Genomic DNA, 214,948 nt, shown 5'->3' on the forward strand with positions numbered 1-214,948 from the left:
AGCAGGAACTCCCGGGCTGTAGTCCCAGATCCGCCGCCAGTGCCCCCACGCGCGCTCTCCCTTGCATTGGTCCTTTCGGCCGTTGTCCCGTGGCCCTGGCAGATCTGTCACTACCAAGAGCAAAGCACATGGGGAGAGGATATTCGATGTGAAGTACGTGTGGCGCGGGGAGCCACCTTTTGGGCTCAGTAACTGAGTGAATCTTTATCCAACATGTATTATGTGGCCACCAGATGCTGTGAGAACAAAAATGAAAATACGACTTAAGCACCTGCCCTCGAAGAGCTTATAATTTAGCTGAGAAGACTCCATATATAGAAGAGCATTACCACAAAGTGGGAGTCTGGGTTTGAAACAAACATGCCAAATAGTTTAGTCTCTTGTTGGGGAGAGGGGTACTGGAAACGAGTTGGGCTCCTGTTTGGCATTGGTTTAAGGCAGTGTGTTATCACATACCTCTGTCACTCACCTTGTTGGAAGGTTGAAACCAAAGGACTTTTGGCTTTTTCCAAAAATCAGAACATTATCACTTAAGCTTGTATTGCAGTGTTTGCCCAGATCTTATCTCCCTTACCAAACAGAAACTTCTTTGAAGACAGAGTGAATATCTGATTTATCTTATCTTTCACCCAGCACCAGTTTGGTGCCTGGGATAGATAAGCACATAATAAATGTTTAATAAGTGGAAACAAACAAAAAGCTACCACGGGGGAGATTGAAAAGAAAGTGCTACAAATGCCGAAGTTGTTTCCAAGAGAGGTGTTCCAGAGGTGTTTTGAACAATGAAAGCATGGCAGGACTAAGTATCCAGCCTCACAGGATGAAGACTTTGAAGGAAGCAGCTAAGCAGCTCTCATTTGGTTCCATAAATTCTGGTATGCTTATTAAGTAATGAGTCACATCAACATCACGGCTTGGTCACACCTCATATGTTTAAAAGGACTGCCATACAAGACAATATTAGGCACCAAGGGAAGTACAAACTGTAAACACTGGCTCTCTAATGGAATAATTATTTGTTGAATGTCTATTGACTTTGAGCACCATGCTAAGTGCAGATTCAGGTCCCTGCCCTCAAGAAGTTCACAGTCCAGGTAAGAAGGCAATTATACAGAGCTCAATGGAAGCCCAAGGGAAGGAACAGTGAATTCCAAGTTATAGGTGTTACATTTGCTCCAGCTCTTAAAGGGTAAATGAGAACGTACCAACTTGAGGGTGGAAAACCCACAAAGGTATAGGAGCATGTACACACGGGGTGTTTAGGAAAACTGGTGTGCTGGAAGAAGAGGTTACAAATAAGTGGGTGTCAGGTTGTGAAGATCATTATATACCATGCTGAAGAGTTTGGGCATCAGAAAGGCCCTTTAGACAAAGGTGTGACACGATCAGTACCATTAGAAAGACCTCTCTGGCAACAATGTCCAGCCGGATTGGAGAGTCAGGATACCCTAAACTCAGGCAATGCTCCAGAGTTTAAGGATGAGGGAAAGGCTCTTAGAAACAGCCCAGAGGCAAAATCAACAAGAATTGGTAACTAGGCTGGCTGTGAGGGTGAGAGAGGAAACCAGAATCACTAAGCTTTGTCAAATGAACAATTGGTGGTGCCATTCACCGAGATAACAATTCAAACACAAGAAGAAATAGGTTAGTTGGGAGCTGAGTCCAGCCAAGGTTCAGAGGGTTTAGAGGAAGACAGGACAGAGTCCAGAATGGAGACAATAAAGCAACCTTGGAATATCACATCCAACCCAGATTGCTGAGAGGAAATTCAGAGCTCAGACTGGCTTATTCCCCCCAAATCTTAACTATCCAAGACCCTAAGTGATCCAGGCTGGAATACTGTGCCTTCAGGACCTCAGCCTCCTGGTCCACACCCTTACAGGCTAGGGAGCTCTGTGTCTTCAGGAATCCCACTTCCCAAGCTTTTGTGGTCCCTTTAGGTAGAAGAAAGTTCTCAGACATGGAAATTCCGAAGATTCAAGACTAGCAGTGATTTTACATACATGCCCTGCCCTTACCAAGGGTATGTACATTTCTTAAGGGACAGGACCCTCTTTCACTACCCTCAGGAATGAATCTGTTGGTGGAAGTATTGCATCTGTCTGGATCAAGCTAGAAGAGATGCATGTGACTCCCCTCAAACGACACCATATAATCCACAGCTCACCTCACTTCTTAGCAATCCAGGCCACTCTACCTGGTCCTACAAATGGCTGTCACCCAGGGCTTGATGTTCAGTAGCGCAGAAAGAGGAGGGCAGGGGTGTGGTCAGAGCTGGTTTTCACGTGGGAAGGCTATTTGTGTTGTCTGTACTCCAAAATTATAGTAAAAATTTTTATTAATTACTATTATCACATGTTGTTTGGTATTATTTCCACTCCTTTAATAATTTTTGTTTTTCCAACCCACATGGTCATGGTTAAACAAATTATCTATATGTGTTAAACAAATTCAACCACATCTATGTGATGGAATTCTTTTCAGTTATTAATAACAAGATTTTTAAAAATAATCCAGACAAACATTGGTCATGATATAATGAATGGAAACATGGATTCTAAGAGCAGTATATGTGGGATGATCCTGTCTTTGAAAACTAAATTGAAAAGTGTTGGAGAATGACAGGTTAAAGATAAACAGGATCTTTTTTTAATTTTCTCATTTTTATTCTTTATTTTTTTTACTGAAGAAGACTTGACAATGTTACATTAGTTTCAAGCATTTTTTATTTTCTTCTTTATTCTTCTATATTTTATTTTCTTTATTCTTCTTTCTTCTATATACAACAAATTTTATAATCAGGGAGAAAAATGTGACTAGAACCCTTCCCTAACTTCTCCACATCTTTTTTTTTAAAAAACACCCACTACTGGATTTAATGGCCTCATAAGAAGTTGACCACGAAAAGATTGTTCCCGCGCCTTTAGGTAAGAGGCATCTCTACTGTTTTTCGGATATCTTCAAAGCATACCCTCACCCCCCTTCAACACTATCATGTGGCTGACCCCTACCGTGGTTGTGGTATCCATGACTCAGTTTCCTTTTCTTTTTTCACTTCTCCATACTACACCTCGATTTGCTTTCTCTGAGGAAGACTTTTCATTCCATATCAGCTGAACTGCATCTTGTGTTTTGGAGAACAAAGCAGACCTTTAGCAAAGGTGTTTGGAGTCTTTCTCTTTCAATAGAATAAAAGTAGCCTATAATTTGATAAACATAATATTCGTTGCTATCTCTTGTCAAAGAGAAATGTGGTAGAGAATGGACTCTGGGTCTATCTAGGAAACAATGTACACTTATGGGCTGAATTGTGCCTCCCCCAGATTCACATGTTGAAGCCCTAATCCCCAGGATTCAAAATGTGAGTGGTTTGGAGATAATGTCTTTAAAGAGGTGATTAAGTTAAAAAAGAAGTCTTTAGGGTGGGCCCTAATCCCATCTGACTGGTGTCCTTATGAGAAGAGAGATTAGGAAGGACACAGACAAAGCACAGAGGGGGACCACGTGCAGACACAAGATGAAGATAGCCAACTGTAGGCCAAGGGCAGAGGCCTCAGGAAAAACCAAACATGCCAACCCCTTGATCTTTGTCTCCTAGCCTCCCTCCCAAACCTCGAGGAATAAATTTCTGTTTAAGCCACCCAGTCTGTGGTATTTTGCTATGGCAGTCTTGGCAAACCAATACAGTGTATTTACCGACCAAAACAAACCATTGGTTCCCAGAGACCAGAGGTTGGGGCCTTCCCCACCCAATTCTCAAGTGAGAGAGTTTCTCTGAGGTTCCCAAGGGATCTTTAGGATCAGATATCCAAAACTTCCAGGAAAAAAAAAAATCAAAAGGAAATAAAAGCTTTCTCCAGTGTTATTCAGCTAAAATTTTCATTTTCGGTAGCTATTGATTCAGTATCTTGAAATGAAAGTTAACATAAGTCATGTCTTATAACCTTACCCAGGGAGCTAAATAATCTGGGTTCAACAGCTGAGGCACATCCTGATTGTGACCTTGGGCATACTTAGACCAGGAGCCTCGGTGTCCTCGTCACTCATGTTTTCACTCCACATTTATTGAACATGGATGATGTCCTTGGCACTGTGCTAGGTAAGCACTAAGGAGAAACAGAGGAAAGTTCGTCATCCCTCCAGATGCTGACAGTCTAACGAGGGAGGTACAAGAGGAGCAACTTCCACATGGCAGAAGGGTAGAGAGTGACCTTTAGACCTGAGGTTGAGATTTCTGTGCACCCGTGCTCTCCAACAGAACTTTCTGCAACAGTGAAGTGTTCTGTATGTGCCCTGTCTGATGGGGTGGTCACTAGCCACTTGCGGCCACTGAGAACTTGAAATGTAGCTAGTCTGACCAAAGAACTGACTTTTATTTTGATTATGTTAAATTTGAATAACTGAACAGGACAAGTGGCTAGGGTGTTGGCCAGCATAGCCATGGACCACCCTCAAGGAGATGCTCAGCAAGCAGTCAGGGGACACTTGCAGAGCAAAGGGGAGAATTCAGGGCTGTGGGAGGCACCAAGTGTAAAGGGCTAACGTTGTGGTAGTTACTGAGTATGGAGAGTGAAAAAGAAGAAGATTACAATAGGTAACATGGTCCCTGGAACACTGCTTATATTCAAAACACGTTGATAAAATTTCTTTTTTCACCTCCTCCCCTGATAAAATTTCTTAATGCGGGGCGCCTGGGTGGCGCAGTCGGTTGAGCGTCCGACTTCAGCCAGGTCACGATCTCGCGGTCCGGGAGTTCGAGCCCCGCGTCAGGCTCTGGGCTGATGGTTCAGAGCCTGGAGCCTGTTTCCGATTCTGTGTTTCCCTCTCTCTCTGCCCCTCCCCCGTTCATGCTCTGTCTCTCTCTGTCCCAAAAATAAATAAATGTTGAAAAAAAAAATTTTAAATTTCTTAATGTGCAAATTGTCCATGTATAGGGGATTAGTTGGATTAGTTGAAAACACTGTGGTACTTCCCACAGTGAAATACTGTGGTGCACAAACAAGTATAAGGCCTGCATTTACTGATCTGGAATTATCTCCAGGGTTAAGTAAAAAAAAAGCAAGCTATCGAACTGAGTATATAATATGCTACCTTTTGTGCACAAAGATTGGGGAATTACAAATGTGGAGTTTTAAAAAAAATTTTTTTAATGTTCATTTATTTTTGGGAGAGAGAGTCAGAGCATGAGCAGTGAACGGGCAGAGAGAGAAAGGGAGACACAGAATCTGAAGCAGGCTCCAGGCTCTGAGCTGTCAGCACAGAGCCTGACACAGGGCTTGAACTCATGAGCTGTGAGATCAGGACTTGAGCCCAAGTCGGATGCTCAACAAACTGAGCCACCCAGGCACCCACAAATGCATTTATTTTTGCATAAAGATACACTAGAGGGAAATTAAAAATAGTTAACTACAGGAGGAAGGCAGGGCAAGGGAAAAAGGGGACAAAAATGGGAAGAGGCTTTAATTGTAATTTTTATTTTTTTTAACTATAGTGTTTAAAGTTTCTTTTGGACCATATGAAATTATTAATATTTAAATTTTGTGTCTATATATATCTGATAGAGAACATAAAATTGACTAAAGACAAAATCAGGACATATTTTTTAAGGTCCTATTTCTATCATATGTATGTATTTTGTCCTTAAGTGTATTTGTGCCCTAGAAATTGCATATTCACCTCATTTTTCTTAATTTTTTTTTTATTTTTTTTAATTTACATCCAAATTAGTTAGTATATAGTGCAACAATGATTTCAGGAGTAGATTCCTTAGTACCCCTTACCCATTTAGCCCGTCCCCCCTCCTATAACCCCTCCCATAACCCTCAGTTTGTTCTCCATATTTATGAGTCTCTTCTATTTTGTCCCCCTCCCTGTTTTTATATTATTTTTGTTTCCCTTCCCTTACGTTCATATGTTTTCTCTCTTAAAGTCCTCATATGAGTGAAGTCATATGATTTTTGTCTTTCTCTGACTAATTTCACTTAGCATAATACCCTCCAGTTCCATCCATGTAGTTGAGAATGGCAAGATTACATTCTTTTTGATTGCCGAGTAATACTCCATTGTATGTATATACCACATCTTCTTTATCCGTTCATCCCTCGATGGACATTTGGGCTCTTTCCATACTTTGGCTATTGTGGATAGTGCTGCTATAAACATGGGGGTGCATGTGTCCCTTTGAAACAGCACACCTGTATCCCGTGGATAAATGCCTAGTAGTGCAATTGCTGGGTCGTAGGCTAGTTCTATTTTTGGTTTCTTGAGGAACCTACATACTGTTTTCCAGAGTGGCTGCACCAGCTTGCATTCCCATCACCTCATTTTAAAAATCTTAATCTAAATCCTAGCCCTCCTCTACCTGCCACTCTCTCTGGGACCATTCTTCCTCCCTAGTCTTACTGTCCCCAGACTACAGAATAAAGAGAACTACTGGATTATTCTTTGAATCTTTGAAAATCATGATAAGGGACAGAATCTAGGTAGATAGTAAGTACTTAACTAGATGTTAACACTCTGAGGCTTGAAAACCACTATATTAAATGAAAATGTTTGATATAGGTGGTAATAGGCCAGAAAAATCCCCGCTCCCACATGAGCCCCCGCCACCTTTGCGCTTTCTGGGGCTTATTCTTTTCTTGCCCTCCAGATGCCTGGGCCATAGCCCTAGAAGGTAACATGCAAAGGAGCTTGGGCCCAATGGACCAAAAGACTAGGCAGAGCTGTAAAAAACGTTGGAGGCCCATTTCATATTTGAAGTGTTTCCAAAATTTCCATTAACATCAGGGTTTTTTGTTTGTTTGTTTGTTTGTTTGCCTAGGCTGTTCCTTCAAGTAGAAATGGAGAGATGGGTACAAAGAAAGGAATGTAAGGTAGGATCAGGGCTGAGACTTGAACCTGGATGTTTAGTTTCCCAGCTAAACCGTGTTTTTCTTTCCTCTCCTCATAGTCCCTAGAAAACCATCTATAGTCTATGATGCATAGACTATATGCAATCTATGAGTGCATATAAACCGTTTTGTATAACTGCATGGCTAGCAGAATTATCTGGAATGTATTGCTCCACTTTGAAAGGATATTAATAGAAGTGATATTGATACTTATGTGCCAAATCCTGGGCATTTAAAAAAAATTTTTTTTACACTTAATTCATTTTTGAGAGACAAAGACAGAGCACAAGCAGGGGAGGGGCAGAGAGAGAGGGAGACACAGAATCTGAAGCAGGCTCCAGGTTCTGAGCTGTCAGCACAGAGCCTGACATGGGGCTCAAACTCACAAACCGCAAGATCATGACCTGAGCTTAAGTCAGACGCTTAACTGACTGAGCCACCCAGGCACCGGCCCACCTGTCCCACCCCGCTCCTGGGCATTTTACCTGGAATACCTCTACGGCTTCTAAACTCCGGAAATATTACTGTTCTCAAACCTTTAAAAGACTCACACCGTATCACAAGGGTGCTTAGTAAATATGTGGTAATAGGGACTAGTCGTTACAATCACTGAGCCCTTTGTAACTTCCTCTTCTGGATTACAGAATCCGTTTTAGTCAGTCATTTTAATGTACTTGTAATGTACATCCTTGGTCAGTAGGTGGTGCCATGAACCCATCTGTGGTTTAAGGCTTGCCTAAGTTCTGAGCATCAATGGCAAATCCTCCATTTATTGTGGTTTCCCTGGCTTTTGGTGGATGAGAAGAGTGTGTGAGACTTTTAAGGAATGTACATTGACCAGGATAGCTAGGTGAAAAGCGGGAAGAAGAGGCAAAACAATCCATTATGCAATTGGTCAAGAAATGTGTCTGAGGGGGTGGGACAGGATCTGGCCAGTCCTTGGCAAGCCCCTAGCTGGGAAGATGAAAGGAGGGCTATAGATGGGAGTAAGGCAGCTATTAGACATATGACATGAGTACACAGGCAGGAGCCATTCTATCTAGAGGGGGATCTGGAGGCTGAGGGAAAGGGCAACTTGCAACACCCCAGGTTTTCTCAGTGGAGCAAGATGTCTCCAGTGGTTAGGGAAAAGCAGTTCTGAGGTTTTGCACTTCCTTAGCACCCGACCCTGTCTCTCCCACATCATGTACCCCTGCCATTTCAGAATCTCTCACCAAAGACGCATTGAGATCTCCCCTCTCCAGTTCCTTCGTTTGAGCATCCATGGTCCTTTCCTGGGGTATCTGGCACTCCTCTCAGAAGTATCATCAGCTACGAAAGGCATAAAGCTGTCCAGGAGGTAACCAGAGTTCAATTCAAAACACAAGTAGACGGACCTCCACACTGTTGCCAGATGAGTGGGGGGAACCATACGCAAGAATTGAAGATCATATCAAAATCTCTCAATCTATAGATGAGGAAAGGGGCACATGGCAAATCATTGGCAGAAAGGGGGCCAGAACCCTGGGATTTGGCCTCAATCAAACCATCCCTTCATTTCTGTACCTGTAATGCTATCTAAAGGAAGTGAATTGATGCTAGTTGTGTGATCTACTAAACTTCTGATTAAAAAGAACCTTTTGGGGGCACCTGGGTGGCTCAGTCAGTTAAGTGTCCAACTTCAGCTCAGTCAGGTCATGATCTCATGGTTTGTGAGTTTGAGCCCTGCTTTGGGCCCTGTGCTGACAGTGCGGACCCTGCTTGGGATTCTCTCTCTCTTCTTCTCTCTCTCTCTAAATAAATACAACTTAAGAAAAAAGAACCTTTTAAAGGCCTGTTTTAGAGTTTTAAAAAACACTTGCTAATATCTTTCATGTCAGTGACCATTGATATTATTCCTGGTCACTGAAAAGTACACAAAATTGTGTCACAAATGATGTTTAGCTAGCCACGCACTTTAACCAAAAAGAACCACGTGAAAAAGAAAAACCAAGCTCTAAGAATTAAATTCTGACTCCAGCTCTCCTCCTAATTTTTAGGCACTTCCTGCTTCCTTCCACATGACTCATTTTCACTATGACACTGATAAGAGCAGGAAGGCCTGGTAAAGATTTGTGAGCACATTTTTTTTCAAATTGTCTCTATAAGGTGGCTCTAAAATGTGAACATGCAGAGGCAAGAGATAGGGTCTATTTCGGTTTTAGATATTTAATTTGTTTTGCTGCTGAATCAGTAAACAGTACCAATGAAGAAGATCCAGGAGGCCGACTGGTGCAGGTTATCTACAATATAAAATCCCACCCTTCTGTGGCCCCCTCTTTGTTCAGTTCTTGGCTCCATCATCTATCTAGAAAATTCTTGGTGTCACGAATATGATGAGTCTAGACAGTCTCTAGAATACAAACTTCTGAGTCTGCAGACTCCTGCTGTCCTGGGATGAGCTGATTTACATGATGAAAACGATTATTACAGGGGCGCCTGGGTGGCTCAGTTGGTTAAGCATCCAAATCTTGATCTCGGCTCAGGTCACGACCTCATGGTTTGTGGGATCGAGCTCCACATCAGGTTCTGGGCTGAGTGTGGAACCTGCTTGGGAATCTCTGTCTCCCTCGCTCTCTGCCCCTCCCCCACCCATGCCTTCTCTCTCAAAATAAATAAACAAAAAAAAAAGAAAATGATCATTATAGAACATGACTGCAAGAACTCTGTAAGGGATAGGACTTTGCAAAGAAGACGATGACACATTTTTATATAAATTATCTTTATTTCTGTAGCATACAAAAGATATAAATATGATTTATGTAAAACCAATCAGCTGCACGCTTAAGCAGAAAGTACAAGGAGCTGGGGGATAGATGTCTCTGAGCTGAACAGAGAGGAGGAAGCAGGATTAGATCCAGTAGTCCCATCAGGCTCCCTTTCCCCAGACACTGTCATATACGCAACTGGAGAGAAGTGAACAGCTTTCTGTTTTCAACAAGGGTTGATCGGACAGTCCATCAGGACGGTGGTGCCAGAGGCCTGAAGGGCTTTAGGGCACTTCTATGAATGAGGCACTTGACAGGAAGCATGCCTGAGATGGAAACCAGCCATGTCAAAACCAAGCAGATAGGATTTGCCAGCGGGGGATGAGTAAAGAGTCTTTTCATCTCCCACATCTCTTTCCTTCCCATTGCTATTTGACGTGGAGCAAGGAACAACAGGAAGCGGGGACGAAAAGGAAGTCCACAGAAAGGAAATATGATGGACCAACAGCCACTGATCCCTTGCCCCACGCTGGCCAACAGCTCAGTGCACACTGGGAGTTGAACAATGCTGAATGTAGAACTCACAAGTTCTCAAGATTCAGATGCATTCTGAGACTGGTGAACTGGTAGCAAGCAGAGTCATATGGTTTGTTGGGAGGTGCTAACAATCTGAAAGACTTGGCAAAACTCTTATGATCTGTGAGGAAAAGTGATAGGAGTGTGATCTCTACCAATGAGCCAGGCTTTAGGGAGCTGATAATATTTAGGTTAAGAAGAGAGGCCCAAAGCTCCACCTAACAAGGTCCACAGAGCTCAGAGTCAGCTAGCTGGTCCTCACCAAAGCCTCCCTGCCACCTCTCTGCACAATGACAACAACAAGTTTCGAGATATAATGTTCTCTTACCTCTTACATGGTCTATAGGTGTGTGTGTGTCCCTTTATACTAATGGCTCCATGTAATAGAGCTGTAGGAAGCACTCCTGGATTGGAAATGAAGGCAACTGTCAAATCACCCTGTCTTAACTAGACTAAGTCACCCCTAGACTTTATGCTTTCAGCCTAAACTGAAATTAAGACAACTGCATACGTTTCTCACATCCCTGATCACAACAAGTTTGGCCACAGCCACTTTGAGATTGCTGCTGGCCGACCTACTCTGAGGGAAGAAAGGGAAGAGGGGGACTGTGACATCAGTGCCTTCCAAGCCCCACGGGGAAAGTAAGCTAGCCCCACCAAAGAAATACCACACTCCCTCTGATAAAGGCAGTGCAATGCCCGATTTATTTCCTAGTGAGCAGAACTTCTTCCCATAGGGAGGGTAAAGTGGCTGGCACTGGCTTCCCCCATGGGTACTTCAGGTAGGACAGCAGAATTAAGCCACCTGTGTGGACTCAAAATGATCACTGATGGGGGGTTTTCCCAGTTCTGAGGGTAAATGATACTCTGGAAACCACTGTCACCAAAACAAGGTAAAAGCAAGGCTTACTTAATAACAACAACAAAAGGTAAAATAAAAAAATTTTTAAGTCCCACGTTGGGCATAATACTTATTTGAAAAAAAAATTTTTTTTAATAAATTTTTAAGGGGTACCTGGCTGGCTTAGTCGGTAGAGCATGTGACTTTTGATCTCAGGGTCATGAGTTTAAGCCTCACGTTGGGCGTAAAACTTACTTAAAAAATAAAAAATAGGGGCGCCTGGGTGGCGCAGTCGGTTAAGCGTCCGACTTCAGCCAGGTCACGATCTCGCGGTCCGTGAGTTCGAGCCCTGCGTCGGGCTCTGGGCTGATGGCTCAGAGCCTGGAGCCTGTTTCCGATTCTGTGTCTCCCTCTCTCTCTGCCCCTCCCCCATTCATGCTCTGTCTCTCTCTGTCCCAAAAATAAACGTTGAAAAAAAAAATTAAAAAAAAATAAAATAAAATAAAAAATAGAAAAATCAAAAACAGGTGAAAGCTATATGGATGTAGCCTTTTCAGATCCAATTTATGGGACCGTTGCTTCCCAGAGATATGCATTTCCCACTCATATGGTGCCATGACCACAGGCCCATTCTGGAAGATGCCCAGGTAACTTACAGAAATATACCTGGAGCAGGGGTCAGCAAACTATGGCCCACAGGCCAAATCTGGCCTGCTGCCTGTTTTTGTTAATGATGTTTCAGTGGAACACAGCTGCACTCATTCGTTTATGAGCTGGCCATGGCTGTGTTTGCAATACAACAACAGAACTGAGCAGCTGTGAGCGCCTCTCTGACCATTTACAAAAACAGTTTGCAGACTGAAGACCGAAGGCAATTTAGGGAACTATCCCACTCAGGAAAGGTCTTCAAGAAAAAAGACCCAAGTATTTACTCATTAGAACCTGATTCTAGCTGTATATTTCCAAGCACAGGAAATCGGACTCTTGAGGGCACAGAATCTGTTGGGCAATAACTTCCGGAGTCGCCAATGTGCCCTGAACAAGAAGCTCTCTGTGCTTTGAACAGTCTGTCCCCCACGTTAAGCTGTGATCCCTGACCAGGTCCGTGAAACCCAGAGAAGTTGGGTGCATGTGTACATATACGCATGTGTATGCACATGTACCTATGTACACAAGCACACGTGTATGTACACATACATACATACAGGGATTACTCCCAAAGGGGCAGGCAGTCACTCTTCAGTCCTGGGGCAAAAGCAAAGGAAGTGACTCAAAGCTGTGAGTGAGAAAACTCAGCCCTTTTTCTTTCTCTTATTCACATGCTAGCTTGCTGTCAAAGCTGGAAAGTCCAATGGCAAAGGCCTGAAGTGCACACAGTGGGTAGTTGTAGTCCAGGGTGAACACATCATCTGCCACACGTCCAAACTGCATGACTATGTAGTCAGCTAGGAAAAGAAAGAAATTAGGACATTAGAAAATAGTGGGGCTGTACTGGGGAAAAGCCTATGAAAGATACAGGGAAAAAAATCCTTCAAATCGATAAGTTAATCACCAAGTCTCTTTAAAATGGGAAACTTTGAGAAGGATGGAAAGAGGCATTGACAAGAGTATCTGCTAACCATGAGCCAAGCTTCTATTACCATTCCTCTCAAATACAGACAGCAGGAGACCACTCATGACTAGCATGACAGGACAAGAGGAGGGAACAGTACAAGCTCCACGGACCAGAGTTTGAATGAGGGTCATTTGCATCTGCTTCCCAAACAGTGGTTCAGAAGTTTTACTCTAAAGGGCTGCCTGGGTGGCTCCATCGGTTAAGCATCTTCTGACTGTTGATTTCAGCTTGGGTCATGACCTCAAGGTTCATGAGATTGAGCCCCACATAGGACTCCAAGCTGTCAGCACACAGAGCCTGCTTGAGATTCTCTCTTGTGTGCTCTCTCTCAAAAATAAAGTTTTTTTTTTTTTAAAAAGAAGTTTTATTTTAAACTACACTTCAATCTTTCCAAAGAAATAATTTCTTTCTTAAATAATTTTCCCCTGGGGGTGGGTGGGGGGGCACCTGGGTGACTCAGGCGGTTGAGCAACCAACTTTAGCTGAAGTTATGATCTCACGGGTTGTGAGTTTGAGCCCTGCATCAGGCTTGCTGCTGTCAGCACGGAGCCCACTTCAGATCCTCTGTCTCCCCTCTCTTTCTGCCCCTCCCCAGCTCATGCTATCTCTCTCAAAAATAAATAAACCTTTAACTAATAATAACAATAATTCTCCCCTGGGCAGAACTTCCTGTCAATGATAGGAAGTGCTCATTTCCCCACCGTGTAAGAGCATCTTTCCTCCTATTCCCGCCCAACCCTTCCTGCAGGCTCACGGTCATTCTCGTGGACTATCTGAAAGTTCTTCACAGATGCCTGAGTGACCCGGCCGTGGAAGTTCAGGACATAAGACTGTGTGTCGTCATTCCAGACTGGGGACTTGTTGTGCAGTTCAATCAAGTTTTCCATGGTTTTGTTCTGCCATTTGGAAAGCAAGCTCTCGTGGTCCTGTTGGAAGAGAAAAATCACTGCTTTGTACTGAGAACCACAGGAAATCATTCACTTTCAGCTCTGTGAAGTAGAAGGTAGAGTAGGAGAGTATTTCCTCCATTGCAGAAAGAGTACAACAGAAACAAAGAAAGCCCACAGTGAAGGCAGCTTTTACAAATTGTGGTAGATTATCTAGCATTGCTCTTGGCAGACCAAGCGGTTTCAAATCAACCACTTTCGTAATTCTGCTGCAACGGCCCTCATCCTGAGGTTCGGGACTGATCACTCTCGTGAAGAACGGTATGAGCCACACTCCACTTTGGGATTCTGTAAGAATCAATACTTTTTTGTATTGATCTCATCTGTACTGTATTCTTGTCTTTGAGGTTCTTTTGTTGATTAAATATGTTCTTACTTACATTTCGTGGCCGAAATGGGATCCGTTCGTGATTCATATTCATTCCTGGAATGATCACAGACATTTTCCTAGGACCTTTAAATCCAAGTACATTTGTTTCCTGGAAGACAGAATAAGGCAGGAATTTGAAAACGGAAAGGAAAAACACATGACTTTCTTGGGCATGTAAAATGTCCAGTGATGATGTCAAAAACACTAAAAACTATTTTATTACTTTACTGTAGGTGAACAAAGAGACAGAGTCAAAACAAGGAAGGTAATACTGTACTTCCTTTTAAACCTAATTTGAACACTTGAATTTAAAACAGATTCTATTGGCTTGAAACTTTATTCTCTTTACTCTTAAGTGAAACTTGAGACAACTGTGAGCACTTTCCAATTTTGTCCTCAACACAGGGGCGCCTGGGTGGCTCAGTCAGTTAAATGTCTGACTCTTGATTTCAGCTCCACTTATTATCTCACAGTAGTGAGATCCAGTGCAGAGTCAGCTAGAGATTCTCTCTCTCCCTCTCTCTCTGCCCCTCCCTCATTCATGAGCACATGCTCTCTCTCAAAATAAATAAATAAACTTAAAAAAACTAATTTTGGGGGCGCCTGAGTGGCTCAGTCAGTTAAGCATCCGGCCCTTGGTTTCAGCTAAGGTCATGATGTCACAGTTGTGAGTTCAGGCCCCACATCAAGCTCTGTGCTGACAGTACAGAGCCTGTCTGGAATTCTCTCTCTCTGCCCCTAACCCACTTGCTCTCTCTCTCAAAATAAATAAATAAACTAAAAAATATTTTATTTTTTAATTTTGTCATCATCAATAAATATTTATTTCCCATGACGACATATGATATACAATGAGAATTACAGCTTAAATTATATAGGGAATGTACCAGGAAGTAAAAACTTCAAATGCCTGTATCCACATTAGGAATATAATCAGTGGTATTGTAATAGCCATATATTCAGGACAGATGGTAGCCACATTTGTTGTGAACATAGCATAATGTATAAACTTGTCAATCACTAAGTTGTATACCTGAAATTAATGTAACATTATGTGTCACCTATATAAATAAAAAATAATGATCATAATACTATACTGTATATTTGCAAGTTGCTAAGAGAGTAGATCTTAAAAGTTCTTATAAGAAAAACAGCTGTAACCATGCGTGGTGATGGATATTAACTAAACTTAATAACTAAACTTATTAACTGAATGTGATGATCATTTTGCAATATATACATATATATAAAATCATTACATTATACATATGAAACTAATATGCCAATTACACCTCAATTAAAAAAAAACAATAAACTTAGGAGCACCTGGGTGGCTGAGGGTACAGCCTGCTTGGGATTCTTTCTCTCTCCCTCTCTCTCTCCTACTTTCTCTCTAAACTCATACTTTCTCTCTAAAATAAATAAAATGAAAACTAAAAATGAAAAAAAAAAACCTAAAAAACCTTAAATGCCTGTCAGGCCAGGCAGATTATATATGAATAAAATAAGCACATTAAAAAGGTAAATATACACGTTTGTATGTATACCTATACATATATACATGTACACATGTACATACATATATTTGGAAGTTATGCATAGTTAAAACATGTAATGGAGAAATGAAGCTAGGAGAAAAAAACACTATACATTATAAAAATATTAAGTTAGCCATTTAATTTCACAACATTTCATGGGAAATGATGAGATTAATTCCAATTTATGAAAAAGTTGTGACTTTGGGATCAAAGCAACAGGTTAAGTCAGGTTAATTGCTTCTTATTTTCTTTTACTCAATGACTTTTGAGTGCTTACCATGCACCGGGCCCTGTGCTAGTGGGGATGTAGCAGAGAATAAGAGTTTACAAGAGAAGGTTCGTGTGGCACAAGCAGTAACAAGTATAACGTGTAAGTTACTAGAGGAAGCACAGGGGCCATGGGGATGTATACATACAAAGGTCAACTCTATCAAATGGTCAGAAAAGACTTCTCCGATGGCATCAGTTGGTTAGACAAAGGACAAGGAGGGGGAAAGGAGAGGCTCTCGGGTAAGGAAAGATCACATGGTGCAGCAAGGCAATGACGGGGCTGTTATGTCTCCCATTATGGGAACAGGACAGGGCCAGGGCCGTTAGAAGAGTCTGGAGGAAAGGCCAAAGCATTAGGGCTTTATTCTGTATGCAGTAGGTAGTCACTAAATGCTGTGAAGCAAGAGAACCACAGGATTTACTGGCACTGTGTTTTAGAAAGATCCATCTGGCAGCAGTATAGAGTGAATCAGGGAAACACTAAAAGTAAGGAGAGATCAGTTTCTACTTTGTTGTAACCTCTGGCTAGTGGGTAAGAGATAATAAAGGACTGAGTTAATACAATGGCATTAGGAAATAAAAGAGCAGACAAGAAATGTTTTTAAAAAATTAAAAACAACCAAACTTGGTAATTCATAAATAATTAAAATGAATACACAGAAAAAACGATACCAGCAACAGAAAAGGGGGATCATAGAGATAGAAACAAGCTTGGGAGGGAAGATAGTGAGTTCAGTATTGGTTAGGTTTAAAGGGCCAGCAGGACACCCAGAAGATTAAGGAAAAGACTCAGGAAAAGAGTGCGTTCTGAGACTGGCACGTACGTAACAGATGGCTGCCAGCTCCTGCCGGGTATAGGCCTTCTCTACCAGACCCTGGGCCTTGGCTGGGCTGACACCGTGATCGTAAACTGTAAACTTGGTCCCCATGAGGTTGGATCTAGAATCAAGAGGAAAAAGTCGCCATTAATGATCTATATTTTTGCTCCTACACAAATACAAATCTAGGACAGGTATGTAACAGAGTGGAAGTCCATTTGCCTGTTCTCCAAATGTTCATCACTACTTTTTCAAAGATCACTCATTAAATAAGGAAGGAACTTAGATTTTCTGTTAACTTCTATGTTTTTTTAAGATTACAACATCAGTACATGCTCATTGCAAAGAAGATATGGATTATTTTGGGTCACCTGGGTGGCTCAGTCTCTTGAGTGTCCGACTTCGGCTCATGTCACAATCTCACAGTTCGTTGAGTTCGAGCCCTGCATCAGGCTCTCTGCTGTCAGCTCAGAGCCTGCTTGGGATCCTCTGTCCCCTCTCTCTCTGCCCCTCCCCTGCTCATACTCTCTCTCTCTCTCAAAAATGAATAAACATTAAAAAAAAAAAAAAAAGAAATTGTTCTAAAACAACAGGAATAAAAGTATCAGAAAGAATAGATCAGTAAAACAAGGCTGCACTCACCTGAGTTTGCCAATGTAACTTTCCCCTTCACGAGATAAATCTGTTGGATCAGTGGAGATAAGATAGTTGGATGTTTTGCTCTTTTTCCGCTTTCTACCTGCAAGAAGAAATATCTGGAAAAAGAAAAAAATGTCAGTCAAAAATGTCAAGAGAACCACCGTGGCTTATTCCTTTTTTTTTTTTAAGTTTATTTATTTTTGAGAGAGAGACAGCATGAGTGGGGAAGGGGCAGGGAGAGAGGGAGACAGAGGATTCCAAGCAGGCTCCGCGTTGTCAGCACCAAACCTGATGCAGGGCTTGAGCTCGTGAACCATGAGATCCTGACCTGGGCTGAAGTCAGGCACTTAACCGACTGAGCCACCCGAGTGCCCCATCCCATCCTTCCAATTCTTTACTGCAGCTGCTTTCCTCATATTCCTTTTTGTATCTTCAGTGATATGAATACTGTCGTATTTATGCATCCTTCCTAAATCCCACTAGACTTGGACAATGACAGGGAAGCAGGAGAATGGCAGTAGCTAAGGAAGGGACTTTAAAATCAAACACAGGTTTGAGTCTGGCTCTGCCACGTATTAGTGTGACTTGAGGCGGGTATGTCACTCTCTATGCCCCAGTTACTCATCTATGAAGCAGGGATAAGAAATCCTATCTCACAAGATTGTGATAAGGATTATAGGAGATATTATATACATGAAGCATTTAGCACATGCCTGATACAGAATAAACAATAAATAGTGGTTATAACAACAATGATATAAATCATCATCTCATTTCTGTGCTGTTAAAATCATCCACTTAGATCTGGCAGCAGCAATACAAAATACACTGTTCATTAGCAAGTATTAAATTGCCTCAAATTTGTATTTAAAGTAAATTAGAATTCCTAAAGTGAGAAATAAGACATTTCACTTGCATGCTGTTCCGTATTTCCACTTCCTCCTATCCCCTAAAGCTTGCTCTTTCTTCCACAATGTCATGTTCTACCATAATTAAAATAAAAACCAAAGAGCACACAGTAACACCTTCCCCCTGCCAAAAAGTTGGATAGAGGCGCAAATAATTACATTCAAATATTCTCCTCTACTTTCCTATATTCTGGATAAAACTTTTTTCTTTGGGGTGGAACAGATTTTGCCTATGAGACTATGAGCTCTTTCTTTGAAGACAGAACACAGCACCTGAGAGTTAGGAAGTACAATCTGCTTCCAGATGACTTAGTCTGTTACCAGTGCTGTTCCTCTATCCTACGGCCCTTCAACAATCTATTCCCACAACATTCTTCCCCTCTATTTCAAGGTTTGTCTTAAGAATCAATTCTTAGGGTGGCTAAAATGAACAAATCAGGAAACTATAGATGCTGGAGAGGATGTGGAGAAATGGGAACCCTCTTGCACTGTTGGTGGGAATGCAAACTGGAAAACAGTGTGGAGGTTCCTCAAAAAATTAAAAATAGATCTACCCTATGACCCAGCAATAGCACTGCTAGGAATTTACCCAAGGGAAACAGGAGTCCTGATGCATAGGGGCACATGTACCCCAATGTTTATAGCAGCACTCTCAACAATAGCCAAATTATGGAAAGAGCCTAAATGTCCATCAACTGATGAATGGATAAAAAAAATTATGGTTTATATACACAATGGAATACTACCTGGCAATGAGAAAGAATGAAATATGGCCTTTTGTAGCAACATGGGTGGAACTGGAGAGTGTTATGCTAAGTGAAATAAGTCATACAGAGAAAGACAGATACCATATGTTTTCACTCTTACGTGGATCCTGAGAAACTTAACAGAAGACCATGGGGGAGAGGAAGGAAAAAAAAAATTAGAGAGGGAGGGAGGCAAACCATAAGAGACTCTTAAAAACTGAGAATAGGGGCGCCTGGGTGGCGCAGTCGGTTAAGCGTCCGACTTCAGCCAGGTCACGATCTCGCGGTCCGTGAGCTCGAGCCCTGCGTAGGGCTCTGGGCTGATGGCTCAGAGCCTGGAGCCTGTTTCCGATTCTGTGTCTCCCTCTCTCTCTGCCCCTCCCCCGTTCATGCTCTGTCTCTGTCCCAAAAATAAATAAACGTTGAAAAAAAAAATTAAAAAAAAAAAACTGAGAATAAACAGGGTTGATGGAGGGTGGGAGGGAGGGGAAAGTGAGTGATGGGCATTGAGGAGGGCACCTGTTGGGATGAGCACTGGGTGTTGTATGGAAACCAATTTGACAATAAATTTCATATTTAAAAAACAAAGAATCAATTCTCAGGGTGCCCAGGTGGCTAAGTAGGTTGAGCGTCCAGCTCTTGGTTTTGGCTCAGGTCATGATCCTGGAGTCGTGGGATTGAGCCCATGTCAGGCTCTGTGCTGAGTGTGGAGTCTGCTTGGGATTCTCTCTCTCTCTGTCTCTCTCTCTCTCTCACTCTCCCCCCGTCCCTCTCTCCCACACTCACTCTCCCAAATAAATAAAAGAAAAATATTTAAAAAACTGTTTTTAGTGTTTTATTTATTTTTTGAGACAGCGTGAGCGGGGGAGGGGCAGAAAGAGAGAGGGACAGAGGATCCAAAGTGGGCTCCATGCTGATAGGCTGACAGCACCAAATCTAATGCGGGACTCTGAGATCAGGACCTGAGCCAAAGTCATTCACTTAACCAACCAAGCCACCGAGGCACCCCTAAACAAAACAAAAAAAAAATTTTTAAAGAATCATTTCTCATACCTTCCGATTTTCATCTTTTTCCAAGTGCATATAGTAAGTGGGGAAGAGACCCCGATCCATTCCTTTTTTATCCCTGGTTATCCGACACTTTACTGTAATACCCCGAGGGGCAGGACTATATGCAAAGTCCTCCAAATTCTCCACTTCTCCCAGCTGGTTATCACTTTGTTGGGCTGCAGTACCATAAGCTCCTGTATCCTGAAAGAACAGTCACACGTGAGCGATAGAGGTTGGATCAGAAAACTTGTTATTCTTGTCAAGAAACAACATACAAAATAATTTAGTGACTTATCCCTATGTCTCTAGTCTTCTGACAAAATAAAGGGAAACTCTGAGAAGTGAAATAGGCATATGAATATTGGGAATAATGAAGGAGCCAAGTACAAAAGTGGGATATAACTTCACAATAGCTGGCTTGAGACACAAGAAATTTAGGGGGGGGGGGGGGTCATGAACTTTAAGACTAAATTTGAGCTTAAATCTTTTGAAAGAGGGGCACCTGGGTGGCTCAGTTGGTTAAACATCTGACAGGCTCAGGTCATGATCTCATGGTTCATAAGTTCAAGCCCCGCATCAGGCTCTCCACTCTTAGCACAGAGCCCACTTTGAGTCCTTTGTCCCTCCCCTTCTCTGCCCATTTCCTACACGCGCATGTGCATGCACTCTCTCCTTCTCTCTCTCAAAAATAAAACATTTTTAAAAATCTTTTGAAGGAACCCTCATTCAGTAATCCTGTTTAAATATTAGAGATGCATTTGGGAAATAGTTAAATAAGTTCCAAAGGAAGAAGTTTCAGAACTACATACTGTGGTTGATTTCTGGCTGGATGCAGAATTGGGTCTCTCTGCATCTGAATATGGCGAATGACATAATTTCTTTCCTTCTTCTTCCCCATCAGTCTCCTCTTCATCAAAGTTCAAACTACCTGAGATACCTGGAAGAAAGGAAGAACTGTCAAAACTGCCAACACTGGTTTAAAAACTAAATCTTCAAATCAAAATAATTTTAATTTTCTTGCTTAAAACATCCCAGCTATTCTGACTTAAAATGTAGCTATTTTATCCAAATTTTGACAGCTCTTTCTTCATATTCTCACTCAGATCTATCCCTTGTTTTCCGTTTCCACTGTTGTCATGTATCTGATACAGAATTAATATCCAGAATACATAAAGCACTCCTACAACAATAGCAAAACAAACAACCCAATTCAGAAATAGGTAAAGAACATGAATAGACATTTCTTCAAAGAAGATATGTAAGTGGCCAATAAGCCCATGAAAAGATGCTCACTGCTAAGTGAAATATGCCAGTCACAAAAGGACAAATATTAAAAAAAAAAAAAGGACAAATATTTTATGATTCCACTTATATGAGAAATCTAGAGTAGTCAAACTCATAGAGACAGAAAGTAGAATAGTGGTTACCTGGGATGCAGGGCATAGAAGAATGGGGAGTTATTATTTAATGATATAGAGTTTTATGGGAAGATGAAAAAGTTCTGGAGATGGATGGTGGTGATAGTTGCACAACAATGTGACTGTACTTAATGTCACTGACCTGTACACTTAAAAATGGGTAAAATAATAAATTTTACGTTATGTGTATTTTACCACAGTTTTAAAAATTAAATGATCTAGGGGCACCTGTGTGGCTCAGTTGGTTAAGCATCCGACTTCAGCTCAGGTCATGATCTTGCAGTTTGTGAGTTCAAGCCCTGTGTTGGGCTCTGTGCTGACAGCTCAGAGCCTGGAGCCTGCTTCAGATTCTGTGTATCCCTCTCTCTCTGCCCCTCCCCTGCTCATGCTCTGTCTCTCTTTGTCTCTCAATAATAAATAAACGTTAAAAAGTAAATAAAAGAGGGGCGTCTGGGCGGCTCAGTCAGTTAAGCGTCTGACTTCGGCTCAGGTCATGATCTCGCGGTCCGTGGGTTCAAGCCCCATGTTGGGCTCTGTGCTGACAGCTGAGAGCCTGGAGCCTGCTTCAGGTTCTGTGTCTCCCTCTCTCCCTGCCCCTCTCCCACTTGCCCTCTGTCTCTCTCTCAAAAATAAATAAACTTAAAAAAATTAAAATAAAGGGGCGCCTGGGTGGCGCAGTCGGTTAAGCATCCGACTTCAGCCAGGTCACGATCTCGCGGTCCGTGAGTTCGAGCCCCGCGTCAGGCTCTGGGCTGATGGCTCAGAGCCTGGAGCCTGTTTCCGATTCTGAGTCTGCCCCTCTCCCGTTCATGCTCTGTCTCTCTCTGTCCCAAAAATAAATAAACGTTGAAAAAAAAAAAAACTTAAAAAAAAAATTTAAATATGAATAAAAAAATATATAAATAAATAATCTATTGTTCTCTACTACACCAGTTACTTTTTCGTTTTCCAGAATTTTGTTCATCTCTAAGTCTAGTTAACTAATTTGAGTTGGGAATGTTTGAAATGCCTTAGATTTATGAAGCATCTTTTTTTAATTTTAATTTTTTAATTTAATTTAATTTTTTGTTAAGATGAAATTTATTGTCAAATTGGTTTCCATACAACACTCAGTGCTCATCCCAACAGGTGCCCTCCTCAATACCCCTCACCCACCCTCCTCTCCTTCCCACTCCCCATCAACCCTCAGTTTTTCTCTGTTTTTAAGAGTGTCTTATGTTTTGGCTCCCTCCCTCTCTTTTTTTTTTTTTTCTTCCTCTCCCCCATGGTCTTCAGTTAAGTTTCTCAGGATCCACATAAGAGTGAAAACATGGTATCTGTCTTTCTCTGTATGACATATTTCACTTAGCATAACACTCTTCAGTTCCATCCACGTTGCTACAAAAGGCCATATTTCATTCTTTCTCTTTGCCACGTAGTATTCCATTTTTTATTTTTTTATGAAGCATCTTTTATGAAAAATTAAAAACTATTTGATTAAAAACTATTTTCTCATTTTATCCTCACATTTATATGAGTTCAAAGAGGAGATACTGGTAGTCTTTCTTGTTTTGTTTCTTGTTTATGGATCATATCTAGGGAGGAACACAGACATAAAATAAAGTGTGATGTGTGTTGTAAGAGAAGTATAGTACTCAAATTTATATGTGATAATATCAGGCTGAGGAAGAATCATTTGCCCAAGAGAAAGACGCAGAGCCAAGACTGAAACTAAATTCCCTTTTCTCTTTAGGATAAAGTTATCCCTCATATCCAAATTATGAATTTATAAGTAGACTTAAAAATAAGCAGTGTGGCTTTTTTCTCAAACCATTTCTGCTTACATTCAACCATCTCAGAGGACGGACAACTATGATCTATTCAGTTCGCATTATGACTTTCAGTGGCATGTTGAATAAAAGTGGTGAGAGTGGATATCCTTGTCTTGTTCCTGACCTTAGGGGAAAAGCTCTCAGTTTTTCCCCATTAAAGATGATGTTAGCTATAGGTTTTTCATATATGGCCTTTATTATGTTTAGGTATGTTCCCTCTAAACCTACTTTGTTGAGAGTTTTTATCATGTTGAGAGTTTTCTGCATCTATTGAAATGATCATATGGTTCTTATTGTTTCTCTTATTGATGTGATGTGGATTGATTTGCAAATATTGAGCCACCCTTGCAACCTAGGAATAAATTCCACTTGATTGTGGTGGATAATTTTTTAAGGTGTTGTTGGATTTGGTTTGCGAGTATTTTGTTGAGGATCTTTGCACCCATGTTCATTGGAGATACTGGCTTGTAGTTTTCTTTTTTTGTGATATCTTTATCTGGTTTTGGAACCAGGGTAATGCTGGTCTCATAGAATGAATTTGTAAGTTTTCCTTCCTCTTCTATTTTTTGGAATAGTTCGAGAAGAATAGGCATTAACTCTTCTTTAAATGTTTGGTAGAATTCTCTTCTGAAACCATCTGGTCCTGGACTTTTGTTTGTTGGGGAGTTTTTTTAAATTACTGATTCTATTTATTTTCTGGTAACCAATCTGTTCAAATTTTCTATTTCTTCCTGTTTCAGTTTTGGTAGGTTATATGTTTCTAGGAATGTACCCACTTTTCTGTCCAATTAGTTGGCATATAGTTTTTCATAATATTCTAATTGTATTTCTGTGGGGTTGGTTGCTATTTCTCCTCTCATTTATTTGAATTCTTTGTCTTTTTTTTTCTTGATAAGTCTGGCTAGAGGTTTATCAATTTTATTGACTTTTTTCAAAGAACCAGCTCCTGGTTTCATTGATCTGTTCTATTATTTTTTTTAGTTTCTGTATCATTTATTTCTGCTCTAATCTTTATTATTTCTTTCCTTGTGATGGTTATTAGGCTTTGTTTGTTGTTCTTTTTCTAGCTCCTTTAGGTATAAGGTTAGGTTATTTGATACTTTTCTTGCTTCTTGAGGTAGTCCTGTATTGCTATCCACTTCTCTCTTGGAATGGTTTTTGCTGCATCCCAAAGGTTTTGAACCTCTCCCTCTCTAAAAAAAAGAAATGCACAGTATGACTTCAATCTTTTTGAATTTGTTGGGGTTTGTTTTGTGGCCTAATATGTGATCTATTCTGGAGAATATTCTATGTACACTCGAAAAGAATGTGTATTCTGCTGTTTTAGGATGGAATGTTTTGAATACATCTGTGAAACCCATCTGGTACATTGTGTCATTCAAAGTCATTGTTTCCTTATTGATTTTGTTTGGATGATCTATTGATATAAGTGGGGTGTTAAAGTCCCCTACTAGTATTGTATTACTATTGATTAGTTCCTCTATGTTTGTTATTAACTGTTTTATATATTTGGGTACTCCAATGTGGGTGCATATTTACAATTGTTATATCCTTTTTTTTTTTTTTTTTTTTTTTTTTTTTTTTAAATTTTACAGAGAGGGAGCACAAGCAGGGGACAGGGGGAGAGGGAGACAGAATCTTAAGCAGGCTCTACGCTCAGCATGGAGCCCAACATAGGGCTCAATCACACGACCCTAGGATCATGACCCAAGCTGAAATCAAGAGTTGGACACTCAACTGACTGAGCCACCCAGGCACCCCTACAATTGTTATTATTTTCTTGTTGTACTGTCCCCTTTATGATTATATAGTGTCCTTCTTTTGTCTTGTTACAGTCTTTTTTTTAAAGGATTTTTTAAAAATGTATTTATTTGAGAGAGCACATATGAGTGGGGGAGGGACAGAGACAGAGAGAGGGAGAGTGAGAGAGGGAGAATGAATCCCAAGCAGGCTCTGCACTGTTAGCACAAAGCTTGATGCAGCACTCGATCTCATGAAAAGTGAGGTCATGACCTGGGCTGAAATCAAGATTCAGATGCTTAACCAACTGAGCCACCCAGGCCCTGTAGCCTTTATTTTGTCTAAATAAGTATTGCTACTCTAGCTTTCTTTTGACATCCATTTGCATGATAAATGTTTCTCCATTCCCTCACTTTGAATCTGCAGGTACCTTTAGGTATAAAACGAGTCTCTTTAAACAGCATATGGATAGGCCTTTTTTTTTTTTTAATCTATTCTGTCACCCTGTCTTTTGATTGGAGTGTTTACTATTTATATTTGAAGTAATTATTTTTTTTTCGTTATAAATCTTATTTATTTAATCAAGGTAGCGATAAGAGATTTTAAAGGCAAATATGTAGGTTTATATAGTTGTTAGCAAAACCTAGTTCCTTTAACATTGAGAAGTTTTGACTAAGTAATTAAAGACCTGATAAAAACAAAACATAAAGCTTTTTTTTTCTTTTGTCAGACAAAGAGAAAAGACCTTTGTTTACATTTCTTTCAAGAGCAGATCCACAATCCAAGAAAACTGCTTTTTGAATAGAGAGAAAAGTAGAATTTTTTTTTATGATTACATTTTTTTTATTTATATATGAAATTTATTGTCAAATTGGTTTCCATACAACACCCAGTTCTCATCCCAAAAGGTGCCCTCCTCAATACCCATCACCCACCCTCTCCTCCCTCCCACCCCCCATCAACCCTCAGTTTGCTCTCAGTTCTCAACAGTCTCTTATGCTTTGGCTCTCTCCCACTCTAACCTCTTTTTTTTTTTTTTCCTTCCCCTCCCCCATGGGTTCCTGTTAAGTTTCTCAGGATCCACATAAGAGTGAAACCATATGGTATCTGTCTTTCTCTGTATGGCTTATTTCACTTAGCATCACACTCTCCAGTTCCATCCACGTTGCTACAAAAGGCCATATTTCATTTTTTCTCATTGCCACGTAGTATTCCATAGTGTATATAAACCACAATTTCTTTATCCATTCATCAGTTGATGGACATTTAGGCTCTTTCCATAATTTGGCTATTGTTGAGAGTGCTGCTATGAACATTGGGGTACAAGTGCCCCTATGCATCAGTACTCCTGTGTCCCTTGGATAAATTCCTAGCAGTGCTATTGCTGGGTCATAGGGTAGGTCTATTTTTAATTTTTAATTTTCTGAGGAACCTCCACACTGCTTTCCAGAGCGGCTGCACCAATTTGCATTCCCACCAACAGTGCAAGAGGGTTCCCGTTTCTCTCCAGCATCTATAGTCTCCTGATTTGTTCATTTTGGCCACTCTGACTGGCGTGAGGTGATATCTGAGTGTGGTTTTGATTTGTATTTCCCTGATAAGGAGCGACGCTGAACATCTTTTCATGTGCCTGTTGGCCATCCGGATGTAATTATTGATAGATTTGTCTTCATTGCCATGTTATTACTTGCTGTGTGGTTGTTTCTGAAGATTTTCTCTGATCCTTTCTTGTCTTTCTTTCATGGTGCTGGGGTTTTTAATAATATATTTGGATTTCTTTCTCTTTATTCTTTGCATATTTATTAGTGGTTTTTGATTTGTGGTTAGTATTAGGTTTGCATATAACCTCTTCTGCATGTAGCAGCCTATATAGTCTATATTAAGTTGATGATCATTTAAGTTTGAACCCATTCCTTACTCCTCTCTTCCCCACTCTAGGTATATGATGTTATATTTTACATCATTTTATTTTGTGAGTTCCTTGACTGATTTTTTACAGAAAAATTCATTTTTACTGCTTTTAAATGTTTCCTACCTTAATATTGTCATTTTTGGTATTTCCTTTCCATTCAAGGAGTCCTCTTTAATATTTCTTGCATGGCTGGTTTAGTGGTCATGAGCTACTTTAGTTTTTATTTTTCTGGGAAACTCTATCTCTCCTCCTATTCTGAATGATAGCCTTGCTGGATAGAGTATTCTTGGCTGTAGGTTTTTCCCATTCATGCCACTCTTTTCTGGCTTGGAAAGTTTCTGCTGAAAACTTCACTGAATATCCTTATGGGGTTTCCTTTGTATGCAACTGTTTTTGTCTTGTGGCTTTTAACATATTTTTGTTATCACTATATTTGCCATTTTTTTAATTAAAAAAAATTTTTTTTAATGTTTATTTATTTTTGAGACAGAGAGAGACAGAGCATGAACAGGGGAGGAGCAGAGAGAGAGGGAGACACAGAATCTGACACAGGCTCCAGGCTCTGAGCTGTCAGCACAGAGCCCGACGCGGGGCTCGAACTCACGGACCATGAGATCATGACCTGAGCTGAAGTCGGACGCTTAACCAACCAAGCCACCCAGGCGCCCCAATATATTTGCCATTTTAATTACAACATATCTTGGTGTGGATCTGCTTTTTGTTGGGGGATCTGTGTGCTTCCTGGGTCTAGATATTTGTTTCCTTCCCCAGATTAGGGAAGTTTTCAGCCATTATTTCTTCAGATAAATTCTCTGCCACTTTCCCTCTTTCTTCTTCTTCTGGGACTCCTATAATACAAATGTTATTATGTTTGATGGAGTCACTGAGTTCCCAAGTCTATTCTCATTCTGCATAATTCTTTTTTCTCTCTTTTGTTTATTCTGTGCTCTAGGTCATTAATTTGTTCCTCTGCTTCTTCTAGCCTGCTTTTCATTCCAACAAGCATGTTTCGCATTTCATTTATTGAGCCCTTTATATCTGCTATGCTATTCCTTATCTCTGTGTTAATGGTCTCACTGATGTCCTCCACTCTTTTCTCAAGTCCAGTGAATATTCTTTTTTTTTTTTTTTTTAATTTTTTTTTTTCAACGTTTATTTTATTTTTGGGACAGAGAGAGACAGAGCATGAACAGGGGAGGGGCAGAGAGAGAGAGGGAGACACAGAATCGGAAACAGGCTCCAGGCTCTGAGCCATCAGCCCAGAGCCTGACGCGGGGCTCGAACTCACGGACCGCGAGATCGTGACCTGGCTGAAGTCGGACGCTTAACCGACTGCGCCACCCAGGCGCCCCAGTCCAGTGAATATTCTTATGATCATTGCTTTCAATTCTCCATCAGGCATGTTACTTACACCTATTTCACTTAGATCTCTTGCTTGGCCTTGTTCTGTTCTTTCATTTGGGACAAATTCCTGTCTTCTCATTTTGTCTAAATCTCTGTGCCTGTTTCTCTGTGTTAGGAAAGTCATCAATGTCTCCTGTTCTTGAAGGTAATGGCTTTATGAAGAAGAGATCCTCTAGTGCCCTGCAGTGTACCGCCCCCTCTTCCCCAGGGCCTGGTGCCTCTAGGAGTGTCTCAAATGTGTCCTACATGTGCCCCACTGTTGTGTCTTAGCCATTTTATCCTCTGGCCAGTCCTCTGAAGAGGCTCCTGTTGTGGGCAGTGTTTGGTCCCTGGCCTGAACGAGATGCATCTTAACTAGATATGCTCTGGTCTGCTTGTGAAATGAGTCCTGTTGCCACCACTACTGGAATCGAAGCCTCACCAAACTTCTGGTCAGGGAGATATGGTGTGGGCAGGGTTTGGGCTGGTCTTCTGGGGGAGGAGACTTGTCATGCCAGGACTGAGGCATGCATGACTGAGAAAGGCAATTCCACCCAAGCATGGGGGCAAGTGGGGTTTAGTGTAAGCAAGTTAGGTACTGAGTGTCAGCGCTGCACTGGTTCCTGCAGGTGGCTGTGTGCTTCTGCTGAGGGATGGGGGAGAGAATTGGTGCCTGCCAGTTCCTTTGTTCCTGGAGGGGGTCTCTCTGTGAATGCTGTCTCTCTGGGGCATGCTCCAAGATGAGCAACTAACCTCCCCACTGTGTGTCCTAGGCTCTCTTCAGATCACTGCTTCCATACTCTATGTCCACAGGTTGTTTGCCTGCCTTCTCTCCAAGAGCAGTGCAGTGCCCTCTGGGCTCTCCCTGAGCCAAGCCCGCTGACATTTAGAACTCTAGGCTTTAAGCCCCACTGGTTGCAAAAACACGCAATTCAGCCCCTCTCACTTTCTAAATCAATCACTATGGGGATTTATTTTCTCCATGCGCTTCCCTCTGTGTTAGTCTGTCTCTCACCCTTCTCTGCAACTGCAGCTCCCTCCCCACTGTAGCAGCCATGATTCATTTCCTTCCCAAACTTTATCTCCATACTTCCTAACTTCTTCAATATGGCCTCTTCTCTACCTTTAGTTGTGAAGTATGTTCTGCCAGTCTTCAGGTCCATTTCTGAAGTATTCAGGATGATTTCATAGTTATCTAGTTGTGTTCAAAGGGCGAAGTGAGCCTAAGGTACTCCAAATCCACTGCCATCTTCCCCCTCCATACCCACTGTTCACTTTAAATGGGTCAATAGTATGGCATGTTAAGTATATCTCAATAAGGCTATTATTTAAAAAATTCTTCAGTTTGTGAAGGGGATTTTTTCTTTTGTTTTCTAAAATGTTAACCCTTTTTCTCTTTTGTAGCAAAAAGGCGTAAAACTCTTCAGATCTCACCATCATATGGATGTCTTCCGTTAGTACTATGTTTGCAAATTCCATTTTTATAGAAAGAACTCAGCTTATATGAACATAAGTCTGGTCTATATGATCAGAGCCCACTTACCCGTCCTCCAGGCTCACCTCTCTAATCCCTCTGCCCACATCTTATCCCCTCATACTCTGCTCTAGCCATTCTGAACTGGCCAGTACCTCTTCCTGCATCATGCTCTAGCTTGGACATCATTTTCTCTGGGAAGCTTTCCAAACCTTCAGCTCTGGGTTAGGTACCCCTCTCAATGCTCCGTTGGCTATTTATGTACATGATGCCTCAATTAGAATACACACTTCAGGAGGACAGGAACCTTGTTTACTATTGTAGCCCAAGTGTCTAGAACAATGCCTAATATATAGTATATACTCAATACATGTTTCTTAGATGAGTATGTGAATTTGTTTGCGTGTACATCTGTTCTACTACTGTGTGATAGAATCTCCTGCTTCACACATCCCAGGACCTACGATGTCCATCTATTACAAAGTAGGGACCTGATAAACATGTATTCATACCGATTTCAGTCTTCTTAGCAGAAAAAAAGGACACTTAATTCCTTCCACTATAAAATTATTTTTCTAAGAAGGAAAATAAACTACAAGAGATCTCCAAAATGTATGGGAATATCCATGGAAATGATAACTCCAACTAGCAGAAAGTAGCCTCTAGTAAAAGTATTAGCTCTAGTAAAGTATTAGCTTAAGGATATTTTGATACAATTTGTATTTCTGCTCAGCTGTTACTTGTTTTTTTCCCTTATCACTAGATCAATATAAACTGAAATGGAGGCCAAGTAGGGGTGCTGAGTGGCAACTTTGTCAAAAGAAGGGAGTGGGAACTACAAATAAAACGTCATGTTGCCTGGCTGGCTCAGTCAGTAGAGCATGCAATTCTTGATCTCGGGGTTGTGAGTTCGAGCCCAACACTGGGTGTAGAGATTACTTAAAAATAATATCTTAAAGGGAGCCTGGGTGGCTCAGCTGGCTAAGTGTCCAGCTTCAGCTCAGGTCATGATCTTGCAGTTCGTGGGCTCAAGTCCTGCATCCGGCTCTGTGTTGACAGCTCAGAGCCTTGATCCTGCTTTGGATTCTGTGTGTGTGTGTGTGTGTGTGTGTGTGTGTGTGTGTGTGTCTGCCCCTCTCCCACTCATATTCTGTCTCTCTCTTTCAAAAATAAATATTAAAAAAAAATTTAAAAGGGGCACCTGGGTGGCTCAGTTGGTTAAGCGTCCGACTTCAGCTCAGGTCATGATCCTACGGTTTGTGAGTTCAAGCCCTGTGTAGGGCTCTGTGCTGACAGCTCAGAGCCTGAAGCCTGCTTCAGATTCTGTGTCTCCCTCTCTCTCTGCCCCTCCCCCGCTCACACTCTGTCTCTCAAAAATAAATAAACGAAAAAAAATTCCACACTTCCAAAACTCAATCAGGAGGAAATAGAAAGCTTGAACAGACCCATAACTAGTGATCAAATGGGATTCATTCCTGGGCTGCAGGGCTGGTTCAACATTCGCAAATCAATGTGATACATCACATGAATAAAACAAAAGAACCATATGATCCTGTCAATTGATACAGAAAAAGCATTTAACAAAATACAGCATCCTTTCTTAATAAAGACCCTCAAGAAAGTCAGGATAGAAGGAACATACTTAAACATCATAAAAGCCATTTATGAAAAGCCCACAGCTAATATCATCCTCAATGGGGAAAAACTGAGAGCTTTCCCCCTGAAATCAGGAACACGACAGGGATTGTCCACTCTCACCGCTGTTGTTTAACATAGTGTTGGAAGTTCTAGCATCAGCAATCAGACAACAAAATGAAATCAAAGGCATCAAAATTGGCAAAGATGAAGTCAAGCTTTCACTTTTTGCAGATGACATGATACTATGCATGGAAAACCCAAGAGACTCCACCAAAAGTCTGCTAGAACTGATACATGAATTCAGCAAAGTCGCAGGATACAAAATTAATGTACAGAAATCAGTTGCATTTTTATACACTGATAATGAAGCAACAGTAAGACAAATAAAGAAACTGATCCCATTCACAATTGCACCAGAAATCATAAAATATCTAGGAATAAACCTAGCCAAAGATGTAAAAGATCTGTATGCTGAAAACTATAGAAAGCTTATGAAGGAAATTGAAAAAGATACAAAGAAATGGAAAAATATTCCATACTCATGGATTGGAAGAATAAATATTGTTAAAACGTCAATACTACCCAAAGCAATCTACACATTCAATGCAATCCCAATCAAAATTGCACTGGCATTCTTCTCGAAGCTAGAACAAGCAATCCTAAAATTTGTATGGAACCACAAAAGACCCCAAATAGCCAAAGTAATATTGAAAAAGAAAATGAAAGCAGGAGGCATCACAATCCCAGCCTTTAGCCTCTACTACAAAGCTGTAATCATCAAGACAGTATGGTTTTGACACAAAGACAGACACATAGACCAATGGAATAGAATAGAGACTCCAGAATTGGACCCACAAATGTATGGCCAACTAATGTTTGACAAAGCAGGAAAGAATATCCAGTGGAAAAAAGACAGCCTCTTTAACAAATGGTGCTGGGAGAACTTGACAGCAACATGCAGAAGAGTGAAACTAGACCATTTTCTTACACCATACACAAAAATAAACTCAAAATGGATGAAGGACCTGAATGTGAGACAGGAAACCATCAAAACCCTAGAGGAGAAAGCAGGAAAAAACCTCTGTGACCTCAGCCACATCAATTTCTTACTCGACACATCTCCAAAGGCAAGGGAATTAAAAGCAAAAATGAACTATTGGGATCTCATCAAGACAAAAAGCTTCTGCAATGCAAAGGAAACAATCAACAAAAATAAAAGGCAACTGATGGAATGGGAAAAGATATTTGCAAATGACATAACAGATAAAGGGTTATTATCCAAAATCTATAAAGAACTCACCAAACTCCACACCCAAAAAACAATCCAGTGAAGAAATGGGCAGAAGACATGAATAGACACTTTTCTAAAGAAGACATCCAGATGGCCAACGGGCTCATGAAAAGATGCTCAACGTCACTACTCATCAGGGAAATACAAATCAAAACCATAATGAGATACCACCTCACACCCATCAGAGTGGTTAAAATGAACAAATCAGGAGACTATAGATGCTGAAGAGGATGTGGAGAAATGGGAACCCTCTTGTACTGTTGGTGGGAATAGAAACTGGTGCAGCCATTCTGGAAAACAATGTGGAGGTTCCTCAAAAAATTAAAAATAGATCTACCCTATGACCCGGCAATAGCACTGCTAGGAATTTACCCAAGGGATACAAGAGTGCTGATGCATAGGGGCACTTGTACCCCAATGTTTATAGCAGCACTTTCAACAATAGCCAAATTATGGAAAGAGCCTAAATGTCCATCAACTGATGAATGGATAAAGAAGATGTGGTTTATATATATAATGGAATACTACTTGGCAATGAGAAAGAATGAAATCTGGCCATTTGTAGCAATGTGGATGGAACTGGAGAGTATTATGCTAAGTGAAATAAGTCAGGCAGAGAAAGATTTAACATATGTTTTCACTCTTATGTGGATCCTGAGAAATTTAACAGAAGACCATGGGGGAGGGGGGAGGGGAGGGGAGGGGAGAAAAAATAGTTACAGAGAGGGAAGGAGGCAATCCATAAGAGACTCTTAAATACTGAGAACAAACTGAGGGTTAATGAGGGGTGGGGGAGAGGGGAAAGTGGGTGATGGGCATTGAGGAGGGCACCTGTTGGGTGTTGTATGGAAACCAACACTGGGTGCTGCATGGAAACCAATTTGACAATAAATTATATATGAAAAAAAAATTTTTTAATAAATTTTTGTTGCTACTTTAAAAATAAATCTTAAAAATAAAATATCAAAAAGAAATAGTCACATATAGTAGCTAATGCTTCTAATATATATTTAATTATTTTATTTTTCTCAAGCAACAGGAAAAATACTATGGTTGACAATGGTCAGTTCTCAGATATTACCTCTGTAAAGCCAGAAGCCACATTCCAAGCAATTTTGTTTTTTGTTTTTTAAAAAAATGTTTATTTATTTATTTTGAGAGAGAGAGTGAGCGAGCATAAGCAGGGGAGGGGCAGAAAGGATCCCAAGCAGGCTGATGACCATCAGCACAGAGCCCAACGTGGGGCTTGATCCCATGGCCCTGGGATCATGACCTGAGCTGAAATCAAGAGTCAGACACTTAACCAACTGAGCCACCCATTCGCCCCCCAAGCAGTTTTGAATCATGTAGATTGTTAACCAACAATGAAAAAAAGGAAAGGACAAGTTATACGTGGCTAAGGTGATTGACTGCCTTATAATCATTACCAATCCTCACCATGTTTTTGGAGAATCTCCTGGAGATCTGGCTTAGGCACAGTATCCATAGTGCTTTCCCCATCAACACTTCCTTCGGTATCCTCTTCTGTAGCAGAAGAGCCTACTGAAAGAACATGAAGTTTGGTTTCCAAATCTTGAGCATCTGGCTTCAAAAAGGCAGCTGGACCATCAATGCCTATGGTCCAAAAGAAAGGAAAAAAGAGGAAAATATTAGCCATTATTCAGCTGGTGGTTTTGGTGTATGTGATCGAATTAAGAACCATCAAACCATTTCGCTTCTCCTTCCTTAACATTCACACAGATATTTGTTAATAAAGTAACTCAGGACTGGTGTTTAAGTTATTAACATTGTGACTGTCACTAAATAAAATGTACTTGGTTGTATGCTTTAGAAACTAAAGAACGAGACCATGAAAACAAAGTAGGTCCTCCAAAGTTCAGATCCTGTCCAAGTCAATAGCTCACCATCTCACATGGTCCGTTGAGTCCTATCTATTGGAAGAATGGATGGTCTCTACTACTCCTGGCTTCATGGTTAACTCTGTCATGATGCAACAATCAAGACAATCCCTTCCTCAAATAGGCCATTCTGGACTAATTCATTTGGCAATGAAAGCAACAGTTCTAGGGTGGACACGAACTTCAACGTATCTTCCACTGATTAATCTATGGCTTTTATTTTAACTCAAAGATCCAGAATGTAATTAAAAGATTTATGAAGGTACCTAGTAACGATGCTAATAATTGTCCCTCTGGTCCATCTGAAAATCCTCCTGCCTTCTCCTAGGTTTGTGAAAACTATACCCTAGTGGGAAGAGGTGCTGCCTAAACACACACCATGTAGGATGACATCATTCTGTGGGGTATGAGGTTCCACCAAAGGAGTTTGCTCCTCGCTACCTCTTGGCTTTGATCGACGTAGCCTTGCTTCTGGATTTGGCTGTACCATGAGTGGCTCAAGGCGCTTTTTTCTCTGCTTCTTCTCCAGCAGTGCTCTCTAGGAAAAAATTGTGATATTATAGCCAGAAGAGTTATGACAGGACCTAGCTGCTTCGAACATTTACAGTTTTCACTAATCCTCACAAACCTCTTGTGAATTAATTTCTCCTGCTTGAGACATGGCAACACTGAGGCACAGAGAAGGACAATGAGTCACTCATTTTGTTTACTATATATTTACCAAACACCTTTAAAGATCTATTTAAAATGATACAAATGCATTTCTAGCCAAGCTGAGGCGGTGATCCAAGTCTATTTAAAATATTTATAGTAATTATGGGGCACCTGGGTGACAGTTGGTTGAGCATCCGACTTCGGCTCAGGTCATGATCTCACAGTTTGTGGGTTCGAGCCCCGCATCAGGCTCTGTGCTGACCACTTGCTCAGAGCCCGGAGCCTACTTCAGATTCTGTGTCTCCTTCTCTCTCTGCCCCTCCCCCGCTCATGCTTTGTCTCACTCTGTTTCTCAAAAATAAATATAAAATATTTATAGTAATGATCATATTATTATCAAAGCACGATCACAAGTTTAAAATACATAAACGTGCATAGGAGAAAAGATAAAGAAACATAGTAATGGTGATTTCTTTGGGTGGTAGATTATGGATTTTTTTTCCTTTTTCTAGTTTTTGTATTTTCTAAATTTTCTAACTTTTATAATTGAAAAAACATAAAACTTCGTATCCTCTAAACTTCAAATTATTTCCATATTTTAATCAACTACGGAGCAGTGGCTTTTCCTTTCTTGCTCATTTTTACATAATTAGAAATAAAACAAATCAGAACCAAGGATAAAGAGGGGGAAGAAAACTTTCAGTCGGGACATTCTAAATAGAAAGCAATCAATTTTATGGATAAAAGTGATAGAGAATATGGTAGCAAGGAAAGTCAGGAAAAAAGTACGAGAAACTCTGAGAAAAAAACCCAACATGATGAAAAGGAAGATACTAGCACATATATTATTTTTAAGCTTTGACAAATAAGAGATTATAATACCTGGAAATTATTATGGATCTGGGATATCTCAGAATAGGAAAGTGCTAAGCCCCAAGCTAAAAAAACTAAACCATGATTTTAAAGCAAAGATATTATAACCTACTTTATTGTTTCTTAGGCAGAAAGCTGTCTATTTACTTTTTTTCACTGATACTGCTTTTAAAAAGTGCCACGAGAAAAAGAGTTACTCCACGGGGTGAGACAATCAGTAGAAAAGGATGTATGTTTTCCCTCAACTGGGCTGATGAAAGCTTGTAGATAAATTCAGAGGACACAGAAGAAACAGAACTACTCTTTACCCAACCCCGTGAATAAGAAAAAAGACTAGGGAGCGAAGATAATGTGCCAAAATGGACTATTCCATCAAGAATGAATAAAGGTTAGAGCAGGCTGGGAAGGAATAACTGAAGTTTCTCAGATTATTTTGAGACTCATGAATTGATATGAATAGATGGACCTTAATGTAAAAGGAACACTAAATACATAAGAGGCCCTAATGAGCTGCTTCTAGCAACTAAGAAGTCTTACGTAGTGGATCAGAAGTAAGCCGGCTGAAGAAATGGGACATGAAACATAACAGACATGAGAAACTGCCGCATCTATGTGGCCACAGTTATCTAGTCTCATATAGTCTCATAACTGGCAACAATTGATGAAGCAAAGATGCAAGCCACAGCCAATCCATTCTGTTAACATATGTAAAGAAAAAATGCTCTACAGGAAAGGGGTATTCTGCTGGTGGTCCAGAAAAGAGCAGCCAAAGACCAAGAATTTGAAAGAGGTTATCCAACCTGTCCCAAGACAGAGAAATGTTGAATCTGGTAGACAAGAGTATCCAATTTCCTGGGAGACCTTAGTCTGTTTGTGGACAGGAAACCATATAAGGGCTTCTTCATGGCCTTGATGAAATGTCCCTTGGGACTACTAATTTCATTTCCTCAAATTCCCTTCTTACCAACCAGCATTCTAATTTTCAATTAATTTCTTAGGTATCATGTTCCCAGAGCAGGGAAGCATGAGCAGCAGAGATGAATATACACGGGAAGAGCTGGAGTTCCCATTGTATATTAATAAATTGGTGTCTGGTTTCATACCTGACTGTCGCGAGTTTGACCAGTGTGAGTTTGTGCCAAAGGACCTGGTTATATTAGGTTCACTGACAAAACCCAGTTTTTAGACCTGTAAAAGGCAGACCAGACTCCTGGCCACAGTGATCCTACCAGTGTATCTGGTGAAGCCTTTCTCTATCAACTTCAACACAAGTCACACTTATTTAGATCAGCAACTTGAGGGAAATACACCAACTGTAGATTGTAGTAGCCACCACTACTACATTATAGCACTGAATATAACCTACTATTGTCCAAATTTTTAGTATGTGTGCTGCCGAAGTGAGCACTTGTCCAAATTTTTAAACGAGAAAAAAATCATAAAATATTGGCAGGCAAATTGTTATTTTGGTGAAAAGTGTCTCCTGATTTAGCATTCTAATCATCCTCACACAGTTTGGAGGAGGGAGATAGGTGTTAATCGAGCTTCAATGCAACAATGTCAACTCATATTTCATTTGTTTTACCTTCCCTAAAAAGCTGTAAATGAGGCTGCATAAACAAAGGATTCTTTACAATATTAAAAGAAGGATGGGTAGTCAGGAAGAGAGCCACAGGTGACTGATTGATACCCTATATGCAATTAAAATACGTTGCTTTCAGGACCTTCAGTGTCACATAAGCCAAACCTTTAAATTTCCCAATTCCCTTGGAAACTGAAGAATAACTCAAAGAATCCATCTTTTCCAGAATGCAGTGGTATGTCCTATTATCACTCCCCGGGAGCAAAATATTGGATGGTAATTCCAAAATAAATGAGGAAATAAAGGAGATTAGATGGAGGGGGGGATTCCATCAAATGGCTTCATGCAATAAAATAATAAAGCGCAGGCAAGCCTCAAATTAGTAAGAGTCTGACTTCACTGATGCTCAATTTTCCAGAAAGACTCCCTAGAAGTGATGGGCTGGTTACAATATGACACTTCTGGAACAGACCGGCTGACCACAAGGGGCAACCAGCAATATCAGAATGGTTGCCTGCAATCTAACAGTTTGGCTAAACATAACTAATCTCCCTAGCACACAAAGTGAGATCAAAAGAAGAAGAGACTAAAATTTTTAAATCACACTTCTTTCTTTTTTTTATTTTAAAGAGAGAGAGAGAGAGAGAGAGAGAGAGTAGGGCTAAGGGGGAGAGTGAAAGAATCCTAAGAAGGCTCCATGCTCAGCACAGAGCCCAATGCAGAACTAAATCCCACGACCCTGGGATCGTGACCTGAGCCAAAATCAAGAGTCAGGTGCTCAACCAACTGAGCCACCCAGGAATCCCTAAATCACACTTCTTAAAATATCAATTCAGTGTGCGAATGACCACCTCTGTTATAATGATAGGAACAAACAGATGAGCAACCTGACCAAAAGGGACTATGTTGTACTTCAACCCCTTGTCCACCAGATGGCATAAATGTTCTCCACCTAATGTGCATCTGTGGCTGAGTAACATCCCTGGAAGAATCTAAAAATCTTTACAATCTGTAGCCAGCTAAGGAGTTCACATACCCTGAAAAAAAAAGTGAGTACCCTAGAGAAACAAGTAAAAATAAAAACAAAATATACTCAATGAGAAAGAATACCTTTTCAATAAATGGTACTGGGACAACTGGATATCCACATGCAAAAGAATAAAGTTGGACTCTCGTCTTACACCATATATAAAAATTATCTCAAAGCAAATCATAGGAAGTGTAAGACTCTTAGAAGAAAACATAGGAGCAAATCTTGGTAATCTTGGGTAAGCAATGGTTTCTTAGATATGACACCAAAAGTGCAAGAGACAGGAGAAAAAATAAATGAAAACTTTATGCTGAAACCAATACCATTAAGAAAGTAAAAATTGCAGAAAGTATTCACAAATGATACTTCTGATAAGGAACTTGGATCTAGACTATATAAAGAACTCTTATAATTTAACAACAAAAAGACAATAACCCAATTTAAAAATGGGTTTTCTCCATTTCTCCATGTCTCCAAAGAGGACATACAAAGAGCCACTAAGTACATTTTAATGCTCAACATCATTAGTCATTAGGGAAATGCAACTCAAATGGCTGTAATCAAAGACAGAAAATAATAAGTGCTGACAAGGAGACAAGGATGTGGAGATGCTGGAGGCCCCAGACATTGCTGGTGGGAATGTGTAAAATGGTTCAGTGACTTTTGAAGACAGTCTGGCAGTTCCTTAACATGTTAAACAGAGTTACCATATGACCCAGGAATTCTCTCACTCCTATTACCTGAGGTATATCAGACAAGAGAGATGAAAGTATGTCTGTACAGAAACTTAGACACAGGTTCAGAGCAGCATTATTTGTAATAGTTCAAGAGTGAAAATAATGCAAATGTCCATCATCTGATGAATACATAATGACATGTGGAGTATCCACAACTAGGAATGTTATTCAACAATAAAAAGGACTGCAGCAGTGATACATGTGATAACATGGATGAACATTTTCCTAAGTAAAGCGGCCAGACACAAATGACTACATATTATATGATTCCATTTTATATGAGGTCTAAAAATCATTTGTACACTTTTTTCTCAAAGTTTATTTATTTTGAGAGAGAGAGGGTGTGTGTGAGTGGGGGAAGGGCAGAGAGAGCAGGAGAGAAAGAGAACCCAAGCAGCTCCATACCACCAGCACAGAGCTCGACACGGGGCTTGAACCCACAAACCGTGAGCTCATGACCTGAGCCAAGATCAAGAGCCAGATGATCAACTGAGCCACCCAGGCAACCTTCATGTGTACACTTTAACTGGGTGTATATTTACCGTGTGTGAATTAGACCTCAATAAAGCTGTCCAAAAACCTATATAGGACAAAAACAGCCATGTGTAAATTATCTGTGAATCTAGGATTTTCAAACATTAAATACTAAGATTATACTATAAGGGAAAAAAGACAGATATGAAAGAAGCAAACCTGCTCAGTACTGCTGAAACATGGATGATGAAAGAATGAGTTAAGAGAAGGAAAATGGTCAGTGTGGAAATAAGGTAGGATAAAACTTAGAGCAAGAGTTACCTTGTATCTCTCGTACTATACAAGGCAGCGAGTGGCCTGGCCAGATACTCACATATCTCATTCTGTTGGCAGGTGTATCCCTTTAGTAGAGATGAATTAATTATACCTTCACACAATGATGTTTACTGTAGATATCATTTTACAGACTCCACTTGCTCTGATTTCAAACTTACCAGGCCACTTTAATAATTGCAAACCTCCCGCAGATAGGAATGTGATGACCAGCTGATTCTGGTATATAGTTCATTAGAAATTAATAAATTAATCCCCTGGCTTAGGTTCATCACTTATGAAATTGGTTAGTATGAACCAATCCTCATGAGACTTATGACCTCTGGCTGCTCTTATCAAACTATCTCTCATCCTACAAAATTCATGACCAATGACTCAACCATGGGAACATTCCCAAAGCAGGACTCCTAAGAGGTTAATCTACTGTATACTTCAGGCAGGTGTGGGGAGAATAAGGTTCCCTAGGCTCTCCCACCTCCACTGATAATCACTGCCACAGTAAGCCACTGTCATGGATGGGAGCACATGGTACACCTCAGGTAGGTTGGCAGGCCCTGGACTGTGAGCCATCAAGATCCTACCAGCCTGTGAGGCCCAGAGCGAGCAGCAACCTAGCCTTCCTCAATGTACTTCCATCTCAGCTCTAACTTAGTCTAAGATCCTATCTAACATTCTGTTATCCAGTCTGACCCCACTCTACAGATAAAATAGTGGGCCCCAGAGTTTAAGAATCTTACCTAAAATCAGGAGCACCTGGGTGGCTCAGTCGGTTAAGGGTCCGACTTCAGCTCAGGTCATGATCTCACAGTTCGTGAGTTTGAGCCCCGTGTCAAGCTCTGTACTGACGGCTCAGAGCCTGGAGCCTGCTTCAGATTCTGTGTCTCCCTCTTTCTGTCCCTCCCGTGCTCATGCTCTGTCTCTCTCTTTCTCTCTCTCAAAAATAAACACTAAAAAAGTATTAAAAAGAATCTTCTCTAAGATCACATAGCTAATTAATGGCAGACTAAAAACTAGAACCAAAGGCTTCTGATTCCCAGCCCTATGTTTTACTCATTTTGTAGTGCTGCCTTTGTTACAGGCCATTTGAACACTCAGTTTGCATTTGTGGAAATTCCCTTGCCCCCTGCTGAGCAACCTCCTTCTTATGCCCAAGGCAGCATTTCAGGCCCCTTACAGTATTCTCGCACACTATTTAACACCATTTGTACATCAGGCCTGGACATTTTTTGAATTTTAAAATACTCCTACAAAATTTTATGTCTTGATATTCATTGACCACCTCTGGAAAGATACATTAGAAGTTAGTGACAGCCTCTGGTAAAGAACTAAGCCATATAGAGAGGGAGAGACTGTTCATGAAATATCTTTTCTGTATTACCGGAATCCATATTTTTAAAATAAAAGAAAATATATCTCTATACAAAATTCGAAAACTTCAAAATTCAAAAACTTACATCTACTATGTTATTTCATAGATGACCATAGATTTTAGATGCTAGCACAGTATGTACCAGTTAGCCTTATAAAAATAAATCAAACAAAGATCTACAATTTTATGGGCACATCTCCCTAAATAGAGTTTGCTACGCAATGGAATATAGAAAATAAAGGGCCCATCTCAAGTATTTCAATCTCTTTTGTGTGTGGTGGGGAGGTAAGTATAAGTAGAAATATATATATATAATCAGAATTTTCCCCATGATCCCAGTTAGATTAGTTTCCTTCCTAGTTTTAGTTTGTGTTTTCCCAGTATTTGAAAGGATTGTTTATTTCACACCCTTTACCCGGCAACTTTACAGATGTGTGCACAACACTAGATGGGTCTCTGTTTAGAGGCAGCCTGCCTCGCAAAAGAAAATGCTGAGACAACCACCTGTAATTGCTGAGAAGTTTTTTTTCCATTTTCCTGCTTGGCTGTGCAAAACTAGACTTGCTTAAGATGTCCCTGTGTCTCTTTAAAGGAAGCAGGTTGGAGGGAGGATACAGCTGGTATATTAACCTCAGCAGTGGTTTCAAGGAAGCCTACTTATAAAAAGTGCTACAGCCAGGCTCCCCCAGGACAGGTCACTCATGTTGGGGTCCCCAGCCTTCCAAGCCCACGTGCCCTGGGGATCCCTAAGCCCCAAAGTGGATTTCACCGACACATGCCAAGATACAGGTGCCAGGCTGTTGGGGTTCACTTGGCCCTCCCCACGTGGAGGGTGGGCTCTGAATATCAGGCTGCACAAGCACTCCCACAATGGCCCAGGGACAGGCAAGCTCTGTCGTGTGTTCACCTGGGTGCAGGGAGAGCCCAGGACAGCTGGGGCCCAGAGCACTAGGCCCAGTGGTACTTGTCCCTGCCAGCCAGCCCTCTGGGGCCCTTGCCAGGTGGCTCCCAGACAGGCCTCTGTTGCTATTTAGACCTTGAAGGTGACAGAACTAGATGGGTGGAGCCACAGCCGGGCCACCCTGTCCAAGAACCGTGGCTGCTCCTCTCTGCCTACTTCACGATGCAACATGTGAAGAGGGCTAGGGCCTAAGCAGGATGATGGCACAGCTGATGATGGAGGCCACCACGGCCACCTAGAAGCCAAATGTCTCCTATGGTGGCACAGGCTTGCATACAGGGGGTCTCTGAAGACCACTGGGCAACATTTCCCTTCCAGCTGCACGTGAGGAGACTAGACCCCAACATTTGGTGACTTGAGTGTCAGTGGAATGTGATGACAGTTTCTGCCATCACCATAAAAGACTCAGAAGGTGCCATTCAGGGGTGGCCACACATGAGCACAAGCACCAGTGCTGTTCCTGGGGCCAGCATGGCGTTCCAACCCACAGGGGCCTTGCCCTATGGAGAGTAGGCCTGCACATCCCCACATGCCCCAAAGAGACCTCTTCCCCAGTTTTTAATGAGTCCACCTTTAAAGCAACTTATTACACTAGAAGTCCCATTATTAATTCCAACATTAACATAAATAGGCAAAACTTTAGAGGTATGTTTAGTCACCTAGAGTCTAGACACTACATGGGAAGACTAGAGCTATAGAATGTCCTAAATTAGAAAACATGCTCAAATGAAAGCAAAATATGTTGGGCATAGGTTCTAAGCTGACTAACAATGATGATCATAGCATATAACGACACACAAGTGTCCATTTATTCCTTCCTTCCTTCAAATATTTAACGAAGGATTATTATGTGCCCAGCCCTATGCTGGGAACTTCTGGTCATCATAAACAGACTTGACTCCTATTCTCATGGAGCTTAGCCTAGTGGAGGAAACAAACATAAATCAAATCACTGAAGAAAAGAATGAATGTGTAACTGGACATTGGGACCAGTGCTGTGAAGAAAACTGTGCTGTAAGCAATCGGGGTTTTAAGCAAGCACAGCAGCATGCTCAGATCTGTATTTGAGAATGAGAAAAACATTGTAGTTCAATGAAATTGAATAAAATTCCGTGAAATTGTAGTTCATTCTTGTAGTTCAATGAAAGTACAATGTAGAGACATATTAAAGGCAGCAGGACCAAATTACTATACAGAAATGCAATGTTAACATTCTTCTAATTCTTAGGAAAGGTGCCAAGGAATTTCCAGTGACTATAAATCCAAGGCAAGTTTTATCACTGTGCTCCTGAAGGCAGTTGGGTCTTGCCAGAGCCCAGGGCCTTGGTTCAGCACTCTTAGTTACAACATCAGAACCTTTCCCTTTCCTGTCTTCTTTCCATGACCCTGCCAAGACTTCAGAGTTCAAGACTCTGCATCAGCAGATGCATCATCATCATGGTCAGTATAGCTGTCCACTTATTTCAAAACAGGAGGGAGACTCCTGATTTGCTCACCTGATTATCTAGTTTCAGCTGTCGAAGCTTCATTGTCTCATCTTCAAAGGCACTATTTAAAAAGGAGAAAAAAAAAAGCATGTAAAGAGAAAATTCTGTTAAAAACATGTCAATTTCGTATTCTCCCTGGGCTATTTTCAGCCAAATGATTCTGCCTTAGGGAAAGTTTCTAGATGTTACCTGACACTGGCTTCAGCAGGACTTGCCACACTTATTCTATGGAAAACCTCAGGAGACTGAAGTACCCAAAGAGTAAAAAGAAAAAAAAAAAAAAAAAAAAAAGATGTAGAACATAGACTCACATGCATGCAGGAATTTTTTTTTTAAACCGTATGTTGGGTACTAACTATAGCCCAGACACAGTGCTAAGTATCTGACATGCATTATTTTATTTATTCCTCAAAACAATCCTACAAAGTAGGCACTATTATTCTTCACACTTTGAACATGGAGAAACAGAGGGCTATGCATAAGGTTAAACAGCAGAAACAGACTCTAATCCAGGTCTCTTTCCAGAGTCAAAATTCCACCTAAAAATCAATATATTTTTCTTCTTTTTTGGAGCTAGTTCTAGGAAATAGAGAATTAGACTAGATGGGGATTGTGGCAGGCTGCCCCCAAATACATCAAAGTAGCACACTGATAATTCTGAATTAAAGTTTACTTGAGAAACAGCCAATGCAAGCACATTCTGACCCTCCTTTCTGTCCCCCAGAAGCAGGAAGTCAATTTCCCATGTGAAAGGTACTCTTCCTGTACCAGGAGGTAAAAAAAACATTTATCACCAGAGATAGAGAATTCAAGGCCTAGAAGTCAATGTACACAAACTCTGCTTAAGTTCTTCACTAATTAGTAGCCAAGACTAAGGTTCTTTGTCTTGTCATTTCTTCACAAATTTATTGTTTCTTTCTCTAAAAGGTATATAAACTGCCTGCTTTGGTCATTTCTTAGGTTCCATATCTATGAGACCTCCATATGTACAAAATTAATTTTTCTTCCCATTAATCTATTTTGGGTCATTTTAATTGTTAGACCAGCCCAAAAAACCAAGATTAGTAGGGGGAATTTTCCCCCACCCCCAACAACTGTGTATAGCATCTGACTACAGCCTACTGATTTCCTTAAGATCTAGGCAAGTTGGGCACTTGGGTGGCTCAGCTGGTTGAGTGTCCGACTTTGGCACAGGTCATGATCTCATGGTTCGTAAGTTCAAGCCCCACATCGAGCCCTGCATTGGGCTCCTCCAGGCTCACTGCTATTAGAGCAGAGCCCACTTCGGATCCTCTGTCCACAACCCCCACCCCCCCGCCCCGCCACCCCTTCCCAGCTTGCACTCTTTCTTACTCAAAAATAAAAATAAACATAAAAAGATTTAGGCAAGTCATTTAACTTACTTTGCAAGTTTGCCATTAATAAAATATGATGCCAGTCATGGAAGGAGACTATAAGTACAGTTGAACAGACAAGACTTAACACCACTAGGAGACAGATTTGTTTGATGGAAGAAAACAACAACAAAAATGGAATCCAATGACTGTTTTCAACTGATAAACCAAATGCTTTTGAACTTTAAAAAAAACTCTCTCTGAAGCCATTTCTATTTTTGAAAATTTTCTAACTTAAGATTTTATTTTGTGACTCAGAATTCTTGGAAACAGTAGAGAATGAAACAAGGCAGAAATGGTTCTCAGTTATTATTATTTATAATAATAGTAATTATTATTTAATTATAATTTTTTCTGGGCTTACTATCAGAATCTATTTGAGAAGATAAATTCCATGGTTACCAAGGGAAGCATGGCTTTTCCTGCATTTGAGGTAAAAATACCAAAGCATCTACCCACACCTTAGTGGTTTACCACTACCTTCACACATTTTAGAAGGTTTCATGCATTTTGATAATGCATAACAACTTGGAATTTGTGTACTATCTCCAAGACTCCTCCTGCCTACTAACCTGTAAGCAGATTTTTTTTAATGTTTATTTTTGAGAGAGAAAGAGAGAGAGCACATGCGTGAGCAGGGAAGGGGCAGAGACAGAAGGAGACAGAGGATCTCAAGCAGGCTCTGCGCTGACGCAGGGCTCGAGCCCAACAGTGAGATCACGACCTGAGCTGAAGCCGGACACTTAATCGACTGAGCCACCCAAGCTTACAGCCTGAACCTGTAAGCATATTTCATAACCCCTTAGATATAGATGACATCCTGGTTCTCTGACAGTTTCCCTCCATTAATTTCCTTCTAAACTATATGCTTAAAAACCTGTTGGGTATTTAAAATAAATCATCTCCTTTATCCCAGTTCAAAAGAGGGAGGGACAAGCAAACAAACAAAAATGTCAGATATGATGTATTCAGGCCTTGACTTTGTAGGTCCCTAACAGTTCTCCTAGACATGTTCCTGTTTTCCTTAATATTTTTAATATTCATTCACATATTTTTAAATCCTAGCTTTATGAGTACAGTACTAGAATATTATTAGTATTTAGTGGATATTAGTATAAATTTGAAAAACTCTATAAAGCAACTAAGACAAAAAATTAAGAATATTAGGATATATAGGGAAAAAAGTATGAATACACAGGAACAGGTAACATGGTAAAAAAAATGCACTGTTACGTGCTGGTATTTTCAACAGCTACTGCTATGAATCCTGCTTCTCCTCTAACTCACTTTGCTTCAACACTAAACTAGAATTGCAAAACCCCCTGGCATAGAAAATAAATCATCCTATCCCACCCCCAACCCCACCTCTACACACACACACACACACACACACACACACACACACACAGCTAAAATCTCACTCATGCTAAATTCTCACACACATCTAAAGTCCTCAAACACTTCTGTTAAAGACACTAAGAGTGAGGAAACCAGGTGTATCTTCAATGCCAATCTCGACACCACGTAATTCCTTTCATCAAGACTGAGCAAGCTGAACAGGTTTTGTTTTGACCTTAACAAAAGAAGCACTAAAAATATGCTATATAATTATAACATTTAGATACCTCCTATACATCAAGAGCTATGCTTCCTTTGAGCTCTAGTTTTAAATCGTAATTTACCAGAAATAACATATTTTATATACTTACATTAATCTGAACTAGAATTTCTGGTCTAAACTGGAACATGATCTTACTAAATTTGCATTTTTCCTTCAATACTCTCGCCTTCCTTTAAAACAAAGTTGTTTAATGGCAGGCCTAACCAAGCCTGGTTCATAAATCAACATAAAACAAGAAGAATTCCTACAGTGTAAAAGAAATGGAATTACGTACTATATTTCCTCCCATTTTTCTCATGGAAAATTTCCTATTTACTGGATACAAACAGGGAAAACCCTAAATATACATCTTATAAAAACAACATAGATCCAACATTGAAGTGCAATATAGAATAATACCCACAGAACGCCATTCTCTTGAACTACTCTCCATTATATATATGTGCATTATACACACACACACACACACACACAATGCTCACCACAATAAGTGTAGTCACCATATCTGTCACCTTGAAACATGATTACAATATTATTGACTATATTCCCTGTGCCATACTTTTCATCCTCATGACTTATTTTATAACTGGAAGCTTAATGCCCCTTAATGCCCTTCACCTATTCACCCTATTATTTCTTTAATTGAAAGGATTTTTGAGATAATATATGTGTTACAAGAAGATTGCTGGTAACAAACTCTTTTTGTATGATTTTTTTCTTTCTAGTTTTTTTCTTCATTGGTTGTAAAAATAAAGCATATTCATCTTATAGATTTTGTAAAAATTTATAAAGAAAAAGAAATAGTCTCTTCATAATCCTACCATCATGAGATAATAATCCCTGCTAACAAGAAAATATCTTTACAAATATTTCTAGTAATTTTTATATATTTGAAATAAAATGTATGATTTTTATATCATTTTAACTCAAGATTATATCATAAGCATCTTTTATGTTATATAGGTTTTTGAAATATAATATTAAATGGCTAGTATTCTAAAATATGGACATTCCATAAATTTTTTATTGTGGTAAAAACATGTTATCATAAAATGTAATACCTTAACCATTTTTAAGTGGACAGTTCAGTAGTGTTAAGTATATTTACATGGCTGTTTGCATACAATTTTTTATAGCAGCATTATTCACAAGGGCCCAAAAGTGGAAACATCTCAAGGGTCCATCAACTAATAAATAGGTAAACAAAATCTGATTTATCTATACAATGGGACTTATTCCGCCATAAGTAGAAGAGCTTGAAAGCATTGTGCTACATGAAAGAAGCCAATCAACAAAAGACCACATATTATATGCTGTTTTTATGAAATGTCCAGAATAGGCAAATGCATAGAGGCAGAAAGTACATAAGTGATCACTTAGGGCCTTGTGGGGATCAAAGTTGAGGGATGATAGCTAAAGGGCATGGGATGAAAACATCCTAAAATTCACCGTGGTGATGATTGCACATTTCTATGAATATACCAATAAGCACTGAAGTGTGTATAATTTAAATGGCTGTATTGTATGGTATATGAATTATATTTCATTCAATAAGGCTGTTATTATTAAACAATTCATGAGTCTATACTAATTCTAAATAAATGGCACAACAAAGATCTTTACAGAATAACCAACTAATAAATATAGAATGAATAATGGAAGTAGAATGTCACCATTTTATAACCACCATATTAATAATTGACTCTTGCAAGAAACATTGATGGATCCTACAACCATTGAGTAAAATAAGATATTCAACACAATCTCAAGTATCTCCACACAGATTATATTAGTTACAAAGAGGGAAAGGTAACCTTACAATGAGAAAATCTAGCAGATATCACCTTAACCAAATGAACAGATTCAGCAATGGGATAGACTGACATAAGGTATTTCCTGATGTGATGTATCGAGAAGAAAACAATATCACGTATGCAATATTCCTGCCAACAATGTTTGTCCTAAATCTATTCAAGAGGAAACAAACCAAATGGAGGGAAATTCTGCAAGACAACTCTCAGAATTCTTGAGAAAAACATCCTTATTAAGAGAGACCAAAAAAAATTTTTTCTAGATTAAAGTGGAGAGACTTAAGAGATTTCTGGCAAGAAAATATAACACATAATCTTTGAATATTAATCATAACATACACACAGTAAAGACTATTATGGGTGCACTAAGAATATTTGACTCTGAACTGTGCTTTAAATAAGAGTATTAGCATATTAATGTGATAATAGTATTGTGGCCATGTAGGCGTGGGAATAAGGTGGAAATAATAATGGAACAGGGTAGTATGGATGGGGGGAGCCACATTTCTCTGAGTATCCATGAGTCCATAATGATATGAATCAATGAATGAATGAATAAATAAATGAAGAAGGTACACCTCTTCCTTACAGAAAAAAAATCCAATTAAAAAAGATAAAAGGGAGGCACCTGGGTGGCTCAGTGGGTTAAGCATCCGACTTCAGCTCAGGTCATGATCTCCTGGTTTGTGAGTTCGAGCCCTGCGTCAGGCTCTGTGATGACAGCTCAGAGCCTGGAGCCTGCTTCGGATTCTGTGTCTCCTTCTCTCTCTGCCCCTCCCATGCTCATGCTCTGTCTCTCTCTGTCTCTCAATAATAAATAGATGTTAAAAATTTTTCTAATAAAAAAGAGATAAAAGGAATGATGGAAATAGAAAGTCACCAAAGGCAAACACAGTAATAACCATTGCAGACAAGAACCATAAATGGACACTAAAATTAGTAGGTGTAAGTATGATGGGAACTAGATATTTGCATAGTCTCAAAGTATCTGTCCACAGGATAATTACTGATTGCAAAGGGAAAAAGAGTAACTTTATAATGGAGAAACTGGAAGACAGCACGTTAACTAAATGATTAAGATTAACATCACCAGTAAGAAGACACAGCAACATCACGCTCCTCCTGATATGATGTGCTGAGAAAGGTACAGCATCATTTTTTTGTGGCACTCTCGCCAGAAGTGCACAGCCTTAATTTAATCATGAGGAAACAACAGAGGAGCCCAAACTGAGAAACACACTACAAAATAAAAGGCCAGTACTCTTCGAAACTGTCAAGATCAGAAGGGATGAAGGAGAATGGGAGGTACGAGCTTCCAATTATGTGATGAATAAGTCACAAAGATAAAAGGTACAGCATAGGGCATGTAGTCAATGATACTAGAATAGCCTTGTATGCCAACATATGGTAGGTACACTTATGGTGAGCATGGCATATAGACTTGCTGAATCACTATGTTGAACACCTGAAACTAATGTAACACTGTATGTCAACTATACTTTGATTTTTAAAAAAGGAAAGGCAAAGGGGCACCTGGGTGGCTCAGTCAGTTGAGTGTTTGACTCTTGATTTCAGCTCAGGTCATGATCTTGCAGTTCATGGGATGAAGTCCCACGTCGGGGCTCCACTGTCAGTGCAGATCCTGCTTGAGATTCTCTCTCCCTCTTTCTCTGCCCCACCCCCACTCGCTTGCTTACCATCTCTTTCTCAAAATAAATAAACATTAAAAAAAAAAAAGGAAAGGCAAAGAAAGACTGAGATACTAAGCAAGTTGGAGAACAGTAAAGAGATATGATGACTAAGTAGACTACAGGATCCTGGATTTGGATCCCAACTTATTAAGAGACATTAGTGGGAAAACTGGTAAAACTCCAAGAAGACCTATGGATTAGCTAATGGTACTGAATCAGTATTAATGTCCTGGTTTTGATAATTTACTATGATTATGTAAGATATTAACATTAGGGGAAGCTCAGCCAGGGAATTCTCTTACGTTTTTACAACTGTTTTTTAAGTCTCATTTAAAAGATTTTTAAAAGTGAGATATTAAGAGATAATGTTAATAAGTAATGACTCTAGGTGAAAGTCATAGGTTATCGGTTTATTTTCCTTGCTTGATTTCAGTATATTAAAATATTTTCAAAATAAGAAATTTGAGGGGAAAAAACAAAAAACCAGACATTTTCCTAAATGTGTACACTTAAAAATCCACATGCCCCGGGGCACGTGGTGGCTCAGCCAGTTGAGTGTCTTGATTTCAGCTCAGGTTAGGATCTCATCATGGTTTGTGAGTTTGATCCCCACATTGAGCCCCGCATTGGCCTCCATGCTGACAGTGAGGAGCTTGCTTGGGATTCTCTCTCCCTCTGTCTCTGCCCCTCCTCCTCCCTCAAAATAATTAAAAAAAAAAAAAAAATCCACATGCCCCTTAGTCGAGGGTCTAATTTACATGCACAGTATTTCTAAGGAATGGAGATGGTATGAACAATAAAGAAATTTGCCCAAGATCAAATATCTGAGACACTCAAGAGCCCACCTTAAAATGTTATTCACTGAATTGCTACTAGTCTAGAGCTGTACCCAACAGACCATGTTGCCAAATAGTTTGAAGCATTTAATAATGTATCAATGACATGCTAGATTCTATGATTACACTTTTAGCATTCCTGTCAAGTTCTCTATGCATACAAAAAAAAAAAAAAAAAGGATAATTTTTTCTAACACAAAATCCATTGCTACAATACAGTCAGGGAGTGCTTCTTGCCGCCTCCTACACGGTGCCAGATAATAAGGATGCTGTAATCAGCACTTCGCTGCAATTTGGCCAGGGATGCAGGTGGCTAAACAGCTCCTTCTGTGGTGCCGGAGGGAGTAAACACCATTCTTGCCAGGAGCACAGCAGGCTAAGACTTGCAAAAATGAAGGGTATGAACAGTCCACGGCTCTTCTAATAGTAACTTGAGTGAGTACTTCCTTTACTGATTGCAATATTGCTTCATAACATCACAAATGATCGTTTTTAATCTCAGGAATTAGTTAAGAAACAAGGAAAGGCTTACCCTACTTTATTACATAAATTCAATAAATGCCAATGGGGATTGATAAAGGAGCAACTTCGAAGGCAATTTATTCATTTTAGTTAGAGGAATTCATAATTGTAAATTGTTAGTAATTAGCTGCCTGTGTGAAGTTACAATAAAGCAATTTATGAAAATTTGGTTCAACTCAATCAGAAATAAATGCACTATGTGTGACAACGAACTATTAGATGATATTACAGGAAAAATGAAGGAAGAAAGGTTTACCTGAAGACAAATAACTACATAAAGCAATGTAATTTTTTAATTCTTAAATCTAGTCCATTATTCATACTTAATAAAAGATCTGGCTCCTACTTCTGGGAGAAAAACTGTACATTTTTATTATGCCTTTCACTTAAATGCACATACTAAAAATCAATAAAATCAACAAATTAGACTTCATCAAAAAGAAACTTTTAGGGGAGCCTGGGTGGCTCAGTCAGTTAAGCGTTTGACTTCGGTTCAGGTCATGATCTCACGGTTTGTGAGTTCGAGCCCCGCACTGGGTGCTGTGCTGACAGCTCAGAGCCTGGAGCCTGCTTCGGATTCTGTGTCTCCCTCTCTCTCTGCTCCTCCCCAACTTGTGCTCTGTCTCTCTCTCTAAAAATAAATAAAATGTAAAAAAAATATATTTTTTAAAAGGAAACTTTTAGAGAGAGTACATCAAACTAAAAAGTTTCTGCACAGAAAGGAAACTATAAACCAAATCAACAGGTAACCTACTAAATGGGAGAAAATATTTGCAAATCATATATCTGATAAGGCGTTAAAACCCAAAATATATAAAGAACTCATACAAATCAATAGCAACCTCCCCCCAACAATCCAATTTGAAAATAGGCAGAGGATCTGAATAGACACTTTTCCAAAGACAGACAGATGACCAACAGATACATAAAAAGGTCCTCAATATCACTAACCATCAGGGAAATGCAAATCAAAACCACAATGAGATATCACCTCACATCTGTCAGAATGGCTATTATCAAAAAAAAAACTAGTGTCGTTGAGGATGTGGAGAAAAGGGAACCTGTACACTGTTAGTGAGAATGTAAACTGGTACAGCCACTATGGAAGACAGTATGGAGGTTCCTCAAAAAAATTAAAAATAGAACTTCCATATGATCCAGTAAGTCTATTTCTAGCATTTATCTGAAGAAAACGAAAACCCTAACTTGAAAAGATATCTGCACCCCCATGTTCACTGCAGCATTATTTACAACAGCCGAGACATGGAAGTAACATAAGTGTCCATCAATGGATGAATGAATAAAGATGTAATATGGAATATTATCCAACCATAAAAAGAATGAAATCTTGCCACTTGCAACAACATAGATGAACCTTGAGGGCATTATGCTAAGTGAAGTAAATCAGAGAAAAGACAAATATTGTATCTCACTTATCTGTGGAACCAAGCTTACAGATTGGTGGTCACCAGAAGCGGGTGGGGGCTAGGCAAAATGGGTGAAGGAGGTCAAAAGGTTATAAAATAAACCAGTTACAAAATAAGTGATGGAGATTTAGGGTATAGTTAATAATAAAGTATTGAATATTTGAAAGTTGCCAAGAGAGATCGTTAAAGCTTTCATCACAAGAAAAAACAAATTTTATAACTATAAATAGTTATGAACATTAACTAGACTCACTGTGGTGTTCATTTCACAATATATACAAATATTGAATCATTATGTTGTACACCTGAAACTAATATAATGTTATATGTCAATTATACTTCAATAAAAAATATGTTCTCCTCATCTGTGGCTTTTGTTGTACAAAAAGATATTGTTATGAAAATTAAAGGACAAGGCTCAGATGAGGAGAAAATTTTTGCAAAATACATATCCAACAAAGGATTTATATTTAAAATCAAAGGTAGTCTTACCAGTTTACTCAGAAGACAACCCAATTAAAAATTGGACAAATGTTTCAACATTCATTTCATAAAATAAGATCTATAAATGGTCAGTAAGTATTTGGAAAGATGATCACTATGAATAGTCATTAGGAAAATGCATATTCAAACCACAATGAGATTGGGGCGCCTGGGTGGTTAAGTTGGTTAAGTCCCCAACTCTTGGTTTCAGCTTGGGTCATGATCTCGTGATCTCACGGTTCATAAGCTGGAGGCCCACAATGGGCTTCGCACTGACAGCATGGAGCCTGCTTGGGATTCTCTCTCTCCCTCTCTTTCTGTTCCTCTGCTGCTCACTCTCACTGTCTCTCTCTCAGAAATAAACTTAAAAAAAAAACCAAAATGAGATATCAATACATAACCACTGGAAAAGCTAAAAATTAAAAGACAGACCATACCACGCGTTGGTGAAGACGTAGAGCACCTTGAACTCACATTGCTGGTCAACCAGTATTTGTGTGCAAAATGTGCAACCACTTCCAGGTAATTTTTTAAAACATCAAACGTCAAACTGGGTGGCTCAGTCGGTTAAGTATTCGACTTCGGCTCAGGTCCTGATATCCTGGCTCGTGAGTTCAAGCCCCATATCAGGCTCTATGCTATCAGCACAGAATCTGCTTCGGATCCTCTGTCCCCCTCTCTCTCTGTCCTTCCCCTGCTTGCACTCTCTCTTTCTCTCTCAAAAATAAATAAACATTAAAAACAAAAGTCAAATTATACCAACTATTTAATCCAACCACTCCACTCTGAAATCTACCTAAGAAATGAAAGCATATGTCCACAAAAAATATCTACATATGCATGTTCATAGCAGCTTTATTTGCAATAGCCAAAAAGTGTAAACAACCCAAATGTCCCTCATCAGATGAATAGATACACAAATTTAATGTGGGATGCCGTTTGGAAATAAATAGGAAAAAGCTATTGACACACAAACAAAATGGATGAACATCAACATCATTCTGCTAAGTACAAAAAAGAGAATATACTATAAGATGACATTTACATAAAATTCTAAAAGATACTAAATCAGTAGTGACAAAAAGGAGTGGGTTTCTGAGAGTGAGAAGAATTGGATTATAATAGGGCAAAAGGAAACTTTTGGGGTTCATTATCTTGACTGTAGTGATGGTTTCACAGGTATATACATATGTCAAAACTCATCAACACATACAGTTTAAATGTGGGGTTTGACGTATATCAATTATACCTCAATAAAGCTATTTTTTAAATCCACCTACAAAGGGAATTCAACAAGTAAATAATTCACGATCCAGTTCCAACTACAGTATGAGTATCAATAGAGTGTTAAATCAATGCAAACCATATATTTTAAGCTTTTGCAAACGATCATGATGAAAAATCTCCAACATATTAAATATATCTCCAATATATTAAATGTGTTCCCATGCACATACTTCAGACATTTTATAAATATTTGGACATAAAGATCTAAGGTCAGGCTTGCCACAAAAATTCACACAATAAATAAGCATGTAAATTGGAGGCGCGCCTGGCTGGCTCAGTTGGAAAAGCAAGCAATTCTTGATTTCAGGGTCAGGAATTGAAGCCCCACGTTGGGTGTAGAGATTACTTAAATAAATAAACTTAAAAAAAATTTTTTTTAAAGCATGTAAGTTGGAGAATGAAACATACCATGTGAATTAGGTTTCAGCCATTCTGTTATTCTTCTCCCAAGAGGGCCCAAGGGCCACATAGCTCCTCTTTACTTAAGTGAGGTAACAATTTGAGAAGCAAATTTTCATCATCTTCTCCAACCTTACTCATAAAAACACACTCTCTCTTCCTATCACAGAGGAAGATGTTCTTCTCTCTAAAGTGAACTCTGATACTGGTGAATTGATTCTGTCCTGTTTCCCCAGAATTAACAATGCATATTGCTCCTGTATCCTCCGTCTTTCGATCTCTAGTAGTGCCTTTCCTCAGCTCACAATCTTTCTTTAAAAAGATACCTTCCTAGACCTTATCTATCTATAAAGCTATGAATCAATCTCCACTTCCCATCATCATTAAATAACTTCAGGATTATCAACACTCACTGTCACTTTTTTAACTATAATTCACTTCTCAACTCGCTGCAGCCTGGCTCTATTCTCTCATTTTCCTGAAACTCTTTCTCTGATTGCCAAAAATAATACTTTGTTTTCACCCTTCATTCTTCCTTGATTTGCCTAAAGTATTTGACAAAAATAACCACAGGCTCCTTACTGAAACACGTTCCTCCCTTGTTTTCTTGAAAACTCCTTGGTTCCACCCTTACCTAGCTGCTGCTTAGTCTCCTTTCATTAAATTCAGTCAGCAAATATTAAGCATGTCCTACGTATCAGGCACTGAGAGGTAGGCACTAAGGATACAGGAATGAACAAGGAATTCACCTCAGCCTTCACAATACTTTCACACCCGTATTTTTCGTCCTCTTCCACTGGCCATTATTGTAGACAGGATTACATGCTGATCTACACCAATCTATTCTCCATTGTTGGATACTTATGTTGTTTTAAATTTAATAACAATAAGTGTTACAGGTATGTATCCAGGAGAAATTAGCAGATACGTCCTCAAAACGACCTATACATGAATGTTCATAAAGCCAAAAACTAGAATCATATATCTATGAACAGGAGAACAAATAAGCAAATTGTAGCATATTCATTTAATGGAACACTACTCAGCAATAAAAAGAACAAACTGGTAATATACACAACGACATCGTTAAATCTCAAAAACATTATGGCTGATTGAAAACAGCCCTGCACAAAAGAGTATACACTGCATGGTTTCACTTATATTAAGTTCAAGAACCAGCAAAAGCATATATGGTGATAGAAGTCAGAGCAGTGGTTACCATTGTGGGGTGACAGGTAGAGTATAACCAGAAAGAGGGCAAAGGAAACTTTCTGGGTGACAGAAATGTTCTATATCTACATAGGTAAAATAATCATTGAGCTGTACACTTAAAATGTGTATTTTACTGTATATAGATTATACTTCAATAATAAATAAATAAATAAATAAATAAAATGTACAGTTTATATCTGCATTTCAAAATTTCTTTCTCCTTTTTTAAGTAGGCTTCATGCCCAAAACAGAGCCCAAGGCAGGGCTTGAACTCACAACCTTGAGATCAAGACCTGAGCTGAGACCAAGAGTTGGATGCTCAACCAACTGAGCCACCCAGGCACCCCTCAAGGTTTCTTCTTCTTTTTTTTTCTTCCTCAAGGTTTTTTCTTGACACAGATTCCCAGAAATAGGCTTACTAAGTTACAGGGTAGATCTAAATCCTTTGTGGAATGAGAAGACTGGTCAAAAGCTATGACTAGTTTTATTGCCAAATAGCTTCCCAAACAAACTACATCAATTCACACTCCACCAGCAGCGCACTGCGGATCACACATAAAGTGAAAATTATCTTTCTTGGCAGTCCACATTTAGATAACCTGTTTACAGGTATAAAAAAAAAATACCTTGACCATATGTATCCTAACACCATAGATATTTTAACTTTACCTTTAAAAATAGTTTTAAATTTACTTAGCCATCTGGTTCTTATTAAGTCTACTATAACTTCACAATTCTCCTTAAAATAAAAGTTAAAAAAAAAAACTGTCTATAATTTTAACCAATGCCCAACCAATGCCAAGTATAACAAAAGCCTATCAACAACAGAAATACAATAATAATAATCACATGTCACTGGGGTAAAGGGTAAGACAGAGGTTCTACTATTTGCTAGGGAGAGTGCTAAGGGGCTTTATACATATAAACCTTATTTGCTATTCATCTGAACCATGAAGGTTGATATTATTTTATAGGTGAAAAAACGGTGGCCCAGGAGATTAAGTTACTCACTAAGCCAAGCTTAAGGTCATATAAATTAGAAAAAACAAAGCAAATTTTTTTTTTTTAATTTTTTTTTTCAACGTTTTTATTATTTATTTTTGGGACAGAGAGAGACAGAGCATGAACAGGGGAGGGGCAGAGAGAGAGGGAGACACAGAATCAGAAACAGGCTCCAGGCTCTGAGCCATCAGCCCAGAGCCTGATGCGAGCCTGACGCGGGGCTCGAACTCACGGACCGCGAGATCGTGACCTGGCTGAAGTCGGACGCTTAACCGACTGCGCCACCCAGGCGCCCCTAAAAAACAAAGCAAATTTTAATGCAAATATGTCAGACACCAAATTCCATGTTCTTTCCATCATCCTGCTTTTCAAAAACAGGCACACATCAATAAAGTAAAAAAAAAAAAAAAATTGATGTATAAAAAGCATTTGACAAAATTCAAGATCCTTTCAAGATAAAAACACTCAACAGAATAAAAATAGAAGGAAACTACCTCCATATACTAAAAGCCATACATGAAAATCTACAGCAAACAATACACAATGGTGAAGCATTTCCTCTAAGATCTGGGACAAGGCAAGGACGACCCTTTCATCACTTTTATTCAACATGGTACTGAAAGTTCTAACCAAAGCAATTAGGCAAGAAAAAGAAATAAAAGGCATCCAAACTGTAATGAAATAAGTAAAATTACTTCTGTTTGCAGATGATATGATCTTAAACACCGAGTATTCTAAAGACCTCACACAAAAGAGACCCTGTTAGACCTAATAAGTGAACTCAGCAAAGTAGCAGGATACAAAGTCAACACACACAAATCAATTACATTTCTATACACAAACAATAAGCAACCTAAAAGGAAATTATAAAAATAATTCCATTTACAACAGCATCAAAAAGAATAAAATATTTAGGAATTAACTTAACCAAAGAGGTGAAAGATTTGTACAAATAAAACTACAAAACATTGCTGAAAGAAATTAAAGGAGACATAAATAAATAGAAATGCATCCCATGTTCATTGGTTGGAAGACAGTATAGTTCAAATGTCAATATTACCCAAAGTAATCCCTGTCAAAATCACAATGATGTTTTTTGCAGTAATAGAAAAACCCATTCTAAAATTCATAAAGAATCTCAAGAGGCTCTGAATAGTCAAAATAATCCTGAAAAAGAAGAAAAAAACTGGAGGATTCACATTTCCTGATTTCAAAACTTACTACACAAAGCTAACTAGTGTGGTATTGCTAGAAGACACATATAGACCAAAGGAATAGAATAGAGACCCCAGAAATAAACCCTCAAATATATAGTCAAATGATTTTGACAAGGGTGTCAAGACCATTCTAGTGGAGAAAGGATAGTCTTTCAACAAATGGTGCTGGAAAACTTAATATCCAAATGCAAATAATAATAATAATAATAATAATAATAAATTTGGACCTTAACTAACACCACATACAAATATTAACTTAAAAAGATCAAGAGCCTAAACATAAGACCTAAAACAATAATTCTTAGAACAGGACAAAATCTTCACAACATTGGACTTGGCAATGATTCCTTGGATGTGACACCAAGGGCACAGGTAACAAAAGAATAGACAAAATGGACTTCATGACAAATTTTTTAATTTGTATATCAAAAGAGACTATACACAGAATAAAAAGGCATCCCACAGAATAGGAGATAACATTGGCAAATTATATATCTGATAAGGGATTAATACCAAAAATATATAGAGAACTCCTAAATGTCAACAATTACCAACAACAACTCAACAGTCTAATTCAAAAATGGGCAAGACATTTCTCCAAAGATATACAAATGGCCAATAAGCATATGAAAAGATCTTCAACAGCACAGATCATTAGGGAAATTCAAATCAAAACTACAATGAGATACCACTTCCTACATATGAGGAGGACTACTATCCAAAAAGCAGAAAACAAAAGTTGGCAAGGATGTAAAAAACTCAGAAACCTTGTACACCACTTGTAGAAATGTAAAATGGTACAGCCATGGTGGAAAACAGTACAGACATTCCTCAAAACATTAAAAACAGAATTACCATGTAAACCAGCAATTCCACTTCTCAGTATTTACCCTAAAGAAGCAGGGTCTTAAAGAGATATTTGTACATTCATGTTCACAGCAGTATTATTCACAATAGCTAAAGTGCAGATGCAACCCAAGTGGCCATCAACATTCGAACGGATAAGCAAAATGTGGCATATACAAACAGTGGGATATTATACAGCCTTAAAAAAGGAAGGAAATTCTGACACATGCTACACAAAGTTATAGAAAGACAAGTACTATATGACTCCATTTATAGCAGTTATCTAGAATAGTCTAAATTATAGAGACAGAAAGAATAGTGGTTGCCAGGGGCTGGGGGTGGGGTGTGGGGGGGGGGAGGGGAGAATGAGAAGGTACTGTCTTACAGGTAGAGTTTCATTCAGTTTTACAAGATGAACAGAATTCTGGTGATGGAGGGCGGCCGGGGGTGGTTGCACAAGAACGTGAATGAATATAATTCCAGTGAACAGCACACTTAAAAATGGTTAATGGCAAAAAAAGAGAAAAGCCTAATGGTAAATTTTATGCTATGTATATATTAACACAATAAAAAAAGAAAAAAACACTAAACATAAATTTGAGAAAATATAGGCTAATGTTTTTATAGTGTGAACTATAGAAAAGTCACAGCAAGACATAAAGCCCAGAAAGTATCAAGGAAACAACTGATAGATTTTATTACATAAAAATTTTAAACCTGAATGCTAAAAATTAGTAAATAAAATAAAATAAAAGCCAAGGACTACTGTAGGGGGAAAAAATGTAACAGGTACAACCAGCAGCTCTTTAAAGTGTCATTATTTTCTCATTTTTAAAATAATACTGCATTGCTTTTTAATTCAAGCAATGCTCCATGACACCACAATGGCCAAATAGCCCAGATTATCCAAAATAATCCTGATGCTTTCTACATCTTATATTTGAGGAGAATAAAAATCAATGGTTTTGAAGGATAATAGTAGTAGTAAAAGCTTAGTGTTTGAAGTCTGAAAATCTGGGTTCAAATTCTGATTCTGGTACTTCCTCACTGTTTAATCTTCAACAATCAGTTCATACACCTAAGCCCTAGTTGCCTCAATTATGAAATGTGGACAGTAATATCTACCTCACGTTGTTTGTAAGTATCAAATAGTTATGTGTGAAAGTATATGCAGACATACATAAAAGTGCTTTGGAAATTGGCTGCTAAAGCATCCACTTTGTTCACTGCTCCGAAGGTAGGCCACAGGCCAGTACAGTGAATTCACTCTTCAATTCTGACAATACTGAGCATAATATAAAAAAGACCATAGAGTACCCTGGTGATACAGAGGAAAGAAGACCAGTGAGTCTGGTGAGACCAGTCTACTGAGTACTGACTAGTCAAAGTCTGATGAGAGTACCAAATATAGTTGGATGGTTGCAATACCCTGTGAAAAATACATTAACATAGGTACAATCTACCCAGTAGAAGTTTAGTGGCATTTCCTCCCCTTAGGCGATTAGACAGGCATCCTCATCTTTGGAACATCTATACATACAAATGACAAAATCATTCTCAGAGTAGGTAATCCTAGATGAGTAATGTAAAAAATGAACAATATGCCTTTATCTACCATGATCTAAGTCAATTATAGAACAATTTTCTCCATAAAAATTCTCAAAAAAAATTTTTTTTAATGTTTATTTATTTTTGAGAGAGACAGACAGACAGAGAATCCAAAGCAGACTCCAGGTTCCAAGCTGTCAGCACAGAGCCGATGCAGGGCCCGAACCCAGGAACCATGAGATCATGACCTGAGCTGAAGTTGGACACTTAACCGACTGAGCCATTCAGGTGCCCCTCCATAAAAATTCTTATAATTAATGTTTAGGTTTCCAGTCAAGCTCAGAAAGGCCTCAAACCATGGTAAATAAATAATCAATTGGGTTTTTAAGTTTATTTATTTCGAGAGAGACAGAGCAAGTGGGGAAAGAGGAGAGAGAGAGGGAGACAGAGAATCCCAAGCAGGCTCCGTGCTGCCAGCACAGAGCCTGATGTGGGGCTTGAACCCACAGAACCATGAGATCATGACCTGAGCTGAAACCAAGAGTTAAAAGCTTAACCAACTGAGCCACCCAGGTGCCCCAATCACGTAATTGTTTCATAAACTTGAGTTGAGTTATATTTACTTTTATGTATTGCTCTGGAAATCCAATTTCATTTGAAAGATTCTTCTATAGGAAAACATCCTAAATGCCAAACAACCAATTCATACTAACATTTGGAACATAAATACGGCTATAAATTGGGGAACTATCTGTATATCCTTTTTTTTTTAATTAATTTATTTATTTTGAGAGAGACGGAGAGAGCATGAGCAGGGGAGAGACAGAGAGAGAGAGAATCCCAAGCAGGCTCTGCAGGGTCAGCACAAAGCCCAATGCAGGACTTGAACGTATGAAACTGTGAGATCATGACCTGAGCCGAAATCAAAAGTCGAATGCTTAACCAGCTGAGTCACCCAGACAACCCTACCCGTGTATCTTTATAAACTCACCTGAAGTACCAAAGTTCGTGCTTAAAAAAAGTACCAGAGGCTACAATGGCAATACAGTCCACTCCAGACAGCATCAGCATTTACAGCAAGGACAGGGTGTTAATGTAACAGTAACAGTAACTCTAATGGATGTGACAACAGAATAGTGAGTAGAGAGAAGAGAGAGAAGAGAGCCTCTTTTCTACTCTGCTATTGACAAAGTGAGTTATTTCCCACAATCTTTCAAAACCTCCATCTTACTAATAAAAGAAACACAAAAATATGGATTTCTTATTTAACTAGCTAAGAATATATGAAAATAAATTTTAAAGGTGGCAAATTGGGGCGCCTGGGTGGCGCAGTCGGTTAAGCGTCCGACTTCAGCCAGGTCACGATCTCACCGTCTGTGAGTTCGAGCCCCGCATCAGGCTCTGGGCTGATGGCTCGGAGCCTGGAGCCTGTTTCTGATTCTGTGTCTCCCTCTCTCTCTGCCCCTCCCCCGTTCATGCTCTGTCTCTCTCTGTCCCAAAAATAAATAAAAAAACGTTGAAAAAAAAATTTAAAAAAAATAAAATAAAATAAAGGTGGCAAATTGTTGTGGTGGCCTCAAAAGATCATCAAGTTTACTACTTCCCATATGGAAAAGTGAAGAGAACGCAGGAAAAAGAGGAGATATTAGAATTGGGAGTAACCTTTCCTTTTTTCTTGTTCTTCTGTTATGTCGGGGAGGGGGCGAATATTAGAAAAAGGAAGTTTACAACTTCTTATATATCCTGTGATACATATGTAAGGATTTTGCTAGGAAGCCTTATGTTAGTATCACCACTTGCTGGTGATATGGAGCCTCGCTAACCAACAGTATAAGGCATTGTGTAGACCTGCCAACTAGGAAATCACCATAGAAAAGCAGAGGCCAGGAGAGGTGAAAAATAATGCCAACTAAGAGAAAATATTTACAAAACACATATCTGATAAAGGAGTCATATCCAAAATATACAGAGAACTCTTAAAACTCATCAATAAGAAAACAACCCAATTAAAAAATGGGCAAATGATCTAAACAGACTCCTTGCCGAAGAAGATATACAGATGTCAAATAAGCATATGAAAAGATGTTCCACATCTTATGCCGTTAGGGAATGGCAAATTAACAAAAACAAAACAATGAGTTGCCACTGCACCCCTATTTTGTAATGGCTAAAATCCAAAACACTGACAACACCAAATGCTGAAAAAGATGTGGGGCAATGAGAAATCTCGTTTATTGCTGGTGGGCATACGAAATGGCACAGCAGCGTTGGAAGACAGTTTGGTAGTTTCTAACAAAACTAAACCTACTCTCATCATACGATCCAGCAATTGTGCTCTTAGTATTTACCCAAATGAGTGGTAAACTTTTGTCCACACAAAAACTTGCACATGAATATTTTCATTGTGGTTACAGTAGCTTTATTCATAATTGCCAAAAACTGGAAGCAACCAAGATGTCCTTCAATAGGTGAATGGACAAACTGTGGTATATCCACACAATAGATTATTATTCAGTGATAAAAGGAAATGAGCTATCAAGCCACAGAAAAAAAAAGACATGGAGGTCTAGTGATAAGTGAAAGACACCAATATTTTTTTTTGTTATTACATTTCTTTATTTTTGAGAGGCACAGAGAGATAGAGAGCAAGCAGGGGAGGGGTAGAGAGAGATGGAAACACAGAATCCAAAGCAGGCTCCAGGCTCTGAGCTGTCAGCACAGAGCCCAACACGGGGTTCAAACCCACAAACTGTGAGATCATGACCTGAGCTGAAGTCGGATGCTTAACCAACTGAGCCACCCAGGCACCGCTAAAAGACACCAATCTAAAAAAACTGTATATACTTTATGATTCCAACCACATGAAATTCTGGAAAAGGCAACACTACAGAGATAGTAAAAACAGACCTAGAGGGTATAACGCTAAGTGAAGTCGGCCAGAGAAAGACAAATACCATATGATCCCATTCTTACATGGAATTTAAGAATCAAAACAAATGAACAACAACAACAACAAAAGAAACAAACAAAAAAACCAGACTCTTAAATGCAGAGAACCAACTGGTGGTTGCCAGAGGGGAGGTGAGTAGGGGTATGGATGAAAAAAAATAAGGAGATTAAGTATACACATCTTGATGAGCACTGAGAAACGTATAGAATTGTTGAATCAGTATATTGTATATCTGAAACTAACACAACACTGTATGTTAACTATACTTGAATTTTAAAAAATAAAATAAATAACAACAAAAAGATCAGTGGAGAGATGAATAAGTAGAGTACAGAGGATTTTTAGGGCAGTGAAACTATTCTTATGATACTGTAATGGTAGATACATGCCATTATACGTTTGTCAAAACTCACAGGATGCACAATACAAAGAGTGAACCCTAATGTAAACTACAGACTTTAGTTAATAATAACATATCAATATTGGCTCATCAATTATAAAAAATGTATCACACTAATGCAAAATGTTAATAACAGTGGAAATGGGGTGAGTGGGTGAGGGGCTATATGGGAACTCTCTGTACTTCCATTTATTTTTCTATAAATATAAAACTGCACTAAAAAGTAAAATCTATTAATTAAGAAAAAATGATAGTATCAATACTGTGCTTTTAAGTTCCTGCCTTGCCCAAAATAATCCCCTATTTCTGACAAGACTGGACGTCTGGAACATGTTTATACGGCTTATTATTCTGTATAGGCCTGTTTCCATGGCCATAAACTGACAGACTGGAATACACACCTGATAAAGGCTGAAGTAATCAGACTCTCCTGGGATTTTTAATTGGCTCTGAGAGATCTGAGATCTGAGTTCAGTATAGGCTATTTTCTTGTAATTCAACCTTTCAAAAAGTAATTCAACCTTTATTTTACAGTTGGAGAAACTGAGGCACAGCTAAATTATGTGGTCCCACAATCAGTAAATAAGAGTGCCAGGATCCAAACCCAGGAAGCCTAGTTCCAAAGCTTATGCTCTCAACCCTTATATGAAAGAATATTTTACTTTACATTTTATTTGTAACCAAGAATACTAGGACACCTAAAACTGGATCTGACACAAATTGATAGGTCAGTTACAACTGCCATCTCTAATTCAAACTTTCTTTTAGAAAGGACACAGAATTGAGATCTAAGAAAAAAATATGGATATATATAAACATTCATAAACAGGTAATTTTCTTTAGGAGAATTGATACTGCCTTTTACCCTCTTGGCATTACCTGCAATGATACCATCAACCAATGCAAAGTAAGGTTTTGTACTCCATATTTTTAGACCCTTTCAAAATACAATTCTAAAATTTTTTTCCTTTAGAACTCCTTTGAAAAGTCTAAATTTCCCATATGCCTTTCAAATGAAAGCACCTGATATTTTAATACATTTATTCCCAATCACTGAGTCATAATATTTTGTCATATTGTGACATCCTTCGCTTCCTTATTTCCCACTGCCAAGGAATTTTGGCATGTGTACCTGTGAGATTATACACAGCATTTGTAACAAAGAAATCAGAATAATTTTAATGAACTATATATAAGTTATTTTCATTGTTTTATATGCATATGATAAACATTTTTAAATGTGAATATGGATGTGAATTGATAAACTTCTGAAAAGATGTAGATGAATCAGGGACTGGGAAAATCAATGAAAAGGGAACAAGGAAGCATTCCCTCCCCGCTGCCGTATCCACCCCCAAGTCCCCATTTTACCCACATCCCTAGAGTTGCTCCGCAAACATTTACTTTAATAAATATCAGACCTTAGGGGCGCCTGGGTGGCGCAGTCGGTTAAGCGTCCGACTTCAGCCAGGTCACGATCTCGCGGTCCGGTCCGTGAGTTCGAGCCCCGCGTCAGGCTCTGGGCTGATGGCTCAGAGCCTGGAGCCTGTTTCCGATTCTGTGTCTCCCTCTCTCTCTGCCCCTCCCCCGTTCATGCTCTGTCTCTCTGTGTCCCAAAAATAAATAAAAAACGTTGAAAAAAAATTAAAAAAAAATAAAATAAAATAAAAACCAGTGAAATTCACAGACCATAATTCTCATGACTCCTGGAAAGTTCCTTCTGGAGCTGTCATGGAAACATAAAACAATTCCTCTCTATAGAGCAGAGCGAATGATCATTTCTTGTTTCCTGCTACCTCAATTCTATTATATTTTTAAGCCACACACCCTTCCTTGTGAATTGTTTTGTTAGTGTAAATATAAAAAAGCTTCTTAGTTGACAGATAAACAGAAAGGACAAGAACAATCTGTTTAAACATATAAATTGCTGTCTTAGCCATAGTCAAACCAGTGATTGCTCAACAGCTATGCTATTCAAAGTCCAGGAGGAAAAACCTATCATCTTCCCCCTAGGATCTTTACCTATCAATACTCTTTTTTTAAATTTTTTGAACATTTATTTATTTTTGAGATACAAGGAGACAGAGCACGAGCAGAGAAGGGGCACAAAGAGACAGGGAGGCACAGAATCCCAAGCAGGCCCCAGGCTCTGAGGTGTCAGCTGAGCCTAACGTGGGGTTTGAACTCAGAACTGTGACATCATGACCTGAGTCGAAGTCAGATGCTCAACCAGATGCTCAACTGACTGAGCCATCCAGGCGCCCCACCTATCAATACTCTTAAATTGAAAGCACTAACCTTAGGCCTTCCATAAACATGGAAGCAAACAATCTTACTTTTCTACATTTTCCTTCCCTAATAAAAGGGATAATAATAACGATCTCATAAAACATTTAAGAATGAAAGTAAAGTCAATCAGCTTTACAGAAGAATAAACTAAGGACAGGCTCTGGATCCAGACTCCAGATTCCCTGGCTTTTTAATATCATGGCTCCTTACTACCTCTGATGTTATTTCACCTGTGCCTACCTCATGCACACCATAAGGATAATAATAATTTTTATCTCATATGACTATATAAAATTTAGACAAAATAATAAATAGAAAATGATTAGAATAGTGTCAGATACATAGGAAGCACGCATTAAATCTGTATTATTTTCTGAATCTCTAACTTGCCTATGTGTTTTGTTAAGAGTTAAAGATATAGTTAATGACACTAACATTATTAAATGTTAAAGAAAGTTTTTGTGTTAAAATAAAATGGCCTACTACTTATAAAAGAATAATGGGCACTCAATAAATTCAAGCAGCTACAAATAAAATGTGTGGCCTCTGTTAATATAATGCATGAAAGAGGGAGCAGTGATTTTTACTCTGAACCTTCCATAAGGAATTATCATAGTGTCAATGAAGTAATTTTTTTTTTAATGTTTACTTATTTTTGAGACAGAGAGACACAGAGCATGAATGGGGGAGGGTCAGAGAGAGAGGGAGACACAGAATCTGAAGCAGGCTCCAGGCTCTGAGCCTCAGCACAGAGCCCGACGTGGGGCTCGAACACACAGACCACGAGATCATGACCTGAGCCGAAGTCGGACGCTCAACGACTGAGCTACCCCGGCGCCCCTAGTGTCAATGAAGTAAGAAAAAAAAAGTAACAGACACAAGTTCCCACTCTTTCCTTCCCCCCACTCGAACCTTCCAATAGCTCCCACAGTTCCATTATTTCTTTAACAAATAAGCTCAACAAATAAGCTCAGCTGTGGATAATGATTACATATTTGTTCTAACATTAGTTTTTGAAATATTAAAAAATATGTTGGTATGAAATGTAAAATTTCTGATCACTAATGAATTCAACTTATACTCTTAGAGAAACTCATCTTTAGGGAAATATATGCTCCTTATTAACTTATTATTTCCCAACTTTAGCCAACTGTCCAGTATGATTATAAACTTTACATGACTTTGCAGCACTATTTGTAACAGCAAAAGATAGCACAATCTAATGTTCATCTGTAGGGACTAATTAGATAAAGTATACCATATCCATACAATCAATACCATGCAGCTGTTAAAAAAAAAAAAAAGCACTGATATAAATAAAATATGGAAATATATAGAAACATAGGGATACTAACTTGGAACAATTTCCAAGAATGTTTTATTAATTGAAAAAGGCAAGGTGCAGAAAATTGGGGAGTATTTACCATCATTTATGAAAGAAAAATATATATACAGATATTTCATCTGAAATGCAGAAAATATCTGTGGAAGGATACACAGTAAGCTGGTTTCGGTGTTGCCTTCAGGGAGGAAAACTAAATAGGTAGGGGATGGGAAGTATTCTTACTTTTCATTATGTGCTCTTTTCCTCCTTTTGAATTTTGTACCTGTGAAGGGCAGATCACCTGGTAAGAAGCTTGGAAAGATCAAGCCCTGATAAGAAGCTTGAAATTTTCAGCTCAGCTACTCATTCTCTTGAAGAGGAAGGGCTGAGAATGGAATTCATGACTGATAATGCCTATCTGATGAAGCCTCCATTAAATTCCACAAGTAGAGAGTTTGGAGAGCTTCCAGGTTGGCAAACACATCCACACTGGGAGGGTGATATACCCCAACTCCATGGGGACAGAAGTTCCTGCGCTTGGGACCCTCCCAGGCCTTGCCCTACGTATCTCTTGATCTGGCTGTTCTTCCACATCCTTTATCATATCCTTTAATAAGCCGGTAAATGTTAAGTGTTTCCCTGAGTTCTGTGAGCTGTTCTAGAAAATTAATTGAACCCAAGGAAGAGGTCTTTGGAACATACAGTCTACAGCCAGTTGGTCAGAAGCACAGGTGATAACCGGGGCTTGTGAATGACATCTGAAACTAGGGGTGGGGGGACAGTCTTGTGGGACCCAGCCCTTAAATCTGTGGGATCAGACACTACCTTGGGTAGACAGTGTCAGAATTTAGTTGAATTGTAGGGAACCCACCTGGTATCACAGGGAAATTGCTTGTTGTACGGACAAAACCCCCCACATTTGGGGATCAGAAATGTCAGAAGTGTTCTGTGTGAGTAGCTGAGGAGACACAACAGGGAAGAAACACACAGTAGGAAAGGACTGGGTTTTCCCCTACCTGGAAAGGAAAAAGCTGAATTTTTCTGTAACAGTACCATGTAAAGGCATTTTAAAAATATATATTAAGTCAACTTTTTTTTTTTAATGTTTATTTACTTTTCAGAGAGCACGTGTATGCACAAGCGAGGAAGACGCAGAGAAAGAGGCGGACACAGGATCTGAAGCGAGTTCTGTACTAACAGCAGAGAGCCTGATGCAGGGCTTGAACTCACAAACCGTGAGATCACAACCTGACTGAGCCACCGAGGTAACCCTATTAAGTCAACTTCTTAGCTCATTAGGTGTAACTAAGAATAAAACAATTTGAAACTATAAATGGTTGAAATTAATATAGGATCCAGCAATGTTCTGCTATGTATTACTCAACCCCATGTCTCAATTATAAGCACACTGGTCTGATCTCCACTAATTGCTACATGTGTTCACTCAAAATATGCTTGAAGGTTCTTAAATGGCTGCATTTTAAAATGAAAAAAAAAAAAAGACTGTAAATGTTGTTATTTATTTTTATCTTTTAAGTAATCTCTACATTCAATGTGGGTCTTAAACTCACAACCCCAAGATAAAGAGTTGCATGCTTTACTGACTGAGCCAGTCAGCCCTAATTTTTTTTTTTTAGTAAGTTTTTTTTTAAAGTAAGCTCTATGCCCAATGTGGGACTTGAACTCATGACCCTGAGAATTTCTGTTGATTATTTTTCAACTAGAAATCAAAACTGATGCCATTATCCCAGTTAGCAACATGAACCCCCAGAACAACCACAGGAGCACCGTGCTGTGTTAGCAATACAGTTGACGCTTTTAGGAGAGATCTGTTAAGGGAATGTGTGCATACTTCTGGTTCAAGTGCAAGCTTGTGAGTACTGAAGCTAAATTTATCCACATCAGTGTCAATTATAGGGTGTTTATGCTATGGCTGTGCTGCCAAGAGACGCACTCTACACTTCCCTGGGAATTCTCTTGTTTTCACCACAACAGAGCAACTGCCAAAACAGTGCCTCTGCTAAGCTAAGTGACACCCACAGTAATTTCTTTTATGACTTTTGAGAGACCACTTCGAACACTCAAAAGAAAAGCAAAATTACAAAAGAAACTTAATGAACACCAGTACTTTCTAACATTACTCAACATTGGCAATGGCACATGATGTCTAGAACATGGAAGGCGTGAAACAGATGTTTATAAATAATTTTAAAGTTAGATGAAAAAACTCCTTTTAAGTATGCCTTAAAGAAATATTCTAATTCATTATCTCTTACTTTTGGACTTTCCAAAGTAGGTAAAAATTAGATACTACTGTCCCCATTTTATAGTTGTATGGCTATGGAAAATAATTAAGAAACTGAGAAAGGATCACTAAGTTACCCTGCCTAACCATGAGAAATATTCTGAACAGAAGTTACTGTAAACTTAAAATCATTTTTAATGGAAAAAAAAACCTTTATTTTTCGTTTAAAACTGTGTATGAACTTTTCACAGACTTAATAAAATAGTACCTACCCTATTGGCTTTACACATTACCAGAGATGATAAAGACTTCTGCTCTATTCTTTGGTTTTCTCATCTAAATTTCCTCTTAGTTATGTGCTTAAATGGGACAATATGTCTAGCACATAGCAGACCAAGATTACTCAGTCTGAGATCATTATTCTATATCAGAAAAGCTGGAAGCAGTTATTTTTTTAAATTTTTTAAAAATCTTTTAGGGGCGCCTGGGTGGCGCAGTCGGTTAAGCATCCGACTTCAGCCAGGTCACGATCTCGCGGTCCGTGAGTTCGAGCCCCACGTCAGGCTCTAGGCTGATGGCTCGGAGCCTGGAGCCTGTTTCCGATTCTGTGTGTCTCTCTCTCTCTCTCTGCCCCTCCCCCGTTCATGCTCTGTCTCTCTCTGTCCCAAAAATAAATAAAAAACGTTGAAAAAAAAATTTTTTTTTTAATTAAAAAAAAAATCTTTTATTTCTGAGTGAGGGAGAGAGACAGAGAGAGAGACAGAGAGAGAGAGAGACAGAGCATGAGCGGGGGAGGGGCAGAGAAAGAGGGAGAATGAGAATCTAAAGCAGGATCCAGGCTCCGAGCTGTCAGCACACAGCCTGATGCGGGGCTTGAACTCACGAACTGTGACACCACGACCTGGGCCGAAGTCAGATGCTTAACTGACTGAGCCACCCAGGCGCCCCTAAAAAATTTTTTTAAAAAAGAAAGTGAAAAGGCAATCCACTGACCAAGAGGTAATATCTGTAAATCATTTATTTGATAGGGAATCATATCCAGTATACATATAAAGAACTCTTACAACTAAGTAATAAAAAGACAACCCAATTTAAAGTTTACAAAGTAAATGAACAGATATTTCTCTAAAAATATAGGAATGACCAATAAGCACACGAAAAAATGCTCAACATTATTCATCATTAGAGAAATGCAAATCCAAAAAAGCACAATGAGATGCTACTTCACATCCACTAGGATAGCTATAATCAAAAAGATAGCAATAACAAGTAATGCTGAGGATGTAGAGACATTGGAACCCTAACACACTGCTGGTGGGAATGTAAAATGTTGCAGCCTTTTGGGAAAACAAGTCTGATAGCCCCTCAAGTTATAGAACATAGAGTTACCATACAACCCAATAACTCGACTTAGGTATATATGCAGAAGAAATAAAAATATATGTCCACACAAAGACTTGGACACTAATGTTCATAGCAGTATCATTCAAAACGGTCAAAAAGTGGAACAACTCAGCATGCTAACCCACACCCCGACCACACACACTCAAACGGTCAGCAGAGTCTGGAATTTCACTACCATGGTATTTCAATAAGTCTGCCAAGAATCTTTTCAGTCAAAATGCCAGTTCATTTGAATTGTTAGGTAGCAGAATTTCCAACCCAGTGTATGCATGCTGAAGAAACCCATGGGAGGAATGGATTATAGTATATACAAGTGAAAAAGAGTCATCAGATTTCATGGTCTGAACTGATTACGGTGACAGGTAGTTGGGGCAAGAGCTATCAATAAAGTAATTTTCTCTAAGTCAACTGACAAATAGATTCGCCTTGTCCAAATCCCAAATGTTAATATTGGAAGGCCACATTTTCACATGTACTGAGACACCAAGAATACCACTGGCTCTAACAAAACATTGCTTCCGGGGAAAGGTATGTAAAGGTCAAATTAGAACTGCTAGAAAAGACTCCTTTGAAAGCTATCCTTCCTCCTCTGAGGACGAATGTTAGTATTCTAGTCTCAGCTGTCTTCTACTTGAATGACTGCCACAATCTGGAACTAACTTAATTGAACCTAGGGAATGAAAATCCATTTCCTAAGAGGCCCATTTAGTGGGGCCCATTTCTTTCCTTCAGAAAGAAGGGGGAATTGTTTGGGGATAGAGGCAACGAGAAGGAAAAGTTGGCAGCTGATTAAATCATCAGTTTGTCCCCAAATAATGCAGCAAGGAAAATTACTTCAGAATGAACCCTCTCCGTTTGCATGTTCCACAGAACAAAAGCAACAACATTCTTTCGAGTGAACCAATCAGAAAGGTTATTTTAAATGCATAATTTGATTCAGAAGTCAAAAAACTTCATTTCTTCTTTCTAGATTTAAAAAGGCATGTTACTCAGAATCTAAGTTCATTCTACCTTTTGCCTGATTCTCCTTTCCTCGGGGGCTACATTTCTGTCTTCAGGAATGTTACTTATTTCCCTTCTATTTCTTGGGTAGAGATGAAAGTGCATTCGTGTGTGTGTGTGTGTGTGTGTGTGTGTGTGTGTGTGTGTCTAACAATACCAAAGAAGTATTTCTATTCCCTTTACAATGGATGAAATTAATACTCATTTGTACTTCACTAAAACATCTGATTTCAACTGTTCATCCTAAAAATAATCAGAATGTAATCAGTATCTGTTGTTATCATTTATATGTAAAAATGGCATCCAGAATATTTGGAATAGATATTTTGAAAAGTGGTGGGGGGTGGAGGGTGGGGAGGGAAGAGGAGACTTCCCTCAGGGGCACCTGGGTGGCTCAGATTGAGTGGCTGACTTCAGCTCAAGTCATGACCTCACAGTTCATGGGTTCCAGCCCTGCATCAGGCTTGCTGCTGTCAGCACAGAGCCTGCTTCTGATCCTTTCTCCCCCTCTCTCTGTCCCTTCCATGCTTGCTCTCTCTCAAACATAAATTAAAATATTAAAAAAAAAAGAAGAAGAAATCAAAAGCCTGGATTTTACTTCTGAATTTTACCTTTGACTACATCATTTACTGGTCATGTGACCTTAGGTACATCACATCCTTTCTGAGCCTAAACTTCCCCATCTATAAAATGAAGATAACAACGACAGCCCTGCTTTCTTCAGGGCTATGAAGCTCAAAAGAGATCAAATGAGTGAAACACTATGAAGGCTGCAAAAGCTACCCAAATGTAAGCCCTTATTACTGATAATTTTATCTTGACAGATCTTCCCTTAATGCACAGCTTAAGAACTTTACTCAGCCAAAACACTCTTTTCTACTTTGTCTCTGGCTCATATGGCATTGCTGTAACAAAATTAAACTGTTAGAATAAGGAAACAGGTCAATCCTCTATTAAATTTGTTTCATTCTGGGGCACCTGGGTGGCGCAGTCGGTTAAGCGTCCGACTTCAGCCAGGTCACGATCTCTCAGTCCGTGAGTTCGAGCCCTGCGTCGGGCTCTGGGCTGATGGCTCAGAGTCTGGAGCCTGTTTCCGATTCTGTGTCTCCCTCTCTCTCTGCCCCTCCCCCGTTCATGCTCTGTCTCTCTCTGTCCCAAAAATAAATAAACGTTAAAAAAAATAATAAATTTGTTTCATTCTAAAACCTAAAATCAAAGGCAAACTGCAGATTTATTGAAGTTTCTTCCTGAAAAGCTGAATAGCAATGATTTATTCTTCCTGAAGACTGAAAAATAATCTTTGTTTGCTTCTTACAGTTCTATTTTCCATACTTTAATTACTACAGGAAAAAAATTAAAACTTGCAGTAACTATATAGTTCATATTCTTTTTTTTTTAATGTGGTCATTTTTTAAAATTTTATTTTAGTGCTTTCATTTATTTATTTTGAGAGAGAGAGAGAGTGTGTGTGTGTGTGTGTGTGCAAGCAGGGGAGGGGCAGAGAGAGAGGGAGAGAGAATTCCAAGCAGGCTCCACCAACTCGGGGCTCAATCCCACAAACTGTGAGATCATGACCTGAGCTGAAATCAAGAATCAGATGCTTAACCGACTGAGCCACCCAGGTGCCCTGCTATAGTTCATATTCTAAAAATACATCTTGCCCATGATGAAAGTAGAAATCTGAGTTTAGTTAATTATATTTTACCCTAAAACTCAAAATCATCCAGTATTAGCAGTGGGGAAAGAATATTTGAAGATTTTTTAATATAATATCTTTGAAAGGTCCCATAAGACGCCCATCAATGAACTAGGTGACATGAAGACAATAAGAAAAGACACATTTTTCACTGAAAATCATTTTGTACCTTTTGAAATTTGAGCCATGTGCTGTTAAATATATATATATTTGCTATTTATTAATTCGTTATAAATCACTTAGGGCATCCAAGGAAGCCCTCATTTTCCAGAGGAGAAAACTGAAGCCAAAGAAGGAGATGTGCGGCTCAACATCACACTGCTAGAGAGGGAAAAGGCTGGGATTAGAACTCAGGAACACAGAGGAAGTTTCCAGTGCCTCCCACAATACCATGCGGTCAAACAGCAAATGCCATCTTATAAAAAATAAAAGCATTACTCTAACCCTCTTCAGAACTGTGGTCTTCCAGGGGGTTCTGGTGACGCATATGACACAATGCTCATCATTCATGTTTTCACAGAAGTTCTAAGGCAGAGACAGAGATGGCGATCTTCATTATCAAGCCTCATACCAGGTATTAAAGTAAGTGAATAAAGACAGCACATCAATCGGCATGTGGATAGGGCGTCTTTTCTCAAGCATAAGTGGATTTAAGTTGTAACCAGGCCAGGAAAATTTTGCAGCTTTCATTATTACTAACAGTAAGGATGTCTGATGAGGCAGAACAGATTCAGTAGAACAAAGAGCTTATTTCTAGTGAATTGATTCAGAGAAAATAAAGCAAAAGCAGACTGCAAGAAATTCTAGTTTTAAAGAAGCCATAATAATTCCACTATTCTCAAACAGGAGATCTAGGGGAATTATCAAGTCCCCTTCTAGTCCTAAAATCCTCAAGCAAGCAACTTCAACTCCTCCTCTGAGTAATTTCAAGCATACTTTTCCCCTTAGTAAGCAGAAACGTTACCATTTTCTTTCAGCAGGCACAAATGCAGGGAAAACAGCAGAGTTTCCATAGGAAAAAATAAGAGAAATCAGAAATAAAAACTATTCCAAAAACTGTCTGAATTGTCTGCTTGGAACAGAAGGATCTTAGAAAAAAGAGAATTTACTACAGGGATTATTCTCTCCTTTCTAAGTCTGTATTTAGCTTTCACATTTGGAAAAATACATTCATGATTGATATTGGGAGCTTTTAATATTTACCAAACATACTGCAGTCCTGTATTAGATAATCTGAGTATCTTTAAGCCCTGAGTAAGTCTCTTTATTTGTCAACAAGTAGTTGATCCGATGAAACATTTAAAAAAGAAAGAACATGAGAGAGGATACCAAGCCTGGATGATACATAACCTCCAGCTACTACTGTTCATATTTCTAAAGAGAAAGCATGGCGTGTGGATAAACCACAGATGACTTTCTAAATCAACAGGGCAGCAAGGTCACATCACACCAAGAAATCTCTCGCCATACCTTCAATTATCTATCAGGAATAAAAGGCCAGAAAGAGCTCAAGTTCTAGCACCAACCAACCACAAGCATCTCCAAGGAATCTAGACTATAAAATGCCTAGCTGCACCAAAGGTCCTGAGTTTTGTTTCAAATCCCATCTCCAATTTTCACTAAATATTTCAGAAATAGGAAATATTTGGGGTTAGTAATTTTTCCATTTTGTTGAAAAGAAATCTTTAAAAAATTTTAAAAATAAAAGAGGGGGGGGGGCCTGGGTGGCTTGGTTAGTTGGGCATCCAACTTCAGCTCAGGTCATGATCTCACAGCTCGTGGGTTCCAGCCCTGCATTGGGCTCTGTGCTAACAGCTTGGAGCCTGGAGCGTGCTTCAGATTCTGTGTCTCCCTGTCTCTCTGCTCCTCCCCTGCTCACACTGTGTGTCTCTCTCTCTTTTCAAAAATAAATGAACATTAAAAAAAATTAGAAAAAAAAAAAGAAATGTTTCATGGGAAAACAGTCACATAATTCAAAGAAAAAAAAAAACACAGGAAACTTAAAAGTCAGATGTTATACTTCACACTGAAATGTATTAATACCAAAAACTCATTGAAACCATTAAACACACAACCTGAAGCCAAAATAGAAGAGATGTTCCACTCCCTCTCAGCAACAACTGAGTTAAGTAGTGATAGAAACTGCACTTAAAATTACCTAGGGCAGGAGACACATTTGGTGACTCACTCTCCTTTGATGTCTGCTTTTAAATTAAAGAGCTGTTTTCTTTGGGAAGAAAAAGGAGGGAAACTTTAAAATTATCCCTTTAAACTTCAGGTCCAATAAATTAAAAACCATTTTGCCTCATGGTCTCGGTTTCTAAGTCAATTCCTTTTTCCCCCCCAAAATCATGAGTCATATATCAACATCTGGTACCCATGAAATTTACTTCCGTAAATTCATTTAATTAATTTATTGAATGCCCACAAGTGAACAAATACCATCTGAATTCGACGAAGACGCTGATTTTTAGCTCTACCTCCTCCTAGCACTTCCATATTTATGTCGGAAAACGTGGGTTATTTTTCTCTCATCTTGAAAAAAAGAAAGCGTAGCAAAGAAATTTCTCAGAGAGCAGCTATCACGTAAATAAAAAGATAAAAGAAGAAAATGGGCGTTCTCTATCCCCAACGCCTCCTTCGTGACTTTTTAAATGATTTAGAATTGCTTAAATATCTACTAATCTAAACAGCAGACTAAATCATTACACGCTACATCTTTATTTGCTTTGGTAATGGAATAAAAAGCAGGGAATACAGTTGGCGTGTATGATTTCAATCCTCAGACAATACCAAAGTTTGAAGCCAATGATTTCATGCCGCTCCCTGTTAACTTTTCATTAACCTAGCTAACAAGAAATTGACAGACTGAGATTTCAGATTGTTGTTATTTCCCAGGCTCTCCCTCTGGCGGAGGCAGGAAAAAAGGGCACCGCAGAGAAAAAGAAGCACAAACAAGGGGTATGGTAGATAACAAATAAGACGAACAATCCTAAATAAGAATTACTGTAAAGCAGATAGATAGAAGCTAAAGAACAGTTTTGCACTTTCAGTTCTCGGACTCTGTTCTAGAATTCAGCACCGCCTGCCAAAAACAATGGCATTAGAGCAAATGATTAAATATCACCCACAGCCTTCCCCTGCGACACCCCGAGAAAAGACTTCATCCACTTCAATTATGATGACACTGCTCGGCAGTGCGTGAGAAGCAATAATACCGAACATTTTGAGTAAGCGAGGCCCACAGAGAGCAAGGCGAGCTCGTAACCAAAACTCCAAGAGTTTCCCAAGACCAGAACACAAAGTCTTTGCTCTCAGTACCGGCTGCAGAACCGCTGCCTCCTACCGCCCACCGATAAAAAGGGGATCCTCCACCGTCGAGTAGGGGATAGGGGATTCGCCTCCTGCCGCCAAATCTGTCCCTACCTCCCCAACCCAAGCCCACCGCCTTCTCTCTTCAGAGCTCCTAGAGAGGAGCGCCACAGTCTCACTCCATTCTTCCGCCCCGCTCGAGACGAAACCAGCCACCACCCCTCTCGGACCTGTCCCCGCGGGGTCCGAGTCGGCAGCGCGACGCCTCCATCCCCGCAGCTCAGGAAGTGGCGACCACGTCCACAATCCCCGACTCTGCTGCTAGGGTGGCAAGCCTGGCAGGCATCCAGGCCCCGCCCCCTGGCAACCACACTCTGCACTGTCGCCACCGCCTATTGGCCCTCGTGTCCACCGCTCTTCTCTCATTGGCTATTGCTGCCGCCCCAAGATGCGGGAGGGTTTCTAAGGGGCGGAGGCGCTAGGAGATAAAGACGCCTGCGCGGGAGCTCTGGTGACGCGCCAGTAGGGCTGGGTCCATGGACCGCGGCACCGGGAAGGGGCCGAGGGCGGAGGGATGTGTTCGCTTCAGCAGTGTTGGCTTCCAGCTGCTAAGTCACTTCGTCGGAGGAGCGGCCCATCCCCCTAACCGCCACCCACGGAGCGGCTTCCCCACATCCCAGCAGTGTCTACTCAAAGACCACCCAGAGCGCTTCCAGAGGTCTATGTAATGTTAGGACTCATAGACCTCCGCCGACTCCGTCACAGTCCGGCCCCTCCCTGACACCAGAGCCTTCCGGGAACACTTGTACCCACTACGGCAGTCATTCCCGGGTAAATGCATCTTTCATAGTTACCTGGTCTCTCACTCCAATTGAACAAAACTTCAGCCCCCCTTCCTCCAGCCCAAACTTTTAGAGCATTGCTAGACCGACTCTACAGACTCTAGGAACCTTTCCCATTTATCTTTCTCTACAGCCTATGAACGATCTTCAAACATTCACATCCCGTGAGATCCGCTATCTAAATATGTACTCTCGTTTCCAATAAACGTTGTCGCCAACCGTCACCTCCTTCTCACCACCAACTTATACATATCATTATAGCCTCTACAAAATATCCTGGCAAAAGTTATCGCATTTTATAGCATTGCGAGGTCAGCGGTTTCCACATCGGGTTCGCTTAAGAGGCACAGGACTTGGCACAAGCCGGGAGAGCAGAGCATCGCCTTGATGTGTCAGCTTCCACTCACTGTGTGACCCTAAACACAGTTCATTATCTTGGCTTCAGATCCCCATCTATAAAATAAAACGAAATAATCCCTGCTTGTTTAGCTCGGGCTGAACAGAGTAGGTTCTTAAAGCTGAATGGCTGCAGTTGAAGGAGACGCTATCTGTGTTGGCAAAAGGGCAATGGAGGCAGTTTTTGACTGGGTAGTTTCGCATTAGTTATGGTAAGCAGTCTTCTCTGAAAAGTTTCCATATTTAATTACATATTTTAAACAATCATTACAAGAAATCATTTTCCCACCCTGTGTGGTATTTTCAGATTTGTTTGAATGGAAATATAACCAAAACACAGCAAGCTTAAGTAACATCTCTGTCCCCTTTTTTTGCCCCTGATCCCACTGTATTCACTAACACAGGGCTTGGCACCTTTCCTCATCCTGACTTTTTAGCAGATGAGCAAGGTTGCAGAGGTCTAAAAAGGTTGCTCAGCTCTAAAAAGGTTGCTTTGATTTTTCCATCCACCATGCCACAAAGGAAGCTGCCGCTGAGCCTGACACAAGAGTTGGTACTCAAAAATGTGCAATGAATTAGGTTGAATGGGGTGATTAGAGGATTAATTAGTGGCTTAAAAAAACAATGAAGACCTTTTGTGGAGAAGGCAGTATTGCTGCATGATCAGTAATCAGGAGCAGGGTTCTCTAAAACCTTTCTGCAACCATTTATTTACAAACATTTTAAACAGTTACTATAAGATACTTTAAAATTTTAAACAGTTAATAGAAGAAAAATTTGAAGTGAACTGTTTATGACACTAAAAACTTTTTAGGAAAAGACATTTTAAAAAGCAAAGCTGGGAATCAAATTCCCTTATGACTCCAAGTCTCTAGTTAAACTATCTTTTTTCTGTTGATGTTACTGGCAGTATTTGCATTTTATTCTTCTGACATACACTTCTGTGAGCCAGAAAAGTAATTTAGCAACTCTATGAAAATTTCTTGAGATTGCTGCTGTCTGAGAAATCCAGTGAACTTTTCACAAGGAATTGGTTTTTATTCAGCTTCCCTCTCTCCCTGAGGTAAGTAAACAAGTGGCGTCGTCTCCTCCATGTGACCTTGATCCCATACTTCTCCTCAGGAGTGTCTTTAACTAGAACAGGCCCAGGCCCTGGGGTCTTGGGAGTACTGGTGTGAAAGGAGCCACTTGGAAGGCTATCTTCCCTCTGATCTGGGGGAATGGGCCCCTCCTTCACAAACGAAGACTCTGGGGTCTGAATATCAGGTGGAATGAACACGTAAGGTAAGTTTTGAAGTGTATGTGTGGACAGCTCCCCACAGCTTTGAGGACTGAGCACTGGAACTAAGGGCCTTCCAGAAATGCACTTTTCTGACTGATTGGCGCACTCCCTGGTTAAGGGGATCCCAAGTGTGGCTGAACTGGAAGACGGGGGGCTCTCAAATGTTAGATGTGGAAACTTGGAGGTGATGGATTTTCGACTTGAAAGTCTTGCCTGGTTTCGGCGATGGTGTTTCTGGTTCATTGGGAACCAGCTTTCTCTTGTTGTATCAAACTGAGGTGAAACCTAAGTAAGAATCAAAAACAAAAACCAAAAAGAAGTGAGGAGGGCTAGGTACCAGGTATGAACCTGAAGGAGGAAACTACATCCAAAGACCAGAATCTAAATGGGGGCCCATTATAGTAATGGACACAAAACAAAACATCTGTCTAATGGGACATTAAGAGAAAGGGATAGGAGCTGTGGGCAAGTTACTCAATCTGGTTTTCCATTTCCTCATGTGTAAGAAAGGGGACAATGCCACCTTCACGTTATCACACCACATGGCTGCAATTTGCTTAATTATCTTTAAACCTTGAGGGCAGAGACGGGCAGTGTTCTTCGCCTTTGATTCCCAGCACCCAGCAGAGTGCCTGGCACCAAGAAGGCCCCCAGGAAAGTGAATGGATGGATGCAAGAATCGGGAGTAGATCACATATGGACAGCAACCGGCCTAAGACCTGGCACGTGATGAGTTCTCAATAAATGCTCACTCCTCTTCTCATCCACAGGATTCTAGCATTTCAGTTTCTTCTACAATTCCGAAGCAAGTATTATGGTTCTTCCTAGCAATCCTGAACAAGTTTTATTAATCGAGCACCCTTACATGGAGATTTTTGCTTTTGTCTGGCCCTTGGCTATACCACCTCTCTGAAATATAGTAGTTCTGTTCTCTTCCCAGCGCTTCGAAACTGTCAAAACACAACATGCCATGGTGCACCTGGGTGGCTCAGTCGGTTGAGCATCCAACTTTGGGTCAGGACAGGATTTCACAGTTTGTGAGTCTGAGCCCCAATCAGGCTCACTGCTGTCAGCACAGTGCCGGCTTCAGATTCTCTGTCCCCCTCTCTCTCTGCCCCTCCCCTACTCATACTCTCTCTCTCTCTCTCAAAAATAAACAAATATTTAAAAACAAAAAATAGGACATGCCATTTTCTATGAAACAGTGAATATAGTGCCTAGCTAAATATTTTACCTCTCACATGAAACTCAGGGAATAATCTCATTGTTTACTCATCCTGCCATTTGTCTGGCTTTTTCACCCAGCTACTGGTTAATGAAACTTTTATACTGAACTGTTTAAGAAGAATGTGGGGGGAAAGACTCCAATTCCAACCAGCCCTAGCTTGAACTTAGAAAAGATATATACCAGAGAAGATGGCTGATGACAAAAAGAGTACATTGCCTCCTTGTCCCTGCCCCATAAATCTTATTCTTTGGAGGCCCTGGTTCAAGGGGCAGAAGAGTCAGCATCCTGAGAAGCCTAAATGAGCAAAAGTCAAAGTTAGAATCCCATGGCCTACCCAGGAAGTGATGGTGTTGTGGTCAATGGGCTTGCTGGCCACCTGTCTAGTGTGAGTGATGGGAAGCTGTGCAGATCCATAGTGGTGTTTGGGGCCCTCCAGTGGTGGTTGTTGGAATAGCAGCTGGGCTTTCTGGAATCCTTGGCGGCGTTTTTTTCTGGGAGGCATCAATAGGTGAATGAAGAGCGGTTAATAACCACATCATGCTAGCTGTAGTCAGGTCGGGGTACAGGCTCCGATTCCAACCCATGCCTGCAGAGAAGAAACAAAAGCTGGGAAAAAATAATTCCGATGATTCCGTCCCCAGCTCTTCCTCATACTCTGCCAGCCAGTTCTATCAACCACCATTCCTACCTCAATACTTTGGGGGACACAGCTTCCTATTCCTACACCAAGTAAAAACACATTCAACAACATTCAGTCAATGAACAATTGTTGAGTGCCATGCTGGGTGCTGGGAATTTAAAGATGAAGAACCATTGATTCTACAAGCATTTATCAAGTGCCAAGTACTTGCAGGGACTCATAGGTGAGACTGTCCCTTTCTTCAATGAGCTGAGAGTCCAGCAGGGGGAGAGAGACAATTACAATAATGAGGAGAATGCTTCCACTCATTCCAGAGGAGGCTTTTAGACTTTCTAGAGAGGATGATATCTGACCTAGTATGAAAGGGCTACAGAAAGCCAAAAAGCTGAGAGGGCAAGGCCCTCTGGGCTGCGGAGCAACACATACAAAGGCCCAGAGACTTGAAAGGGCACTGTGAATTCAGGGTATTGCAGACTATGTAGCCAGACACAGGGTATGAAAAGATGAATATAGGAACTGAGAGGCTAGACCTGGTGTCAGGGTCAGATAAGAAAAGCCAGGAGTGCCATAGGAGTTTGGACGTTAGCCTAAGGAATCACCAAAGATTTTCAAGCAGAAGGATGTGATCACACCTGGATTTTTTTCTTTAACTTTTTACTCCAGATAATTTTGAACACACACAAAGGCAGAATGAATAATATAATGAGCCTCCAACAACCATTAACCCATAGCCAATCTGGATGCATCCACACCCTTTATCCACCTCCTACACCTGTATTATTTTGAAGAAAATATGACATTCCCAGTCTTTGTACCATTCCCATGAATAAACCTTACATATATGTATTCTTTAACATTATTACATATCCAGACATGTTCAATTTTTTCAGCAGTTTCATAAATGTCACAGTTGGTTGTTGTCTTTTAGACAGATCATCCTGGCAACTGTGGGAAAGGAGAGAAGTACCCTGGAAATACAGGGACCAGTTTAGGAGGTTTTGCTATGTTACTTAAGTGAGAAACGATGAGGCCTGAATCTGGGCTGTGTCAGTGGAGATGGGAGGCTAGAGACAGAGGCAGGATCAAGGATCAAGAGGACCCACAGAGTAATAAAAAGTCTAAAAAAAGCGTCCACGGACTCTAGTAACCAGATCAACTTTAATAAGAACTTCATCAGTGGAAGAGTGGGAAAGATGTTTGAATTCAACAGAGCAGTGAATGGGAGGAACAGCCGGGCATCCTAGAAAGTCTGGCAATAGGGCAGACTGGCCATTCGTGATGCATTCATACAGCCAACAATCAAAAGTAACCTGCTCTGATTTATGTCACTAGGCCGTGGAAATATAGGGAAAGAAAAAAGGAAGGACAAACTCTCTACCTCAGCAGCTAAACATTTTTAGGGAGAACACAGGTAATACACACATCTACTTGTTCATTCATTCAGCCACTCAACAAATATTTACTGAGTACCAACAGTGGTCCTGGTGCTGGAAATATATGCCAGAGAACAAAATGAAATCCCGCCCTCATGGTGCTTACATCCTAGTTGGGAAGTGACTATGGAGAAAAGTCAAACAGGATAAGGGGTTGAGCCTACTTAGTGCTCCTTTAGACAGGGTTGTCAGGGAAGGTAACTGAAAAGGTGATATTTGAGAGGTGCCTGGGTGGCTCAGTCAGTTAAGCGTCCAACTCTTGGTTTCAGCTCAGGTCATGACCTCACAGCTTAGTGAGTTCAAGCCCTGCATCAGGTTCTGTGGTGACAGTGCGGAACCTGCTTAGGATTCTCTCTCTCCCCATCTCTCTCTCTCCCTCCCCTATTTGCACTGTCTGTTTCTCTCAAAATAAATAAACTTAAAAAAAAAAAAAAAAAGGTGATATTTGAGCAAATACCTGAAATGAAAAAAGGAGAATAAGCAATCAATAGAAAGGCAGAGTGAAGAATACTGCAGGCTTCGAGAACAGTAAATCCAAAAATCACAAGGTGAGAATATGTCTGATTTGTTCAAGAAACAGTAAGGTCAGCATGGCTGAACTGGAGAGCAGTAACAGATGTGAATGGGTTCACAGGCAAGGTTAAGGACTCCAGATTGAATTATTCCTAGATAGGAAGCCACCACAAGGCCCTGGACAGGTAAGGGACATAATATGACTTATACTTTTCAAAGATAACGTGAGGTGGTTTGTGAGAAAAGGTGTGTTGGGGAGTGCGGGCGTGGAGAAAGGCAGCAGGACAACCTAAAGAGTTGCTACGGGAGTTCAGGGGAGAGTTGACAGCAATAGCAATGGCTCCAGTCAAAAGTGGTGACATTAGCCAGCCTGCAATGGACACTACGGTGCTCAACAGCAACCCTATTATGTTTCCTTCATCAGCTCATTATCAGCAATGATTATCCTAAGATGTTTCCACTTTCAGGGGCACTTAGGTGGCTCAGTCGGTTGAGCATCCTACTTTGGCTCAGGTCATGATCTCGCGGTCTGTGAGTTCGAGCCCCATGTCAGGCTCTGTGCTAACAGCTTGGACCCTGGAGCCTGCTTCGGATTCTGTGTCTCCCTCTCTCTCTGCCCCTCCCCTGCTCATGCTCTTTCTCTGTTAAAAATTAAAATAAACATTAAAAAAAAAAAAAGATGTTTCTTAAAACTTCAGAACTCCCATCCTCTTTTAAAAAAAATAAATAAATGCTTATTTATTTTGAGAGAGACAGCATGAGAGGGGGTAGGGGCAGAGAGAGAGGAGAGAGAGAGTCCTCAAGGAGGCTCTGCACTCAAGGGCCCCATCAGGGGGTTTAATCCCAGGAACCATGAGATCACGACCTGAGCCAAAATCAAGAGTCGGGTGCTTAACTGAGCCACCCAAGTGGCATTTCTCTTCTCTCTTAACAAATGACCTTACTTCCTACTTCCAAGGAAGCCGGGAGACACCAAAGAAAATATTCTCACTTTCCAGAAACCAAACATACAAACCTATATAGATCCGTATCCATCCTCTTTATGTGACAATCACAGATCAGTCCCTTCACTATCTAACACCTTGCCCTCTGGCTGTGCCTCAGAGCATTCCTTACTCTACACCTTTCTTAGGCAATCTGTTCACACCTAAAAGTAAGTGACTTAAGTATTTATATATTCAGCCTAGAGTTCTCCACGCTCAGGACCCATATACCTGCTGCCTACTTGACAGCAACCAGAGGACTCAAATGCACCTCAAAACCCAATACGTTTAAAACTGAATTCGTGATCATGTCCCCTGCACCCGCTCCACAGGTGATTACCTTCCAAGGCCCTTGCTCAGGGAATGGTACCACCGTTCATGTAGTGATGCAGCCAGAAACCTTGACATTTCCCTCCTGTCTCCCCATCCAACAGCACCAAGCCCTGATGATTTTATCTCTTAAGTAGGTCTTCAATAATGCCCCTTTCTCCCCTGTCACTCTCTTTCTCTCCCCACCACCCTTCAATTCCAACAATTCTGATCCGGAGTATTGTAATAGCCTAAGTGGTCTACCCTAATCCACTCCAAAATGCCCTGAAAATGCGTCATCTGATCTTGACTCACTTCTGCTTAAAATGTTTGATTTCTGGATAAGGACCAAATTCCCCTAGTTACAGCTAAGGTCCTACTTCCTGTGGCTCCAGCTTCATCTCACACCACACTCCACTCAGGCCTCTTAGCTCAGACTCCTCAGATGGTCTTCAGCCTCTGTACCTACCAATCTTCCTCCCACAACCTCCTTGCACACCTTAATCCTTTTGCTTTGAGGGTTTCACTCCTTTCTTTGCACAAAGACATCAGATCTCCCAACAAGCTTCAGTTTGGAAAAGCCTTTCCTGACCTACCTAAGGTAAGATCTTATTGTAGATACTCAGTTATCAGTGACCTCTAATTTATCCCTTCACAGCTGTAATTCTCCTTTTGCTTATTTGATTCTTCAAAACCGTCTGTTCTGTCCTCTCTTCCCATTACAGGTACCCAGGGTAAGAAAAGAATCTCCGCGGCCACTGTATCCTAGCAGGTCCTGGCACATAGTAGGTGCTCAACAAAATTTCTTGACTACATTAGTCAAAGAGCTTTGTGGTGTGGAATTTAAGATGTTGGAAGCTGAAACGAGATGATAGGCTAGGCGACTAGTCGAGATAGCTAGCCGATCGTTAGGTGAATGGAGTACGGTGTCCCCTGACGGGGAAGCCAAAGGCCTCAGAGATTTTGGAAAAGGCCAGAGGGAGGCGGGAGGAGCGGCGTTGGGGGCGGGATCAGGTAGGGACCAGGAACACGCGAGGGAGCGCAGGCCGAGGGCCCCGGCCGTCCCCGCCCGCCCCCCCGCCGCGGGAGCCCCCCTGAGCCCTCCGGGCCGCCCACGGCCGCTCCCTCCCCACGAGCCGGTAGCCTGCCCGCCTTACCCGCCCGGCGGCTTCCCGGCCTCAGCTCCACTCCGCCGCCGAGACGTTCGAGCCCGGAACGCGGAGACAAGGGCGGCCGCCGATTGGCGACGCTCCGTCACGTGACCGCAACGCTCCGCCGGCGCCAATTTCAAACAGCGGAACAAACTGAAAGCTCCGGTGCCCGACCCCACCCCCGGCCCCCCGGCCCGGGACCCCTCCCCTCCCGGGATCCCCCGGGATTCCCCACCCCTCCCGCACCGCCGGGGACCCGGCCGGCCTGGCGCGAGTCCCTGTCCGGGCCCCTGGCTCGGCCCCCAGGTTGGAGGAGCCCGGAGCCCGCCCTTGGAGCCACAGCCCAGCAGCGGCGGCTGCTGCAGTCGGGAGGTGAGCGGGGGGCGGAGGAATGGAGTCTGAGGCCCGGCCCGGGCAGAGGCAGGGAGACCGGGCCCGGGCGCCGAGGTCAGGGGGTCTAGTAGCAGGGCACGCGACCCGAGTGGAGGTTTGGGGCCACACGGAAACCAGGGCTGAGAGAGGGTGCAAACTTTTTCTGCATCCAACCTCCTGGCCTAGTCCTCACTCCTTTCTCAAAGCACCTTTTGGCCTTCCCTGGAAGTTTGACCTCTGCACCCTGCCCACAACCTTGAGAGGGCTGCTGGGGTGGCCTACCTTTCTAGGCAGACTGGCTGGGATGAAGACTGGCTTTATTCTGCATTAAGTCAAAGACAAACCTGTCCACACCCTCCCCTGCTCCCAGGCGCTCTCACCACTAAGCAACACTGCCTCCGCTCCACCCTTTTCCAGGGCCCTTCTCCTGGATCCTGAGAACCTGCAAGATTTCTCTGGTCCGGATGGGCAGTGGTGTCGGAGGGGTCACTCTGGAAGTCCCCTAGGTTAGATAAAGTGTTGGCAATGATAAGAAAAGACTGGTCAGAGAGTAGGAGGCAAAATTAAGCCTTAGACCAGGAAGATATCTTTTGGGGATGGGGAAGGAATAATAGTATCTACTGTTTGGCAGGGGGGAGAGGGAGGCCTGAAGAGATAGGAGGTAGAAGTAAAACTGAGATTTTAAAGTAGAGGAAACCTGGTTATAAAGGAAAGGGAGGGGGGCAGAGCGGAGAGGGTCTATGAGCTCTAAGCAGACAGCAAATGTCATAGGGGTGTCACAGTCATTTTCAGGGAGATAGATGTCCTAAAACAACCCATTCCTCTGTCAAAGTGCCTCTAAATAGGATTGCACAATGGTACATGATAGCAGAGTATCCTGTGTATCTATCTATTTTCCTTAACATTGCAAAATCACCTTAGCATATTGATGATAGCGCATTCTATCTGTCAGGAGATAATGGATTATAGTCTTAGTTCTGGAAGAGAAATTAAGCAATACAGTAACATGCTTAGAAAGTTAAAATATGAATAAGCACATGCAAGTACTAAAATGTCACTATATAAATAATTTGTAAATTGGTACAACATGGTGATTATATACTTAATAATACTATATTGTATATTGAAAGTTGCTAAGAGAGTAGACCTTAAAATTTCTCATCACAAGAAAAAAAAATTGTAACTGTGTGTGGTGATGGATGTTAACTAGACTTACTGTGGTGATCATTTCAGAATACACACAAATATCGAATCATTATGTTGTGCACCTGAAACTAATATGTTATGTGTCAATTCTATCTCAATAAAAAATAAAAGTACAATAAATAAATAAATAAATAAATCGTAAATTGTGAAAGAAAGATGAACTTTTTATAAATGCAAGGATAATGGCCTGGGAAATGAATAACACCATGGGCCTTGAATAGAGCAGTTTCGTCTTGAGATTTTGTGAAGGAGGTGATGGCATGAGAGCAAGATTACAATCTGCCTTTCTCTCCCCTCCCCTCCCCTCCCTTCGCTTCCCCTCCTTTCCTGTATGGGCACTGATCCTTTTATTTATAACTAAGATGCTATAAACATATACCGGCTTTATCAACCCTAAAATAGATTATGGGAGCAGAGTTTTGTCAGGACTCCTAAAATTGCCAATGTCCTCCTATTCCAGCATTCCTGTCCCTACAGTCACTACAAGTGATCTGTATTATAGGAGGCAGTGATAGGAACTTCCACATTTTTGTAACTGTCCCACTCGTTTCTGTAGCCAAACATTCTTAAGCTTCCAGAAGACTTTTGGCCATGTTGACCTACATTCAACCCAATCCCACTTTCCCCTTTTGAAATGCTTCAGTTTTAGCCTTGTTTTGTCGTACAACTCATCTCCTAGTTGTCTGAGGTCTTTATGAGGCCCAGAGATCATTAACCTGGGCACATGGGCTCATGTTTCTCGTCATGGAAAGAGGAAAACGCCTTTCTCTAACAGAACCTCCTTCTCAGCCTAACAAATCTCTGACATCCTGCTGTTCCTTGCACTTTCCAGGGTCTATACTTGTGATTCTCAATGGAGAGTGAAAGCACAGATTCATAATGAAAACCAGCCCCCGTCGGCCACTGATTCTGAAAAGACGGAGGCTGCCCCTTCCTGTTCAGAATGCCCCAGGTGAAACATCAGGAGAGGAACCTAAGAGGCCCCCTGCCCAGCAAGAGCCTGGTCAAGCACAGGCCTCCAAGGAGGCGGCAGACTCCAACTCTTGCAAGTTTCCAGCTGGGATCAAGATTATTAACCACCCCACCATGCCCAACACCCAAGTGGTGGCCATCCCTAACAATGCCAATATCCAGAGCATCATCACAGCATTGACCGCCAAAGGAAAAGAGAGTGGCAGCAGTGGGCCCAACAAATTCATCCTCATCAGCTTTGGGGGAGCCCCCACGCACCCTTCAGGACACCAGCCTCAAGCCCAAACCAGCAATGATCCCAGGAGGACAGAAGTGGTCACTGAAACCCTGGGACCAAAGCCTGCAACTAGGGATGTGAATCTACCTAGACCACTTGGAGCCCTACCTGGGCAGAGATGGGAGAGCTGTGGTACGTGGCCTGCAAGGCAAAGGAGTGAGGAGCCCAGCCTTTCCTTTCTGGTAGCAAGGACCGCAGTCCGTCACGTTGATACCTAACAGGCACCTAGCCTGAACCAGGGGAACGTCTTGTCTTTCTTCATCTCGAATCCTTGACCCAGATCCTTTGGGCGCCATCAAAAGTGCCCCAAGTATAATTTAGCATTTCTACTACTTTCTTCATATTAGAAAAGGATGTTTATTTTTTCTAGTTATCTTTCCCATTGACCATATAAGGAAATAAGAATCTTTCTCCATTTTAATAAAGGAGAAAACTGAAGCATGAGGAGGAAAAGTGACTTTCTTTGTGCCAATACCCAGTAACTCTTTTGTAAGGTTACCTTGACTGATCGTAAGGCTCACTGAAATGCAGCTGGAACAATGCTCCTGAATTTCTCCTGAAATCCATAATGGGGCAGAGTATCTGAGGGCCACATTAGATTGAGCATGTGTTCCCTGTCCCTAAGGGTAGAGGTCTTAGAGAGCAGCTCCCTAACCACCGATTTCAGTGGGCCTGCCAGGCAGTGGACCGGGCAGCTAAGTGGCATCTCGCATTGTTTCCCCTCTAGCTGGCGGTGAGGCAGCAGGCTGCACTCTCGACAACAGCTTGACCAACATCCAGTGGCTCAGAAAGGTGAGTTCTGATGGACTGGGCTCCAGCAGCATCAAGCAAGAGACGGAGGAAAAGGAGAATCGTCACCTGGAGCAGAGTCAGGTAAAGGTGAACAGTTCTGTCACTCACTAGGGAAGTCAGGGCCAGTGTAGGAAATTTCTAAGAAGGGAAATGGATCAAGTGGCCTATGGAGGAGAATTTCCAGGTTCCGGTATTAGCACTTCACTTACTGTGATTCTGCATAACTTTTGAGCTACCTACCTTTCTGCCTGGAATCTTTTTTTTTTTTTTTTTTGCCCGGTCTCTGAAATTTCCTTGAGGGCAGATTCCCCTGGCTCACTCTGTATTCCATTAACACAAAGTTTAGTACTCTGCCCTTAGCAGGTACTTAGTAGGTATTCACGAAATGATGAAGAGATCTTAGTGTGGAAAGCCACTTGAACTTTAAAGAGACACCCCCAACAGCATGAAAGGAATGGAGCATTTTTAACAAGATAGATTTATTAGAAGATACAGTAAATAGCAAATAAAGTGACTGAGGTGTGAATTTTAAATACTTCCCCAGCCATCAAATTTGATTTGGCCCAGGCTTATTTTTCACAGTTACCACATTGTTGCATACATCCTTAAATCATTCATTCAACAACCTTTATGAAAGTGAAAATTTGCATGGATGTGTGCATAAGTAAAAACTCAGCTGTTTGCTTCAAACTTGTGCGCTTTCTAAAGTTAGAGCTCCGTTTTTTAAAATGTAAATGATCAGCTCTTTGCCTAAGACTTAGCCAGATGTGTGTTTTGCAGACGTTTGTCTGTCCCATGCTCTTGGGAATATGTCTCTCATAGAAACACTGAAAAGAGACAGTTTTATTCACATCACATTAGTAGAATGCAGACGAAGACCTTGGTCTCCTGACTCCCCAGGTCTGAAAGATGGGTACTGGGCTTCCACTTATTATTGGACAGTATATTCGACAAAATGAACGGTGACAGAGAAATGGCTCCACATTGTCTAGGGACATCGCTACCGTTCCTAATCCTAAAATTTGATTCTATGGAATAGTGGTCTCAGATGAGTTGGTTTCTAGTATAATTCTGCAGGTTAAAGTTTTCTCTAGGGAATGTTCTTAAGGGGCCCCGGGGAGGTCTTATGAACTCTTCCATGTCATTCCTTTTTCTCCTTGCCTTTGGCTTCTCATAACCCTCAGGTTGAGGAGCCCCCGGGAGCATCAACTTCCTGGCAGGACTCTGTGTCTGAGCGGCCACCGTATTCTTACATGGCCATGATACAGTTCGCCATCAATAGCACCGAGAGGAAACGCATGACCTTGAAAGACATCTATACTTGGATTGAGGACCACTTCCCCTATTTTAAGCACATTGCCAAGCCAGGCTGGAAGGTACATAACAACCCATGACAACCCATAGCAACCAAAGTCAAGGTCACTCTGACCCTGCAGTTTGTCTACACAGATGTGCAGCAGTTCTGTGTCTGGTACTCTGAGGAAGCAGTTAAATGCAAAGGAAGCTGGAATTATAAACAATTGCATCTTTTAGACTGTGACTTGATCCTGCTGAATCCAGGCAAAAAATGGTCAACAACAGCTCTGCAAAGCACTTCATTGGTCCCTACCTAAATGGAGTCTCTCCAGTGTAACACTAAGCCTACTTTTGCGCTACATTGAAAGGCAGCTGGAGTGACTAAGTAGCAATGAAAAAATGCTGTCTTTGAGCCTCGTGACCTGAGATTCACCTCCTATAATGTCACATGTCATCTCCAGAAGGCAGGGTCTTTCTCTTCATTGTACTTGTGGGAACACTGAGGTCCTTTGGAGTTGCTGTAGCTCACTCCACACTGTCAGAGCTACAGTGTTGATTTTCTGACAGGTGGGCAACTCCAAGCAAGGGTTTTTTGTTTTGTTTCCTCCACAGTAGAATTCTTTTTTTTTTTTAATTTATATATGAAATTTATTGTCAAATTGGTTTCCATACAACACCCAGTGCTCATCCCAAAAGGTGCCCTCCTCAATACCCATCACCCACCCTCTCCTCCCTCCCACCCCCCATCAACCCTCAGTTTGCTCTCAGTTCTCAACAGTCTCTTATGCTTTGGCTCTCTCCCACTCTAACCTCTTTTTTTTTTTTTTTTCCTTCCCCTCCCCCATGGGTTCCTGTTAAGTTTCTCAGGATCCACATAAGAGTGAAACCATATGGTATCTGTCTTTCTCTGTATGGCTTATTTCACTTAGCATCACACTCTCCAGTTCCATCCACGTTGCTACAAAAGGCCATATTTCATTTTTTCTCATTGCCACGTAGTATTCCATAGTGTATATAAACCACAATTTCTTTATCCATTCATCAGTTGATGGACATTTAGGCTCTTTCCATAATTTGGCTATTGTTGAGAGTGCTGCTATGAACATTGGGGTACAAGTGCCCCTATGCATCAGTACTCCTGTGTCCCTTGGATAAATTCCTAGCAGTGCTATTGCTGGGTCATAGGGTAGGTCTATTTTTAATTTTCTGAGGAACCTCCACACTGCTTTCCAGAGCGGCTGCACCAATTTGCATTCCCACCAACACAGTAGAATTCTTAACTGCACTGTCTTACCTCAAAGAAATTTCCTAGTTTCTTAGTTGCTTTACTTACCTGTCTTGCTACTGATTGCTTCATAGCCTCCGTACCCTTTCCTTGCTGCTGACAGCCATCCAGTTCTTTCCTTTATCACCAGCTGATGGCTTTATGGACTGATGGCTTGATGGCCCAGCTTGCCAGCTCTGCAGTGTGGAGCGGCAGCGGAGAGAGTCGCCAATAGGCGAGATCATGAGGATCCTGCTGGCCACAGTGGGGGAGGCCTGAGGCTGCTTTCAGCCTCAGGAAACATCAAAGGTGATAATTCAGAAGCTGAAGTAGCTGGTAACTAGTTGCCTTTCTCTCCTTCCAGAATTCCATCCGCCACAACCTTTCTCTCCATGACATGTTTGTTCGGGAGACATCTGCCAATGGCAAAGTCTCCTTTTGGACTATCCACCCCAGTGCCAATCGCTATTTGACATTGGACCAGGTATTTAAGGTGAGTGTCCTGGCTTCATCTCAATAGGGCCAGAGTTGGTCATCATAATATCCATCTCAAAAGGAAACAAGTCCTCCTTGTGATGATCTTACCCGGCCAGGGCCGAGTTAAAAGCCAGCCAGCCCAGAGATGAGCTGTATAAAACTAGCTGAATTCAGTACAGTTGACAGATACCAAATGACACACTTCTGTGCCAGACCAGGCCGTGGAGGAGACCGCTTTGATCCAAACAGAGGACTACTCTGGGCAGTGTTTCCCTAACTGCCTTGCAGATAAGAATTGCCTGCCGCCTGTTAAAAAAAATACAGCTTCCCAGGTCCCTCCCTGGGGGCTTCTGACTCAGTGGGTCTGGAACGGGGCCAGGAATACATATTTTTAACAGGCATCTTGGGTGATTCTTACAGAGAAAGTCTGGAAAACCATTTTAAAAGAGCCCTTCTTTAGCCTGGAGACCAGAAATTGAGCCATCAGAACCTCTTTTCAGAAATGATTGTTTGGGGATTTCAGGGTGCCCATAAGGCCGCTATCAGCTGTAACTGTTCTCCTGGGAGGGGAAGTTGTCCCGGGTGGCCCTCAGCATCAAACAGAAATAGCTGTTTTTCCCGACCTGGTCAGATTGGCCACGCTGGTGGTAACTTCATTTCATTTCTTTCCCACAATGCCTGACCGCCACCAGCCACTGGACCCAGGGTCTCCACAATCGCCTGAGCACTTGGAATCAGTAAGATTCTTTTCCTCCTGGCTCGGGGCTTGGCCTTGTTTTCCTTTCACTGCTCAGCATGACTTTAGTGGACAGGGGAAGGGAGCCTGGGGCTGTGTGACTTCCAGCCCTGAAGGCAGAGCACCCCTGAGCTTCTGGGAGTAAGGAAATTTATACTGCCACCTCATTCCCCCACCAGCTTCTGCCCACTTCCCTCCCCTCCCCGCACCCCACGCTCTGGGCATGACGAAGGTTCACTGAGCAGAGCGGGGTGTGGCAGCAGGACATGCCACGGGCTTCGTGCAAGATGGCAACCACAAGTGCATGGCATGGGCCTGGCAGGTGGCAGTTTTCTCTCTTCCTTTTCTACCTAGCTTTTCTTTGTTGCTCCTAGAACAACACGCGTTAGCATCCCCCGGGGGTGGTGAGGACACCCAGATGAGGTGGTAGGACTGTCCTGCCATCATAGATCTGTGTGCCGTCCACCTCTTCCCACTAACCAGGCTTTGGAGACAGTGCTCACCTGCATCTGCCCCAGACGGCCTTTTCTTTCTGGGCCATCGGTTAGCTCGGTGCACAGTCCCGGAGCAGCTGGTGGGTTCTCCTGCCTTCTCCCCCTGCCTTATTAACCCAGGTTTCTTTCTCTCCCCATCTGCCACAAGCAGCAGCAGAAACGACCCAATCCTGAGCTCCGCCGGAACGTGACCATCAAAACTGAACTCCCACTGGGCGCACGTTAGTATGGGAGAGTGGGCATCAGGCTAGTCCTTGCTCTGGGGGCGTGTTTTGAGTCTGAGCCCAGAGAAGGAGAGCAAAGCTCCTGGGATTGAGAAGGGGTTTATCCCTGGACCCCTGCTCCTGATCTCCCCTGTTTCCTCTTAGGGCGGAAGATGAAACCACTGCTGCCACGGGTCAGCTCATACCTGGTACCTATCCAGTTCCCGGTGAACCAGTCGCTGGTGTTGCAGCCCTCAGTAAAGGTGCCATTGCCCCTGGCAGCTTCACTCATGAGCTCAGAGCTTGCCCGCCATAGCAAGCGGGTCCGTATTGCCCCCAAGGTGAGTGGCTTCGGTTTTTCTCCAAGGAGAGACCGCAGTCAATGAAAAGTGTTGGACCTCTAGTTTGCAAAGCACTCTGCTAAGTGTTCCTTGAGAAGTTTATAAATCTATATGGGTAGACAAGGCATAAATACAAAGGAAAATTCAAGAGCATTAGAAGAGCTAAAAAAGAACTTGGATTACAATATGAGTGGTGTCAGAAGACCCATGAATACCTAATGAGTTTATAAGAATTCAGACCAGGGGGATGATGATAGATGGGCTGGGATGGGTAAGGAAGAGTTCACACAGGAAGTAGGTTTTAGAAAGACGTACATTTGGATAAACAGGTGTAGCAAGAGCATTCTAATTGGCAGTGCCATGGAGGCAGGAGATGCCAGTTTATACCTAGTAACAGCAGAGTGATTGGGTCAGGTTTTCATCCTTGGTACTATTGACATTTAGGGATGGATCATTCTTTGTTGGGGGTGGACAGGCGTGGTCCTGTGTGCTGAGGGATCTTTAGCAGCACCCCGTATCTCTCCCCACTAAAATGTGTCTGGACATTGCCAAATATCCCATAGGGAGCGGAAGAGTGCAGATATGGCCCCTGGCTGAGCATCAGTGGTCTAGCTTGAGGAGAAGGTGAGGAGCCATATCTTGATGGGCTATCAAGTGTGGACATAGAGAAGGATTTGTGAGCAAGAGCTCTCCTTTAATAGAGCAGAAGAAAAGGCCCTCCCTGCCTCCTCCACTGAGATGGCAACAGCATGGGCTCTGGAGTTCAGAGAGACTTGGCTTTGCTTTAGTTTTGTTTTTGTTTTTTTATTTTTTTTTAACTTTATTTTGAGAGAGAGAGAGAGAGAGAGAGAGAGAGAGAGAGAATGCATGTGCGAGCGTGGGAGGAACAGAGAGAGAGGGAGACTGAGGATCCCAAGCAGGCTCTGTGCTGTCAGCGTGGAGCCTGACTCAGGGCTTGATCTCACAAACCGTGAGATCGTGACCTGACCTGAAATCAAGAGTCAGACTCCACCAACTGAGCCACACAGGTGCCCCTATTTTTTTTTATTTAAAAAAATACTTTTCAAATATACATAAAATTATACATACTACCATAAGTCATTTTACCTAAATGTATCCATATGACTGTAGCACATATACTGTTCTTGTTTTAATGCAGTCTTTTTTTCTTCACCCACATCCCCCCTGCTGACATCCCCCCCGTTGACAATTTAGTATGCTTGCTTTTATAATTTATCCATACTCTTAGTGTACCATACATACATCTTGCCATAGCCATTTTATATAGGCACATACAACACGCAGAACATTAAAAATGGGACCTCGTTGCACTTTTCTGCCACATGGAAATTCTTCCAATTCACTTGGCATTGGCTCTAATTCATTGTTTTTTAATGGCCACCTAACATTCCACTGTGTGGCTATGCCAAAAATTTTCCAGCCATTCCACTTTTATGGGTACATTTTGCTTCTAGTTTTTTTTTTGCCCTATGAACAACACTGCAGTAAATATCTTTGCAAGTATCTTTCTTACAAGTGCTTGTATTTCCATGGGATAGAAAACCAGGCACAAAATTCCTGAGTGGAAACGTGTTACCAATTTTATTAAATATTGCTAGATATTGGTTTCCAAAATCATATACAGTATTTTACATTTCTACCAGCAATATATGACAAGACCTATATCTTTGCCAGCAGTCGGTATAGTCTTTTAAATATTTGCCCATCTGCTATATATAAATGATATCTCCTTGTTTCATTTTATCTTTTGTTGCTTATCGGTAAGTGTGAGTACCTTCTTATTATGTTGGGTCACTTGGAATTGTTCTCTATCAGATACTTATTTATGGGCTTGGCCCATCTTTCTATGGGGTTTTGATAATATGTGAAAATTCTTTGTTATTAAAATACTAACTTCAGGCTTTTATGCTGAAGATACTTCTTTTACTTCTGTTGTTTGTTTCTTTGTTTATGGAATCTCTTGCCACAGTAAGATTTTAAGTTTTTATGTAGTCAAATATGTCTCTCTTCTCTTTTACAGCTTCTGGGTTTCCAGTCTTGCTTAAGAAGGTCGCACCCACCCTCAGATTGTACATGTAGTCTCCTAGATTCTCTTTCAGGATTTGTATGGTTTTACTTCTTCTGTTTAAGTCTTTGTACATGGTATGAAACAGGCATCCAATTTTATTTTCTCTCCGATGGGTACTAATTATACCAGCACCATATTAAATGCACTTTTACTCCCCGGAATTGAACCACCGCCTTCATCCTATATTCTCCTATTTAATAGTCTGTAAAACTTTAAAAAGACAAAAAAGAGGAACAGCACCAGCATGTGGCTTGCTTTAGCCAGGATCTTGTGTCCCGCCTGGTGACCGGGTTGAATCTCAAGGCCTGGAGAGCTCTGTCTCACCGTATCCCTGCTTCGCTTGCAGGTGCTGCTAGCTGATGATGGGGTGGCCCCTCTGCCCACCGCAGGGCCTGTGCAAGAGGACAAATTCCTGCTTGGAGAAAGGCTGTCTCCTCTGCTTCCAGTTCAGTCCATCAAGGAGGAAGAAATCCAGCCCGGGGAGGAAATGCCACTCTTGGGGAGACCCATCAAAGTAGAGAGCCCGCCCTTGGAGGAGTGGCCTTCACCATGCCCATCTGTCAAAGAGGAACTGTCACACTCCTGGGAGGGTTCGTCCCACTCTCCCACCCCGAGGCCCAAGAAGTCCTACAGCGGGCTCAAGTCCCCAGCCCGATGTGTCTCGGAAATGCTCGTGATCAAACGCAGGGAGGGACGGGAGATGAGTCGGTCTCGCAGAAAACAGCACCTCCTGCCTCCCTGTCTGGATGAGCCTGAGCTACTCTTCTCCGAGGGCCCCGGGGCTTCCCAGCGAGCCACAGAGCTCACTTTGCCCGCAGTGTCCTCCGAGCCCACCTCCCGGCTTGGCTCCTGCCAGGAAGAGGGAGGACCCTTTAAGACACCCATTAAGGAGACACCGCCCATCTCCTCCACCCCGAGCAAGTCTGCCCTCCCCGTGACCCCTGAATCCTGGAGGCTTACACCCCCAGTCAAAGTAGGGGGCCTGGATTTCAGTCCGGTACAAGCCCCCCAGGCTGCCTTTGGCCCCCTGCCTGATTCCCTGGGGCTAACGGATTTTAGCACCACCCCGCTGAAAAGTATCCCACTCTTTGACTCACCCCGAGAGCTCCTCAATTCAGAGCCCTTTGACCTCACCTCTGACCCCTTCAGCAGCCCTTCCCCCTCAGATATGGAAGTCCCCAAGCCGGGCTCCCCCGGGTCACAGGTTGCCAGCCTTTCAGCCAACCGTTCTCTGACGGAAGGCCTGGTTCTGGACACAATGAATGACAGCCTCAGCAAGGTCCTCCTGGACATCAGCTTCCCTGGCCTGGAGGAGGACCCTCTGGGCCCTGACAGCATCAACTGGGCTCAGTTCATTCCCGAGCTGCGGTAGAGGCCTGACCTTACCCTTGCTGCCCAAGCCCTCCGCACTTCCAGGAGCTCGTGCACCTGGGCCATCCAAGCCCTCTGAGTGAGGACAGCAGGCAGGGACTGTCCGCTCCTCTAGCTCCACTTTGCCTGCTTATGCCAAGGCAGATGTCCTGCCGTGGCCGCCACTGGGCCCTCTGAAGCCGCGAGGGCCTGGTGACTGGTCCCTGGGCCACCTGATGCTCCCCAAGAAAATCTGACTCCTCACTCTCCCTGCTAGGAGCTGAAGGGTGAGAACAGCAAAAGAAAGGGTGAAAGAGATTAGGAACCCCCCCCCCAAACTGTGCCTGTGCCCAGCAGTCCCCCACCTTCCTTGCTCCTTGTAAATAGTGTATATTCTCCAAATTAACCTCTAATTATAAATATAAGCTTATTTCCTTAGATCATTATCTAGAGACTGCCAGAAGGTGGGTAAAGTGACAAGGGGTTTCAGTTTGCTTCTGTTCCTTGCTTTTAATTCCCAGAGAAGGGAGGACCTGCAGTGCATGGTTTCTTCCAGGCCTGGGGTACTTGCCTCAAGGGCTCTTTACTGTAGGCACCCAGACAAGCTGATCTGCTTCCTAGGGTCCCTCTTATTGCCCCTCCCTCCCACCTTCCCACATTTCCAAGTCAGCTTTCCTGCACAAAGAAATCCTGGTAAAAGGTTAAAAGGTCTCGTAATGGGTCAAGAGTTGAATTGGGGGTGGGGGAATGGATGCATCTGAAGCAAAGAATGGGTGTCCAGATGTGCTCCCAAGAGATGTTTCTCTGATAATATCCCTAATCACGCCAGAGAGACTAGCATTGCCAAGAACTTGGCCCAAGGCTTGAGAAGACTAAAAGGGCCCTGTCCTGCCCTGCCTAGCTTCCTTAGCTCACTCACACCTCAGCTTTGCAAAGAGCCACCCTAGGCCCCAGCTGACCACATGCATGTGAGCCAGCTCAAGAACACTACCATAACTCAATAAAATCCAGGGTGGAAGTGTGGTCTCTGGTGCATCAGTGTCTGGTCCCTGAGGCGTAAGGAGGGGTTGGAGAAGAACATGAGAAATATTGGACATGGTGGTGACAAAGAAGAGGTAAGGCCTGAAGCTGAGAAGAAGCAGGTGAAGGAGAGTGCTAAGGGCTTTGGCCTGGACTGCCTCCCAAACTGCACAGGCACACATTTTTAGCACAGAAACTTCCAGCTTTCTCTTTAGAACCCCTGAAACTGATGGTTAACTTAGGCCTTTTAGAGATCCCTGTAAGGGAAAGGCCTGCAGAGGGGCAGGACCATCCCCTCCTGCAGGATTAGGGAAGGATAAGCACAGTTTTAGATGCCTCATGGCCACCTCCACCCTAATCCAGGTCAGCCGGCTCTGCTTCTTTTCTCTTCCTGCCCTTCTAGGCAAGCCCTTCCCAGGAGCCCCTCTGGTTACCATCTTTTGCAATCAAAACTTAGGAGTCCTATCCCATGCCTGTCTCGCCTGAAAGGCAGCCAGGGCCCAGGGGACTGATGAGTGCTCCCAGGGAGAGGTAAGGGCCTCCTCCTGCGACACCATCCAAGAAACATCACCATAGCAACCCCAACAGCAAACAATGCTGCCAGGAAAGTCTTCCCTTACCAAGCTGCTCCTCCTGGCAGTCAGGCCCAGAAGAGGAATGGCCAGTAGCCCACAGAGACAACCCAGAGGACGGAATAATCCACTCCATGTCCAAGAACCTTTCCTGCAGGTAGGAGGTGGGGCCCCATCTCCACAGCCTATCTGTTTGCACCCTGCTGGACTAAGGCCTCCCCCTGGGATGGGCCATACTTTCCTCTGGTCAGTAGATTGGCCCAGAGCTCTCCACTTACTTCCTCTCTTAATCCTGTACTACTGTGAACACAGAGCTCAGAACAGAGGAAAGGAGGTGCCTGGTTATTACACCTCCCAGCCCCACCTACTAGGGTGATGCTGTGGAAATGACAGAGGAGTGGGCCCAAGAGACAGGTGAGCTTTTAGGATCAATAAAGTCCTAGGGTGGAAAGGAGGGAGAGTCACTTTAGAAGAGCATATATGATAAGCAGTGCAGACAGATGGCTCAAGTCCCAGCTCTGCCACTTGGGTGAGCTATTTGCCCTCATTGTGTCTTGCTTTTTGCATCTTTGAGATAGGACAGTAACAACGCTTGCTCACAGGGTTATAGGGTTAACTGAGTTGTGGATGTATTTAGAACAGTGTCAATACATATTTGCTACTGTTTATTTCACGGGCGGTGGGACACAGAAAAGGGAAGGAGGCAGCCTTCTAGCTGTTTTCCATACTTGCTTGCATTTGGATGAGAAGTGAGGGAAATGCACCAATGACAGTAACAGGTCAAGTCCGGGAGAGAAGAGCACCTGGGCTGCATTCTCCCGAGAAAGCTTTTCCTTCTATGCGCGTTGCCCGGTAATGGGCACTACCCCTCACTCCACCCCCCACCCCATTCCCACCCCCACCCCTCAGTATCCTCAGGCTTAGGAGCACCAGCTCCAGGCAGGGGCGCGGGAGAGCCAGAGCGCGGAGGATGTGGAGTAAAGAGTGGAGAGGAGGGAAATCAAAACCCAACAGACGGAGAGAGAGCGAAAGCTGAGGAATCCTACAGAGCGGACATAACTTCTGACGGCAGGGCAGGCGCGGAGAGAAGGGTTCCGGCCAGGCCACCGTGTCCTGATGAGAGTCCGGGGTCCGAGGAGGCCGGCAGCTTGTCTCTGCGGCTGCTCCTGGAAAGAGAGGCCGAGCGGTCCCCCCCGGCACCCTTTTGTCTCTCCCTAGATGGCCCACGCCCGAGAGCCCCTCCTGACCCACCAACCGCCGGCCCGGCGTGAGTTCCTCCTCCCCAGTGAGCCCGGGGAGTGGCCCGGCTTCACCCGGCAGGCCTACCACCGGCTGGCCCTGAAGCCGCCGCCTTGCACCGAAACGAAATCCGAGGTGCGCCGCCGACTGATCCGCCCTTGGAAGGACGCGGCGCCACACACGTGGGGCTTTCACACGTGGCTCGATGTGGGCCGTTTGCCAGCCACCTTTCCCACCAGGCCCGACAGGCCCTACGACAGCAACGTGTGGCGCTGGCTGACGGACTCCGGGGCCCATGGCCGCCCCCCAGCGGAGCCTCCCATCCCTCCTCCCTCCTGGATGGGTCCCAACAGCTTTCTGACCTTCATCTGCTGTACTCCCATCTTCGCGGACGACAACAGGAAGAACCAGGTGACCGTCAGGACGGTGCAGGAACTGAGGGAGCTGGAGAAACTCAAGCTGAGGAGTGAAGCAAGGGCACCTCCCCTCGACGCCAAGGGCAACATCCTGCCCTCGAAGAAGTTCAAGAAGTAAGAGGAGCTCCTTCCTCTCTCTGATTCCTGTTTTCTGATGACGCCTACCTTGGTACTCTGACCTTCACGCCTTTGGGCATCTGACAACTAAACTGCTCTGAGTGTAGCTGGAAGGAAGGTGTGGGAGCAAGAGAGGGGACAGCCAGGGGAGAGGCTTAACCGTTTAACTAGAATGCAGGGGATACAACTAGGTGCTTAACACCTGCTAGGCCCTGGCAGTACAGAGAGATGTCATCCAGTCCCTTCCTACAGGGAGCTTATGAAAGGCAGAGACCTACCTACATGCATGGAAAGGCAGCTGACCATTCAAGCCCACGCGTGCTACGTGCCCAAAATGTGACACGGATAGAGAGTGTGGTAAGAACATCAATTACTAGTGGAAAGTCCTGAGATCTGGAGTCAGAGGTTTAGGTTAAAGTCCAGACTAGGCAAATTGTTTCGTTTTTCCAGACTCAATTCTATCCTTGATAAAATGGGGACAGTAAACGCCATGTCTTCCAACCTCGGTGAAGAGAAAATGGGTAATGAATATATGAGAGCACTATACAAAAAAACATGTTACTACAGAAATTCAGAAGAAGGAGGGGGTGCTGTGGGCTGGAGCATTCCCCCAGGAAGGCTTTGTGGGGAAACCAGGTAAAGGCTGGAAGGGTAGGAAGCCCTCAGAAAGGTAGAAAGAAGGGGGTAGAGGATTGACTGGTCTGAGAAGAGACAGCAGTGTGGAAGGAGTTACTGGAGTACCCAACAGCCCTCCCTCCCTGCCACTGTGGGAGCACACACAAATCTCCAGTCTAGTCAAGGGGATAAGAGTCAGGAAATGGGGTGGGGAATAAGGACAGAATATCTCAAATTCCAATCCCAAGGGCATTAACAGAAGCACTAAAGGATTGGAGGGGAGGCTGTGGAGATTTTTGATTTTTTTTTTTAATGCCAACAGTTGGTGATTTTGAGAGAAGATTATTCAGGACCTTGGCTTCTCTCTGCAGCCCTCGCAGTACAGATTATTGGTTGCTAGTATGTGCTAACACTAGGGATACAAAGGTGATGAGACTTAGATCACTCCTCAAAAAATAAAAATAAACTTCAGTGAAATAATAGCGCCAGATGTTCTAATCACTTGAGTTATATTACTTATACCCTCCCACTACCCCAGATAGAAACTATTACTATCAACTCCATTTTACAGAGGGGGCATCTGAAACGGAAAGGTCACTTAATTTCGCCCAAGTTCATATGGCCAGTAAGTGGCAGAGCTGGGATTGGAACCTAGAGAGCTCAGTTTCAGAACTGTGTTCTTAACCTCTGTGCTCCACTTCCCCTCCTGTCTACCTGGGGAATCAAACAAGTTCACAGCTACTCCTGATGTGATATAATGTTCTATAAAGACAGCATAAGAGAAATACAATTATCCATATAAAGAGCTTAGCACAATGCTCGGCAAACAGGAAACCTGTGTGTGATGGTGGAAGCCTTGTGGGTTCAAGAGCCAAACACATCTTAGGTTGCAGTCTCCCCAGCTCAATCCCAAACTTACTATACAACAAAGAAACTTGACTTTCTTTAAGCCTGGCTTCCTCAAGTCTGGATTGGAGATGTACCTGGTACCTTGCAGGGTTGTTAGAAGACAAAAAGGCACAGTGCCTGGTGTAGAGAAGGGGGCTCAGTAAATCGTGTCATTAGTACACTGTCCCCATGAGAGAAGGATCCTTGTTTCCCTCTGTTTGCTGCTGGAGGCCCAGTCCCTGGAGCCAGGAATGAAAGAGTCCCAGGCAAGGTTTTGCTGTTCACGGAGGACGTGGTACCTGAGCTACGTGGACCTTGAAGAATGTGTACAAATTCACCAGGTGGGAACCAGACAGGATGGTGGTAAGAAAGGCCCATCCAGTCCTGTTATTCCTTTCGAGCAGTTCTCTAAGGCATTAAAATATAGTTAAAAATGTCTCTAGATCAGCGACCAAGCACATTTTGAACATGAGAGACCCAGAAAGGACTTCAGACAGGTCTAAGCTTCAAGAAGTCCATGATATTGGTGAGAAATAGAACATTTATACATAAACCCATGATGTTGAGAAATAAAACATTTATACATAAATAGAACATTTGTACATATACATAAACCCATTTATACATACATAAACTCTGGTTGATGGTACATACAATCACCTGGGTCTTTTAAAAAAATGTGTGAGACCCACCCATGAGATTCTAATTTACTTGGCCTGGGGGGTGTGCAGCTTGAGCACCGGAATTTGCAAAAGGCTCCTAGGAGTGATTCTAATGTGCAGCCGGGCCTGAGAATGTCTGATGTAAACCAAAGACAGTAAACAGGAGGACATCTACTGGACGAGGTGCAAAGCATGTTGAAACGGGAAATTTGCCACTATTCAACTATGTTTTTTAAAAGGTCCATTTCTCTCGGTTGAACCTAACACTACAGGCCTGTAGAAGAGGGAGCCATCAGATCAGGTGTCATATGGCAGCAGGTCAGAGCAGGAAGGGCTCTGAGACCTCATCAAGTTCACCAGATGAGAAGGGGCCCTTGTGTTTCATTCTCTCTTCTTCCTGCTGGCACTGTGTTAGCAGAGGAAGTGGGACTGAAAGACAAAATCTGGATAATGAGATACAATATGTAAAAAGGATAGGAGACTGACCATCTAAACAACATAATTTCACCATCTTAACACCAAACACACACACAGGGTGCATGCTATCTGGATAGGCCAATATCCAATCAGGAGGAGAGACAGAAGTGATTCCCTACAACCTGATCATTCGTTAGCTTGTGTTAGCTTAATAGAAACATATTGGCAAAACATGGCTTTATACCTCAGTCTCAGGATGCGCACGACAAATATACTTTCAGAATACAAATGCATTATTTTCTTGTGGCACTCACATCAATGACAACAGTTGGTCACCCTTTGCCACCATCAAAAATCTAACAGGATCCCAATGATGATTCTTTCTTATTTTGAATGATTTCAGTTTGGGATCATGATTGGTTAGCATTTTATCATTGTCATAAGTTGAAATGATTCAGATTTTTTAAAAAGCCTACAGAATTTTTAAAAGTATTCTCTACATCCAGTGTAAGGCTCGAACTCACAACCCTGAGCTCAAAAGTCGGATGCTCTACCGGCTGAGCCAGCCAGGCTTCCCAAGTCCATAGAATTTTTAAGCATGATTTGATATTTAATACTAAGGCTTTTCAAAAAAATTTTTTTTCAAGAGGAACATGAAGAATTATAAATTTGGGGGCTTACCTTTGTAGCATTGTGAAAATAAACTTTGAGTAAGCTATGAAAAAAAGCATCAAACTTTTCCTTCTTACTCCTTCCACCATGGCTGCATCCCTCTTTTGACCTCTTTGTTCTCTCCACACCCCTTTCCCCCAACAGGTACCGGCACATCTCAGCTGGTGAAAGGTTTGAGCCTGGAGGCCTCCAGCTCACGCCCAACCCACTTCCCAATGATTTCGCCAGGGGCTGGCCCTGCCCAAACCCTCTGCCTCATTACCAGGAGAAGGCGCTAAAACTGGCCTTCCTGCCTAGTGCACCCCTGAGCCAGGACCTCCTGAGGAATTACCAAACCCTGATAGAGAACCGGGTTGCCTTGCCCCTCTATCAACTCTCCAAGGCACAACCTGGTAAAACCTTAGTGAGGAAGACCAAGAGAAGACCTGGACAGAGCTAGAAAAGCCTCCAGCTGGGCAGGGACCACTGTGGGCTACAGCGTTCTCAACCAATGCACCTTCAACAAGAAGCTTCTGCAGAACAGAACCTCTGCACCATCCCTCCAGCTTCAGGCCACCTCTGTCCCCCAGGCTCCTAGAGACTCTACTTAAACTCTAAATGATTATCTGTCTTCCTTGGAGGATGCTCTCATAGCAGGTGGGAGGATTGAATCAGGTAGAGCAGAGAGAGCAGAGGAGGATACAGTTTTTAGGGACAGAATGAGGAGTGGGGAGGAAGAAGGTGTGTGTGTGTGTGTGTGTGTGTGTGTGTGTGTGTGTTGGGGTGTGGGGAAAGGCACTGTAAGAAATGTGAATAAGAAATTACCTTTACTCCCATAACCCATTTGGAACAAAACTGGGATTGGTCAGGGTACAGGAAGCTTCTTAGACAAAATAACCTCAATTTCACACCTCCCTAGACCATTTTAATGTTGGACAGAGACCAGAAGCAACTCTGCTGGGTTGCAGTTCCCATGCAGGGTCTGGGGGAGCAGAGATCAGGCCAAGGCTGGTGCTGGAAGATGGAAAAGTCAGGTCTGAGGAAGGCTGACCAGGTCTCTGTGGAGGAACAAGAGTACAACAAAGTGGAGATTCAAGGCAAAATAGTAGTCACCCCAGAGCATAGTGTCAGGGCCTTGGGCCTATGTTGTGGTTGACCCCAAATGCCTCAGCTTTTGTCATGGGGGGCCAGAGACAAAAGGCCTAGAGTAGAGACAGGCAAATCGGGTTGGTCAGAAATGTGCTGACCCCAGCTGGGGTGGAGATTGGGTATGGGAAACCCAGTAGAAGGGGCAGCAGGGAGGTGGCTGGAAGGGGAGAAGTTGTATGGTAGGGGCCTACCTCACCTCCTCTTGCCCCTGTGACACCCCAAGTTGGTCGTCTTCCTTGGCTGGGATTCTCCTAGCCTGCTGGCCACTGCCCTCTCACCCACTTTTCTCGAGCCCCCTAGGTACCTGGGTATCAAAACCCCACCAGGGTTCTTGCCCTGGTTTAACCACTGACCAGCTATATGACCTCAGGCTTTCAGTTTCTTCCTCGGCACAGTGGGAGTTACGAGGGTACAACTAAGGGGAATAAATAAAATAAGTGAAGTACCCGCGAAGTGTCTGAACATTGGAGGCCCTCCATAAACGAAGTTATCAACCAATCATTACTCATGGGATGAAAACAATGGATGGGCTATTATACAGTCAAAAAAAGGAATGAAGTACTCATACCTGCTACAGTGTAGATGAACCTCGACAATATCACACTGAGGGAAAGGAGCCAGACACAAAAAGCTGTATATGGTATGATTCTATTTACATGAAATATCTAGAATCGGCAAATCCATAAAGACAGAAGGTAAATTGCCAAGTGCTGGGGGTGGGGGAAATGGGGACTGACTGCTCAGTGGGTACAGGGTTTTCTTTTAGGGTGGTGAAAATATTTCAGAATTAAATAGAAGTGGTGGTTGCGCAACATCACAAATGAAAAAAATGCCACTGGATTGTATACTTTAAAAATGGTAATTGCTCAGGGAGCCTGGGTGGCTCAGTCGGTTAAGCGTCCGACTTCTGCTCAGGTCATGATCTCACAGCTCCTGTGAGTTCAAGCCCCGTGTCGGGTTCTGTGCTGACAGCTTAGAGCCTGGAGCCTGCTTCTGATTCTGTGTCTCCCTCTATCTCTGCCCCTCCCCCACTTGTACTCTCTCTCTCTCTCTTTCTCTCTCTCTCTCAAAAGTAAATAAATATTAAAAATAAAATGATTACAATAAATAGGGTGTGATATAGTGAGTTTCCAAATTTTCTTCTAGTTCCAAATCTAAAGTTCTATTAATAGTTCTTCTCCTTAACACTTCTCCCCCTGATATGTATGGGGGATGGGTGGGGGCGACCAGAGCCAAAGGGTGAAGGAGAATTCTCTCAGTACTCCAGGGGCTTGCCAGAGCTCTGGGAATGTGCCCATTCTCCCCACTCTGGGTTAGGAATAATGGTGGAAAGCAGGAGGTCCCCTCACCTAGGATCCTAACATGTCAGAGCTGGGCAGGCCATGAGGACACAAGTCGAATCCCCTCAGTGTTTAGGTGGCCAACCGAGGCCCATGGGCAAGTGACTTGCTCGGGGCCACAAAGCCAAGGAGTCCCTGCCCCTCCTGGCAGTAGAAAGGAGGCTGGTTGCTAGGACTCGGGGGCTTGTTTTCTCATCCAGCCTCTCTTCCGTTATTCTACTTCTGCCCATGATGCATGGATTTTATCACCTCCACAATGAAAGGCCCTGGGGAAACTTAGAAGGTTGGTATGAAGGTTTGGGGGGTGGGAGGAAGTAGGCCATTGGCGTTCTTCAGAGAAGGCTGCCTACCCCCTGGCCTGGAAGGTGCAGGAAAACAGAATGGTAAGGTGCACTTACACAGACTCCTGCCTTGGCCAACCAAGACCACTCAAGAGGTTGCTAGCCTCATATCAGAAGGACTTCCACCCTTCCCACCAGCTGTTTGCTCTGTTCTCTGGATAGCAGTCTTTTTCCTGCTGTCAGGGAGACCACAGCATTATCAGAGGCCTTCTTGTCCACTGGCCACCCTAAACTGCAGAAGTAACACCCTGGAAATTCCTGATGCAGTGGGCCGTGGAGATCTGAGGGACAATGATAGCATCCATACACCCTCCTGGTCCTGGGGTCTCTTCCAAGGCAAGCCCCAGCTCAACCTGCTGGCAACCATGAACATCCCTCATCCCCCAACCCCACATTCACTAATAAATATGGCATCCTCGAAAGCCTCTGTTGGGGTGGAGTGGGGGATTCCTGTAACCCAGACCTGCCTTAGAGATCTACTGTCCTACCACAACTTTTGACGGGAAGCAGGGTGAGCATCCCTCCCTCGACATATCACCAACCCCATGGGACACCTTAAGACCTGCTGAATGCCACCAGCCTCATGGAAACTGATTAATCTCACCCAGCATGGAGGCCTCAGAGCCGCTTCCGGGTCAACACCTCCCCTTCCTCAACCACCCTATCCGTAAGCCAGGTATAGTCTCATGATCTGGATGGCCAAGGCCAGTTCAGGTCCCTGAGTTACCAGGGCCTGAGGGATGGTTGGGGGTCAGTGAGTGCTGGAGGGACTGGGAACCCCTGAAGGAGATGCAGGGGTTTTGCCAACCATGGTCTTCAGTCTTCAGTCTTCATTCTTCATCTGGCTCTCTGCCAGTGTTGTCCTGTCTAATTGCCATCCCTCAAAAAGCCCCATTGCTGCTCCCCAATGTGACACATCAGACATCCTCTCTCCAGGCTTCCCCAGATTCACTTCCCACCTTCCTCAGGGCCCTCTGCCCTGTCATTTCTACTCATCACTGACTTGCTTACTCCAAGCCCTTTGTCTTCTTGCTTCTCTTCCACCTCCAAGCCCTCTCCTATTTGTACTGTCTGCTGAACCACATATATATATTTATTTACAATGTAAATAATTGCTTCTTCCTATTTATCATATTTAGTGGTTTTCTGTGGCCACTCATACAGTTCCCCATCTCATGGTAGTCTCAAGCCAACACACACTCTGTAGGTCCCAGGACAGAACCTCACAAATGCCTCCATGTTTGTAAGCTAATGCTATTGCATCTTGCCATTGTTCAGAGGCAAAGGTTTTGCTGGGTGGCTCCCCTCGGCCCACCATCACTCCCACTGGATGTCCACTGAACACTGACACTAGGTATCATATATGGTTCTTAGAGAATAGTCGCTGACTTCGTTAGCATGAATGTCACTAGGAAATGGAGGTCATGTCTAGGGGTGCCAAGGGCAGGCCCAAAGCTTAGGCAAGGAGGAAGGGGGAAATGGAGGGAAATGGAAACAAGAAAGGAAGCAGATAAACACAAGAGGGAGGAAGAGAAATATTGAAGCCAGAGGAAAGGCAAAACAGGAGTCTCTGAAGCTCAGAGGTCCAGAATATTTGGTGGCTTTGGGCAGCTTGGTCAGATTCTCTGAGGTTATTTGCAGGATCCAGATTTTGGCAAAGACCCCCGCGGTGAGAAGAGTTGGCAAATAAATCCTATGCATGCAAAGGAAAGAGGGGATGAGTAGAATAGGGTTTTGAATGATCCCCTAGGGCATTAGTTGGATTCTGCGGCTGAAAAATTCAGGTGGGGAACTCGACAGGCTGTTCTGGTGTCTCATCACCTGCGTAGATGGGGTAATAACAACATGTTTCCTCCTGTGTCCACTGGAGTCCTGCTGCCCAATGCATTCAACTAATGTCTTAGCCTGGTAGTTTTTGGGGTGGAGGTAGGGTGATACATTTCAAAACTGGTATGACCTCCTGGGACCTTTGCTGGACAGGAGAATTCTGGAAAACAGCTTCATTCCTGTCCTCAGCAGATCTGACAGGGCCAGAGGATAAAGACTGAAATAGAACTGGCTGCCTTTAACCTTCCACAGGCTCAAGGGAGCTGTTTGTCTAGCTCTGAATAACCCATTCTATGAAGAATATTCTGGGAATTTCCTTATGTGGTAGAGCAATGTCTGGGTGATTTCACTGTGCCAAATGAGCTCTCCTCCCCATCCCTACCATCAGAGATAAGAATTGGTACTAGTCAGCCTTGAAGAAAAAAGGTTACAAAAAGAGGTATAAAGATATTCAGAGGCATGAAAGTGTATCACAAGGAAGGTGGGAACCAGTTCATCTCCATCTCTACTAAGGCTTGGACAGGAAGGCAGGGATTCTGAATATAGGTACAGGGATTTAGATAAGATATAAAGAACTTCCTGAGTCAGTGGAGAGTTGCTGGCATAGATTAGATCAGGTTCAAGGAACCAGCTGTGAATCTATCTGGGCCAGTGCCATCCAATAGAAATATAATAGACCGGTATATGTAACTTTAAATTTGTTAGTTGCCATATTAAAAAAAGTAAAAATAAACCAGTGAAGTTGATTTTTATAATGTACTATATTTTATTTAATACAATAGATCTGAAATATTATGAATATAAAATAATGTAATCCATGTAAAAATAGTTGAGATATTTCACATTGTTGTACTGTTTTCAAAATCTGGTGTATATTTTACACTTACAGCAAAGCTCTCTTCAGCCTAACCACACCTCAAGTGCTCAATAACTGTATGTAGCTGGTGACTGCTATATTGGTCAGCACAAATCTAGACTTGCTAAGGGTTGTCTGACACCCAATGGCAAGTATAAGGTGTGATCTGGTTTTATCTGAAGGCAGAAAGTTCTCTAGAGACCTGAGAGCCTCTGAGGGTAAAAGTCAAGAAAGCCTTAACTTAGGAGCCCCTCTCAGCCTTCCTCATTGCCAGAAATACAAAGACCCATCACCCTCTGGCTGTTCTTAGAACCCACACAGCAGTGTTCTGGGTTCTCTTTCAGTAGAGGGAATCCCAACTTCCTCAGGTCTGTTGGACTTGGGGTTTGGCGGCTAGTCAACCCAAATGGGAAGAGCACTGCGCCAAGCAGGGCAAGGAAAAGGGTTCATCCTGGGGTAGACAAGGTAGCTCTATTCTCTCCATGGCAGGAGACAATGCTCCATACCTCAGTCAGTCTTCCTGGTGCAAGTGACTGGTCACCAGAGGAGCCAGGCTGGACAGAAAGGATGGACAGGTGTAAATCTACCCTGTCTGGGGTGTATGTGGGGACAAGCACTGTCTCAGCCTACCTTATCTTACCTGCAATATTCTGAGTTCTCTGTCTGAGACACCCTTCCTCCAGGTATGTGCACAGCCTTCACCTTGTTCTCATCTCGGCACAGTGTCATCCACCCACCACCCTACCCCCATCACTCTCTCTCCTCTCATCCTGCTCTAGTTTTGTTCAGCATTTACCACAACCTGACATTATAAATGTCATTGTTCCTTGTCTGCCTTCCACGTTACAATGTGAACCCCATGAGGGTGGGGCCTTCATTTGGTTCACCATCATAGGCCCAGAGCCTACCTCAGTGTCTGGCACATAGTAGGTGCTCAATAAATATTTTTTTGACTGAATGAAAGGAAAACTTGCTATAATTCAGAGGAGAACCAGTGCAGTGAGGGAGCCAAATCTCACACTTCAATTTTTCTCCTCATGAAATTTCTGAATCTGGATCCATTCACTTCAACATCTATGTGAACCACAAGATGAAATAAATGAGAGAAATTACAGATATTTCCCAAGTATCTTGGAAGGGAATATCTCCACTTCCTCTGTTCCTCACTGTAGAAGACTGGTTTAATCTTCCTGAATAGTGCTCCTGGAAGTTTTCTCCCCCTGTGTCTCATCATTAGACCTCAATGTAGTTATCCCTTGTTAATGAATTGGTTTGTTGAACTCTATAATCTTTAGGTTAAAAAAAATGACCAGGGGATGAGCATCTGGCTGGCTCATTGGAAGAGTGTGTGACTCTTGATTGTGGGTTCAGGCCCCATGTTGGATGTAGAGATTACTTAAAATAAATAAGCTAAAAAAATGACTAGGGGAGGGGAGTGAGGTAAATTATTGGCAAAGACACAGACCACCCAGCTGAGGATACAAACTGCCTTCAGAGGTAAGTTATTGGCAAAGACACAGAACACCCAGCTAAGGATACAAAGTGACCTCAGAACATTCCCTGGCACTCTCCACCATCATTTTTTTTTTTTTTTAGAGTTAGACGAGGCTAGATTTTTTTAAGCCAAAGTATAGTTGGCATATACTATTAGTTCCAGGTGTACTACATAGTGATTTGACAATTATATACATTATGCAGTGCTTGCTATTGTGAGTGTGGTTACCATCAGTCACCCTACAAAGTCTTAAAATATTATGGACTATATTCCCTAGGAGATAATTTTCACCCTCATGAATTATTTTTTATAGTTAGAAGTGTATCTCTTGGGGTGACTGGGTGGCTCAGTCTGCTGAGCATCTGACTTCAACTCAGGTCATTGTCTCATGGTTTGTGAGTTCAAGCCCCATATTGGGCTTGCTGCTGTCAGCACAGAGCCTGCTTCAGATCCTCTGTCCCCCTCTCCTTCAGCCCCTTCCCCCTTGTACTCTCTCTCTCAAAAAAATAAATAAAACATTTAAAAAAAGTTTGCACCTCTTGATCCCCTGTACCTGTTTTGCCTATCCCCCTAATTCCTTCCCTCTGGCAACCATCAGTTTGTTCTCTGTATTTATGGGTCTGTTCCTGCTTTTTGTTTATTCATTTGTTTTGTTTTTTAGATTCCACATACAGATGAAATCATGTGACATTTGCCTTTGACTTAATTCATTTAGCACACTACCCTCTTGGTCCATCCATGTGGCTGAAAATGGCAAGATCTCATCCTTTTTATGGCTGAGTAGTATTCCAGTGTGTGTGTGTGTGTGTGTGTGTGTGTGTGTGTGTGTGTGTGTACTACATCTTTATTCATCTATGGGTAGACACTTGGATTGCTTCCATATCTTGGCTATTGTAGTTAGTGTTGTAATATGTATAAGGGTATACATATATCTTTTCAAATTAGTGTTTTCATTTTCTGTGCATAAATACCCAGTAGTGAGATTTTATACCACATCTTTATCCATACATCTATTGATGGACATTTAGGTTGCTTCCATATCTGGCTATTATAAATAACACTGCAATAAACATAGAGTGTATATATCTTTTTGAGTTAGTGTTTTTTTTAAGTTTATTTATTTACTTTGAGAGAGAGGGAGAGAGTGAACATGCAAGTGGTGGAGAGGCAGAGAGAGACAGAGAGAGACAGATCCCAAGCAGGCTCCACACTGTCAGCACAGAGCCCGATGCAGGGCTCAAACTCATGAATGGTATCATGACCTGAGCTCAAATCAAGAGTCAGACGCTTAACTGATGCCCCTTGAGTTAGTGTTTTTATTGTCTTTGGGTAAATACCTAAAAGTAGGATTACTGGATCATATGATAGGTCTATTTTTAGTTTTTTGAGGAGACGCCATACTGTTTTCAGACTGGCTGCACCAGTTTGCATTCCCACAAACAGTGCAAGAGGGTTCCCCTTTCTCCACATCCTCACAACATCTGTTGTTCTCGTACTGTTGATTTTAACCATTCTGACAGGTGTGAGGTGATATCTCATTATAGTTCTTATTTGCATTTCCCTGATAATAAGTGATGTTAAGCACCTTTTTTCATGTGTCTGTTGGCCATCTGTATGTCTCTGGAAAAATGTCTATTCAGTAGGTTGCCTTTTTGTTTTATTGATGGTTTCCTTTGCTATGCAGAAGCTTTTTATTTTGGTGTATTCCTAATTGTTTATTTTTGCTTTTGTTGCCATTACCTTTGGAGTCAGATCCATAAAAGTGTTGTTAAGGTCGATGTCCATGAGTTTACTGCCTTGTCTTCTTTTAAAATTTTAATGGTTTCAAGTCTTACATTTATGTCATTAATCCATTTTGAGTTTATTTTTGTGGATGGTATGAAAAAGTGGTCCAGTTTCATTGTTTTGCGTGTGGCTGTCCAGTTTTCCTAGCACCATTTGTTGAAGAGACTGTCTTTTCCCCATTGTGTGTTGTTTCCTTTGTTGTAGATTCACTGACCATGGGTTTATTTCTGGGCTCTCTCTATTCTGTTCCATTTATCTATGTGTCTATTTTTGTGCCAGTACCATACTGTTTTGTTTACTACAGCTTTGCAGTATAACTTGAAATCTGGAATTGTGATGCCTCCAGCTTTGGTTTTCTTTTTCAAGCTTGCTTTGGCTATTCAGTGTCTTTTGTGGTTCCATACAAATTTTAGGATTGCTTGTTCTAGTTCTGTGAAAAATACCACTGGTGTTTTGATACGAATTTCACTGGATCTGTGGATTGCATTGGGTTCATCATCTTACCAAAGGGAGTTCTTTAGCTCCTTAAAAAAACTCGGCTTTCCGTTGCCAAAACATTCTCATTCTCCCTACAATTTGAGGAAAAGCAAATTTACAAAGAAAGAAAACAAAGAATACAAAAAAGGCAAAAGAGAGTTTTTTTACCCCTTAGCCCCACTCAAAGATGGTGTGCTAGATAATGAATGAGACAGTATTAGTTTGGGTCACAGAACACAGGGACCAATTTGACTCTTTTTGCACAAGTATATTCCAAAGAATGGCATTTCCTGAGCACTAGTGGTTCTGAGCGCCAGGCAACAAAAGCCTTGTCAGAACTGGAAAAGAGGTGATGCCGTCCCCAACCTCACTGCATCCAAACTGTAAACTCCAAAGGCTCCATTCTACACCACAGGTATGTTTACTCCTCCCTCGGGTTTTGTCTGCAGACCTAAGTGCACTGATGAGTTTGGAGACATCCCATCCATGTCGTCAGCCTGGCCCAACGCAACTTTGCTAAGTGCTCTGGAATCATCTCATTCTTGTTCATCGATAGCATTACTTTTCCAAGAAATGGATTAATGAAGGACTCTTGAAGATGTTGAAGGATTTTTCAGACCTAAAGAATGAATTGCCAAGAATAAAGCTGAAGGAGATACCTTTTAGTGTTGGCCTGCCCAGCATCATAGTATGTAGGCCACTCACTCATCCATCAATGCGTACAGTTGATCCTATTGAAACAATCACAGGAACCAGTGCAACATGTCAGTGGCCCCTCCTCGATCTCTATCCCAGGCAAATGTGTGGTGGTAAAGGATGCCAAGGCATGGGAAGGGGCCGGAATAGTCCACTGAAACTGTGTTTAAATGAAGCCAGGTTGTGGGTGGTCCAGAACTCAATCAATGGAATCATACTATAGCTTAGTTTTCATTCCATGATTTTCACCTCTGTCAGTCTTCTCTTTACGGCATAGTGGACACTGAGCAGGACTTGGGAGACAGAACATAAGGGGCTGATTCCTGGCTCTGCCATACAGTAACTGAATGTTAGGTGAGATTTCTAAGTCTCAGTATTAGCTTCCCAGGGGTGCCATAACAAAGTATAACAAACTGGATGGCTTTAACAATAGAAGATTATTGTCTCACAGTTCTGGGGACTAGAAGTCCAAGATCAAGGTGCTGGCAAGGTTGGTTCTTTCTGAGGGGGCTGAGGAAGAATTTGGCCTAGGCCCTTCTCCCAGCTTCTGGTGGTGCTGGCAACCTTTGGTGTCCCTTAGCTTGTATATGCATCACTCACACTCGGCCTTCATGTTTACATGGTGTTCTTCCTGTGTGTACCTCTGTGTCCAAATTTCCCCTTTTAGCAAGGATACGGTCATATTGGATTAGGGCCCACCCTAGTGACCTTATCTTAGCTTGATTATGTCTTTAAAGACCCTGTCTCCATTGGGGCGCCTGGGTGGCGCAGTCGGTTAAGCGTCCGACTTCAGCCAGGTTGCGATCTCACGGCCCGGGAGTTCGAGCCCCGCGTCAGGCTCTGGGCTGATGGCTCGGAGCCTGGAGCCTGTTTCCGATTCTGTGTCTCCCTCTCTCTCTGCCCCTCCCCCGTTCATGCTCTGTCTCTCTCTGTCCCAAAAATAAATAAAAAACGTTGAAAAAAAAATTAAAAAAAAAAAAATAAAGACCCTGTCTCCAAATAAGGTCACATTCTGAGGTGCTGGGAGTTGGGACTTTAACATACAGATTTATGGGGGACACAATTTAACCTGTACACCTTAACTACTTTTCCCATCTGTAAACAGGGATCACAACGCAATTCTTCCTCATATAATTGTCATGGCTGTGAAAATACCTGAAAAAGGCTGGGTCTGCAGGAGGCCAGAGGACATCTTGTCTGTCTGAACGTGTGTGTGCCTTGTGGATGTCTGGATCAGACTATGCCTCTAAGGAGCAGGGCTCAGTCGGGGCTCCCAGCCTGTAAGTGTCCAACACAAGTAAACAGGTGCTTGACCAATGCCTTTTGATGATGGTGAAGATAAAAGGCTGGAGAGAAATATCTGACGACAGGTGAGCCCGGGCTATAAAAAAGTTTGATTCCAAGTGCTGGTGAGGAAGGGGAGGGTGTGGAACCCCCGGACACTGCTGCCTGGGGCGCACCCTGGTATAAATCCTCTGGAGGGCAAGGTGGCATTATGCCAAAGGGGGAAAGCTGTGAGCTGATGCCCTGGCCATTCCACACCTAGGTATGTCCTCTAGAGAAATGCTCATATGTGTGCCCGGGACACAAGTGTAAAAATGTTCAAAACACCATTGTTTGTAGAAAAATAATCTAAATTTCCTAAGTGTGATGTATTCATATAAAGGAAAAACATACAGCTGTTAAAGGGAATGCATAGCTCAGGGATGAATCTCACGAATAAAGTATTGTGCAAAAAAGAACAAGCTGCAGAAGGTCATATATAATGTGTCAGGCAAAACTAAATGATATGTTGCTTCGGATACACATATACGTACATGCATAAAGAGTGAACAAATGTGGGAATGCTAAAATGCCAAATTGAGAAAAGGATGTTATTTGGGGAGAAGGAGTGGTGCAAGGGGAGTTTCGATTATATTTACAATAGTTTGGTTATTTTTTTTTTAACTGGGGTGGCCAGCAAAAGGTGAAGGTTATTCTTTACAACTTTCTGCATGTTTGAATTGTAATACTTTTTAAAGAGCCAGGACTCCAGAGGCCTTAAATAAAGAAGAGGGAGGGGCGCCTGGGTGGCTCTTGACTTCAGCGAGGGCCTTGATCTCACGGTTGGTGGGTTCGGGCCCCACATGGCAGTGCTGAGCCCGTTTGGAATTCTCTCCCTTTCTCTCTGCCCCTCCCCCGCGTGTGTGCTCTGTCTCTGTCTCCCCAAATAAATAAATAAATAAACTTTAAAAAAGAAGAAGAAGAGGGAGATGCTGGGGCGCGGCTTGTGAGGAGATTCAGAGCTGCTCTTGCTGCCCCCCTGGAATCCAGAACCCAGAATAAATAAGACTCTGACATCCGCCACATCCGAAAGGTCGAGACCCAGAAGGGTGAAGCCTCTCCTGTTGACAAGAAGGAGAGGGGGGAAGACCATTTTGAGGCCGCCCGTCTCTGTTCTGAACCTGGCTGTTGGCCTGCCCCCCCAAGCCCAAACTGCAGAGGGCCCCAGGGGAGAAAAGAGCGGGGCAGCCCAAGAGGAGACGGGAGGGCACACGCACAGGGCCGCACGTGCCCCGCATCCCACACGCAGGCTGACTCCCTCCCAACACGCACGCACTGCCTTTCAAACAAGCTGGCACGGACACCCTGACAGTTTACAACACCGTCGCACCCCTCGTGCTTGCAGGCGCCCGCGCGCGCGCGCGCGCGCGCACACACACACACACACACACACACACCCCTTCCACCGACCGCTCCCACCAGGACCCCAGAGTTGGATGCGCTGCAGAACCTACCACCACCACCCCCACCCCCCACCCCCCACCCCCGCCCCTCCTCCTGGAGTGCTGGGTTTTTCCAGCCGGAGCCTCACTCCCTCTACTGCAATCTCGGGGAAATTGGTGTCTGACGCGGCTGCTCCAGCACGTTATTTATTGATTTACTCTGTCCCCCGGGGAGACCCTCCTGTCAGGAGAGCTGCGACCCGGAACTGAGGGAGGCGGGAAGCGGCGGGGCCACGGGTGGCGGGGCAGAGGGGATGGAGACGAGGACGGTTCAGCAGCCCCCGCCCTGCTCATCAAGCTCCGGGAGCCCCGCAGGGGCCACCCGGCAGGAGGCCAGAAGAGTGGAGGGAGACTCCAGGAGGAGGGGACAGGAGGCAGCGCTTCGCGACCGAGCCCCCCTGAGCCAGCAGCGCCGGCTCAGACAGGCCACCCAGTTCCTGCACAAGGACTCTGCCGACCTGCTCCCCCTGGACAGCCTCAAGAGGCTCGGCACCTCCAAGGACTTGGTGAGGCAGCCCTCTCCCCACCCTTCCCCTCTCTCTTCCTATATCCTGGGGAGGGGGCGGAGGGCCGGAAACTGCAGACCCTAACCTTCAGATCCCCCCTCCCTTGCTGAGAGTGGGGCAGAGGTAGTCCCAGGTGGAGGGGCCCCACCCCGACCATCCTCAGACTCTTCACTGGGGGTGCTCCCGTGGCTGGGTGGCTCTGGGGGGCCTAGTCTCCTTGCTCAGTCAGCTTCTCTCACACAGCCCAAGACTTATCTTGGGGATGATGAGGAACTGTGCTCTCTAGGAGAAGAGGCTTACAAGGACACAGGAACCTTCTGGAGCAGTCATTTACTGCTGGGAGGGCCTGGAGGCCTGGCCAGTTTAGGGTTATGGTTTCTCTCCTGTCCCTAAGCAACGGATTCCTTCCTACCAGCTCTGACCATCCATTTGCCTTTTCCCTCCAGAATGGAAGCACTAAGGGCCTCTGTCCTTTCCAGAGCCTCAGGGTTTCATATGGCTCTTGCCTGGGCCACCAGCTCCCTGAGTGCCCCCTTACTTCCTCGTAGGGGCAATGGCCCTTCCAGGCTTCTTTCTTTCCATCTCCCTGCAGCAGGGCCTCCGTGGCCTCCAGAGGGAATGGGGTGGGGGTGTAACAAGGAGGTGAGTGGGTCAGGGGCAGCTGCGTACACTCATCCCTCCCCCACCCCCACCGAGACAGTGGTGAAGAGCATGGGCTTTGGAGCCACGCTGCTTGGGTTCAGATCCTGGCCCTGCCACTTACTACCTTAGGCAAATTGCTTGATGTCTCTGAACCTGTTTCTTCATCTGCTAAATGAGGACGAAATTAGTAGTATCTCCCTCATGGCGTTGCTGTGGGAGTTGCACGAACTAATGCCTATAAGGGGCTTAGAAAAGAGCCTGGAAAATAGAAAGCATTATCTAAGGTCTGAGTATGATTGTTCCTCCAGCTACGACTCCATTTAGCTTGAGGGAGAAAATAAGCTCTGTAGGGCCCAGAGAAAATGGAACCCTCTGTGGCCTGTGGCTCTTCTAGAAGAAAGGAAGGCTTTTGCTTGGAAGCACTCTGTTCCCTCACCCATTTCCTCATCAGAAGGTCTGAGAGGAGGACACTCTTCCAATCTGAAGGGCACGAAGTCAACTCTAGGGGCCTCAGCCAACGCAGTCCCTCATTCCCTTTCCTGACCCAGCCCTACCAGATTCCTCTCGGACGAAATGTTCCTCCTCCAGGAACCCAACCCAGAGGCCACCAGATTCCCAGCCTCATCCCAGCAGCTCCCAAACAGGAAAAGTGACCAGACCGAGATCTCAGTTCAGGGAACTTCGGGGCTGCTCTTGCACACACACAGAGAGCACAGCTGAGAAACAGGGAGAAACGGGACAGCAGGGAAGCTGGTGCTTTGGCTCCCGGTGGCTAGGACCTCTGAGCCTCTATGGTTTGGAGACCACCCTACATCCATCTGGCTCTGGATTAGAGGCTCTGTTAACATTACCATCCCAGCGTGGCAGGTCCAGCCTTCTGATAAGTCCTGAGCTTTTCACCTCACCCCACTGCCTCAGGACGTCCCAAATTGATCTCAAGCAGTTACCTTGTGTGGCTTTGGCAGTGAAGACACAACAGGTTGGGGGGACCCCACCGTCTCCCTCCTTAGGATAACTCTGGAGCAAACCTCACAGCAGTGGGGGCCTGAAGGCTGTGTCCATCGTGGGAAAGGTGGGAGGAGAGCTGGGAACCGCAGAGCTGCTCTTTCCGGCCTGCCCTGTAGTTCACTGCCCTTTTCCCAGACCTGGGTCTCCTGCTGGCAGCCTTGCTGGCGGGAGCAGCAAGTCTCAAGGGGCTCATGAAACCAAGGGTAGAAAAACAATCCCACGTTCCCAAGAAGAAAGGGCAGGTGGAGAAGGATGTGTGGAGCCTGGACAGATAGAGTCATTCTTCAACAAGCATTTATTGAGTGCCTACTATATGTTAAGCTAAGCCTTGGGGTATAAAGATCTGATGTCACAGGCTCTCCAGGCTAATGGGAGAGTAAAAGCCACAAATAACAACTGTGAGAAGCATGACAAAGGGAGCTAAGAGAAGGGATGCTGGCCCCAGCCTGGCGTGTGGAATGAAGAGTACAAAGAGGTCAGAGAGGGCTTCCTGTGTTAATTACAGGACACACATGGAATTCCAGACTTAGATAAAAACCTCTCTCCCAAATAAAGAGTAGCTCCGGAACAAAGTACGTTGAACCAGTCATCCAGTCTGGCCCACAGAAGAATGAGAGTCGTCTCAGGAAGGGGGTTGAACAGGAGCAAATGTGTGGAGGCCAGGAGCAAGCAGCCGGGTACAAGCGGTACAAGTAGGGTCAATGGGGGCAGATAGGCGGGGTGAAGGACAAGGCTGAGGACGAGGCCGTGACCAGGTCATCTGGGCTGTGCATCCCCTGAAAGTTTGGGCTTTATCATGCAACAGGAAGCAGGCATGCTTTGATGGGAGTTTAAACAGGAGTAATATGGTTAGTTTTGTTTTCCTTTTCTGCTTCTCAGACTTTAACATGCACACGAATCATCAGGGCATCTTATTAGAATGAAGCTTCTGATTCAGTAGGTCATGATTCTGCATTTCTAACAAGCTTCCAAGTGATGGCAAGTGATGTTAAAGCTACATATCTGAGGACCACACTTTGAGTAGCAAGGGCTTTATTTTTCTTAAGTTTATTCATTTATTCTGAGAGAGAGCGTGAGCTTGAGCTGGGGAGGGGTAGAGAGAGGGGGAGAGAAAGAATCCCAAGCAGGCTCCACATCGTCAGTGCAGTCTGACATGGGGCTCGAACTCACGAACTGTGAGATCACGACCTGAGCTGAAATCCAGAGTTGGACCCTTAACCAACTGAGCCACTCAAGCACCCGAGTAGCAAGGGTTTTAGATAATCACTGGCTTCAAGCAGGTGTATCTGAGAGACAGCAGTACTGGAGGCCAGTTCTTAGGAACTTAGGGAGGTGGTCCAGTGATCCGGGACAGCTGAGGTGAGGCTTGAATAAAGGCAGTAGTACAAAGCAGGGTTGGACTCTATAAATACAGGAGACAAAGCTGGCAGAACTTAGTAAATTGACCAGATGGAGTGAAGGTGGTTTCAGGCGAGGGATGGTTCAAGCATCCTAGTTTTGAAGATGTGACTTTTTTTCTCTGACTTCCATCACAACATCAACTCTGGGATCTGCAGCCCATTGAAGGATGAGGTCAGAAGGGGAAACAAAGGGGAAAAAAATGTTAAAAATGTGTTGTAGACCTGAGACAAAAAGTTCCCCAAGCATAATACTAGCTCCTGAGAGGTCTTGGCAGTCAATAGGTTGGTCTAACCTAGAATGGACTGTTCTTTTCTCATTTCTTCATTGCTGAGCAATCTATTGGGGTCTCAGCAAAAGGGTATGATTTGATATGAGGGTTCACTCTGCTATAATGATGTGACGGCTGGGACTTGGGTAAGATCCTGCCCCTTTCTTACTCCCGTGAGACGCGGGACTGGGGTGGGGTTGGGTTGAACATCGTGGGAGATCTAAGGTGGGAGAGCTGAGTGGCCTGGATACTTGGGTTTAGACCTGTCTGCCTTCTTTGTTTTGTGACGGAGCCAGCAGCCGCACAGTGTGATCCAAAGACGCCTGGTGGAGGGAAACCAGAGTCGGTTTCAGGGGGAGTCTCCCCCCGCGCAGGCCCCGATTCACAGCCAGGAGAGCAGGAGGAAGACCAGCAAGACACAGATTCCTGCTCTTCTGGTGAACTGCAAGGTGAGAGGCCTCCCAGGGCACTGGCTTTCATGAATGATCCTGTGAACGGCTCACTTCCGCCACTCTCCTTCCTCCCCTGGGTGGTGAGGGAAGGAGGGAGGGAGAAAAAGCACCTCTCCCCCGAGGTTGGACCTAAAAATGGGATCCTGTACATTCTCTACTTTCTACCTCAACCCATCTTCCCTCCGTGCAATTCCACGTGTCCGTGCCAACCCTTTTATCAAATGTAATCTCCAAATGCGCATGTGTAAATACGTGCCAGTGTTTCCCGATGATAGCCTCGTCCTCTCTGGAGCCATTTGACCACCCCAGTGGTACTGAACACCCACCACTCCTCTGCCACCACTTTTGTGGGGCATTTCCTCTTCCTGCTCTCCAGTCTCTGGCCACATTCTAGAACCTTTTAAAGCCTCAAATGTTACCTCTTCTTTGAAACCTTTTCTGATTTCCCCAGGGGAGAAAGAGCCTCCCCTCTCTCTCAATATCCAGGACACTTTATTGACAACCCTTTCATAGACCTTAAAACTTTCTACCATGCATTAGTTACATGTCACTTCCCCTACACCCGAGCACAGCATTCATTGATGTACCTTCCAGCAACATCTCTGGCACATAGCAGGTGATCAGCAGAAGTCTGGATTGAGAAAATGACATGCATTTGGGATGTCCAAGTGTACCCACAAATGTCTGTATATATCCAGAAGAAAGTGAACCCGTCTGTTTCCGTGGTAAACCTGTCGCTTACCCTCATCTGAACTTCCCGGCGAGACAGCCTGGTCTTCTCACCCCTCCTGTATCCCTCACCTAGACCTCTCTAACCTAAGCCCCCAGCTTCCCAAGAATTCCTCTACACAAACAGATCTCCATTTCTGGTCAAGTGGTTCCCAAGTGTATGATCTCCCCATAGACAGCTCTATTTCCTTTTTTGATTCCTCCATCTAAGAGCCAGTTTTGCCTCAACTGCATGAGTGCCATAAAGATCACTCTGAAAGGCTTGGTTCATTCCCTTCACTCGTTTTTGAGAGGGAGTCATCAAAGGGCTGGGAAAGGTGAAGGATCCAAGCCCAATCCATTCTCACTGACTCCCCCGCGACCCTCTCTCTCAGTGCCGAGACCAGGAGCTTCGGGTGGCCGTGGACACAGGCACCCAACACAACCAGATCTCGGCTGGGTGCCTCAGCCGCCTGGGGTAAGAGTGTGGCCTAAAAGAATGGATGGGGGATGGGGTTTCTTTGGGGGGGGGGGTGATGAAAATATTCTGATATTAGATAGTAGTAGTAGTTGCATAACTCTATGAATATACTAAAAACCTCTGCATTTATAAAAGGGTAGCTTTTGCGGTATATGAACTATATACCAATAGAGCTATAATTGGAAAAAAAAAAAAAGATTGGATGGGGGCTCTGGTAGAGAAGACAAGGATTCAGACCCCACGTGGGGGCAAGGGATTGGATGAGAACCCATGTGTAGGGGGAGGGGCGTCAGCTGACAAAGGCGTTGGGGTTGGGGGCTGTGGTGGCCATAACCCTTGCTTCCCAACCACAGGTTAGGGAAGAAGGTCCTCAAAGCCCCAGGTGGGGACGTGGCATCTGGGCCCCCCACGCAGGTGGAGCAGCTGGAGCTACAGCTGGGCCAGGAGACGGTGGCCTGCTCAGCCCAGGTTGTGGGTGAGTCCTCCCTTCATTCACAGCCTCTTCTTCCTCTTCCGCCTTCCTCTCCTGGCACCATGAGGTGCCCCCAATCTCTGGGCCCAGATCCTCAGAGCTGGGGGTGGGGAGGGCAGACAAGGAGTGAGTGCTCACAGGGCACTGTGACCCCTGGGTGCCCTCCAGCCTCTTCTGTTTTCAAACGATTCCTGCAGATGTTGAGAGTCCTGAATTCTGTCTTGGACTGCAGACTCTGCTTTCTCTCAAGGTAAGAAGGATGCGGGCGCTTGACCCACATTTGGGGCCTGACCCAAAGGGCTGGGATAAAGAGGTAAAAGGCACAGGTGAGGAAGCGTGGGCCAGCTTCTGATGAGAATGACTCAGAGTTGTGGGATTTCACCTTGCTTCCTTAGAGGTTCCTTATTTGCCCACAAGTGAAACATAAGAACCAGGTCCCACTGCCCACAACCCCAGAGTTCCAGGTGAATGGAAACGGGGATGAGCAAGGAGCAGGAGGCTGGGGGCTGTGGAAAGTGGGGGGGGGCGGGCGGGGGGAGGGCTGAGGGAGAGGCTACCTGCTGAGAGAAGCACACATTTCTCCCCACCCCCCACAGTGCTGCATCGACCTCGAGCATGGAGTGCTGCGGCTGAGGGCCCCCTTCCCAGAGCTGCCCTTCCTGCCTCTGTACCAAGAGCCTGGCCAGTGACTGATGAACCAGTCATTCCCCGGGGGAAGGACCTTGCCTCGGGGAAGAGCCGTGTTGGGGAATGGGGCATTACTAGAGCCAGGTACCTGGGACTACCACGTCTGTCCCTTCTGTCACCACCCTGACCCTGCCGTCCCATTGGCCTCAGTCAGCCACATTCCTCTCTGCTTCTCAGCAACTGCCCAATCCTCCAGAAGACTTCCAGAAAGAGGGCCCATGATCTCAGGGGACTGGCGTCCCCGTTCCCCTCCAAATCAGGACTGTGGAAAAGGATGTAAGCGTGGCGTGGTAGGAACTGGCCCAAGTCAAAGGCTGCAGCCCATACTGTCCTTAACCTGCCTCCAGATCCACCCCACACACCCCTCGGTGGCCTTCACTCCCATGCCTCTCCCTTTCCCTCCTGGGGCTTAGTACCTTTTGCAACTAGACTGCCACATCTCACCCACCAGGGGTCCTGTCCCTGCTGCCGCCTGCCTTTCTGATTCTGCGCACATCTGCTCACAGCTGAGTGGGGGAAGAAACAGGAAACAGAATACTCTGGTACAGTAGAAAGGCGAGTTGGCAGAGGAGCTTCAGAAGCTTTCTCAGTTACCTTTCCTGGGGTTGCAAATGTCGGAAGTCAGTTATTATTTGATTTCCCTGTGCGAAACCTTGGGTGTACCTCTAGCATTGCTCCAGGTGTCTCTCCTCCTCCACTTGCTTTTTTACACTTCAGGGGGATGGCAAGGAGCCCTGTTGGGAACTGCCCCCACAAGGTGGACAGGATGGCAAGGCCTGGCTGTACTCAGACTTGGAACCTAACCAGTAGTCTTTCTTATTTCTAGAACTACTCACCTCATTAGACGTTCTTCCTTCCCCTCATCTCTGGCCTCCTGAGCTTGAGCTTGTCTTATTTTGGAATCTTATTTTGATCCCTTGCCAGGCTCTGAGCCAAAGCACAAAAACAAGGAGGCTTTTCATCTTCACTGTAAAGAGAGGAACCCAAACCTTAAGGAGCCAGACACCCTGAGCATCTTTCTGGCAGGTTTGAGTCTCTCCAGTCACGGACGAAGGGGAGAGGAAGACAGTGGTGTAACTAACCTCAGCTAGGGAACTAGGACCTTGGGGTGGAAACAACATTGTGAGCCTGGGGTAGATTAGAGGAGAACCAGCTGCCCTGTGACCTCCGGTCTTGCCTTTCCCAGCTGAGTCCCCTGACCTCAAGAGGAGGGGGCTCACTACCCCGCGTGTAATGTGGGTACCCTGGTCCCTCACTGCCTTGCCCCATAACCCCTGCTTTCCTGGCTCTGCCTGTTCCTTCCTGCCTCCTGCTGCTTCTATAACCGCAGACCCCACACCCAGTGGCAGGCCTTCAGCCCAGCTGCTTCTCCACTTGAATAAACACCTGTTTCTCTATGCTCATGTCCTTCTCTGGTTTCCCTCCATGTCGATCAGAGTCCGAATTGGTAACTCTGCCCTTATTCCCTTACAGAAAGGTGATGTGAATGTGGACCTTTCCCCAGATTGACCCGTCTGGCTGGGTTAATATAATTGAGAGCAATGGCTTTCTGACTCCTCTGAACACAACTCACAGCAGGAAATACATTTTACAGAGCAGTTAGCATACACACGCACATGCACATGCACATGTACAGTTATAACAAAACAATACTTCCCTATGCTGTGAGTATGACACTCTGATATTTTTCCTTCTATTTTATTCTACCCCATTTCGTTTATTCAAACTATGCTGACCACAACCCATCAAAGAATCGCAGCCTGTAACGTGAAAAACACTAACTTACGGTGCACAGAATCGAGAGCAGAAGGAATATAAATGGTCCAAGATAGAATTCTGATTGTGGTCTGGATCATAAACCCGCATCAGATTCTAAAGGTGTTTTGGGGGGATGTGGGGGCAAGGCCCACAAAGTTGCACAAGCAACATGGCAAAATGAGAAAGTGCTAGCCCAGTTTCTTTGGTAAAAAGAAGACAATCATCTCAGCGTTGCTGGGAACAATTAAGACCAGACTGTAAGATGATTAAAGACCCCCACTTCAAAAGCAAAACAGTGTGCCATTCCTGTAATAATCCCTAACGTCAGTGACTTGGAGCTGTGCCATGGAAGATGGAGCTTGGGATGCGGGGAGCCCTTATCTCATTGCCCTACAAGCTCCGAAGCCTGGTTTCCTTACAGGCATCGGAGCCATGCAAAGGATCTGTGTTCCCTCCTCATGAACAAGTCTGTTTTCCACACAATGAGAGTTGGAAGTGGTGGTGGTGGGGGGGGGGGGGGGCGGGGTCTAGGAAGGGGGCAGTCCCAGATGATGTGGAATGAGGCTGGGGTTCTATGATTCTGCTGATGTGATGGGTGAGGTACATAAGGAAATAGGGCCGAGGGCCAACTCGCCTCTTCTTTCACCAAGGAGACCATGAAGGCTATAGTTCACAGCTTCCCTAAGGTTGCTGCCATCTTTCCACGCTCCTCTGTGATGTCTACTCCCAATCCTGCCAGCACTATGGATACCTTGGGGGGTGGGTTGGTTCAGGAGGCTCCTTCTTCAGCTAAGGGGGCAAATCCAGCTAGGTGGGATCGTGGAGGCTTGCAGGAGCACACTGTGGGGGCTGGTCTGGATGGTAGAGGGTTTGGTGAAGCAGGGCGCGGACAGCTGGGAGGTCATCAGGATCTGAAGGCAAGAAAGGGGCGGTTCAGAGGCTGTGGATCTCCTGGGCACCTGGCACGGGGCTTCTCGGTCCCGAAGCACTCCTGGGACTCACCCTGGGACTCACCCACGCCCAGCTCCTGCAGCAGGCTCTGGAACTCTGGCTCAGCCTCCAGCAGTTTCAGCAGATTGGTCGACTCCATCCGCTCAAGCTGCACCTCCCAGTACACGTAGATCTTCTGGTTGAATGTGACGTACACGAGGCAGGGGCTGTTGCGGCCCTCCTTGCAGGCATATAGGCCTGCAGGGTGTGGGGGTGGGACAAAGGTCAGAGAGTTCCAGTCCCAGTGGGGAAGGGCAGAGGACAAGATGCAGGCCTTGGAGTCAGCAGTTTGACCCTCCCACAGACGTCAAGCAGAAAGCTAAAGGCCCTCTTTTTTTTTTAATTAAAAAAAAAATTTTTATTTATTTTTGAGAGACAAAGCATGAGTGGGGGAGGAGCGAGAGAGAGAGGGAGACACAGAATCTGAAGCAGGCTACAGGCTCCAAGCCTGTTGCGGGACTCAAACTCCCTAACTGTGAGATCATGACTTGAGCCAAAGTCAGATGCTTAACCGACTGAGCCACCCAGATGCCCCTAAAGGCCCTCTTTCTAATTCATTTGTGTGGGGAACTCAGTAAAATAGGTAAAATACCTCCCCGTTTCAGATATGAGAAAACACCATGGGGGGCACCTGGGTGGCTCAGTCGGTTAAGCGTCTGACTTCGGCTCAGGTCATAATCTCACAGCTTGTGAGTCTCAGCCCCGTGTTGGGCTCTGTGCTGACAGCTCAGAGCCTGGAGCTTGCTTCAGATACTGTCTCCCTCTCTCTCTGCCCCTTCCCTGCTTGCACTGTGTCTCTCTCTCAAAAATAAATAAACATTAAAAAAAAAATAGGTGTTGAGTTATGGTAAGATGGCTTAATAAATTAAAAAAAAAAAAAAGAAAAAAAACCCACAAGGCAGAATGGCCCCACAAAAGTGCTTTGCTGATTTTCCCATCTTAGTGATAGCCTTGGAGGAATGAAGGACAGTCTTGGTAGTCCAAGGGGTAGATGAGCAAAACACGATCAGAAACTAAAGCTGGGCACCTGGGTTGCTCAGTTGGTTAAGTGACCCAACTCTTAATTTCAGCTCAGGTCATGATCTCACAGTTTGTGAGCTCTCTCTGATAGCATAGAGCCTGCTTGGGATTCTCTCTCTCTCTCTCTCTCTCTCTCTCTCAAAGAAAGAAAGAAAGAAAGAAAGAAAGAAAGAAAGAAAAAAGAAAAAAGAAAAAGAGAAGAAAGAAAAGAAAGAAAAAGAAAAGAAACTAAGGCTTCTCTTTGGTGGCAGTCCCTTCTTCAAAGGCATTTTAACCTTCTGGGTCACTGGAGTATGTACACCAGAGCGCTGTACAATTCTTACCATTTCAGCAACCAAAGATCTCCCCATGTCACCTGAAAAAGCCAGGACTGTTTTCCAAGTCCCTGATTTGGAACAAATGCAAATTGTCTGGGAGAATGCTCCTCACAGAGTTCTGACATGCTCAGATGGGAGAGAACTTTCCCATGCCTTCACACATCCCAGACGGGCAGATGATAAGAACTCATCCCATTCTTTAAGATATTGAGAGATGAACCTGTCACTGTCTCCCATTCCTTATTTAAAACTGTGCAGATGGTAATTCAGTACCCACCATCACCCGCTAACAAAAGTGCTGAAGAGCTCATTTGTTTACGAAGACGCACGTTAGGGGACACAGAGAGAGTAGAAATGAGAGGCAGACAAGTGTGGTTAGAAAGGGTCCACGGGGTGGGGTCCCACCTGCACAGAAGGCTCGGATATTCTCGTCCACTTGGAAGCGGACAACGGTGCGGTTGTGATCAATGATATATGTCTGTCCATCCCAGGCACAGGCGACCACCTCCTCATGCCCATTGCCCTGAAAAAGGCCAGAGACAAGGATGCAGGGGTGGCGGGGAGCTGGTAAATAGAAGAGCCCGAACGATGGGTCTGGATAGCACATAAAGGACTTGTGGACCTAGTTCTGGGTGACCAACAGCCGTGAAGGAAAGCAGCCCTAAGTTTCTTACTGAATTTCCTCCATGCGCCAGTCACCAAACAACTGATGAAGGAGACACCATTATTCCCAATTTTATATGGAGGAAACTTCAGCTTATAGAAATGAAGTTGCTCACTCGTGGTCACACAGCATAGAAGGGAGGCAGCACAGAATCAGGACTCAAACCCAGGCCTGTTCTACCGACTTCAAAGCCTCGTGCCTTTTCTCCTACCGTCACACATGCACAACGGCAAAGTATGCCCCCGTGTCGCAGATTATGGGGCTGCAGCCTTGGTAAAGAGAGGCTCATAGATAGACGAGAAAAAAAATTACAGAACATACATCTGGAGTTGAGGCCAAAAACTCACTTCTGGACCCTAATAAATTATTTCTCTTTGGAGCCATTACTCCTGGAAAAGGTGCCGCCGAGAGATTCCGTGGCAGTGCAGAGATGGTACTAAGCCCTGAGAAGTTAGGAAAAAGACTCACTTGAGACGCAGTTAAGAGTCTGTCTGAAGAGACTTAGATAAACATCGAGAGCAAACTGTGAAGTGAGAATGGACTCATTTGCATCACATCTCTCCACGTGAAGAAGGTAAGAATGTTCCTCTCACCGTGACATCCAGTTTCTCTAGGGCAAAAAGCTGATGATCCACCTGCACCGACCACAGCAGCTTGTCCGCTTCCTCCATGAGCTTCAGCGTCCCTGCAGGGTGACAGGCAGGCCGGGGTGGGCAGGACAAGGACCCCTGAGCACACCCCACAGGCACACAGCCTCCTGCCCCAGCAGGAACTCACCATCCAGGGTGCAGAGGGCAAAGAGGCCGGAGCCACCCATCTCAGAGTTGTGGCCTGCAGGAGAGACAGAAGGACAGGAATAAGAAAATGTGAAGGGTAGGGCAAGGTCAGAGCACACAGGGTGGGGTGAGAGGTGGCCCAAGGTAGGGAGGAAGGGAAGGCCCAGCATCTTCCCTCTCCCAGGACTGATGCTTGCCCCTCAGCTCCCTCCTGTGTCCCCACCCCACCTTCACCTCGTTTGATGTTGCCAATGAGGTGGGTGGAGACATTCTTGTTGTGGATGCGGCCGGAAGTCTGGTGCAACATGACATCTCGGGCAGCCGGGGCCTCCCTGTGTGGGGGTGGGGTGGGAGGGATACTAAGTGGGGACCAAATGAGCCTAGTTCTGCAGGACGTTTGTGGCCCCGATCTCTGTACGAGCTTCTAGGATGTGAATCAGCCTGGAAATCTATTGCTGACCCTGTCTGGCCCATGTGGTGAGTAGAAAAGAGAGGGACAGAGCTGCCAAGTTAGAATCTTGGAATCTTTTCCAGGTGCTACGAGATTAAAGCCCAGGATTTCCTGGGTCCTGAAATCATTTTCCTTAATGGGGCAAAGGTGCTGTGCCAGGACCCAGCCGAAGCAGCTCTGCCCACTGCAGTCCTGTCCACTGCCAGTGCATCCAGGAGCCCATCTAGATTCCACACAACCACACCATCCACAGGTCTGCGCCCTTACCTGCTGCCCTCCGGGGCCCCCTCAGAGGTGGGAGGGGGCCCGGCGTCCTTGTTCCAGGTACACAGGAGAATGGCGTAAGCACAGCCTGGCTGAGACACCATCAGTTCAGGAACACCCAAGGGCCCTGGAGTCACTGAAAGACTGTCCACCTGCACCAGGGAACAAGGCCTTAAAGGGGGCTGGGGACAGAAATGGGACCCTGCCGAGAGCATGGGAGAGAAGTGGGGCAGGGGCCCTGGGAACAGCATCCCAGGCTTGGGGGGCAACAGCAGGAGGAAGAATTTGAGTTTGTAGGGTTCCTGCCTCGTGCCATCGTCTCCACATAGCCCATCTGCTTTCTACTGTGCATGCCTCAACCAGGGTCCACACTCTGACACAAAGCACATCACACCCTCAAGCACACTCTTAACTCTTAGCCTGGTGCTCTTTGCCTCTTATTAGTAATTTTCCCCTAAGACCCTGATTTGAAACTCTCTTCTTTGGATTTCTCTCAACAAGGAGATTTTCCCTTCCTCCCACTCTAAACCCTGACCCACGACTGTTCTCTCAAGAGGGCCCCTACAGGAGGGCTTCCTCCCTGCTCCCTGGGCTCCCTGAGCACCCCCCGCTCAGCCTCTCACCTGACCCTCCAGTGTCCACTTCTTGAGTGACACCAGCTGCCCTGTTGGATGTTCAGTGCCTTCACCCAGATCTTCCCAGCGGAAAGCCCGTACCACACGGTCCGTGTAACCGACCACCAGCTCACAACACCCATCTCCATCTGTGGGTCCAGGAAGTAGGACGAGTTTGGAGCCACATGCGTGTTCATCAGCTTGAATCCTACACACACGTCCTCTCCGCCCCCTGCTAACATCACCAGCGTTTGCGCCGAAACCCGGTACAACTTCAGACCCCAAGAGCTGCGCTAGTCCCCTCACACACTTTGTGCTGTGCTTCTTCCCTCAGACACAAAACTCGGGTGTCCTGATTCATGCCACATACCATCACCTTCGTGACAGCTTCTGGCCGAAACATCAGCCCTATATCTGTACGACTCACTCCCTTGCCACTTTCAGTGTCTGATCAAATGTCACCTTCCCAGAAAGGACTTTCCAGATAACTCCATTTTGAATTGGTAGCTCTACTTCTCTACCCTGACACTCCCTAGCCTCTTTCTGTGGTTTATTTTCTCCACGGCACTTACTACATTCTAATATACTATTTAATCTTCTTAAAATATTTTACACTGTTTATTTTCTGTCCTTCCTAGGAAAGGTCCAAGAAGGCAGTGATTTTTGTCCATTTTATTCACTGCTGCAATCACAGTGCTTAGAATGATAACTAGTTTATAATGGGAGCTTAGTAACTCAACATAAAATGCATAATAATTGCACCCATGAATACTAACTACCTCCCTGAATCCCGTGACATCTGCTCTACTACCCATTGACTCCTATTCCCCTGGCTGCCTGCGGAGAGAGCCATGCCCACCGATGTCGCTGATCAGCATGACCTTGGTGTTGGCAGGGATGTGCTGCTTGAAGACTGGATGCTGCTCCTCTCCCATTAGGGTCTCGTGGTGCCCAGAAGCATCCAGGGCCTTGGTAGGCGTCAGGTCACACAGGTGAAACCATCCCTCAGCACTCACCGCCACCACCAGGTTCTGGGAGAGGCAGAGGCATAGGAGGGATGGCTGGGGAGGGAAGTTTGGGCACAAGCCTGGTCGTTAAAGGACAGAAGTGAGGGCTAAAGCCTTTAACTCTCCACTGATTTCCACCAGGAGAGGGGGAGCAATCTAGGCAAAGCCTTGGAGTTCTGCCGAAGTCCCAACGTCCCTTAGAGTTCTTACCTTTCCTTTATTACAAACATCTCCAACCCCAACACAAGTCAGCTGCAAAGAAAAGGGGAGACATGCTGAAGGAGACCAGTACTCTCTAATCTCAGTGAAGCAAGGAGAGGGTTTGCTAACTACCATCATTTGCTGAAAAGTTGTGCCACATGACCTACACAGATAGTTCGTGTTAATCGCGTTCTTGTGCTCTAAGTCTGGTTTACCTAGAGCGGTAGGGAGACCTCAAGTAGTTAAGTCTGTCTGGGCTGAACAAGACAAAACAAAAGATACATCTAATACAACCAGTCTATCATATTTCTAGACTTATGCAAAGTATTACCCCCATTTTGTACTATACTTTATGAGATCAGATGACCTTGGCAGTTTTTAAAGTACTGAGAGCCACGCGGAAACAGAAGATAAAAAACAACCCACCAGCTGGAGGCGCACTGCCCAGCGGCTTCCCTCCCTGAATTGAATGAACCCTGAAGCAGTGGCTGGCTGAATAGCTGGTGAACTGGGACACACTGGTGGGTTTCTGTATGGCTCAGCCTTGATAGTCCCTGCACAGAAAGGATCCTTCTGCCCCTTACGCCCCAGGAAGTTGAATACTGACCATGCCCTGGCAGGAACAGGTGAGCCACGGCCGGCTGTCATCATTCTTATACACAAACAGCTTCCCGCTGGTGTCCCCCACCACCAATTCATTTAACTTCAAACGGAGAGAGAAGACAGTGTTAGGATGGAATCCTATGGAACCACCTGAAGCTTTTTTCTAGGCCCATCCTGGGGACATCATAAGACCTTAATTTGTATCTTCACCAACTTTAGTAAAAATCTTTTGCAACCAACAAAGCTACAGTTTTCCAGTTTCTTTTTTTTTTTTTTTAATTTTAGGGATAAGCATTGGGTGTTGTATTGAAACCAATTTGACAATAAATTTCATATTTAAAAAAATTTTTTAAGTTTATTTATTTTGAGACAGCAAGCGTGGCCTTGAGCGGGAGAGGGGTAGAGAGAGGGAGAGAGAAAAATCCCAATCAGGCTCCACATTATCAGCGTGGAGCCTGATAAGCCTGATGTGGGCTTGAACTCACGAACCATGAGATCATGGCCTGAGCTGAAATCAAGAGCCGAAATTAACTGAGCGAGCCACCGGGCACCCCTCCCAGAGTTTCTTTTTTTCCCTGTCGGGGTGTGTGTGTGTGTGTGTGTGTGTGTGTGTGTGTGTGTGTCAGAGGAGGATAGCAGAATGGGGCAACACGGAATCTATGACTCTTCCCAGAAAAGTCTGACAAGTGAATAGCTCCATGACCCGCTTGCCTCATTTCAGCTCTTCCAATCTGTCCATTGCCAATGGGACATGTTTTTTTTTTCAACATTTATTTATTTTTGGGACAGAGAGAGACAGAGCATGAACGGGGGAGGGGCAGAGAGAGAGGGAGACACAGAATCGGAAACAGGCTCCAGGCTCTGAGCCATCAGCCCAGAGCCCGACGCGGGGCTCGAACTCACGGACCGCGAGATCGTGACCTGGCTGAAGTCGGACGCTTAACCGACTGCGCCACCCAGGCGCCCCGGGACATGTTTTGAAAACAACCTAGAACATTGAACTTTTGGAAAATTGAACTTCAGACCACATACTTAATCAAGGGCCAAATAAAAAGACAAGGTCAGCTCTGGGGGCCCTCCTTCCTCTACAAACATCTCCAACCCCAACACAAGTCAGCTGCAAAGAAAAGGGGACCTTTTGAACTTGTATGAGTGAATATATACAGGGGATGGAGGTGCTGGAGGGGACAGCACGAAGGGGTTGCTGGTGTCAGCCTCCTCTGTGCTCTGGACTTCTGGCGCCCCCAAGTGGTGGCTCAGCTCTCAGGAGGGGGGTTCCCTGAAGGGAGTCTCTTCCTATTTGTATTTGGGTACTCCATTTCCCAGTCATTCAGCAAAGGCTGCCTGCCTTTCTAGGGGTAAACAGTGATAACAAAGTAGCACCAAACCCTGTTTCCACAAGTAGCTTTCTGATTTCCCCTGTTGAGGAGTGGGAGGGTGGTGGGGAGGGAAGGGGGGGGGGGGGGGGCCAGCCAACACCCCCTTGCTATTCTCAAAATAGAGTGAACATCAGATTCTCAAGAGATTTAATTCTAAAGGCAACAAAGACATAACAGGTCACAAGTAAAGTTAAAAATGAATTGGGATTTATCAATGATTTACTTGATTTGAATCTTCGATTTATTTTTTTAATAGTTATGGGAATTATATTATATTATATTATATTATATTATATTATATTATATTATATTATATTATATTATATCTGGTGGGAATATTAGATCACAGAAGCATAAAACAAGTTTATTGACATTAAACTCTCTCCACCTGATGTTTCCATTTCGGCTGCTCCAGAGGACTTTGGTAGACACACCAGGGGCAGGCTGCATAGCACAGAGGCTCAGTGCAGCTGCCTGGATTTGAACCCAGCTCTCTATGCTTAAATTTTGTCATCTATAAAACAAAGATCATAAGGGTATTTACTGAATAAAGTTGTTCTAAGAACTGAGCTAACAGAGGAAGGCCTTTAAAACAGTGACTGGCAGGGGCACCTGGGTGGCTCAGTCAGTTAAGTGTCCGACTTTGGTTCAGGTCATGATCTCACAGTTCATGGGCGCTGTGCTGATGGCTTAGAGCCTGGAGCCTGTTTCAGATTCGGTGTCTCCCTCTCTCTCTGCCCCTGCCCCACTCCCACTCTCTCTCAAAAGTGAAGAAACAATAAAAAACAAACAAACAAACAAACAAACAAACAAACCAGTGACTGGCATACAGCAAGCACTAATACCAGGTGGTTTTCAGCCTCTAGTTAAAAGGCCTCCATGGCTAGGGACCCTGGTATCTTTCACACAATCTATTCTTTTTTTATACATCCATTCAGCAAATGCCATAGTCCATACCAGCACCTCAGTAAATGTTTGCTTTTCTTTTAAATTAAATTTGATTTTAAAAAAATTGTTTTTTCATTTTTGAGAGAGAGCGTATGTAGGGGAGGGGTAGAGAGAGTAGGACGGAGGACCTGAAGTGGGCTCTGTGCTGAGCACAAAGAGCCCAATATGGGGCTCGAACTCATGAAGCATGAGTTCATGACCTGGGCTAAAATCAGACACTTATCTGACTGAGCCACCCAGGTGCCCCAAATTTAATTTAATCTGAGAGAGAGAGAGAGTGCGAGTGGGGGAGCGGGGCACAGAGAGACAGAGACAGAGAGACAGAGGGCGAGAGAATCCCGAGCAGGCTCCATGCTCAGTGAGCAGCCCAGCACAGGGCTTGACCCCATGACCCTGGGATCATGACCTGAGCCTAAATCAAGAGTTGGACACTCAACTGACTGAGCCACCCAGGTGCCCTGATAAATGTTTAATTACTAGACAATTAACAAAAAAGATTTTAAGAAACAGAGAAAAATCAGAATGAAAGGGAATGCTCAGTCAGCCCTTGAGTTTCCAGGTAAAGGTAGATAGTGAGTTAGGGGTACACAGATAAATGCCACAGACTCCCTACTGAGGGGGACCTTACAGTTTTAACAAGGGCACAGACATGGGTATGGTAAGAGCAGTGACCAAGTAGATGTGGCCCAGCCAGGCAATGACAAGCAAGACCAAGCAATGACACTGAGGCAATGGCTGGCCTCCTGGAAGAGGACATTTCCAAACTAGCCCATCTGCTTCCCGGCAGCTATAATGCTTCCCAGCAGTTCTGCTTCCCTGCGGCTGATCCTGGCTCTGGCCTCTGGAGGTCACTCACGGACGCTAAGAAACCCCAGCTAGAGGGTACAGTCGCCATATAATACTAAAGGAGGCAGGAGGAGAGATCTCTGGTCTGCTATAGCCTTCTACAGATTTTCCCCTGGTGTAGCCAGGCTTCCATGGGCAGTCCTACAGGGTGTGCATTCTATTCCTGGCTTCCCCTCCCCCACAACTTACCAGGAAACAAATTAGTTTCAAAGAACTTTAGGCTAATGATTTATGAGGATGAAATAAGTCTTTTTCCTGCCCCAAATGCTGAACTAATAACAGCGTTTCTATCCACACTCATGCAGGCCGAATGTACCACGTGCATACATACATGTACCACTAGGCAACGATCTCAACTACTTGCCCTTCTTTCAATTATATTTATCAATAACATGCAAGGCACTTCAAATTGCTTTGAGACAAATAATCACATTTGCTTTCCATAACAATCCTCATTTATTCAACAAACATCTGAGTACCTACTATGTGCCAGGCACAATTCTAAGTGTTGGGAATATAGCAGTGAAAAAGCAGATAAATCCCCAGCCTTATGGGGCTTACAACTCAGCGTTAAAAAAAAAAAAAGTAGTACAATATATCTAATATTGTAGAACTGAGTGTATTGGTGCAATCTACCCAGAAAAGTACAATTTCCAAAAAAGCTGATGCCATGAAGCTATGAAAAAAGGTAGGTATTTTTCCCTTTTAAACAAAGAAGACCATCAGATAACACGGAAAATCATGTACGCCTAAAGTCACTCTGTTAATTTACTATTTGAAAATGCCTCTCTTGATTTTCTCATAAAATTGTACTGCTTGGCATATTACAAAATGTGAAAGTCCAAAAAACAATACAAATTTATGAGAATAACTCCTTCCTCCCTACAGGGAGTAGAGCCAAAAGAGGCTTCATAAAATATCTTCTCTATCACAGCACAAAGGAGGCTGGGGGCAGGGGTATGTTTTAGCCCTTTTTTCCCCCAGGGAAGAGAGCACAGAACAGTTAGGGACGTGAGGATGAGAAGCCGGCAGAATAGGAAGGTGGGGCAGAGGGTAGGAGAGGATGGCAATAAGGTGCTTTGCATTAAAAATAGGGAATAATGAATGAAAAGAGTCTGTTAAGAGTGTCTCACACCAGCAACAGCCCCCATCCCCTCTGATGCTCCACCTCAAAACTCTACATATTTTCATCAGTGCACCTCCTTCCATTTCGTTGTTCTGGTGACTATCACCCTACCTGACTGTGAGCTAGCTGAGGGCTGGGACTGTCTTGTTCATTTTGGAATTCCCAGAATATAGCAGAGTCCTTGGCGCACACAATGGGCACTTGAATAAACATTTGCAGAAACAGAATCAAATACTAACAACACCAACACTTGGTGTTAACTGTGGGCTAGGCATAGTTCTACCTGCTTTATCTGTATTAATGCATTTCAACAACGAGAAAAAGAACAGCTGCGGAGATGGCAGATGTCAACTGTTTTTGTAATCCAACCAAGGTGTAGCGCTTTCAAGTTGCCATACGCTTGGTGTACTATGCAGCAGGCATTACAGAAACCAGGCATTACAGAAACTCGGCATTAGGAATGGGGTGGTGGGGTGGAGAGGCAGAAAAGTACAGCAGTGTGTTCCGGCGCAAGGAGCCACGTGTAAGAGCAGCAAAGGCGCGTTTTAAGCTTCTATGGAGGCTTCGAAAGGCAAAGTGATTTGAGGTGATGCCCCTGCGTAAGGAGGGAAGCAGTGAGCCGGGATATCTGGCCACCGGTTTACCAGGCTCCTACTGTGAACCAGTTACTGACTTAGGCAAAGGATCAGTTATCTATGTCCCTAAAAGAACACCAGGGCAGGGAAGCAGTGCAATTCGGACCTGACTTCCAGGCACGTAAGCTATCTGCCAAGTTCTCCTTAGGTCACCGCGCAGCCCCACCGCGCACGCGCTCCGCTCCCCCCGCACGCCTAGGGCGGCTACTCCATTTCCCCGGCCCCGCCCTACCCTGGCGCAGAGCCAGGTCGCGTCTCTCGCAGTGCGCATGCACTGACCGTATCGTTATCCACGTCTCCGAGGCAGATCGCGTGCGGGAAGAGGCTCCCGCTAAATTCCAGGGCCACGCGTTGCACGTAGCTAACCGACCTCATCGCACTTGCACGGGCCGAGGGACCTGGGAGGCCCGCTAAATGTTCCCCGAGCCCCTCCTGAGAGCAGCCCAAGCGGAAGGCCAGCCAAAGCGGAAAGTCACGTCACCACTCAAGCCTCCAATTGCGGCCTTTCTCGCTTAACCTGAAAGAGGAGGTGGGTCTTCCTAGCCCTCTGAACTTGGGGGCGGGCTTATCTGATGTGAGTGACAGGGGCATGGGCCACTCCTAGCCTGGGTAGACCAATCTTGATTGGGGGTGGGGGGGGCGATCTGTTCCCCAGGCAACAGGCTGTCCGGGGTTAGACCTAATAACCTTGACCTCTTCCTTTGTTGCCCTAGCATTGAAGTCTCCAGGCCATTAGACTAAACCAGGGAATCATAATAATCGTAATAATTGACAACTGTTTGGTTTCCAACAGTTTTTTTTTTTTTTTTTTTTTTTTTTTTTGAAACAACTATAAGTTACCTGTTAGGAGCTCTGCAAACAATGTAGTGAATTGAACCAGCATTTAAAAAAAACAATAGAATAGAAAATACCAAGTGACTCTAGAGTAGTAAGTATTCTTTTTGTGAAACCTTTGTTTCAATTGTAAATATTTATATATGTATATTTTATATACTGGCTTATCACGTGAAAATGACTTTTTAAATGGTGTGTGTATGCTTTTGTGGTCCTTAGTTAGAAAGGTCCTTAGTTACACTTGCTGTAAAGCACATTTCATGTATATTGTTTCACGTAATGAGCACAACAACCCTGAGAGCTTGTATTATTATTCAGTATTTTTGGATGAGAAAAACAGGTTCAGCAAGATTAAGTAAGTCTTTCTTTGGGGTGCCTCATCAATCAGGGCATCAGAAGTATTATTTGCAAAATTCTGTAGTTCAATACACTTTAAAGTTCAGATCTGCAGCTCTAGGCCAATTATGCACTGGTTTTTCAGGAGCCAACATTGTAAAAATAATATCTACCTCACCTGGGGATGTTGGACCAGGGGCTGGTCCCGCTTTCTATATCTGAGCATGATGGGAGAAGGCACTGAAAAGCAGGACATTTTTGCCTGGGAGTGTGAGAGGGGGATGACATTTTGTCCCAGAGGTCCCAATGGATCTGACAGCCAGGTAAGATGAAAACAAGGAAGAGCAAACAAAACGGTAAACAGGAGGCAGTCTAGACAAACGCTGGGGACTGCAGAAACATTCATGTTTCTGTTTTTGGTGATACATATACTGTGTGGTTGGCCGGGTCTATTCAAAGGTACTGTGTCACACAGGTGTACCTAATGCTTTAAATATATTATCTAATTACGGAGGGGCTGCATGCAACCTCCGGCTACCATGTCTCTATCCTTCTCCCATTGTAGCTGAAACCTTAAGCTTCATTGTTGGTTTTAAGGGGTAGGAAAATAAAAAGCCAATTTAAAAATGTTTACCTCTCAATGTAAAGTTAAAATGTTTTGGGTTCTGTTTCTTCTTACTGTTATTTCTTCATTGTTTTCTCTTCTTCCAGCCTTTTGAATGAAATTGTAAAATAAATAAATAAATTCATAAATAACCCAGGACAAAACTGCTTCTGCCACCAAGTGCCTTGGCCTGACCCAGTTCTCTGAAATTATACCCTGACCCAGCACTTTGCAGTGCCTCAGTTTTATCTTCTCCATTACTTGAGTTTCTTGTTCTTGACCTTTCTGTGCCAAGGGGCGCCTGCTAATGTTTGTCCTGTAGGTCATGTCATTATGGTATTATGTTACATGGCAACTTGGATACCATGCCTTTTAGCTTTTGTCAAGAGAACCAAATGAATTTAGAAAGGGAGGAAAGATAAGTCTTCAGGAAATATGACATGGACCAAGTCCCTCTCCCCACTGTGTGTCAATTACTGTAACTGCCTTGTGTTATATTCACAGTAAGTGGAACACAGGGGTTGCACAGCCATGTGGACAGAGCCCTGGTTCCACAAGGAGCACCCATGTTCTTGACCCTTTCTAGGGGGATGGTTGGTGGGTCTCCACTGGCACCATCTAGAGCTCGCCTTTTTAAAGTCAAGCACTCTTCCAGTATCAGTTTTGGCTTACTCTCCAGAACTGCCTAACCAGGCCATCTTCCTGGTTAGATGACATGGTACAGTTGTGTGGGTAGTGGCATGTCTTTACCAACCAGCCAAATGGTAGCTTCAGTAGAAACCTGCTATGGGAGTGGGGAGTGGCGGGGAGGTGTTAGGTGGGAAGGATTTCTAGGGAGATTCTTTGTCCACTTCTTCCTCCAGGAGTAGACCCCAGTAGAGGGGTCCAAGTTCTGTCTGCTTAGGAAGGCCAGGTAAGAAATAGGACCTTTAAGACTTTCTACACAGCTTTCTATACGTGAGGTGCAGAGTCACTCACCGTCCTGGGGGGGCAGGGCCTAGGGCTTCCTAATGGGCTCAGTTTGAGACTTCCTCATTCTCCTTCGTGATCTACAGTGCACCTTAGCATACTAAAGATTCTGAGAAGTCCTCAAAGACAGAAACCTGTTTCTCAAACTGACTTGACCCAGAAATTAGGTAGAATTAACAGTGTGGGCAGCCCTGCTCTGAGTGAAATGCTGTTATTTGCTGCTCTCCTTTTGAGTCCCACCCCCTCCCTCACAAGTTTGGCCCGTTAGAAGGGACCACCCACTCTGGGAAGCTTTGATCCTAGAGCCTGTCTGCGTTGTTGTCTGGTTTTTGTTTTGTTTTGTTTTTTGATGTTTTAAGTAATCTCAACACCCAACATGGGGCTCACAGTCACAGCCCTGAGATCAAGAGTCACATGCTCTACCAACTGAGCCAGCCAGGCACCCCAGGGTTGTTGCCTGTTAAAAGACTCTTCTGGCCATTCACTTAAGGATGAAGAGTGGTCCTTCATGGTCTCTGAAGTCAAAACATGAGGACATGGGCTTCAAACACAAAGGATGATGAAAATGTTTTAGAACTAAACAGAAGTGGCAGTTGTACAACATTGTAATTAGACTAAATACCACTGAATTGTTCACATTAAAATGGTTAATTTTATATTATGTGAGTTCCACTTCAATTAAGAAAAAAAATATGTATATATACAAACAATTTTATGTGTGAAGCACTCCTAACAGGGGCACAGGAGACTGGTGATCCTGGAGCCCACATGTCTTGGGGGAGGGGGATGGGGTATGGCCAGTCCTCTCTTCTAGCCAAAGAAGTCTGAAAGTTCATGAAGGCGTTATTAATATTATTATTTTTTTAATTTTTAAAAAAAAATTTTTTTCAACGTTTTATTTTATTTTTGGGACAGAGAGAGACAGAGCATGAACGGGGGAGGGGCAGAGAGAGAGGGAGACACAGAATCGGAAACAGGCTCCAGGCTCTGAGCCATCAGCCGAGAGCCTGACGCGGGGCTCGAACTCCCGGACCGCGAGATCGTGACCTGGCTGAAGTCGGACGCTTAACCGACTGCGCCACCCAGGCGCCCCAGGCATTATTAATATTATTATTATTTTATGTTTATTTATTTTTGAGAGAGGGACAGAGCATGAGCAGGGGAGGGGCAGAGAGGGAGACACAGAATCCAAAGCAGGCTCCAGGCTCTGAGCTGTCAACACAGAGCCTGATGTGGGGCTCGAACTCATGAACTGTGAGATCATGACCTGAGCCAAAGTTGGACACTTAACTGACTGAGCCACCCAGTAGCCACCCGCCCCTACTATTATTATTTTTAATGTTTATTTATTTTGAAAGAGAGGGACAGCAAGCAGGGGAGGCAGAAAGAGAGAGGGAGAGAATCCTAAGCAGGCTCCATGATGTCAGTGCAGACCATGACTCTGCTGTGGGGGCTCTATCCCACAAACTGTGAGATCATGACTTGAGCAGAAACCAAGAGTGGGAGACTTAACTTACTGAGCCACCCAGGTGCCCTGGCATTGTTTTTTTTCTTGATCATCTCTCCTCAGAAACACTTTGTGAATCTTTCATTCTTACTTTGCCTCCCAAATTGGTGTATTTAGTGTTGTGTCATTACACGCTAAACAAGGTTTTATTATGAGCCTTAGATTTTATAGTTGAGGATAGTGGGTGCATCCAAGTTATGTGAGGTTGGCAAGCAGCTGGGGAACTACAGCCATAAAGTCAGCAATAGTGATTTCCAGAAAGAGGACAAGTTCTCTTATGTAGATCTTTCCTTTGGCTTTATTCAGCACTGCCCTTAGCCTCTTTCATTTCAGCTTAATGGTTACAAGGCTCTGAGATGATCTGCGCTTGGAAAGGGAATGGAAGAAACATGGAAGACAGGACTAAGATGTGAGATTCCACTCTTTTAAGTGAAATGACATGCACAATTTCCCCCTTCTACTCTTCAGGTGGTGTGGCCAGTGTAGAGTGAAGGAGTCCAGTGCTCTGATGCTGGTGTAAGGTTGGCAAGGTTGTGCTGGGTCCCACAGTGGCTGTGGACTACAGTAAAGTTTGTAACCTTCAGACTAAATGGGATAGGAAAGGATTTTAAGCAGTTGGAGAGGTAGGATTTGGATGCAGTGTAGAGTCAAGTGCACCTGGGGCAAGAGAGGATGCAAGACAGGAGGAACCTTTTGCAGGACAGGAGAGTGGGCTGGAGGTGCCTGGTGACGTTGGAGAGGGGCTGCTGGGATGAAGATGGGAAATACTCAGGAGATAAACTGTATAGAACTTGACATTAGGATCAGCAATAGGACAAGATGAACCCTATCTCACATTTTTCAGAGACTGCAAATCTGCAGGAACAGCTAGCAGTGCTGGTCACTACTGGTTTTCCTTTATTCAAGCATTGTCTCCGTATGGGAAGATTTTAAAGGTTGGTGAGGGTCAATGGACTAGGTTATGAACTTTGAACATGGGTCAGAGCAGAGTGTAAGTACATGCTGGGTCTGTTTTTAATCCTAAAGACTTCTGGCCACTTAAACATCTTCACAAGAGTTTTAATGTTACATAAAAGACTTGTCCAGTTCCATAGAAGTGCAATTGTTTGAAATTCCCGGAATCCCACAGAACCATTCAGGGGTATTAGAAACCTCAGGAGTGCATTTCATCCACTCCTCTATTTTTGCAGATAAGGAAATCTCAACTTGCCCAAGGTCACGTAAACCTCATATTTAAGAGTTTGGGTTTGTTCAAGAGAGCTCCTATTACAGGCAGACCCCTTTCTATTTAACTTGAGCCTTGGTTTCCTCTTATGTAAAATGGGGCATTAACTCCTTTGCCAAGGATTAAGGTTAATTCACATGAGGTGCACTTGGGTGGCTCAGTCAAGTGTCTGACTGCAGCTCAGGTCATGATCTCCTGGTTTATGGGTTTAAACCCCACATGGGGCTTTCTGTCAGTGCATAGCCCACTTCAGATCCTATATTCCCCCCCCCCCCCCGCCCCGGCAAGCGCACGTGTGCTTGCTCTCAAAAAAAAAAAAAAAGAAAAAAAGGTTAATTCACACAAGGTTCCTGGTTTAATGCTAGGCTTATGTTCTAGGGACTTAGTGAGTTAGCTACTGTTGTTGGCTATAGGGGCATGACAGATCTTGAAATGTCAAAAAGACCCAGAGGCACAGGACTGTGTGAACTCAGCAAGAGCACTCGGGAGACTAAAACAAATATTAGTTCTGGCTCTGGCACCAACCATGATGTAGGACTTGGGTGAAATCTTCACACAGAAATGAATCTTCCATGGAAAAGCATGGAGAAATTTCTTCTGGGAGGAACTGTATAGGCATGTAGGTAGGCAGACTACCTCCACACTGTGCAGGCCAGCATACATTGGAGAGAAGAGGGTAAGGCTATAGACAGAGGCTCTAGCCTACAAGCAAGATCTGGAGATGACAGATTTGTGCCCCCTGGCTTCTCCGAGGGCCCCATAATGCTATAGGAGCCAAAGGTCAACACATAGTTAGAAGCATAAGCATAAGCTTTTTTCTATTAAGGTCAAGGAGGAAGCTGGAAAGCGGGCCTGAGCGCATGTTCCCTGGCTTTACTGTTCTTCACCTTAATTGTGTAAAACGTGTCTAACTGGAGGGATGGCTAACAGGAATTTTACCTTGATAAGAAACCAAGAAAGCTGTGATTTCTGCTAGATCACTTAGGCAGAAGTAGACAAATCTAACCAAAACACACACAACTGGTCCCAGTATTTTACATGTTTATATTTTCCTAAGTGTTAGGGAACAAAAGCAGAGCTATGAAAACCCACCAGGCTGTGGGGGTGGGGGGTGGAGTGGGGAGTGGGGTGGCGGTGGTGGCAGTGGTCTGGGCAGCACCCAGGAGGCCCCGTATGCGGGCACCACTCCATGCTCAAAGAATGCTCCTCTATCGTTGTTGCACTTGCACAGCCACCATGCCCACCCTCTGAGGCCAAACAGAAAAAGGTTGCCTGACACTCAGGTTTCGTTTCCACTTTATTGCTCAAGCACAGAACTTGAGGCAAGCCTGGACCTTCAGCAACGTGCAGAGAAAAGGCTGAGGGGGTTGGGGACACAACCTGGCTGAGAAGGGAAACAGATCCAAAGGGAAATATGGGGGGGGGGGGGGCAGCAGAGGCGGTCATCAGGACACCAGAAGACATCTCAGCCATACCATCTGGGGCGAGGACGGGAACAGAGAGCAGTAGCGGGCACAGCAGTGGTTTTCCCCATGCCCCTAGCACCCACATGGAGGCCACATGTTTGGGAACAGACCGGGAGGAGGGAAGGACAAGGAAAATGGCTGCCCAGGAGTCTCCCTCTCCACCCTGGTTTCACATCAGACCCCGCAAGTATCCCTACCACTCACTCCCTTCTACCATTTGAAAAATGGACATAGCAAACAGAAGCAGCAAAATAAATTAACGTTCTGATGAGTGTGCGTGTGGATGGACATTCGTTCACATGTAATGGGGGAAGGGGGAAGGGAAGAGGGGGTGACATCACCTAAACCGATCCCCCAGCCTACTCCTTTCCCCCTTCCCCCAAAGCCACCATCTAACCAGATAGAAAAATAAAGGTCTAATTCACTCAAAATTCTTCAGTTTTTACAAAACTAACAGGGTGGAGGAGGGGAGGGAGCAGGGGAGGCAGGCAGCCGCAGGAGTAGGGCTGGGTAGAGGCTATGCTTCCGTCTCCACCTGAGGCTGGCTCCCTGCCACATCATTCTTCTGGTCATCCTTCATCTCCATGTCAGCATGATGGTTTCCTGCAGCTACTGCTGCCTTGGCCTGCGGAAAGGAAGACAGGAAGGGGATGAGTTCCAGTTCTCATCTGGCCCAATCCCTCTGATGAGAAAGGGGACTTTTACTTCATGTCCCCACTCCCACTTGCTTGCACTGATCTGGGGACACAGCTATATTCACCTACCACCATGCTGACACTGTGTTGGGTCTGTACCACAAATACTCATCCCAAGTTAAAAAAAACAAAACAAAACATGCTAGCTTCCAACAGAATTACCCCAACACAGCCAACTCCCTTTCCAGGTATGTCCTAAAGGCACACACACATGAAATTGTAAATTTACAAAATCGTTCACTATGGTGCTACTTAGAACTGTACTCATCCAACATGGCAGTTACTACCACATTGGCTACTGAGTGCTTCAAATACAGCTAGTTCAAATGGATGGGTTTTAAGTATAACAGAACAGTGGATATTTAAGATTTACTTAGTCTGGAAAAAAAAAAAAAAAAGAAAGAAAAAAAAACCCAAACAAATGCAGTTAAAAAAAATTTACCCACTGCTATATTTTTTCTGTTCACTTTAACACGGCCACCAGAAAACTTAAAATCGCTGTGTAGACTGCGTTATATTCCCATCAGACAGAGCTGGTTTAGAACACTGGAAGACTAATCAGACTGGGTAAGAGGATATAGGTTATGTGTCCAATGCTACACCATGTTAAGTGCAGCGAAGAATGTGAAAGCTATTTTTATGTTGGTACAAAACAATCTTCTACATATGATCTGAAGACAGCATAATGCAGAAAAGAGGTGGAACATGTGGCCTTTTATTTAGGGAAAAAGGAGAAAACGGTCTACTTGTGCATGTATGAATGATCTAAGTACTGGTTATATCAATTGCTTCTGGGGGTGGCAGTCTTTTTACTACATGTTCTTTTGTGCTGTTTAAAGTTTTTTTTTTTTTACGTTTATTTATTTTGAGAGAGAGAATCCCAAGCAGGCTTGGCAACGCCCATGCAGAGCCTGAAGTGCGGCTTGATCCCACAACTGTGAAATCATGACCTGAGCTGAAATCAAGAGTCAGATGTTTAACCAGCCAACCAGGTGCCTCTGCGCTGTTTAAATAAAACTACGTAACTGTATTATCTATTTAAACATAGGGCTTTTAAAACCTAGGTTTAGCAGGTGCCTGGGTGGCTCAGTTGGTTGATTTCGGCTCGGGTCTTGATCCCAGGGTCATGCACTGAGTGTGGAACCTGCTTAAGATTCTCTCTCTCTTTTTCTCTGCTCCCCCCCCCCGCCATGTTCTCTCTTTCAGACAGACAGATGGATAGACAGACAGACAGATAAAACCTAGGCTTTAAAAAGGTACAGGTTGGGAAGCACACACAGTAACCAACTCCCCACCTCTGGGGCTTGTGAGTGGGTTTTTAGCCCTGATCACTGAGGAAGTGTGGCCCCCACAACAGGGTTCTGTGAAGGAACATACATGTTCTTCCTCCAGAGACAAGGGTAGCTTCTGGTTTCCAAGAGTGACCCATACAACCAGAGGCATGAACAGCCACGGCACTTGGGTTAGGCCTAGCCTCCTCTTCTGTCTATCCCAACTGTTCCCTGTCCCAATCCTTACCTTGCTCTCCTCCTCAGCTAGCCTCTCAAACATGTTGGCATAGAGCTTCTTCTCCCGAGCGAGCTGCTTGCGGATCCGCTGCTGGCAGATAGCCAGCTGGGCCTTGGCGGCTTTGTTGCTGGGGTAGAGCTGCAGGACCTTCTGGAAGTCAGCCCGTGCCAAGTCAAAGTCATTCACCGCCAGGTGGGCCTCTCCCCGGCGGAAAAGGCCCTTCTCGTTGTTGCTGTCCAGTTCCAGGGCCTAAGGAAGCAACAGTGAGACGTCAGTCCCTGCAGCCTGTGGCCAAGACTGGGTTCCAAAGGTAGTCCTCACTCCGCAGGATGAGGCAGAATGGAAATGGCTGGCTCCACCCCAGAAAGGAGTTTCGGGGCACTAAATGAACAAACCAAGGTTTAAGAAAGAATCCCAGTTAGTCCAAGAAGCAAAGGGAAAACAGAGCTTTAGGTGAAAGAGAAAGACCCGTGACAACATTTTCGTTTTCTCTAGAATAAAGCAGGTATAGAAGAGGGACAGACTAGGAACCAGGGCCGAGAAAATGCCATAGCGGTTTTTCCCATCCAGTGTTACCTTCTACCTGTGTCAGCTGCCTCCTATCACTAAAGCCAAGGTGCTTGCTTCTCCTACCACTAAATCCAAGAGCCCTTGCCTCTGGGCCCTTCATCTCTGAGCTTCCACTAGCCCACTTACTATCCTACCCCTACCCTAGTCACTGAGACCAAGTTTCAGACCTGCTGGCAGCTCACCCAGCCAAATCCGTGAACATTGCTCCCATGCCCTCTCTAAAAGGGCCTCACCTTGTTACAGCTTTCGATGGCAGCCGAGAAGGCCTGTAGTTTCAGATGACACATGGCCAAGTTGAGGTGGGAGGCCAGGCGAAGGGCCTGTGCCTTCTGTGCGTCCTCATTAGAGAAACTCGACTCATATTCCAGCCAGGATACAATCTTCTTGTACTGCAGTAAAGCTTGCTTGTACTTGCCTTCCTAGAGAGGGAGGGAGGCTTAGGCAATAGACACAGGTTCAGGGGCACCAGGCTGTCAGACTCTGTAGACACCAGTGATGTATGGGCATGAGAAGTCCTGCCTCCCCTCCTCCTCCAGCAAGAGCAGCTAGCTTAGATCTACTAGGTGAAGACTATAGGCATTCCCACCGCCACCATCCTCTCCCTGGCAGAAAAGGACTTCAGGCATCAGGAGGAAGGTTGGGCCCAGAGGGGCCTTCCCCCAGGCCCCAGATGCTGGCTCACCTTGAAGTACATAGTGCCCCGCTCTTTCACTATGGTGCTCTGTTCCAGCTTCTCCTCAGAGTTCATCTCCCAAGACTCCTTGGCCTAACCCCAAGACAGAAACAAAGCTGTGAGCTACCTCAAGGCCACGTACTGCAACCAGATTCCGGGACAGAGAAGACCTCGAGCAAGCTCACCTTCTCGAAACTCTTGAGGTGTACTTCGTATTTCAGCTCAGCATTTGGTGGGATTTGGAATTTTTCCTTCCCAACACTGCCAAAAGCATAGCTGGGGGGAAGGAGGGGGGCAAAAAAAATCTAGGTCACCGCTGCCATGCTTAACCCGCTCCCTACTGAAAAGGCTTCCTGTCTGTTTCCTGCAAAGTAACTTCCCATCCCTTGAGACTTGGTTCAAATGTTTCCTGTTTGGCAAAATCTTCCCTGACCTCTTCACACAATTAGCTGGTCTCTTAGCATCTTCCACATCCTCCTCACGCACACTACACACTGGGATGATTACTCAATTACTAATTGCTAAAGCTCACTGAGCAATGAGTCACTAGAAGGCAGGAATAAGGTCTTTGAATACCTGGGAATTTTCAGCATTATACCTGGCACATAATAGGCATGTTTTAATAAATATCACAATGATGGAGAACATTAATGGAAAATAAAAATTTTGACATTGGTAAAGGAGGGAATCTTGAGCAGCCTTGACTGAAAAGGTTAGCCTTTGATTTGAGATGTGGACAACTGTGACCGTGCTCCTAAATATGGAGATCACGTTTGCTGTGCAGAGTTGCAGGGCCCTCTACTGAGGCTGTGGGAGTAGTGAACACACACAGAGGAAAAGATACAAGTGTCCAGTTACACAACTAACTGTGGACATGTGGATCTCGGACTTTTGATCACCCATCTGTTATACAAAGCACCCACTCCTCACCTGGGCTTGAGGTACACAATGGAACGTTCTCCTTTTTCCATGCGCTGAATGGCTTTCTCCAGCCCACAAGGCAGGTCCAGGCTCTCCCCCTCACCAACCTCAAAGCGGAGCTCCCGCTGGTCGAACATCTGGTCCTTATAGTACCCTTCCAGTGTAACTGGTATGAAAAAGAGGCAATGTGTCAGGGATGTGAGCAGGCAGGGGATTGAGGAAGGATGCCACCGGCTTCCCTCTATCACCTCATCACTTCCTGCCCCCAAGATGTCTTTGTCGTGTTCTTAGAGCTGGAGGGACGTTAAGAGGAAATGGTCCAATCCCTCGTCTCTCAGACAAGAAATTAGGATCAGAAAAGGAAGTGACATGGGGTGCGTGGGTGGCCCAGTTGGTTGAGCATCTGACTTAGGCTCAGGTTATTATCTCACAGCTTGTGGGTTCGAGCCTCACTGTCAGGCTCTGTGCTGATAGCTCAGAGCCTGGAGCCTGCTCGGGATTCAGTGTCTGTCTCCTCTGTCTCTCTCTGCCCCTCCCCCGCTCACGATCTTCTGTCTCTTCCTCAAAAATAAACATTGAAAAAAATAAATAAATTAAAAAGGAAGTGACTTGCCCAGAACCACCCAGGGCCTAAGTACCAGAATCAGAACGGAAATCCCAGACTGTACTGTCTCACCCTCCACGATAGCGCCCTCATTGGGCCTGGCATAGCCTTCACCCCGAGTCCGTATTCTCCGGATGATTCCGCCATCTTCTTCTTCTGTCAGGTCCTCTCCCCTGAACTCAAAGAGCTCCACCTGTGGGACAACACATAAGGCAACACGACTCCTTTGGGCACTAACTCCATCAGCAGTGAGATGCAACTTCTCCCTCACTCAGAACAGTCCTTAGTAAATGCCAGACCAGGAGTGGACAAAGTGGCACTTAGCAAAAGTTCTAAGTCCCGGGGGCTCTAGTCTCAACTCTGGTAGGGGTGGGCCCGTCCCACGGCTTTTGTTGACCTCAGAAGATCCAGCCTATCCTATCCACGTTCCAGCCTATCCTAATCCAGCTACTTGAGAAGGCCAATCTGGTAGGCATTGGAAATGACCCAATATCTTTCAGTAGTCTTCTGAACATTCTCCAAGTATCCACTAATGAGGGCTAAGCCATCCTCGGAATGAATGAAGTTCCACCTCTCAGTGAAGGCTTTCCTCATCCCCTTGACCCACGGGGCGCATCCCTCCCCTCCTCTGATCCTAAAGCACTGGTATTCCATACTGTCATTTAGAATGTATAGACCTCCTGACCTCTTCCAGTCAAAATTATAACCAATCTCTGGGCGCTGCTCCTGACATAAAATATGCCTCAACCCTCACTCTGCTTCAGGTCCGAAGAGGGGTTTGTGGCCACCTCTCTCCACCCGAGACCTCCATCAGCTGCTGCTCTCTGGCAGCAGCATGCTATGTGCACAGCAGAGTGAGCTGCCCTCTCCCTGTCTCTTCCTCCTCTAAGGCCAGGCCCTTAGCCTTGGCTACATTGTCTCCAAGCAGCAGGAAGGGCTGGAGGGCAGCCAGGACCCAGGCGAGATAAGGCTGGTTCTTCGCCTTGCTCTCTGCTCCTGGACACTCACCTCAAACACAAGTGTGGCATTGGGGGGGATTTTTGGAGGGCTGCCTGCTGAACCGTAGGCATATTCGGGTTTGCACGTGATGTGGCACACTTCTCCCACCTTCATGGTTGCTACAGCAATGTCCCAAGCCTTAATGACCTCCCCTGTAGGTATAGAAAGCAAACAGGTCCTCTTTGGCAGGGATCCGACTCTGGGCTCAAACACTGGCTCCAAAAGACTTTTATTATACCACGCCCAAGGGGAGGCTAGACACTCTTTAGAAAAGTAGAAAACTTAGTTGCAATAAGTGCTGTCAGGTCTCAGACCTCTTAAAAAGAGAAAAGTAAAGGAAAAACAAAACAAAAAAAAACCCCACTCAACTCTGGAACAAAGGAGTTTAAGGAATAAGGCAGTCCATCCCTGAACAGGAACTGAGGTGTTCAGAGATGATCAGGGAAGGTGAGATAGAGATCAGAGATCGATAGTTACAGAAGAGTAGAAGGAAAAAAAAAAGAGTAACAGAAGAAAAATTAACAGCGTGTAACAAACCATTCCTCCTTAAACTTCTGAGAGTATAGTTTCTGTTTGTGACAGCTTATACCCTCCACAGAGCCTACACTACCAACCCACTAACCATGCCTACCTTTGCCCAGGTCAAAGGAGAATTTGTCCTTGCGGTCCAGACTGGAGTCAAACTTAGTGCCATCTAACAGCCAGCCAGTGTAGTGGACAAAGACTCGGTCCCCAATCATGGGCAACTCTGTGCCCATGCCCTCTCGCTTGATGACCTGGGAGGAAGGGGGAGAAGGTGAGTACCCAGGCATGGGGGCAGAAAGAGGCACCCACGCTACCTGCATACTTCTGATGGAAACCCAGAAGGAATCGTCTGCTTCCTTGTAAGCCAAGGGACTAAGCCTCAAATGATTCTGATATGGAGTTTGGCTAGAAGTCAACTGACCTCCCACGCCCTCCCCCCATTTTACTTGAGGTGGAACATAAAACGACTTGGTTTGAAAACTAGAGCCAAAAGACCCAAGGTTCAAGTTTTTGCTGTATGATCTTGTACAAGTCCAACCCTCTAGACCTTATTTGTAAACTAGCAATAATAATCCCTATCAGGGTTGGAGAATTACATTGGTAAAAAGTTAAAGATGATTATCAGCAGCAGCAAAGAAATGCCAGTGGTCGTCAGATCAAGATCTGGTTTGCAGATAAGACAAGGATGAGAATATGAATAATGAACAGGATAGCAGCAGTCCTAAAATACCAGGTCACTGATAAGCATAGGGGCTCTCACTCGGGCCCTTAAACTGACTTGGGACACCACCATTCCTGACTGGTAGGCTAATTAAGTCTTTTATTTCTGGGCTAAGAGCATTTCTCAGGAACTTAAGTTCTGCTCCTCTTCTTTAACACTTAAAAGAGGTGACAAGGAGACTCCATGGATCACATGGGTAGGTATACCTTCTAAGGAAAAGGACAAATGACTTGAGGAATAGAAAGGCAAAGGGGAAGGACTGGAGGAAAAAAAGGGGAAATGGCTCTTCTGGGATGAATAACCTTGTAGAAATCACCAGAATGCTGGAAAGAAGGGGAAGCCACATGCCCACTGGGAGAACAGCTTAAGATTCGAACATGTGGGGCAAAACCAGGAGCGTTTCTGGACCAGATAAGGGCTCCCCGAGATCTCTAGCTTTGCTCAGGTCTCTCTCTCTCTCTCTCTCTCTCTCTCTCTCTCTCACACACACACACACACACACACACACACACACACACACACACACACACGTGGAACTGTGCAGTGGGAGGCCAGGACGAAAAGAAACACTGGTTGAGGAGGAGGTATGAAATCCAGGCTGATTTCGCCATCCTGTACTCTGCAAAACCTGCTCTGAAGCACCATCAGTCGTTCAGACCCAGGTCAAGATGCCCTTCCCCGAATGTCAGATCCCTCCCTTTCCCTCCTCCGAGGCTCCCAGCAAAGCACCTCCTCCCGGCCCCACACCCCATGCCCCAAATCAAGACGGCAGAGGGCGAGGTGGGAGGGGAACTACAGGTCCCGGCATGCACTGCTCCCTGGTTTTCCCGGGGCCGGGGGGAGGGGGGCAGCATGGCCGAGCGGGTGACCTAGCTGAGTCCCAGCCTTTAGGAAGAGGGTAACCAAGGGGACGGAGGGCACCAGAACGTCTTTCACGGCGAGGCCCCGGACACCAAGTCGTACAAAGGCCTCTGGGCCAGGAAATAACTCTGGTGACCCGCTTCAGGTCCTAGCTAATGTTTAACTGCCCGGGGGGTGGGGTGGGCGAGCTCTCGCAGCACCGCCAGCGAAGGCGGCCAGGGACTTCCCGCTGCGGCGGGCGGCCTGGCCGGGGACGCAGGGTCGCGGAGAGCTGAGGGGAGGGAAAGGAGCCGGAGCGGGCCCGGGTGCATGCCGCCCGGGGCCCTCTAGCTGCAGCTCGCGTGCAGCGTTGCGGCCCCGCCCCTCCCTCCGCGCTGCACCGCGCACGCCGGAGTTGGCGCTGCAGTCCCGGGCCCGGGCGCCGCAGGGCTGGGGGGCCGGGGCCTCACCCGCATCGCGGGCCCCCCCTAGGGGGCCGGAGAACGGCCGTGGGGAGGCCCGCGCACATCGGCCACCCGCTGCGAGCGTGCGGCGGCCCTCCCAGCCCGAACAACGCAGCTAGATCCAGGAAGGCGATGCAACCGGCCGCCGGCCCGGCTCAACGACCCGCCCGGACGCTGCAGAGGCGGCCCGGGGCTCCCAGGCTCGGCGGGAAGGGCGGCTGCGATGGGCGTCTGCCGTGCCCCCCATCCCCCTACCTTCAGCACGCCTTCGTCTTGCTTGGGGCTAATGTCTACCCCCTCGAGGGGCAGCGGCGCCGACTGCGCCCCGCTCTCGGCCGCCTTCATCTCCTCGGCGGTCATCGCCACTCGGTGCGCCGTTTACTCCGGGAGCACTGGGCGCGAGCCAAGCCCTCTCGTCCGGGCCTGTCTGCACGGGCGTGCGGGCGGGAAGGCGCTAGCGCGGCGGCCACCCAGCTGCGAACCGGTCGAAGGCTCGAGCACCTCTGGCTACCGGCGCGCTCGCAGCCCGCGGCGGATCGGGCGCGGGAGCAGGAGTAGGTGGGTAATGAGCGGCCGCGGGGAGCGATTGGTCCCACCCCGCCGCGGAGGGAGGGGCTGGGAGGAGCTGGGGCGGGAGCGACGGACGGAGGGGGAGGAGGTGGAGAACTTTCTAGAGACGGAGGCGTCTAAGCCCGTTCGGGCTGTAGTACTAAGGGCGCTTATATTAATTTTTTTTTTTTTACGGGGGGGGGTCATTCCTTCTCCTAGCTGCTTGGTTCTCCCCTGCCCCCACTCCTGAAACTCTAGGACTCTGGGGGTTTCCCCCGCTCACTACTCCTGCTCCCCTCCGGCCCAGCGCCCTTCCCCGGCCCTCCCCCGTCCGTTTCCCGGTCTAACCGGATTCTTCCAGATCCTTCTCCATCCCCCTACATCACTCCAATACCGAGCCTACCAGCCGCCCCAGATCCGCCCTATACATTGCATCTTGCAGCGTGGTTTGCTTAGAGCCTTGTAGCCGGATGTGAGTGGCAGCGCGTCGGTCTCCCCGGGACCCGAGACGCGCATTTTTATAAAAGCCGGTCGTAAGCGCGGACGGCATGATCTCTCCATCTTTACTCGGTGTATATACTTAACGAATTGGGGAGAAAGTGAGTGAAAAGATGTAACTCCAGTGCACAGAATTGGGGATAGCAGCCTTGATTGCCCCAGAGCCGGCAACACGTGCCGCCTTCAGCTCTTTAAAATGCTACAAGCAGCAGATCTGCAAGAAATGACCCGCTGAGCTGAGGGCTCTTTAAATGGGGCACATATTAAAGGGACCTAACCCGGCAATAATAAAACGACCGTTTAGGTTAATATTTAAAAATAAGAATGGTTTCAAGTCACGAAAAAAGTCATTCCATCTTATCAAAGGCCCGTGGGAAGGAATCTTTTCTTAATACTTGGTTCCGAAGTATTTAGCGACTGCCTGTGGAGTACCGAGCATTTGTGTGGCAAGTCAGAGCTAAATGGCCTTTGACAAAAAGATCCATCTAGGGAGAGTCGGTTTTGCTCAGCACTCAACCGTTTAACATAGTGCCTGGTGAGCAGTTATTGGCTGCATAAATTTGTATTCCAATAATAATAATTTTTTTTTTTTTTGGAGTCCTTGCTATGTGCCTGGTCCTGTGCACACTCTCCCATTTAGGTACGCAATTTAATTTGCCCTATTATAGATGAAATTTCAATACCATAACATAATTTGATAATTCACTGTAGTCTTTTCTGATAGAACTTGAGGGGAAGGGGATACAGAAGAAATAAAACCGTCTCCTCCAGCAGTTTACAGCAAATGACTTTAATGTGTATTTATTTTAGAGGGGGGTGTGTGTGGGAGAGGCAGAGAGAGAGGGAGACATAGACTCTGAAGCAGGCTCCAGGCTCTGAGCTGTCAGCACAGAGTCAGATATGGGGCTTCAACTCCGGAATGGTGAGATCATGACCTGAGCCGAAGTCGGACGCTTAACGAACTGAGCCACCCAGGCATGCCTACAGCAAATTACTTTGGCCACAACTAAGACATTTCTCATTAGATGACCGGGGATACCCTCAGCGGGAGGGTATGGGGGGTTAAATTTTTTTTTTTTTTCTTTTTTCCTCAGTAGAGGAGGAAATAACAGTGTGAATAGAGGTCCTCCAAAACTCCGGGAGACAGAGGTGGTGGGGAAGGTGCTGGCTTGCTGGGTTGGCAGTTATCTTGCTGTTGGTTTATGCACAGGGCTATCCCATCGTGTGCTAGTTTCTTTTAATGCTGGGTTCATTGGGTATTATCTGGAAGAACCAGTTGGGATGGAAAAGAAAAGTTCACCTTTAGAGGACTGCTTTTTGCATCTGTTTCCTAATTGGAAGCAAACAGCATAAGTCTGCGTCTTTTAGTTCTTGTCAGTACATATTGAGTGCTTAAGATGCACCTGCCATTGCCTGAACACATAATAACAGAAAGAGCATGTGCTTTGGAGTAAGCAGAGAGTTGGGTCACTGGCATACCATGTGATTTGGGGCAGGTTATAGGGATAGTAACACTGGTCAATGGAAGTAGTTGTGATGGTTAGGAAAGAGGAAACACATGGCAGGTGTCTAGCACAGTGCCTGCCTTCAAGTGGGTGGTTACTAAACAATGCTCATTATGTGATAAGTGTAATGGTAGAGATGGGGGCAGAGTGCTAAGAATACAGAGGTCTATTAGAGAGGAGAACGATGGGGTGGAAGGGAAAGGGGAAGGATAGGAGGGACAGGTTTCCAGTGAGAAAGTTCTGGCCCCTTTTGAGTATTAGAGGAGCTAGGGAATGGAAAGGAGAAGGGAGAAGCAATAGGCATTGGATTTTTGAATTCCCAGACCAGAGCCTTATTGTTTCTAGATTTTTTCCCCCAGTCCTTTACATTATATTCTTCTGATTGTAAAACTTACACATATTTAATGTAGAAAGTGTGCAGACGTTTTGTTCTTTCCCTCCCCTGACTTACCCGTTTGTCCCAGCCCATTTAAATTAGTACTCCCATTAAAGATGTTTAACAGTGTAATTATTTTCACTGGTATTATTCACTCATTCAAAACCCTTCCAAAATTTTCCCCTTTTGCTGAAGAAGAGAACATACTTTTTTTTTTTTTTAAATAATCCACTTTATACTGTACATGACTCATGCTGTGGTCAGAAGCTGTGTTATTACCAAAATCAGCCTTCCTGAGTTCATCTGGTTCATCTTTGTAATGCTAGGCCCGTCCTTTAGACATAAAGACCCTGTTATTTAAAACAAATTTTTTTAAGGTTTATTCATTTTTCAGAGACAGAACGTGAGCAGGGGAGGGGCAGCGAGAGAGGGAGACACAGAATCTGAGCAGACTCCAGGCTCTGAGCTGTCAGCACAGAGCCCGACGCGAGGCTTGAACTCACGGACCATGATATCATGACCCGAGCTGAAGTCGGATGCTCAACCAACTGAGCCACCCAAGTACCCAAATACCCCCCTTGTTTTTTAAAGTTGCTATTTTGACCTTAGACTGCCAATGCTCTTAAATGTTAAATATATATATATATATACACACACACACACACACACACATATGGATCACTTAAAATTATGTGAGTTGAGTATGTGTGTGTGTTTATACATGTACACATGCACACTTTATATAACATACCAACATAATGAACCTTGGGAGTATACCACTTAGCCTGAGAATTAGAATATCACCAATATGATTTGTGCTAAAAATAGAATAGCAAACACTACTGGGTATTTACCCAAAGAATACAAAACCACTAATTCGAAGGGATATTTGCACCCCTATGTTTATTGTAGCATTATTTCCAATAGTCAAATTATGGAAGCAACCCAAGTGTCCATCGATAGATGAATGGGTAGAGATGTGGTATAGTCACACAATGGAATATTACTCAGTCATAAAAAATGAAATCTTGTCATTATCAGCAACCTGGCTGGATCTAGAGAGTGTAATGCTAAGTGAAATAAGTCAGAGAAAGACAAACGCCATATGATTTCACTCATATGTGGGATTTCAGAAAAAAAAAACAAAGAAGAGACTCTTACCTATAGTGAACAAACTCATGGTTACCAGAGGGGAGGTGGGTTGGGAGAATGAGTGAAATAGGTGAAGGGGATTAAGAGTATGCTGAGTACTCTTAGAGTAATGTATAGAGTTGTTGAATCATTAAAAACAAATTGTTGAATCATTATATTGTATACCTGAAACTAATATAACACTGTATGTTAACTATATTGGAATATTTAAAAAATGTAATACTAAAAATGTTAAGGACTTACATCATTTCTTGCTACTTTCGGTGTCTTTTGACTGAGAAAATACAAACTATACTGTTGACCAAAACAGCTGCTCCATAGTTCATGAAGCATACATTTATTTACTTATTTATTTACTGGCCCATTTTCATACACTTGAAAAGTGGTAGACGTCTGTGTGAAGTTTGCACATAAGAGAGATCTGCATAGTGTAAAGGTTAAGCTCTTGAGCTCTGGATTGGGTTCAAATCTCGGTTTCATCACTGAACACATCGTGGGTCCTTGGGCAAGTTTTCCTGAGCTCTAAATTGGGAATCGTGATAGTCCCTACCTCATAGGGGTTTTCCTGGGAGGAGTAAATGAATTATTATGTGTGAAGTACTCAAAGCAGTGCGTGGCACATGGTAATAAGTAAGTCGTAATAACCCTAGTGCCCCGTTTTATTGATTCAGCCTGTCGATTGCTGGACCATGGAATAGAAGCCCTGGAGGACCCTGGCTCTGGCCTTTAGGTTGAGAGCCACTGGGTTTGCTCTGTCATTTCCAGAGGAGTGCTCTCTCCTGATGTTAAATCATATCTGTACCTTTTGCTCTTTAACACTCAATTATGAATCTACCTAATTCTAACTCATAGTATCTTTGTGTGCTGATAATGTGTGATTCCAAAGAGACCTGGAATCCTGTGATGGTAAAGATTTGGTCCTAATGTTTCCTTGGGCTCCACCATTATCTGATCTCTCTGGGGACTGGAGGACAGGATATTTAGTGGTTATCCTGCTAAGTAAAGAGTTTTTTCTTCCTTTTAAAACTAAAATTTCCCACCACAGATAAATATATATTTTTTTGTTTTGCTCCTAAGGTCATAAAAAGCAGCCAGTCTTCATCCCCTGTATCTATGAATGCACTGAAATATGGCTTCGGCCTTGTTTTTCAGAGGGTCATATAGCCAAGTACTTACTTTGGTATTATTTCTAGTTTCCCAAACTTGAGTGTGATTGAAGATCAGGTGTTTGTCGTGGTTGTCATCATGTCTAATTAACATAATTAAAATGGAGATTTTCATTTCGGAAAAATACAATCTTGCCCTCTATTGTCCTCATTTGAAAGTAAATGTATATTTAATATCATAAATGTGCACTGTAGTGACCACAGGAGCAACCCAGTAGCTGTCATTACTGAAAAATTAAGAAATTATTTTTCCTTCAGTATAGTGTCAAACTTCTATAGTTGGTCTGCTTACATTAAGTTCTGGGGGAACCTGAGTGGCTTAGTTAAGCGTTGACTTAGGCTCAGGTCATGATCTCGTGTTTGGTGAGTTCGCGCCCCACATTGGGCCCTGAGCTGATAGCACAGAGCCTGCTTGGGATTCTCTCTCTGCCCCTCCCCACTCACACTCACCATCTCCCTCTCAAAATTGAACAAACATTTAAAAAAATTAAAGTGTTTAAATTGTAATAATAATAAAAAAATTTATGTGAAAGTTCAGATTTATTCTTTTTTTTTTTTTCAACGTTTATTTATTTTTGGGACAGAGAGAGACAGAGCATGAACGGGGGAGGGGCAGAGAGAGAGGGAGACACAGAATCGGAAACAGGCTCCAGGCTCTGAGCCATCAGCCCAGAGCCCGACGCAGGGCTCGAACTCACGGACCACAAGATCGTGACCTGGCTGAAGTCGGACGCTTAACCGACTGCGCCACTCAGGCACCCCAGTTCAGATTTATTCTTATTTCCCAGAAGTTTGTTCTATATTGGTAATAGCTTTACCAGTTAGTCAAATATTGGCTTAATGTTTATTCTTTTAGCATTTATTCAGAATGTGTATTCAGAACATCTCTGTCTTTAACCTTTCACCTGGGTTCTCTCCACAACTAGCCACCTCCAGGGAAACTATTCTGGTATTTCCTTGGGCTCGCTTCCTCAGGTTAAATTACTTCATATGATACTGGGAACCCTAACCAAGGTTGGAAATACTCACATAGATTCTGGGATAGACCAGACAAAGAGAGCCTCATACACCTTTGGGGGAGAAGGGTGTCCTTTTATAAAGGGGTTCTTGGTCTGCTCCTTCATTGATCAATTATTCGACATCCCAACTGTCCTCTCTTTCCCATGGGAAGGAAAGATAGGGTTATGGAGAACATCCCTCAGCCCTTCCTCAAGACTGGTGCCCACTAATGCTTGCTGCAACTACTTCCTATAAATGGCCAGTTGGTATAAAGTTATTTACCGCACACATATTGAGTTCCAAGGTCATCACTAGGGTTTGTAGGGTGCCTAGAGTCTATGACAGAAGTACCCTACCCTTGAGATGCTCACACAGAGAAGTTAGAGCAAAACCAAGGGCGAATCAGTGTGGCACTGTTTCAAAGAGCAAAATGCCCAGATCTGGTAAGGGGGAAAGTATGCTGGGAAGGCCTCAGAAAGAGCTAGAACTTAAGGAAGATCTTGAAAGATGGGTAGTATTCTCTATTTACTTAAAAAATATGTAAATGTATAGCTTGATAAATTGTTACATATATATGTGTGTATATATATATATGTGTATATATATACATATATATGTGTATATATATACACATATATATGTATATATATATATGAACCCATATATATATGTATATATATAGGTGTATATATACATACATATATATATAAATGTATACACACACGTGTGTGTATATATACATATATATAAATGAATACACACACGTGTGTGTATATATACATATATAAATGTATATATATATATATATATATATATATATATATATATACACCTAACTACCACCCAGATCAAGATATAGAGCATTTAAGCACCCCAGCAGCCTCCCTCATGTCCCCTGCTTGGGCAATAATCATCCCTAGGAGTAGGAGTAACCACTATTCTGACCTCTATCACCATAGATTAATTCTCTCTGTGTTTGGACATTATTCAAAAGGAATCATACAGTATGTACTTTTTTGACTGGCTTCCTTAATTCCACATTGTGTGTGAAATTCATCCATTTTGTTATATGCAGGAGTAGTTCATTACCTTTTGTTGGCAGGAGTAGTTCATTACCTTTTGTTGTTGTATAATATTTGATCCTGTGACTGTATCACAATTTTCTTACCCATTCAATTGTTGATGATATTGGGGTTGTTTCCAGGTTTGAGCTATTATGTACAAAGCTTCTATGAACATTCTTTTTTTTTTTTTAATGTTTATTTATTTTTGAGAGTGAGAGGGAGGGGGAGCAGAGAGAAAGGGGGACAGAGGATCTGAAGGAGGCTCTACGCTGACTGCAGAGAGCCCAATGTGGGGCTTGAACTCACAAACTGCAATATCATGACCTAAGTCAAAGTCGGACGCTTCACCGACTGAGTCACGCAGCCACCGTGTGAACATACGTATACATGACTTTTGGAGACACAAGTGCTCATTTCAGTTTGGTATATACCTAAGAAACACAATTGCTGGGTCATGGGTTTTCCTTATATTTAGCTTTGGTGGGTACTGCCAATTTTCTGAAGTCATGGTATCAAGTTACACTCCCACCAAGAGTGTCTGAGAGTTCTAGTTCTTGCTCATTCTTGCCAAAACATGGTATTGTCAGTCCTTTTAAATTTAGCTTATCTGGGGGAAGTAGTGCTATGTAATTTGTATTTCCTTGATAGCCAATGAAATTGAACACCTTTTCATATACTTATTGGCCATCTGTATGGGTCGTTCAAATCTTTGTGAGGTACCTGTTTGTATCTTTGGCCCATTTTAAAAGATTACATTGTCTATGTTTTTGTTATTTTGGAGTTTCTTTATATATTATAGGTATGATTTGCTTTGACAGATATATTGCAATAATCTTTTGGTCTGTAGTGTGACTTTTCACTCACATAATGGTATGATATGTGTGTGTGTGTTTTTTTTTTTTTTTTTTAGTTTACTTATTTTGAGAGAGAGAAAGCATGAGTGGGGAAGGGCAGAGAGAGAGAGGAGGAGAGAGAATCCCAAGTTCCATTGCCAGCGCTGAGCCCGATGTGGGGCTCGAACCCATGGACTGTGAGTTCATGACCTCAGCCGAAGTCAGACGCTTAACAGACTGAGCCACTCAGGCACTCCACATAATGGTATGTTTTGATGAACATTTTAATTTTAATGAAGTTCAGTTTACTAATGTATTTTTTATGCTTGGTGATTTTCTCTAATAGACTTTAGTTTTTAGAGCAGTTTTAGGTGCAAAGCAAAACTGAGCAGAAGGCGCAGAGATTTCGCCTAGAACCCTACCCTCACACCCACTATAGCCTCTCCCCATTATCAACATCCCCCCACCAGAGGAGTACATTTGTTAAAATCAGTGAACCTGCATCAATACATTACTGCCAATCAAAGCCCATAGTTTACATAAGGGTTCACTCTTGGTCTTTTTTTTTTTTTTTTAAGTTTATTTATTTTGAGAGAGAGAGAGAAAGGGGAGAGGAGAGAGAGAGAGTGCATGAGCATGGGAGGGGCAGAAAGAGAGGGAGAGAATCTCAAGCTGATTCTGCACTGTTAGCAAATAGCCTGACGTGGGGCTCAAACTCACGAGATGGACTTGAGTTGAAATCAAGAGTTGGACACTTAACCGACTGAGCCATCCAGGCGCCCCAGGTTCCCTCCTGGTCTAGTACATTCTATGGATTTGGACAAATTTGTAATGACATGTATGTACCATATACCATACCATATACCAATAACTGAATAAAGCTGTTACAAACACCTGTGTGCAGGTTTTTGTATGGACATAAGTTTTAGATGTCTTTGGGTAAACCATTGTATGATAAGAGTATGTTTGGTTTTGTACGAAACCGCTAAACTATATTGCAAAGTGGGTGTTTTGCCTTCCCACCAGTGACAGTTAGGAACTCTCTTTCCTAATACTTCACATCCTGATCAGCATTTGGTTTTGTCAGTGTTACGGATTTTGGCCATTCTAGTAGGTGTGTAGTGTTTTCTTGTCATTTTCATTTTCTTTTCCCTGTGGTGTATGATGTAGAACACCCTTTTGTATGCTTATTTGCCATCTGTGTATCTTCCGTGAGATATCTGTCAAGGTTTTGGGCCCATTTTTAAATCACATTTGTTTGAAGTTGGGCATCCAACTTCAGCTCAGGTCACGATCTCGTGGTCCGTTAGTTCAAGCCCCACATCGGGCTCTGTGCTGGCAGCTCGGAGCCTGGGGCCTGCTTCAGATTCTGTGTCTCCCTCCCTCTGTGCCTCTCCCCCATTCATACTCTGTCTCTCTGTCAAAAATAAATAAACATTAAAAAAATCAGATTTGTTTGTTTTCTTATTGTTGAGTCTTAAGAATTCTTTGTATATTTTGGACAGCAGTCCACTATCAGATGTGTCTTTTGCAAATACTTCCTTCTTGTCTGTGTCTTGTCTTCCCATACTCTTGACATTGATTTTTAGAGCAGAAGTTTTTAATTGTAATGAAGTCCAGTTTATCCATTGTTTCTTTCATGGATTGTGACTTTGGTGTTGTATCTAAAACCTCACTGCCATGACCAAGGTCATCTAGGTTTTTTTCCTGTGTTACCTTCTAGGCGCTTTGTAGTTCTGCCCGTAGACATTTAGGTCTGTGATCCAGTTTGAGTTAATTCTGTGAAGGGGTTACGGTCTGTGTCTGGATTCTTTTTTTTGCACTGGGGTGTTCAATTGCTCCAGTGCCGTTTGTTGAAAAGACGGTCTTTGCTCCGTTGTATCTCCTTTGCTCCTTTGTGAAAAATCAGTTGACTGTATTTATGTGGATCTGTTTCTGCACACTCTGTTGTGTTCCATTGATCTGTTTGTCTTTTCCTTTGTCAATACCGCGCTGTCCTGATTACTACTGTAGCTCTATAGCTCCTTTGTCATCTGTCACATGTGACCATATATTTATATCTGTTTGTGTACTCTATTTTGTTCCATTGGTCTGTTAATCTATCCTTGTGCCAATATCTCACTATCTTAGTTGCTCTAGCTTTAAAATAAGTTTTCATATCTTGTGGTACTAGTCTTCCAGTTTTGTTCTTCTGTTTCAAGATTGCCTTGGATTTTCTATTCTTTGATTTTTTTCATATACATTTTATAGTCACCTTGTCAATGTCTTCAAAAAATGCTGGGATTTTGATTGAGAGTTCATTGAATTTATAAATCAAATTAGGGAGATTTGACATCTAATACTGAGTTTTCCAACCCATGAACATGATATATTCCTCCATTTATTTGGATATTCTTTACTTTTATTTCAGTAATGTTTTGTGTTTTTATTTTCAGTATAGAGGTCTGACACATCTTTTATTAGATTTATTCCTAGGAATTTTTTGTTTGTTTTGGTGCTATTATAAATGCTATTTTTATTTTTATTTATTTTTAATTCTTTTAAATGTTTTTTTTTTTTGTTTTTGTTTTTTTACTTTTGAGAGAGAGACAGAGACAGAGAGACAGAGTGTGAGTAGGGGAGGAGCAGAGAGAGAGAGGGAGACACAGAATCCAAAGCAGGCTCCAGGCTCTGAGCTGTCAGCACAGACCCCAACATGGGGCTCAAACCTATGAACTGTGAGATCATGACCTGAACAGAAGTTGGAGACTTAACCAATTGAGCCCCCCAGGCACTGCTTTATTTTTATTTTTTTTAACTTTATTCATTTTGAGAGAGAGAGAGAGAGAGGGAGCGCATGCATGCAAGTGGGGGAGGGCAGAAAGAGAGGGAGAGAGAGAATCTCAAGCAGGCTCCACACTGTCAGCCCAGAGCCTGATGTGAGGCTTGAACTCACAAACGGTGAGATCACGACCTGAGCTGAAATTGACGCTTAACCGACTGAGCCACCCAGGCGCCCTGGAGCCTCCGGAAGGAATGTGGCCCAGCTGACACCTTGATTTTAGCTCAGTGAGACTGATTTTGGACCTCTGACCTCGCACTGTAAGATAACCACTTTGTGTTGTTTGAAGTCCCACATCTGCGGTGATTCGCTAGAGCAGAGGTATATCGGCACTCAGTGTCTATGGAACGATTCAGAGCCTTTTTCTTTGCTTCCGTGTCCAGTCTTGATTTTGTTTCTGCCATACTGTTCTGAGTGGAGGGGGCAGGGTGTTCAGGAGGTGAGAACAGTATGAGAGAGCTGCCCTAAAATGGACATGAGCACCTGCTGCACAGAGTAGATGGGCCTCGGATGGGGTAGAGTGTGCCGGAGAGTGGGAGATGAGATTATTAGGTGGAAGCAGAGGAATTTGGCCCTCCGCTGATAAGAGACCACTTGGATTGGAGTGTTTAGGCGGTTCATTGGACGTTTGGGGGGGGGGTGTTGGCTGGACTGGGATGCAATGAGCAGGGGGAGAAAAGACTCAGCCTCTCTTACTCCACCTGGTGGGAGGGCGAACCTGGCATGCTGTTGACTGTTATTCCAGAACAGCGTCACACAGTTCTGCGAATCAAAGAGACTCTGTTCATGAAGGTTGGGGGGTCTGGGAGTCATGGTCACCTCATCTGTCTGAGACACTCTGGCTCTCCAGATTGCCTAGCATGCCCCACCCCATCGGTCGTCTCTGAACTAACGCAGGCCTCCCTGATGACATTCTGAGGTGACGCTGTCAGCCTGGCCAGCACTTCACTACACTCTGCACGGGCATGGGTTTTGTTGGAGGGGGGCCATATTCAAAGGGCACCAAAGCACACTATTTGGGATCTTGAGAGGTATGCACTTGTCCTCTCCACCTCTCTCTCTGGCCCTGGTGGCACACTCCATGCTGAGAACGCGGGCGGGCTTACACTGTCTCCCCACCTCTGGAGCTTTGATGAGACTTCTGTCCTTCAGACCCAGGATGCCTCCAGACCCCTGGACAAGGAATTTTCCATTCTCTTTACTACTTCTACCTAGTCTAGGAGAGTTCAAACCCAGCCTCCTTCAGGAAGCTTTCCCTGGTAGCTCCACCTGAATACTACTTATTTTCTACAGTGCATGTTTTCAGCGCCCAGTGATTGTTGGTTGACTATTTCATCCTGTATTATAGGGTCCTCTAATTATTCTGAAAAGACAGGTGCAGATGGACGCCTTGCGTTCCAGTGAGATGACTTAGGAATTGGTGACTCAATTGTTCCCTTCCTGAGGACAGGGAACAATTTTCTTCATTTGCGCTACGTCTCACCAGGTATATTGTAAACCACTTGAAGGCAGGTACAGTTTTAAGTGGAGACAATGTTTATGATGCCATTCCAAAGTTGTTCAGTAAACTCTTCAAGGGTAGGATGATTGGACCGGAACTAAGTAAGAGATGAGGAGGCCTTCTTTGGAAGCCCAGAAGAGATCATTTGTTATTGAAAAAGGCATTTCCTTTCTAGTGGGGTAAATCCCTAAATTTAGGGCAAATCTATCAGGCAGCTCTAATCATTCACACTATAAAAAGTTGGACCTCTCATCCTTGTCCCTTTTTTTCTTTTGTGTGTGTGTGTGTGTGTGTGTGTGTGTGTGTGTGTGTACTCTCCTTTCAATATTTCAACAAACATTAGATATTTACTGAGTACCTTGTGTGGTAAACATTAAGGACTCAAAGATGAGTAAGAGGTGATGTTTCTCTGCAGGTGGCTATCTTAGCTGCTCTGAGTCTTTACCTATCTGGGTATACACATCACTCACCAACTTCTGTCTCCAGTCTCAAGCTCCTTCACCAAGTCGATTTCTCATGTTAGGTGTTAGACAATTTTCCACGTGTCAAAATGCAGGCAATAAGACTATGGCCCCAAGAGGAGCAAGGTAATGATTCTCCTTGCCGAAAGCCACCCTCCCCTGCCATGACTTCGCGTGGCTTGTTGAAGCTGTGGGAAGGGGTGAAGGGTGGGGGATCCTAACTGGTGTTTGTAGTTTGGCAGAAAGGAGAGACACAGAGCACTAGACACAACACTAGACACTAGACCAGTGGGAAGTTGAATTAAAATCAAGAGAAACTAGTGGTCAAATTCAGTCTTTCTATGTGCAAGAACAAAACACATGTTTTATTTATTAATTTTTAAAAATGTTTTATTATTTATTTTTGAGAGTGAGAGAGACAGAGCACGAGCGGGGGAGGGGCAGAGAGAGAGAGGGAGACACAGAATCTGAAGCAGCTACAGGCTCTGAGCTGTCAGCACAGAGCCTGACGCTGGCCTCGAACTCACAAACTGTGAGATCATGACCTGAGCTGAAGTTGGATGCTTAACTGACTGAGCCACCCAGGCACCCCAAAAAACATGTTTTAAAACAATGGAGGAAAAAATTAGTGATTGCCTACTAAAATAAATGGAAACAGCAGGAATAGCAACAACAATGACAACAGGACAGAGTGGAAAACAAATACAGTATAATTTAGAGTTTACAGTTCAGTGTCAGGGACAGACCCATTCTAAGGATATGCCCTCCTTTGGAAGCACTGACCTGGCTTTTGCACCCTAGCTTGCATGGACATGGGAACAGTGTGGGAGTGGACGAAGGTGTCCCACCAACACCTCAATCCAATACTATTCTCCATCCTCCCCTTTTCCAGCTTACTCCTCCTCCAATTTTTTTTTTTTAATTTTTTTGCAAGGTTGGATGGTGTCTGTGGTTAGGACAATGCCTCACGTTGTCAGGAGAGGGCAGCAGATCATTTCCCCCATCACCCAGGTGATCACTCCAGAGCTTCCTTGGATTCCATTCAGTTTTCAGATGGTTACTGACTGCCCACTATGTGCTGGGCACTGGGGATGCAAAGCTGACTAAGATATATATGGGACCCTGCTCTGGAGAAGCCAATGGAAACACATAAAGTGCCAGATATGGCATGAGGTGCTAAGGCAGAAGGCTGCTTGGAGGACTGCAGTGTCTCAAGGAAGGATGGGGAGACATTACAAAGCACCTCCTTAGAGGAGATGCTTGAACTAGGTCTTGAAAGATGATGGGCACCTGGGTGGTTCAGTCAGTTAAGCAGCCTACTCTTGATTTTGGCTCAGGTCATGATCTCATGGTTTGTGGGTTCGAGCCCCACGTCTAACTCTCTGGGATTCTCTGTCCCTCTCTCTCTGCCTCTCCCCCACTAATGCACACACACTCTCTCTAAAATAACAAATAAGTAAATAAATAAATAAATAAACAAATAAATGAAAGAACGAAGTCATATGTATGTGTCCATACACAGCCAAGAAGGGCATCCCAGGCAGGGAAGCCAGGGTGAGCATAACACTGACTATGGGCAAAAGGTGCTAGGGAGGGAGCAGGAGAAGAGCCTCTGGAAGCTGATGGATCATGCAGTGCTATCCTTGGCTGCCATGCTAAGGAGCCTGAACTAGAGCCACGAAGGAAATGGAAAGCCATCATAGGGGCTTAATCAGGAGAATAACACACTCAGATTTGCACTTTAAAAAAGTTCACTGTTTTAGGGGTGCCTGGGTGGCTCAGTTGGGTAAGTGACCAACTCTTGATTTCAGCTCAGGTCATGATCTCGTGGTTCATGAGATTGAGCCCCTGTCAGGTGCTGTGCTGACAGTGTGGAGGCTGCTTGGGGTTCTCGCTCTCCTGCTTTCTACTGTCCCTCCCCTGCTTATGTGTGTATGTGCATACTCTCTTAAAATAAATAAAAATTAATAAAAAATAAAAAATAAATAGTTAATTAAAAAGTTCACCCTTCCAGGTCTGCAGAGGAGGGATACTGTAGGGTTGTAGGAAGGGCAGACCTGAAGACTGATTTACCTGAAACAGGCAGGGGTGCGAGATGATGGTGCTCTGAACAAAGATGAAAGCAGTGGGGTGGGGAAGGAGAGTTGGACATGAGGTTTGGTCTCTGATTAGATGGAGTGGGTTGGGGGCAGATGTCTCCCAGGTTTCTCTGGCTTCAGTGGCAGGGGTGAGTGCTGGTGGCAGCTGATGAGATGAACAGAAGGGAGGAGGAGAGATCTGGTGAGAAAGATGGCATGTCATTGACAAGTATGGGGCATCATGTCCCACTCTACATTTCATTCCTGCCATACTTCTCCAATCTAGACCCTTAGCATTTCTCACTGGCAGAGGCTTCCTGTTAGGTCTCACCATGTTTAGTTTCTCTCACTGTTGGAATAGCTTATGACTTCTTTTATTTATTTATTTATTTATTTATTTATTTATTTATTTATTTACTATTTTATATAGAGAGAGCACGCATTAGTGGGGGAAAGGAAGAGAGAGGGACAGAAAATCCCACAGAGCTAGATGTCGGACTCGAACCCACGAACCACGAGATCAAGACCTGAGCCAAAATCAAGAGTAGGCTGCTTGGCAGACTGAGCCACCTAGGTGCCCCAAGAGAGAGACTCTTTTTTTTTTTTTTTTAATTTTTAAAAAATGTTTACTTATTTTTGAAAGAGAGAGAGAGAGAGACAGAGTGTGAGTGGGGAGGGACAGAAAGAGGGAGGGAGACACAGAATCTGAAGCCGGCTCCAGACTCTGAGCTGTAAGCACAGAGCCCAATGCAGGGTTCGGACCCACATAACCGTGAGATCATGACCTGAGCCAAAATTGGACATTTAACTGACTGAGCCACTCAAGTGCCCCAACCAAGAGAGAGAATCTTAAGTAAGTTCTATGCTCATCATGGAGCCTGATGCGGGGCTCGATCCTATGACCTTGGGATCATGACCTGAGCCAAAATCAAGAATCAGATACCCAACTGACTGAGCCACCCAGGTGCCCCACGACTTCTTTCACTTAATAAATGTTTATGGATAGCCCATTACATTCAGGCACGATAAGTTCCTTCCCCCACAGAGCTTATGGCCTAGTTCTGGGGGATAGGGTGAAGGAAGAGATAGATACCTTAAGCTGATCGTTGCAATACAGTATGAAAAATGCTCTCATAAATGAGAACATTCCAGGGGCTGGGGGGTGCACATTATCTGGATGACAGCAGTGTGGGCCAGGTACCCAGGCAGAGTTTTTAGAGCAATGACATCAGGGCTCAACTGGATGAGTAGAGACTTACCCAATGAGGGAGCGGGTGGCAGTGGGGGTGGGACTGGAGAGAAAGTGTTTAAACAAGACTGGAAATAAAAAGGGGGGGGTATGTGTGGTGTCTGACCCTAAGGTGTGCAGCACAGGAGAAAACAAGCAGCCTCCACTTGAGAGCATGCAGGAAAAATCATGTTCTCAGGTTTCCATTTGAGGATATGGACACCTGGGTGGTCCATATCCTGGCTCAGTCGGTTAAGCGGCCGACTTTTGATTTCAGCTCAGGTCATGATCTCATGACCCTTTGTCAGGCTCCACGCTGTCAGTGTGGAATCCCTGCTTGGGGCTCTCTCTCTCTCTCTCTCTCTCTCTCTCTCTCTCTCTCTCTCAAAATACACTTAAAAAAAAAAAGAGTTGAGGAGAGAAGGAAGTTTTTGTAATACAGAGGCTTTTCCAAAGGCGTTGGAGAGAAGTTGGAAGGGGTGGAGGCAGAGGGGTAGTTGGAGGGAAGAATCACAGAGCAAATAGGGCAACTCATTTATTTGTTCATTTTAGTTAATAAGTAGGTACTGAGGACCAGGTACTAGGCCAGAAATACAGTAGCGATCAAGATGAGCAAGTTTCCCAATCTCATGGAACTTACATTTTTGTGGGAGGAGACATATAATAAATAAGATAATTTCAGATAGTACAAAGTGCTATGAAGAATGGAAAATGGAAATGTAATTGAGAGTGACTAGGGGAGCTTTAATAGGTTGGGGGACCAGGGAAAACCTCTCTGAGGAGATGGCATTGACACGTGAGCTGAGTAGGAGGTGAGCATCTCTTCTAGGGAGAGGAGACAGTAAGAGCAAAGGCAAAGAGGATGTGGGAGAGTAAGACGTTTGGAGGGGCTTGTATCCTTGGGGGGTAAGCAAGGATAACAGTGGTGTGGGCCTGATGGGGTTTAGCTGTCACAAGGTTAGGCAGAGAATTAGTTTTCCTGGTTCTTCAGTGGGCAGATGGACTCTCAGGCCTAGAGGGATTGTACTTCTGAAGGAGCTTTCTTAGTCTTTGATGAATGACGCTAGTTTTCTGGAAGGAGTTGGAGTTGGTCTGTAACTGGATTGGTCACTTGGGTTCTGGAAGAGGCTCCAAACTCTAGGCTAGGAGTTGGCAAACTATGGCTCAAGGGCCAAGTCCTATGTTATTAGAGCACAACTCAGCTCCTTCATCTACACGTTGTTGTCATTGGTTGTGTTAGTGAGTTGAGTAGTTGCAACAGAGACCACATGGCCTGCAAAACCTGAGACACTTACTATCTGACTGTTTTATGGAAAAAAGTTTGCTAAGCTTTGCTCTAGGCTGTGGCTGGAAGTTTTCTCCGAGGCAGTTCAGTGCTGCTGGGTGCTGTACTCTGGAGCGAGGTCTCCAAAAGCTTCAAGTGCATCTCAGGTGCTATAAATCTGTTAGTCATTAAGCTTGTTCACATGTATGTGGGAGTGTGCTGTGAGCCTGGAGATGTAGTTCAGGCTTGAACTACACTAGTGGTCTGTGGGCTCTGCCACTTGCTGCGAGAGGCATTGTTCCAAGTCACAGTTCTGTGCGTGTCATGACCTGCTCAGTAACATTAAACAATTCTCTGTTGCTGCCTAATAAAATTCAGATCCCTTAACCTAACTCCACATAATGGTTCTATTGTACCATTCCAGCCTTAGTTTCCAACTCTACCTAGACACTTAAATGCTCCCGCCAGTCTTAACTACTCACCACTTCCCACTTTGGTGACTGAATCATTTTGCGACCATTTATCACATTCAGCTTTCTATTCTTGGTTGTTTGGGTTCTTGTCTCATGGGCTCTATCAGTTTTTAAACTATGTGAGGGCGAGTACCACATCTCTGTTTGTTTATTTTTCCAGTGCTCATCAGTGATAATTTTTTCATAAATACCCTTTATCAGAAAGCTTTTTCTTTTCCTAATTTACTGAGAGGTTTTTTTTATTTTCTATTTTTTAATTTTAATTTTTTTAAAAATTTACGTCCAAATTAGCATATGGTGCAACAATGATTTCAGGAGTAGATTCCTTAGTGCCCCTTACCCATTTAGTCCATCCCCCCTCCCACAACCCCTCCCGTAACCCTCAGTTTGTTCTCCATGAGTCTCTTCTGTTTTGTCCCCCTCCCTGTTTTTATATCATTTTTGTTTCCCTTCCCTTATGTTCATCTGCTTTGTCTCTTAAAGTCCTCATATGAGGGAAGTCATATGATTTTTGTCTTTCTCTGACTGACTAATTTTACTTAGCATAATACCCTCTAGTTCCATCCATGTAGTTGCAAATGGCAAGATTTCATTCTTTTTGATTGCCGAGTAATACTCCATTGTGTGCGTGTGTGTGTGTGTGTGTGTGTGTGTGTGTGTGTACATATATATACACACACACACACATACCACATCTTCTTTATCCATTCATCCATTGATGAACGTTTGGGCTCTTTCCATACTTTGGCTATTGTTGATAGTGCTGCTATAAACATGGGGGTGTATGTGTCCCTTTGAAACAGCACACCTGTATCCCTTGGATAAATGCCTAGTAGTGCAATTGCTGGGTCATAGGGTAGTTCTATTTTTAGTTTTTTGAGGAATCTCCATACTGTTTTCCAGAGTGGTTGCACCAGCTTGCATTCCCATCTCTGTTCATTTTTATGTGCCCAGTAGAGCTGCCTTTTAGGAGAGAGTTAGGTTGTGTATTTGTTACAGTTACTTAGCACTGTTTCTTGAATGCATTTGGCACTCAAAAATATTCATCTAGCGTTCAATCAAAGGGCTACTGTATTTTTTTAAAGTAATCTCTCTGCCAAACCTGGGGCTCAAACTCACCACCCCTAGATCAAGAGTCGCTCTATTGACTGAACCAGCCAGGTGCCCTAAGGGTCTACTGTATTAGTATTTGTTTGTATCCTTACACCTAATACTGGACACATAATAAATTAATGAAAAATAATGACTAAATGAATGATTGCAAATATTTCTACAAGGTGAGAGGAAAGCAATAATTTATCAGTAGTGATAGGGAGGCATTTGGGATTGTTGCCTCTGCTGTTGTAGGGTAGGTTTGGGACTCTGAAGGTTGGCATTTCCTAATTCTAAACTTGAAACTTCAGTAAATTACTACTCGGTGGATAAAGTAATATGAACCATGGGTCTTGGTCTAAGTAATGTACTTTTAGGTGTGATTAATTAATTGAAAGGGAATATAAAAGTGAAAAACAATGTTTAGAGGTTATCTGTCAGCCATGGTGATAAGCCCTCTAGATAATTATTACTACAAAGTCATGAAGTAGATTTTTAGAAAAACTTTCTATTGTGGAAAATTCTAATCATACAGAAGTCAAGAAAATAGTGTAGTCAGCCTTCCTGTACCCATCACTAAATGTACTGTTTATTAGCTCATAGCCATTCTTGTTTCACATATACTCCCACCCATTTCTTCCCCTCGCTTATTATTTTGAAGCAAATCCCAGACATTACATAATTTCATCCATAAATATTCAGTATGTACCTGTAAAAGATAAGGTCTCTTTAAAAAAACATAAGCACAATACCATTGTCACACCAATCACCCCACACAATTATTCTTCAATATCATCAAATATTCTGCTATCTCCAAATTTACAGTTTCATATATCTTTTTTATAGTGTGTTTGTTTGAACCTGGATCCAAATAAAGTCCCACTTCATGATTGTTTGATTTGTCTCTTAGCTTTTTTGAACTTTGATTTCCCCTTTCACCTCTTTTTTTCTCCCTTGTGATTTATTTGTTGAAGAAAAAGGACTGTTTTTCCCATATTTTGGATTTTGCTAATTGTAGCCTCATGATGTTGTTTTACATGTCCCTCTGTTTTTTGTTTTTACTATAAATTAGTTTGTTCTGGTGGCTTGATCAGACTCTGGTTAGAGATGCGGGGGGCAACAGAGACAATCATATCTGGATGTCTTTTTTTTTTTTTTTTAAGTAAGTTAGCAGCTATTGATCAATTATGAATTGAAAAATGTTGGCATAGGGTGCCTGGGCAGCTCAGTCGGTTAAACATCCAACTTCAACTCAGGTCATGATTGTGAGTTCCAGCCCTGTGTCAGGCTCTGTGCTGACAGCTCAGAGCCTGGAACCTGCTTTGTATTCTGTGTCTCCCTTTCTCTCTGCCCCTCCCCCACTCACACTCTGTCTCTCTCTCTCCCTCTCTCAAAAAATAAATAAACATTTAAAAAGTTTTTTTTAAATGTTGGCATTATTATATCATTGCTTCTCCCTTTATTAGTTGGTATACTTCTGGAAAGAGATACTGCTCTTTATAAACTGTTTTTGTTACCCAGTGGTACAATTTATATAGAAAAGCCTGAATAATTGCTTGATTTTTATTACCATTTTTCAAAATAATTTTTTTTTATTATGCCCTTCAAAGGTGGCCACTTTTTTCCCCCTTTAAGAATCATTATGAACTCAGGAATTTAAATGCATTTGATGTATTTTAATACATTGCAATTATTAACTTTGTTAGTATGCAAAATGTCTCATCTTTGGTCAGAAGGAGTTATTTTTATTTTCTTCTTGATTTCTAGTGACTGATGATGTTGAGTGCTTTTTTTAACGTGCTTATTGGTCACTAATATATCTTCTTTGGAGAAACGTGTATTCAGATCCTTTGCCCATTTTTAAATTGAGTTATATGTATTTATTATTGAGTTGTAAGAGTTCTTCAGGATACAAGTCACATATATCTATATGATTTGTAAATATGTTCTCCCATTCTATGGATCATCTTTTCACTTTCTTAATGTGTCTTTTGAAGTGCCAAAGTTTTTTTTTTTTTTAATTTTTTTTTCAACGTTTATTTATTTTTGGGACAGAAAGAGACAGAGCATGAACGCGGGAGGGGCAGAGAGAGAGGGAGACACAGAATCGGAAACAGGCTCCAGACTCTGAGCCATCAGCCCAGAGCCTGATGCGGGGCTCGAACTCACGGACCGTGAGATCGTGACCTGGCTGAAGTCGGACGCCTAACCGACTGCGCCACCCAGGCGCCCCTGAAGTGCCAAAGTTTTTAATTTGTCATTTTGTTTTCTCCTTGTGCTTTTGCTTTTTGCCTAATACAAGACCACAGAAATTGACTCCTATGTTTTCTCCTAAGTTTTTGTTCTAACATTTAGGTTAGATGTAACCTATTTGAGCTAGTTTTTGTGTATGGTGTGAGGTAGGGGCCCAAATTATTTTTCCTCTGAGGTTATCCAATTGTCCTAGCACCGTTTGTTGAAAAGATGATTTCTTTCCCATTGAATTTTGGTACTTTTGTAGAAAATCACTTGACTATAAATGTAAGAGTTTATTTCTGGACTTTCAGTCCATTTCCATTAACCTGTATGTCTATATTTATGCCAGTACTACACTGTCTTGATTATCTTTGTAGTAAGTTTTGAAATCAAGAAGTATAAGTCTTCCAACCCTTCTTATTTATTTATGTATGTATTTATTTATTTATTTAAATGTTTATTTATTTTGTGAGAGTGAGCATGAGCAGGGGGAGGGGCAAAAAGAGAGGACAGAGAGAATCCCACGCAGGCTTTGTGCTGTTAGTGCAGAGCCCAATGTGGGGTTACCATGAACTGTGAGATCATGACCTAAGCCAAAATCAAAAGTTGGATACTAACCAACTGAGCCACCCAGGCGCCCCAACCTTTCTTTTTAGGATTGTTTTGGGATTCGTTGCATTTCCATATGAACTTTATGATTAGCTTGCCAGTTTTCACAAAAAAGACAGCAGGGATTTTGATAGAGATTATGTTGAATTTGTAGACAATTAGGGGAGAATATTCATCTCAATTATGTTTAGTCTTCTGATCCATGAACATGGGATGTCTTTCTATTTGTTTAAGTCTTCTTTAATTTCTTTCAGCAATGTTTTATAGTTTTCATTGTACAAGTCTTACTCTTCTTTTGTTCAGTTTATTCCTAAGTATTTTATTCTTTTTTATCTTATTGTGAATGGATTAATTTTCTTAATTTCATTTTCAGATTGTTCATTGCTACTATATAGAAATATAGTTGGTTTTTGTATATTGATTTTGTGAACTTGCCAAACTGGCTTATTAATTCTAGCTTTTTTTTTTTTTTTAGTGGATTTCTTAGGATTTTCAATGTACAAGATCATGTCATTTGTGGGTAAGACTGTTTTACTTCTTCCATTCCATTTACCCTATTCAAGTCTGAACCTGGGAGTGCTTCTCCTTGGCCCCTCCTCTCACCTTTCCTTTTCATTTTTTTTTAAGTTTACTTATTTATTTTGCATGCATGTGCAAAATAAGTTTATTTATTGAAGTTTATTTATTTTCCATGCCTGTGCATGCACAGGCAGGGGAGGCACAGAGAGAGAGAGAGAGAGAGAGAAAGAGAGAGAGAGAGAGAATCCCAAGCAGGCTCCATGCTGTCAATGCAGAACCTGACACAAGGCTCGATCTCATGAACCTTGAGATCATGATCTGAGCTGAAATTAACAGTGGGGACACTTAACCAACCGAGCCACCCAGGTGCTCCTTCCTCTTGCCTTTTCTTTCTGTTTCTTTTTTTAAAAATAAAAAAAAAATGTTTATTTATTTTTGAGAGAGATAAAGAGTGCGAATGGGGGAGAGGCAGAGAGAGAGGGAGACACAGAATCTAAAGCAGGCTCCAGGCTCTGAGTTGTCAGCACAGAGCCCAACACGGGGCTCGAACTCACGGACTGTGAGATCATGACCTGAGCCGAAGTTAGCCACCCAACTGACTGAGCCACCCAGGCGCCACTCCTGTTGCCTTTTCTAATCAACTGCCTAGTTCTGCCTATTTTAACCTCCAAAGTATCTTTGTAATCTGTTCTTTTCTCTTCATCTCCACTGCTACTACCTTAGATCAGGTGACTATTATTTCTCACTCCTCCTCAAATCCACCTTCCACATTACCCAAAGGGTGATTTCTCTAAATCACAGATCCTCTGATATGTGAACCCTTCAAAGATTCCCCATTGCCATAGCATGGCAAACAAAGTTTTTCCTCCTCAGTTTCATTTTGTACACTTCCACCAAATATTGAACTCATTAATGCACTTTAAGATATCAATTTTAACAGCTACATGACACTTACATCATTTGGAGATATTATACATTTTTGATGGGTTCTGTGTGTACTTCCCTTTACCTATCATGTTGTCTCATGCCTCAGGGCTTTTTGTGTATCTTGTTCCTTCTCCCTCCATATTATCCCCTCTACTCTGTTTCATCCTGAGAAACCACACTCACCAGCCCATTCTTTCTGAAAGCTTCTCTAACTCTTACAGAATTAATTATGTGCTCATCTCTATTTTTTTTCAGAACATTGTACATGCCTATAATATTGCACGTATTGTCCTATAATTGTCATGTGTTCTTTACTAAGTTCTTTGAGGTCGGTAATCATGTTAGGTTTATCTTGAATACCCTCACAATACCTATCATATAGACAATGCCAAAAATTTTTTGTTGAGCTCACTTGAATTAGGCTTTTTCTATAAACCTTGCTTTTAATAGACCATTTTCTAAATTGTCAAACTGTTTACATTTTCAAAAGAACATACTTAAAAATAACATTTTTTTAGATGAGAAAAGTAACATATGTTTATTTAAACTGAATGGTATTTATAGAAAAGTCCTTAGAAGAAAATAAAAATTCTTTATAAATCTACCATCTGGATATGTTACCATTTTGATGTAAGCTCTTCCAGTTTTTTCTGTGGACTCATATGTGTTTGTGTATATATGTGTGTGTGTGTGTGCATAATATATGTGTGTGTTTTTAATTTTTTATTTTGAGAGAGTGCAAGCGGGGGAGGGGCAGAGAGAGAGGGGGACAGAGGATCCAAAGCAGGCTCTGTGCTGACAGCAGAGAGGCCGATGTGGGGATTGAATTCACGAACCCATGAGATCATGACCTGAGCTGAAATCAGACGCCCAACCAACTAAGCCACTCAGGTGCCCCTACATGTGTGTTGATATAATATACACAAATACGTATATATTCATATATATTACACATATGCATACATATATATATGTATATACATATACACATAGTGTATGTGTAATATATATGAATATATATGGATATATATAAAACAGTATGATACATACTTTTTGTAGCCTGTATTTTTTAACTGAATGTAATATTAATGTTTTATCATGTCACTAAATATTATTTTACAAAATTATTATTACTTTTTAAAGATTTTATTTTATTTTAAGTAATCTTTACACCCAATGTGGGACTTGAGCTCACAATTCTGAGATCAAGAGTTGCATGCTCCACCAATTAAGCCAGCCAGGGGCTCTTACAAAAATTTTTTAAAATATTTTTTAAATTATTAAAACAATTTTTTGTTAATATTTATTTACTTTTGAGAGAAAAACAGAGTGTGAGCAGGGGAAGGGCAGAGAGAGAGGGTGACACAGAATCTGAAATAGGCTCTAGGTTCTGAGCTGTCCACACAGAGCCCAATGCAGGGCTCAAACTCATGAACTGTGAGATCATGACCTGAGCCTGCTCAACTGACTGAGCCATCCAGGTGCCCCCCAAATTATTTTTAATTATTGTACATATATGTATGTACTGTGATGTAAATATCTATGTATTGTTGAGTGTCAAGAAAATTTTGAAATTTTACTTATAGATGAATAATGCCATGGTAAATATTTTTGTATATAAACCCTGTGCACACCTTTGGTTCAACATAACAAGTTTATTGAATAGTTACTATGCAGCAGGTATTGTAAAGAAGTTATAATAAATCCATTTCTCTCCAGGAGTCATAATTGGGGGAGGGGAAGCTCTATTCTACCTTCGGTTCTTTAGAATAGGAGCTGGTGGGTTAGTTCCAGGGTACACATTCCAGGTTTGGTTGCTAAGGTGTAATTATTTCTCAATAATTGGGTAGTATTCCCAGGAGACACTTCTATGCCATCTCAACAGCTTCCTCATAGTGCTGTTGTCCATCTGGTGTGGGCAAGAAGGAGAGAAACAGGGACTGGAGCAGGGTCAGGCCTAGAGAGAAGGTGAGTCTGAACATGAGAAATGAACTAGACAGGGGTGGGAAAGGAATGGATTCAAGGGAATTTTTTTAAAAATTTTATTTATTTATTTTGAGAGAGAGAGAGAATAAGCGGGAGAGGACAGAGAGAGAGAGAAAGAGAGAGAATCCCAAGCAGACTCCATGATGACAGTGCGGGGCTCGAACCCATAAACTGTTGAGATCATGACCTGAGCTGAAACCAAGAGTTGGCCGCTTAACTGACTGAGCCACCCAGGTGCCCCATTCAGGGGACATTTAATAAGTAAAATTCTCTGTCCTGGCAGGGCTGTGGATGGTGCGGGAGAGAAGTCAAAGATGACTGAGACTTAAGCTCTGCCCAGAGATAGGGATTAATTTTGGGATGGAGAGAAGATAATATGTTCAATGTTGGATGTGCTGAGTTTTAAATACTACAAGAAATGAAGAAGTCTAAAATATAGAAATAACTATTTGCAACTTAAGGCCTAGGGAGACAGATTTTGTTACTCTGAAATTACTCTATATTTTTCTAACGAAGTTTAAAATTCACCAATTCTCTATTTTTCTTCTAAAGAAGATAAGGATCTTAAACTCCTTAATTAGCCTGCAACCTCACCCTTCTCATCTTTTGAGCTGTGTTGTCTAATGTTTTCATTCCATCATGGTTTTAACTCCCTCAGATTAGTGGTTATTATTATATTTCATAGTCAATACTTATTTAAACTTACCAACCTCTCAGTCTCCTAACAGAAAATAAATTACACACTCAAATTAGGATAATTCAAGGACAGTTTAACAAATAAATTAAAGCAACTATTTCTAATGAGTATGTGTGAATAGAGATTAAGAAACCCGCAAGATATTAGGGTACCTGTGTGGCTCAGTCAGTGGAGCATCTGACTCTTGATTTTGGCTCAGGTCATGATCTCAAGGTAGTGGAATCAAGCCCTGTGTTGGGCTCCACACTGAGCGTGGAGTCTGCTTAAAATTCTTTCTCTTTCTCTATGCCCCTTCCCCCTGCTTGTACTCTTCCCTCTCTTAAAAAAAAAGAAAAGAAAAGAAAAAAAGAAAGAAAGAAACCCACAAGAGATAGTATAATATGCTGGAGCTGATAGCAACCAGAGTTTTATCACCCTAGACCTGAAGGGATCTGGGGAGGGAGCCATCATGAAAAGCTGAAAGGAGAGTAATACATATAGGGGTATCTTGAGAGAAATAGTGACCTCAAGGTATACACCCAGCCAAAGACTACCTTGGTAGGAGGAAACAAAAATATATACTCTGATCTGACATCTTTTCTTTCTGCAGTGTATTATTAGGGCTCCCCATTGGCAAAACCCAGTTCCAAGCCAGAGGACAAGGGAGTTTATTTGATGTAGCCTCCAAAGCATTTAGCAGAGTGTAGAAGAGTGTAGGCAAGATCTGGAGAGCCAACAGAAGATATTCAGGATACCAAGTGTTTTACTAATTCTTAGTACATAACTAATACATTTCTTGAATCCTCCTCCTCCTTTCCAGGTTTATTTTATTCCTTGCTGAAATAAGGAAATATACTAGTATTTCTTTCATTGGGGGCTTACAAATAAAAAATTTCTTAGCCTATCTGGAAATGTCTTCATTTAGCTTTCATTCTTGCATGATATAGTTGAGTATAAATTTCTAGATTGATAGTTATTTTACCTTATTTATTTATTTATTTATTTATTTATTTATTTATTTGAGAGAGAGAGAGTGTGTGTGTGTGAGTGAGCAGGGGTGGGGCAGAGGAAGAGAGAGAGAAAGAGAGAGAGAGTGAGAATCTCACGGAGCTCAATCTCATGACCCTGATACCATGACCTGAGTTGAAATCAAGAGTTGGATGCTTAACTGATTGAGCCACCCAGGTGCCCCATGGTTATTTTCCTTCAAAACTTGGAAGCTATTATTGCACTGTCTTCTCTGTTGTTGCTCATGAGAAGCCTGTCTGGTAGTCTTTCCTTTGTAGTTAATCTTTTTTCTCTGAAGCATTTAGTATTCTTTTGCTTTCTCTGGTCTTTTATTTTATTTCAGTGCATCTAGATATGGATTGATTTTCTTTATCCTGTGAAAGACTTGGTGTTCTTTTTCAATCTGAGGATTCATATTTCCTTTAATTCTGAAAGACTGCAGACATTTTCACTTCAACTATTAGCTCTTGCCTGTTTATTCTTTTGGAATTCCCTTTAAGTGTATATTGGAGTTTTTCATCCATCTCTCTAAACTTCTCTTTTATTTTCTTCTCTATATGTCTGTGCTATATTCTGGGTCACTTTTGCTACTCTTTCTTCCAATTCACTAACTCACTCTTTAGCAGTATCTTGTCTACTATGAAACCTATCTACTGAGTTGTTTGATGTCTATGTTTTTCTTTCTGCATTATCTTTTATTTTATTTTTTTTCAGCGTTTATTTTTTTGGGGGACAGAGAGAGACAGAGTATGAACGGGGGAGGGGCAGAGAGAGAGACACAGAATCGGAAACAGGCTCCAGGCTCTGAGCCATCAGCCCACAGCCTGACGCGGGGCTCGAACTCACGGACGGCGAGATCGTGACCTGGCTGAAGTCGGACGCTTAACTGACTGCGCCACCCAGGCGCCCCATGCATTATCTTTAAAAAATATAACTTCTTGGGGCGCCTGGGTGGCTCAGTCGATTAAGCGTCCGACTTTGGCTCAGGTCATGATCTCACAGTCTGTGGGTTCGAGCCCTGCATCAGGCTCTGTGCTGACAGCTCAGAGCCTGGAGCCTACTTCGGATTCTGTGTCTCCCTCTCTCTCTGCCCCTCCCCTGCTCATGCTGTGTCTCTCTCTGTCGCAAAAATAAATAAAAAAAAATAAAAATAAAAATATAATTTCTTGTTTCTTTTGTGTAAAATCCTGTATTCTTTTTATAAAGATTTTTTTTATGTTTACACATTTTTTAAAGACAGAGAGAGAGCAAAAGCAGGGGTGGGCTGGAGAGACAGAGAGGGACACAGAATCTGAAACAGGCTCCAGGCTCTGAGCTGTAAGCACAGAGCCCGGCGCAGAGCTTGCACCCATGAACCGTGAGATCATGACCTGAGCCGAAGTTGGATGCTTAACCAACTGAGCCACCCAGGCGCCCCCTGTATTCTTACAGTTCCTATTTTTTTATTAAACAATTTTTTTTAATGTTTACTTTTTGAGGGAGGGAGAGAGAGAGAGCATGAGTGAGTGGGGGAGGGGCAGAGAGAGAGAGAGGGAGACGCAGGATCTGAAGCAGGCTCCAGCCTCTGAGCTGTCAGCACAGAGCCCGACATGGGGCTCGAACCCATGACCAAGAGATCATGACCTGACCTGAAGTCAGATGCTTATCTGACTGAGCCACCCAGGATCCCTTACAGTTCCTGTTTCTTAATTTAAAAACTATTGTCTTGGGGCACCTGGGTGGCCCAGTTGGTTAAGCATCCAACTTCAGCTCAGGTCATGATCTCCAGGTTCCTGAGTTTGAGCTCTGTGTGGGGCTCTGTGCTGACAGTTCAGAGCTTGGAACTTACTTCTGATTCTGTGTCTCCCTCTTTCTCTGCCCCTCCCCTGCTCACGCTCTGTCTCTCTCTCAAAGATAAATAAACATTAAAAAAAAACCCCTATTTTGTTAAATAAACACACAGAAAGGTGCATGAAATGAGTAAGTAGACATCAATGATTTACCACAAATCAAATATCTGTGTCACCACCATCCAGATCTCCCTATTGTGATCCTTCCTAGTCATTACTCCCTTCCAAGATAATCATTAATTTAAAACATTTTATTATTGAATTATAGTTGACACACAATGTTATATTAATCTCAGGTGTACAACAGAATGATTTGACAATTCAATATATTGTGCAATGCTCATTACAATAAGTATAGTTACCTTCTGTCACCATACAGCATTATTACAACATTATTGATTATATCCCTATGCTGTCTTTTCATTTCTGTGACTTATTTATCTTATAACTGGAAGTTTGGACCTCTTAATCCCCTTCACCTACTTTACCCATCCTTCCCCTGCACCCTTTCCCTCTGGCAACCACCAGTTTGCTGTCTGTATTTATGAGTCTGTTTCTGTTTGTTCATTTGTTTTGGTTTTTAGATTCCACATAGAAGTGAAATGGTTATTTTTTTAAATAAAAATCACATTCTTGCTTTTCTTTAAAGTTTTACTACCTAAATTTGCATCCTGAAACACAGTAGTTTATATTTGTCTGGTTTTGAGTTTTTTATAAATACAATAATGAAGTATGTATTATTTTGTCTCTGGCATCTTTCACTTATTTTGTATTTGTTAGATTTACCCATATTGTTGCAGGAGATTGTGGTTTGTTTATTTGCATTGTTATATAGCATTCTATTATATTAATTTGTATGAATATATCACAATTTATCCATTAGGATGATATTGGACATATGAGTTGCAGTTGGGGGCTATTATGGATAATGGCGCTATGTCGCTATGCACATATCTGTTGCTATTAGTAAGCATGCATTCCACTAGGTGTGTACCCAGGAAAGGATCATGGAGTATGTGTATTTTAAGCTTTAGAAGGTAATAACAAATTGTTTTCCAAAGTGGCTGTATTATTTTACATCCCACTAGTAGTATGTGAAAATCCCCATTGTTCCAATCCTTGCTACACTAGTTATTGTAAACCTTTAAATTTAAGCCATTCTGGTGGGTGTGTTGCAATATACTTTTGTGGTTTTAACTTCTACTTCCCCAATTCCTAGTTAGGCTGAGCCGAACCTTTACATGTGTTTATGGACCATTTGGATATCCTCTTTTATAAATTCCGCTTAAGTCTCTTACCTATTTTTTTATTTGTGTTTTTCTCTGATTTGCAGGAGATTGTTATATATTTTGGATATGGTTACTATGTTGATCTTATGGATGATATTTATCTTTTTTCACTCTGAGCTTTACCATTTTTACTCACCTAATGGTGTCTTTTGATGACTGGTGAATTTTAATTTCTCTCTTACATTTTATTTTAATAAAATACCAAACCTATAGAAAAGTTGAAAGAATAATGTAATGAACACTTATTATTCTTCAACCTACATTCACCAGTTTGCTAAAATATTTTGCCATATTTGTGCTCATCTCATATTGTCGGTCTCTGTCTCTCAATCCATACACAGACACGCACACATAAAGATCTGAATCATTCCAAATTAATTTCATACTTATATTATAGACTTTAAGTATTACAGCATGTATCCCCTTAAAAAAAAAAAGGAGGGGGCGCCTGGGTGTCTCAGTCAGTTAAGCATCCAACTTCGGCTCAAGTCATAATCTCGCAGTCCATGGGTTCGAGCCCTGCATTGGGCTCTGAACAGCTCAGAGCCTGAAGCCTGCTTCAGATTCTGTGTCTCCTGTTCTCTGCCCCTTCCCTACTCATGCTGACTCCCTCTTTCTCTCTCTCTCACAAAATAATAAGTAAACATTAAAAAAAAGGAAATTCTAATAACCTTATTATCTCAAGGAACTTAATATTGATACAATATTATTATTGTCATATAGCCTATGGTCAAATTTCCCCAAGTATCCTTGAAATTTTCTTTATAGCTAGAATTTCCTTTCTAGCTGTTTTTCTCCCCAGCTAAGATCCAATCAAAGATGATTATTGCAGGGACGCCTGGGTGGCTCAGTCAGTTAAGTGTCTAATTTTGGTTCGGTCATGATCTCACTGTGAGTTCGAGCCCTCCTGTCGGACGGAGCCTGCTTCAGATTCCGTGTCTCCCTCTCTCTCTGCCCCTCCGCTGCTCATGCTGTGTGTGTCTTTGTCTCTCAAAAAGTGAATAAACATTAAAAAAAAAAAAAGATGATCATCGTATTCTCCTTTCACCTAAAATAGTCCACTCAACATTTTTGCCTTTACTTGTCTTGTAGAATGTCCCATAATCTGGATTTGACTGTTTCCCATTTTAGATTCAGGTTAAACATAGTGGGCAAAAATACTACATGGTGATATGCATTTCCCATGGCATCATCAGGAACACATAACATCAGGTGTATTATTGATAATTTTAAGTTTGATCATTTGGTGTAGTGGTATCCATCAGATCTCTGTATTGTGAAAGTACTTTCTTCCTGTTATAATTAATACATGACATGTATGGTGATGCTTTGAGGCCTTGTCAATATTTTGTTCCTTGATATTTCTTGACTGCATCAATTATTTCATTTGTAGTTGTATTTCTATCGTTCTCTCCCCCACTATAACTACCATGCATTTTTTAGCTCCAATTTGGGTCCATGGATTCCTTCCTTTTTCTTTTTTTCTTAAATGGATTTTATTTAATTTATTTAAAAACAATTTTTTTTAATGTTTATTTATTTTTGAGACAGAGAGACACGGAGCATGAGCAGGGGAGGGGCAGAGAGAGAGGGAGACACAGAATCTGAAGCAGGCTCCAGGCTCTGAGCTGTCAGCACAGAGCCCATGAGGGGCTCGAACTCAGGAAGTATGAGATCATGACCTGACCCGAAGTCGGACGCTTAACCGACAGAGCCACCCAGGCGCCCCTCTTAAATGGATTTTAAATCTATTATCATTCTTTTTTGATGTTCAAATTGCTGCTCATTTGGATAGTGAGAGAAACCTTTAATCTGGATCTTCTGTCCTTTTAATGCATACCCATTAGTTTTTGAGCACTTCCCTGTTTCTGGCACAAAAAGGTAGACTTATCTTGTACTTTTCCTACTCCCAATCAGTAATCAACCATTTCTCCAAGAAGCTTTTTTTTTTTTTTTTTTTTTTTTTAAGACCAGGCTATGAATGGTATGTAGAAAGTAGATTTTAGGTAGTAGGTGTGGTCATTGCTTCTAGGCCTCTTCAGTGGACACAGTGATACTTTAAATCATGAATTATTAATTAAATTATTTAAAATTAATTAAAATTTGAACATCATGGGCTCCCATTCCATATTTGCATCTGCCTTTTTCCATGATAACAGTCCTGTTTCCTGAAAAACAATTTGTTTCCTACAATATACAGAATAGTTTCAGAATCACTACCCCAATAACACTACCAATAACAAACTCAGTAAGTAAAGTTCAAGGTTTCTTTGCAGGTCTTTTTATCTTTAGAATATATCCCAATAAGGGCATATGCTTAAGGTATTGTGTTTAAAAGTTACTGGAATACTTTTCTGTGTCGTTATATAATCACTTTCATATGCAGTTAGGTTCACTTCTTTCTGTTTTATTCATTTATAGGGTCTGTCTTTTTTGTCCCCTTTGGATTTAGCTTATTTTTGAATACATGAATCATTTACATGGTTGAAAAGTCAAAACTTTATAAAGAGGTAAAGCCAGGGGCACCTGGGTGGCGCAGTCGGTTAAGTGTCCGACTTCAGCCAGGTCGCGATCTCGCGGTCCGGGAGTTCGAGCCCCGCGTCAGGCTCTGGGCTGATGGCTCAGAGCCTGGAGCCTGTTTCCGATTCTGTGTCTCCCTCTCTCTCTGCCCCTCCCCCGTTCATGCTCTGTCTCTCTCTGTCCCAAAAAAAAATAAATAAACGTTGAAAAAAAATTTTTTTTAAAAAAGAGGTAAAGCCAAAGAGGTCTTTTTTAAAGCTTATTAATTTATTTTTAGTAATTTCTACACCCAGCATGGAGCTTGAGCTCACAACCCTGAGATCAAGAGCTGCAGGCTCTTCCGACTGAGCCACCCATGTGCTCCAAGCTGAAGGAGTCTTGATCCCATATTTCTCTCTTTCTCTTCCCTCACGCACCAATAAGTAACCATTTCTATTAGTTTCTGGTTTTATCCTTTCTCTGCGTTTTCTTTTCAAAAAGGAGCAAAACTTAGGGGCACCTGGGTGGCTCAGTTGGTTAAGCGTCCAACTTTGGCTCAGGTCATGATCTCACTGTTCGTGGGTTTGAGCCCCATGTCAGGCTCTGTGCTGACAGCTCGGAGCCTGGAGCCTGCTTTGGACTCTGTGTCTCCCTCTCTTTCTGCCCCCACCCCCCATGCTCTCTCTCTCAAAAGCAAATAAATAAACATTTAAAAAAATAAGCAAAACTATAGACATACATAAGAATATATACATACACAAAAATGTACACATATATTATCATTTTATTACACAAAAGGTAGCATAATTTTATATCATTTGTGGAGATCTTCCTCACATTTTAGCTGCACATTCCCCCACTGGGGAAGGTACCATAGTTTCTTCATCCAGTTTCCAATTGATAGGCATTTTGTTTCCTGTATTTTGCTGTTACAAGCAATACTACGATGAGTGATTTTGTCCACATATTGTTTCATATTTATAGAAGAGAAGCTTCCAGGTAAATTTTAGAAATGGAATTTGCTGAGCAAAGAGTTAATGTGTATGTGATTTTATTAGATGTTGCAATACGTCACTCCATTGGGGTCATGCCATTTTGTACACCTACCAGCAATGTATGGCAGAGTTTGTTTTTCTAAGCTTTATTGGCTTTGAAAATTTTGTCAATCTGATGACGCGAGAAATGGATCTTGGTGTAGTTTTTTTTTTTTAAATTAATGTTTATTTATTTCTGAGAGAGAGAGAGAGAGAGAGAGAGAGAGCAAGCAAAGGAGGGGCAGAGAGAGAGAGAGAGGGAGACAGAATCCCAAGCAGGCTCCATGCTGCCAGCACAGAGCTCGATGTGGGGCTGGAACCCACGAACCATGAGCCAAAATCAAGAGTCAGACATTTAAACAACTGAGCCACCCAGGCGCCCCCCTTGGTGTGGTTTAAGTTGCTGGTGTGTGTGTGTGTAGACCTTGTAATGGGTTAACATTTTTTTAAGTTTTATTTTTTATTTTTTAAAATTTACATCCAAATTAGTTAGCATATAGTGCAACAATGATTTCAGGAGTAGATTCCTTAGTGCCCCTTACCCATTTAGCCCATCCCCCCTCCCACAACCCCTCCCATAACCCTCAATTTGTTCTCCATATTTATGAGTCTCTTCTGTTTTGTCCCCCTCCCTGTTTTTTATTATTTTTGCTTCTCTTCCCTTATGTTCATCTGTTTTGTATCTTAAAGTCCTCATATGAGTGAAGTCCTATGATATTTGTCTTTCTCTGACTAATTTCACTTAGGATAATACCCTCTAGTTCCATCCACGTAGTTGCAAATGGCAAGATTTCATTCTTTTTGATTGCTGAGTAATACTCCATTGTATATATATACCGCATCTTCTTTATCCATTCATGCCTCAATGGACATTTGGGCTCTTTCCATACTTTGGCTATTGTTGATAGTGCTGCTATCAACATTGGGGTGCATATGTCCCTTCGAAACAGCACACCTGTATCCCTTGGATAAATACCTAGTAGTGCAATTGTTGGGTTGTAGAGTAGTTCTATTTTTAGTTTTTTGAGGAACCTCCATACTGTTTTCCAGAGTGGCTGCACCAGCTTGCATTCCCACCAACAATGCAAAAGAGATCCTCTTTCTCCACATCTTCGCCAACATCTGTTGTTGCCTGAGTTGTTAATGTTAGCCATTCTGACAGGTGTAAGGTGGTATCTTATTGTGGTTTTGATTTGTATTTCCCTGATGATGAGGGATGTTGAGCATTTTTCATGTATCAGTTGGCCATCTGGATGTCTCCTTTGGAGAAATGTCTATTCATGTCTTTTGCCCATTTCTTCACTGGGTTATTTGTTTTTTGGGTGTTGAGTTTGATAAGTTCTTTATAGATTTTGGATACTAACCCTTTATCTGATATGTAATTTGCAAATATCTTCTCCCATTCTGTCGGTTGCCATTTAGTTTTGCTGATTGTTTCCTTCACTGTGCAGAAGTTTTTATTTTTATGAGGTCCCAGTAGTTCATTTTTGCTTTTGTTTCCCTTGCCTCTGGAGACGTGTTGAGTAACAAGCTGCTGTGGCTAAGATCAGAGAGGTTTTTGCCTGCTTTCTCCTCAAGGATTTTGATGGCGTACTGTCTTACATTTAGGCATTTCATCCATTTTTTAAGTTTATTTTTGTGTGTGGTGTAAGACCAGTGGTCCAGGTTCACTCTTCTGCATGTCGCTGTCCAGTTTTCCCAGCACCACTTGCTGAAGAGACTGTCTTTATTCCATTGGATATTCTTTCCTGCTTTGTCAAAGATTAGTTGACCATACGTTTGTGGGTCCATTTCTGGGTTCTCTATTCTATGCTATTGTTCTGAGTGTCTGTTCTTGTGCTGGTACCATACTGTCTGGATGATTACAGCTTTGTGGTATAGCTTGAAGTCTGGGATTGTAATGCCTCCTGCTTTGGTTTTCTTTTTCAAGATCACTTTGGCTATTCGGGGTCTTTTCTGGTTCCATACAAATTTTAGGATTATTTGTTCTAGCTCTGTGAAGAATGCTGGTGTTACTTGGATAGGGATTGCATTGAATATGTAGATTGCTTTGGGTAGTATTGACATTTTAACAATATTTCTTCTTCCTATCCAGGAGCATGGAATCTTTTTCCATTTTTTTGTGTCTTCTTCAATTTCTTTCATAAGCTTTCTATAGTTTTCAGTGTATAGATTTTTCACCTCTTTGGTTAGATTTATTCCTAGGTATTTTATGGGTTTTTATGGGTTATAATTTTTTATATATTATTATTATTATTTAATTTTTTAAATGTTTATTTATTTTTGAGAGAGCACACAAGCAATCAGGGGAGGGGCAGAGAGAGGGGGACAGAGGATCTGAAGCAGGCTCTGTGCTGACAGCAGTGAGCCCGATGTGGGGCTCGAACCCACAAACAGTGAGATCATGACCTGAGCTGAAGTCCAGACATTTAACCGACTGAGCCACCCAGGTGCCCCGAATTTTTATATATTATTGCTTGATTTAGTTTTTTACTTAAAAAAAAAAGTTTTTCACACCTATAGTCATGAGAAAGATTGGCCTCAGTGTTCTGTTTTTGTACAATCTTTTTAAAGTTTTAGTATCACCATAATGCAGGTTGAGTAATGTTCCCTTCCCTTTTTTTTTTTTTTTTTTGATTTTCTGGAAATTTTGTGTATAAGTGGAATTATTTTTTCTTTAAATGTTTAGTAGAATTTATTGATGAAGCTGTTTAAGCCTGGAGTGTCTTTGTGCAAGGCTATTAATTATGAGTTAAATTTCTTTTTCTTTTTAAATTTTTTGTATACTTAAAAATTTTTTTTAATGTTTATTTATTTTTGAGAGAGAGACAGAGCATGAGTGGGGGAGGGGCACAGAGGGAGGGAGACACAGAATCTGAAGCAGGCCCCAGGCTCCGAGCTGTCAGCACAGACCCTGATGCAGGGCTTGAGCTCATGAACTGCAAAATCATGACCTGAGCCAAAGTTGGACACTCAATTGACTGAGCCACCCAGGCGCCCCAAGTTAAATTTCTTTAGGAGCAGGGACTATTCAGTTTTTTCTACTTATGTCAGTTTTAATAGAGCATCCTTTTTTTCTAGGAATTTGTCCAATTTACTGAAAACCTTTAAATTTGTCATAACATTGTGACCTTTTGAGATTGATTTTTTCATTTAACATAATACTCTTGAGATCTACCCAGGTTGTTGCATGTATCAATAGTTTCTTTCTTTCTTTCTTTCTTTCTTTCTTTCTTTCTTTCTTTCTCTCTCTCTCTCTCTCTTTCTTTCTTTCTTTCTTCTGTTTATTTATTTTGAGAGAGAGAGAAAGACAGAGAGAGGCAGGGGGAGGGGCAAAGAGAGAGAGAATCCCAAGCATGCTCTGTGCTGTCAGCGCAGAACCCGATGTGGGCCTTGATTCCACAAACTGTGAGATCATGACCTAATGCGAAATCAAGAATCAGACTCTTAATTGACTGAAACAGCCAGATGCCCCAATAATTTTTTTGTTTTGTTTTGTTTTTAGTTGCTGAGTAGTATTCTATGGTATGGATGTACTATGGTTTATTTAGCCATTCATGTATTGGAGGACATTTTGGCTGTTACTAATAAAGCTCTTTTGAACTTTTTCTTTTTTTTTTTTTTTTTTTTTGCTGGGTTGCTGGCAAGCCAAGGATGGTGATTAAGGAATGAGGGGGTGGGACTGGCAACAAAACTTTCCGGATAGTGAGCACCACTGCATGTCCCACAAACATACCATGCCACAGGAATGGAAGAGTAGAAGCTCATCTTGCAGATTTTTCTAGCTCTGTCTACTAATAAAGCTTAACATCATCATGTCAACTAGCAAAGAAGATGTTTCAGGGTCCAGTTTCCGTATTACAGAGTGAAGCATGAAGGGGTAGGTTTGAAGCTAAGAGGCAACAAATTGATAACTAGAACACAGGGTTTTACTTCTTTTAGTTTTTAGCATGTCTTATTTACATTAAGCTAAAAATATACATATGACATTTTCGGAATGTTATACCAATATTATTACTGACAATGAGACTATTGAACGCAGTTCAAGATTCTTTTTGCCTTTAGAATATACACCATTATGATTGTACAAACAAAATACTGGATTTTAAAATCACCCGAAATAATTTCTCTCCTGATTTTTTTCTTTCTGATTTCACTAACAATATGCAATGAGCTTTGTTTGTTTCAGTTTGTTTTCGATTTTTGAGGTTTACTCTATTTCTGACTTGTACTTTTCACTTATACAAAACATTTACTTTATTTCAAATTAATGTTTATATTTAATGCTGTAAACTCCCCTATAAAGAGTTTTAGCTGCCTCATAGCAATTTTGACATGTCATATTTTTGTCATTCAGTTGAAATATTTCCTAATTTCCATTGAGGTTGCTTCTTTGTTCCATTGTTTATTTAGAAGTATATTTCTTAATGTTCAAACATATGAAGATTTTAAGGTTATATTTTTATTATTTCTAGCTTAATCACATGTGGACAGAAAACATGTATATGAACTTAGTTGTTTGAAATCTGTGGATTCTTGCCGTATTGCCCAGCACACAATCGACTTTTATATGTTTTATGTATGCTTGAAGAGAATATACATTCTGCAGTTGTTGGGGACAGTGTTCTGTAGGTTCATTATATAAATTTGTTAATAATAGTTTCCAAATCTATATTCCTACCGATTATCTTTTTGTTCTATCAGTTCTGATAGGTGTTAAAAAACATGACATTTTAAACCTGGGTTTATCAGTTTCTCCTTTTTGTTCTATCAATTTTTGCTTTATACATTTTGAGGTTATGTTATTAAACTCATCCAATGTAAGAGTGTATCTTCTTGGTGAACTAAATCTTTTATTAATATGAAATGATGTTCTTTAGTACTGCTCTTTGCCTTAAGATCTATTGAAGATCTGCTGCTAATCTAGCTATACTAGCTTTTTTTTGGATTCATGTTTGCTTGATATATCTTTGCCTTTCCTTTTCTTTCAGTCTTTCTGCATCCTTTGCTTGAGATGTGTCTCTTGTAGATAGCATATGATTGGTTTTGTTAATTCAGTTTAGACATCTTTTTCTTTTAATTGGAACATGTAATAAATTTACATTGAATGTAATTACTAGTATATCTGGGCTTAAATCTACCCTCTTTAAAAGCATTTTCTGAATATGCCACCTGTTATATGTCTCTAATTTCTCTATTTTCTTGCCTTTATTTGGATTGAATTTTTTTTAATGTTTATTTATTTTTGAGACAGAGAGAGACAGAGCATGAACAGGGGAGGGGCAGAGAGAGAGGGAGACACAGAATCCGAAACAGGCTCCAGGCTCCAAGCTGTCAGCACAGAGCCCGATGCGGGGCTCGAACTCACAGACTGTGAGATCATGACCTGAGCTGAAGTGAGACGCTTAACCGACCAAGCCACCCAGGCGCCCCTGGATTGAATTTTTTAAAAAAATCATTCTATTTTCCCCTTCGATTACCTAATTATTTACACATTCTTTTATATTTACTACAGTGGTTATTTAAAACTTTATTTAATGTTTATTTATTTTGAGGGAGAGAGAGACAGAGTGCAAGCAGGGGAAGGGCAGAGAGAGGGAGACACAGAATCCTAAATAGGCTCTACACTGTGAGCTGTCAGCACAGAGCCTGACAGGGGGCTTGAACTCATGAACCATGAGATCATGACCTGAGCTGAAGTTGGACGCTTAACCAACTGAGCCACCCAGGTGCCCCTACAGTCATTATTTTAGACTCTTACTCTATAGGGTAGAGTACAACATCCATCTTGATATTTCTTTACTATCTTTTAGCATCTCTTGTTGCTGTTAAGGAACTAGCTGATTGTTATTCCTTTGTAGGTAATTTGTGTTTTATTCTAGTGGCTCTAGAATTTTAATTTTTATCCCTGATGTTCTGCAGTGTCACTGAAACATCAGTTTATCTTTATTTGTCCTGGTGAGTACTTGGGTTACACTTCCCATCAGAGGATTCTTGTCTTTTTTTTTTTTCAATTCTAGAAAAGTCTCAGTTATCTTTATATGTTACCATCCTGCCATTCTTTTGGAACTCCTCTCAGTTCATCCAACACACCTGCTACTTGTTCTTTTATTAAAAATTATTTTCTTTATTTTCCTACATTGCACACTGGGTGAATTCCTCACTATTTTCTAATTTACTAATTCTTTTTTTTAAACTTTTTTTTAACGTTTATTTATTTTTGGGACAGAAAGAGACAGAGCATGAACGGGGGAGGGGCAGAGAGAGAGGGATACACAGAATCGGAAGCAGGCTCCAGGCTCTGAGCCATCAGCCCAGAGCCCGATGCGGGGCTCGAACTCACGGACCACGAGATCGTGACCTGAGCTGAAGTCGGACGCTTAACTGACTGAGCCACCCAGGCACCCCTAATTTACTAATTCTTTAACTGTATTCAGTCTTGATTATATATTATTTGTTGAGATTTCAAATTTTGATGCCTATGTTTTTCATTTCCAAGTTTTCTAATTGGTTCTTTTCATATCTACCTATAAATTATTTCATTCTGTCTTTATTTGTTCTTTTAAGATGGAAATTATTTCTTCACTTTTTTAGCACCCTAAGCACATTGATTTGATGATCATGAGGAGAAGGAGGTGGAGGAGAAGAGGATGGTGACAATGATTATCATTATTATTATTTTATTAAAGTCTTTGAGAGACTGTTTTACAAAATTAATCTCCTCTGAAGTAATTTCCTATTCCAATTGTTGATTTTGTTGTCTATCTTTTGTAGCATTAGATTTCTACATGTCTTTGGGAACTTGAGTTTGTTTATTTTAAGTAGCATCTCTCTATTTCTCTTCCTTTCCCTCTTTCTCTCCTTCTGTGTAAAACACTTCCTTTCTAGTTGCTTTTTGTGACTGTCTCATTTGCACCCCTACCCCTGATCTAATGTCCAGAACCTGGTCTTAAAATGACAATAAGTGGCTCTTCTCCTGTAGAGATATGGGGATGTTGTGGATTCAGGTAGAGTGCCAACAGTTTCTAATTGAGAATAATAATCAATATTTACTGAGTTAATACTATATGCCAGGCACTATTCTACATATATTATTTCATATAATGTTCCTAACAGTTCTATGAGTTAGATACTACTACTACTATTGCTACGACTACTATGACTATTACTTCTACTATCACTACCACAATGATGACCATTTTACAAATGAGTAAATTAAGGCATGTTAAATAATGCCTTTAGTGAAGACAAACCAGAACATTTGAATGAATGAATGAATAAATAATCCATTGTTGCTGGTAGCAGATAGACTGAACTCAGACCAAATTAATTTTCTGGCTTTTTTTCCCTATCATTATTAACCAAAACTATGGGTATATGTCACTGGAATATAAGTTTGTAGTTTATAATAGTCAATTTTATTGATATGAAATTATTTTATTTCTATGAAATTTTTGTAGTCCTATAGACAAGTACTCTCCTACTCCAAATCTCTATCCAACTCTCACCCATAGAAAGCACTTTATAATGTCAAGGGAAAAGATGTGATCCAAAGGGCAGGCTGAAATGCTGAAAGTGATACCTAATAGTACCTATCTCATCTTTTTTGACTCTCATGTTAATTTTTATTATACTTATTTTACATATGAATAAATAGAGTCTCCAGGAGTTAAATAAATTGCCTAAGGATATATTGCTAGTGGGGGACAGACTCTGAGTCAGGAGCCAAACTTGTGTCTTCTGATTCTTAATTATTCTTTGCATGTTTTCATCATACCATGATACCCACCTGTAATGAAATACCCACCTATAGCAAGAGAGAAACAGCTCCCCCTCCTCACCATTGTTATTTCTTATAGAGATGTTTATAGTTATGGTAGGTTCTTCAGAGATCACGGGCGGGAACTTGGATGTCTCAGAAAAGAACATCAAGGACTTTATGGAGGCACTCCAAGTTGCTGGTCAGGTGAGGACATCTCAGACATCTTCCTGGCTCCACCCAGCATAAGACCATCTCGATCAAGGTATTTGGTTGGGCACACACCCATTGTGCCAGGAGAGTGGGAAAATTTCCAGTCAGCAGAGCACTACTTGGTCCAGTCCATTCATAGCTCCAGGTCTAGTTCCAGTGTTCCTAGTCTGACCCATATTCTTCACTCCTCAACCTCTGATCCAGCTTTAATCCTCTTTCTAGATTCACTCCTCCTCTTCCTTCCTTGACCAGGGATCATTATTCTCTTTATTATCTTTACCCTTCAACCTTCCTTTCTCCTTGAGTCCCCTCTCTCCTATAGTTGTCAGCAGATAATGTCTTACAAACGCTCAAGTTGCTGAAAGTCAAAATCCTAAATAACAAGATGGCAACTCCACGATGCCAGAAGGTGACAGATATCATCGTTGACTACATGAAGACCATGGTGAGGAGCTGTGCCTCTGGGTTGGGAGCTTTGGGGAAAGAAAGCACCCCAGGTATGAGCCCAAGAGTTCTTTCTGATGGATGATGACACTTGGAAACTAAACTATGTGAGAACTTGGATATGAGTATCTCATTTCTAAACAGTTTGCTGGAGTCCATATCTTGTACTGTGAGCCTATCTCAAGAACTGTGACATAGACAGAACTGGAAGATACAGTAGTGAAGTGAAGTGGTGAGGCAGGAGGAGTGAAATGGAAAGGGGGAAGGATTTGGGCTGTTGATCTCAGAGTCTGACCTGGTTTTCAGACTGTGTCCTGGGATTCCTTAGGTGGTCACCTTTGTTATTACAACTCAACTAAGCATCTCAATCTATTTACTAACTTATTTAAACCCACATATCTGTATGCTAACCCACCTTTAGACTGAACATTCATGATATCTACTTATCCATCTATTCACATACTTTGTACTTACTTCCCTGACATTGGGTTAATCTGGTTCCTTATTTTCTTTGTTAACTACCTACCTATGGGGTATCTTCCTTCCAGTTTGCCTGCCTTCTTTGGCAGGCCTGTCTTCTGATCAAGACCACTGACCTTCCAGGGACTTCCAAAGTTGCTTCTGTAATCTACCCACTTTCCTGATGATTCACTTGCTGCTGCAGTGAAACCTCTGTGCTTTGGAAACCTTAATCCCCACTCCCACCCCAATACACAGATTGTGCGGATTTCTTGTCTTCCTGTTCTTTGCACACTTTAGGAAGCTCTTGCCCTCCATCACTGGGAAGGTGTCTGTTGGATGGGTGGTAGGTGAGTTCCTGCCTATTCGATGGAGGAGAATCACTTATTGACCAAATCTGATTCTCAGAGCTGTGGGACTCATCTCGGGGATTAGCCTTGGAACAGTTAGTCTTTCTCTTTTCAGAAGCCAGAGGGAGAACTGGAGGAGTTGTGCACTGAAGTCCTATTGGCTCTGGGGTTCCAGTCTCCAGGAATAGTCATCTTCAAGCTGTGGGACAGATGGCATTTGAACAACCTGCCCCCAAACGGTCTCCTGGTTGCAGTGGGGAGACTCATCTTCTGCCAGGGTATAGATCCCTATTGTGGAAGAGTTAGTCTGAGAAGAGGATAGGGCCAGCAGGGGGTGGGGGCATTGTATTTATTCTAGACTAGCTTTATCCTCCTGATTCCTCTCATTGGACATCTCCATTTAGTTCAGTCATGGGGTGTATGTGTAGATGGGAAGGGGACAAACTAGGTCCCTATTGGGCTGCTGGGAACTCAGGAGGAAGTTTCTGGAGACCAAGAATGGCAGAGTAGGACATATTAGAGCATGAGAGACTGTGGAGCTGGAGAGAAGACTCCAGGTGGAGAGAGAAGGCAGAATAGAGTGGTGGGGTGGGGCAAAGGAGGAAGCAAGGAGTGGTTTACTTAAGGGAACCTTAAGTTTTGAATTTGATTAGAGGCTTGGAAGGTAATAGTGTAGCAGGATGAGGCCAAGAATCACCATACAATCTCTATCCTGGTGGCTATTGGTGATAGCAGTGGCTCTCTTACTGATTCCACTCCCCTCTCCCAATCACAAAGTATGAAAAAATAATCAAGTCACCGGCCTATGACAGTGACTTCCCTTTACCACTTGGAACTGGGGCCAAAGAGAATCTGGGGGAAGTCAGCTGACCTTCTGGGCATTAAGATAAAAATGACAAGGCATGTGGTTTAGGCTGCACAGCAAGCTCAGAGGACACAGTAACAGAAATTGGAAATATGTATCCTGATATAATCAGGACAAATGTTTTCACATCCACTTCAGACATCATCGCTCTTTATTTCCTTAAGGGTCCTTGGAAGGGAGTGTTCATGCCTAGGCTGTACCAATATCTTGTATCTGTATGCTGTGCTAACATCCATTATTGAGCTTAATCTTTCCAGCAGCCCTGTGCAGCAGTCACATCAGGAATTGTAGTCCTATTTAACAGTTGAAGAAGCTGAAACTCAGATAAATTAAGTAACTTGCTCCAGGTTGCCCAGACTCTGGAGGCAGAGCTAGGATCAGAACCCAGGTCTCCTGCCTCCCAATCTATAGAGTTTCCTACAGTAAGGCTAGGATGCAACCCTCCCTGGGATAGGGATGTTTTTCTTGTACTCTCTCTCTTAGGTGCAGACCCCTACATTGGTGTCACATGGGAATATATCCTGCACCTTCTGAGGATGGCCCAAAAGGAGGATGACATGTTGGCAGTATGTCATGGTGAGGATTAGGAGGGTCTGGGGAAGACTCTACTGGAATAAGGGAGAGAGGAAAGAAGGGAAGAATGAGACTGGGTCCCTCTGAATATGGATCCCAGAAGGCTGGGGAGGGGCAGGAAATGTCTGAGAGCAGCTGCTTTTCTCCATCTGACTTTTCTTCACCTGATCTGGGGCAAGGACCAAGTTTGATTAGGGATGCTGTGGGTGTAGACAGCCTCAACCACTTTCCCTTTCCCTGCTGTGTGGACAAAGTGTGGTCAGAAAAGAGAGATAGTTGGGGGGATGGTGAATGGGTTGGTGTTTCCCAGACCCTTTTAGAGTTGGGGATGAGAAGACTGTGCCCACATGTATGTATGTTTCGTTTTGTGGGAAAGGAAAGGTGATGTGCAGCTCAAACTCCCTGTAACCCTCATAGTGCTCAAAGGATTGGTCATCAGTGCCCGGAAACATCTGGATCTGGGTACTAAGAATGATGAAATAATGGACATCACACAAGAGGCGCTGTCCATCAAGGCTTACCTCACCCTTCGGGTTCTCTTCAATCGTTGGTCCCTGAGGAGCAACAACAAGGTGGGATTGTAGATAGCAGAGGCTGGATGCATGGGCTGAAGGAGTAAGTCTTGAATCAAAGATGGGACAGGGCCATGTCTAGCCACTTACTGGTGGGAGGATAACTTAAATGGCTCTTCCAAAAGAGCAAGGTGATTCTCCTCAGGTTCCTCTTCCCATTCTCCTTAAAAGGGTACTATCAGAAAACTCCACTGTCTGTTCACATAATATGTATGCAATTAAGCAACCTTACATTTACTGATTACCATCATTTGCTAGGCACTGTGCTAAACCTTGCAGATACAAAGAGGACTAAAGCAAAGCCTCTAAAGGATTATCTTGCCTTCATCCCTGAGCTGAGGCAAGTTTGTTGTGTTTCCTTGGGCACAGGTGACAGAGGAAGCTCTGGTGATAATTGGTCATCTCTTCTTCCTCATTCCACCATCCAAACTCAAGAATCAAGTGAACCGTTTAACCCGATGGTTAATGACTTTGATGTCTGCAAAAGTGGCACCTTTCTACATTTCCCAGGTGATTGGAATAGGGTGAGAAGATAATTTAATGGGTTTATGCTTTCCATGTTTACTGAGTAATTAATGCTGGGGTTGGCAGAGCACGGCCCACAGGCCAAATCCTGCCTAAAACTTGTTTTTGTAAAGTGAGGTTTTGTTGGAATTCTGCCACTCCCATTTTGAATTCATCTCACACTTTGAATCTCTCTGACTCAGATTTATTTATTTATTTTTCTAATTTTTTTTTCAACGTTTATTTATTTATTTATTTTTGGGACAGAGAGAGACAGAGCATGAACGGGGGAGGGGCAGAGAGAGAGGGAGACACAGAATCGGAAACAGGCTCCGAGCCATCAGCCCAGAGCCTGACGCGGGGCTCGAACTCACAGACCGCGAGATCGTGACCTGGCTGAAGTCGGACGCTTAACCGACTGCGCCACCCAGGCGCCCCTCTCTGACTCAGATTTAAATGGCTCATCAGAGTAGATCAAGCCCACCTGGATAATGTCCCTATTTTAAGGTCAGCTGGTATGGGACTTTAATTATGTCTGCAAAATCTCTACATATAAACACCTACATTACTGCTTGATTGAATAACTGGGAGAAAGGCCCTGGAATTTGGGGGGGGGCATTGCTATATTCTGCCTACCTTAGAACTGTTACACCAATATTAGATATTTTTAGGAGCAGAGGACTCGGAACCACTACCCAAATTTTCTGATTGTTAAGTCCTTCTTCCATTTCAATGGCATTCCTTAAGCCAATTTCCCTTCAAATTTTAATGGGGATTCTGCAAAAAGAAGATGTGTTAGTTAGCAAAATGGGTGGGAAATACTGAGTTAAAATTAAATAAATATCTTAAATTCAGGACTTCTCAGAGCTTTCAGTATGTAGGCTAATCTGGTCCTCCAAGAAGCAAATACTAACATGTGATTAGAGGTGCAAGAGATTTATTGGAGAAACATCTGTGAGAGAAAACAGGGATAGAAACAGAGAGGATTTGGAGAGCCATCAGACTATGATGTATGTCTGACCCTTGATAAGGCTAGGGAGAAGGAGGGAAGGAAGGGAAGGAGGGAGGAAAGGGAGGAAGGTTTTAGATTACAGTGCAGTTGTAAGAAAGTTTTAGTAAAGCCAACAGGGAGTCACTGAACCAAAGTTACCCATCAGAAAAGTCCTATATCTTGAAGGACTAATAGGCCCGCTTTAGTGGACCTGCCATATTCAGTCATTGGCTGGGACAAACCTGTGGGAATCTGACTTCAGTTTTAACACAGTGATGGATTTTAGAGCATGGTAGCTGCACATATTGGTCAATTATGCACCAATAGGCATCTGAGAGGCATATTTTTCAGGGTTACTAAATATGCTAATGTGCATTTGTGAATTTCAAAGAGGAGGATTTTTTTTTGAGTGCAACACACATTAACATCAAGTTTCCAGTGACTACAGTGTTCAGTCTACTGTTATGCTACCACCTCAAATACACTTTCCTTGGTATATGAAGGGATGGCCTTTCTCACACATATGCTCTGAGTTTTCCACATTAGTGGACCAGCCACACAATCTCTTGTTTAATCTCCCTTCTGGCACATGTCTCCATGTTGCCTGGTGTACGGTCTGTGAATTTGGAACAAAGGTTTGCTCTATGTAGCCAATTAGCCAGTTGAAGGCTGAAATTTGTATACCAACTACTAGTCTGAAGATTATTCAGGTGGAAATTTCACCTCATGTCTTGGTTGACAGTGGAAATGTTTTGACTACTCCCTTTCTCCTTCTCATTCCTCCTCCTCCCTCTCTCCAAGGAATGGTGGTCAAGAATCAAGATAGTTATCAGCCCACAGTATAATTTTGTTTGGACATCAACTAGCACTAGCCAGCTCTATTTAAGCAAGCTGGCCCTAACTGGGAATCCATCAGGTAGACCAAAGGAGAGGAAATGTTGATTTTTTAAAATTTATCCTGCTCCTTTGAAGGCAGCCAATACTTGCAATGTTGAATTTCCCTATAGGTTTCTGCGGAATAATGAGATTATATGAAAATAAGTATAGCTTATTGGGCAAAGTGGAAGGGCAGGTCATGACTGTGTTAGGCTATGAAAGAACTAGACCCTGAGCCTTTTTTGGAAATGTCCAAGAGGGCAGTGTGAAACAATGATGACTTGGGCCATCCTTGAAGAGTAGATGTGAGGACAGAGGATTTCTTTTGAGGCTGTGGAAAGTCTGAGCTGACTTGTACTTATTCTGTCCTTATGCACACAGTGTATCTTCCAACTTATAGATGCTCTGGCTCTTAGTGGCTGTGGAGGTATAAACTTGGAATCCCAGCTGGGAAATATTATAGGCATGCTGTTCAAACAGGTGAGTGTTATGGGGCTAGAAGGATTATGGGCTTGCTTTCTCTCTTCTTTGGAGGTGATGGCTACCCCAGCTCAGATCACAACCTCCACATGATGGAGGTGTCTTTCACATGGTGACCTTAACCATACACATCAGGTTTCCCTGGAATAGGCAAATGCCTGGATTCCGGGAACTGAGTGGGATATTCTCCATGAGGTGAATTGGGTACATTCTACATGTTTCTTGAAGGTCACAGACCTTTGCTGCTTCCCCCTAATCTCTGGTTAAAAGGCAGAAAGTTCAAACCACTCCATAATACCTGTGCGAAATGTCAGGCCCTCTGTTTTGCAGCCTAGAGTAGGAAGAGGAAAACTGAACATTTTTCAGAAAAGGGTTACCTTCTGTATGTTTAATTTGCTTCCCACTGTCTTCTTCCCTTTGGGGCTGGGAATGTGGATTCCTGGGTTCTGTTTTCTTGTTCTCCTTATGGCTAAGCACCACTCTTTCCATGGATACATGCCTTGGTTTCCTCATCCACATTCAGGGCCCTTAGTTTCAGTCCTCCTGGGTCTGATGGCCTTGGTCTCCCCACAGCTGAGTGAAACAGTTGAGGACTCAAATCATCACTCTGTACAGGACCACAGCCTTGCCCTGAAGGCCTTCTATATCCTGAGTAAGTTACCACAGTTCCCTAACCCCAGGTATTTGTGTGGGTGGGCACTCAGGATCATTTTTTTGTCTCCTTGGACTGGAGCAGGGGCCTAAGTTCCCATAAGAGGCTTCCATTCTTCTAGGTTAAATGCAAAGTGATCCATGTGAGCTTTGCCTGAAATTCAATGAATCTCGAAGGGTATAGACATAGCTCCATTCCCTTTACCTGAAGTTGACTTCTCTTTCTCCTTCACTGATTCCCAGCTCAGAAAGGTGATCCTGTAGGGGTTTCTGGGTGGCTCAGTCAGTTAAGGGTCCGACTTCGGCTCAGGTTGTGATCTTGCAGTTTGTGGGTTTGAGCCCCGCATTGGGCTCTGTGCTGACAGCTCAGAGCCTGGAGCCTGCTTTGTTTGGATTCTATGTCTCCCTCTCTCTCTGCCCCTCCCCCACTTATGCTCTGTTTCTCTCTCTCTCAAAAATAAATAAACATAAAAAAAAATAAAAAAAAAAAAGAAAGGTGATCCTGTAATTACAACACTAATCATCATGAAAAGTGTGCTGACCTATGGGAGGGCATGTGGTGGGGCCGTGGAGGGACAGAGCCCAGCTCAGGAAAACGATCTGGCCCTGTGCTTGGCACATGGTAAATGCTGAGTAAACACTGGCTCTCTTTTTCCCTTTTTCCTTTCTCCAACCTAAAGGACACTAGTTTATCTAATTCATGGCATCAGTGGTTTGCTAAACATGATTTACTTCTACTTACCACTTTCTACTTAAACATACACTTGATTCCCTTGTATTCACCCCCTTCTGATAGCCAAGTTATATAATGATCGGGTGGTAACCTTAATACGAGAGAACATGGAATCCAAGGATCCAGCCAAGATAGTATCAACCATTCAAATTTTCACAGATGTGCTCCAGAAAGGTGAGTGGCCTGGTCCTATGGATCTTCTTTCCTATGAGAGCTCTTTTCTCTGGGAGACAGTCCCATGTAGTAGTTAAAAACTTGGTTTTAAACTCAATGTAAACTCAAAGTAAACTTAATAGGTTTAAATCTTGGCTTCACTTCTTATTAGCGTGCAAACTGTAACAGGTTGCTTTTAGTCTGTACCTCTATTTCCTCATCTGAAAATGGAGGTAATATTAATACCTACCTTTCAGGGTTTTTAGTGAAGATTAAATGAGAAAAACATATGCGAGGTGCTTAGACCAGTTCCCACTATGCAGTCAGTTTCATAGTGATGTAGTCTATGATTGTTATCTTGGGGGAATAGGCTTCAACTTCAATCAAATGTTTGCCAAACCTTTGCTTTGCGCCTAGCCTGGTGCAAGGTACTGAAAATAGACACTTAAATAAAACATAGTCTCTACTCTCAAAAGAGTTCACTATCAAGCGGGGAATATAAAGCTGTTCAGATAGTGAAACAATGCAAGATAATATGTGATAGGTTGTTTAAATGTGAGCATGGTGATGTGCAATAGGAAAACAGAGAAGCTTGTCAATCCAGAGATGAGATGGGCTCTGTGCAGGAGATGCAGGCAAGGAGATTGTAACAGCAAGTTAGGAGACGGAATTCACATAAAGAAGAACAGAAGAACAGTGGTCATAGTTCTAAAGGTTGAGATATATATGGGGCAGGGGGAGCAGCTGGAGAGGTGGATTTGTGTGGGCAGTCATAGGAAACTGGAAAGGGAGCTCAAATGCCAGCTTGATGAAAATACTGTTTTAGGTCACTCTTCAGTCTGCTTTGAAGCAAAAGTATGGTGGAAATAACCTCTAGGGATTCTAACTGGCCCTTGAATACCAGGACAGTACCTAGAATTCCTCCCAGCTGTCTATCTTCTTGTGCCTCCCAAAACAACAGAGAAGGGTGGAAATTGACCCCCAGCTGCATGTCTGTCTTTTCTCTAGTGCCCCAGACAGAGCAACTGAAGAATGAGGTGATGCATTCAGTCATAATCATGATTCAGGAGGATCTCAAACCAGTGAGCAGAAAGGCTGAATGTTTGGGCTGGGAGGGCAATTGGTTTTATGAGACCTCGAAGTTGTATAAAATGGAGAGGGGGAGGTTCATGGATGAGGGGAGAGGTAAGGCACTCTTACCAAGGTCTTCATGGCCTCAGACATTCTCATGGTTACATTTGGGCTCTTCAAACCTGAGAAGGATTTGAGAAGCGGACAGGTGGTTCCAGCTATTTTCTGAGCCTTGTCAGTGGGGACACAGAGCTCTAAAGGATACTAAAAATTCAGAGGGGAAGAAGACCTCAAACATTATATCTAGCATGGGGTCTGAGAAGCCATGGTTTTAACAAGCTCTGCCAGGCTTAGAGGCAGAAACTGCTCCCAGCTCTGAATCGTGCAGGACAGGGAGAAGAGGAGCAGTGGTTTAGGGTGCCAAATGGACAACAATGACACTATCCCTAAAAAAAAAGTCCTAAATATTCAGAAGGTTAATGGAGAGACTGGGATCATGAGGGCTGGGCCCTCAGGACTTGAGGGATTCATTCCTGGCTTTCTCAACGAAGGCCAGAACATGGTACTTTTCCTAGACTCCGATTTCTCCCTACCCAATACTTCTGCCAATTTCTTATCTTATATAAGGTGTGGGCAAGCTAAGTGCTTACAGTTCTTCAGGAGGATGGTAGCATCCTGGTAGCAGCTGAAATGGGCTAGAATTTGAGGGTGGAGTAAGGTGGTCAGGGTCAGTGGCTGTCATCCCCTGGAGCCCACTGAAGAGTCACATTGGGTTTGAAGTCAGGAGATCTGAGTCGCTTGAAGATACCCCTCACCTGCTCTGGTCCTCTGTGTCCTCACCTGGAATACGAAGGGTCATACTGATGTGCCTTCCTATGTTGCCACATGATGGTCTATAACTCCCACAGGTGCGAAGGGCCCTCCTGAACTTCATCGAGATGCTGATCCAGCATGACTACTTGGCCCCGCCCCAGGGGAGCATCATCATCAACTATGTCATCAAGCTCAGCGAGTCTGACTGCTCAGTGAGCAGGGTCCAGGCAGAGAGCAGACAGAGGGTGGGAGCAAGAGAAGGGCAGGTTGGGAGCAGAAGGGAAAGAAGAGGAGGGTATGGTTGGCACAATGGGAATGGGCTTTGACATCTTAAACTCTGAGAGGTGAGCCAGGGGAGGCCTTGAGCCAGAAGACTCAGCTAGCACTGGTTTCAGATTAAAATATTTCCTTTTCTTATTCCAGAATGAAGAGGACATCCAACTAACGTGTTCCCAAATCCTACAGATGGTACAAACAACTAGGGTCAAAGAGGCCCCTTCATCTCCTCCTCCCCTGACTCCCCAGATCACTACCCTGACACCCAGATTGCATACTCTCTGCCTGCCTTCCACCCCCTCCCAACTCCATATAACCCCTTGTACCGTCTCTTCCACCCTCCCCACCTCTGTCTGAAACCACTCAAGTGCCTGGGACTTCTCTAAGAAGTGGCTCAGTGGAGCAGAAGAGGGTCACTGGATGGTAAACCTGGAGGCCTGAGCCTGGGTCCTGTTCAGCCAGTTTCTGGCTGTAAAATCTTGAGTAAATTGCTCTCCAGGTTGCAGTTTCTCTTTCTGTAAAAAAGTTGGTGATTATTCACCCTTGCTGGTCTTAGCAATCTCTAGGGATTCTTGAAGACTCCTACGGGTTGCTGTGTGGGTCAGAGTTGAGTCAGGGGCCATGGGAGGAAAAGCTGTGATTTACTCTCCCTCCCAGAGTCCCCCTCTCCCAGCAAAGCTGTCTCCTGATCACTAGCATGTCTTCTACCCTTGGGATGTTCCCCAGTGAAGGTGATTACAAGTCACACAATTCCAAATTTCAAGAAGCCCCTCTATCTAATCAAGTCCTTCTTACTGTAATTTTAATCAGGACCTTGGTTATGTTTTACCAACATGGAGTGGAAAGGGAAAGAGGGTGAGAGGGAAGGGCAGGGAATGGGCAGACTGTGTATATAAGGTCTCAAATGCCCCTCCAGGAAAGGAAGACAAAGCCATGGGGTTGGAGAACTTATGGTTGGGGCTAATTTGGGGCTTGACATTGAATCCCTTGCCACATCTTACTAGGTAACCTTGCCCAAACTCATCACCTTGGTATGCCAGCCCAGCAACACCTTGGCCTTTGTGCCCCTGAGTAAGATGGCCACGAAAATGGCTCTGAGGGCCCGTTCCCTGGGCCAGGTTCCCTACCTCAGCAGCTTTCACCTCAGGCGTAAGTACACGGTGGGGAAGACTGTGGAGAGAGGTTAACTGTGAAAGCACAGGCTGCCACAGGCAGGGAGAGTGGGGGCAGGAGACAGGGTGAGATTCTGAAGGGGTGGTGGGTGTAGGGACAGGGTGCAGATCTGCAGGGCTATGGCTGTGAGCCTGAGCCATGATGGAGGAGGTAGGCAAAGGGTTAGCACAGCAGATTGATGCCATTTGGCCCTTCACATGAATGAAAAGGGGATTTCTCTGGGAGAGAGGCAACCCCAGACACAAATCCTTCTTGCCTTTATTCCTCATCTTGAAACACTGGAGTAGAGATGTAAGAATATTGTTGTTAATTACAAAGTAATGTGTACACAGACATTCCTGACCCTTTGCCCCAATTCTGAGCATTACTCTTTGTTCACCCCTTCTTGACCTTGAGTCCCAGTGGGAGTCAGAGTTGGGGTGAGGATATCTGTTCAGCACATTACTTGGGGTATGTATGTGTGCTGTGTGTTTGGAAAATAAGCATTCTTTATTAGGGTTTAAAAGGTGGAAAGGTAACAAATTACTTTCCCAGTGTTGAGAGTTCTGATTATAATCCATATGAACAATAGATATTTAAAATATGGACCTAGGATTTTCAAATATGAAAGTCTACGCTCAATAAAATGTATACCTGGATTACAACTTAGAATAGTGGGAGATGTTTTCAAGGTGTACACTAATAGAATACACTCATGGGTAATGACCATTTACCATGCTCTGGCTGGACAATGCCAGGCTGACATAGCAGCCTTTCTTCCCTAGTTTCTCTTTTTCCCTCTATCAAAAAAACAAAAAAAAAAAAAAAAAAAAAAAAACACTTTTAAAATTGTGATATAGGTGACATACAGTGTTGTATTAATTTCAAGTGTACCATGTAGTGATGTGACAATTCTATACATTATGTTCACCATGATAAGTATAGTTATCATCTGTCACCATAAGTATGATTACAATATTGTTGACTATATTCCCTACTTTGTACTTTTCATCCCCATGACTTATTTCTTTTATAACTGGAAGTTTGTACCTCCTCATCCCCTTCACCTATCTTGCCCATCTCTCACCTCTGGCAACCATCTGTTTGTTCTCTGTATTTATGATTCTGTTTCTGTTTCTATTTTTCTTTGTTCATTTGATTTGTTTTGTAGATTCCACATAAAAGTGAAATCATATGGTATTTGTCTTTTTCTGTTGTACTTATTTCACTTAGTGTTATACCCCCCAGGTCCATCCATGTTGTCATAAATGGCGAGATAATCGTTCTTTTTTATAGCTGAATAATATTCCTGTGTGTGTGTGTGTGCGCGCGCGCGCGTGTGCCTGCGTGTGCGCATGCGCACACATCTGTTTTATGCTGGAAATGGTTTGTTTTGAGGCTGAGTCAAAATGTCAAAATCCCCATGGCAATGGCACCAACGCTCACTCTCCACTTTGCTTTTTGTCCTCCACTAAAGAATGGATGGTGGGCTGCTGGGAATGGGGGGCTGGAAGTTGGGCATCCTGGAGCTGGCACTGACTCTGTCCTATTCTCTTATCCTCTTTTAACTCAGCTACCCAGTTCATCTCCCCACAGAAACTCCTGACCCATCTTGTGGTAAGTGATGAATGAATGGGATGAATACTACCTTGCCATCCATCCTTCCATCCATCCATCTATCCGTCCATCTCCCCATTCTACAAATAGTTGAGTACCACTCTATTCCAGGCATTGTGCTGGGCAAGGAATAAAGGGTAGGGCCAAAGATCATAGAGACTTTGGGGAGAGGTGATCCAGGCCAAACAGCTTGGAGGAGGGAAGAAATGTGGGTTGGAGAAGACCTGGCCTGTATTCTATGTGGCCTTATTGTGAGCTGTTCTCTGTTGATCTTAGACATGGCTTTCTGGATCTTATTTTCTCAGCAAGTATGTTTTGAGTTTCTCTATTTGCCCAGACATTATGTTATAGACATTATGTATACTTGGAAAGACAAGGTGTAGAACTGCTCTTGAAGTGTTCACAGTCTTAGTGGGAAAGACAAGCCTGGGAATAACTACCCATAATGCAGTGTGATAAATGTTAGTAGAGGAATACATGGGGTGCATTGGGATCTTAGAAGAGTGATGGGCTGATTTGGTCTCCAGGAATCAAAGAAGGCATCACAGAGGAGGCAACATTTTGAGAGCATCTTGCAGAACATGTAGTTCACAGGGGGAAAAGAATGGGAAGGTCTAAGCTTCAGCTCTACCATTCAATGGATTTGTTCTTATTTTCTTCCTTCTTTTCCCTTAAATCCATTCTCTGCCTTCTGCTCGCTTCTCTTGTTTCTCAGATGTTTTCCCTGAAGCCCTATAGAGAAGGGGAGTTTGGTGTAAGCTCTCTAAGGCTACTATATGCCCTGCATCCTATCACCTCCCTGCACCCCGTCATCAACTCGAATGTGGGCCAGCTGTGGATGACGGAGATCCCACAGATGTTGCAGATGCTGGATGGTGAGGGGTTGGCTGCAAGGTGGGAGAAATGGAGCTGGGGCAGGGGGGCAGACTCCAGAAGAGATGAAGTCCCGAGGTACAGGATGGATCTTCCTTGGGGTGAGGAGAACCAGGACCAGTCTCTCTGTCTTTCTGAGATGCCATTTGGGTAGGTCTGCTTCTTGGACCATGTTCTGCACTGAGTAGATATGCAGTCCAGAATTCTGTGGCTCCAGAGTTCCCAGAATGCCCCTTCTTGTGGGCAGAGGATCAGGGAAGAGTGTGGGCTTTGGAACCAGAGAGACCCAGGTTGGTATCCTTGTTCTAACACTTGCCTGCTGGGTACGTTTGACCTTTGAAAAGTCATACATTTCCTGGAGTCTCTGTAAAGTGGGAGAATAGTTATATTGTGGGTCATGGTGAAAATTAAATGTGATGATGGGCATAAGGCCCCTGGAATAGTGTCCAGATGTTGGTTCTTTTTCCCTATCTGGGGCCTTCTGGTCGGGCAGATCATGCTTTCTCCTTTCCTAGATCACACTGAGAAGAGCCTGAATCAGGAGGAGTGGGAAGGCAGGCTGCTCCAGGTGAGCACCCTATGAGACATTCCTCCCTCCACACTTGCCTTCTTTCTCCTCTTTAGAATCCTGAGGGAGACTCCCCAGAGACTGAGACATGATCAAGAGACCTCCCTACTCAAGAAAACCTATTTCTGGGGAATCCTTGGCTCCTGGCCTCTGCATCAGAGTCTCTGACTATATCCTAAACCTTAATTTACCTTCCACACCCTCAAAGTCCGACTGTCAAGAGAGAGTAAGGAAATGGGGCCCTAGCTTTGTGATCTTGGGCAAGTTATTTAGCCTTTGCCAGCCTCAGCTTCTTCATCTGTAAAATAGAAATAACTCCTATCTCTCATAATTGAATAGGATAATATAGGAGAGAGAGAGAGCCTTGTAGACTATAGTTTCACATACATAATTGGCATTACCATCATTGTTGCTATATTGTCATTCTCAGTCCTGACTAACCCCCTCTGTATATTTCAGCTCCTCCCCATTTCTTGAGCTCTTTTTTCATATTTACAGACCATGTCCCCTTGTCTCTTGCTTCTTTCTGACCCACTTCCACGAGGCAGAAAATCCCGGCCACTGCTCTGTGTGGTCCTTTTCTCCCTTTTTACTCAGTTTTCAAGTCAGTCATTATTGGCTATCGATGATGACAGCTGGCTGGAGCAACTCATTAAGGTTGTCTTGGAGAGGATAAATTATTTCAGCGATGATGATGAAGAGGAGAAGGTAGGTGTGTGTGTGTGTGTGTATGTGTGTGTGTTTGCGTGCATGGCACACCACACGGCTGGGGATGGTAGTTGCAAAGAGACAAATGGGGGGATGGAGCTTGGGGGGAGGGAATACAGAAATGTACATGAAGTACAGGTCTTGGGGGAAAAGCAAACCCATGTTTCTTGGTCCTGGGGAAGGGAGGGTTGGGGAGGACATGGAGCTGGTGGTCACACAGGAACAGCAGAAATATCAGTGTCTTACATTTGCTTAGTGTTTTGGGTTTTATTAAGAACTTTGCCATTTGTTGTCTTAATTAAACCTCCCAGTAGTTCAGAAGTAACAGATTAGATCTGGTATTTGGGTGCAGTGGAAAGATTATTGACCTAACAGTCACATTTAAGCAAGTTAATTCAAGTAATATTTGAGGGCATACCATGGATCAGGCACTGTGCATGATGTTGGGGCTGCAGAGCTGAGTAAGGAGGAAGGGCTCCTTTGCTCACAGAGTTCAAGGTCTATGCTGGTGAAGGCTTTGTTTCTGTGCCGGCTTTTCCTGTGTTCTGGGTGTAATCTGGGTCAAGTGTTTCAGCCTTCGTGAAATTTCAGTTGACTCACTTGGGAAGTAGCAATAACTCCTACAGCACAGGAGAGTGGGTGAATATAGACAACAACATCTGTGCAGTTGCTCTGTAAATTCAACAGACCAAATAACCAGACAGCTCAATCCAGAGGGACTCAGAGTTTTACACAAATTATAGGTAAAATTGGCACCTGATTCCAGGTTTCTTGATTTTTAATCTTATTTTCCTATCACTGAGCAACACTTTACTTGGGCTTTGGGGGGTCTCCAGGGAAGAGGCCCTATTTCCAAGACTGATTATTAGCTCTCTAATTATTAATAAATATTTATGAAGCACCTGCTATATGCAAAGTTTGTGGGTGGTAAAATGAAGCAGGCAGGAATTCTGATCTTATCAATAAAGTTATTAAAAATATGTACTAAATGCTCACAGCACAGGAGGCATGAATCAGGCATAGAATACTCATATAAAAGACACAGACTCTGCCTTCAGAAAATCATTGTCTGCTTGAGCAAACAGAGGACAGAGTGGACAATTACAATAAGTGTGGTAAGCATCAGGATCAAAATGTGCACTGTTTGCTTGGGAACACAGAGGGCAGCTGTTTACTTGGCCTGTGGGCACTGGCCAGAGAAGCTTTCTCAAAGGCGGTCCACCATCTCAGTTCGCTCATGACTGTTCTGGTTTCAGCTCTGAAAGTCCAGCATGTTAGGAAATACCTCAGTCCTGGGAAAACTGAGAAGATCATCACTCTAGAGAAGAATAAATAGGTCTAGGAAGAGTAATCATTTGTCAGCTGAGCAGAGAAGCAGTTTACCTTAGGTCAGGTTTCATAGAAGCAGAGCCTAAGGTGGGGGTCCTTGTCAAGTGAGTTAGCAAGAAAGTGCTCTCAGGAGAACCTGATAAAGTAAAGGAAGCATGATAGGAAGGGGAGAGGCTAAGTAAGGATATGGGGAGCCCTGGATGGAAACTATACTGCAGAGTCTATCCTGTTAGAGACAGGTGAGGGGGGCTTTTGTACTTCCCCACCCCTCCACCTCTCTGTCACTTCCATAGTTGGTATGGGGCAGGGATGGGAGAGAGAAGAATGTAACTTTCAGGCACCTCCAGGCAAAGAGGCCCAAAAAGGCTGCAGGTAGGAACTGCTCATGATGGTGCCTGCAGTCAGGGAAGGGAAGGAACCCTTGAGTCTGGCCAAAGCACTAAAGGCATTTGCTAGGGGAAGAAAAGGTGCCCACAGACAGGAGGTTTTAGGGGGAGAGTTGAAACATTCACTGAACATCTGGTATACCCTATTTGTCTACTGTGTCAGGCACTGTGTTAGCACTGGAGTTGAGCAATGAACCAGACATGCACTGCTCCTGAGCTTTATTCTCATTGGAGATGAGAGCATGGGGCAAGTTAAGAGCTAACCTAACAAATACATTAACAAGATAATTAGCAGTTGTGATGAAGCTTTGAACGAAAGAAGCAGGATGGTGAGCTGGAGAGGAATTTAGGAGGTCAGGGAAGGCTCACTGAGCCAGGATCAGAAAGAGAATGAAACAGCATTTTGAAGAGCCCAGGGAAGATTCCAGACAGAGAAATAGGAAATATAGAAACCCTGAGGCAGGAAAGTGGGTGAGTATGTAAATATGAGTATTACAAGGTAGACAAAGGCAATGCACAGTAAGCAAGGATAAAGACTACTGAAATTCAGAGGAGGGAGAGATAAACATTACATAAAGATACTTTTTTGATTATGCTATGTTAATTTTAAAATTACACAAATTTAAGGAACTTTTTTTATTTTTAAAATTTTTCAAGTGAGACTTTGTTATCAAAATTTATTTTATTTTTTGTTTGTTGTTTTTTAATTTATTTTTTCATTCAAGTATAATAGACATACAGTGTTGTATTAGTTGCAGGTGTACAATACAGTGATTTAACAATTCTATACATTTCTCAGCCCTCATCACAATAAGTGTACTTTGTCCACCCACCGATCCCCACTCTGGCAACCAGCAGTTTGTTCTCTGTGTTTAAGAGTCTGTTTTTTTTGTTGGTCTCCTTTTTCTTTGTTCATTTGTTCTGTTTCTGAAATTCCACATATGAGTGAAATCATATGGTATTTGTCTTTCTCTGTTTCATTTGACATTATACCCTCTAGGTCCATCCATGTTGTTGCAAATGGCAAGATTTAATTCTTTTTATGACTGAGTAATATTCTATTCCACATCTTTATCCATTCATCTATCAATGGACAGTGTTGCTTCCATATCTTGGCTATTATAAATAATTCTGCAATAAACATAGGAGTGAATATATCTTTTTGAGTTAGTGTTTTCATTTTCTTTCGGTAAATACCCAGGAGTGGACTTGCTGGACCATATGGTTAGTCTATCTTTAATTTTTTGAGGAGCTTCCATACTGTTTTCCACAGTGGCTACACCAGTTTGCATTCCCACCAACAGTGCACAAGGGTTCCTTCTCCCCCCCCCCCCCCCCCCCCCCCATCCCCACAAACTCTTGTTATTCCTGGTGTTTTTTATTTTAGCCATTCTGGCAGGTGTAAAATGATATTTTTTTGTGGTTTTGAATTTTCACTTCCCTGATAGTTAGTGATGTTGAACATCTTTTCATATGTCTACTTGCCATCTATATGTCTTTTTAGGAAAGATGTCTATTCAGGTCGTCTGACCATTTTTTAATTGAATTATTTGCTTTTTTGATGTCGAGTTGTGTAAGTTCTTTATGTATTCTGGATATTAACCCTTTACCAAATACATCATTTGCAAATATCTTCTCCCATTCAATAGGTTGAATTTTTGTTTTGTTGATGGTTTCTTTCACTCTGCAGAAACTTTTTGTTTTGGTGTATTTCCAGTAGATTAATTTTGCTTTTGTTTCCTTTGCCTGAGGAGACCTATCTACAAAAATGTTTCTATGGCTGACGTCAAAGAAATTGCTACCTATTATTTCTTTTAGGAATTTTATGGTTCCAACTCTCACATTTATGTCTTTAACCTATTTTATTTTTGTGTATGGTGTAAGAAAGTGGTTCAGTTTCATTCTTTTACATGTAGCTATCCAGTTTCCCCAATTTCATGTGTTGAAGAGACTTTTTCCCATTGTATATTTCTGTCTCCTTTGTCATAGATTAATTGACCATAAAAGCATGGGTTTATTTCCGGACTATATTCTGTTCCATTGATTTATGTGTCTCTTTTTGTGCCAGTACCATGCTGTTTTGGTTACTACAGATTTGTAGTGAAGTTTGAAACCTGGGATTGTAATACCTTTTGTTCTTCTTCTTCAAGATTGCTTTGCCTATTCAGGGTTTTGTTTTATTTGGTTTGGCTTGTTTGTTTTTTATAATTCCACACAATTTTTAGGATTGTTCTACTTCTATGAAAAATGCTGTTGGTACTTTGATGGGAGTTGCATTAAATTTGTAGGTTGCTTTGGGTAGTATAGACATTTTAACAATATTGGTTCTTCCAATCCATGAACATGGAAGATCTTTCCATTTGTTTGTGGCCCTGATACCAAAGTTAGGTAAAGGCATTACAAAAAAGGAAAACCACAGGACAATATCTCTGATGACCATGGATGCAAAAATGCTCAACAAAATATTAGCAAACAGAATCCAACAATACATTTTAAAAAATCATTCACCATGATCAAGTAGGATTTAGTGCAGGGATGCAAGAGTGGTTCAATATTCACAAATCAATCAACAATACATCACATTAACAAAAGAAAAGATAAAAACCATATGATCATCTCAATACATGCAGAAAAAGCATTTGACAAAGTACAATATCCATTCATGGCTAAAACTCTCAACGAAGTAAGTTTAGAGAGAATATACCTCAACATAATGAAAGCCATATATGAAAAACCTACAGTTAACATCACACTCAATGGTGAAAAACTGAGAGCTTTTACCTTAAGATCAAGAATAAGACAAGGATGTCCATTCTTACCACTTTTATTCAACATTAGAACTGGAAGTTCTAGCCACAGCAACCAGACAAGAAAAAGAAGTAAAAGCCATCCAAATTGGCAAGTAAGTAGTAAAACTTTCACTATTTGCAGATAACACGATACTATGCACAGAAAATCCTAAAGACTCCACCAAAAAACTGCTAGAACTGATAAATGAAATCAGTAAAGGATACAAGAGTAATATACAAAAATCTGTTGCATTTCTATACACTTAATGAGGCATCAGAAAGAGAAATTAAGAAAACAGTCTCATTTACAATTGCACCAAAAATAATAAAATAGCTAGGAATAAACTTAACCAAGGAGGTGAAAACTGTAAAACATTGAAGTAAGGAACTTTTCATTTCCTAGCTGGAAATGGGAAGTATGTGGATCAGGGAAAGTCCCTAAAGGGATGATCCATACCCTAAGAGTTTGAGAAATTAGAAATACAGCTTTCTCTT

General features: G+C 43.0%; 8 protein-coding genes, 2 long non-coding RNA genes and 1 other non-coding gene across 27 annotated transcripts in view; 6 read left to right on the plus strand and 5 right to left on the minus strand.

The window, feature by feature from the left end:
• Positions 1 to 11,205: 11,205 nt before the first annotated feature.
• TRNAK-UUU (transfer RNA lysine (anticodon UUU)) lies at positions 11,206 to 11,278 on the plus strand. Its single transcript has one exon. It is a non-coding gene; the product is annotated as a tRNA-Lys (tRNA).
• Positions 11,279 to 12,310: 1,032 nt separating this feature from the next.
• TULP3 (TUB like protein 3) lies at positions 12,311 to 78,344 on the minus strand. Of its 6 annotated transcripts, XM_040462819.1 has the most exons (12): positions 78,148 to 78,280; positions 61,211 to 61,277; positions 44,009 to 44,060; positions 34,878 to 35,037; positions 34,039 to 34,215; positions 20,744 to 20,871; positions 19,938 to 20,135; positions 17,234 to 17,346; positions 16,598 to 16,712; positions 13,976 to 14,074; positions 13,403 to 13,574; positions 12,311 to 12,478 (listed from the first exon to the last, which is right to left on the minus strand). In XM_040462819.1, exons 3-12 carry the CDS (start codon positions 44,039 to 44,041, stop codon positions 12,345 to 12,347), a joined length of 1,329 nt encoding a protein of 442 aa, XP_040318753.1. In that variant the 5' UTR covers positions 44,042 to 44,060; positions 61,211 to 61,277; positions 78,148 to 78,280; the 3' UTR covers positions 12,311 to 12,344. The 6 variants fall into 6 exon arrangements, with proteins under 6 accessions (XP_040318753.1, XP_040318754.1, XP_040318755.1 ...); XM_040462820.1 differs by lacking the exon at positions 61,211 to 61,277 and having other exon boundaries at positions 34,941 to 35,037; positions 78,148 to 78,327; XM_040462821.1 differs by lacking the exon at positions 61,211 to 61,277 and having other exon boundaries at positions 34,039 to 34,143; positions 78,148 to 78,327.
• Positions 78,345 to 78,638: 294 nt separating this feature from the next.
• Positions 78,639 to 78,983, plus strand: LOC121022037 (uncharacterized). The gene is made up of 2 exons (XR_005786789.1): positions 78,639 to 78,748; positions 78,893 to 78,983. It is a non-coding gene; the product is annotated as an uncharacterized LOC121022037 (long non-coding RNA).
• Positions 78,984 to 79,377: 394 nt separating this feature from the next.
• Positions 79,378 to 86,794, minus strand: RHNO1 (RAD9-HUS1-RAD1 interacting nuclear orphan 1). 2 transcript variants are annotated; one of them, XM_040462824.1, is made up of 3 exons: positions 86,701 to 86,794; positions 82,000 to 82,251; positions 79,378 to 80,722 (listed from the first exon to the last, which is right to left on the minus strand). In XM_040462824.1, the coding sequence occupies exons 2-3, from the start codon at positions 82,165 to 82,167 to the stop codon at positions 80,126 to 80,128; spliced, it is 765 nt and encodes a 254-aa protein (XP_040318758.1). In that variant the 5' UTR covers positions 82,168 to 82,251; positions 86,701 to 86,794; the 3' UTR covers positions 79,378 to 80,125. The 2 variants fall into 2 exon arrangements, with proteins under 2 accessions (XP_040318758.1, XP_040318759.1); XM_040462825.1 differs by lacking the exon at positions 86,701 to 86,794 and adding an exon at positions 86,140 to 86,251.
• FOXM1 (forkhead box M1) lies at positions 85,956 to 99,587 on the plus strand. 5 transcript variants are annotated; one of them, XM_040462813.1, is made up of 10 exons: positions 85,956 to 86,144; positions 86,269 to 86,328; positions 89,105 to 89,653; positions 90,249 to 90,394; positions 91,498 to 91,689; positions 93,238 to 93,366; positions 94,043 to 94,087; positions 94,729 to 94,801; positions 94,949 to 95,124; positions 97,560 to 99,587. In XM_040462813.1, the coding sequence occupies exons 3-10, from the start codon at positions 89,152 to 89,154 to the stop codon at positions 98,583 to 98,585; spliced, it is 2,289 nt and encodes a 762-aa protein (XP_040318747.1). In that variant the 5' UTR covers positions 85,956 to 86,144; positions 86,269 to 86,328; positions 89,105 to 89,151; the 3' UTR covers positions 98,586 to 99,587. The 5 variants fall into 5 exon arrangements, with proteins under 5 accessions (XP_040318747.1, XP_040318746.1, XP_040318748.1 ...); XM_040462812.1 differs by lacking the exons at positions 85,956 to 86,144; positions 86,269 to 86,328 and adding an exon at positions 86,871 to 87,066 and having other exon boundaries at positions 97,560 to 99,586; XM_040462814.1 differs by lacking the exons at positions 85,956 to 86,144; positions 86,269 to 86,328 and adding an exon at positions 86,871 to 87,066 and having other exon boundaries at positions 94,732 to 94,801; positions 97,560 to 99,586.
• Positions 99,588 to 99,886: 299 nt separating this feature from the next.
• Positions 99,887 to 105,791, plus strand: TEX52 (testis expressed 52). Its single transcript, XM_040462827.1, has 3 exons — positions 99,887 to 100,312; positions 101,374 to 101,924; positions 105,326 to 105,791. Exons 1-3 carry the CDS (start codon positions 100,178 to 100,180, stop codon positions 105,618 to 105,620), a joined length of 981 nt encoding a protein of 326 aa, XP_040318761.1. The 5' UTR covers positions 99,887 to 100,177; the 3' UTR covers positions 105,621 to 105,791.
• LOC121022039 (uncharacterized) lies at positions 101,213 to 111,413 on the minus strand. 3 transcript variants are annotated; one of them, XR_005786791.1, is made up of 7 exons: positions 111,314 to 111,413; positions 108,048 to 108,166; positions 106,663 to 106,724; positions 105,986 to 106,218; positions 102,302 to 102,429; positions 101,757 to 101,838; positions 101,213 to 101,321 (listed from the first exon to the last, which is right to left on the minus strand). It is a non-coding gene; the product is annotated as an uncharacterized LOC121022039 (long non-coding RNA). The 3 variants fall into 3 exon arrangements; XR_005786790.1 differs by lacking the exons at positions 101,213 to 101,321; positions 101,757 to 101,838 and having other exon boundaries at positions 102,238 to 102,429; XR_005786792.1 differs by lacking the exons at positions 101,213 to 101,321; positions 101,757 to 101,838 and having other exon boundaries at positions 102,238 to 102,429; positions 108,048 to 108,163; positions 111,314 to 111,403.
• Positions 111,414 to 117,654: 6,241 nt separating this feature from the next.
• NRIP2 (nuclear receptor interacting protein 2) lies at positions 117,655 to 126,347 on the plus strand. Of its 3 annotated transcripts, none has more exons than XM_040462777.1 (7): positions 117,655 to 118,397; positions 122,013 to 122,165; positions 123,272 to 123,354; positions 123,711 to 123,832; positions 124,062 to 124,079; positions 124,426 to 124,600; positions 124,694 to 126,347. In XM_040462777.1, the coding sequence occupies exons 1-7, from the start codon at positions 118,146 to 118,148 to the stop codon at positions 124,794 to 124,796; spliced, it is 906 nt and encodes a 301-aa protein (XP_040318711.1). In that variant the 5' UTR covers positions 117,655 to 118,145; the 3' UTR covers positions 124,797 to 126,347. The 3 variants fall into 3 exon arrangements, 2 of the variants coding, with proteins under 2 accessions (XP_040318711.1, XP_040318712.1); XR_005786786.1 differs by having other exon boundaries at positions 117,657 to 118,397; positions 124,027 to 124,079; positions 124,694 to 124,801; XM_040462778.1 differs by lacking the exon at positions 124,694 to 126,347 and having other exon boundaries at positions 117,658 to 118,397; positions 124,027 to 124,079; positions 124,426 to 124,631.
• Positions 121,348 to 138,606, minus strand: ITFG2 (integrin alpha FG-GAP repeat containing 2). Of its 3 annotated transcripts, none has more exons than XM_040462775.1 (13): positions 138,395 to 138,606; positions 133,186 to 133,281; positions 132,588 to 132,629; positions 132,230 to 132,401; positions 131,380 to 131,519; positions 130,760 to 130,908; positions 130,276 to 130,373; positions 130,043 to 130,096; positions 129,859 to 129,950; positions 129,007 to 129,124; positions 127,289 to 127,462; positions 127,026 to 127,185; positions 121,348 to 121,597 (listed from the first exon to the last, which is right to left on the minus strand). In XM_040462775.1, exons 1-12 carry the CDS (start codon positions 138,488 to 138,490, stop codon positions 127,082 to 127,084), a joined length of 1,335 nt encoding a protein of 444 aa, XP_040318709.1. In that variant the 5' UTR covers positions 138,491 to 138,606; the 3' UTR covers positions 121,348 to 121,597; positions 127,026 to 127,081. The 3 variants fall into 3 exon arrangements, with proteins under 3 accessions (XP_040318709.1, XP_040318708.1, XP_040318710.1); XM_040462774.1 differs by having other exon boundaries at positions 132,230 to 132,431; XM_040462776.1 differs by having other exon boundaries at positions 132,230 to 132,431; positions 138,348 to 138,437.
• Positions 138,607 to 144,869: 6,263 nt separating this feature from the next.
• Positions 144,870 to 154,131, minus strand: FKBP4 (FKBP prolyl isomerase 4). Its single transcript, XM_040462779.1, has 10 exons — positions 153,833 to 154,131; positions 151,659 to 151,803; positions 151,037 to 151,179; positions 150,101 to 150,221; positions 149,434 to 149,590; positions 148,689 to 148,779; positions 148,513 to 148,596; positions 148,064 to 148,249; positions 147,270 to 147,509; positions 144,870 to 145,681 (listed from the first exon to the last, which is right to left on the minus strand). Exons 1-10 carry the CDS (start codon positions 153,935 to 153,937, stop codon positions 145,574 to 145,576), a joined length of 1,380 nt encoding a protein of 459 aa, XP_040318713.1. The 5' UTR covers positions 153,938 to 154,131; the 3' UTR covers positions 144,870 to 145,573.
• A 39,788-nt stretch (positions 154,132 to 193,919) lies between these two features.
• Positions 193,920 to 214,948, plus strand: part of LOC121021944 (maestro heat-like repeat-containing protein family member 1) — a 79,012-nt gene continuing 57,983 nt past the window's right edge. The window contains exons 1-17 of the mRNA XM_040462642.1: positions 193,920 to 195,214; positions 195,543 to 195,665; positions 196,589 to 196,751; positions 197,822 to 197,914; positions 198,329 to 198,483; positions 198,853 to 198,993; positions 201,236 to 201,334; positions 201,908 to 201,986; positions 202,782 to 202,892; positions 203,880 to 203,953; positions 204,851 to 204,967; positions 205,179 to 205,223; positions 206,036 to 206,180; positions 207,757 to 207,800; positions 208,516 to 208,675; positions 209,189 to 209,241; positions 209,839 to 209,949. Of these exons, the coding sequence (XP_040318576.1) occupies positions 195,110 to 195,214; positions 195,543 to 195,665; positions 196,589 to 196,751; positions 197,822 to 197,914; positions 198,329 to 198,483; positions 198,853 to 198,993; positions 201,236 to 201,334; positions 201,908 to 201,986; positions 202,782 to 202,892; positions 203,880 to 203,953; positions 204,851 to 204,967; positions 205,179 to 205,223; positions 206,036 to 206,180; positions 207,757 to 207,800; positions 208,516 to 208,675; positions 209,189 to 209,241; positions 209,839 to 209,949 (1,818 nt within the window). The 5' untranslated portion in view covers positions 193,920 to 195,109. The remainder of the gene's footprint in view (positions 195,215 to 195,542; positions 195,666 to 196,588; positions 196,752 to 197,821; positions 197,915 to 198,328; positions 198,484 to 198,852; positions 198,994 to 201,235; positions 201,335 to 201,907; positions 201,987 to 202,781; positions 202,893 to 203,879; positions 203,954 to 204,850; positions 204,968 to 205,178; positions 205,224 to 206,035; positions 206,181 to 207,756; positions 207,801 to 208,515; positions 208,676 to 209,188; positions 209,242 to 209,838; positions 209,950 to 214,948) is intronic.

The sequence above is a fragment of the Herpailurus yagouaroundi genome, unplaced genomic scaffold (assembly GCF_014898765.1).
Source record: "Herpailurus yagouaroundi ecotype Mexico unplaced genomic scaffold, PumYag 355, whole genome shotgun sequence".
NCBI lineage: Eukaryota > Metazoa > Chordata > Mammalia > Carnivora > Felidae > Herpailurus > Herpailurus yagouaroundi.

Excerpts from the sequence above, each read along its gene's own strand:
- FKBP4 (XM_040462779.1), bottom strand. The coding sequence starts at position 153,937 with ATGACCGCCGAGGAGATGAAGGCGGCCGAGAGCGGGGCGCAGTCGGCG. Across the intron at positions 148,597-148,688 it reads ACCTCAAGAGTTTCGAGAAG|GCCAAGGAGTCTTGGGAGAT; the intron begins GTGAGCTTGCTC and ends TCTTGGGGTTAG. Across the intron at positions 145,682-147,269 it reads TAGCTGAGGAGGAGAGCAAG|GCCAAGGCAGCAGTAGCTGC; the intron begins GTAAGGATTGGG and ends TCCTTTCCGCAG.
- NRIP2 (XM_040462777.1), top strand. The coding sequence starts at position 118,146 with ATGGAGACGAGGACGGTTCAGCAGCCCCCGCCCTGCTCATCAAGCTCC. Across the intron at positions 122,166-123,271 it reads CTCTTCTGGTGAACTGCAAG|TGCCGAGACCAGGAGCTTCG; the intron begins GTGAGAGGCCTC and ends CCTCTCTCTCAG. Across the intron at positions 123,355-123,710 it reads GGGTGCCTCAGCCGCCTGGG|GTTAGGGAAGAAGGTCCTCA; the intron begins GTAAGAGTGTGG and ends TCCCAACCACAG.
- TEX52 (XM_040462827.1), top strand. The coding sequence starts at position 100,178 with ATGCTGCCAGGAAAGTCTTCCCTTACCAAGCTGCTCCTCCTGGCAGTC. Across the intron at positions 100,313-101,373 it reads TCCAAGAACCTTTCCTGCAG|ATGGCCCACGCCCGAGAGCC; the intron begins GTAGGAGGTGGG and ends GTCTCTCCCTAG. Across the intron at positions 101,925-105,325 it reads CCCTCGAAGAAGTTCAAGAA|GTACCGGCACATCTCAGCTG; the intron begins GTAAGAGGAGCT and ends TTCCCCCAACAG.
- RHNO1 (XM_040462824.1), bottom strand. The coding sequence starts at position 82,167 with ATGCCTCCCAGAAAAAAACGCCGCCAAGGATTCCAGAAAGCCCAGCTG. Across the intron at positions 80,723-81,999 it reads ACAACACCATCACTTCCTGG|GTTTCACCTCAGTTTGATAC; the intron begins GTAGGCCATGGG and ends ATTCTTACTTAG.
- ITFG2 (XM_040462774.1), bottom strand. The coding sequence starts at position 138,490 with ATGAGGTCGGTTAGCTACGTGCAACGCGTGGCCCTGGAATTTAGCGGG. Across the intron at positions 130,909-131,379 it reads AGTGGACACTGGAGGGTCAG|GTGGACAGTCTTTCAGTGAC; the intron begins GTGAGAGGCTGA and ends TCCCTGGTGCAG. Across the intron at positions 129,951-130,042 it reads TGCCCTCTGCACCCTGGATG|GGACGCTGAAGCTCATGGAG; the intron begins GTGAGTTCCTGC and ends GTCACCCTGCAG.
- FOXM1 (XM_040462813.1), top strand. The coding sequence starts at position 89,152 with ATGAAAACCAGCCCCCGTCGGCCACTGATTCTGAAAAGACGGAGGCTG. Across the intron at positions 89,654-90,248 it reads GCAGAGATGGGAGAGCTGTG|CTGGCGGTGAGGCAGCAGGC; the intron begins GTACGTGGCCTG and ends TTTCCCCTCTAG. Across the intron at positions 93,367-94,042 it reads CATTGGACCAGGTATTTAAG|CCACTGGACCCAGGGTCTCC; the intron begins GTGAGTGTCCTG and ends GACCGCCACCAG.
- TULP3 (XM_040462818.1), bottom strand. The coding sequence starts at position 78,188 with ATGGAGGCGTCGCGCTGCCGACTCGGACCCCGCGGGGACAG. Across the intron at positions 34,216-34,877 it reads GAATGATGTCATCCTACATG|GCATTGATGGTCCAGCTGCC; the intron begins GTGTGTGTTTAG and ends TTTGGACCATAG. Across the intron at positions 20,872-34,038 it reads GGAGATTCTCCAAAAACATG|GTATCTCAGGTAGTTTGAAC; the intron begins GTGAGGATTGGT and ends CCTTTCTTCCAG.